This window comes from Seriola aureovittata, chromosome 20 (assembly GCF_021018895.1).
Source record: "Seriola aureovittata isolate HTS-2021-v1 ecotype China chromosome 20, ASM2101889v1, whole genome shotgun sequence".
Classification (NCBI taxonomy): Eukaryota; Metazoa; Chordata; class Actinopteri; order Carangiformes; family Carangidae; genus Seriola; species Seriola aureovittata.
The window spans coordinates 13,639,845-13,922,615 of NC_079383.1; the positions used below are offsets into that span (position 1 = coordinate 13,639,845).

The following is a 282,771-nucleotide window of genomic DNA, read 5'->3' on the forward strand; positions in this document are numbered from 1 at the left end:
AGCAAACGCAGACATAAGATACTCACCATGATATGGTCCACGCCATATGGTGGTACACCGCGCTCTGCTAATATGTATCCGTGCTCTGCTGTTTTTTTTTTTTTCACTTCACTCTAGCTTTGTTACTTCACTGCAGATCTTTACATCATGGAGGCAGTCGCTTGTATTCCCGGTTCCTTTCGGCGTAGCGGTGGACAAGCAAAGACTCCGTTTGGCGAGAAGCTGATACTACCAATGAGAGCGATGCTGTAGCCTCTGCAAAGCATGGCTGCGCTTTCTCGCTTTTTTTTCAAAAGAGGGCAGGTCGTTCTGTGCATTACAATGAGTAAAATCTCTCTCTCTCTCTCTTTTTCCTCTCTCTCTCTCTCCTCACATGCACACGCGCACACACAAGCATTTATACATACAAATGCGCGCTCACTCACACTGACACGCAAATATATCCTATGCGCGCTCTGGAAAATCCGAAGTATTTTTATCATTTTTATTCTTTTTTTCTTTTTTTTATTGTTATTTTCATGCATGTTGTTAAACTGCCGTCCAGTGAGCAGTGAAACACCACAGCAAGTGCAGGTCTGCTGTAGTTTATATGTGCAGCAATAACTATTCTATAATGTAGCGGAGCTCTACATTAGGATAATATGTGCAGTAGATTCGTCGCCTTACCGGGCCACAATTAATCATGTTTAATGCCGTTTGTCTTGAAAGGTCCATTAGTGCGTTGCAGTATCAAGCACCAGGACGCTGGATTACAACTCAGTTTCTATAGATTGTGTTAGTCCTATTGTATGAAAAGCCTGCCCAGATAAACTGAGCGGTCCTGTGCACTATTAGTGAGGAAAACATGTGTTTCTGTTTGGTTTGCGGTGTGTTAACAGGCCTGACGATGCAGATACTTCAAACCTCTCACTGTTTGGCGGTAAAAAAAATAGGTTAAACATTTTCTTCTCGCATTTGTATTTCTGTCCGCACACTTCTCTTGACATTTAGGCTCCTTCTGCTTCACCGGTTTTAACATGCAAGAGGACTGAGGCTGTGCAGTTTAGGGAGTCTTGCTTGGGCGTTCAACATTGAGGCAGTAATTGATTGAAGCAAGTGGCAGTCCTGCACTGCTCGTTTGTATCCCCTTCACTTCCTGCAGTGACTGACTCCCAGGCAAAGATCCAATCTAAACCAGGGCCCCATGGATGATGTCATTTGAGTAACCTCACTCACCCTGTAGTCAAGGCGGAACACGCGGGCCTGCTAATGCCTACTTACCTCCAACCTATTAATATATATCTGATTCCAGCATTAGAAATAGCCTGTAGGTGTTATTCACGGTCTACTTTTTTCCGAGTCCTCTCCTTCTGTCATCTCATCCTCTGCGCATCCCATTGTCTCTTTCACAGTTTCACTCTGTTACTGTTTTATTGTTTCACTCTGTTACAGTTTTGGCCTTTGACGGCTGCAAGAACCCAGTCAGTGCAATGATGCAACGTCGGCGTGTGATGCAACGTGGGTGAACATACCACTAACAGCGTTAACGTTTTGTCAACATTGTTATTCTTCATTTAAAGGGGTTAGAGAGAAAGTCTGCCGGGGTTTGCATCAGGCTACATATAGAGGGAAGTTTGAAAGCTGCTTTTTCTCTGGCAGAGAGGGGGGTAAAGCTATTGTTCCCGCTGAAACAATGGGAGCTGCGGGGCGACATGCAGCGGTGCGCACATGAATGGCAGGGCTCTGGGATGTGTGTGGGTCAGTGGCCCGGGGTCTCCGTCCCAAAGCCTCTTTCCCAGCGCCTCACAATGAACCTGCACAAGGTCGGGGCTCCTAGGGGTCACAGGCCACCCCCTTTTGTCCCGCACTTCAAAACACATAAACATTTATTAATCAAGGGGCAGCCACTGTTGGAAAAAAACAGGGGTTAGAGAGGGGGGCGACAAAGGGGGGGGGGGGGGGGGGGAGTGGGGGAGAAAGAAAGAAAGAAAGAAAGAACTAGTGGCTGCAGATGCAAATTCCATCATTTGGTCGAGGTGGAAGTTTGTAAAAGTTGCAGCCTAATAGTGGGAGTTGGGGCTCTGTGCAGCAGCCAGCCGGCGGGTGGAAACACACAGGACTGTTTGGACTTATTATTAAACTGCACCTCTCCATCTGTTTGACTCTTCTGCTGGAAATGCGTTCAACATCTCTGGAATGGGATTTCTTTCGCACACTGACACGTTGTTCTCCACACCTGAGGACTCAAAAGGACAAAAAAAAAGAAAAAAAGAAGGGGGGGTTATAACCGCCTGCACAGCAACTGAACCCAACTGACGAAACTGCATAAAATCATGTAGTCAGTGGCAGCGCATTATCAAACATCAAAACACTCGCAGGCTGCAGGATCGAAACGCCCTTCAGATGCGCAGCTCTCTGCACATGGAGTCTATGCGAACAAGTGCAAAACTAGAACTGAGGCGACATCGAGACGCTGTTTTAGTTTCTACGAGCGTTTTCAACCGGAGCTACTCAGTGGTTTGGTGACAAGGAAATCCTAAAGCAGGCCTCCCTCAGCAGCTTGGCCACATGAAACACACCTACTGCAGAATTTACTTCCAAAAAAAAAAAAAAGAATCAACTTAATTTGACTCAAGTCAGCATCCGACGAAATAGCCTGCGTTCATTTCTCTTGAAAGCTACTTGTGGGCTTTAAAGCTCCATAATAAGCATCGGTGTTTGTCTTTTTTTATTTTTTCATGGAAACATTGAAACGAATTGGGAACCAAAATCGAAACGAAAATGCATCTTCCTGTAGGGAAATGTGTCCAGGCTGCTGCAGGCTGTGTGCTCTGCGGTAGTAAACGTTGCAGTTGTATCGGTTTTAGCACGGAGATGCTTTAATAACCGCAGCCTTTCTATCTGCCCCCCTTTATTTTTTTGCATCATGTGTCAGGCCTTCCCCCCAACCTCACACAACATAAACGATGTTGCTCTTTGTACTATAATGTTCTCCATAAAATGTACATCAAAGCTGGTTTAATTGGTTGGTCTATTTATTCTTTTTTTTTTTTTTTCTTTTTTTAGCTTATCAGTAGTTGGTAAAAATTGTAATACATTTGTATGAAGTCTTCCTATAATTAGTGTGATTTTGATTTTTTTAAAACTATTTTTGTTTAGTTATAATTTGATTATAATGAAAAATAGCAAGTTGTTTTAAACTGAAGTTTGTTAATAATGAGTATTTTTGCATTTCACATGTGCATAAATGTGCTCCTGATAACTGTGAAGCAGCAACTTCAAAATAATATGACCAGCATTGTTTTTTTTAACAAATTCTAATACATTGTTTCCAGTTGATTTTGAATTTTCCTAAACTTATCGTCCGTTGGGTGGAAAGCCTTCCATACAATCCTAAATGTTCGTGTTGAGAAGTGGGAAAAGCTAATTTGTTTTGGTTTCCTGGCTAAAATCAAAAGGTGCTCTGTCTAATGTTACATCAGCAACACAGACAGGTAAACATACCTGCAGTACCACATAAGAAAGAGAGGGCATGCTGTGTTTTTCCACAGTTTGAGTGGAAATATATGGAACATTTAGCAGTGGAATATTTAGAGAATTTATCCTTTAATTTCTTGCTGTTGTTTTATGTCCAAGTAGAAATCACATCATGAGTATAATAATGCAACCTTCTGCATGCATTAACTCCTGCCTTCTGAACATTTGTAAAGATATTTATTCTTATTAATAATTATTTGCATTCAAAAATACAGTGTATTCTATTCCAAGTGTCATTTTGTTACTGACTGAAAATTGCTTTAAGACGCGGAAATCAATTTTTAAACACATCAGTTTGTAAAACCTTGTAGATAAAACATTGCTTTTATAACAAAGTACGTGTGTGGTTGTCATGAGAACCTTTATACTACAATATCAACAACTGTAATCAATACGCTGTTGTTTATGAAAGTCGTTATGTGTCGTCTTTTATTAAACCTCATGTTTTTGCATTTTACTCTTCTCTATAAATACACAAAACCTTTTTTCTGGCATCTCTACAGCTGTAATTGTGCAAGGTTTTAGGCATTCAGTGGCAAAACGACATCTTGTGTAATCTGTATTTCTAAAAAAAAAAAAAAATGATTATGTGGGTTATAATGTTATATGTGCCACCAGCCCTGACCTGCAATGAATAGACTCCCGAATTAGAGGATAACCCAGTAGATGTAGATCCTGCTTTGTTTCAGGATGTGACCTCATTGCAATTTTTTTTTTTTTTTTTTTTTTTTTTTTGTCAAACAATTCCTGATGGTAACGTGTGCCTGCTTAGGCCGAGCAGGGACAGTACGCTCCCCAAGCTAACATCAAACACCAAACAGCAGTTGTTATTTCATGGTTGCGTGCAAGCAGAAACAGGTCATCTGCACTGGGTTACAGGCCTGCTGGCTGTGTTTGCAGTGTCCTCCAGTGTGCATCTTCCCTCATGCTACAGACATTTTGTTTTCCGCTCAGCATAAAATCCATTTTTTTCCCCCCATCGCTTTGCCTTAATTGCTGTTGAATTTACACATTCAACAACATCTGCAATTTCAGAGATTATATGAGAGGGGAGGTGCACTTCCTCTGTAATGGTGTGGAAAAGAGGTATCTCTTGAGATGAAATTTTGTGTAGGCAGTTTGTAATTTGACTTAGTTAAGGTACATTTAGACATTACAGCATCACAACGTTAGATTAAGACATTACAAAAGTTTTCTTGTACAGTGCTTTCAAGGATAACACAAAGCTCCATTTTTTTCCAACTATCATACAATACCGACTGCATATCATACAGCAGAGCCCTTAACCTAAATCCAGTCCATCAAAAAGGACGCGTGTCGTCTAGAATTGTGATATCTTGGATGAATTTTGCCTATCGCCACATAAACATTTCTATCAGGATACCGAATCCTTTCCTGTGGCCACTGAGATTGATACTGTGTACCCTGCACTCTTGTAGTGTTTTGTGTGAGTGAAGCGAGGATGAGTGTGTGGGACCTTCCCCCTCTGACATTAGCAGGGGGTCAAATGTGCATGTAGGGCACCTGGCTCTCCACCTCCCCTCTCTCTGTGATGTTAAATGTCAACCAGCAGCATCCAGAGAAAGCAAGGTGAGCCTCCATTCTAATGCTTATGCCAGGAGATCATCACGTCTGACTCCCAAGCCATGTTTCTCTCGTGTAGGGCAATTAATGCCGTAAGAGAGGGGAAATTCACAGAATCATTAACCTAAGGTTTTTTATTTCAGAGGGAGTAGATGGTCTAAGTGTTGGTGTGCTGAAAGGAAAACCCCTGGTTATAATATAAATTTAAGATGAGCAACTTAATCTTGATTTTGTTCAGAAAGACGTGTGTTAACAGCCCTGCGTGTCTTTAAATGTTGCGAAAACTCTCATCCTCCTTGTGTGAACATTACGTAGTAATTACATTAAACAAATTAATTCATTTATTCTGGACACAGGTGCTCACGCCTTTAGAAATCATTTTGCTCTAATAACTTGTATCCCAGCGCCGCCGCCTCACATTGCTCAGTCACAGTTATTTCTTTAAATAGATACAGCAGGATTGATATGATCAAATCGCTGATTTTACAAGGTAGTGTGGATTCATGTATAGTTCAAAAACTGCATTTGCACACTTATCCAATTGTCTCTCCGATTTGAGATACAGTTAAGCGTTGCATCACGCCCAAGGTGCACAAGAGGTTAGATGCAAATCTGCACCATCAGTTGGAGAAGCATCCTCGCCCAGAAATGGCAGCAGTCAGAACCCTCTGTTGCACTTCCACCGTTTCCTCATAAAAAGCCTATTCAGGCCCAATCAGCAAGTCTGTTCCAGGCTTGTAAGTGGATTTCTCCCATACCTCGAAAGTTTGTGAAATGGGGGTCAATGGGTCTGTTATTGTTTTTCTCTGCCTCTTTATCCCCACATATCTCTGTGATGTCAACGGTGAAGTGAAGTAGAGCGCTGGGCCCTGGAAAAAAAACCCAGAGAGGAAATAACTGCTATTATGATCTCTGTACGTGTCTACTCTCAACAGGGCTGCAATTGTTCCAGTGGGGATGGACGCATACCCATATGAAGAGTGGGAAGGGGTAAATATCACTTATCCCCAAACTGGTCGAAATGGAGAGAGCTGCTGCAAATAGAGTTTAATCTAAAATTTATCACTAATCATAACCCTTACCGACTTACAGATGGTGTACAGCTCACTATGCAATAAGGTGCCTCATAAAATGATTTAATATGTAAACAATATTGTTAAATGCTCTACTTTCATTTGCTGTTTCTACATTTCACAGCAGGACACTGTGGTGGTGTTATTATTAACATTTACCAAGGCAGAGTGTATACAGCCCTTCACAGGTTTTTTTTCACCTTGGTTCTTTCAATGAAAAATGGAAACAAATGTCTGTTCTCTAATGCAACTCAACATAGATACAGTTTTTAACAGATATGTTTATGTCACAGACAGCATGGCATTGTTTTCAATTGTGTTACAGCCTGGTGCCATTTATTAAATGAAAGTGGGGATCTGTTATGAGGTGGAATTTTATGCCTCTGCCTGCAATGTGATCATTGCACCAAAGCACAGCCATAAATTTCTTTTGATATAATTGTATTAATGCAGCGAGTAATGGATGAGCATATGTTTCACTCTGATTACTATCCCTCTCTGACTGTGTGTCCTAGTTGCCTTCCCATCGCCTGACTATCGGAATGAGAATATGTGCCTTGAGTTAATGCTGATTGCAGCAGCTGCCAACACTGAATCTCCATGGCAACAATAATGGTTGCCAGGCAACCATGCTCTTTTAGGGACACTGAAAGAAGCCCAAAGGCTTGCTAAAAATATATATGGGTATAGTACTTCTTCAACGCCTTAGCCATATGCATGTTATGCACGGAGCGACAAACAGTTAAATGCTTTAAGTCCCTGTCTGTTATTTTCTCCCATTCAGCTGCAGTGTGTGGTTACCCTAATGCTACCCTACTTTGGCATGAGCGCTCAGCTTTAAATGGCAACCACAAATACTGGTATCTTTCATGACATTAATAGACAGAGCCATGACAGAGGAATGAATGCTTCTATAAGGTTATGCAGTGTATTTGGGGCCGTGGAGAGCCTGGTTGAAGAAGATAGTGATGGATTTTTACACTTGAAAAATGGGGCAACTGTCAGCCATCTTGGCTCCTGCATCGAGCTTCCCCTCGCAGCTCGCACAGACCCAGGTGGCATGCGCACACGCTGTGGAACAAAGCATTCCATCAGCGCAAGTGACATCACTGCAGTCAGCTCAGCTGTTTCTGCCTGCGCTATAAATAGTGTAGCAGAAAGAGCGGATTGCCTATGCAGAAAATATTTAACTCCTGACCCCAAGCCTTGAGAGATTTTTTTTTTTCTTCCATGGAAGTGGTGAACTGGATCTTTGCCAGTGCATCAATCATGAAATACGGGTGTTTGTTCACGCTCGCCTTATGGTTGTACGTCTGAGTCCTTGCACAGTATTTTGTAAAAGTTTGATGTATTATCTTGTGCTCTGTGTGTGAATTTATGATCAGTGACTAAGCTTTGAAACACAGAGATAGGAAGCATGTGAAGGATACAATATATAAAAGTGATCATTTGTATTAAATATTTCAGTAGTTTTTCAGATATAACGTCAACCATGAGATTTGACATATACATTGTGTGATCACTTGTGTGCCACTGTTGCTTTTATAGTTTTTGTTATTTATTTTGAACAAGACTTAATCGCTCTGTCACATTTTATAAGGTTTTATCGGTGCATTAAAGATTTTTCCACATTGAGTTTTGCCCTAAAATATACAATTTGTTTAATGACTTTATTTATGGTGACAATCGTGTTTTCTCGTAGAAACAGATATTGCAGCCTCTAGTTGTGAAGCATGGAATTGCACAGAGCAGTGACATTTGAATACCTTGCAATGGCTTTTATTAAATAGGTCAGACCTGCACCTTGACTGATAAAGCAGCATGTATCACAGACAGGGATCCTCCTGGTGAGGCTATCTAAAGCAACTGCACTTCATTCATTGTGTCAAACTAATTGGGTACTTGTGACCAGGACAGCAATTGTGCTTTTAATGTGATTTGTGAATGTATTATATGTTTAGCCTTGTTAATTGTGAGTTGTTTGAGCAGTGTTGTGCACTCACAAAGTGAAGAGTGTTGCCTGGTAGCAAATGCAAAGATAAAGCAAAGAGGAAAGCAGAGGAAGAGCTCAGACACACACATCCCTGAGAGCAGGAGAACCAATCGCAGTCATCGATAATGCAGCATGTCCGCTGGCTTCCTGCAGTGGCTTCTGCACACACCCTGCTCTCTTCAAATCACACACGCTGACACACAGCGGGCTGCGGCTGGTGAAGTCTTCCTTCACCGTTGCACTTTTCTAGCGCTACAGCAGCCTTCGAGTCCAGCCAGCCAGGCTGAGGGGTCGCGGGGTGGCTGGCTGAACGCCAGGACGTGTGCAGGGGGCTATGCCATGGCGTTGGCCCTCGCAGGCTGGCAGCATTGAGGAGCGTAAAGGCATTCAGTAGCGTGAATGTCCCTTTGTCTCAGAGCAGTGTGCCAGGCTAGCTCTAATGAGGCAGCTCTTTGTGGCAGGCCTCTCAACATCAAGTGGGCTGGTGGACTCATTAACCTGACTACTGCAAATAAAGCAGGCAGGCACAAGAGACGCCTATGATAGCACACTTAAGGCCCCTGCTGAATCCCCCCACCGCCGCCATCATCCCTCCACCTCCTCCCTCTCCTCTTTTCCCTCCAGTCTCCCAGGCTTCCCGGGGCTCCTCTGATAGGAGGAAATCAGCCTCTGGCCTATTTCAGGTGTCCCAAATAAGGGATGGGGGTGATTTCCACTTTCCTTATTCTGTTTCCTTCATACCTTGAGCTTTAATCAGTTTTTGGGTCTGTACTGTAACCTGGATTTTTGCTGAAAAATGAATGAACTGGGTGTGCTTGCTCCTGTGGAACAGATGTACTCGGTTGGTGCAAGTAGCTGCTTACAAAGTGTTTCAGAAAATATGTTGCCAGCTCATATATTTATTTACTACTATATTTCTCTTTGTATATATATATATATATCAATGAACGGGTTGAAGCTTTCTTCGTCGCGGCACATACTACTATTGCTTCATAAATACTCTCTGCGAGCTTTGAATAGATTTATTTGTTATAGCTGTTGTGCAGATTTTGGCCTTGTGTTGGATGTTGTGCCTAAAAAGATGAAATTAAGTGTTTTGAGTACTAAAACAGGTCAGTGTGCAGATTATACCCACATTGTCCTCCCAGCAGTCTATTATTGTTTGTTGCACTGGATCAACATTTAATTGCAGTTCATTTAATTGCAGTTCATTTGAGAGCCACAGCCAGACTAACTGCTGTATATATGTGTTTTGGTTTATTCCAAAAATGGAAAATAAAAACTGAAAAAGAATTATGGGAAATGTGTCAATCTGCTTGTCTTTTAATTAAGGGAGATGTAGTATTTTAACATTTCCAATTTGTTGTTCCTCTTGGTCTTTTGATTTATAGGTTGAAGGTGAAATATCACTTCCAAAAGTGTTTAGGCTGACAAGGTTCTATTACTTTTTGTATTCGCTGAACTGCTGTCAGTCTGTCAGTTTCAGTTTCATTGTTAATGAGTCAAGTCTTTTTATACCATCTTGAATCTTTTAAACTTATCAACTTGGGCGATGCGTTGATCAGCTTGACTTATTTAGGTCAGTGAAGCCTTTATGAGTTGTTCTCCCAACTAATGAAGCAGTTGTAATGTTGAAACGAGGGATCGTAAGCGAGTTTGCTGAAATAGATTTGCTAACTTGTTTTGATGAATATTTTTATAGTAGTGCGGAAGTCGTATAGCTTGCCAATGAATTATGTATCCAAGTGAAATTGGGTCATGAGCAGCTGTTCTCTGCACACTGACAAGGACAGGTCAGATCCTCATCTCACGTTATGATAGTGTGTTGTTTTATATTTCTCCCTATTATTTATCTCTCATGTCCCTGCTGGTTATTAACGCTCAGCGTTATTGCTTATGGGTGTGAACCTCCCAGATATTGATTCGATGTTAATGTCATGTACTGTTTGATATATGGCCTTTGAAATTGCTCAAGCATTTGATCAGGTTGCTTGTATGTAGATTAGATTCATTAGATATTCCCCCTGCTATTTTTCATGATGTTTCCCCACATTCATTTTATGGCCTCTCATTGTCCTCTGTGCACAGTAGATGATTTTAATCTGGTGTTGCTCTGTACTCTCGACAAGCTCTGTGCAAATTCAGGCAGCAGCGCAGAAGGTAGGAAATGGCTAACGCCACAATACGCACTAATCGTGCGAGAGCCTCATTTTCTGAAAAGGAATATTCATACCAACATCAAAGGGGTTAGCACTCCTGACACTGACAAATTGCGGATGAGGTTTCATTAATTAAGTAGGCCACTAATGTTTATTTAAATGAAATTTACGGTTGCATTATTGATTTGCCACCACAAAATTATCTGACACGATGCACATGGATTGTGAGCAGCGGCTCTCTGCAGGCGCAGACAGACAGCGGGAGTCTGAATGGGGGGGGGGGGGGGGGGGGTCGAGGTATGTTTGAAGCCTTCAGATAGATTGGTGTGGAAATACAAGGAAGGGGGTCAGGAATCTTTATAGCTCACATATGCTGAAAATGAAGGCAGAGCCTATGGAGAAAAGGTTGTTCTTGTTTGCATTTAAACTGCAGACAATTTGGCTGTGAGATGTAAGAAGGGAAAGAAATCTCTGATACCACTATTTCTGCTTTTACAGGACGCATGGGAAATGAAAGTAGCAATAATTGAGAGAAAGTACACATCCAATTCACTTGACTTCATTCAGGGTAGATAACAGCAGAGACTCATATCTCCTGCCAACATGTACCACACATCAGCATGGCTTTGCCTTCAATTTCCTTACCTTTCTAACTAGTGACTCAATTTCAGGTTTCCTGTCATTGTTACTGTCATTACCGTTTCATAGAAGTATGTTTAAAAAGGGCACCATATATTGTAAGGAAATGCTTCACACTTGTGTTGGATTTATTACTGGAATTTAGAAAATCTTGAACCTAAAACTATTTCATACACTTCCCTCCTATTGTTCCCAAGGGCAGAATCAAGGAGACATGTCTAACCAGCGCATGCGCATGTGTGTGTGTGTGAGTGTGTGTGTGTGCGCGCACATTTACACACGTGTACACGATTGTGAGCTGCACATACACGCTTGCCGCTGTTTGTCAACACAGCACATGTAGACGAATTGCTATTGACAAGTATACACAATACACCAAGGGCTACTGAGAAGACTCAATAAAATTGAAGGATAGGCTTGTTGAGATCCAAGGCCTTTCTAATTTCCTGTAATAGACTCCTCTATGCTTTGAAATGTGATTTAGGCTGGAGTAGTGGGTTTTGGTAGTCTGTTAGCCACTCTATCCATCGCTCCTCCCTGTAATGGAGAGCATCAGAATCGCAGGCAGGTTTTTTACCAGGCGGAGACGCACACCGCAGCGTTCGTGCAACAACCACAGCCTCCTGTCTGTGCCACAGTAAAACATTTGACTGAACAAAAATCAATCGTAATTAGATCGGATGAAATGAATCCAGGTGTCAGAGTTCAAGTTGATACTAATAAACCAAGCCGCCTGCTCCCTGGATTTGTCCCATGATTTATCAGTGGGTCTAAATAAAACAATGCTACTGATCTTCTTGTGTGTAAACAATTGTTGTTGTTTTTTTTTATGTGTCATTGCTCTTACATTGCATAAACCGGGTTATTTTACAGACTGTAAATTGGTGCAATAGCTGTGCAGCCAGTGTTTAGACACTTTACACATTTATACAAACGTGTGCTCTTTAGCTGTTCACACTCTGTTTATTCAGTGACTTAACATAGACAAGAATGCACACACACACATTCCATACGGTGTGCCTTTATTGTAGAAACAGATCTTAGGTTTGTGAGTGTGTGTGTGTTTGTGTGTGTGTGTGTGTGTGTGTGTGTGTGTGTGTGTGTGTGTGTGTGTGTGTGTGTGTTGTGTGTGTGTGTGTGTGTGTGTGTGTGTGTGTGAGGGAGAGAGAGAGAGAGAGAGAGTAGAGCAGATGAAACTGTTTCTGTTCTCCTCTTCCTCTCAGGCAGCGCTCTGATGGCAGGTCTAACGGGATGACTGTCTGCCATCTGTCCAGGTATCCTGCTCCGCACGCCTTCGCCCCGCAGCTCTGTCGAAGTATCTGAATTTGCGCGCGTGTGTGTGTGTGCGCACGCTCTGTATCTGTGCTCTGTTCTCAGAAACATAAGACAGTAACACTCTCTCACAAGCCTAGCTTCATTTCCAAACAATTCCATGCACTCTTTCTGTGATTATTATTTTGTATCTACACACGCAAACACACACACACACACACACACACACACACACACACACACACACACACACACACACATACACACTTGTTGTTGATATATTTAGTGTGTCACGCAGGTACCCACTAACATGTGCAACCCCTCTCAGTACTGAGGGACATCTATATGTATGTGTGTGTTTGCAGAGAGACCAGGAGGTGTAGCGGTGGAGCTGAAGGTAGAGATAGGAGAGTATTGTATGTGTCTGTATGTGTGTGTGTCCGTATATGTGTGAGTGTGTGTGGCAGGTGGTAAATGACATTGCGAGCCAACAGTCTGAGGTCAACTTCACTGGGCATAAGCCCAAGCTATATTATCAACTGGGTAGCTGGCAGCTTGCTCTGCTATACTGACGCTACTCCCCACACCCACTGTTATCCACACCTAGACACACACACACACACACACACACACACAGAGACATACACAGAGAGCTTGCTAAAATATTGATTTTTAAACAGCATGAAATTCTAAAGAAATGTAATGGTTTTATTGCTGGTAGCAGCAGCACTGCATTCCAACTATAGCAGCAATTTAAACACCAAAAATTGCCTTGAAAATGGCAATATGTTCTCTCCATTTGATTTGTATGGATATTTAGAAATAAAAGGAGGCCAGGAGATGCAGCATTCATTTTAATTGTGGCATTTTAAATTACCTGCAGCATTTTTATTCCGCAAAAGCAACAACCTTCTATAGGTTATCTCTGTATGTCTCCGTTGGAGTTTCAGCTCAATAAGATGCGTTGTTTATTAGCGTTTTTGAAGCAATAACTCATCAATAATTAGCTTCATATAATACAGTGCGAGACTGAACTGAGGACATTTTTCAGTGTTCAAAATAGATCAAGTGCCTTTGCATGGCAGCGCATCGCGTCGCCCTATCTACATCATCTTCTCAAAGTGAAAGAAAAATCTTCTGACATGCTCTCATTTTTTTTTTTTTTCTTTTGTGGCAAGTCATGCTTCATCAGAGCGCCGTGCTGTTTGACCCACTTTACTTCAACATTTCATCCTCCGTTGTCTCAAAGAAAACCAAATACCACGGTGCATTTACAGTAGTCAGGAAAGGAGTGAGTGTTTTTTCTCTATAACTTGCTCCAAACACTCATACAATAAATACCACAGTTGAAGATTTCCTAATGATTTTTTTTTTTAACCGTGTAATTAAATAAATAAGTGAAATAGTTGAAGTTCCTCCCTCAGCTCTTTGCCTGTGGACATCAGCGTATATATGTGCTTGCGTGTGATAAAATATTTCCATCACCTGTGGCAGCATTGCGATGATAAAGGAAGATAAATTTCCAGCAGATGTCAGTTACCGTTGGTTATCTATCTCCATATCAGAAGTGTGTGTGTGTGTGTAGAGGGAAGGAGGTCACAAAATGTGACAGCAGCATTTTTGTGATTTTTACCCCTGCTGAGATCCGTGTACGCACCACTGGCACGTTGGTCACAGGAAAGATCCCAAATTCGCGTCTGAGGTTAGGAGGCAGGGGTGGATGGAGAGATGCTGAGGAGAGGGGGGAAGGGATGGGATGGAGAGAGAAAGAAAGGAGAGAGAGGGAGTGGGGGGGGGCACAGCAGCTGGCTCCTTTTTTCCTGTCATTATCCCTGGTCGCTGTTTCAGTCAGCCCCATTTGATGAAAGTCAAATAGTACACTAGCCCTGATTATGTGACAACTGGAATTCACCTACTTAGTTAATCCTGCATCGGGGTTTAGATTTCAATTAATTTCTCTATGGTTGCTCCATCCTCCTAGGGGGTGGTGAGAGCAGCGTGGGGGAGGGGAGCCTGCTGTGTGGGTGAGGAGTATACAGTATGATGGAGAGGATGGGGGGAGGGGAAGCCATACATAGAGAAGAGAGATGGTGAAAATGCCTGCACAGCACATTCAGATATACCACGCAGGACCGGGAGGTAGTACCTGTCCGGTTTTCTTACTTTAACTGTGCAGCCAGGGAGCCATCAGCTGAGTATTTTTTATCGCTTTCACTTCCTTTGCGAGGGATTCATGGCGCGCGTGTGACTGCAGTGTATGCGTGCACGTCTTTGTGCACTGCGCTCACCAAGCTGTCGAATATCATATCTACATGCAGACTAGTGTATGCTCCGCTTTTTGTTCACGTGTCTCTGTAGCGCACGCAACACACATTTCAGAGCATGTATTTATGGCTGCGTTGCACACACACACACACACACACAAAAAAAAGCTGCATATTAATCAGGTCTCAGAGGGCCTTCAGAGAATCAAACCCCCCAGGTTGTGATTTTCCGCCATTAGTCTTACGAGGCTGAGGGGACTGGGACTGTTTAGGCCAGCTGAGCCTGCTGTGCTCAGGGAACAATGCTACTGTATTTCCCCTCTCCTTTCCTCTCCTCCTCTTGTCATCTCCTCCCTTCTCTCTATCTGACATTCCTTGACATTCTGATGAAGGTTTGAGTTAGAGCCTCTTGGCCGTGTCGCCATAGTAAATCTTTCGCCATATGGCGTCCGGTCATACTAGGGCGTCTGTGGTGGGGGAGGGAAGGCAGCGTGCCTGGTGTGATGCTGCTGCACATCCATTTGAAAATTAAGCAGGTAAATTCCAGTGATCAGTATGGACTGAATATTGTGTCTCTAATTTCACATTTTTGTATTAATATAAAAGAAAATAAAAGTTCTACTTCTACTGTATAAAATTGATCTAATAAGAAAACATCTTTAAATGTCTAATTCAAATCATTCACAAGCATTTTTTTTACTTATTCCATTAATGTAGTTGGAATAAATATGTTCCTCTTTGGTAAAGGATATAATAACCGGTCTTATTAATTATATCTGTACAATTTATTAAATCATAAAAAGCCTGCGTGATAATAAGCAAATCGTCCTCAGTATCATGACATTTTGCAATGAGCATGTGGGATGTTGTTAGTTTGCCCTTTTAGTTACTGACATAACTCACATTGCTCCTTAGGAAAAGGCTCTATGTGAATAATTTAAATCAAGTCAAAACACTTGGCTTAAAGTGAAAGATCTTTTTTTTGTCCTTTTTTTATTAGAGAATTAAAAAAAAACATTTTTGTGAGTGATTACACACAACAAAAGGCAAAGAGCGGAGTTTTATTTCAGACTATTCAATTAAAGAGTGATGTTTACATCATTTGTGAAAAAGAAAGCCTTTTAAATCATCTTCCAATATCCAGTGTTAACATTCTGCTAATGCATACAACAGCAGCTTTTAGTCATGAATTATAATTTTAACTGCAATTAAGTCTTTCACACTTTAGCAGCATTTTGATTTGTGTATCCTCAACTGCTGTGCCACACAAACACATCTTTTATCATTTAAATCCTTCCATATGAAAATTAATTTCATCTTTAGTGTAAAAAAAAAAAAGAACTTACTTGTGTGCTACTGCTTTTATGCCATCATGTAGCCTCATACAAAAAAAGCATCCAAGCAGTTATCAAGGACACTCTGCTAATGTGGGAGCTAATGGCAAAGCTAATGAGAAAGCTAATGCGAGTAGGTGGTGGTGGTAGCTAAAGATAATGCCATGTAGAGCTCCTGCAGGGAGTCCTTGCTCTCCATCAGGTCTCATTAATAGAGATGGTGCTGTGGTGTGAAACAAGGCTGACCCCTAATACACCGCCAGCCCGCTGTAATCTGCTTTCACCAGCACAGCTCGACAGTGCAGCCGGGTAATGTAGCTGACTCTCCTTACCTTACCTCCACCCCGGCCTGTACCTCCTCGTCCTTAACCTGTCCGACCCCTATGCGGATCTGCTCTGCTGTGTCTCCTCCCTGTCAAGGTGAAACCCTCAGAGTGGAGGATGCTGGGACACTAATGGAGCTTGGCATGCCAGCTCACTAACAGCATCTCCAGACTAGTAGGGATATCAGTGTGAAGCATAGAAAACACTGTAATGACACAGAAAGCTGAGGTAGTGAGCGGATGAACAATACATGACAAAATATGGTGATTAAAGACGGGACGTTCCTTTCAGTCAAAATTGTGCATTAAAAGAGCAGTTCAACAGTTTGCTAACTATGCTTATTTGCTTGCCTAGATTTGGATGAGAAAATAGAGTTGTGAGGAGCTATTCGAATTGAATAGAATAGAATACCTTTATTGTCGTAGAATACAGTGACATCCAGCCTCTGACTGGCTTCCTCTCCATAGAAACGGAACCTATGGCTCCCAGGTATTCTAGTATTTAGACCCGACTGCATGCCAAAATGACGGACAAAGCTTTATGTCTCAGGAACAAAGTTGAAATAACACAAATCAATGGGCTTGTTACATTATTGTTTAAAGACAAAACTGAAATGAGGATAACAATAGGGAAAAACACTTCCATTACCAGTGGCTCCTCCCATTTTGTAACTCAATTGGTACCACTCTCGTGGTTTTCTAAGTATGAAGCTATAATATAGCCACAACACTGTTAGCTTAGCTTAGCATAAATGGGGAACAGCTTGCCTGAACACATGTCCAACTGTCCACCAGCACTCACGCTCACTAATTTCCTTATTATTTCTTGTTTGTGTATTTCAAACAAAAATCTGAGTTAAAGTTTTACAAAGAACATTTTTCCCATAGGCTGCCAATGTAAAAGACAGGACTTTAAAACTGTTGACAGGACACTTCAGACTGTGCACTTAATGTTACTTATGACTCCTTGTTTTATGAGTTTTTATTCTAGGAAGGTTTTATGTTTTTAAAACCTTCCCCAGAGCCCAGAAAGTGTGTGTTTTCTATCATTCAGATGGGACTGAGTAGCATGTGATAGGGATAGAAATACTGCTGCATTTTCCAGAGTAATTTTCATTGGAAGGAATAGGCACCATCTTGCATGTAATCCTCATAATGCATCTATAAAGCCAGCAGATAACCCCTCTATAAAAGCACAGTTTATTGTTTTGACACTTTGTTTTTTGTGCAGATTAGATAAACAAGATATAACATCTTAATTAATAAGTTTTAGACCTGCTGGTAGGCAGATTGTGTAACCATTGGACAGAGCCAGGCTAGCTGTTTCCCTCTGCTTCCAGTCTTTATGCTAAGCTACGCTAACTGCCTCCTGGCTGCAGCTTCATATTTAACAGTGACACACGAGAGTGGTATCAATCTTCTCCGAACTCTCAACTCTGGCCAAGAAGGCGAATGCGTATCTCCCAAAATGTCGAACTATTCCTTTAATGTTCATGTTAGAATGTAATAGAAAGGAAGAAGCAGAACACAGTATCAGAGTCAGAGAGAGAAGGAGAGTGTGTGATAGAGAGACATGTATAGAGAGTTATCCTGGCTCTGTAATGGCTGCCATTCTCTCTCTCTCGCTCTCTCCCACCCCCCCACCCCCCCTTCTTCCTCATCTCACGGCTGCGGCTCTGTGGATCCTCTGTGCCCGAGCATGCTGTACTGAACTCCTTCTGTAGCAAGCTACCTCCTGCACCACTCCTCCCGCTATTTCAAGGAAAGTGCAACCTTTGCCTTGGGCCTTAATTATGTTCAATTTGCCAAGCTGGGCCTGAAACCATTGGGGGGTGGAAAAGCTCTCTGACCTATTTATCAATGCAGCTTTTTCCTTCCACTAACTGAGACCGAACCAGAAAGATACAGAGAGAGAGAGAGAGAGAGAGAGAGAGAGAGAGAGAGAGAGAGAGAGAGAGAGAGAGACAGACTTCGCTCAGTTTTCACATAAGCGGAGTGCAGCAACAGCATAAGATGTGAGGAAAAAAAGAACAGGTGTGACGATGGTACAATACATATTTATTTGCTGTGTTTGTATTGGTGACTCCTACGGTTTAGCTTATCATACAGTTTGATTTTTTTCCTCCTCAGATTTATTCTATGCTCCATAATTAACCCTCAAAAGCAAACCAAATCTTTTCCTTTGTTGTAGCTACAGACTCAAAACTTGGTTCGGGGGAAAAAAAAAAAAAAAAAGAAACGGTGTCGGTGTTTGTTTCACCTGCAGCCAACAATGCTGTGTTATCTTCCAACCAGACCACTGCTCTTTCAATAGAGACTGAAGAAGCTTCTTCAGACCACATGATTGGAGGTAAACACTGAGGAGGCCATTGACCTTTCATTATAGCTTCTGATAAGGCCAACTATCTCCCCTCTCTACACTGTGCCCTAAATGTCAAGTCACTGTATGTGTTATAATTACTCTGAGTTGGTATTTTCCTCCCCTTTACGTTTCAATGCATGGAGCAAATCCCGCTAGTTGAGGTTGGCTGAGGACATGTCATACTACATTAGACGTGTGCAGTTAATTTAGCTGTCCGTGGGATAATACATTTCCTACTTTTTTTTTTTTTTTATGTAATGTAGCATTTTCCAAAGATGGAAGGCATTCTTAACGCTGAGAATTCACTTCCCCAGAGTCGAGAGCTTGTTAATACATTCTCATTAAGAGGTTTTATGCACGGACAAATAAACAAATGCTAATAAACTCCTAATTATTTTCTCAGAGCAAATTCAGGGATTTTGAATATTCATGTATGGCCAAAAAGTAGCGCAATTATTTTTCCCTTGCCTGGATGTTACTGGGTGTACTAATTTTGAAAAAGTCTCTTTTTGAAACTATTTGACAGTCAGAAATGTATTTCAGGAATAAAGAGGTAACTCTGGATGTGAAGAGTTGGTGTATGTTTAACAAAGAAGATTAAGTTTGACTGATTGTTGAAAGACTATTTTGATTACACGATTACACTCAAGAAAGAAAAGTTATTTAATTGGTTTATTAATTTTTCTTTTTTTTTTCCTCCCTGCAAGCTATTTCAGTCAAGGTTTTTGCCAGCTGTAGTGTCGATTATATTTTGTTATGAAAGGTAATGTCAGAGTCCTGCAGTATTTCTCTATAAAAGAGGAACACCCTCCAAACATCGACTCAATACAATGCACCATATTTCAGCTCTATTGTGATTTTTTTTTTTTTTCTCCCCCCCCTGTGAAAACATTGTGCATCGCTAATGCAATTTGACTTGCCGGTGCAATTGTGTGGAAGAAGGTAGGCCCATTTCGCTGAGTGTCAAGGAAGGCTTTTAAACTGTCACCTCGCTCTCTCCTTCCTTCATACAGAAACCTTTTAGAGGTCCTCTTCGCTGGCTTGGACAATGGAGTGTGAACGTTGTTACCCTATTCTGATTTTTGCTGCTGAGTTATTCGGTAGTCTAATGTCTGATTGGCTGTCAGAGACTTTTGTCCGTTTTCGGGGATGTATGCGTAATGTGTATGCATGTGACATAGTGGGGTTTGACATGGTAAACATAAGGGGTTTGACGCATACAGACATACCATACCGGGAGTCCAAGTCTAGTTTCCTTGTCGACAAACTGCCATGATTCAAGATGGCACCTGTCTCACTGATGTCTTTACCGCTGCTGCTCTGAGGCTTCTGCAGCTTAGTGACAGCCCGAGTCCTCGCTGACATGAAAACCCAGTGAGAACCAGGGGCAGAATCTGAGATTAGGAATGTTGTTGTAAGCATTAAGGAAGCATGCATCTCTCCGTTAAAGACGGGGCTCTATATTAGTCGTTAGATTAAAAACTGTGGGGTGCTAAAGACGTTAGTCACTCATTCCGTGCAGTGATTTGCTGCATGCCTTTAACAAGTGCAGCCATCACTTGCACATGGCAGAAAATGAAGTGAGGAGAAAATGAAATTATGATTTGCAATGACAAAACTGAGACGTGTGCGTGCTACCACAAAAACAGCAACAACTCATGAATAATGCAAGGCTGCCGGGGGCTATAGATTAAGTGTGAATATTCATTAATTTGCCTGCCCTTTGGGAGGTGATGCAAATTCATACAAAGGCATGCTGGCAACTGGGTTATCCACCGCTCATATGAGTAAATAAGGGTAACTATGGATGGCACTGGTTATTTCTTGATAAATACCCGAGCTGCTTGCAAAATGAAGGACGGCAGCAGCTTAGTTAAGAAGTTTCAACAGGGTTTTCCTGAAGTAGTGACCCCCCCAGCTCTTAAGTGCTAAGTCACCAGAGCAGGGAAAGCCCATTAGCATAAAGAAGGTGGGGGAAGGCAAGAGTTTGAGTGCTTAGGCTGATTGGATATAGCAGCACTAGGTTGCTCAGGTCAGGACTAATCAGCTTCAGAATAGAAGCAAGGTCCCTAACGAGTAAAAGAGAGAAAGATGGAGAGATGCGACTGCTGTCCAGAGTAAACAGGCATCATGTCACACACAAATAACACTGTCATACAGCCCCGGGCAGGCACAGTGCAGTTACTGAGTCAGCATGGAGATGGATGATCCACCACTGAGAATAAAAACAAAGCAGCTAATACTCGATCGTTCTCCTCAGTCAGACCAGTTTGCGCTTTTCAGACGGGGGTAGAGCTTTGGGCTCAAACCCCCTGAAAATAAGAAAAGAAAAGAAGATATCAAGGAATCTGCGGGTTTTCGGTCTATACCAGGCAATTTCACTGAAAACACAACTTCAGACAGAGCAGAGGAACTGTTCAATGAAATCACCCATTGTAGTTTTTGCTTGGAACGACAATCTGCTGACTCTCATCCCTCTATGGCACATGGTTGCCCATCGCTGCCTTACTTTGACAGTATTTTGGCTCACTCACGACACACTTAACTTGCCCCAACACTTGGCTGTGGCTTCCTTTCCACACTCACTGTCTCCCTTTCCTCAACCATATAAAAAAAAAAAAAAACAAACAAAACAAACAACTGTGCAGGATAAATTGATTTTGTTTAGGGGATCATCTGCATATTTATCCATGCTATATGAAGGACCCCGCCATGTGTATTGCCCCGGCAGCACGGCGCTGGCAGGAGGAAGAGCAGGGATTGGATGGAGATAAACGACTCATTAACCCCAAATTGATCATGAGCTGCACACTTGTGAGGACATTTTATCATTAATATTTCAACTTAATTATTTGTGCGCGTGTTGACTCCAAGGTCCTAATTTACACGTCACTGTGTGATGTATGAATTATTGTAATGAACAATATTTGAGCAGTTATTTCTTTCCCCTGCCACCATTTTTCTTCTCCCCTCCTCTCTTTGTCTCCCACCTCTCTCTCTCCTGATATTTCTCTGTGTGCTGGAATAATTTGGCTTCATGATAAACTCATGTAGTGGGGGCTTAAATCTCGAAGAATGTCACTTATAAATCAAACTCTGCCGGCTGAGGGAATTCTGTTACGTACAGATGTATCCTTCTGAGCTGCTGGCACAAAGTTTCTGATTTCTGCTTTGTTTCGTTCACTCAAAAGCATTTTTGTTATCGGAGAAAAAAAAAAAACTTTGAGAATTGCTGTCAGAAGAGATTGAATTTCTCATGAGTGGCAGAGGGATCGGTGAAACATTTTCATGAAGTTTCGTGTTCTTCTTGCCTGAGCTGTTTCCTGTTGTCCCCACTTTTATTCTGTATGACATGTAGTAGGTATCAGCATGGTGATTTGCTATCCCGTAGAGGTGGAGTGTCTGCTTTGCTTTGTTTTCCTCCCTCCCTGATGTCCCCATCACTTGTGCTCAGTCAAATAGCGGCGACAGAAAGAAATTTTCATTTCCGCTAACCCAATGCCTTCAGTGTGTCGACAGTTCAGAGCATCCACACACCACAAATCATTCTGTACACTTGTACTATAACATCAAGCGGCTAAGAAACATCTAAAGCCCGACAGCAGGAGAGCTCTGAATCATTCAGAACAACATGCCAACACCTTTAACAAAACATCTCATTTCGGGCACCAACACTGTTGCCACAGCTTTACTTTAATAGACTTCTCTGGGTGAGGTTTGAGGTTCAGAGCAGAGAGCCAGATTGAGAGGTTTGGGGATTGGAGGTGAGTGCAAACCTGTGCATCAGCATGTCTTAATCCGAGAGAGACATAATCTGGGATTAGTGATCCTCTCCTCACTGGATCCAGATTAGAGCATCCGCTCATGCAGCAGGCTCTGCACCAACGGCGAGCACCACCTCCCCAACCCCTGTGGGAGGAGCTTGGAGAGGCTGTGGTGCTCCCTGATTGGAGGACGCTCCAGATAAACTATGTGGTGACAGGGGTTGCCAAGGTGATCACGCTGGCTTTGCAATGATTGGTTGTGTCAGAGCTCAGGATGGCTGGCTGTCCTCACACGCGCATTAGATCACTCACAGGAGAGCTACTTGTATTAACGGATCCACACACACACTCACACACACACACACTGTGGAAAATGCATGTAAACTGAAAAGATTGAGAGCTTTTCACTCCTCATACCAACAAATTTAACAACATACTCATTAGAACAGTGAGACATTGATTTATGGATCTGAAAGTGAGCAGTGCAAGCAGTATTTCATTTGTGTGCGTGTGTGTGTGTGTGTGTGTGTGTATGTGTGTGTGCGTGTTGTTAGGTGGATCTTGTGCTGTCAGATATCAGTAATATACACATACACAGCAGCAGCCCACATAGGTCAATCTCATCACCCTGCTCACTGGCACATGGTGGAACCATAATCCTAAGGGTCAGAGGTCAGCTTCATGCTGCTTGCCTGGCTGAAAGGGCAGATGGGACACACACACAAACGCACACTCGCACACACACACACACACACACACACACACACACACACACACACACACAGGTCAGCCTCATGCTGCTGGGTTGGTTTGAAGGGCAGATGGGTACATTGTGTCATTATGGCGGCCGGGCTACAGCTCGTGGGGGCAGCCATATTGTCATTGAGAGGACACTCACTGGGTCAGGTGTACAGAGGCAGACTCTGAATGTAGTGTGTTGTGTAGTGGCCTTCATTTGGAGTGTGTGTTCATCTCTGCTGGTTGTATCCATGACCTTTCTCTGGATGTCTCACAGATAAAATCATCTGCCAGACATGTGAATGCCATTTAAATTACTTGAAATTTTCTGTCTTTTACTGATTTTGTAGGTCATTGTGAATATTCCTTTTTTTTTTTTTTTTTTTTTCCTTGAAAAGCCATTAATGCAAAAAGTGATTTAGACTATGTGCAGGAAGCCTGTAAGGCAGAAACTCAGCTGACTTGTTCTTTCTGCCCACTTCCATGTTCTCATTTGGAGCTAATCCACTTGAGGGTTCTTATGAGACGGAGAAATCTGTGAGCAGGAAAAGACTGTGAAAATGGCAAAGGGATATTATATTGATTTAGTAAAGTAACATAAGTAAAGTCGGAAAACCTTTTTGTTTTTTAGTGCAGCTATTTGGGTCACAGTGCACAATCAATTACACACACACACACACAAAGCACATGTCAGCAGTCTCTGCAATCTCTAACTTTTTGTTGTTCCTTCTGGGTGGATGAGCATTTTTCTTCTTACTTTCTCTCAAACAAACATCAATATCTTTTCGAAAACATCATTTACATGCTTCGTTTTGCTGGCATGTCTCGACCTCTTTATTGCGGCAGAGACACACAGTTTGGGAGGTTTATGTTTTGTAAGCTGCTTCCATTGCATTTCCACTGCAAATGTGGTATTAAAATACTGCAATTTTAAGGAATTTAATACATGTATAATCTGCTTTTGCTGGATTAGGCTCTCACATTAGAACAAATCAGGAAGACACAAAGGGCAGGGACTGAGGGTCTAAATATACTCCCTTTATCCGTCACTGCATCAGCCCCATTTTTGGGAGATGCGCTTCTGGTGATGAGCGGTGGTACTTTGTTTTTACTAGAGAGGCATTAGAGTGTCTCTAAAATAGGCAGCGCTGTCAGTTCACTCTGTTTCTATAAAATCTTCTCGTGCCCTGATATAGTAAAAGGCCTTCTCGAGATAATAGATATTTAAAATAGATGTATCAAGTCTTGTACAGCGGAAGATGAAATTGAAGTCAGTGTAACACACAGGGCATCGTGAACACGCCTTTCATCTTGTCTTGTGTATCTTTGATTATATATCCCAAAAGTACATTGTGTATTTGTCGGTGTAGTGCAAATTTTGATCTGCAGGGAAGCTGCATGTGGAAGCCAATAGTCTAAAGCTCGTGTGTGCACAGTGTGTGTGTCCGTGTGAGTGAGAGCACAAACTAGAAATGGGTGTTATATGCTATGAGAGAGGTGGGCAGAGGGTGACAGCCCTCTGTTAGGTCTGTCAGACCTGGGACTCTGCGGGCTGTCAGTCCCAGGATAGCAGAGAGAAAATGGAATACACTTTATCCCTGGTCTCCTGCAGGTCAACTGTGACAGGGTTGCCCCTCAATTACTGAGTATCAGCACCTCTTCTCTCCTCCCCTCTCCCCTTTTCTCTCCTCTCTTCCTCCCGCTCGCTGCAGTATGTCTGTGTGCGCTCTGCAAGAAGCATGCAGAGAAGAAAAATAGAGAGAAGAGTGGGGGCAGGGTGGCAAGTACCTACAATAGGCTGCCTGGAGATTCCATAGAGCACAACGAATTTCCAGAGGCGTTTATACCTCGGTTTATTGTTTGAATATATCTCTTCACCTACATCACGGATTTGTTTGCTATCAAGCCGCTTAACGAGACTGTATGTTTTATTGATTGCACCATGAATACTGAGCATCCCTACAGATATTGCAGCTATATTCACCGACAACTATCATCCCTTTTAAATGAATCGCATATATCTAATGATCCTAAACTTCATGTTTTATGTATCCACCTCAACTAATAAGGTCAACTAGCAGTGAAATGGCTGTCAGGAACCTATGCATTTTAATGCTGCTGCAGAACAATGGACACGCGCCAAACACAATAGGGTAGATGTGGAATCAGTCAATGAGGAGGTAGTGTGACCAGCTGGAACCCTCTACCCCCTGACCCCGAGGTCACCAACCGCTACCCTTCTCTTTCATCCGCCTCTCCTGGTCGACTCATGAAAATGCATGGAATAGGAAAGTTGCTTTGTCATACAGATAACCCTGACACGTGGAGGTCTGATAGGGCACCATTATCAAATCACTTCCCTTTATTTGCAGGGGGGTGATCGCTCAGACGCCCCTTGACGTGTCATCTTCTGCGTGTTTGTGATGGAAAGCGAGGTCTGACCTTAAGCAGATGGACTGGGCTGTGTCTGGAAGTTTAGCAGTATAACTGGACACCCTTGCTTAACCTTGACCTCGTATACACCCATACTGCGCAGCCTTAAGGTCACTTGGGTTTTTTAATTTCTCTAAAGTAAGTATTAGAAACAAGGGGGTGACTCCCATTAAGCCGCCCAGTCTTTCAGCAGCTACACTCCTTTATTCCAGGCTTCTGAAAAGCTGCAGGCCAAACAGAAAGGGACTCTAACTGGCTTCTGTGTCCCAGTCCCTTTCAGAGTGGTGACTCACGCTTTGTGTTTGGAGACTAAAGAGCTCTGTCCTGCTCTTCTGTCCTCTTTAGTGGCATGGCGAACAGACCTCGCTGCCTCCAGCTCGCAGCTTGAACACCGCTGAGGCTCACAGACAGTAAGAAACCAAACAGTGGAACAATCCAACCTGCCGAGCAACTGATCTGCCACCCTTATCCCTCTGCACTTTAATGGCTATGTGACCCATTAGCAGGAGATGGGTCTGTCACAGAGACTGGGCCTTGAAGCTTTTGAGCACCATGGCACACTGTTAGCCTGGAAATGCAGTGAGTTTGTGCACAGTTGAGCCAAAGGCTTACACCTCCATTTAAGGCTCCACTTAGAGGCAGCTCCTGACAGGTAAACGGGGCTTTTATTTTGTTTATTTGTGTTTCTTGATCATTGATCAGGTTTGACGTGAAAAGCTTTTGAATGTAAGTTAAACCATCAGTTTCAACAGTCAAGTTAGTGTAGACTTTGTTGGCTTTGTGTTTGATTGTACTGGAATCAGTGGATTCAATAGAAATATTGAATTTTCCCAGCGCTGGGTTCAAGGTCTGTCTTTTCAATCTGCTATCATGTCTATTGAGCTCAGCCTCTGTGTTAGCCGGAGTATTGTCAGACAATTGAGAGAGCATTGGTTTGCTCACGCTCCCAGGAAGGAGGCAGAGACGAAGGAGAGCTAGAGATAACCAACCCAAACATCCATGGATATCTCTGTGCCCGACTTCCCTGGTCTTATATTTCCAGGGTTAAAAATCAATAGGACTACTGCTGATGAAATTTGCCGCATGGGTGCGCGTCGGAGTCTGCAAAATAGACCTGGACCGAGGCATTTCTCCTCACCCACCCTTATTCACTTTTGTTCCATTCTGTTTTTAAATGCAAAGGGGATTTCATTTCATTCTCCTTTTGCCATTTTACTTCTTTTTTTCTTTTTTTTTTTTTTGCTATAAATCCAGCTTTTGGAAGGCCCAGGGGCTGAGTAAATGTGATCGATTTCTAGAGAGTGTGTCATCTAGGCCGCCCTTTTAGGAGTGGTTTTGTAACAGAGGCACAAAGGCGCGTGGAGCAATCATTCAGCCGGCTCTTCCATTGTTCACTTAATTCATGCTGAAGGATCCAGGTCAGGCCAGCAAGCACCCTTCACAGGTTAGAAGTCAGGACTCCTCTCACATAAACCACGGGCAAGAACAAAACCACTTAAGTCCAGAGGCGTGATGTATTATTATCCACTAGAAATACATTTCCACAGCTGTTTCTCTTCTATTTGTAATATGACTGTGAAACTAATGAGAACAGAATGTGTCTGAAATTATATTTGCTCAACGGGGTTTGCAGAACAGGGAGCTGATATGAGACGGGATGAGAACATCAAGTTTGGTTATTAGTTGGACTGTGTTCACTGGAGGAGCAGGTTGGAGATGATTTTGAATCTACACTGGGCTATTTTGTCTAACACGGTTGTCTTTTGTGGGATGAGGATAATACCAACTTGAGTCGTTCTGAATGAACCATAGCAGCGCGCCATTACTGTACGTTAGATATGGATATAGCTAGTTTATTTAGCTTTTATCTCTCTCACAAAGTATCCTCCAGTCCGGCTAAGTCTGTAACAATGAGCTCCTCCCGTCTTAGCATTTCCCAAAGAAGCTATCTTCTCCCCGTCACTGAGGGAAGAATGCACACGGCAGCCGTGCAGCCGGGCTCTCCTGTGAAGGAGAATTAATCTGCTACAAACAACCTTTTATTTTCTCTACACAACTACTTGTCAGCCTCCACTAAAAGCAATTTGTTTTTGGCCCGCTTCTTCAGGCTCATGTAGCAGGACTGAGAGAGCAGTGTGGCATGTTGTTTCAAAAAGGAGAAGAGGGGGGAAAAACAGTGCTTTAATCTGATTAGACCTGGCTAAAATCCCAAACCGGGGCTGAAGTGCAGTGCTTGTGGTTTCTGAACGGCTTACGCTAAGTCTGTACCATGGAAATAATCTACTCTTAAAACCCAGGGAACAAATCAACTATGGTAAGGACATAAGTCGCTGTCATTACGGAGTCATTAGGAGAAACATTTCCATACAGCGTGCAGGCCAGTAGTGCTGGCAGAAGGGGGCAGTGTGTGTGTGTGTTTGTGTGTGTGTGTGTGTGTGTGTGTGTGTGTGTGTGTGTGTGTGTGTGTGTGTGTGTGTGTGTGTGTGTGTGTGTGTGTGTGTGTGAGAGTGCCTCTGTGATCATGTCTTTATATTTAAGCTTGTCTGTTCATGTTTTAAACATAGAGTAGAAGCAGGAATTTTTGTGTCTTCACATTTGTGTGAATTTCTACATTTAACATAGAACAGATTTGTGTGTTCGCTCCCACTTTCTGTGTGTGTGTGTGTGTGCATCTATCTTCAGTCCGTGTCTTTATGCGTGTGTGTATGCGTGTTTCTCCGTGCTGCTGTGGGATTGCAGGACGACTTCTCGGGTGCTGAATAATGAATCAAAGCATGGGAGAGGAGCAAAGTCACACTGCAGCAGCTTGTCTCTCTGCTCTGCTTTTACTTGAGCTGAGCTAGATGACTGGAGCCTGAAAGAAGCTCTCTCTAATAGGGCTAAGACCCTACTATCACCTCCACAACCACGCAGCAGTAAACCGCAAAATTCTCTTTGATATGTGGTTAAATGCAAGTCAGACCACTGAGTAAAACTCCAGAGCAACAATGAATATTTATAATAAAAATATTAGCATTTATTGTAGAAGTAGTATTTGTCGATTGGAACATTGAGTAAGAAAAGAGGAAGGTCATTTAGGCAGATCAATAGAAAACCCTCATAAACATGCACTCCAACAGATGGGTTTTGCCATCAATAAAATGTAGAAAAGAAAACCGGTTGGTGATCAATATTCAATCAATATTGGGAAAACAACTAAAAGGAGGAATAAGGCATAGGAAACAGAAAAGAGGAAATATAAGCTTTCACTGCCACCTTGTAGCCTTGGAGCAATAACACAATGCTAAATCTTCCTAATGACACTATTAAACTGTTTTACCACAGTATACCATGTTGTCAGCCACAGTGTTTCATTGTCTCATTAATAGCCTCCCAACACAGTGCAGATTTCAATATCAGTTTGCTCTCATTATCTCTCTTCTCTGATACCGTTTCATTTTGCGCGGGCTAAATTAAATGTAAAAACCATAATGCAATTTTGCTAGAGGAGAACATGGCGGCTAATTGCATTAGGCTGAACTGTCGGTGGCGTCTGCAGCGACTAGGCCCCCATCACTCTCCCGCAATTAGCGCTGGCTACTCCCCTCAGCAGCAGGTGTTGTTCTGCCCGTGCCAGCACTCCAGCTGATTACCTAAGCCGAGCGCTGCGAGCTGTTCCCCATCCATCTAGGTTACCACACCGCCACAACTCTGTGCAGATACTGAGAGCCGCAATTGCATTACTGTGGAGTCCACAGTTACAGATGGCGGGCTATATACACCACACTGTCACGCTGGAAGCAGGGAAGGCTGCCGAGCGGCGGAAAGGACTGGTATGATGCTGTCATGTTGCAGACAGAGGAGACCGGTTAGCTGCAACCTTGGGCTTGAAGGTTGCGGTGTATTGATATGAGAAGCCATGCAGGAAGATGGGGAAGAGTGAGTGTCACAGGTTCAGCGTGGTAGTAACGGCAATGAACTCTCACACACACACACACACACACACTCAGCATGAGTTTGGCAGCATTCCAACAGACTCTGAGAGCAGTTGGGCTAACCAAATTATAAATTTACAAGGACTAAATTACATAGCCAGTGTACACACATACTGTCACATCAGAGACACAGCCACAGGCATACACACTCCCTCCTTCTCTGCCTGCTTCTCCTCTCTCTCTCTCTCACATATACAGACACACACACACACACACACACTCACAAGGGACAGGGAGACAGCCAACATCAAACAACTGAACTTGAACTTTGGACAGGTGTAGAAGGTTCAGTGCATGATATGAATAAAAAATCCCAGTAAGCTCAAAGTCCACAGCTTTTTGATGCCATTTATTCATTGGTGTTCCTTCCTTCCTTTTTTCCCCATGTCCAGATTTCCATGTATCTAAAAAATGCAACACAACGAAAAAACAAACAAACCTGAGACTGAGGTCTAGCAATCTGAGAGACGTCGAAGAGCCTTGAGCAGGATACAAGGGGAGGAGGCTGCAGTAGATGTGGCTGAACTTGATTGCAACTTGTTACGGGAGTTTTCTCTTCGAGTCTTTGTCCATTTCTTCCATATCTGGAAACCTGGCTTCATGCTTGAAGCAATTAGTTCACAGCAGTTCCACCGTAAATCCCTGCAGCATCGGTATTGATTTATAGTTTCCCCCACAGATAACACCACTGCAACAGCTAGACAGGTGTATCATCCACGATCAGGTCGTACCGTGCTTTGATTACCGCATCTTCCTGTACGGAAACTGTGTTTACATTCTTTCATTTCATTCATCTTGCAAGAAGAGCAACAGCGGGAAGGTCCATTCTGTCTAATTACTGAATATTACATTAATGTGCGCAGTGACTACATGTGCGTTATTTTCTTCACTGTGAGAGAGAGCGGCGATTGCAGCAAACTGCGGGTTTGCAGTGCTGACGGTTTTTCTTGATGTGTGTTACTGAAAAGATGATCACCGTGTGGCACCTCCACAGCCACTGTAGCCCAGATTTGTAGTTACATTTTTGAGGAGGTGTGCATCAGCCACAGTCCAGTGGCTATGTGCATAAGCTTCATAGCTTTTCTCTAACCCCTTCGAAACACAAGTATAAATTCACCTCAAGGCCTCTGAGGTGTCAGACAGTTGTATTGTTGGCTACAGTCGCCAATATGCTTCCACAGAAATGCTTGAGGATGGTCGAACCTCCTCCTCCAGCCATCTTTCTGACACCAGGGCTGCTTCCGACAATTTCTGTAGCTTTCGAAAAAACCGACCATCATGCCCGTGTCACGCCACGATTGGCCGGCTGTGCAGAGAATCCATAGATGAATTAAGTGGCTACTGTGTTCAAAGATGGCTCCCCCATTCATTCCTGTGAAAGTTGCTCACTGAACGCGCACGCCGAAAAAAAGTCTCTGCAGGTTTTCTTCACGCTTCCACGTTGTTGGGCCCATAGAGCAGGTGCACTGGAGTCTGGCTGAGCTTCCTCACTTCCTGTTCGCTCCCTGCACACATGGTTGGGGGTAAAATAATTTAATCATACAGCTTTTCTAGTCTTTCAAAAGGTTATTTGACTGAATGGATGAAATTCTGGTCATACAAAGAGTCATTTTGTGGGGGTTGTGATGCACACAAACTTGTACTGTCGGTTTAACTAGTTCTTTTTGAGCACAGCCAGACACATAGAGAGTTAAAATGTTTCATGCATGCATGTATATATATGCATATATAAATGGGAACACTTACTGTTACAAAAAAAAACATTCTTATTCTGTGGATTTTGTTTAATGATGATTGAATCTTTCGCTGTCTGGTCTAATTATTCTGTAGATGTCTCCATAAAACTCCTTTCAATTTCCCAGGATTCCTGGTTTTAAATTCAAAACAAACCCTCAATGAAAACCAAATGGAATGCACAATTGTATTTTGGGCTGTGTGTTACATCTGACCCTCATCACTTGCCATCCAGAAAGATGTTAGTGTTTTATTGACTGGCACGGTGGTCCTGCTGTGCCATTGCTCTCAGCCTCCAGAATTAAAGAGACACTGCACTCTAGACATGACTCACTCAATGAATTCCCCCACTCACATGGCCTCACTGCAGCTCCAGTCCTCCAGAGACGTTACGTAAGTTGGAGGCAACTTCATTTACTCAATCTATTAGAGGAGGGAATAAAATGAACAGCATTTTTAATCGCTGTCAACTTTCTTTGCCCCTCCATCATAAAACAGTTCTTTGTACTTGCTGGGGTTTTTTGAGGATGAAATGTTCCCCTCGATCTCTTGACTGAGTCCCTCCAAGCACACAGTTGTCTCACTGCAATAATAGGGAACCACCGTTAGTGACAGGTCGCACAGTTCAAGAATGGCTCTGCCAGGCCCGCCGCCAATTACCCCGGGAACAAGAACAGGAGAGTAAACATACAAACACTTCCACATTCACGTGTTTCATTCTTTCTCTCTTTCTTTCTTTCTTTTTTTTCTTTCTTTTCCCTCCGTGTTGTGGTCTTAGCAGTAAGCACAAAGAGCCAATTGACTCCCCCCAAAAGTCCCATTAAGTCTGCAGCCTATTTGTAAACACCACCAATCACTTTAAGTTGGATGCCCAATAGCCACAAACAATGTGAGGCCCTGAACTTGTCAATTCTGAATGGGATACTCTGCAAGTCAAACGTTATAGTAGCATAGGCATGGGTGAATTATCATTTGCTAGACAAACAGTAATTTCAGCGGGCTACAGAAGTGTTATTTTTTCTGTCACTGTTGCTAATGCAAGCAAAATGGCGCATCACCTTAAAAGCGCTCGAAGCGTTTATAAATGTATGCTGGAGATATAAATCTTCTTATTACTATACTACTAAGCTAGTAATAATTGAATTCAAAAAGCTAAATATGCTATTAAAAAAACACCAGCACCAATATGAGCAGTTAAAAAGCTATAGTGGTCTCAGTCTGGACTTGCCCTGGTCATGTTTTTGTGTGTGTTTTGATAATAATGTTGTGGACGGTGTAGCAGCTCATGCTTCACATCCATGGAGACAATGCGCACTTGTCTCTCCCATGGTTAATTGCTGTTCATGTTACTTCAAGTGAGGCACCCCCTCCCCTATATCTGCCCTCAACCAATTTACATCTTATTATGTCTATCTGTGCTGAGACCTAGTATCTCAAATAGAGAGAAAATTACTCGCCATTTCTGGGGGAAATAGTGACTCGTTCTAGTCACCCCAACGTTGATGCGTTCTGTCACTGCGTCGGAGCCGTCGCTGAAGATATTATAGAAATTCTGGCCATGCAGTGTGGGCATTGTTCCATATTCTCACTCCATTATTAAAACCCTAATGTCATTATTAACATAACTGTACAAATGGATGGCTGGTTTGCCAAATGCAGGCTGAATTTAGCTCCTGCATTCACAAACCCACGCACAGTACGTGTGCAAAAGTATGTTTGTGTAAATGTTTAACTTAAAATCACTTATCTATTTGATTTGTGCTTGTATGAGTAACTGATAATGAGATTGCACATTAAGATGAAGTTATTTTTTCTTTGTCTTTCATAGTATAATAAATATGTAAATTCAAACATACTCATGTATAATGTCAAACAATTATCTCTGTGCCACGTTTCCTACATTATTTTTTTATTATTTACACATCTTAAGTCCTTTTTCACAAACAGAATGACCCGAATTATTATTTGACCACTAGAAAGAGACATTTTAACATGGTCATCCTTGTATTGCATGTGTTGGATGAATATACACGCACAAATGAACATTCTTCTCTCTGATAATTATTCATTAAACATGGATCTTGTAAAACATTTTAAAGATTTCATGCCCCAAACAAAGCCAACACCCTAAATGATGAATTCCCATCTGTTAGATATCTGTTTGATTTGTTAGCTGCTCGGTGGAGGCTTGGTGTTTAGCTCATGATTTTGTGATGAAGTGCTGTATGACTAAACTTGACTGAGAGAGGAAAAGCCCTCTGATAGGACAATTATTTTTGTTATAAGCAGCATGCATGTGGGAGGACAGCCTCGTTCCCTGGGTTTCCACTTACCAGCAGTGAGTGACAAAGCCTATCTATTAAGGCAGCTAGAATTTTACCAGTGTTCACAATCGATCCGCTGCCCTTCGCAGCCTATGAAATAATGCATTTTAATAGGGGGAGGGGGGTGGGGGGGCTGTGATGAATGACCAAAAAAAAAGGTCTAAGTGCCATCCCAAAGCTGTAGGATGTTTCCATTTTATTCTCAGATTAAGTAGCATAATAGAGCATTCTGTTATAATTCAATTCCCTTCAAACTCCTGCTTATGTGCGACTGTCAGTGACCTCGCAGTCAGTGTTTTAATACAGACATTATTCGAGATGAATGTCATAAAAAACAAGCAAGGGTGCTGAGGATGCTGTAATTGTGTCTGACAACATGATCAGTTCATAAACATAAAAGCATAATAACATGAGAAGAACATAAATGGGGAGTGCAGATAGTAACATGTAGCAGGCAAAAGCGTAGAAGAAAAATGTAGACATTTTGAAGGTTTTAATGGCGTCAGGTGTCAGTAATGGCGATTGTTAATCATAATTATTGATTAATGTAAATATATCTACTCCACACTCAAACATTTATGTGCTTGAATGTAGAATTTGTCTTTTTCATTCATCTACTCGTATCCCACAAGCTTCCTGTTGTAGGTTTCTGTACAAATATCATCTGTGAAAAAATGTTGCAGCTTTATTGACTTTATAGGCAGCCATTAGACCGCATGTATTCACTCTGTCTCTTTCTCATCCACATGTTCACACACACAGTGGTGGTGAGATGGGATTCTCTGATTCAGCAAATCAAAGGCCTCTCTCCTCCTGTCCATATTATCGATGCTGCTGGAGGGCCGTAGAGGATGCCGGGGCACAAGGCAGGGTGGGGGTGGGAAGAGCTGGCGGATCTGTGGGGGGCAGGGCAGGCAGGGCTGGAGCTGCAGATTATTCTGGAAATTGCCAGCTGCGGTGTCTGCAATCAGGATCAAACCGGTTCCGGGTGGGGGAGGAGGAAGTCACTGTCGATTTTTGTCAAGCCAGTCTGTGCCTGTGTGTCTCCCGGCTGAGTGGGATGACATTCGCGAGGGCGACGGTGGAAATGTCCCACCACCTCATCCTCTCCTTAATAATTCATCCGCCTGCCTGGGCTCTCTGCAGGTCTGTGGCTGTGGCCGTGCTGCCCGCCTTTTAATGGAGCCAGTGATTACCAACACTGACATCTTAACATTTAAATAATACACAGACACCAGGCCGGAGGAAAATCAATAGCACATAGAGAGAGCGTAATGAAGAGCGCAGCACATCCAGCAGCCATCTTGCCTACTACAGGATATACAGAGCATGTAGATGCAAAAACACATTCAGCACTCCTTGCTCTGCACACTACCTCCCCCACCCTATTCCCAATACTATGGGGTCTTCTTTTTTTTTTTCTCCCTCTTCCTCATCCTCTCCTCCTCCCTGTTTCGCCTATCCTCCCTCTTTTCTCTCCTCCTTGTTTCTTCCTCTCCCTCTATCTCTGCCTCTCCTGCTCTCTGAGGATTGCAGGGCTCCTGAGGCGAGCAGCAGAGCCCTGGGACAGACCCTGATTAACACTGCCTGTTAATGACAAAGGCCCCAACGCTGCAGCTCACGCTCTAATCCTAATCTGTATGCATCCGCCGCAGCACATATTTCCTCCCTTGCTCAGTCCTCTGACACCAGGCAAACGGAAACACAGAGGCAGCCATTTTGGAACAGCTGCATGGAGCTTCGTGTAATGGAGGAGCTCTGCTCAGGACACCAACAGGGACAAAACCGCTGCATTAAATCCACTTGTACTCTGTCTGTGACCATGTTTCGCTCTCCTGGCCCCTCCAGGTGTAGAGTGCTAAATTTGATGCTACACAAGGAAGACAAAAGGGAGCACAACACTGCAAGTTGCACGATGCAACCCTGCAGCTTTTAGCTTAAAACCAAAATTTCAGTTGTTTTAGCTCGATGCTCGAATTAAGCATAAACTGCCATTTCATGTGCACTGATTTTAAATAACCCACAGGGTAAGCTTGAGAGCACAGGAGATGCAGCCCGTTCACCTGAAAGCGAGACTGATGGGCTAACAATACACGGGGAAGGTGTGCAGTTTATTTTAGCAGCGAGGGGGGTGGAGGGGGTGGGGGGGGGGTGGATCTGCATGTCTCCAGTGATGCGGGGGTGATTTCTTTCGGCAGGCCTGCAAGTGCCCCGAGGCAAGAGGGATAAGGGCCATAGAGGAGAGGGGAAGAGAAAGAATCTGCCCTGGAGAGCCTTTGCAACATGAGTGCACTGAAGCCATTAAAAATATAACAAGAGATGAGTGTAACAGTGTATATTTAGCTACGGAGAAAGAGCCTGCTATGCTGTGTTGTGTGCTACACTGGTTGTTGGTATCGTTTGGTCACTGCAGGAGCTCAAGTCAAAGCGGAAAAATGGTGAAAGATGAAAAACAGCGAAGAAGCAAACTAAGGTGTTTATCAGTTGCTGCTGGTGTGTAAAAGAAGCACACCACATCTGTGCAGCAACCACTTTCAGTGAGATAAGAAACAATGGAGTTTTAAAATGAACAGGGGGATTGGTTCAGTGCTTAGAATTATGGATGCTGGGAAAGGATCTTGGGTGTGGGAAAGAAGAGAGGGGATTATGAATTTCAGCAAATCAGAGAAAAGCATGTGGAGAAATCTCAGCGTCGCTTTATGCTTTTTTTTCTCTCTCCATCCCTCCCTCCTTTTTCACTCTTTAATTTTCTCCCCCACTCTCTTTTGTCTTTATCTTGAGCTCCTTTGCTGTCTTTGATATAGTGGGTTTTACATTAGTTTTTCTATTGACATCTGCCTACATTTCAGCTGTCCACTGTGCCCATCCTTTTATTCTCTAAACTGCTTGTACATCTAAACTGCATGAGCAGCTCTTTCTGTCTGAGACATTATCATTGTGGTGCTGCAGTATTTATTCAACCCTCTTAATTCTCATTTAAAAAAAAATCATGAATCTGTTCTCGACAACGAAGAACATCACATTGTGTGACCGCTCTTGTATAATCAGCTTTAAGTGAGTGACTTTTCAATCAGAACAAATATGTAAACCTCAATTTGATTTTTGTCCTTCAAACACTGAGGTAAGACGTTCTGTCAAACGAGGCAGATTTCTGATAAGAAAAAGAAATGAATAATTAGATTTTTTTTGGGAATACACACTTATATTGCAAGAGTTAGATGTGAAGATACAGTGCTCGTATATGTCCTTTAGCTTAGCTGACCATAGTCGACGATTGGCTTAGCTAACAATTAGCTTAGTTGACGATTAGCTTAGCTAAGCATTTGGATTGGAAACACTGGGAAACAGATAGTCTTGCTCTGTCCAGTTTCTTCTTTTTTTTTCAAATCCGCCTACAGCACCTCTAGTTATCGCTAATTTTCACATTACATCTTACTTGTTACTAATATATACAAAAACCAAAGTGTGTGCCAAATGCCTGGCTAAGAAGAAGTCATAATAATGGTCTAATAGTATAACAATCTCTTGTAAAACAGCTACTTCTTGTTTTAACAGTTTTCAGGTTTTGTATAGGTTAAACAAATAAGGTAAGTTGCTATATGCTAGCTAACTGGTTGCTAAGCTAACAGATAGATGCGGGAGCTGTATCAGTCTTTTCATCTAACTCTCAGTATGAAAGTAATTACATTTCTTTCAAAAATGTGGAATGAGTAAATTGAGCATGGTATTTACTTCTTAATTGTTTGAGTGCATGATTTTTTTTTCCAGCACAATTGGTGTTTAATTGGAGAAGAAAGCAGAATACAGAAGTCCACCGTACTCACAGGCATTTTCATTCTATCCACTGATGAATAGGAGATGGGGTCTGTAATAACAGGGTGCTTTGCAGAGTGTGATTACAGCGCACCGAGGGTCAGCGAGAGCAAGGTTCAAGCTTCTTGATATTTCTCGGAGAAATAAATATGACCAAGAGGTGTGCCTGGGCTCCTCCGGATCACATAGCTGCAGTCACCTCTGTGTAGCCACCTTTGGCTCCAGAGAGTCAAGGAAGTGATTTAGTGATCTGATAAAGCTCTGGGGTGCTAAAAAGGAAGTAGCAATCATAGAGAAATTAAAGGGTAGGGCTTCTTTAATCCATGCCGTTGGCAACCTCGGTACGACAAAGTGTTTGGAGAATGGGTTTGGAGCTAAAAAGCATGGTGCTGCCTCAGCCGAGAGGAGCTGGGGCCTTTCTCTCGAGAAAAGATTTTCCTCTGAACCAGCTAGTTCGATAGCATGTGTGGAGCACGACATGTCCTATGCTAAAAGGAAGACTTCTTATTCCAAGAGCTACATTATTCTCTCAACTTAAAAGAAGCTAATGGCTTTTCTTGCAAATTCTCCCTTCTCATCATTGAAATGACTCGCCTGTTAGCGCTGTACCACCACAGATAATACTGGGGAGTTTGGTGCACACTGGAATGTCCATTTTATAACAAAGCATAAGTGGATCTCATATCCTACTCTTAACAGCAATAGTGGAAACATCAAATATTGAACTTGATAATTTAATGTCTAAATTGCATGAACTTTTAGATGGAGACAGAAGACAAGCCCTCATCCTGCCTCTTCACATGTGTAATTTAAATCAGTGGTCGCCATTCTCTAACTCTCAATCTGCAATCAAGGCTGAGGGTTGTGAGATATTTCCAGCTCAAACCTGTCCATTTGAATATGAATAATACACAAGGTAGAGTGCATTATGATAATAGCCTTCAATTACACAAGATATCTGCATATCTATCTCCTTTACTTCTTGAATGCTGTGAAGGGGAATGTTAGACTTCTGAGGACACTCTGTGCATGAGTGCAGCGTCGATGTTGGATCGTCATTTCTCCCATGGCCTCTCATAGTCGCTTGCCTGGTATCAGCATTCACAGCCCGCTTCAGTCGATATCAATTAATTATCATGGGTACTCAGAAATGATAAATGCTTTTTATCAATCACTTCACAAATCAATGGCCTCACTGTTGCCGTGCTAACATTTCCCTCATCATCCAGCTCAGTCAATTGAGAAGTCGCAGTGGACAATTTACATTGAAGATGTATGATGAAGGGGAATCAATATCATTAGCAGCGACAGTGAAGGGGAGTGTAGTATCTGGGACAAAGAGTTTGAAAAAAAAAAAAAGAGCCCATAACCTCAACAACTCACAAATTGTATCACAGTAGATCAAAAACATTGTGACTTGCATTGATTATAGGACACCAAGCCCTCACATGTCTTCTGTGCAGCTGTATGTCACAGCTACTGTAATTCTTTGACTTTGCTCAGGTGGAACATTTGACAGGATGTTAAGTCAGAGGTTAATCTTTACACACTGGCCATGTTTTCCTGTCATGCAACGGTTGTAACTCATGTCTCATACGGAGTCCCCACAGACCTCTGTGACCAAGACCAACCTCTGACTTTTTTTTTTTTGAAGGCATGGCTTTTAGACGAGCCGTATAAATCTTGACCGTATAAGGCCTGACCCCCTTCAATGTGCCATAACATGCATCTAAAGGGCCAGTGAGATAAGTAATAGGGGAGAAAAGAAGAAAGTCACAGTTCTTTGCTACACAAATTTGTATTTAATTTTTCGGCTTTTCTCTAATCTTCACTCATCTTAGTCTTTATTGTGAAATATAAAATGCTTACCTGTCTGGGATTCAAATAATTTTTTGAATCAAACTGTCTTTAAGGTTTTAAGGATAAATCTCTCTTTGGTAGAACTGTAAACAACTCATAAACATCTGAAACATAACAAGGCCCCCGGCTACACTGCTGTTTTTTGTAAGGGGGTTACAAGACAAAATAGTTGGGGAAACACTGGTTGAATCATTTAACAATGTAATGTGACAGGTTACTCTAAATTACTTATTTATATTTAGTACTTTCCAACACTGCCCAATACTCATTAGCTGTTTGATGTGCTTCAACTTGTGTTCTTTTCTCAACTGTACACACTGCCAATAAAACGGACTGCACAATGCTACGATTTAGAAAAGATGACTCTAGCGTTTCATGCAGGCAATAATTTAAAAATAGAAAGAAAAAAAAAAAGACACTGAACTGACATACATCAAATATCATGGTGTAGTCATGCAAGTGGAATCACCCCTTTTACTGTATTTTACCCTCCTGCTTTAGGATCATCTGGGAGATAGCTCTATCCTCTAATAAATGTCATTACGCCTGAAGGGGCCGAAAGTTTTCCTTTTCATTTTTAATGTCAAAAACACAGTTGGTTCTGCATTTTCTCGACAGAAGTCTCTGTGCATATTTTCTTAATTTGGACGGAATAGATTGTTCACAACGGTCTAATTACCATAATTACACATGTTTCAATGGAAACCCATGAGTCTAGGTTTGATTCATTATGCTTTACCTCCCAGACAGTTTTAATTGTTGTGATGCGCGGTAAGAAATGGCTGTTGGCATTTTCAAAACTACCCCACAATTGGCTTTTAGTGGCTGCCTTGGAGTTTCACTTAGTGTCGGCCACAGCCTTGTTCACGCCCACACACCTGTCAAGGAGGCAGTTAGTTATTATTCCAGTGGCAGGGGGAATGTAAACTTTACTTGATTTAATATGACTTTGTGATGTAATTTTAATTTCAAAGCTGCCTCTTTCAGTCAATATGTCACTCATCTAAAAACAGGTAAATATATAGTAGGCCTATATTTACCTTTGTTCAAATTGAAATAATAAGTGAGCATTTTACGTGCTCCATTATGAATTCTACATACTGTTTATAATTTGATAGAAGCTTTGAGGTACATAGAAAGGTATCGCATTTATAGTAATGATGTCAGTGCAACCTTGACAATAAAGTCACCACGCCTTAACATCTTCCAAAATAATTAAAGTATAATAGAATAAATTATGTTTCCAATTACAGTGGTTTTTATTGAAATAGCAAAAAGTCATTTAAATGGTCAAATTGAAAATATATCTCACACTCTACATAGTAATTGCTTGTGTTCTTCAACTTTCTGCAAAAGTAATAACACCATGTGACTCCCAGGCGTTTCATTCACAGGACTTTGTGTCCGCTGACTCTTCTGCCTCTTGGTCCGCAGAGGCCGCGACTTGGTTCCACACATCTAAGACAACAGATCTCAATCAGTCATGGTAGCTGGAGTTCGGGCCTGGACACATCCCTCGCGATTACAGAGCTATTGATCGTTTAATTACACAATATGGGTCAAATTTCCCATGATAGATGACACTGTACAAAAAGAAAGATTGGAAACGATAAAAGAGTGAGGCAAAAGAAAAATATAGACGACAGGAGAAAGTTGGAGGCCATGTACAGTACAATAATGTGTGGTTCGTGTGTACACACTTCCCATACAGGCTGCTGATTTATTTGCATATCGCATTAATTGCAAAGGAATATTAAATATACTATAATTAAATCAGGAAAAAACACTTTTAACCAGATGTCAGGATATTGTGATTAGAACTTGGCAAGTTGTCAAGCTCAAGGGGATTATAGCACATTTTTGATTATACCCAAACCATCACTGATGCAATGTAACTGAGTAACTTTGAGTATTTCCATTTTCTCTCATTTCAATCTTCTACATTTCAGGAGGGAAATCATGTACTTTTTTTCCTCCACTACATTTATATGAAAGCAGTAACACTTTACTTTGCAGATAAAAGTTTTACATACAAACTGTATGATTATCTAAACTATGATGCATTACTGTAGTTGAACAAGCAAGCAGTACATAAATTAGTTATAATTAGTTCCACCTCCACTGGCTACAGCATTAAAATGCAGAAGAGACATTAAAACATTATATAAAAATATAACACTGAAATGGGCAATTCTGCATGATGGATACACACACATCATGTAGCAAATGTTATGACTTTTAAAGTCGTAGTTGCCTCATGCGAACATTGATGTCACCCAGTAACTGAATGTAACTGAGTGTAATATTGCTCTGCAACGAAAGCCTGTTATATAAGCTCCTGTGTGTTTTCTTGTGTGCGTGAATCACTGTGGGCTGTAACAGGCCGTGCACCACATCCCTCATCTGTTGGACCTGCTGGTGAGAAGCTTTCAGGCAAACACAGATTTTGCGGGTTCCTTGTCACAGCGTGCTTACCTGTGAAGCAAAGGTGACTGAGTATGAAGAGAATAGTGAAATCTTAGCCCCGTTATTTATGAGCTCTGTCTCTCCCCGTCTCTCTGTCTCCCTCAGCTGTGCTATTTTCTGCTCTCCCTCTGCAGCACGGCCCTCGCTCAGGCAGGCTCGGGCTCCCAGCTCTAATTCTGCAGCACTCGCCTCGACGTCCTTCATTTGACCTTGCCGCAACATCATGCCCTCTGTCGCCATGCTGCTAGCCTCATTGTGCCCCCTGTGGCTCAACAACGCGTCATTACAGACACACACACTAAAACACACACACTCACACACACACACACACACACACACACACACACACACACACACACACACATATACACATTTTGCCATCCCACTAATCAATAGTGCGTCGGGCTCCGGGTCAACACAGGGAATTAACTGAGTGTGCCCAATCACGTGGAGGGGGGGCCCCTGGGAAAAATCATTGGCTTTGCAGCGTTATGACTGGTCACACACGTAGGGAGGTGTGTATGTATGCATATGTGTGCTTACATCTACTTGTGTGTGTTTTTAGTAATGAGTAGGGTCCAAAAGGCTAAAAGCGATATTTCGATGATGACCTATTGGTCTCTGCACAGGGTTGTGTTTGTGCATGTGGGATGTTTGATCATATGTTCGGTTTGCTGAGTGTGTTAGCACTATGTAGGCTCCTGAACCTCCTCTATAGAGGTTACACTTGTATCATCTCGTCCTCCGCCTCCACCTCGCTCTGCCCTTCTGTTGAGCAGGGGCACTTAACACCCATGTGTGTGTTTCTACCTACCTTAACTGCAGAAACAAAAACGGCCTTTTTCTTACCGTGACTCAAAACATTGAGAAGCTGCTTGCAACAGAGTACTGTGGTTATTTCAGTCTTTTTAAGAATTAACTCCTGCTCTTACCCGTATACTGTCACCGTGTGGCTCTGTACTGGTAATCAGAATAGGTAAAATTATTCTGTAGGTTATCAGTGCATTCAATTTTGCAGTGCTTGTTTGATTGCCGACAGTAACTCCACATGCCCATGGATGCAGCTTCTTATACAGAGTATAAAAATTCCTGATATTAATATAGGAGTACATGAGTCTACATTTTAACAGTACTTATTCTAGACCTGGATCTGTATAAAAGGCTGACCAGTGAGATAGAAAAGAGTGCGTGGCATTCTGCTCTATCTCTACCGCTCCATTCCACTCATCTGTCCCCAGGGCCAGACTCAGAGCGGCGGGATCAAAAGTAAAATCAGAGCGGAGAGCTGTATCCAATCGTGTCAGTTGGAGAGGTCTCTCCCTCTACTGTAGTCTGGCAACGTCCAGGGCTGAGGGCACTGATCTCTATCAACGAGGATAAATTCAGTCAAGCTTCTAAAATGTGTGGCGGTGGACCTCAAGTGATTTAAATCATTAAAATGAGGCCAGCTGCATCATGCAGTCGGAGCACGCATTGGGGGCATCCAGCAGCCTGGTACAGAGAGAAGAGTGCCATCATCTGGCCCTTGCTGATACATCCATCCCACTGCAGAGAGCCTGTGTGTGGAGAGATGCAACAGCAGATCTGTGAAGTGTTAAGTGTATAGGTATTTGAGTGTGAACGGGGAATAAAAGTCCAGTATAACCCCATATGGGCCCGTCTTAAAGGTGGAATCTGTACCGTTAAGTCAAAGCACTCAGACGTCCACATGTATAATGGATGTATATAGTGCCCTACAACAAAGAACATACCTGTGCGGTTGAAGTGTTTGCTTTTTTTTTTTTTTTCGTGTCTGTGCATTCGAGGTAATCTGTGTAATAACACCGTGCAGATTGAGTGTGGAACTTGTGTGTTCAGGAGAAAAGGCGTACTACCCTGGCAGCATCTTAAGGAGGAACCAGCAGCTTTTACCAGAGACAGACAACAATCACACATCATCCGTTCCATTTTGCAAATAATAGCCCAGCGCCTCCTGCAATCATTATATGGGCCTGGGAGGGGGGGGGGGGGGGGGGGGGGGGGGGGGGGGGGGGGGGGGTTACAGGCATATGTTTGTATTCATTCTGCTCATTGTAAAAAGGTTGTGAGGTGATGATTTACCTTTCAGCATGTAATTGAAAGAGAAAATCACTACAAGCCACTCATGCTTGCAGTCTCCAAGTAAAAAAAAAAAAAAAGTGCTTTTGGGGAGTGAATTGAACCGACTTGCACGAATCAGCTTTCTCTGGCTTTTGTGCTCGCGGTTGACACATTGCTACATCGTACAACTCCAGGATTCAAACTTCAACAGCTTTGTGAAATGTAAAATTTTCCTGACTTTATCTTTTTTTTTTTTTTTCACATACTCACATCTTTTCTTTGTCTAACTCTCGCAGAGACAGATAAAAGATCAACGGAAACAAAGCACAGCATGTTCCAATGCAGATAATGGTTTAAAAAAAAAAAAAAAAAAAACAACAACTGCTAATCACATCCTTGGGCTTCATGAAATCTGTACGAAACTTGCTTGTCCTGCTAACAACGAGAGCAAAACAAACAGGTGGAATTATCTGTGACACATACCAGACAGCAAAAACACACAGGAGGACCTCAGTCAAACAGCAATCAACGTCTGTCCCCAGCATAAACACACCTATTATACACGCCAAGCGGTGTCAGTGTAAACAATGCAGAACAATACACTCTGCATTTCTAGCTGCAGTGGCTCCTCTGATTGGCTGCATCGATCGTCGGAGGCATTTGATGTTATAGGAGGAGAGGCGAGGCATATTGATTGGAGGATAATCAGAGTCAAGCTGGCTTGGTCCTCTTCAATAATTCAAAGGAAGGATTTGGGGTGAGATTCCCTTAGATCGGAGGTGTGATGTACATTTCATAGCCTGAGAGTTGAGGAGCTGCGCGGGGAGGGGAGTGTGTGTGTGTTGATGTGTGTGTGTGTGTGTGTGTGTGTGTGTGTGTGTGTGTGTGTTGGTGTGTGTGTGTGTGCATGTGAGTGAGTGAGTGGGGTGGGGTGGGGGATGGAGGCCACGTGGGCTCAAAAATGAGACACCTTTTAAACCAATCGCACCATGAGTGAAAGTGAACTAATAATGCTGTTCTTCATCAGTTAAAACTATGAGAACGATGAATAATTTCCACGTTTTGTCATTTACGTGCACATGCTTATATCCGTGTCCTTGTGTTCATGTATTTAATGGACATATTTCCCTCTTTGGAGGCTTTTTGCAACATTCCTAAGGCAGAATGTATAACAAACTGTGTTTACCTCACCCAGAGGACCTTACACTGCAATCCAACCATTGATTTTCTTCTAACACCTTCAGCTCTGTATGTGTGACTAAGCCAGTTTTACCGGCCGTGATATTGCTGTGAATAACACAACAAGCATAAACATTTTTACCTTCTTTCTTTCTGTCTTTACTGTATATATTAAATTCTGGACCAGAGTGCTGTCTTTTGAAACTGAATTAGATTATTGTTGAACTTGTCAGAACATCAGCTCACATTAGATCAGAGCGCATGTCGAGTCAAATAAACTTTGTCTGAGTACTTGGATGTGGAGTTGGGTGGTTTAGTTACTGTGGTGTTTTGATTATATCATGCAGTAGCTCAGACCTGTCTACCTTTATACTTTGTTTTCTGTCAGAACAGGATGAATCTGTGTTCCTGTACCTGCCACATACTAGAAAATCACTTTCTAAACTAGTGCACATTTCAAGGAATTTTTTTGACTTGAAGATATTAAAAAAAACCCTAAATAATTATTCATTATTCTTAGACTAATTCATTGGTGATTCAATCTCAAATTGTTTTGTACTTGATTTAAAAAAAAAAAAAAAAAAAAATATATATATATATATATATATATATATATATATATGAAATGTTATCACACATTATCACTATCACAAAAATATTTCAATATACTGGAAGAACTTCATATTACACTAGGGAAATCAATATTGTAATAACAATAACATCAAGTACAAGAATATTTTCCCATCAGACATTGTGTAAATTAATTTGTATATAGCAGGAGAGGACTGTGGGAGTTGTGTGAAAAATCCCAGCCAACAGGCTCTATCCATCTCTGGTATATGGAAAGTAAGTTTGAGGGAGGTTGATAGCACCCATGTATAAAGTTGTGAAACACCCTCTGCTGAGAGTCTTGAAAAGATCTGGCCGGTGAACATTGTTATGGTGAAAATATCACAGTTCCAGACTGCGGCTTGGAAAAACCGGCTTTTGAAAACCAAGCTCAGAGTGCTTTCTGTGGTGAAGGCCTGCGGAGGCTTATGTGTCTCCATATTTTATACCACCATGACCTGCACTGTGGATCTATGTGGCGCTAGTCATACGTGGCTGGAATCAGACCGCAGCTCTGGTTCCGCAGCCTGGCAAAAGGTCACATGGTGGGCTTCCTCCATAACGTATGGTTTTCTCTCTGCGCTTATCTCCTAATCACTGCAATTACTATGGCCACACTTGTTTGTTTGTTTGCGGGAAAGATGCATTAGTGTGTTTGTATCCCGCTGACCGGTGCAGACGTGTCAGGCAGGCGTCTGGGGAGGGACACTGCGGTTAGAGGGGATGCTGACTGCAGATGTGCGCTCTAGATAGAGGAGCCGCCACTATCATCATCTTAAACAACATCATCATCTTGATCATGTCTCTCTTTCTTTCTTTCTTTCTCTCTCTCTCTCTCTCTCTCTCCCTCTCTCTCTGTTTCTGTCTCCCTCGCTCACTCAAAGTGAAGCGCACAAACTGGAAGAATTGCTGCATCAGGTCATCTGTCAGTGTCTCCATACTGCACCACACCCTATACACCAAAGATGCTCCTTTAAGTGTATTGAGCTGAGGTTATGTGATCTATGTGATCACCTAACCTTTACTTTACCATCCTCTTCTTTTCTGTAAATGCTACCGCCCTGTCTTTGAATGTTGTCACTACATTTTTCTTGTCTCACCTCTGACAAACTTCTTTTTTTCTTTTTTTTTTTTTCTCTTCATTTCTATTTTTTTCTCTATCTACAATGCAGCGCTTTTCTTGTCTTTCTTGTTCTTGCTCTTGTCTCGCTCAGGCTCGACCATTCACTATTTGAGAAGAGGACGTGAGCGTGTAGACAAGCGTCCTCTCCCGTGCTCTCTGTCACCTCCTACCTGGAACCACATCTCCATACACACTCTAATTATCCCATTTGATGAGAACCGGGGCTCCTCAACTGCTGCTGCTGCTGCTGCTCTGGCTCCTGAGTCGTCTCCAGCCCTAGCAGGTATATGCAGGGCTTCTCTCCCACTCATCATTACTGCAGGAGATACCTGGCTAATTATAGCCCCGTGCTGCTGTAATAGAGACAGACCTGGATATCAGGGTGACTGGGAGGAGCAGATATTGCTGGAAAAGGAGGATGTGGAAGAGAGAGGATTAACAAAGGCATCTTCCTGCTTATCAGACTGTGGAGGAGAAATCAGATCTACACCAGAATAGAATCTGGTGAAGATGTCTTTTTTTAAATGTCATTTTTAATGTACACACACTGAATTTTTTTTTATCTGATTTCAGTTTTTTTCTTGTTTTGAGATTTTTTTGACTGGAATATTTCAGTTTGCTAAGCTGTTTTTTTCTTCTTTTTTTTTCCATTTTGCCCGAAATATTTTTCAATATTCAGTACAATGTAAAAAATCTGCTCAGTCTCTACATTCTCATAACAGAGTGTGAGATATAATGTGTGAAGCAAAATGTCTAAAGTAACACCCAGAGCTCATTATCTTTTGGATAGACCTGGTGGTGCCAATATTAGTTTTAGCATTTCTCTATTCCAGCCGACACAGTGCAAAGCTGCTCTGTTTAATACAGCTTGACCTTGATCGGAAAACTGTAGGTGAGCTTGACGGCATGGTTCAACACACACACACACACACACATACACACAGATACACACTATGTACTGTGTGTGCTTATGCGATTGTGTGCGTGTGTACATCCTCTCCCGACCCAGCATGTCCTCTTTCCATCATCTCCAGTTTTTTTTTTTTTTTTTCTCTCCCATCATCGTAATGGTTCTGTGTGCTGCCTCTCTGGGTTTATGCAGCATCATTCACAAACATCACCCGGTCCTCCTCCTCCTCCTCGTCCTTCCCCTCGCTCACTCTCCTGTCCTCTCATTCTTTTGAAGTCCTTGATTCACGTATATTCTGCTGAAGAGCTTCTATATGTCAGCCTACCAGCCAGAGAGACAAAGGCAGGCCAGAGTTAATTACCTATCATTTAGAGCAGATGGCTGCAGATAATATGTAAATGGTTGTGTGTGTGCGTGTGTGTGTGTGTGTGTGTGTGTGTGTGTGTGTGTGTATGTGTGTGTGCGTGCGTGCATGTGAAAATGTGTGCGTATCTGTGTGTTTTGCTTGTATATGTGTGTTTATGTGTGTTTATGTGGTTTGTGAATATGGCTGCATGTGTAGGGTTGTATTTACAATAGATCCCTCTGTCAGTTCTTATTGTTGTGTATCCAACAACACACATTCACACACAAATACAGGGAGCAATAAAGAGGGTTGGTAATTTAAATTCTTATATGGATTATTTTATTCCACCCAGATAAAGTGTTAATGACTGAGACCATAATTATGGGTTGCAATATTTCGGCAATTACTTGCAGCCTCCTTTAGGCTGCCTGTGTATTCATTCAAATGTATATTTAACAATCTATTTCTTCATCTTATAATTAAAATACTGTGTTGTGCATTTGCTTTTAATTATCTGACATCCATATTTTGTACCAAGACCATTTTATATATAATAGATAAAACATAAAGAACATACTTTTAGCAAGTATGTGCTCTATTTTTTTATTTTTTTTTTTTTTTTTGCTCTGAGCCAACAGAGCAGAGAGTTGAATCTAGGGCATAGTAAGTCAATTGAGACATTAGCTCTTTGGTGTGTTTTTGTTTGACGGCTTCTCAAGAGCATCGTCTCGAAGTCGAAGTCTAGATTTTTGAGAAGTGAGCTCACTTGATGCCAAACATGAGCCGGTGTGTCCTGTTTCTTAGCATGAAGCACGGGGCATCGGTAAATCAATGATGAATGTGCAATGAATCAGATATATGTTACAGCGCGCTTCATGACACAGGAAGAAATGTAACCACAGAGGGAGGGCAGGAGGGGGTGGGGGATGCTGGGGGGGGGGATGGGAGCAGTCAGATCAATAGCAGTGCTCGAAAGACCTGTCCGTTTTTGACTTCACATTGTAAATTAAGCTTTCTCTGTGCCAACGTTTTCTCAGCAGTGAGTGTGTGAGTTACAGTGCACATGCATGCTATAATGCATCATTTTTTCTTTTTTTGCATTGTACTGTAGCTGCTGTAACGTGTGAGAAATAATCTGTGTGTTTATTCTACACCAACACACCCAGCAGGAGTCTGTGAATGTAGTCAGCATGGGTGACTGTAAGTTTGCAATACCACAGATGGAGACCCACTAATTTACTCATTATGGAGATTTAATATGAGAGGATGTTGCTGCAATGATCACATGTAACTAATACACGGCACTGCCATTCAGTGTGTTTCAGTTTGTCATTCAATTTGGGCTTGATTCATATTCAGATCTTTGCTACACTTCACTTATATTATCCCGTCCCAAATGCCAAAAAATTAAATAAATCCTTTTCTTTTTTTATTTGCACAGATTTATTTTTTTTATGCTCAGGCATGACACGATCAGTGCAGCAGCAGCAGCAGCAGCAACTGGAGCCAATTCATATAATGGTTCGTCCCCTATTGGCTCCCTGGTGAGAAAAGCTCTTTCACAGCTCTGAGAAGTTAATGCTGCTTCAGGCCTTTTATGGCATGATGGCAAATAGAGTAGTTTGGCTTCATACATGTGAAGAGTCATTTACTTATTCAGCAAGTCTTTAGATACTGAGTCATGTCTCTTCATGTCATCATATTAAATCAAACTATATTTTTTAAATAAGATTTTGTAAATATAGTACACGGGGGAAACGTGCATGTATCTTTAAAGCAACTCTGTCAAACCGAGTAAAAATAATTCTTAAATTGGTTTGTTGTAATACAGGAATTATCTCGTCATGTTTGTGTCTCGTGTTGAAATATTAGATTTTAATAATCCAATATAATTATCTTTATTTCTAATAATAATAACCTTTATTTAGACTAATTCAGAGGCACTGAATGGACATTGTTTCTGCTCAGGAATCAAATCAGTGTGTGGATGCTAGAAAATGGAACCGACCATCCTTGAGCTTTATGTTATAACAACAAGGCCCTCTACTGGCAAAAAGGATCACAGCACCAGCACCCATTTGAAAATCGGACATGGTAAACACTACCAGGGTCCTGGGTCCTGGGTCCTTATGGATTTTTTATTTTTTATTTTTTTTGTTAGGGGTTCCTTATTTAATTCTGTTTTTGCCTTTGGGCAAGTGCGGACTGCAAGGGGAAGAAAACACTGGTGATATTTTCATTGAACACTCTGGAGACATCCACCACTGTTGCATGAATGCAGAGGAAACACTGGAATACACCCAAGACGCTCCTGCAATTAGCTGTATCATGTGCCTTTCAGCCTAAATATATCTGCTCTCAAATAAAATGTCCTATTGTGTTTAAAATTATAGCGACCCCATTAAGGCAATAATAGTGCCACAAAATGAGATAAAAGAGGATTCTGATTAACCTTTGCCTCTAACTTTGTGTGTTAGCCACCAAGCTATTAGTTACGTGCTCCTGTATGCTTGTCTGCTGTGCGTTAACTCGGTTTCACACACGTTTTCTCTGTCTCTCACACAAACGCACAGTATCTCTCTCATCCCCTGCAGAGAAAAGTGTGTGCACCTTTGATCTGGTCTTGCTCCTGGTCTATATCTCTGCTGAAGCAGAAAACCATTACATACACTTTGTGTCCAGATACACTTGTCATGCAATGGCGAGCTCAGATCCCAGGGAATCAAAGGTGTGGGTGATGCCTCCAGAACCTGCATTAATATGCATGAGAGCAGGAGCTGCCCTATGATGTAATTGCGGTAGCGGCGAAGGTCAGTGCCTTTGCCTAGCCTGTGCACAATATCAAAGCCCAGATGTACACACACCACTCAGGTTTCTTTATGGTAATCTCCATGCATTTTGAAGACGGAGGATCACTCTGCTGGTGGAGGTGTCTAAATAGATGAAAATCTGCTTTGTGTTGTGTAATTGTGTTATCGCCAGACTTTTTTATGATCTCAGGGGTCTGACCCTCACATTACTACTCTCATGATCTCGCATCACAGTGAGCCTTTCATCCAGGGAGTAAAGGTGTTTACAACCCCCACCGCCACCCCCGCCACCCCATTTTCATATTCCAGCTCTGGCCCTGATCTGGCCCCAAGGATGCTGCTGTGTATCAAAGTAAAGCATCCAAATGTTTAATGAGAATCATGAAAAAATAAAATGTGTTTCTAGAGTATAGATCCCTTGCTACATTAAGAAATGTATAATATGCCTTGCGAGTGAAATCGATCATATTTGCCTTTGTAGTGAGTGATTCATCCTGCGGTGACTTGATGTAGTTCCAGTTATTCTCTCTGTATTGCTTCCTGGTTGTTTTGTGTCCTGTGAAACCCTCACTGGTGCAGCTGATTGATAGAACCAGGACAGAGAACAACTCTTATCACACAGCTGTGACTGCTATCAGACCCAGTTCTGTCACAACATATGACTTTGCTTTAAAAAAAATAAAAAATAATAATCTGTATTATAATATTTAACATGGAATCAAACTTGTCCTTGAGGTATTTAGAGAGTTTTCTGTCAGTCTTAGTGAGAAAGAGATGTTGAATTTTCAGTCAGTCACGTAATCTCAACAGGCCGAATCTTGACTTGATGACCATCATGTAAAACTATTGAAGACACTCAACTCATACAGCTGCAGCTCTGGACTCAAAGTAAGTTGGATGTAAACTTTTGTACAACTATTCCTTGCATATCATTTTGTGCCAAACCAAATTTTTGGATGATAGTGAATCTGCAGCCGTGCTAACAGCTCTGTGAACGTATGGTGTTTACCATGTTCAGCATCATCTTAGCCGAGCGTTACAGCCTGGAAATACTTGATGATTAACATCAAACACAAACTACAGCTGAGGCTGATGGGGATATCATTAGTTTGCATGTATTTGATCATGAACGTATAAAAGTATAGGGAAAATTGACATTTTGACCTGCAGTTGGCACTGGTAGAAAATTTACAAGATTACCAAAGTCACTAGGGTACAACATCGGGGGCGTTAATATCTGAACAAAATGTCATGACAATTCATCCAGTAGTTGTCGAGATATTTCAGTCTGGACCAAAGTGGTAGACTGACAGAGATACTGCCATTCATAGAGCCATGCCACTAGTGCACCTAAAAACCCTCAAAGTGCCAGACAGCTTTAAGATAAGGAGTTTCTCTGATGGAATAGACTGGCAGCTATGTGGGAATCCCCCAGAATTAGCTACATAGTGGGACACTTCCTGTACAGTAGAAACTAAGAAGATTTCCGTGAGCCCCTGTCAATGCTAATAACCACAGCGGTCTCACAGACAGCTCCCCCAGGGCTGTTTGACCATGCAAGCAATGGGAGGGGGTGAGGTTTGGGGGGGGGGGGGGGGGGGGGTGTTGGTTGAGCTGATGCCTCTCAGACTGTCTCGACTCATTTAGCTCTTCAGGGAACAGCCACACCATCTCTCTCATGGAGAAACAAGGTTCATCACAACCCTGCTGTGTTTGGATATGACTGGAGATGGTGAGAGCACAGAAGTGAGGAATGGGTAAGATGCGCGAGCGGACAGCGTGGCCAAAAGACAAAAATACAGACAGACACGCAAGCAGATATTCAGAGGTTTGCCAGGAGGAGGGGGGGGCTGCTCAGGCCTTCTGGGCATGCCCCACTGCTGACATCAGCAGAGACGGTCGCAACCCCCACAGAGAATCTTGAACCACTAAGGGTGGGCGAGAGGAAGAGGAGAAGGGAGGGGCAAGAAGAAGATGGAGGGGGAGGGGATAAGGATCGGGGGACAACACTTGTAATCGGATCATTGGCTACAGTGGGTTGAGTCGATGTGATCAATAGAAACTGCACATGCAGCAGAGAGCCTTTAATGGCCCTTAATCTCCATCAGGCCTGAACAGGAAGGTGGAAGAGGAAGTCACAGGAGCAAAGGCAGCCTGCATCGCATTACCCACTCAACCTGTACTCGCACAATGCCGTGCACTTAGATTCTCCCTCGCACACATATACACACATATACATATACGTGACCCCCAGGACTCCAGGCCTCAGCAGCCAGCATGTCATATTTCATTCTTTGGCACCTTTTCATTTCATTTCAAATGCATTACATTTCAGACCTTTCCATTCGGCTGGACCCCCTGTGATGCTAAACCTTGGCTTCGACACACCGTCCCAACACAGTTCACATTCCAACCTCTGAATTCAATAAGCAGGCCTGGCCGCAGCGAGGGTGTCTCCACAGTCATCATCACCACAGTGTAAAAGAGGTTGTAGTCCAGTTATGAAGTATAGATGTGGTACCAAAGCTCTGGATGCAGTGTGTTCATATATTTTACTCATCTGCTCCACAGATTAAAGATTCATATTTATGAGACCTGGTGCTGCGTGTAGCCAAGTGTCCTAAAAGGGCAGTGCAGCATAATAAACACAGATAGAAATTAGTGAATAAAAATACAGCAGCCGTCCTCTCAGTCTCCTTGTACCTCACTCTGGTGTTCTTTCATTACTTTCTCTTTCTCTCTCTCCCTCCCTTTTGTATTTTTTTCCCCTTCTCACTGCTCTCACTTATACATAAATTAAAGAGTGGATTGACAATAACCTGAAACCTCAGGGCAGAAGCAGGACTGCGTATGACCTACTGTAAAATGAATAACGACAGCTCAGATAGGCTGTTAGATAAGAGACCTTTGGAATTTGCACAAAGTATGGCTCCTTTTGTTTACTGTCTCTAATGCCTTTACTGGTATTTTTTTCTCCATTAACCATATTCACTCACTCTCCAGTGGATTGTAAAGCATCATTATGCACAGTTATTTTTGAATGTATGTTTCTTGCATGTACATTTTAAATCTCAGTACCTTAACTGCAGCTGGATGCATTCCTAGGCACTCCTCTTTACACTGAGACCCATTCACAGCTCCACTTATATTAGTGATACACAGGGGAAATGTTTTTCCTGCCCAAAGAGTTGCATCAACGTTGATATGATAGTGCTTCTTCTTGCCAAGAGACATTTGAACAGATTAATTACCCTGGGCCTCGAATTATTTCCTGTTGCTTTGAACAGTGCCTATATACAGTACATAAACATTTCATTTGTCCAACAAATACAGGGTTATCAAAAGTGCTGACTAAAATGCTGCATTATTAGACTGTTGGAATAGCTTCATACATCAAATATATATATATATTTATATTTGTATATATACAGCCCTGGTGGCATCCTTTCTCTTCATCCAGGGCCAGTGGCTATCTTTTTCAGTAGGTCTTGGCTGCTTGCTGGTGGGACTACCCTTACACTCTGAATTCCCAGAGTAGCCTTATTATTGATCTTCAACTGGTCAGACTTTTACATTCCAGCCACTTAATGGAAGCTCAGTGTACCTCAACCTCTTGCACTCATATGCTGCCTCCATAGCATCCTCCCAGAGCTTGATGATGTAAATGAGACCAACCTCAGCACAAGGTCTGTTCTGTGGTTGGTTGCCACGTTCTCAGTTGGGAAGCAGAGCCTCTGGCCTAAGTCTGCCACCATCTTCCAATCACGTGTCCTGCCTAGCCACCCGGTGTCTGGTCTTAATGTGATTGACCCTCACATTCCATGACAGATGCTGTTGCCAGAATCGACGCTTATCCACCAACTTTTCAGCGCTGCCACAAGACAATGTAGTGCTTGGTTGTGCTGCCATGTGCATTGGCCTTGAGTGTGATTGATCTTGCCATCGACCAGGATGTGTTTTAGTGCTGCTGGAGTCAGGCAGAGAGAGCATGTGGGATCTTCTCTGTACCGCTGGCTGAAATTCTTGGCAGGACATCATAGAAAGCCTTGATGGTGATGCTCACTCTGAATGTTTCCATTTCTCATAGCTCTTTTTCCAGGAGATTTTCCTCATCTCCCGTCTCATCCATCGCCCTTTCCTTGCCTGAGTGACGGCCTTTGTGCACCTTGCTGCCCCCTCCTGCTGACGTATCTCCTGCACGTTTAGAATCATCAGGACCCTGCCTAGACTTGACCATCTGGCCAAACTGAGTAACAGGGTAAGAAGGGCATTGGTCAGGGAGGTGAGCAAGAAACCACTCTAACAGAGCTTCAGATGTCCTCTGCAGAAATGGGAGAACCTGCTGGAAGGAGGACCGTCTCAGCAGCGCTCCATCAATCAGGCCTTTATAGAAGCGTGGCTTGACCCAAGCCACTTTAAGTAAAAGGCAGATGACAGTCCGCTTGGAGTTTGCCAAACAGCATTCAAAGGACTCTGAGAGCATGAGGCACAAGATTATCTGGTCTGATGAGACACAAATTGAGCTCTTCGGGCAGAATTCCAAACACTATGTCTGGTAAACACCAGGCGCTGCTCATCTCCTAGTTAATACCCTCCCTACAGTGAAGCATGGTGGTGAAAGCATCAAGTTATGGGCGAGCTCCTCAGCAGCAGGGAATGATGTGAGGGAATGATGAATGCATCCAAATATAGCGAGAGGTCCTTGAATAAAACCTGCTCCAGAGTACACACATCCTTTCAACAATGACTTGAAACATATTGTACATACAAAGCTGTAATTGTTGTCAAAGGGGATTCAACAAAGTACTGAATTCTGTGTGTGAATACCCCTGTTAATGAGAGATTTCAGTTTTAGATTTTTACAAAATTTGCAAGAGTTTTTAAAAACATGTTTTCACTTTGTCATTATGGCTATGGGTTATATAGTATAGTACTGAGTATCTTATGAGTGGCATTGTACCCCTTTACAATTAAATCTACAACACAAAGAAGTGTGCAAAAAGTGAATGTGTGAATACTTTCTGAATGCACCGTCTTTATACAGATGGGGACAAATTAAAGAGAAAGCCTGAATAGTTGAGAAACATAACAAATGCAGGTGCCTCCACACGAGGCACAAAGGGTCACTGAATACTTTGATGGGTCCGAAAACGATGTTAACCATATGCTCTGGCCTTCACAGTCACCAGATCTCAACTTATGAACACCTATGGGAGATATGAGACCGAGGTGATAGACAGCGCTCTCCCCCACCATCAATAGGGAGGGAATATCTTTTAGAAGAAAGGTGTTCATCCCCACAGACTTGTGGAATCAGTGCCATGGTGCATTAAAGCTGTTCTGGTGGTACATGCTGGACCTGTATATAAACAGTGGAGTCCAAAGGTCTGACACTATTTTCCCATTCTAGTAGTCTCTTTTGGATTCCACTGTATATTATGTCAATAATTTAACAGGTGAAAGGCAGTATTTTCCAGTGCGCTGTGTGTGTGTCTGAGTCTGAGTCTGAGTGTGTGCTCTGAATAAGGGTAAATAAGGTTTAAAATAAAAAGAAATCAATCATTCCATTATTCAAGTATAGTGTGAGGCTCAGCAGGTCAGCGAGATAGCTGTCAGGCAATACAGGCAATGTGTCTTAGGCATTAGGCTTATAAGTCTGTGTAAGAGATGGCGCCATCCTGTGGGCATCAGTGGCAATAAGCTGCATAACTGTTCTTCCAACCTTTATTTTTTATTTTTTGCTTTAAATATAGGTACAATCATAACATAAATATAAGAAATATGATATTAAATAAAACTATACAGGTGTACTAAAATAAAATGTAATTTACCTGATAATTATTTGCCCTGTTCGACACCTGTATGAACAGAACTACAAAAAATATTGAGAAAATATTAGATTACAAATCACTTATTTCTCTTGACTGTGTGCAGAACACTAAAGTCTTTTCAGTTTAGAGCTACATCATATCATGTTCAGCAAAATGCTCAGCCTCCACTTTCAGTTCACAGATAATGATATAACCATGGCAACAGAGACACTTTGGAAAAGGGCAGGGAGAAAACTTAGACATTACTATCAGTCAAAACCCCCTTTTTTTTTTCCCAAATGAAAAATAAAACTCTGCAGATTATTTTACCCAACTTGCTGAGTAACACCTTGAAACTCAGCTGACAGTTCCGTTACATTTATTTTTGTGGATGCACTCACATCTGTATTATTCTTTGCGCACATTTCACAGGCAACATCAAACATTGCTAATGAGAAAAGCAGAAATATATATTCAGAAACATTTCAGGTTCCTCTGATCAACCACATGTCAGTTAACATAGTCATCAATAGGACTAACGTTCTGTGAGGACTTACTGAGTGACACACCATGGCCCAGAGTGTGAAAACCTTCAAAACATCGAGGAAGTGCCAACCCTGAGTCTTGCCCTAACCTTGCCTTGAGCCATGTGTTGATGAGTCTTCAGTGTGACTGAAACTTCAAAGGCATTTCAGCTCACTAAGCAGAAGATGCTCATTCTCTCTCATCTTCACTCAACTGAATCCCTCTCCAGAAGACATTTTGATGGTTTGAAGAAAAAAAAAAAAAAAAAAAAAAAAAGAAAAGTTTGCTTGGCACTTTCTTGGAACAGCTTTGACCACTGTGGATAGTGGTAAACTAAACGCTGGTAACGCTAAAGTCAGAAACAAGTTAGTTTGACCCCTTGATGGTGAAAACAACATGACGAGCCATTGACATTTCAATGGCGGAGGGAGCGGGTTTGCCCTGCATATATTTTTCCTGTTTAAGTCTAATGATTTAAAAGATTAGAGCACTTTAAGCTTTTCATGAAACAGCAAAAAGACTTGAGAATAAATGTTATCATACTGAGCTTCTCATCCGTTCAGTGAACAAGGTGAAAATCAGCAGCACATCAGAGGTCCCTAATTAAATCAGTATTTTGCATATTTGAGAATTTTTACATCTCAGCACCATCACACACAACTAGTAATTGTGAGGGCATTGTGAGGCGAATAAATAGCGAGTTCCCTGCTTAGTTTGTCTGTTGTGTTCACAGACAAATGGAGGCAGGAAGAGTGTGGTCTTTTCAAAGGCCGCCTGCGAAAACCTGATGGATGCGCAAATTAACACACAGAGGAGAGAAGTTGCAATCCGAAAGCCTCCAATGTTATAATTACAGCTCTTTCCTCCTCCTTGACAAACATAAAGGGGGATTTTTGTCACTCCCCGCTCACATCCTCTTTCTCCCTCTCTTCTCCACCTCTCACTGCACAGCTTGGTGAGCTGGCATTAATTGCTCCAAAAGCAGTGGAAGCACAACAAGTGCTTCTCATCCTGGTATAATTGTGTCTGTAGGAGTTGGAGGGCTTGAGAAGAAAGGGGGCTTTGTAGTACGTCTTGGGAGCCGAGGATGTTTGAGAGAACGTGATATTGTGGCGCACTCTGGTGGACAGACGGTTAAAGAGAAGTTATTTATTTAAGGATGAAATAAAAGTGTACAGAGATTATGAAAAGTATAATCAAAAGCAAATTTACACTTAAAAAAATGTGTCTTCTGAGATTATAATTTACATAATCATAAGTGCTTAAAATACCTTATTACATTTATCGTATGTCATTGTACTGCACTAAGTGTAATAAGTGATGTCATTCATATATTTTTCTGGAAATGGAGTTTCATTCCTGACCATGCAAACCCACAGTTATAGTCATTCAGTAATACAGTTATGTGTTTTGTCATTATTTGGTATTTTATAGGTCTTACATATTTCAGCAAATCTCTCATACTGTAGAGAAATCACCTGCCCTAAGCATCTGAATGATGAAATGAAACCGCCTCATTAGTTTTAGTATCACGCAGTTCCAGTTGCATTTTCTATCCTGACAACAGTCTCATTCAGGGCAAAAATGAGTACAAGTACCTGTCAACTTTCCACACTAACAGCTCATACTTAAAATAATTTCTCTTTGGTCTCCATCACAGCACATTTAAAAAAAGATGGAGACATAATTAAAAATGGGAAATTCCATATATTGTGTCATCACATGATATTTTAAGATAAAAACTCTTTCAGTTTTGTATGTTCTGAAACGTTTACATATCTTGTAAGTCAGAATATGAGTAATGAATGAAGAAATATAAATCCTTGATGACTAACATGCAGTAAAACTTTAGGTTAAGTTGTTCTCTAGTATTACTGTTTGTTAACTGTCAATGCAGAAGCAATGGCAGGTTCATTTTGGATCATGGCTTGAGCCAACATAGACATCAGGGCTTCATGAAATGGCCTGAAGTTAATGGCTGGATGTTCCCTAATAGAGGATGTTTTCTCTGTGTTCATCCCGGACATGTGAAAGGTTTGAAGCAGCTAGGTGATTCATATCACGTTTACCTGAATGTTTCTTAAACCATTTTTGCATCTTTGCCATCAAGGTGTCCCCCGCTGGCCTGTGCGGTCAAATAAATATGGTGGAGTAAAAAGAACAATATTTGCCTGTGAAATGTAGTGGGCTGGATGTATAAAGTGACATAAATTAAAACACTAAAGTACAAATATCTCAAATAGACTGGGTTATTTCCACCACTGCCTGCATGTCCTTCGCTGTTACAACCTTTTACAGGTAAGAATTTGCATTCCAGCATTGGTTGTTATACCCTGCACCTCTATTGTGATGTTAACTCACCCACTTTTAGACTGGCACGGCTGCCTCCCACATAGCACACACGTTGATGCGGTGTCATCTTCTGCTCTATTTATTGTACACCTTTGATATTTTAACTTTATGGTCAAACCCACCCTCTTGGCACCAACACACTTCACACCCACCTTCAGTAATATACTGAAATGCCAAGCTGCCATCACTGTATATACACTAGTTTATTTAGAGGCACATTAGCAAATAGAAAAGGCAGGATCTGCTTGTGCTCCAGCAGAAGAGCTCATATTTTTCCTATCACTGAGTGTGTGTGATACTGTTATATGAAGAAATACATTGGAAAGGTAAAACTAAGAGTAAAAAACACAAAACAACATTTGCGCTAAACATGGGTAATTTTTATTTAGCTAGTGAGTTACCTAGAGGAGAAAACTGTCACATCCTTGCAGTTGATGTCTTGCCGTTTTGGGGGAATCCCGGTCAAGCCGAGCAGGAACAGGATCGTCGGGGTTCTCCCAAAAGTGCTAAGAGTTGTTGAGGACAGACAGTCTGATTGAGCCTGAGGTACGGTAGAGTACATCAACATCAGAGCAAAGACAGTCACCCACAGGGCCCAGGGAGGCCACCACTAGTTGTACCAGAGCAGCAGGTTTCTCCTCAGACAAATGCACTTCAGAATGACAGAATCACAAGAGAGAGAGAGAGAGAGAGAGAAAGAGAGATAGAGAGAGAAAAAGAAAAAAAACAAAACAAAGATGCAAAGATGTGCACTGGCTGGCGCTTGCCAACGTGCTGCATAATTGTAATCTTTTGGTACACGGAAACAGATGCAGAAAGGAAGGGAACAGGTAGAGGGAGGATACATCCTATGATTGGCATGATTGTGGCTGTTTCCCAATTATTTCATCCCACCTGTCAATCATCCACAGCCTCTGTCTGAGAAGGATCAGACGGCTGAATACAGATTCGAGTACAAGATTAATTTATACATGTTGTTTAATTCTCTTCAGGAGCTAATGGAGCTCACCAATATCCCAAACATTTGAGGCATTAAAAAAATTACAAATAAGCCCGGTGAAATCTTCTGACTACTCTGGTTAGTCAGTTAGTTGCTCACAAACAAAATCAAAGAAGAACACAGAGTTAGAGAGTTAAGGGTATTGGTAGAGGCTGTTTAGAAGGACAGAAAGTGCTTTAAAGACAGAGTTTTCAAAGTGGGTTCTTTTTCTCGTGACACAGGAACACGGGGTTTGATGCACCAGTCAACAGATACAGATGAGTCCATCTATTGTCATGTTCAAGTGTTCAGATACATTGTCATCTCCAGCGGAAAGATTGTAAGAGCCTTTCCTCCTTTCCTCCTGGTTAGGCAAATTTTATTTAAGGTCCTACGTCATTAGTGTTGCAGTTCTAGCAGAGAGCTTGCTTGAAGGTTACTGTTTATTTCTATTGCGCTCCTGGCGAGAGAGAGAAAAACAAAAAACAGAAAGAGATGATCAGTGGATGGTATCAGAACAAGAGCAACAAGAGACACAAACAGCTAAGAGAGCAACATCGGAGCTGCTCCCGTGGTTATACTTCCCTGACAGATGATCAAACCCCATTTATGAAAGCAATCGATACTGATTTTACTTCTTAGACAACATGTATCGAATGAATGCCATTATTGTGTTGATCTCCATTTGTACAACATCAGCCAATGTCATTCATCACTTAGAATCGATTGGATGCTCCTATTTTGAGTACATTCATATGTGTTCTTTGAATTATACATAGAAAATATTCAATTACAACTCAAACTTCGGTAATAAATCGACAGCATCAGTCAACTCGGGGGCGGCGGTGCAGTCACAGCCTGAAAAGATCCTTTCCTGTTTCTGTAAAACTGCTCGACTTAAAGGTTCAGTTGGTTTTAACAATTTCCTTAATCTGTGCTATTTGTGCAAGGAGCCGAGTGGGTGTCTCAAAAGCTACCAAAGAGAATTAATAATACAAATGTGCCGTTGAAAGTAAACTCAGTATAAATGTTTTTCTGTCAGTTCTGGCTATTTGAGGACAGTTAGTCTGCACTTCCCATTCTCTATGGAAAGTACTGGTTTCCATACCTGGTTTCAGAGTCTGGTTTCAGTGATTTCATTTGAAGCTTAGATAGTATAGATGTAGATGACTTAAATAATAATGTATTCCAATGTGGGCACAATTTAACCAAACTTAAAAAAAGACATCACAATCTTCAAGGATAAAAATGATGATTAGATATTTACAGAAAAAAAAAGAAGAAAAAAAAAAGCATTTAACCTTCATCAACCTTCCAGGGCTCATCAGATGAAAAACACTCTAAAACAAGATGAGAACCACATATCATATTTTTGGGTTGGTCTGAAGTTGTCACTCTTGTTGTTGTTATAGTGATTTATACTACACTGGCAGGAAAACTAATCAATCACAGAAGCAAGGATATTTGGGGGCTTTTTTTCGGTTTACTGTTAAAATAAATGAGACAGAGATTATCAAGAGAGTGTCCCCTGTTTGAAAGATGGAGAGAAAATGAGTTTAGTACGCCTCAGGTATATATTAACCAGAACGTTCAGCTATGTTTACACTTGAGGCATGAGACTGCAGCCACGACTCTCGGCTTGTAGTAATAAGTCTCACTTGGCTACGGATAAACACAAAACCAGCACCACGCATACGCAAAAAATCATGAGTAATCACAACACACCTTAAATTTCAAATAATCCAGGGTGTGTTGTGTATTACAAACAAAGAGAAATGTGGTTAGAACAGTCAGTTTCTCATTAAAGACATAATGGAAAAGCCATAAAGGTCAAAATAACCCAGGGATCTTCATGGACTGATGATACGGGCTAAACTTTCAGGCTAAGTGCCATTTTTTTTTTTAGGTGGGACCGTGTGCTCTCTGAGGAGTGTTTGTCCATGTCAGTGGTCTGGGAAACATCCTGCGACACCCAGGGCCACAGTGTGACTCTGTCCCCAGAAGGGCTGTGGCCCAGGGGACAGGAACCTTCCCAAAACTCCCTTACACATCAGTAAGGTTGCAGGTCATATCAGTTATTCGATGAAAACAGAAAAAAAGAAAAGAAATTTCTTCGTAAAATGAGTCAACTGAATTTTCTTTTTATAAAAATCCTAACTTGATATTAAGTCTGATTTTCAAGTAATAAAACTCCTTCCTTGTGCGAAAAAATAAATAAATAAATAAACCCAGTTAACTGCATCTTTACTAGTATGATACAGCTATAACCATTACAGCAAACTGCCATTCGCCCCAACATGCCATGAGATTCCCTCTTACAGTACATCCAGAGGAAGGGAGGAGCTAACCTCTATGTATTAATTGCCAAATTAGTTATGCTAATAAAATCCTGCAACAACATTTAGATCTAAAGTTATCTTAAAAAACATTTTGGGACGGTGTTACAGTGCAGGTAGCTGTGCTGGTTTGACACCTCTCAAAGTTCGGGAAGGACGGCCCAAACAATAGAGAACAATTAACCTTGTCAGGCGAAGGAGGGTGAGGCCTCAGCTGGGCCGATCCTGTCATGTAGGAGGTCAGGGCTACAAAAGCAGCACAGCGCAACGCCTGCACGACGCAGGATGAAACAGGCTTTCTACTGACAGGTTGTTTTCAGAAGCCTGAAAACATTGACTTGAAATATTTATGAGAAAGTAACCCAGCGCATATTAACAAGGTCAGCAGCGAGGAGTCAATACAGCATCAATGGAGCACCAGCAGTGGGGGAGTGGGAGAAAAAAAGGAGGGGGGCAGGTCATGGGGGTTTTCTAAACGTAATTAGATTAGCATACTGGTGAATCTAAGAATGGATGCAGCAGAATGCTAGCAATGATAACATATTATCCACTGCTTGGCTGCTGTTTTTCCACAGCAGTAGCAACCCACAGAGTTTTTACTACTTAGACTAACATTTGTGGTACACCACTGTTATTACCACTGCAACATATTTTAGTTTCCCCTCTGAAGGTGCAGGCTTGCACAGTGTGTGTGCTTTTCAGAACTATGTGCACAGACAAATGTAATTAATCACGCATTTTCATCATGTGTTTTGCTAGGAAATATTTTTAAAATCAACCCTTTACAATATCTGAGGCAAACTGTGCCAACTCTGAGGCACGGTTGCAGCCAGTTTGCAGGCCGAGGGCTTATGTTGTTAAAGACTAATAAAGCATGAGGAGCCTGTGGAGAGCAGAGAGGCTTGGTGTTCAAAGGGAGATCAGTGCCTACATCTGCCTTTGTCTGAGAGAAAGAATGCCAGGAATGTGGGCTATTTCAGGAAACCTCTATGCATCTAACTCCACTCGGGCAGATCATCGCAATCTCGACAGCACAAGATGGCTGATGAGGAATCAGGGATTCCTGAACCTGCTTATGAGTAATGGTGGCATGTCAATCTGCTCACAGTCCTCGGGGAACTTCCATTTACGGCAGACAGTTCATTCAGCAACAGGATGTTACAATCTCTGTCTAAAAGCAGGTGGAACAAGATCAGCTGACTACAGTCTGGCTGTAGCCTTTAGCAGTGACTCAGTGAAAGTTAGCCTCTCTTTGAATTAAAGGGTGACTAAACGGAACTGTCTCTTGCATACAAACAAGCTATTTACAGAGGAAAGGGCTGTTTAAATGTGTGTTTATCTCACCTTCCTCAGAGCCTCCTCCTCTTCCTGACGTTTCTCATAATGTGCAAAGTCATCAAAGATTGAGGTGGTATGCTTGTAAGTGGCGATAATTTTAAGCACTTGTTTGGCCTTCTCCAGAGGCACTTCCTGAGTGTCCCTGGAGTTGGTCACTGGCTTGTTGTCATTGTTCTCCAGCCGGATGTGTCGCAGCTGGTTGTTGGGCACGTCTTTGATGAAAACCCACTTCACCTCAAACTTGCCCTTCCACTTGTCCTGAGACCAGACGCCTGCATAGGCATTGTAGTCCACCGGTGAGCGCATCTCGGCCACGCCACAGAAGTGCCCACTGCCGTTGACACTGAACAACAGGTACAGAGGCCCCTTGTTGCCCAGTGAGCGGTAGGCGCCATCCAGGCGCTTGTTGCCATGTTCTGTACTGCACCAGATAGAGTACTTGATTGAGCGGTGGATGTCATCTTCTGAATAGCTCTTGATAATGAAAACACGTCCGTTTTTCAAGTTCCAGTCAAAGTCTTTGGGGTTGTAGTTGTTGAGGGCACGCAGTTTCTCCAGCACGGGGTGCACTTCTCCAGAGCAAGGGGAGGCACTGAGAGGGACTCCCCCACCCAGACCAAAGCCCTCACCCCGGTTCCTGGGAGCCACCCAGCGGTTGGGAGGTGGGCCGGGCTGCTGGGGTTGTTGCTGATGAAGGGGCTGTGGGGGGCCAGGTTGAGAGGGGAGGTGCAGGTGCGGAGGGCCAGGGGGCAGAGGCTGGGGGTGTTGAGGGGACTGGAGAGACTGGAGCTGGAAGGGCTGGTGTTGGTGCTGGGGCTGGTGCTGAGGCTGAGGGGGCAAAGGGTTCTGCAGTAAGGGCTGGGGTTGAGCTAGGAGAGGTTGCTGCACCAGAGGCTGCGGGGGCATCATAGTCTGAGCTAATGGGGGCTTATTCAGAGAGCCCTTATCGTCCCAAGTACCAATGTTGATATTGTGCTTTATGGGAGGTGGGGGAATGGTGGCGACTCCCCCCATCCCCATGTTGGCTTTGGGTTTGACCTTGGGCTGTGGCTTGGCGGGCTTCTTGGCAATGGCTGCCCAGGAGGCAGGTTTAGGTGCTGACGAGCTGACAGACGGAGGGAGGCTATTGGCTGCCATGCTGCTCATACATGCTGTGCCTCCTAAGGGTGAGCCCACGGTTTTGGTGACAGCTGCCACCATGTCTGTACCCAGTTTTAACCCTGTCATACCCTGCTCAATGCTGTTCAGTACCGGCACCTTACTGAGCTGGGTGTCGCTTCCAAAGCCCGCTTGTCCGTCCGTGATGGCCCGACCCAGTGAGCTGGGGGCGTACCCATAGCTGTTGCTGTATACTGAGCTCTGTGTGGACTGTCCCTGAGAGACACTGGTACCCCAAGTGGAAAAGTCCGCATTACCAGGGAAGAAGTTGAAGCCATGCTGGCCAAGGAACGGAGGAGTGTTTCCCAGGGCACCTGGCTGGCTGAACACACCATCAGGGATGTAGTGCGGCTCACCATTGCTCATCTGTCCATAGGTAGTTAGGTAGGGCATGGGAGGGTCTCCTGCTGTGGACCAAGCAGCCTCTCCCAGAGAGTAAGGGAAACCAATGGATGGAGCATAGTAGCTGGGCATGTAGGGGTCAGACATTGGTGGATAGCTGTTACTCTGTATAGAGCAGAGGGACAACCAGTTAATGTCATTATAGAATCACAGGCAGTACAATTAAGAAACCAGCAACAAATGGAGTTCAACACAAAAACAGCTGAAATCTTGAGGAACAAACAAGAAAATCTCAAGCAAACTAGAATGGCAATAGCAATATGTTGCATGGCTGTCACCTCTGATATGGAACTGATTTGTTGAAAGTATGAGGTTATAGGCGGAGTACTGACCGTAACTACACATTTTTCACTCTGAACAGACTACATTAAGATATACTGTTACCTGATTTGTCTGGCCGCTTAAGTAAGGCTCAAAATCATCATCATTCACACCATCCTTTTGATGCATTGATCCGTTTTGCACTAAGGGTGGGAAAGAGAGGAGATTAAATCATCATAGAGTTAAAATGTATGTGATTCCCAAATAGTTAAAACTCAATACGTCAGCTGATATATATATATATATATATATATATATATATATATAATATATTTTTCTCACAGGTATGAAGTAGTCAGATCTAAAACTTGAGATCTCAGTGTGGTCTAACATCATTTAAAAAAAACAACAAATGCAGAATTAAGGAGTGTCAACAATGCTACCATGCTGTAGCCTATATACGCTGCATTTTCAAAGCACTATCATCAACTAACCTGATACCACGTTAGCTCGTTTGAAATGAAAACAGCCGGCACTGCCACACTGAAATACATTTTAAAAATGCGTAGGCTACTTCTGCACCATTTTTAAAATCACTGTTTAAAACCCTTACCTTTATTTCCTTGTCCTTTAGGTCTCTGAAATAATGGGCAGCACAGGAAAAAGAGATGAGACTGTTGTCAGATCACGACAGGAAACAAGAAGCGCACACACACACACATACACACACACACATACATACACACACACACACATACACACACACACACACACAGAGCCGGCTGTATCCTATATGGATTAATGTAACAGTCGACTATAGTAACCTCGGGCTCAAGCCATCAGCCCGGATGTTAACATTTACAGGTTGCTTCGCTTTAACGACCGGATGTCAAACGCTCTGACATCCAGTAAACGGTGCCGCATTGGCAACCGGCTACAGCTGGAGTTGGTTGGAAATACAGTCGGCCTACATTACAGCTAATAGCTATCACATATCAAAGACTTTTTAGCCTGTTTGATCTGGCGTGCCAAACCAGATCAAACTGTTGTCCGTAAAGTTTCATTTCGCCGCACAGCTAATTTATAGCACCGTTCAGCTGTCAATACACGAACCTGATCGACTGTGGTCGCAGACATCCTCCAGGAACCGAGACTGATCGTTGTTTGTGAGACTGTCCACGGCTTCCCCCTGCCTCTCTCTGCACTTCGGCGCTTTCCTGGCTCGTCTCTCGGGTTGTCCAATCACTCTGTTAACGTTACAAGGCGGTGTTTTCCTCCCGTGGTCAGACCTGACGACGATCTGCTTCTTCTGACGGTTACAAACGGCGACTTTGCGTCTGTGGAGAAGGCGTCAATTGATGTGTACGATCCTGCCACAGATGGTCTTTATCAGTCAATCTGAAACTGACTAGTGTCTTACTGGAATATCCCTTACCATATTCCACAATGGCGGATAGGCTCTTTACTCCCGCTTCCGTTCCGTTCTGCTGCTCCGTGACCTTCCGCCTGTGACGCTCTGAGTCATGTTACAAACTGACACTTCACATGACAGTCACAATCAAACAACAAGTTCCCCTCTACTTTCCGTTGCTATATTCTCTACCCAGGGTAATTTAAGCCTTTTACTGACCTGCTGTTACCCTAACTGATATCAGAATAATAGTCACCTCTTCACTGTGGAGCCCCTTGTGGGGTAGCTACTCCCTGCCAAACCCGGTTTTGGTTGGACGCCTGAATTTGCATGTAGATAAAATACAATAAAATAACACAAAATAAAAATTGACGCAAAAGGAAAAAAGAATACGTGCAAAGGAAGTCGTTGAAAGTCAATAATTACATTTACTCAAGCAAATGTACATGTACCTATTTATCACTTGAGTATTTTCCTGCTACTTATGTTTCACTGCATTTCAGGGGGAAATATTATACTATGGATAAAACATTTCTACTTAAAACATATGGTGAACCCATAGTATATAATGCTTTATTATGGGTTAAATTAAATAATACTTTATAATTTACATAAAATTAGCTCTTAACCAGCCACAATATTAAAATACTTACACATTAATACTAAGATTTAAAAATCTAATAACATCATACAGATCTATAATATAATAGACACAGAATCCATTTTAATAGAGGATGGATGTCAATACTTATTTCAGCTGGACTATACTGAGGAGTAACTAAGTCCAATTAAAGGTTTTTAACTTTATATGGACAAATATGTCTAGGCTTCTTATGCCTATAATAACACTTGACACCAACAAGCTTTTGGCTGCCATTATAGATAAAAGAATAACATGTTAGTGAATTGCAGAAATTTAGTATAATTTATTGGGTTTGGATCTGAGCACGAGTAACAACAAACTAAAGCAAAATATATTTTTAAAAAGTTAATAATGTTATGATATGACTGCAGAGAGCAAGCAACTCAACAACTGCTACATTTACTGCACTACAGTACAGCTTTTAGGTATTTGTACTTTACTTATCCATTTTCTGTTACAAACACTTTTACTCCATTGCATTTGTCTGGGGGCTGTAGTGGCTAATGACATTGCAAATTTAGATTTTGCATACAAAACATGTCGTCATTCCACAAAATATGGTGGATTGTGTGTATTAAACTGCTCAATTGTGCAACTGTTTGTAAAATCAGCGCCACATTGATACTACACTGTAATATTCGTCCTAATATTTAAAGTTCAAATACTTCTTCCGCCACTGCTCCACAGAACTGTAGCCTACTGTAGATGCAATGTAATGAAATGTAAAGGGACTATAACAGTTGTGCTCTGAGAGTGAACGAGAGTCACTGCTGCTACTCTCGCGATACTTCCTCAGTGGTCGCGTAACAGTATGGCAGCCGTCGCGCTGAGGTCCTGCCGCAGAGGACTTTCACAGATTTTAAGTAATGGAGGGCTCGCAGCTTTGTCTTCAAAGCGTTTGGAAGGTTTGTTTAAACTCTGCTGTTGGCGCAAGTCATTTCTCAGCAACTGTGTTTCATACTAGGGTGTTTAAACGCTCAGGGGGGGTGTGGCTCACACAGACTGCGTCGTCTTAAAAATTTAGGGCAATGTAAACGGTGCAGCGTTTGCGCCTGTCTTTGAGCGCCGCCTGCTTTGACTCTCGGTGTATTTGGAAACGCTTTTACGTTAATTAGCTTCACTTAGCTTGTGAAAATATACCAAAGTCATTGATACGTTTTGCCGATATCAATAACATGCCGACAGTTTCCCAAGTACCGGTGTGCTGTGTTCCAAATTGTGTTAAGAGAAGCCATGTCTAGTAAAATGTGGTGTGATATTGTATCCAGCAAAGCTTTTGTGTGATTTAGCTGCCTCGTCTTGTTTTGTCATAGTAGTAATACTTTGCACTGTGTCAACCAGGAGACAGAAGACACAAGTCCACAGTTCAGTATGCTTCCCGACCAGAACTTCCGAAGTTGGCATACAGAAGAGTGAAGGGGAAGAGCCCAGGTGTGGTCTTCCTCCCAGGATATGGCTCCAACATGAATGGGCAGAAAGCTGAAGCACTGGAGGAGTTCTGTAGGTCACTAGGGCACTCATATCTTAGGTAAGCCATCCAAACACAACACTCACAGAGGTATATATAGAGACCATTGCATGCTCATAACCTCACGACATTCTGATAGATCAGATCAGACAGACCTACCTCATATATACTGGTCCTGGATGACCAAGTCTTCAGGGTTTTCATTTTTTAAAGCTGAGGAATGTCTGCAATATCTTCAAAAAATACAACTTTTGAAAATATTAAACTCTATTCATATTGTTTTGTACATAAAACTCAACACAGTTGATCTAAAGTGAGTTACAGGGTTGCAATGAACAAAAATATCATACATGAACTGGAAAAGATGCATGCACCCACCACACACCCACAGTTACACTCCTACAGTTCTGCTCAGTGAACAAGAGATCAAGCACAAGTAGACAATAAGCAAAATGTGTATTTAGTTTAGATAATAAATAGAAGGAAGAAGTTGTATTTCTACTGGGCAGCCACAGAAAAGACCCTGCCACCATAAGATTAAGTTAGATTTAGAGGTTTTCTTACTTTTAATGAACAACAAAAAATGTGACTGAGCAAAAATGGCATGTATCTTACTATAAATAATAACTTAAATTGATATGCTGTCTGATTTTGATGCATTATGGAGCCACATAAAAATAGATACTGTGGCAAGAAAATATGTATATATGTATATATATTTTGTCTTAAAATATGGTCAGATCTTCATCCAAGTTACAATTATGAACAAATACAATCTATTTTAACTAAAAACACACAAATCATCGTATTGTTCAAATCATTCAAAGATTCACAGTGTGGGCTGGAAACAGTATGTGAACATCTCAGCTTATGGCAGTTTTTAAAACTGTATTCCAGTCCATGAAACCATGTTGGAGGTGTGGGTTAGAGCTACTTTAACTAAAAAAAAAGATAAAAGAACCACCTAAACATTTTGAGTTAGTTATTCACAAGAAACATCTGCTGGTGTGAACTCTGCCTCACCAATAAGATCCTCTGAAGACTTACGATCAAGAATTGTTGATTTGCCGATAGCTTACAAAAGCTTGCATGAGGCTTACAAAGTCATCTCAAAAGACTTTAGATAATCATCAGTCCACAGTTAGACAAACTGTCTATAAATGAAGATGATTTAGGTCTGTGGCTACTCTCCCTAGAAGTGGGCGCACAGCTAAGATGATTCCAAAAGCACAATGCAGAACGCTCGGTAACAACACAGAGGAAGCTGCTGCTCTCTAAAAAAAATTTAAAAAAAAAAAACACCACTGCATCCCTCAAGTTTGCCAAGGAGCCACTTGACACTCCACAATGCGACTGGGAAAATGTTTTATGGACTGATGAAACTTATGTTAAATTGTTTGTGAAGAACATGCAGCACTATGTATGATGAAAAATACCAACATGGAAACATTATCTGAAACATGAAGTAGGGTGCAGGGAACATCCTGATTTTGGGTTTTTTCTTCTGCCTCTGGGCTCGACAGCTCGACGTCATCGAGGGGAAAATGAATTCCTAAGTTTATCAAGGTCTCTTACAGGATAATGTCAGGGTGGCTGTCCACCTGCTGAAGCTCAGTAGAAGCTGAGTGATGCAGCAGCAAAATTATCTTAAACATCAAAGTAAATCTACTACAGAATGACTTCAGAAAAAGAAACTTCATCTTGTGGAGTGGCCAGGTCAGAGCCAGATCTTAAACTAGTAGAGATACTGTGGAATAACCTGAAGAGAGCTGCTCACGCCAGCTATCCTAAGAAAATGTCTGAGCTGAAGCAGTTCTATAAGGAAGAATGGTCCAGAATTCCTCCTGAACATTGTGTCGCTTTAATTTTCTGTTAAACGACAGACTGATAAATCAATGGATCATTTCAGTATTTGAAGAATACCTCCAACCATTCCAGACTTCTCATCGTTCTGTAAAGCCTCCATTGCTGCTGTGGTTGGATATCAAAAACATGGCTCCATAGCGCTAAGAACATAAAGGCCCAGTCCCATGTTGATTGCAGTATGTGACTGATGTATTTTACTCATTATTTCTACAAAAAAAAAATCAACTAAACACCAAAACAAACTTGTCTGTGACCTTGTCATGTTGTGTTTTACCCTCTGATACTAATGGCCATCGGCTGTTCTATTTATATTTTCCCAGGTTTGACTACACAGGACATGGGGCCTCAGAGGGGGTGTTCGCAGAAGGAACTATTGGTACCTGGAAAAAAGACGTCCTTTTTGTGTTGGATGAGTTAGCAGAGGGGCCACAGGTAAAGTGACATGCCCATTTGGAAGTGACTGGTGGTTAGTAAGCAATAAAGTTACGACAACATTGCTCAATAGGGATGGGAATTGAGAGTTGGTTTCTATTTGGAACAGGTTTCAAATTATCAGGTTCCTGAGAACCATCTTGCTCTGACACTGTCAGTTATGAATTTCTGTGCACTGCGAACCACAACTTAATGACTGAAATCATGCGCTAGGGAATATGCACTGTCTAGGTGTTTTAAAATGTATAGTTTTTTATCATTTAATTGTATTTTAACAGATTGGACAAAAAGAGAAAAAGGCAAGGTATAAATATGGATTTCAGTCTTGAGTTACAGGGTTATATTTGTTCATTGTACATGCATTAAATCACAGGAATACGTTTTTAAATAAACTGCAGTCAAGTGCAGCATTCTTTCACAGTACAAAAGTGTCTGTGTTGCCGTCCATGAAATCTCCCAGTTAAAATATTTCCATTCTGTATTATGTCCACATCAGAGCCACACAGGCAGCCTTAGCTCTGACAATTTTTTCATGGAAAAGGGAAATTAAAAACACTTGTTTTGCAAAAACAATATAAGAATTCTGATGTTTGATTCACATTGTAGTTCCACACCACTAGTGAATTATTATAGCGATAAATCAATTGACATAAAATTAACATTATAAAACCTGTATTTAAAACCAGTTTGCTCTCAATAAATTGCCAAAAAAGAGAATATATAAGAGAATTGGATCAAACAGCAGAATCAATATTCAGAATTGGAATTAAAGTCCTTTTAACCTAGTATTTAATGTGTGTATTCCTCCATGTCTCCAGACAGTGGCACTGTGTTACCATATTTGTGATGTTATTAGCCCTCCACTATTAGACTGCATGAATCTGGTGGTGTCTTTATGGAATGTTTTTAAGGTTTTTTTCCATTTATTTCTTTATTAATCAATGTGTCATTTGATTTACAGTTTATTTATCGGGGGTTTGCTTATTTATAGATAATGGTGGGTTCCAGTATAGGCGGTTGGCTCATGCTATTGGCAGCCATTGCAAGACCAGAGAAGACTGCTGCACTGGTGGGCATCTCCACTGCTGCTGATCACATTGTCACATCATTCAACACTCTTCCTCTGGAGGTAGGAACATATGATATTATTATATACATCCAGTTCCTTTTGTCATTTAGTTTGAAAGTTTGCTGGCATTTCATTGAGTGACGATTTCTAAGTGCGATTTGTCCATGTTTGAATTTGCAGGCACGCAAGGAGTTTGAGGAAAAGGGGGAGTGGACAGTGCCCACCAAACATTCAGAGGAGGGCGTTTATAAGTTTAGCATGAACTTTCTGCGTGAGGCAGAGAATCACTGTGTGCTCCAGAGTCCCATCCCCATCACTTGTCCCGTGCGGCTGATCCATGGGCTCAAAGATGAGGACGTACCCTGGCACATCTCCATGCAGGTTGCAGAACGCGTCCTCAGTCCTGATGTGGATGTCATCCTTCGGCGGCACGGCCAGCACCGTATGTCTGAGAAGGAAGACATCAAACTCATGGTCTACACTATTGACGATCTCATAGACAAGCTGACCACTATGGTCTGAGTAAGGGATGGGAGAGTGAGCTTGAGAGGTTGCTGGGTTAGGGAGAGATGGACTGTGTTTACTGGCAAGTCAACCCTCAAGAAAATTACCAAACAATGGCATGTTTCTCTGCCAAATATGACCTTTATCCATCTCCGTTATCCTCCCCGTACTTCATCTGTCATTTTCACATGCCGTTACAGTGCAAACTATATTTAAAGGGACCTCTCCTGTTAGCTGTTCCCTTATATCTTCAGGTTGCATTTGTGCGTGTTCCAGGTTATTATGTTGACTGTTATGTTGGTCAGCCATTGTTAGGTCTGCCATTTGCTGCTGTCTCTGCCACTGTTCTTACTGTTTTCCCTCCCTCTTTAATTAGATGCATAGTTTTCCTGTGCCTTTTTTAATCACTTTTCACCCTTTTTGGCCAATAAAACCTCTGCACACTAGAGTGCAGGTCTCAGTCTGTTACCACAACTAATACACTATGATCAACTGACACACAACTGTCTTCATGAATTATGACAAGGTTAACATGCATACAATGTAGTAGTAGCAGTAGTAGTATTTACTACTGTACTGTTAAGTATGAGAGGCTTTTCTTAAATATTTCTTATGAAAGTTGTACTTTTTTAAAATGTCAAACTCAGATAAAAAATGATAAAAAAATTAGCATGTCAACACAGTGAAACATAGTTGTACAAAGTGAGTCAAAATCATCAAGGGTTGTAGGCTACAGCCATGCAAGGTTTATTTTTGCTAGCAGGACATTCTGTTACATGACTCCCCATACCTGTTGGCCTTTAGCCAGAGAGAGACCTGCTGAATGGAGCCACTGGGCTGTTGATTATTAACATGTAATTGGCCACTAGCTGCACTATGCTCAATGGGGCAAAACCAACCACTTAACTCTCTCATGTCTGCTTAACTGCAGCTCTGACCTTTTAACTCATGGTTGAGCTATGTAGTCATTCATTTTGTGCATCAAAACTTAAGATCACACAGATTTATGGGCGCACGCTGCATAATTGTAATGCAAGCAGAAGAGATGGTACAGAAAGGCATTGCATATGGTGATGTTGCTCCGTTTGCTATCGTTTTCACATAAAGCAGATTTGTGCAACTCACAGCCTTGTTTACCAGGAAATCATTTCCAAGTATGCCACATTTTAATTGTTTGTTGACTAGTTGCTTAAAATAAGGCAGCATGCGCTCCATATTGAGCCACAGCACTCAGCAAACAGCATTTCCCCAGATCATTTATCTACCACAAAAAAACTCAAATTCAATAAGCAAAGAGAAATGGCTCTCATTACAAGAGATAGATGCTGTAACAAACAATAACCCGTAGTGTCAGACAAATGATAAGTCAGGAGGGAGAGCAACTGTTTAAAAAAACTATCCCAAAAGACAACATAGGCAAAAATCCTCTCTGCTTAGGTGCCATTCAGCAAGAATTTACCAGTTATAATGAAGTACAGATGGGACTTTTTATATTGTACAGTACAGACTTCACCTCTCAGAAAAGAGTTTAGAAAGCAGCTAAATTAATTTGGCACCATCATGTGCCTTTGCTTACTGAAGGTCAGTCCATGCTGCCTAAAACTGAACATGCACTACAGTGACCACTGTCCGGGAGCGGTGTCAGATCGCATCGTGTGTTGAGAGTCTCTCGGGACCCCTCCTGGAGGAGCTGGCATATAAAACGAGCGACTCGCCCCTCCCGGACAAAGTGAGATTCAGCCTGGCTCGACGCGCCTGTGCTGCGTTTCATGGATGCTTCAGCACTTCAGCATCCTCAGCCCTGCCCAGCTCAGCGGAATTAACGCTGTGTTACCGGACGAATAACCGCTCTCTGCTCTTTAGTAAGTGCTCGTAGTCTTCCTTCAGTGCATGACATGTTGGATATATTAATGTTTATGTAACAGATGCGGTGTCGCAGCCAGTGTGTGAGCTTTGCGCAGTTGCCTTTTGCTTTGCAAAAATGTTCCATGTTTTTAAAAAGCTGCAGAATGCGTAGCAATGTGGTGTCGTAACTAACATTAGATGGCGGGACTTTATTTGAATTTGCTGAATTTAACTTAGGGAAGTGCGTCCTACAAGAGATGCAGCGAAGACAATCAAATGAAAAATTAACACAACATGCGGCAAAGAAGACTGACGTAATTTAATTAAAGTGGATTACAGGCTAAATATAGAGACGTTGTACATTTTGTGAATGCATGTTTTGTAAGAGGGTAAACTTTATTAAAATACATTTGATTATTTAATTTGCGTCACGACTGCCTACTGTCGGTCATACCGAAACCATCATCCCATGTACAGCGAAATCACGGCAAACAGCGTGCCGGAAACAGGCTTGATTGTTACCATAGCAATAAGAGGGCTGGTCCCTGCTCGGGACAGATGCCAGGGGACCACACCCTTCCCCGTTACAGCCTCCAGAGATGCGCCTGGGTGGACTGCTGAGCTGGAAGGGAGACAGGTGCTGTTGGAGAGAGGGAACCCTGGCTTTTTGGCTTTTTCTTCAGACACTGAAGTGGTTTATGGTCATGCTCTAATGCAACAGATTTACAGAGAATATTTGAACTCTAAAAATAACTGTGTTATCCTGTTGCCATTTAATCAGGATTATTCACTAAAATCTCTCTAATATGCTAAAATGGGTCGGTCTATACTATGAACATGAGCCTGATGTTTTTCAGAGTATTTCAGCAGTTTGTTGGAGAATAATACTGTGTACCATGTGTTCTCCTTAGAGCTACTATATACTACATATACTAGAGTGTTGCTGGTGCTGCCATGGCGAACAGAGGGCCCAGCTATGGACTGAGCCGGGAGGTGCAGGAGAAGATCGACCAGAAGTACGACCCAGACCTGGAGCAGAGGTTGGTGGATTGGATAGTTGCACAGTGTGGAGGAAACCTGGAGAGACCACAGGCGGGCAAACAGAACTTCCAGAAGTGGCTGATGGATGGGACAGTGAGTGGCTGCAGTACTTGCACTTAAAATAGTAGTTATGATTGAATTATTTAAGATATAGTGTGATAGGTCTACCAGCTCTGTCAGATTTAAAGAGACCATGAAGTAAAAAAGACTAATATATGCAACCATATTTATGTGCCCAGTAATTTTTGAAGGCTTGAGTAAATAACATTAGTCTTAAGTTACAGTACTGGGACATTTATTTTCCCTTATAATGTGAAATAATGGACCATTATCATTATCATCACTCCCAACTGAAACTGAGTGTAGAGAAGAGGACTGTGTTGTGTCTTACTGAAAAATAATTTTCAGCAAACAGTGAAGTTTAAGTCGGTAACTGTTGCGATCATTGCTTTGCAAACTTAAAATTTTAAAGTGAGTCACTCTGGGGGCTTTTAATGGAAAAATGGAAAACTCCTCTGTCTCTACACTGAAAATACTTTGCACTGTAAGATCTAATTAACAGCCAATTATAAAAAATGCACCCAGCTCAGTGGTGCAGTGTGTTCTTGCTTGACATTCCAGCTGACTCTGATGTTAAAAAATCATTCAGTGAAATCCTTCATAGATGAGGCGGAGGCATCGGTTTCTGCACCAGCAATTAACTCAGCAAAGAAGGATGCTATTCAGCCACAAGACATTACATTATCAATCCCAAATTGACTTAGACTTTTTTCACACAATTACAAATCATCTCAGTTTTCAATAACTGCAAATGCATTTTCATATTGCATCCCCAAGGGCATGACAACAGTTACTCAAAATAACAAGAAAAGATGAGAGAAAGCTGTTACACCAAAAATATCAAGTATGCCATCCATACATGGCAACTAAGAGTGTCTTAGGGTGACCTATCCCTTTAAGAAGCCTCGGCTGTCAGTATGGTCTGGTCAGTGTGTCATTTAAATTTTATCAAGCCAGTTTTCTGACCTCCTTTACCCTAGATCCTCTGTAGACTCATCAACAGCCTTTATCCAAGGGGGAAGGAGCCCGTCAAGAAGATCCCAGAGACTCAAATGGCCTTCAAACAAATGGAGAAGATCTCTCAGTTCCTGCAGGCTTCCGAAGCTTACGGAGTGACAACCACTGACATCTTTCAAACCGTCGATCTCTGGGAAGGTAAAGAGTTCTCACAAAACCAAGATGACACTCCCAGTTTTGCATCTGATGACCACATTTTTTGTCCCATCTGTCACCGGGGGGAGCATATATTAATTTGTGTCAGTTGCAGTGGTAAGCTGTTGTCACTACAGGCGGAAAATAAAATTATCCTGTTACTCTGACCATAGGAAAGGACATGGCAGCAGTGCAAAGGACCCTAATGGCTCTGGGGAGTGTGGCCGTCACTAAGGACGACGGCCATTACAGAGGTGACCACGACTGGTTCCATAGGTAAAGAGAAGGATGACTTTAACATAAGACCATTCTTCACAACTGTATAAACATGAAGCTTTTTTCTTTACCTCACCTTTGAATTGTTTTATGTGTGTGTAGGAAAGCCCAGGGGTATCGACGAGAGTTCACCGAAGAGCAGCTGCGTCAAGGACAGAGTTTGATTGGCCTGCAGATGGGCAGCAACCGCGGGGCTTCCCAAGCCGGCATGACGGGCTACGGTATGCACCGTCAGATCATGTAGACCACCTACTACCTAACCTCCTCTGCTTCCAGACCCTTATTTTCTACTAATACCACAAATGTTGTAGCCCCAAAACCTACCTATCCTTTGTAGCACCTGCCGTGTTAACCTCAACCTCCCTGGAATTGCTGCTTTTCCCCAGACAGAGTGTTCAATCCGCATCCTAAAAAAATGATGTCAAATGCTGTAGATCTCCGTCTAGCTATCTTCCTCTTCCTCTCCCCTTATGCCATGTGCTATTCCCTCCTCAGCTTTATTGACTCTGTTTCCTGATTTTCCATGTCCAAATGATTACTTGATGTGAAACTCGAAGTCATTCAACATCAATTTAGTCGTATAGAGAACTAAAGATTGAAATCTCCTTACAAAACAGGCCATCAGTGTTATACATATTTTGCATATTTTAAATCGGAAATACTGTAAGACACTGTTACAGCATGTTGAGTGCTATTTATTTGTATTTATGTATTCTTTTATTTAAATGTATCATTGGTCATTGTTTTAGGATTTGTTCTGTTACTGTGTAATTATTTTGCCTTAAACCTAATGGCTCAATGACTGACGATGTCTCTGCTATCTTGTCTGAAGACTTGTTGCAGTATCCTCTGTAACCAAATCAACCTCACGTTGTGCCTGGTTATGGGACTACAGAGACTAGGTCCTGATATATTGGCCTCAAATTATAAATGAATTTCATTCCTTCTGAGCCATGCCCTTGTTATTTGTTAGATTACATCTTTGTCCGTGATGTGTCCATTTTGTTGTCCAAGCAAGTACATCAATGTGCAGCAGCCAACATGTATGACAGTGAAGTTTCTGTTTTTGGTGCCAGGTAAAGACATTGCTTGAATGTGCACATTTATGTATTGTCATGTTTATATTTTTAAATATATTTATATCTGAAGGCTTGTGAGAAGAATTATTGAAAAAATAAAGTATGTGAACATGTATTGGTGTCCTTGTAACACACAAGCTGGGTATCTTGATAGCTGGGAGGGGAGCTATAGCTGGTGTGTTTGGTTTTTAGTTTTTTTTTTCCTTATCTTGGTTTTATGTTCCAGCTCCTCCCTTGCGGCCCATCCCTCCTGTCTCTCCCCACTGTACACAATCTAATAAAGCTAATAAAGCAGTATGGCATAATAACGACGTCTCAGCCACCAGATAGGCCTGATTCAAGCTTGTGTGCCAGAAAACCTCTGCCTTGCCGAGTGACCTTGAGTAAGATATTAAATCCCCACCTGCTCCAGACGTGCTGCTTAATAGCTGATCTAACATCTGTATACTTTTGCAGACGGCCTAGAAAAAACGAGACAGTAAAACTACCACAGAATGTTTCTAGGAATGGTTGTGCATCTCTGTTTTTTTTAAGGTGACCAAAATGCCTGGTTTGAACATGGGCAACTCACGGGTCTAGCATCTAAATAACATCTGAGGTGTGAGGCTGAGCAGAAATGCTTGTCTAAGGCATTCTAGTGACATTGGGCTACGCTTTGGAGCACAAAAGGTCACATTTGATGTCAGCGATCCAGTTTATAGGGTCAGTTGTTACTGACCGTTGGCATTTCAAAGAGCACATATGAGAAAAGCATGCATGAATTAGCATTTTAGCTTTTTATTAGCATACCATGACTCAAGAGAGCCCATTAAAGTGCTGCCATTTGAATCTTGGACAAAAACAGCAGGTCATATTATTCTAAGGCATGAATCCCTAATGCCATCTTTTTTATTGCTCTATTGAAAATAAGACGTCCTGCCATGGAAATAGTAACAGCATGTAATCATTAGCTCAAGTTTAATATCCTGTTTTTATTCACTGTATAGGAAGGCAGTACATGTGAAACTATGTGGCCTTCTGCATGTCTGGCCCTCACATACACTTTGAGTGAGCTTATTATTAGCCTCAACCAAACCGGTGACGTGTCTGAGTGGCACGTGATGTCTAACTGACTCAATAAGTAAGCCAAAAACACAGTCAGACCAATGAAAAGGCTTTGACAGGACTGAAGTCATCCCTGTCCAAAGTTCTTGTCCATCTTGTGTTTTCTTTGGTTGGTGTCCTGGTTGTCTTTTGTTCCACTGTGCTCTTTTGTATGCATGTGGTTATGAGGCCAACCATGCACCTGCTTTAACTTTGAGTCTAAAAGTTTTTGCATTGAGGGATATTAGTTTTGTGAGACAGGTGCATCAAAGACAATGTTGCAGCTGACCTTTAGGACTACTCTTTTGCTCCTTCTGTTGGCGATCCGGTGTGTTGCACAGGAACAAACCCAAACTAAAGGCTGTGTTTGTGGATACCCCGGAATACCAGGGGACCCTGGGCACAATGGCTCACCCGGTAGAGATGGGCGAGATGGAATTAGAGGGGAAAAAGGTGATCAAGGTAAGTTTAGACATGAAAATATCTCCTTTAGAACTTCACTATGTGCGCATTTTCCTACATGTTTAAGCCTCAATGTCACAATATATAATAATAATATTATTTATCAATTTTCCATGAAAAGGTGCAGCGGGTCCTATTGGACCAGCAGGCAATAATGGCTACAAGGGAGACAAAGGGGAACTTGGTATGTACATTCAGATTAAAATAAAATAACCTTTTAGAACATTTATTTATTTGCACATGCTTTAAAGTAGTTTATTGACCTTTATCTGGCTTTCTGGAATATGTAGATACTGTATAGTAAACTCTGTATACGCTTCTACACAGTATAGAAGGACAGAAGGGATTAATGTCTGCTTGTCATTTACAGGTGCAGTTGGCCCAGCAGGGCTCAAAGGAAAAAGGGGAGATAATGGAGAAAGGGGGCCTCCTGGGAAAATGGGGCCCCAAGGAGTCCAAGGGCCGATAGGCCTGAAAGGAAATAAGGGAGAACTTGGGCTGCGTGGACCCCAAGGGCCTAAAGGTGATTTGGGGATTCCTGGACCAGAGGGGCAAAAGGGGGAAACTGGCCTTCGAGGTGACAGAGGCATTCAGGGACCTTTGGGACCACCTGGTAGGCCAGGCCCAAAGGGGGAAATTGGCGTTCCAGGACACAAAGGCAACATTGGTTATCGTGGGGACAGGGGCACTCGAGGAGAGAAGGGTGATAGGGGCGAGAAGGGAGATGCACTTGTTATCTCGAAAAGCGCCTTCTGTGTGGGACTGACAGCACTAACTAAACTCCCAGCAGCCAATGCACCCATACGGTTTGACAGGATTATTTACAACCAGCAGAATCACTATGATCCACAAACAGGAAGATTCACATGCTCTGTAGCAGGAGCTTACTATTTCACCTACCACATCACTGTGTTCTCCAGAAACGTGAAGGTGGTTCTAATGAAGAATGGGGCAAAGATCATCCACACCACTGATAACTACCAGAGCAGTGAGGACCAGGCAGCGGGTGGCGCTGTGCTGCACCTGGAGATTGGTGATAAGGTGTGGCTGCAGGTGGCTGGAGGAGAGCTGTACAATGGGCTCTTTGCTGATGAAGATGATGACACTACCTTCTCTGGGTTTTTAATCTTTTCAGCTTGATTACTTTATAATTTCTGGTATCAGAAAAAAAAATTGATTTTGAAAAATTAGGGAGAGATTGCACTGCTGTTTACTCAAGGACTATACTGAAGCACAAATTTCAGGTATCTGTACTTTACTTGAGTATTTCCCTTTTATGCTACTTCTTCTACACTATATTTCAGAGGGAAAAGGTAGATGTTTTACACCACTACATTTACTTTAACTGCACATAAAGTAATAAAGATTTTACATGCAAAACGCGACAGGCATATGAGTACAATTCATCATCATAGATTAAGTAAGTAGTTCAAAACAGCTCTATCTTAACAAACCACAGGAATAAAATGCATTTTGTACATGAAGGCATCAGTGCAATTTTACATGGGCAATTTTGCTGCATTATTTTTGTTTTTTGATACTTTAAGTGCATTTTGCTGATAATACTTCCAGGCTTTTACTTATGTAGAATTTTGAATACAGGACTTTCACTTGTTTTGGAGTTTAACTTAGGTAAAGATGATTTTTCTCCTCACCACTGTTGGTGGACTGTTCTCAGTCACATGTTATTGTATCAAAATGTCAGTATCTGCCTGTAAATGAAATATATATTCAAAGATGACTTGGCTTGGCTTTCTATTTTTACCTCTGCTTTCGTCTCACTTGATTGGTGTCTTACAATAAAGAGCAACTATTTCTAAGTCATCCTTTCTTCCTCTGGTATTTGGGGACAGGCATGCACAAAAAAAATACCCGAGGTATTACTTGTCTTGGCTTGACACACCGAGATGACACGCGGAAGACGTAAAACACCAACTGGAAGGCCGAGTCTTTTTTTGTCTTCGGTGAGCCGCAGGAAGTGGTGAGCAGCATTGTCTTACCTTTTTTATTTTTTTTTCCTCAATGAAGCGCGTTCCGCGGTGGGCGTGGCCTCATGGTCACGGACTAATCTACTGAATCAGGATTGGCTGTCAGCGGAATGGTCACGCTGCGGTCAACCAGTAACCTCGATCGTAACCTCTCGAAGCCCCGCCCCATGCAAACACTGCAACAAGTGCATTAATGATGCTTGGCAGCTCAAGCCTCCAAGAAAGACGTCTTCTAACTGGAGTCAGCAGCGAAATTTTAAGCTTTTTTTCTTGAGAAACCTCGGAAGATACAGCATGATTCAGGATTTCTTTTCTCCACTGCCTTGACCACCAACTGGTTTTGTCGGTCGGCGGAATCGAAATCAAAAACTGCGGGGCTTGCGCAATTTAGAAGTTTATCACTGAGCCCGTGAGCTAGCTCAAGTAGCTAGCCCAGTGTGTTAAAGAAATCAGCCAGCCATTTGTCTCAATATGTTGCGGGGTAACTAGTTAGCAGAAGCAGCGCACTGGTGCTTTTTGTACCCGACATGTTTTTGCTAGGGGACAACGAATGCGAGGCAGCAAGCCGTTGGACCTCAGAGAAACCCAGGCGACTTTACTATGGCTAAACAACAAAAACAGCTGCTTTGTTGATGTGAGAAAAAAGGTCAGGAGGACAACATCAGCGACTATGAGCAGGGTGAGCAAACGTTTTGTTGTTTTCTATTAACTCCGCAGTGGCAGGTGGTTTTAATTCATAGCTAATATAAGTGATAAAACAGCTCATTTACATTATTTATATTATTCGTTGATCACATTACAGTTGTTGTGATGTTCCCGCTTGTGTTCTTGGTTAAAATGGGACCAGAGGGGGTTATTGTAGTGCATTACAGCCCTGGTTGTTATAGTGATGTGGGAGATGCCAGGCTTTGCAGGGAGTTGGTGAAGGAGGGGTTGGGGGCCAGCAACTACAAAGAGCTTAATGGCCAAAGAAAGTTAATTAATGCAGAAATAAATAAGCACTTTGGCCCCCGAGTTCTTTATGAGCTTAGAAAACTACTCAGTATAATCCCTTTTCAGAGCTCCTTGTTTTCAGAAACTATTTCATTGTAAGCAGGTACTGACATAGCTGCAATTCTTCTGCAGTCACTAGTGCAATCTACTCCTAATTAAAGCAATTAAATAGAACCTGTTGGCATCTCTCCCCAGACAGACTTGTGCTAGAGGTAAAATCTGCTGTCTAGATCATTCGGTGTTAAACAGGTCAGAGTCCTCTGCTTTATAATGCCCCAAATCCATTTTTACAACAGGACTAAGCACTATACTACAATATAATTTTACACTAGGGTGCTTTACCTTTCACACACAGGTGTAATTCTTTCTCATGAGACAAAATAAAACACCCAGTGCATTGTTTGTTTAGTTTTTGAATTTAATCTGCTTTAGTTCAATTCCTTGTGGACTTTTGTTCAAATGTTCTTTAAAACATCAACCAGCCATTTTCAGTGCTGTGACTGAATTAAGTAAAAATGCATCATTTGCACCAGGGAAACAGTGTGCTCATTATTATTACTATCATAAAACTTATTTTAGATCTGAAGTATAATCTCTTTGCAAGCTCACAAACCAACGGGAAACTGTTATAGCTTGTCACTGATTCCTATATCATACTGAATTGATCTGAGCTCTTGAGAAGCTTTCTGTTTTCATTGTTTTTGAATGTTGATGGAGCAGCCTATTGGTTATTGTTGTACTCCATTCAGGTTACACCGTTGACAGCGAGGCTCTAGTGTTTTGTCCTCTGTAAGCTTTGTAGACTGTGTGGGGTTAGATTTCTGGTTATCTTTCACTATGACAGTTCAGAGCAGATCAGGTGAGTGAGGTGCTGTGTGTGTGAGAGTGGTGACACTCCCTGGCTCGGTCTGCGCATTTACTTCCCACGCTTTATAGAAAGGGGTGTGGCATCTCCCCTTCTCTTTCCTTCTGCCAAACCAAGAAATGAGGAACTAGGTCATGACCAAATATGAGACTTGAACCAGAAGACTAAACCAGAGCCTATAAGCTTACCTGATCCAGACACTGTGCAAACCGGTGCTGTTATTTGAGATTTTAATTTGACCCCAGGTGGTGCATTCTTTAAGGTGCATTTAGAAACTTTTATCTCTTAATTTTCATCCTGAAATCATAGAGTACACCAAAGCCAAGGTGCCCCCTGCAGTCAGGTCCTGGTGGGCTGTTTACAAGCTTTTGGTGTCACTCTCAGTCAGCGCTGAATAGTCTAGTTGTCTCCCTGATTAGGCTATCATGTGTAGATGAAACCAGTCCTGAACACAGACTGGTAAAGCTCCGCTAATCAGATTATTAGTGGGAAGGAATAGGAACAGGCTATACACACAACATACACACTCCCACTCCCACACACACTGTTCCCTCGCATAGAAGATTTCCTTCGGAGTCTACTTGCTGACACTTTTAATCTTAGCGTGGAAAAAGGCTGTGAGGCTACCTGGCAAGCATCAACGCTAAATAGATTTTAATTTGGATTCAAATATTTAAATCAGAATATTGCGGAGTGTTGCTTAATCTTGCCATACAATGACATTCACGTCCATTCATTCACTGAAAGACAAAATACAGTGAATTTTATCTCTAGTGCTTAACATGTGTTCAGCTTGGTTTCACAGAACCTGAGTTGTGCACACTGTTAACAGAAACGCTCATCAGCCAATCTGTATTTTAAAATACTATGTGGTGCTGTTTTAGGACATCCTGGAGATACGTCCTCCTCACGGCTCCTATCCATCGTGACAAATAGGCAACAAGTAAAGTGACAGCTTACAAAGGAATGGCGGTGTTGCTCCAGGGTGATTGAGTGTGTCTCGGAGTTAAGCCAGAGAATGAGAAATGACAGAAAATCTTACTTTCTCGTGATACTCCCTGTCTGGTGGTCTTTCACTTTAATGCTCAGTTCATTTTGACCTAATGACTTTTATCCTGGCCTCAGGCAGGACATACCTCTGCAGAGGTGAACTATGGGCAGGAGGTCACTTATCACTTTGTATTTAGGTCTTCTTATATAACCACCTGTGTTCTAGCCAAACAGGAAGGGAGTCAATGATTTTAAATGCTTCCTCCCTGTTCAACTCTGTGCGTGCATGCGTGTGAGCGCACATGCACACTAAGCGCACGCGGACATGGGTCGTGCACTATGTGAAAGGATGCGCCAACTATTTGAGTGTGTTTTCGGAGTGCATGCTTTTAGCCCTTGTATACATGTTTATGTATCCTGGTGCGTGTTCATCCTTGTCTCTGGGAGTCTAATCTTGAGGCTGGCTCCAGCTGGCTGCCATGTGTGTGTGTGCGTGGGGGGGGGGGGGGGGGGTGACGACTCCTGCCTGAGCTCTTAATTAACTCTGCACCAGGGCCCCAGTGTGCCGCTCCCATCCACTGCTTAGCAGGGGCAAGTCGGAGAGCAGCAGTGATCCTGGTACGCAGTAAGGCAGAGCATGAAGATACAGGACAGTTTTTCATACTAAACGTGATCTGGATAGGGCGTGATATTAATACATACGTAAGTAATATTTGTCTGGCTGTTACAATATGCATAGCTGTAGACATGGACTTAGATGCTTTTTTACAATATCATATTTTAGTTTATTTTTTGTCATTTCAGAAACCTTAGAGGAAAGAAACTGATGCCAAAGTTTGTAGAAATGTATCGTACATTGCATAGTATGTATTTTGTACAGTATGAAAATACAGTGCCTTAAATAAAAAGCAGTGCAACATACCTTTTTTTATCTATAAGGGGAAAAACTGCTTTTCATAATTAAAGAAACTGCAGTTGTCAGTGTTGAATTTGTTTTGTAAAATTTGTAGGTACGGAGTGCTAACAGAGAGGTCAATGCAACAGTGAAACAAGTGTGTGTATTAAAGCTAAGATTGTTATTCTATACAGTTATTGAAAGCATCTTGCACATACGTTGTTGATGTTTAAAGACTGTGTTGTCTTATAGTGAAATGGTGACCACCTGTGTTAGCCTGGCTCTGATGCACAGCACTGCCAAGTATTAGTACACGCCAAATGGCCTGTGACAGTTGGCGCCAAGTGTGGGTAGAAAGCATAAAGGTGTTTTGAAAGATATCACAGTTGATCGAACGGCTGATGGCATGACACGAGTATTCAAAGCAAAAACAAGCCGCGTAAGCTGTGGAAATTCTTTCCTTATCTCCTGTCTTTCCGCTTGGAAGAGAGATGGAACTATCGATTCTTTCTATTTTCCAGTTGTTACTCAACGCGATTCCTCTGTGAGGAGGAGAAAGTACAAGAAGACAATTCAGCATCGTTTTGAAAGCAGCACATTGTTCGCGAGGGGTGTTTACTGTCTGTCAGCAGTGGTGCTTGGCAGCGGTGGCTCTGTGTTTACATAAGTGCTCAGTGTGATGGAGCGAGCTGGTTGAAGTGACAGCAGATTCCTCAGAGTTTGACTGAGGGAGCCCATCTGCTGCTGAACATGCATGAGGACGGGAGGTATGGGAGCATTCCAGGATCCCTGCAACTCCCTGTGTGTGCATACAGTAATAACTGGAGACAAGGCTGCCTTCAAACCTTTAAAGAATGTCTTCAGTCTGCATTGAAAAATCGATGCTGACAAAATCACAGTCGCAATTTTTAATAGAATACATAAACAATATTGACAATATTTGGGGTGTTGGTCAGACATTTAAAACCATCAGTGATAATGTGAATGTGGAATCACTATTTTTAGCATTATAAGCAGCATATACATGCATTAGCATGGACTACATTATAGTGTGTTATAAGCATTTTATTATATTCTCATATTATCCTATGTTCAAAAAAACAAAAACAAGCATTTTACTGTATTATATTATCCTAATAACCAAAATGTGAGATGACATCTGGTCTCACACCATGATTTTAATATCATAACCATCATCCTGGTTTGTATGACAGAGGCAGAATGATTGGTTCATGTTCAGTGAACTATTCTGAAGACTCTAGAAAACAGACTATTGGCTAAACTACTGGCATTCTCACTTTTCCTGATTCAGAGACATTATGAAGGCAAACCAACACATAGATGCTGAAAATGTTGCTTTGCAGACGATATATTTTAGGTTTAGAAAAGTGGATACATTACAGAAAGGACAACGAACATAAAAATATTTGAAAAATGTCAACATTGGATGATACATTTCATAGTTTTCAATATACTACATAGTCATTATCATCAATAGACTGTGTTCTCCATAATCTTTTCATTCAATAGTTAAAATTTAGTTATCATATTGTTGTTATATAATCTTTGTTAGTCAGTTGCTAGCCATAAAGGGATTATGGTGTATTATTATGTGGCCTTTTGAACATCAGCCAAAACTGTTGGACCCAGTCATAAAAGACTTTTGAAACAGACAATAGACCTTGTTCACAGAAGGCATTTTGACATATCACAGATGTACAAATGATCAGATAAATAATGGCTGAATACCATTTAGTTGCTTCAGTTTCATGGTCCCGGAGCTGTGTATGCTGGCTCACTGTCACTCTGTCATGGTTTAGTGCAACGCTTGAATAATACAGAGCCATCATTATTGTTAGTTATAACACCTGTGTTTTTTTCCACCGTGTTAAGTCAAAATGTCTGCTGTGAAAACCACCTATCGGTAGCAAATCTATACAGGCTACTACTACAGCTAAAGGTCTCTGTGTGTTACCATGAAGGGTTGAAGTGTGGCACTGATTTGATGACCACACCGCCCTCCCCCTCCACATCACCTCATCATCAACGTAATCTGGAGAAAACTGGGCAATTTATTGCATTAATCACAATGGATTAGCAAATTTCATTGCTTAGTCACGCTCACAAGGCCCCCACTTCAAAGGCTCAGCTGCATTAGCCACTGCCCTGAGACACACACACACACACACACACACACACACACACACACACACACACACACACACACAAAGCTGAACTTAGCACAACACCACCCCAACTTGGGCCTCAGCTCTCCTTGGATTTTGAAATATGGCACCAAGGACAAATGCACTCATTTTCTGTTTATCTGTGTCTCGCTCTTTCTTCCCCCCAAGTCGTCCTCTCTTACCGTACTAACACAGAGGACACTGTACTGTAAACGCACAATAGTTAATTCTCATGCTGCCATCCCCTTAAGCATACTGCATGTATTTTCATGCTGATTATTTTTCATGACCTTCTTTGAAAAAGGTGCTGCAGTATTAGTCTCCATCTAAGTTTTCCGATTAACACATTTAATTTTTTCATAGCAAACTTGGAAAGGGACCATTAATTCTTCTCTAATGCAACATGCAGAGGTCACTAAATAAATCTCTTTTTGGTTTTGCAGGCAGAACAAAAGGACAGAGGCTTGTCCACAAGCGAAGACTCTCTCCTGTGCTTCCACAACTCCAAAGCTGAGCCGTTGATCCGAGGCCGACCTCTCAGTGATATATACCCATTTCAGAGTCAGTGTGACAGAAGTGCAGTCCCTTATCTGCTGTCTGGGTGTGGCGCCCAAGTACAGCCAATGACTGCAGGTCCTCTCACTGATGAGAACAAACTGAACGGCATTAACTCCTCCGCTTGGTCCAACCCTGTTATAGGTCAACCTGAAGGAAAGCCTTACTCCTCAAGAATTATGAGGCTTTTTTCTAACTCGAGGAAGGGCCCTGTCCCTGCTCATAGTCCAACCACTGACACCCCCACCTCAGTCCACAGCAAAGATGGCAACAGTGGCCCCCAGTCCTGGTCAGGACTTTCAGGACTAGGTGTTGTGGACTCCTTCAAAAAGCTCCGCTCCTCCGTGCTGCAGGGAATTCAGAGTAAAGGGGCATCAAACCATGATGGAGAGCATGATCTTTCATCAAATCAGGAAATAGCTAACGGCACAGTGGTGGCAAAAGCTGACCCTGGTTTAGATGATGGAATGAATCATTTAAAGTCAGCAGAAGGATACAGTGTGTGTAATGGAAATTTTAGTGGACAGAATTTGGCTTTTAACCAGTGTGGCTCAGATATTGAAGACTATGACGATGAGGAAAATGATGAAGGAGACGGTCTCACGCGCAACTCACGATTCTCAAGGAGTATGAGGAGAGCATATGGAGCAGGACGCATTTCTTTACTTGACATGGGGAATGGGAGAGTTGCAGGAAGCAGCACAACGGGAGCTGCAGACAGTCAGAGACCAGGTCAGACATCTGAGGTCGGTGTCCAAGCGGAGAACATGAACAACACAAATGTGAAGGTGCTGAGCAGAATGAGCAAAAGTGCAGAAAATCTTCATATATTTAAGGCACCATTCAGACGCAGAGCCCCATCTCCAGGTCCCCTTTCACCTCAGGAAGACCCACAGAGTAGTACCACATCAAACAGGACACCAAGCATCCAGAGAACAGCCAGCGCCTCCTCGGTGGACCTTCGAAGCCACGCTGTGAACCGCAGGAAGAGCCCTGTGAAGACCAAGGGCCCGATGCTGAAGCTAGTAGGGAGCATGACTGACCTAACTGTCCGACGCAGGAGAAGTCCCTCCCCCAGCCCTACATCTCCATCTCCCATGTCACCCCTCACTCGTCTCCACGACGACTACTCCCGCCGCGTGCCTTGCCTACAGACCGGTGAACGACAGCGCCGGCCTTCACCCGTCAGAGCCCGGGTCATGTCCGTCGAACACACACCGCTGGTTCATCATCAGCCTGAATACGACGGCGGCCCACAAGAGCACCAGGTCCTTATCAGCCCGGTTTCTGTGGATCCCCCAGAGACAATAGACACTTCACCTGGTATCTCTGCTCATTATGAGTCGCAGGCCGTAGCCACAACAAGTGGTTATAAACGGATAGCAGCTTGCGATTCATCTCCACTCAGCCAAAAAGAGTCTTCACAACGACAAGAACAGACTGAGGTCAAGTCGCTACCAAGCAAGGTAAGGAAGTGAGTTGGCAAACCCTTTGCATAAAGATGACAGGAGGCTGAAAAAAATCCTGTTTTCTTGGCACATACAATATATAATTTTTTAATTAGCAGTCAGTATTGCTCCACCTGTTCCTCCCTGAGCATTGGCTCAGCAGATATTCTGATACACCACCAAACAATATTGATGACATCAAGCTAGGTTTTTATCTTTATGCAACTGGCCTTTTCGATTACAGAGCTTTTCACTGCTTACAGATGCACTAGATGCACTGCAGCTAAAACAACCAATAGCACCTTTTATCAAAGCAAATAAAGGCACACGATTAGAAATCATTAGGATGACAAGAGCTCTTTTTAAGTTTCGGTGAGGAAGGAAGCACTGAAAGACAGAGGAAAGATTTACTCTTTCATCCGCTAGAGCAGTGCAATCATTAATGGATGCCAGTCTTCCAGTTGAATGGCATTGACCCTTGTCTTAGGAAATGAAATGATTTTATGAAGTGATCTTTGAATCTGGCATGATTCTAACCCACTGCGATAAGGTCTCATGTCAACGTGATACTCGTCAGGTCGGTGCTTGTATGCTAAAAAATTGAGCTTGTGGTCCAAAGTCCCCGTTAGTGTCAAATAAATAATGACATAGGCATAATGTTGCTTCACCCTGCTTTTCCTGTAAGCTGTGTTTGATATACTGACTTCTGCTGCAGCAGGGTCAGATGCTGAAGCCAGCTGTTCTGAGCTACCAGGTACACTGAAGGAGCAGACAGAGTTAATGATTACGCTTTGTTTATGATTAGCAGCCCTTGCGCAAAAGAGCTCCATAGTCCCGTTGCTGTGGGAGGGTGGGTGGCTGTGAGTAAGTACATCCCCCCGCCTTGCTTCCCCCCCCCTTCCCCTCTAGCTGCAGCCCAATGGATCAAAGTCCAGCACCATGGACACTGGTCCTGGGACAGCGAGCAGCACCACCAGGCAGTCAGGACTACAAACACAGTGTTATAGTGAATTTTTTTTTGGTCAAAGAGAAGGACTTTGCCTTTGAAGATGAACAACAATAGTCAGATTTGTTTACTTTAGAAATCAGTTGGCTTTTATTGGCCTCCAAAAAGCTGAGGGACTTGGCCTTGAGGACTCAGGCGGATCGGTGTTTGTGTGTGTTTCACAATGGTGCTAGTCCACTGTGTGCCTTTCCAGTGTATATGCTGGGGACCAGACCCGGATCGAGAAAACCCAGAGGTGAGGTTTGATATCCCTGGCTGACTAGCAGACTTATAACAACGATTTCTAAATGAGTAACCATTTGCCAATATTTGACCGTTGAGCACACAATACTTGCCGACACACACGCAGTTTGATAACATTTAATTGTGGAATATTTGTGCAATTTCTGTTGCAGTTCTTTGTTTGAATTTGATAAGCATAAGCGGTTGATTGTGTTCAATATGTGGAGCCAATCACTGTGTGAACTTGAAAACTGTCAAATGCTTATCAGGTTTCTCACGAGAATCCTGTTGAAGTTGAAGTTCTGAAATAGTTTCACACTCATTCTTGTGGTTCTGCCTGGAGATCCAACCAAAGCAGTCGTTCTACTTGGGACTTTTATGACTTGCAGCACTTTTTTTTTTTTTGCTCTGTTTCTGATTAACAGATGTTCTCTCCAGCAGACAATATGTTCTGCATCTCTATGCATTGCAGGTCATTGAACAGGGGAGTTTTGAACTTTTTCCTTTGATCCTTAGGTGACATCAGAACAAGAGCGAGAAGAACTTCTCCAAACAGATGAAGTCTCTCCAACAACCAGCAGCATCACACCTCCTATCTCCCCAACATCCCTCTCGGAATCACCCACATCGCCCACATCATCCACCAAGGCAGCCGCGACTCCCACAGAAACCTCCTCCGTCAAGCCCAGGCGAAGGGCCCGCCATCCGAGACCTCGGCCAATTTCTGACTATGGGCAGCTCATTTCCAGGAAGCACTCCATTCCCGAGGAAGTTGCTGAACTGCATGCCGAGGAAAGGACAGAAAACACATCACTGCATAAAGACGGCAGCGATAATGACACCTATGGGGATGGAGAGAGCCCTGAGAAGTGCAGCGTGAATGGGGACGTTCAGTGCAGGAGGTATCGGCCCATCTCAGTGATAGGAGTGGTGGATGTTTTCCCTCCTGATGCTGAGGAGAAAGATGACCGCCTTCCTTCTGTAAGCTGCTACAGTTATAGTTTAGACCCATTGGAAAAATACTGTATTTGAAAAAATGTGAATAGTTTAGTTAATTGTTGCCATTGGCTGGAGGACTTTACCACAAAAACTTTCCACTAGTCCAGTGTTGAATTCTGCTCAGGCACAATGAAGGAATTCAAATAATTAAATTCCTGGTCATAAGTATGTTGGAACTGTGTTTTCCAATGTATCAAAATACTGTAAATCTTTCACAATGTTAACATAGAAAACAGTTGTGTTTCAATAGTTTTTCACCGCAAAATAATAGCTGGAGATCAGATCGGTCTCAACTTATTTTCTCTGATTTTATACCTCAGATCAGTTTGTGTCAAAACTGTGCTGAACACGTTTTTTTTAACACTTACAGATATAGAAAGTAAGCAGGAAAGTGCAGGGAAATGCAATATATATCCTGATTATACACTCAACTACCTCTGTAAGCAAAACTAAGATTAAACAAAAAAAGTGTGATACTTTTAAAAATAATATTTCCCTGCTTTTTAATGTTTAAACACAATTGTACCAAAACAATACATGCTAAATTGTAAATACCTTAAGAAATTAAAAAAGAAAAAGAAAGGAAAAAAGAATGAGCACTATTAACCAGCACCAAAAGACAAGAAGTCATGGTGTTTCTACAGCTCATTCAACCATTAATCACAACATCAGGAAGCTTTTGTTGCAATTCTTCTTAATTTCCTGTAATATCTCTCTTCTATCTGTAACAAAGGCTTAAAATAATCAACAGAGTACTTAGAAATAAACAAGAAGTGCTAAATAATTACTCAAGGTTTTGATCAAGTTTGATCAAGATCATGTTCAAGAGGTCGCAGGCTGTTTTTCTGGGACATTGAGTCATCAGGCAGGTGGTGAAAGTCAGAGAAACTGAGCTCTTTCTAAATCCCAGCATGTTTCCGTTTGTCCTCTCTGCAGCCCTTGTCCCGGCCGCCCATCCCCTCCCATCAGGTGCCCCCCTACAGAGCAGTGTCTGCCAGGTTTCGCCCCTCAGCCCTCTCCCAGAGCACCCCCATCGGACTGGATCGCGTTGGACGACGAAGGCTCCACAGAGTGCTCAGCGGTGAGATCTGGGGTGGCTGTTATGTGACGAGGGAGCACAAACTTTTAGTCTGTGGGAAAACTGGAGTCTGGGAATGTCAAGACGTGTGTTGGAGGAAAATATTGGTAGAGAGCCAAGTGTGGGTGTGCTTGCATCTGTGGCTTGTTCTGTGGATTATTTAAATCTTGTCTTGAGTTTTCAGCTCCACATGGTTGTTTAACCTCTTTATATATGTTGCAGATGGTGTGTCTGACTGCTCGGCGACACTTGATGACAGCGTCAGCGAGGAGGAGGAGGGCAGCTTCGATGAGCTCGCTGATGTCACGCCCTACCTCCAGCCAGGGGTGGAGATCTCTGTGCTCAACGAGGTGAGGCTGAGGAGGGGTAACTCGCTTGTCACGTTGCGACACACGCAAACATCTTCTCCGAGGCTGCGTATTGAATTTATGATGCAACGTCTATCTTTTTTTTATGCGTGCCTCGTGAACAGCCATGTGAAAATGTTTTTTCTGTGTGTGGTTTTCAAGATGTTTGGCCACAGTTCAGCAAAACAGACAACCACTGCAGTGTCCACAAGTCTAGACATAATCTTACATGTTAGACATGGGCTTAGCCTGCATGTAATTGTATCTCTATCTTATCTGTGTGTGTGTGTGTGTGTGTGTGTGTGTGTGTGTGTGTGTGTGTGTGTGTGTGTGTGTGTGTGTGTGTGTGTGTGTGTGTGTGTGTGTGTGTGTGTGTGTGCTACTCAGTGGATAAGCTCAGGCCACACAGTGTATGCTGAGGCTCTCTGGGACCATGTGACCATGGAGGAGCAGGAGCTGGCCTTCAAGGCTGGAGATGTTATCCGTGTCCTGGATGCCTCACACAAGGACTGGTGGTGGGGCAGGGTGGCTGACAGGGAGGCCTGGTTCCCCTCCTGCTTTGTGAGGGTAAGTGGACCACCTGACCTCTGTGTCTGATGCATGTTTACTCTCCAGCAGCACAGAAAAGACTCGCAAACTGGCTTAGCTCCAAAGAAACCTCACCAGCCCTCTTAAGAGTGTGTGTGTGTGGAAGGGTTCAAACCTCAGATGTTCAGCTGGTTTCTGCGGTTACCAGAGCTGAGTGACAGCTGGGTCTTAATTAGGCAGGCTGCAGTAACCATGATGAGGTTATTTGATTGGCAGACGGGCGTCTGCTGTGTAATTGCTTGTAGCTGAATCAATGATGCCGAACAGCAACTAGTTAAACTTACACATGCTGTTACCATAGTGATGTGCAGTAGAGTCTTTTGTAGTTTAAGTAGTTATTGTTCTCCCTTTTTGTAATTCTGTTCATTTTGACTTTGTTTCATTAAATCACCAAAAACCATCAATGATCAAATATTTAGCATTTGTGTGATAATGTGGAGACTGGAAAAAAAAAAAAAAAATCCAGCTAAATCTGTTTGAAAACTAATCCTGACTTGAAGTTGACTTTTAGCAGACAAACTTATTTCTGTTTGCTTGATTTGACTGTTGCTCAGGAGGTCCCATTGTGTTTGTGGTGGATGTGTTTCAGGTGCGAGTGAACCAGGAAGACTCGAGTGCAGAGAGTGTGGAGAGTGTAGCGGACCAGGAGGATCCGACTCCCAGGGACACGCACAGCGCTCAGCACAAGGAGCAGATGAGAACCAATGTGGTTCAGGAAATCATGAATACCGAACGCATCTACATCAAGCACCTCAAAGACATCTGTGAGGTATGAGCCTCAACATTTAACTCTTGGGCTGCTGCTTCTGTCACAGAAAACGTATATAAAGAAGAAACTCCGCCGTCCAGCACCTCCTGTTTGCCAGTATGTGAGCTGTTTTCACAACTTGTGTCAGTGTAATGTATATATTTTGGTGTGTATTTTCAGGGTTACATCCGCCAGTGCCGTAAACACCCGCAAATGTTTACTGAGCTGCAGCTGAAGACCATCTTCAGCAACATAGAGGACATCTACAAATTCCACAGGCAGTTTCTGAAAGACCTGGAGAAGAAGTACAACAAAGACCAACCGCATCTCAGTGAAATAGGCTCCTGTTTTCTCTTGCAGGTAACAATCACATGCAAAATCTTCCACAAATCACTGTGTAACTCATGTATTTACATGATTCAGCAGCTCTAAATTTTCTTTTTTTTTTTTTTTTTACCCCTAGGGGGAGGGCTTCTCTATCTACTCAGAGTACTGTAACACCCATCCAGCGGCCTGTGCTGAGCTGCAGCGCCTCATGAAGTTGGGCCGATATAAACATTTCTTTGAGGCCTGCCGTCTCCTCCAGCAGATGATCGACATCTCCATTGCTGGTTTCTTGCTCACGCCCGTGCAGAAGATCTGTAAATACCCCCTGCAGCTGGGAGAACTGCTCAAGTACACCCCTAAGGACCACAGGTACTCCTCAGGAAATGAAATCCATCACTTCACTACTTACTTTAAATCACTATTTGCTTTAATGCACCAGAGATAGTAAAATAATTATTTCCAATTACCCCACGCTAACATGTATAAAATAATATACACCATATAGGTCATAAGCCACCTACAGTGTTAACATTGTTAATTGCTGTGGGATCGACGATGCCTGTTGCTATGCATAGATTCAACTCACTGCATTATATTTAGAACCATTTCACCTTAAATAAAGATCTCATGGCGGTTTTATTGCAGCAGGTTTATTATTACTTTTCTATTCTTACGGTGGAAGCAGCGTGTTACTCTAAATGGAAGTGTCTCTTCTATCAATTTTATGTCTTTGCTGGGCCATATGCTCACTTTTCTGTTGCTGATTTATTGCAGTGACTACGGCGGAGTGAGCAAAGCATATGAGGCTATGAAGAACGTGGCCAGTCTGATAAATGAGAGGAAAAGACGGCTAGAGAGTGTTGACGCCATCGCTCACTGGCAGGTTGCCATTCTGCACTGGGAGGTGATGATGACTACTGAATATAAATCCAGTTTTTATTCTGCTTATGAAACACAGTGAGTCTGTATGTTTTGCCAGTCGTATGCTTTATATTGTATAAATTGTTGTTGTAGGGACCTGATGTGCTGGAGCGCAGTTCAGAGCTGATCCACTCTGGCGAGCTGACTCGAATCGTCCGACAAGGCAAAATGCAGCAGCGCAGCTTCTTCCTATTTGACCACCAGTTGGTCTTCTGCAAAAAAGACGTCCTGCGCAGGGACCTGCTCCACTACCGGGGACGGCTGGATATGGACCAGACCGAGGTGGTGGACGTGCCCGATGGGCGGGACCCAGACCTGGGCCTGACCCTGAGGAACGCTCTGCGCTTGCGCCACGCCTCCACTCTGGAGTTAGTGTGTGTGCTGTGCTGCAGGAAGGCCCAGGACAAGCAGAGGTGGTTGGAGGCTTTTGCCAAAGAGAGACACAGAGTCAAGGAAGACCAAGAGATGGGTGAGTCGAGCCGGATTCCTTTCGCTCATGATACAAAACAGCTACTGTGGGTAGATGTCAAGTAAAAGGTGAAGAGGGTAAAAAGATTTTTGAAGAAGGGGGTGGTTGGAAATATTTTGACCTGAAGGTGTGTTTGTGTGTGTTTCTTGGCAGGAATGGAGATCAGTGAAGAGCAAAGAAAACAGGCTATTGTTAATGCCAGAAGAGGCAAACAGGGAAAGATCAAACGTAAGGAAAATATTTCTCTTAATCCTGTTAAAGTCACTCTTTATTTAATTTATTTTCTATTTAATTTACTCCTTGATCATAATTCTGACTTTTTCGTTTTGCCTGTTCACCTTTTAGCCATTGGTTACTCGGGTTCTGTCCCACCTCACCACCAAAACCTTCATCCACTTCACCAGCGTCACATCACCATTCCAACCCGTGTGCCTCAGCAGCAGGTCTTTTCATTGGCCGAGCCCCCAAAAAGAAAGCCTTATCACCTGTTGTACAGCATCACTCGCAACGCCTTTTTCAGGAAATGAGGCTTTGCTCCCTCATCCTTTATTTTTTCCTCTGTGCATGATCCGAGCATGCCCAAACCGTCCGGAGGACTCAAAGAACACTTTATTTTTCTTCCTGTATTTTTCCTGTCTGTGAATGTACTATCAAGTTTTGTTTTTGTGCCTCATGTGTCTTTTCTTTGTGTCTGTTTTTGTTGCTTGTTGAAGTCCAGTGCCTTCATTCGTATGGGGCGTGACTAAAGTGTTAAAATACTGACTCTGTCCATTTTGTTGGTAAGTTAAAGATGCTGCTCACTTAAGCTCATGAAACCCCACCCCCTTTGTCTTATTAATTCCAGCTGAAAGTTTTTTTTGATTTTAATTATGACAACGATGTTTATTCTGCTTTTACATTGACAAACACGGTTTTCTGTTATTTCACAAAGGCTGGACCCTTTTTTCTTTTTTTTTGCTGCGAGTCCGTCACTTCTGAGCACCAAACAGCCAGAGGATAAACGAACTGACACCGTCATCTACCCTGTTAACAGTGTAAATAAAACTCTTGTACAAACATACAAAATGAGAATGTTTTCACTTTAAAATAGTCGTTTGCTTATGCAACTAGCCACTAGCAAGTCATTGTTTTCTGCCTGTTGAATATTAGCTCATGTGAATTTGATAAAAGTCAGCGATAGAAGTTAATGAATGAAACATTAGCCATAGAACTGGAGGAGGTACTTTGCCATCAGCGAGCTGCTTGTTTCCCCACCGCTCGCCTGTGCTGAAGGATCTGGTTTCACACACCTGTCAGCTGTGCGTCCGAACGGTGTGCTTGTGTGACTCTGCGCTTGTTTGTGTATCTGCTGCTGTTTTTTCCTGAGGCAGTTTTCATCCGGAAGGAAAAAGGCCAATGGACCTGAAAAACCGGACATCGGGAATTAGATGATAGAGGCTTGATGGGGATGCCTGTGTCATGGGCACAGAGCGTGAGGAGAACGGGCAGCCGAGAGGAGGTGATGATGCATCTCAACAGGACGCTGCTAGTGTAAGTAAGATATGACCTTGACTTAATGTTGTTTTCCTTCTAGTTAGGTGACTAGAATTGTACAATCTTGACTCTAACTTGCATTTTGGGCAGTTAAAGGCTGTTTGTCTTGATTAAACCCTGAAGAATTCAGTGTAGAAAACAAGTTTCTTCACACATCACATTTCTTAAATCACATCTCTTGTCATGCTGCTTGATTAAATATGTGTAAAATGTTATTATTTTTCTCCTTTGGGAATCTAAACCCTGCTAACTTTTGATGGATTAAGTCCCACCTGCACAGTATGGGATGACACTGAATGAATAATATATGTGCATTGGGTAACTCAATGAGTGTTACATCTGATAGAGTTGGTATTGCTTTCAGGCATGCCCCTTCACAAGCTAAAGTGACCCGTAATGGAGCATCATTACCAGTAGACACATGCTTACATCACTGTTGGCCGATCAACACCAAAATGTGAGAGTTTGATTTAACTTTATGAACAGCGATGGTCTTCCAGTGCATGATGTGGCATGAAAACACTCACCCAAGTCTCTTGGCATTTGGGATGGATTAGCATCCCGCTCGGCCTATCGTGATGTAAACCAGCTGACCTGGATGAGGCGCAGTGATGAGTAAAGAGTGGTAGCAGCAGGGTTATGCCTTCTTGTTGTGTCTCCAGTAGTGTAAATCTATTCATGGTCTCCCAGCTCTGAATTGTGAGTGCTCTAATATGCTTGGTGAGGGATCTGCAATGTCAAGAAACACTTCCCTTTCATATTAGTTAAGCATCATTAACCACGTCCTTATTAGAGTCAGGACATATTGAAGTGACTGCTTGAAAGGTCAAGCCATATTTACCGCTACGACAATGACACTTTGCATTAGAGTGTGAATGTGCTCCCCTCTCCCCTCCCCTCCCCTCCTCTCCCCCTCCCTTCCCCTCCCTGGGTGTAGATCGCAGATGTGTCTGTGGAGGTTGCCACAGTGGACCACACTCTGCAGAAGCTGCGCAGGAAGTACAGGAAGACTAGACGGAAGCCCAAGGGACTGGAGAGGCTGTGGGCTCGTCTGTTGAACGTCCCACACCTTGCTATCATCATCGCGGCGGTGATGTTTGTGGTGGTGGTTATCATATGGTCACTGCTGTGGGTCTTCATATGTAAGCGAACACATTCTTCTACTTTAGTCCTACAAAACTGAATGAACCAGTATCTTTCCAGTTACAGTAATTATACTACTACACTACAATACTTTTTTACCAACTATTATGTGTTGTAGTACTTTTTTGTAACGAGTTCTTCTAATTTGATGAACCTAAGCTTATTATTAAAACTACACTACTTTGAAACTGCATCACATGATGAGAAAGTTTGACTTTACTTCCTTAGTTCGCCGTGAAAGCAACAGTGGAGCGTATTTTGCTGGGATGTTCCGTGTTGCCAACGTGGAGTTTATCCCCGAGTACCGCCAGGCTGAGTCCCACGAGTTTGTATCCATGGCAAACAAAATCCAACATGTGGTATGTGTATCAGCGTAACCCTGTTATTTACATGACGGTTAATGTTTAGCTTTGGGAGTCTTAGTGTTAATTGCTGGTGTCTCGTAGGTGAGCAATGTGTACAAGATGTCCTCAGTGGCCAGACTCTACAAGCAAGCTGTCATTTCAGACCTCAGGTACAGTGGGACCGTTAGTCATCACCGTCACGAAGCAGAAAGAGGCCCAGCCGATATTTAAGATTTAGTTTGTCGCTCGTGACTCCAGTTTTAAGCATCGCCACTTATTTACAACCGAGCAACACGCCCTGCTTTTAAAGGTTTAATGTAAACTTGTTTCTCCTCCCCCATCCATCCAGTAACAACCATAAGGGCGGTGTGCTGGTGCATTTCTGGATGGTGTTTGTAGTCCCCCGTCTAAAGAGCCCAGCAGTGTGTGAGGAGTGTGTAGGTGCCATTTTCAGAGACTCTGTCCACACAAGCCTGAAGAACAGGTCCTCTGTAGGATATCTACTGGGGCTTCCAGTCGATATAGACTCCATCCTCATCAATGGTGCGTCTCCATTTCTCTGCATGCATTCTGATTGTTTTTTTTTTATCAATGTGGAGACTGATTGTCGTGTCCTCCTGCAGCTGTTCAGCGCTCAGATTACACGTCAAATGCAGCAGGTAGGCAACAACACCTGATTTAGATGAATAAAAGTTCTGCTGTATGTCTTGTCTACATTGTATTTCCATGAGCTTTTTTTTTGTCTCCCCTGCCAGGCTCGCAGTGTGTAGATAAGATGTATGCCAACCTTCCCGGGGCGAGGGTCCCTCTAAACGTCTTTTCATCATGGGGTGGTGTGAGTTGCCATGTAAAGCTCACCGCTGCCCCCGGCTCTCTTATCCGTCTGACCGTCACCTCGTTCCTCATCGAGCCCAGCGACTGCGTGAATGATGCCCTGACTGTGTACGATGCTCTGCTGCCCATGAGAGGGCGCATTCTGCACAGGTGAGTGCGTGGCTCCCGCTGCAAGAAGGGCAACAGGCAGGCTGCTTGCCATATTTCACTGCAGGTTCTGTGAAACATAAACTTTACACATACTGAAGTGCGTCTCTGTGCTGCAGGCTGTGTGAGAGAGTGTCCACCTCCTTCTCCATTGTCTCTACCTCCAATGTCATGTTGCTGTCCTTCAGAATGACTAACGGCAACAAGACCTTCACAGGACACTTTGAGGCCATCGCTGAGGACAGTACGATGCATTTACCTGATTATTTTATATGCCAGTGGTTTCCAAACTTTTTTTTTTAACCCATGTCCACGTATAATGAAGCAATATCTAGGTGTGATTGTCACAGATTTAATATGTCTATGAGTTGTGGGGAGTTGGATCAAAGAGATTATTCCCTTCTTAAATGTTTTAGAATTAGAATTTTTTTTAAAGCTCCGGAGGGATAAAATGATTTATAGGAATGAGGTGAAAAGTCAGAAAGAAATCATTTTGTGTTTCATTTATCATCTTCTGACCCCCTTAGACTTATCTCACAGCCCCTTCTTAGTGTCCACCTGATTTGGAACCACTGTCATATGTAACAGTGCTGTGTAACATATAGTATTGGCTGGGGGGGGTGTAAGTATAATCCCTAAGTCTGCTTCTGTCTCTCAGTGTGTATGTCTCAAATTGAGACACAGTTAGACGTGACTGGTCACATCTACAGCCCCTTCCACCCCAGCCTTCTGCCCCCTCAGTGCTCCTGCACCTGGAGGTTTGAGGTAGAGCACACACACACACACACACACACACACACGCGCGCTGATATTCTAAATGGTGACTTAAATATCTTTTATTGATTATGTTTTGTGTTTGTATTTTATTCCAGACCTCTAATAGTGCTTTAGGAGTTGCTCTGCAGTTTCAGAACTATGTGCTGAAACCAAAGGACATGAAGGGCTGTGACCACGGCTGGTGGAAGGTTAATGAAATCATGTATGTGTGTACAGATACATGCATATAGGTTTCAAAATTTACACTGAACTATTTCATGTTATTTCAAACATTTTTACAAATAACAATAGATAATGTCTCCCTAAGATAAAAAAAAAAAATCATCTGAACAAATGGAGTAATTAAGTTGTTTTTACATTGTATTCATTTGTGTATGTACTTATTCATCCCACAACAACATCCTGTGATGGTTGCGTGACGGTTGCTTTCCTCTCCCAGTTTCTGTGGGAGTTACGTGGGACACCGCACGGTGTTTCGGATCGCTGATCACAGCCCAGAGGTGGAGTTTCGCTGCAGCTCACGTAACTCTGCTCAGCCGTTTCAGGCGTCCTATACCAGCTACAATATCAGCCAACGTAAGCACCGCAGGACCAGAGCATGACTCACTATGCTATGCAGCGTAGGAAATGACTGATCACAGGTGTTTCATTGTGTGGATGTGAGTTAATGACTTTGTTTTTCTAGCAGTTGAAAGATACTTTATAGACACAAACTGAGCAGTGTCATTCTCTGTGCAGTCTACTCGTGCGGTTTGAAACAGTATCACCATACAGGCCTCTAGTGGTGCCGGTCCGTCGGTTAATAGACTAGAAATGAAGCAGGAAAAAGTCTTATATTTATGCACTTAATGTTTTTAATTTTGTGTTTTTGCAGCCTGTCCAGAGAACAACTTCCTGTGCTCCACAGGACTGTGTGTGGAGAAGAGCCGACGCTGTGACGGCCTGGATGACTGCCAGGATGAGAGTGACGAGGTCTTCTGCTGTATGTAGTCCCACAAGTGACATTATTGTGGTTGCTTATACATTTTGATTACTTTTGTCTGTGTCCCTGCTTTTTTTTTTTATTATTATTTTTTTTTAATGACACTCTGAGGTGCTGGCAACGCATTACAATGTAGTAAAAGTCTGTCATTAGTTTTACTTGAGCAATCAGTCATGTGTTGCAATACTGCATATCTTGGCAGCGAGGCCTACAATGAACTGTGGTGGCAGCAGTCCTCTGCATCCTCTGTTTGTGTGCAACGGAGAGACAGACTGCACTGATGGAGCAGACGAGATCAACTGCACTCAGGGTGTGGATTTTTACAGTTTGTTCCAAATGGTTGTGTGTGTGTGTGTGTGTGTGTGTGTGTGTGTGTGTGTGTGTGTGTGTGTGTGTGTGTGTGTGTGTGTGTGTGTGTGTGTGTGTGTGTGTGTGTGTGTGTGTGTGTGTGTGTGTGTGTGTGTGTGTGTGTGTGTGTGTGTGTGTGTGTGTGTGTGTGTGTGTGTGTGTGTGTGTGTGTGTGTGTGTGTGTGTGTGTGTGTGTGTGTGTGTGTGTGTGTGTGTGTGTGTGTGTGTGTTCACCCTTTCACTCTTTAACCGCTACTAAGAGCAACACGTTCTCCGTTTTTGTCAGAAACAACCTGTTCTGCAATCAGGTACCAGTGCAGCAGTGGCTCTTGCATCCTGAAGAAGAACGCTAAATGCGATGGTGTTCATGACTGTAATGACCACAGTGATGAGGCAGACTGTGGTGAGTGTTCTGCATCACCTGCTCCGTGTGTATGTCTTGAAGTTACTGTGGAAACAATTACATTACATTACATTTTGAAGAAATTCACCTCCACCGTTCCCCGTTGTAAAACTTGCAACATTTATAAGAGTCTGCTGTAACCGCTGTATATACTGTAGCATGTTGCAAAACCTGTTCCTTTTTTTTAATAGACTAAAGTTCAAACTTTAAGACTCAAATTTCAGCTCGAACATCCCTTAATGTTTTAAAAAATGACTTGACTTAAACTAAACCTTGATCACGCACATTTGGTAATTCCCACCTGAGATATCTGCTCTTAATCATGCATTTGGCACATAGTGATTATGCTGCCACTGCACTGCCAGAGCCCTCATGTGGATCCATGAGAAAGTTGTTGTTATTTTATAATCCACTGGGCAGTGAGCTCCAAACCTGCTGACCTGCAGCACTGAGGTGACCCTGCTGTAATAGCCCTCTCTCTGTTTGCTGTTATTTTATCATGATGTGGAGTCAAGGTGATGGGAACAAACCTGTCTTTGATCACTCACTGATACTGGGCACACACGCACGCATATGTGTGTGTGTGTGTGTGCACATGAATACGCAAACATCAAAGCTCTACTTTTTAATAAGGCGGCAGCGGGACCCGTCTGTCGTGGTGATGACTCGGCGTAGTGTAGGTGTACAAACACACTCATACTGGATACGCACACTGTGAATATATAAAACCCTAATAGCTCTGTAAACTACACTTAATAATAGTAATAACATGTATTGTTTATATCTCTCACTGAGGTACACTTTGTCTTGAGATGCATTATGATGATATATATAATTACTGCACATCCAGCAAAACCAGCAGGGAAATTTTGTACATGCGCACACACACACAAGCTGTATACACTTTTACATTCAAACCAAAAAATATCTAACCAGTATAACCACAAAATCCATCACTATGTGCTCCTAAGCCTGTGGTCGTCCCTCCCTGGTGAAGAAGGTGGTTTCATCCACGGGCCCTGAACGCATCGTGGGTGGAGATAACTCTGTGGAAGGGGAGTGGCCGTGGCAGGTCAGCCTCCACTTCTCTGGTAACCTATACTGTGGTGCCTCTGTCCTCTCCTCTAATTGGCTCATCTCAGCAGCACACTGCTTCAGCAAGCAAAGGTCAGTGACCCTCACTGCTGATCAACAATGTTCGGTGTTTGTTAGATGCTCAATGTAATGACTGTATGTAAGAACCACAGATTTATTATACCAGTCAGCGGTGGTGTCCCAAAGCGTTCCCAAAAGATGAATGACATAATCACTTTTAGGTGTATAGTGCAGATTTATATCTGATAATTTAATAATAGAATAGTGATAAAGTTATAACTTCTAGAATAAGGAAAATATAATTGGTTATTATATTATTACTCATTAAAGTTTGTACCTCACATGTATTTAATATAATAATCTGTAATAATGGTGTCTTTCATCATCTGCTGATTTGTCTTTATCACATTCCAACCCATTGGTAGTTTAATGACAAGTTATTGCTTGAGGGACTGCAGATGAAAATGAGCTTTTGCTATATCTGGTGCAGTGAATATTTTGTGCACAGTCGCTGTTAAAAACCAATAATACAACAACAATAGTTACAAGTCTTCACCGTATTGATTCTGCGAACAAACCAGCTGCTTACTGAACACATTAACCTGTCTTTCATCAAGTTTTGTTAGATCGGTATAATTTACAAAATGTCCCACTTCAGTGTCTTTGACCTTTGACCTCTGACTCTGCAGGCTGTCTGACCCTCGTTACTGGAGCGCTCATCTCGGCATGCTGACGCAGGGCAGTGCCAGACACGTGGCGGAGATCCAGCGGATAGTGGTGCACGAGTACTACAACGCATACACGTTTGACTACGACATCGCCCTGCTGCAGCTCAAGAAGCCCTGGCCTTCTTCCCTCGGCCCTCTGGTCCAGCCTGTGTGCCTGCCGCCCACCTCCCACACCGTCACCGACAGCCACCGCTGCTGGGTCACCGGGTGGGGATACCGCTCCGAAGAGGGTGAGCAGTGAACAGAAGTCGTTGTAGGCTGACATAGACCTCTCTTGACTCCTGTACTTTTTATGAGCTTCCATCAGCTGCAGATTCATGTCCATGTCTCACACCCCCCCACCCCCCCACCCCACCCCCCCACCCCTGCAGACAAGGTGCTGCCCACAGTCCTGCAGAAAGCAGAGGTCTCCATACTGAGTCAGACCGAGTGTAAGAAGAGCTACGGCCCTGTCTCACCACGCATGCTGTGTGCCGGTGTCCCCTCTGGAGAGAGGGACGCCTGTAGGGTGAGCTCCCATCTGACTCAGTCACCTGTATTTTCATTCATACTAGTGTGTGAAACATTAAGAAGCACAAGAATTAATTAAAGAGGTATTCTTTCTTCATTAACTGTACCATTTGTATTTCAGGGGGATTCAGGGGGACCTCTGTCCTGTCAGGCACCAGGTGGGGGTCGCTGGTTCCTGATTGGGATCGTCAGCTGGGGGGCGGGATGTGGCAGACCAAACCTGCCCGGTGTCTACACCAGGGTCAACAAGTTCGCCTCCTGGATCTACAGCCATATCAGCTGACACGATGCAGCTCATCCTCGCCTGGCAGCAGGTGTTCTGAAATATTCTGTCGCTCACACCAAATAAATAAAAACATCTTCAGACAGAGGAAACTGTGTGTGTTTTTTTTCTTCATGTGAACATTATCTGCCTTTTGGTGAGGCTGCAAGGTGCTCTACAAATACCAAAGAAGAGAATGTTAAGAGCCTTTAAACATTTTTATCCTCTCCAGGTATTTCTGCTCCACTCCCTGTTCACAGCATTGACACTGCGCCCATATTAAATTCTGTGACAGTCCAATAATGTCCAAGTTTGATGCCAGATTTGTAATTGCAGGTTCTGTGTTGCTTTGCGCCCCTGTGGAGCATCCAAGGGCGCAGCAACTCAGATTGTAAAAACCTCACACACGTTTCCCCTCAAACACTCTTTTGTCCCTCCGAGCTTAACTCCTTGCGTACACGGCGAGAAAGTTTGCCCACAAATATCTGTGGCACGGATGGTTGTTCCCTTTCATAGTGGTCCCATTGTCCCCGCACTGCATTCTGGGGCTCCGTGTGACACCTGCCGCCCAGTTCAGGTAAACGGGAGGCGGTGAATACCCGCCGCATCCGAGCCGCTCAGGTCGGATTTCTGCGCCTTTTTTTTCTCTTCTTCTTTCTTTCTTTTGGTGCAAAGGAAGCGACAGCGGGGGTTTCCTCTCTCTCCATCGTTTTCTATGCCTGAGGTATTGTTGCATATCGCCTCTCCGGAGCTGAACGGGACAGTGCTATGAGGACTCTCCCCAAAAGCAAAACTTGCGAAGTGTACTCCGTCTCTGGGCATGGACACTCAGGCTGCTCCGCTGCACAGGTAAGCCATCACTTTGCTCTTTTCCTTCTGCGTGTAAAAGACGATGCCAAACCGGACTTTGCTTTCTGCAAGAACGACTTTCTCAAATTATCCTGGCTGCATCAAAAAAAAAAAAAAAAGGTTCTTTAATTAACTTTTAGACCATTTTTTTTCCTTACAACACCAGAGGCATGCTTCATAATCAGTGCCCATCAAACCTGCGCATCCATGGTTCATCTTGATAGCGAAATCCGTCTCTAGGGATTTGGGTGTCTGGTTCTCATGAATGTCCATGCCACTTGATTGAGTGCTGACACCGCAGAGCCAGGCCGTGGGAAAGCAGACCCCTGTAGCCACGCTTTGTCTGCTCCTCCGGGGAATCCTGCCAACCCCTTAAATGTTTTAGGAGATCCTTTCAGCTCAAAGATGTTCACCGTTGCTCTCAGTAAATCAATGTCTGCCCAGTCATAAAATCTATGGCTCATTGATTGAGGCATACAACAGGCTGCATTTTCTTTACTGCTCCTCTGTGTGTCACATAGAAATAAAATCCAAACAATTAGAAGCAACTTGAGCACAGACATAAAAAAAAAAGCCGGTATGATATTTGAGTCATGTTCTTGTCTCTGGAAGGGAGAGGGGGAGTTAAAGGAGCCCACCCAGTCGCTGAGCCCCCCCACGAAGCCTGAGGATCAAGCAGAGAAGAGGGCGGAAGAGGGGAAAGCTCCGGCCTGTGGCTCCTGGAGGAGGTGGATGTTAGGTCTCCTGCCTTTCTTCCCCTTCACTGCCGCCATTGCACTGACCCTCCACTACTTAACATGTGAGTACAGACCTGCTTTGGTGTTTTAGATTTCTCTCCGACCTCTCCCGTCCTTAAAAATGTGTTTATTTTGACTTGCACCCAGAGTCATCTATAGTGCACCTGTCTCAAATCTCTTCCTCCTCCTCCTCCTCCTCCTCCAGCTCCGCCCTCCTCTGTGTTCTTCCTCGGAGGCAGCGTGGAGTTCCCAAACCTGAGCTTCTCCTCAGAGCTGACTGACTCCACCTCCCCACAGTTCCGCCTGCAGGCTCAGGCTTTGAACCATTATGTAAGTGGAACGTTGGATTTGTCAGTCACTGCCTCCCCTCTGAATGACACATTTTGGTGTTTGACCTTCCCCGTCTGGGCCGAAGCTGATCTTGCTGCTCTAACATTGATATGGTTTACTACAGCTAGGCTGCTAGTGCCTTTTACGCTGTGCTTTCAAAACACTGCTGCCATCTTTCTCATTCCTATTCTCCCCTCCCGCGGTTTGTCTTTGCATTCTTATTCATATGCTTTTCACCTTTTCTACTTTGTCCTCTATCTCCCTCCCTGTCCCCTCGCCCTGTCTCTCTCTGGTGGTGTTAAATGTAAAGCTGAAACTGGAGCCGGGCACAGTGTGTGTGTGTGCGCGAGTTCCCGAGATCCCCAGGGACAGGGCCCTTTCAGGGCTGAGGACAAGCCTGGCGTTTGTGAGCCCAGCTAGGCCCAGGCAGCAAGAGTGAGAGGAAGAGCAGGCCTTCAATAAAAACATTGTCTGTGCAGCTTTCACACAATCAGCCACTCTGTGCGCTGTAGACTACAAAGAGCAGGAGAACCTCGGTTTGACGCAGGGGTTGAGAAGGAAAGACAGGGCAGTAGGGCAGGCTGGGATGACAGAAGGATCGGGAGTTGGACAGAGATACGACAAGGGGGATTTGGATTTTGAGAGCAAAATGTCAGATGCACGGCTGCACATTCTTGCTCGGCAGTTGGGAATTGGTGAATTGAAAGGTGGAAATTCCCAAAAGTCTGCAGCGACATCCAGTAATGTCCCTGTAATCAGCTGTGAGGGTGAGTTCGCAGGCTTGTTAAGTGGTCATAGTATCTGTGCGGCGATCTGTTCATTAAAGAACAGGTGAAGTCGAGGCCAGCCCATACCACCCAGGGTCTTAGCTGCACACAGCCGGCAGGTAGAAACACAATGGAGCTCTGTGCTGCTCAAAGTCAACATACACACATGCAGAGTCTGATACACACACACAGACACACAAGAACAATGCGTTTCTTGAACTCAGGCTGCACGTTCAACCAGGTGTGTTCATGTGTCGCTTACATGGGAACAGTGACCTCACTTGCACCGCTGTGATGTCACAGCTACAGCACTGTAGTGTGTACAGTGTGGGGATTAATGTTTCGTTTTCTGTCTTTTTCTTTTTGTTTTTTTGAAAACAGTTCTCAGAACTCTACGAGTCTTCTCCGTGGAGCTCCTACTACCTGCGCTCAGGAATTACTGCCTTCAGGTATCCTGCACCAAAACAAAACCCAATGATAAACTGCAATGTGCAAGAATTTCTGAATATAAAGAATATGCACGACAATAACATTACTCAGCTGTATGTCCCCTGCTGTCAGCTTCAGCAACATTGAAAACCCTTTGTGTGACAGTGAAGGAGCAGAAGGGCTCAATGTCTTCTACTGGAGTAAATTCTCCGCCCCAGACGATGTTGCTATGGCGATCCGGTCGTCCAGCCCGGAGAGGCTGCAGCGCAGGCTTCCCGGCAGCCACAAGATGCAGTGGGACAGCCGCAACGGGCAGCGCTACTACATGGAGCGAGATGACGACATGCTCCACCTACTGGGTAGAGGCTCTCACTGTTGTCTGCATGCACGTTAACCACACACATACAGTATGTACAGTCTCTGCAATATGTAGATATTAGCTATACGGTAACTCTACAAATGCTTCACACACCACACATTTCAAATAGACACACTTGATTTAGAAACTAGTCATTAACATCATCATTGTAAAGGCTTTATAATGATTTCACACGTGTTTTATTAACAAATTTATAGTACTTATATTTCAGTTTTATTTACTATATTTCTCTAGAGTTTTACTAATAGTATTTTGACATCTGACGTGTGTGTGTGTGTGTGTGTGTGTGTCTGTGTGTGTGTGTCTGTGTGTGTCTGTGTGTGTCTGTAGGTCTGGACCCTGACGACTTTGAATCAGAAGAAAAATCAGACAAGATTAAGAATCCAAATAGCATCCAGAGTGGGAAGTGGCAGCTTGGCTTCCAAGGTGAGGGGAGCACACATCTGGTGTTGATGCTAACAAAATCTTTTTGTGTTGAACTCAAGCAGAACCAATACCGCCGACTGATGCCTGTAGTGCTGCTTTTGGAGTGCCCATGTAGTGAAACACTTGTTGTCGCATTTGTTATTTGCTTTTGATTACAGTAGAGTACATTGTAAGGTTGTGTGGTTGGTTGACTTCATGGATGACAAATTAAAGGAAAAGCATGTATAAATCAGTGGGGAAACATATCAAATGTGTGTGCCTCTATACTGGGCATTAGAGGTCACTGAATGGATTTATGTGTACGTAACTGATGTGAATTATAAGCTGTGGCTTTCGTACTCAACTTGACAAACATCTATGGGAGATTCTGGACCAGCATATTAGGATTAACACAGACAGTATGACTTAAGGTAAATATCACCATTACTTTCTCCGTGTAGCAATGTCCTTTGACCTCTACGCCAAATATGGCAACAACCGCACCCTGAGCCTCGTGAGTCCCAAGAAGCCGTACTACCAGTGGCGTCTGCGCGTGCCGTCGGGTCACGTAGTTCGACTAGTTATCCTCACCCTGCATGGTGCCACGCCAGGAAGCTGCACTGCCCACAAGCTCTCAGCCTACGACTTCCTGCTTCCTTTACAGAACAAGATCATTGCCAGGTAAAGACATTTAACTGAGTTCCTCTGGGGAGATCAGAGGTCAACACTGTTTCTTACAGAACTGTGTCAGTGCAAAAATATTTGTATATAATTTGATGTATATATATATTTTTTTATATATGGCTATACTTGATGCATGCGTCTATCTCAGGTGGTGTGGGCTGCCTGTCTCGGGTTCGTCTCCAGTCATGAAGCTGACATCCTCTGGGAATGTCATGTTAGTCACCTTCTCCTTCAGCAGACAGAGGGATGGAGCAATCTTCAAAGCATACTTCCAGGCCATCCCGAAAGCAGGTAGTAGAGTATTCTCACAAACAGACAAACAGACGTCTCATTTCTGCTAATCTTGTCTGATGTGTTCATGTCGCTGCTTTCATGCTGGAATGATCTATTTGCAATGCTCAACGTATGAAGAGCAAAGTTACCTTGGTGTTATTGTGTATTCTGTGCTCTTACCTATGTCACCATCTCCCCCTACAGGTTGTGGAGGGTCAATTTCCTCTTGGAACGGCTCCATTTCCTCACCCTACTACCCTTCCTATTACCCTCCAAATATAGACTGCACCTGGACACTGCGGGTGAGCCACATGTGTGTATGTACGTACATGTGCTTGCGTGTGTGTGTGTGTGTGTGTGTGTGCGCGTGTGTGTGTGTGTGTGTGTGTGTGCGTGCGTGTGCGTGCATGTGCTAGAAGCAGTGAAAAACAAAGAAAAAGTCGACAGTAAAAATGAAAGAGTGAATCATCCGTCTGTTACTTAGCCTGTCTTCACTCCGACATTCGTTAGTCATCCGTGGTTTCTTTATCAGGCGCCGTTGCCAGGATACCTGATCTCCATGACGATTGTGACGATGGACATTCAGGATTCCTTGTCATCAGACGGCTGTGAGAAAGACTGGCTGGATGTTGGAGGGGTCAAGTGAGTCATGAAACTGAACTGTGTTGCAATCAAGGTGCACACAGGCAAGGGTTGGGATTAGCACGGCATCCAAATCAGTCAGATTTAAAAAAAAAAAAAAAAAAAAAATGTTTTGATAATATTCCTTCAATCACTCTGAGTACCAGTGTATTTTATCACATAATTGTTTAAGACATTTTGATATTTTCCAATTCCTTTCTTTTGTGCTTCTCTGTATCTAGACTATGTAACCCGGTATCAGACAGCAGCAAAAAGCGAGTGTACTCCTCTCCTCTCTCCCTCCACTTCCACTCCGATGAATCTCTCACTCACAAGGGCTTCTACTTGCTCTACCGAGCCTTCTCTCCAGAGGGCAGTAAGTAATATCTGATGCTTTCACCTCATCGTAGCGATTTTGTAAGTGCAGTGTAAGGTTTTTTTTGTTTTTGTTTTTTTTCAATTTAACACCTAAACAATCTAAATTAAGCTCCTTGCTTCCTCCCGCGCTTTCCTTGCTCTATCTCCAGCGTGTCCTCGCCAGTTTCGCTGTGGGGATGGGCGCTGTATCCCTCTGAGGAAGGTGTGTGATGGAGTGAAAGACTGCTCAGATGGACGCGATGAGGCTAAATGCTGTAAGTGTTGTTGCCTAAGCGCTGCACACTTGTCCCACCATGTCTTCTATTCTTAAAATTGAGTGATCTTTAGTTTATATATAATTTTTCGGCCTAACAAGATGTTGAAAAGTTGTTTGCCTGTCTCCTTTATTTCTGAAAGTGTCAAACTTTACTATTACTTTGATTTTAAGGACATAAACCTTGTGCTAGACTCAGATTTGCTTGTGTTTTTGTGTTTCAATGTGCATGTTTGCACATATGTGTAAAACATGTAGCATCCTGCAGGCCAGGGGAGATGTTGTGTGGTAATGGCCAGTGTAAGCCTCAAAGCAGCCAGTGTGTCAGTCAGAGCACCTGTGCAGACAGCAGTGAGGAGGGCACCTGTGGTGAGCAGAGACACTAATGCTGATGTAACACATACATGTGCTGTTCCGTGTTTGAAAAGCTCACTTTAAGGGGGTTCGTTCTGTTTCCTCCTGCCAGGAGGTAAATGTTATCACGTGTGTCCCAACAAGGTGTGTTTGCCAAAGTCTTCAGTGTGTGATGGTGTTACTGACTGCAAAGACCGTAGTGATGAACTCAACTGTACCAGAGCGTGTGAGTAGTCATGACATCAGTTACTGGTTTCACTCACTGATAGAAAAGACAATATGCTGTGTTTTTATATTTTGAGTGACCTTTAGTTCTTTTTGGCTGAGTTTGTCTTTCATTCTCTTTAGATCTGAAAGGCTGTTCCTCGTCCTCATATAAATGTGCCAATGGAAAGTGTGTTAGTAAGGTCAACCCTGAGTGTGATGGAACAAAAGACTGTTTTGACGGCTCTGATGAGCTGCGCTGTGGTAAGCACTCACTCACAAACTCAGCCTCAGACTGCCTCAGCTACTTGTGCAAAAGATGGAGTAACCTCATGGGTTCTCATGCCCATTTCTTTTTTTTTTTTTTTGGCTCCCTCTCCGTCTCTTCCTCCCAGGCTGTGGCACCAGGCCCAGAAAACGTACTAAGATAGTGGGAGGCTCTGACGCCGGAGCTGGGTCGTGGCCATGGCAGGTCAGCCTCCAGATGGATCGCTATGGCCACGTCTGTGGAGCCACCCTGGTCTCCAACCGCTGGCTCATCTCTGCAGCTCACTGCTTCCAGGACTCAGATGCCATTAAGTATGAAAGATTCCTGAAAGCCTCATCATGATAGTCATGTATATGTACTCTTCATGCATAGTGTGTCTGCAGATACTCAGACGCTCGTGCATGGCGGGCCTACATGGGAATGCGTGTGATGACTATGGGGAACAATGGAGCAGCCACCAGACCGATCCGGCGAATCCTCCTCCACCCACAGTACGACCAGTTCACCTCTGACTATGACATCGCCCTTCTCGAGCTCAGCGCTCCTGTCTTCTTCAATGACTTGGTGCAGCCTGTGTGTGTCCCCGCCTCCTCACACACCTTCACCACAGGGACCAGCTGCTATGTCACAGGCTGGGGGGTCCTCATGGAGGACGGTAAGAGCTGGTCAAAACTATTACACAAAAAGTATGGTCATAATTGAACTTTCTTGTAAAGCAGGGCCTTGATAAAAATTTGTGAAGTTGGAAAGTAATTTTGAGGCAGCTGCAGTATAGACAATCGACTCAAACTGTTTTCATTTTGTGTGTTTGTGTTGATTATAGGTGAGCTGGCCTCTCGCTTACAAGAGGCCTCAGTGAAGATCATCAACAGGAACACTTGTAACAAACTATATGATGACGCCGTCACTCCCAGGATGCTGTGCGCTGGGAACTTGCAGGGAGGGGTGGACGCCTGCCAGGTGAGTGTGTGCATTAGTACTGTTAACACTCATTCACTCATCATTGTTGTGTGATAACATGTTGTTCGTCATAACATTTCCCAGATCTTCTGTCTAAACCACAAAAGAGAATGTGAGCATTAAGAAGAAAAAAAAGTATCTAAATTTACCCTGGCTTACCTCCTCGTGTGAAGGCACAGCTATGCAGAAAACCAAACACATTTCCAATAAAGGCTGAGGAGAGGTGTTGGCTTTTACTGAAACAGTTGTGAAACTGAGAAAACAGTTACCATGTAGTGGTTACATAGCAGATAAGGATGAGATTTCATACACAACAGTTAAACCAAATGTAGTATATGAATGTGGGAATGAATTAGCGCAGTACGGGTAACCTGGATTCACTGAAGTATAGACTAGTTAGCTGCCGGATTAGCTAGCTAACAACATTGTCCCTCATGCCAGGAAGAAACAAAGTATCACGAGTGAAAGATCTACAATAAGTCCTCAAAGAAAGTAAGTAATTAATCTAGTAAACATACACACTGAGTTAACAAGAGTAAAAGTAAGAGTAACCGACTGTGACAGTTAGCCCAACAGTAGCTAAATTAACTAACAGCAACTTAAAATGTTGTATTAGCAACACATTAGCCTCAGACAGCTAGCATAATGGCTAGCTTGGTTAGCAGTTAGCTAATTATCAAATCACAATCACTAAACAGCTTGGCCTATATTAAAAAAGACACCTACACATAATGCTCCAACAAGGACATATGGGGAGTAGATAAAAAAATGCCAATATTTGCTTTGTTTCAGATCAGACAAAATGGCAGGTGGTGGTGTCAGTAGCAACCGAAGGTTCGATTTGAAATCATTTCCTATTCATTAGCCTATTTACTATCAAAGATTTTATGTGTGTTCAAATTTACAGTGTGTAAATGCATGCACTGTTATAGTGCCCTAAAAATTTAAACAGTGGCTCGTGGCTCTACAGCTGTCAGCGATGACTCAAAATAATGCTGATTAGAAAGTGTCTGAAATCTCAATTCACTGATTGAGTAAACTGTTGAGTGTCCATTATTGTGGGGGTAGTGAATGAGTGAGCAATGGGGTGATTTGTACACAGCCAACTGCTCGTGACTGAATATTTCAACACTCGAGTGGCTCATGATTTCTGTCCCTGGATTTCTTTCCATATGACTTGAACTTTCTGTAACGAAACCTCACTTCAGCTGCTCCAGAAATATTTCGACATCGTGTGCTCTGAATTTGGCAAATAATCCACACACTCAATTTTTAAAAAATGGATCAGACAATATACTGCATGTATTGATCTTTTTTGTTTGACTATTATCTGTATGTGTGTGTGCTTGTGTGTGGCCTCAGGGTGATTCGGGAGGTCCGTTGGTGTGTCTAGAGCGTGGCAGACGGTGGTTCCTGGCGGGGATCGTGAGCTGGGGTGAAGGCTGCGCGAGGCAGAACCGTCCCGGCGTCTACACACAGGTGGTCAAGTTCACTGACTGGATCCATCAGCAGACTAAAGGACAGGTGTGACTGAACACCAGACTGCCACGAGCAAAACGACAGACTTAACACACAGGACGAAGGCTTCAGATGTGGAGTCATCTCCAGACTGCTGTCATGACAACACATTCACTCAGTTTTTGAGAGCATGTTCATGGCAAACACACCAGTGGGGGCATCATCCCTGCTAAACCAACCAGCTTCCGTACAGTCTCTGCTAGCTCAGACCTGGTCTCAAACAGTGGCTATGTTGACGTGCACAAAAACTTCAGCACTTAACCTGAATATTAAATTAACTTGGTTCTGGGTCACTGCACATAAATGTTAGAATTTGCTTGGAATGCATTACTTAGATGACAAGATTTATGATGAAATACTCCAAAATAAGATTTTATGCTGTAAAAACACACTCTGCACACATGTAGACTGAACTGTGGGTCAGTATTTATTTTTATCACAAAAAATATTGGTACATGCTACTTACAAATCTTACGATCCAAATTTTCCTCCTATTTATTAGATGAAACTTGGCACTCATTATCTCATGTCTATAGTTTTCAAAAGAAAGTTTTAAAAATTTTAATTTATCAGAAAAACTTTAAAAACAATTTAAGTGAAAATCTGATTATTACAAACACCATCTGCTGCGCAAACACTTTGGGACGTGACTTAATCAACAGCTCATTTCCTTTTTCTCCATATTTTTGCTCTCTGCTTTCAGTTTATATAAGGCATCTTCTGAGCTGGACTTGCCACAAGAGGCCCTCAGTCATTGTAAACTTGGCCTTCTCGCAGCTAAAAGCACAAATTTTATTTGCGAAGGATCATAAATCCAAGTAGAAATCTGGTTAACTGTTCTGCTTTCAGAAAATCTAAAAAAACAAAAAAACTAATATATTTATCTCTGTTAAATGCATTTTGTGGTCTACAGTTTTGGAAGTAACAGTGTGTTTAAGTCTCTGCACCAAAGACCAGCCTGTAGCAGATGGATAGGTCAGTACCTACGTAAACATCAGGCTTCAAAGCAGATTGGAGGTTGGCCAAAGTACGACCAGGAGCCAGGTTATGCTCTGCATGCTTCTGTTGCCAGTTACCTCCTGCTTCCTAATGTCTCTACCCTTCCTCTTTTTCCTGTCCCGGTTGCACTGTTCACAACCGAGTTGGCGAATATTGGGGCTGCCAAAAAAAAATCAGTCTTTTTATTGGATGTGGAAACAGTTCTCTCCCCACAATATGTAACCGTGTATTTTTGCCCTCGTCTCCATTCTTCCATGTACTGTATATGTGTGTTCACAGACTCACTGTATGTGTTGTTTTTGTACTGTATGTGTATGTATGTGTTTTTGTATATCATGCGTTTTATCTGAATCATAGCCTTATGTTAAATATATTCTGTAGTTGAGTGAATAATCCCTCAATAGGAAGTGGTAATATATTTTTCATTTCAGATTTACTGTGAGGTTTTAATTTATCTTTACGGTGCCTCCTCTCTACTTCATGCTCAATGCTCCTCATAAAACCATAATGCAGCTGATGCTGGTGTACACACTGGCATTTTCCCAGGTCTCACGTCTCATTCAGCTCACATCACCACCCAGTGGCCAATCTGTACTATTGCCTCTTTTACTGTATTTCCTGAGGGGGTGATGCACCTTACACCCAAAGCATTGCTAAATGATATCAGAGTAAATGCCTTTATATTAAAGACACCTGTTTCTCGTCAAAACGCTTGTACTTGTTGAATTTTTTTTCATCATGATTTCTTAACATTGGGCCGGGGAGTCTTTACTGCTTCACTATTGGCGCTTTTAACGTTTAACCGCTGAGAGTGTGAGACACTTGTGCACTGGCTATATATTATATATTAATGACTAATGACCCAAGGACCTGTAAGCGCAGGTTGCCCGTCTATGAAATCAGTATTTTTTAGGCTACATGCTTTCCGAGGAGCAGCTCTTTATTTACATCCTGAGGAAAGATCGACAGTTTAGAATCAGAGACAAGCGTCTGCCAAGTTGTTGATCTGGACACCGCTCACGCGCCTACGTGCTGATCATCGCGTACGCCAATCTACATTGCTACATGATTTCATCACAGAGTTGCCCTGTGCGCATCCTTTATGGCAAACAGTGGTGAGTATCTTGTTCTGAATATAGAATAAGTTGCAGAGTGTTTCGGTAGGAACTGATTCATGTATAAAAAAAAATATGTCTCAAAATTGCTCAAAAAGAGCCACTTTGGAAACCACAGTATTTTCTCATCAACACCTCGCCGGTTGATGGGTTGACCACTAGGGAGAACCAAAAAAAGGGGACTGCTGTTACGCGGCTTGGGTGTGTCAGCGGACGTCACGGATGTCCGCTGTCCGGTCGTGGTACTGTGGGAACTGTATAAATACGCGCCGCTATCCAAAACGATGGGAAAAAGTTGCACTGGAGTTCAAGCGTGGTGTCCTGTTGCGTGATCTCCCGCAGCTATCCTCAGGAAACCAACCATCTCCAGCCAAGCTCGCTGTGCTGTCTGTAGTCCACTCTTTGGGGGAAAAACAGCAGGAATAAAACTTGTTTCATATTTTATATTTGAAAGCCGCTTTCTGCATTGGAGTCGCCAGACATGATGAATTGTATTCTCATCTGCCTGCTATGTGGATTGTATGGTGTTTTGGCAAAAGGTGAGTAACAGGTTTACTTTTATCGCTGCACTACATGCAGAGTAGATTAGAAGTTATGTTCATGTGTTCAATACGTTGTTTATGTATTTAAAGTACTTATTGAGAAATATTCAGCGCAACATTTGTATTTTCTTAATTCAGTTTTAACTTTGTAAACCGAAGAGAAAACTTATTGCACGTTGTAGAAAACGACTTTTATCATTGATATTTTTTACTAATAACCAGAGAGTCCTAGTTATTAAACATCTGGGAGATCTTTGAAAGGAGAGTAATTTCCATCACCGACACAGAGCAGTCAACTTTTTCTTTGGAGGAAGACAAAAGACGCGCAAATTCCTGTGGAGTGTGCGCGCGCTCATTAATCAGTCAATTAAGCGGCTGGTGAGATCGTTGTCCAGCTTGTAAACCTCTGTCCGCTCCAAGTGCAGCGAGGGAGATAAGCGCTGTCCTGCGGGACTCTTGTTTGGATAACGCGGACCTCTGTGGCCGGGCTCCTTGTGCGTTTGGCCCCGGTTGAATGGACACACGCAGGGCGTTGTTTCCTGAGACTGATGAGTTTGTCAAATGGAGGCTCTGATTGAAATGAATGAGGGGTCGCGACCGACTGAAGGAAAATATCCACTGGGCAGGAACCGATGTTAATGTGCGCTTATTGCTGAAACAGTTGGCAGGTTGCTCTTGTGCGCGCCACAGATCTCCGTGCTGTTCTTAGCCAAAAAGGGGGACTTTTTTTCTACTGGAAAATAAATGCAAACATTTACTCTTATCTTTTTTATTATTATTATTATTTTTTTGCATTAAATATCTTTTATTACAAACAATCAACTCAACTCACATGTAGGCCTACTGCAGTACTTTGAAGTCCTGTGCGTATTTAGCACTTTAATGAAAATCAAAGCAATTGTTTCCCGTAGTTGTTTCAACAAATATTTGTTCCGCTTTTTGTTTACAAAAAATAAACAGGACCAATGATGTCATCTTAGATAAACATTTTTCTGAAAAAATGCATCACTAATGAAACCGCCAAACAAATAATTAAAAAGATTTATAAGAAGTAACTAGAGAGGCCACAATAACCCGCTTTACAATGGTTGTATTTACATAGCCTACATAAATTCCCATGTCATTACATTAATGTTCAGTCAGCCCAATGCCATAGTCAAAGTTCATATTATGATATTAACACATTACTAAGAAAAATGTACTGATTTCTTTTCTTCAGAAAAAAATAGAGATATAAGTATAATTGAGAAACACCTATATATTATAAGTGAGAAAAGAATATCTCCCTAAACATTGCATAATATATAAATGATATCAATTCAGTGATATGTGGTGTTTTTAAAATATTAGTTTCATTTGATGTTGATAACATCAGAAGAATAGGGATATGTTCCCTAGACTGATTCTCTAGAAATGATCTCCACAGATGGAGGCAGTGATATGAATTTAAGGACAAAGGGACTGGAGTTGAATATCATGTTTTTATGAATAACAGAATTTTTCTTTGTGCTGCCAAATGATTTTTCCAAACTTCCTGAAAAGTCAGAAGAAGTTATTTTCCAAAGTAATGATGAGTGAGTGTTTGGAAACCTGCCACAAGAGCAGCATTCAATGTAACTTTTACTTTTCTGCGATTATGACTGTGATGTTGGCTGTGATTCTTGGTTGGGTGAAGTAGCAGGAAAACTGTACTGAATTATTTGGAAATTGGGATCTTAGCTACTTCACAGCTTGTTGAAAAGGCCCCAAAAGGCCCAGAGGAGATCCTTCACTTCCCCTCTGTCTTCCCTTAGCCTGCTGTGTGTGTGTGTGTGTGTGTGTGTGTGTGTGTGTGTGTGGGTGTGTTTCTTGCCTACCCACACACTGTCAAATCCAAGGAAATAGTATAGGAAGTGCTAGCAGAGTGAGTAATGCTAGATCTGCTCAATGGGGCATCCACTGGGAACAATGATGCTGACAATGAATGGGAATAATGGACTTTAGTGATAAACTCACTAACTGCCTTACAAGTGATTTAACTACTCACAGAGCAGTGGGATAGTTGTGTTTTGAGGAGTGTTTTGAGATCTGTGTTGTACAATCTATAAGGAGCAGTCAGAGTGAAGGACGGACTTCCCTGAATGATGTTTCCGCTGTTGTTGGGAGGAAGGAAGGGTGGACAGACAGCCGTCTTTATCTCTCATTAATAAACCCCAGCGATGGAGTGGAGAAATGCCTTTTGATTTGATAAACAAGAGGGACACTGCTTACGCATTTCCACGCATGTCGTCAAGTGGCTTGAGCGAGGAGATGCAAGGAGGGTCACAGATACTGTGGCCTGGATGGAGGACGTGCTGGGGAGCTGGGACTCACCAGGACAACTTCTTAAGAATTTGTTTTTGTCCAGTTTGTAATGGACAGTGCTTACAGGAACTGTCCAAAGTATTTATTGGTTGTAAGTGTTTTGTCCTCCAGGATTTCCTCTAAAAGTGCTCTCATATTGAGCTGGCTTGATTCAAGGGAATTTGGATTGGGGTAAATATAAATGCAAAGGTACAATATACTCCACGCCTGTTTACTCAATCAACCCCCCATTTCAGCAGATATATATTCTGGATTACAACCTGACCTTGACCTCTGACCTCACAGGAGAGGGGCAAATAATAGTTCCATATGTGTATTTAAAAAGCCCTTTCTTATAGTTACTATTAAACAACCCGATTTCACACATTCTTAATGCACTTACTCAGTAATTATATGTTGCTTGTGCTCTGTGTTTGCTTCCTTTCTTCTATGTCTGCAGATAAAGAACACAAGGGCAAGTACAGCGTCCCCATCCTGGATGTGAAAACTCAGCAGTTGGTCGTGAACACCAACCAGACACTACTGCTCAGCTGCAGGTGAGTTTCAGGTAGATAGATGTGGGTGCCAGAAAAGCCAACTTTGCGGGAAGGGGTGGAGGTGAGGTGGGACGAGCAAGTGGCACCTGTAAATGAAAGCACCCCCCCCCCCCAACGTCATCAAGACACTGCTCATTAGAATCAAATTAAAGTTGTGGTTTTTCAATTAAATTCTGCACAGTCGGAGAAGAACCTCATCCTGAATCATATCACAGTGTCAATATTTTCTTCACTTTGTTCAATTTTTTACCATTTTTCCTCCAGCTCTGCTTCTTGTAGTCTCAAAATATGTCAGTTTTTTTATTTTTTTATTTAAAACATTCTTCAACAATTACTAGCAATTGCTCGTTTGCTGGTGGAGCTTTTAACTTCCTGTTAATGGTATCTCAACCAGATATCTGCTGCAGAGAATCATAGTCATAGATGCAGAATTAGATTTTTTTTATCTTTTGCTTGTAAGAGTTTTATTCACATTTTCTTGTACCTAACACCGAAAAACAAAACAAAATGGAAAGAATCCAAAACACAAGGAATTTGAATTTTAAAAAAGACATTTAGAGCACCGTCATTAGGCCACTCGGTGAAATTTAAATCTCTGGGACATATTTTAAAGAGGCTTCATTCTTCCACCCTTCCACCTACATATGGTTAAACAATCATTAGATAAAGGGGTGGAGTTCGTATGATGTAAGCTGACTGTGAACATAAAAGTTTGCCAAGTGTATTTTGGTTTCAATCCCTTCTACCTGTTGACCAGGGGTCGCTGGGAGCTGATATGGGCGTTCCCATCAGGTTTGGCCAGAGATCAGGTGCGAGTGGAGGAATCTCGCTGCGGGAAGAGAGGCCAGCAGCACTGCAGCCGTTTGACGGTCAGCCGCAGCCAGGCCCAGCACACGGGCCCGTTCCGCTGCAGATATCGGCACCGACCTCGAAAACAGAACTCTGTTTATGTTTATGTCACAGGTAACACACTACTGCGCTTTTTCCTTTGATTTTTCTTCTTTTTCTTATCTGTCTCTCTTTCTCTGTAGCTGTCCTTTACTCTGTCTCGTACTCACTCCTTCACCCCGTGGTGCTTATTGTTTATATCCCCAGGTTAAACAGGATGTGGTGGGTGCTAAATACAGACCAATGCCAGAGAGCCAATTATATCTAAACACTGTTTGTCCCAACAACACATCCTTCTAGATGACTCTGGCACAGTTTCACCCCCCTCCTCCCCTGCCTCTCTTTTCTCAGCCCAGGCCTACCTCCCTGTTGTCTATATATAAATCCTTTTTTACTTTCGTTTACGTGCTACCTCGAGGCCAGGAATAGCCCAGCTGCTGAAAGGCTCAGGCCCGGGCAGAGTTTCCCAGGGCATCAGCCTTATCTGCTCTGGTCAGCCTTGCTTGAAGCATCCTGTGCTTGGGGGAGGAGGGGAAGGGCTCGAAGGGGTTGTGCTGGGAGGGGATGTCGCTGTGTCTCTACAAGGTGGCGGCAGGGAGGTGTGTGGAAGTGTGTTTATGTGTGTGTGTGAGGAGCTGAGAAGGATAAGATGAAGGCCAGAGGCTCAGTGGTATCCAGGGGCAGAGGAGGCACGATGTCTACCCAGCCGCCTCCTCCCTGTCCTGGAAGGTGACGCTGTTTCGGGCTGGGCTGTACCGGGTGTGGAGCTGGGCAGATGGCCAGGGTCACAGGGCATGCTACTGTTTGGCCAACAGGACCCTCGGGGGCCATCAATCGCTCAGGTCGCCATGTCCATTAAGCGTCAGACTTGGCCTGCAGCTCTGCTCAGACGTTGCCTCCCTCCTTTAGTCCTCTATTAGGAATCAAAGCAAGAGAAGGAAGCCCTCAGTCCTCTAGTCCTTGGGGTACTTTTGTTCGAATGTTCAGAGATTTGCTTTCCTTGAATAACACCCTATAGTAACAAACAATACAGTGAGCAACACCCACACCTTTGAATGGCACAGAACTGTTACAGTAGTCGAGCTGGGAGGAGAAAGCTCAGAGAGGCCGTTTGATTGCTTCTAAACAATCTGTGTGTTTATTGTTGACTGCAGGCAGTCATTTGCTGAATGGGTATTCAATGAATGGGTGTGGAGGACCAGTGTATGTTTAGGAGTGTGTGTCTGTTTGTTTTTGTTTGTTGTTGAGATTGATACTTGGAAGTGTGTGTGTTTGTTTGTGTGTTTGTGCATAGAGGCAGCTGATTGTTTTCTTTCCTTTCTGTGTGTGCATGAAATTAAAGGGTCAGTTCACAGAAAATTATTAAAACAACATATTTTCTCACTCGGTCAAGGGGGTAATTTTTTTTATCCTCCTTTGGCTTTTATTGTTCCAGGTTGACTTTCTTAATAAAATCTCACCACCGACCAGATGAGAGAAGATCTGAGTTGAAAAAAAATGTTGATACAGTCATCTGAGTCGTCTTCAGTTATTTTCATATGCTCAAAGCAATAAACTGGAGGAGCTTCAGTTAGTGGTGGCGTGGCGAGCGCTTTGATCCTGCCCTGGGTTTCGCCTCACTGTCCACATACAGACTGCCGTCACTGGTGAAGGTGCAAACACTTCCAAAAAAAAAAAAAAAAGAACTGCCTATTTAGTTCTTTGGTATAAAACTCTGCATTTGTACAGTTTTTACGCACATAAAAATAGATAAAATGCAGATAAAACATATCTGTTACACCCTTGCACACAGTCCTATCTCACCATGCAGACAGTAATAAGTCCCTGTTGAGAGATTTGTCTGTTAGATTTCTGCGTCCATGCCAATGCGGGGGAAGTGAGTGAGAGCTTGTTGCTCAAAGCATTAAAGATACACCACCATCTCATCTTTCCTGAAACTGTGTGACATCTTTCAATGGAATTACTCCTTAGTGAAGAAATATTTCTTCCTAGGAATAGTGTTTACAGTAATTGTTGGCATGGATTATCCAGAGTAACATGGGCACTTCCTGGAAACAGATGTTATTCATTTTCTTAAATGTCAGATTTCTGTGCACACAACACCACAGACATAGTTCCATTTACCCCCACGCACAGATCAAGGAATATATCAAATTAATAATATATAAATGGATCTGTAGAAATCTTATTCACAATGATTTTCATAACTGATTAATAATTTCGGTCCTTTTCCAATCTTTTGTTCTGCATTTTTTTTTTTTGGGGGGGGGGGGGGGGTTTGCTGCTTATCTCTCTTTTATATCAACACATATATAATATTTTTGGTTTCTTTAACTGTTGGCAGTTTAAAACAACACATTTGAAGACATCAGCTTGAATGCTGAGAAGCTGTGGTGGGAATTTTTCAGAAAGCAGAAATTAATATCGATTAGCCAAGAAAATGCAGATGTTATGATAATGGATATAATAGTTAAATGCAGCCCTAAAGTATAATATACTACAACTATCTCTAATCTAAAACCACTATTAGTGCATGGCTAAGTGCCGCTGGAGGTAATTGAGAAAACGTGTTTTTCGGTAATTTAGATGAACTGACCCTTTAAAACTACAAGCATGGTGGTATGATATTTGTGTGTAAAAAGAAGTAGTCTTTTTGTATGTTTTCATGTTACATGCTTATTATCTGTACCATATGTGTCCCTGACCGCAGTGTTTGGGTTTCAGACAGCCAGCAGCCATTTGTGGAACATCCGGGTATGAGCCCAGATGTGTTGTACCTGAGGGAGAAGGAGCCACTGGTCATCCCCTGCCGAGTCACACACCCCAACGTCACCACCACACTGGTCAAGGTCAGTGCAAATATGAATGAAATGACAATTTAAGTGTCTTTTAAATTCATGTTGGAGCTCAGAGATCTGCATCATCTTTACATGTAGTGCGTGTATCTACACACTCACGCCTCACTTTGCCCAGTCACACCACACTTACATTCTCCTCACATCATCACTTGCCCCAGTTTTTTCCATCAGGGCTCACATATACACGCTATGCACTGTCCCTCTGCAGATCATTTGCCACATTGTTCTTATCTTGGCAGCCATTACACTGTGGCGTGTGTGTCCGTTTGTTTATGTCCGTCTGCGGATATGTGTGAAAGTGTGTGCGGATATGTTTGTGAGTGTTGGTGCTTGAGTGCTGAGTGAGGGGGAGAGTGGGCAGAGTTACTAAGTGCAAAGAGGAGCATTTAGAGTGCTTGCTGACTGCATGTCTGTGTGTTTGAGTTCATGCATTCGTGTCCGTGATAGTAAATCAATATATAGTAGGTCAGTCTATAAGTCCATAACTTAGAAGAGATTGTGTCTGTCTGTTCACATATTCAAGAAAAACTACCAATCAAAGATGCTTCTTTCTTTACGGGGTTTTTCCAATCAAGCGGCGCCTATGGCAACACTGCCGTCACCTCTGGAGACAGGACATAGCGTTTGGAGTGCCCCATTGGCCCCGAGCCAAGAGCACTTCCCACATCTCAACCTTTACTTCTTGTAGTAAGAATCCTGGCTGCCAGCTTCCCCCGAATGATGCTTTAAACAGCTGGTGTGCCTGGTGGAGGAAGCAAGGGTAGCTACTGTTGGCCCCTGACAGATCAAAGTACAGTCCATTCTCTTCAATCATAATGTGATGGCTTGTGCGTCACTGTAGGAAGCTTATTGTGGTGTAACTACAATAGAGTAGCTGTTAAACATGCAGAAGGCTCTGAACTCGACAATCCAATTGGGGAATAATAAGTAGGTATTGCTTAAAATCATGTTTTTTATTCCTTTTCTCTCTCAGATATTTCCTGACTTTTAGCCCCTATTGTAATTCGGTTTAAAAATGCCAGGTCCTACACTTCCAATCATGCAACTCAAAAGCAACTATGTTAGACCCTGTCTGCCCTAATAACTGATGACTTTCAAATTCCTTACCCCTAGTTTGTATCACATTGGGCCTTAAAGCCAATATAAAAGTCAGGTGATGATCAAAGTCATTATTGTCTGAATAAAATTTCACGGCAATCCATCCAATAGTTTTTGAGACATTTCAGTCTGGACCAAAGTGGTAGATCAATGCTGCTAACATGGCTAATAAACAAGAGGAAAACTGCAACAAGAAGAAATGTCTAGGAATTTGAAATGTTCTGGATCTGGAATCCAGGAAGTGCAAAAACATTATAGGACAAATAAGACCCTGAATATCATATCCTACTGGTTCTCCAGACTCTAAATATGATCTTAAAAAACACACATAGTTGGACATCAACACACAGACACACACACACAGACACACACACACACACACACACACACACACACACACACACACACACACACACACACACACACACAGGTTTTTGTCTTGCTTCCATCTCCTCCCAAATGCCTGGAACCACTAAGGTAATTATTCTAAAATTAGTTTTCCTCCTCTTCCTTCATCTCCTTCTTCCTCCTCTAACCTGCGCTGGCCCGTCTGAACCAGGAATCCACTCACTGTCACAGCCTCTGGAGTGTTTTTTTCCTGGAAGGATTTAGCACTTTGCTTGGATCTTTAACATGACCCTTCTCAGCGGGAACAATACCCAGGAGGCTCTGCTGTCTCTCGCTCTGGCCGTGAAAGTGACCAGCAAGTCCGGAGGTCCGGGATGATGGGGTCGACCTGGGGTTCCAGTCAAAATGTCTATATCCTGCGGCAACAGGATGCGAGGAGATCGACTGGAGTCACGTTTCTCATATCCTGACTCCCCGTAACTCGTTCACTCCTCCCCTTGTTTCCACCTCCACCACCGCCTCCACCTTTGCCTCGCCTCAATGTAGGGTTATGAGATGGGCGTAAGAGGGGCAGAGAGGGCACTAAGGGCACTCCGATGGGGCTTCAGTAAGTTTGGGAGGAGGGAAGAGTGGGAAGCATTGGGGAGGAGGGGGGTCTACCTGCTCCCTTGAGAGTGGGTGGGAGGCTTCCACTGTGTCACAGTAACATTTCCTTGTGGCTGCCTCCAAGAAAACAACAAGGTTACACAGTTACACAAGTGTCCGTGTCAAGGTAGCCAAGAAATTAGATTATAAAACCAACACTGTGCGAATATAGTCAGCTTCATTTTGAATTTCCTTCAGGAAGTTTTTCATGTGACCAAAAAATTTTACTGGTCCCAAAAAGGACTTACCACACTCTTCCTTTAACCTGAAGTGGCTCTGTTCATTATACACACAAGTCCAAACCAGGATTAAACCCAAGAGGAGTTTGAGTTGAGCAGCAGTAGAAAAATCTGCAGTTGCACAAGAAACCAGTCACACAAACCCCACGCTAATTTCTTCAAGCCAATCTATTTTTGCACCTATTGCATCGCTCCACTGCACATTTTGTGTAATACTCAGTTTAAAATGAACTTCTGCAACTGAATAACATTGCCTGGTTTTCTTCTGTATTAAAACAAAGAAGAGAACAAGCGAGAATCAGTAAAGACTCAATCAAAACTGTGGACCTGAGACTTGGATTTGCGTCAGAGCAATGAGGTTTTGAGATTTGTTTTGGTTTGTACAATAAAATGTGACCATTTTAATGGAAAAACATTCCATCTTAAGTTTTGACAATAAGAAACGAATAAGACAGCAATGGACAGACCTTGCATGCCCTTTTTTCAAGGACTCGTGTAGGTCTATGTAAAAGCACAATTTTGAAAGGACAATGATGAAATGCCATATCAATGCAACGGTTAACATTCAGACACCTGAAAGACTTGCATGTGACATTTGTTTAACGATAACTTGACTTAAATTGTGATTCCATAAAGTTCGAGGACACAAAAGAAGCAGATTTCAAAAAGAATGATGGAAAATCAAAGCAGTAGAAGAGGTGGTATGCCAGAAACACTGGGTCCTACAATTACCATAATGCAATTAAATAGTGTACTTAATTAGACCCTCCCTGAATCTTAAATGCCCACTTCTTTCAAACGGCACACATCTAGTTTGTAATTTTTTTAAAAAAACATCCTTAGCCCAAGCTAAGATGACATCATCAGGGTTATTTTCTCATATTTCAGAAAGTTCCTCTAGAGTCACAGAGATGATATATTTTTCTGTGGAACTGCATTGACTATTTTTCTGTGGAAATGATGCACATGCAATCAGTACCTATTTCTTTCCATCACATCACCATATTCCTTCCCTATTCCCATTTATTTTAATAGTTTATATATATATATATATATATATATATAGTGTATAAAAATGAGTAATCTGTGGCTCTGATGTTGCCTAATTTTTCGTCCGGTATGTGTCATTTCAGATGTGCTCAGTGTAATTGAAATGTGTCAGAGCTGCTTTTCTCACAGCGATGGTGAAATATTTGATGGGTGTTGTTCTCCTCCCTCTTCCTACAGTTCCCCAACCACAGCCTGAGTCCAGACCAGAGGAACATTATCTGGAACAGCAAGCAGGGCTTCACTATCCGAACTCCCACCTTCTATTACATAGGCCTCTTCTTCTGCCAGACGATCACCGATGGCGTGACATACATGTCACAGAAATACTTTGTACACAGACCAGGTAAGCACGCGCTCTGCAGCAGTACACACTTCACATGTAAACATGTAGGTGTGTATCAGTGATATCAGTGGAAAAACCCCAGTTCTCTCTGACTTCTGTATATTTCTTTTTTTCTCCCTCTCTCTTCACCCCAGTGAGTAACATCATGGAGGTGTATCTGAACAGCAGTGGTCCTGTGCAGGCTCTGAAGGGAAAGAGACTGGTCTTGAACTGCACTGCCACTGGGGAGTTGAACACCAGAGTCAACATCACCTGGGACTACCCTGGAAAGGTCAGACCTGCACTAGAGTGGAGACCGCAGAAGCACAGTTTTAAAATGACAGATGACCTATGACAGAAACTGGGCAGGAGTGTGTTAATGTGTTACCCCCCAGAGAACAGTATATCTCTATGGTAACCTAGCAGGCTGGTAAAGGTGCCTGCCTAGGACTGCCAGCGTGCCTTTAAGCAACAACCATCCTCCATGTAATAGTCAGTAGAAACATTAGCATAAGAGATTATGATAAGGATTGTTGGATGTGACGTTCCCTTTAATATCAATCTGCAGTGATCGCAGTACTTTACCGCTTTCTAATAAGGTATATGTCATTAGGAGTGAATGTCTTGTAACTAATGACTTTATCATTAGTTACATAAAACTCTATGCGTGCACTTGCTGGACTGGAGGACTTATCACAAATACTCCTCAATTTGTGGACGGTTTGGCTGTACATCAGAAACTACAGAGCATCTTGTTAAATTTTAACAACAATGCTGCAGAGCAACAATTTATAACTTCTGACTTGACATTAATATTAAAGGTCTGTGGGTTTCTTACTGTCTGTTAGTCAAGTCCGGGGAGATGAATTGTAATAAGTTGTTAATAAATGGATTTAGTAGTTTTTCTCCTCTTCTCTTCTTTTTTAAATGAATTTATTTGGCCTTATTTGCATTTTTCCCACATAGTTTGACAGTAGAGACAGACAGGGAAATGTCAGCAAAGGTCCCCGGCTGGGATCGAACCAAAACCGAAAGATTTCATGGTATGTGCCTTCCAAGGCACCTGGGGCGCGGCCGTTTAAAACGGTGCCGGATGAGGATATGCACCAGCCAGACGTATTATTCATAACCTGGCAATCCACTTATTAATGTCCTATTACAATTTTAACCCTTTACAAAGTATGCCTTATAAAAACTAAGAAACATTCCAAAAAGTACAAGTAACATCATATGTATTAAGAATAATATCATATATCATTATATGTAATAAGAAATATCCACACAGATACAGTATATGAACATACCAGCCTTAAGATACGTGTTGCTACTGAGTGAATGCCTTGTTACTCCAGTTATTTTGATTTTAATGTCAAAGATTCAGTCAAAGGATGCAGCACTTTGAGTTCACAGCTTTTCAAAAATAAATTTGAAGGACACACAGGTGAGCTTTCAGTGTTAATAGTCTGGCTTTTCTCCCACTTAATCTTCAGATTAACAACTCCGGCTTCACTTCCAAGAGGCTCCTGAAGCACAGAACGCACATGTTGTTCTACAGTATTCTGACCATCCCGAAGCTCCAGCGATCAGACCGAGGGCTCTACACATGCCGAGTCACCAGCGGTGAAAAAACCAAGCAACAGAAAGTCACTGTCACTGTCTATGGTGAGTGTCCTCCAATAAAACTCCCTGATATTCGTCCACGGAACAGTACAGATTACTCATTTATATATTTATATCTTAAGTGAGTTTCATTCTGAGGTTTTCTTGTGACACAGACTCTGAATCACTGTCAAGGGTGTCAAAATAATGATCAAACTTTGCCATTTGATTACACAACCTAACATGAATGTGGCCATGCAATTCTTCAATTCTAGACCGCCCATTTATCCATCTGAAGCCCAGACATGGATCTGTGATGGAGGCTCAAGCAGGACAGAAATCTTACAGAATCTCTCCCAAACTAAGAGCATTCCCTGCCCCTGAAGTCATCTGGTAAGAGATCGCACTGAACCCTGTGCCCTCAGATCAGAAGCCCGTGCCTCTGTGTTCGCACCTCATCACGTTTAGAGTTTCCTCTGTAGTGTTTCACTCCCTTTTTTTTTTTTTTTTTGCCTCCCTTTGTTATTGGCTAAATAAGGCATGTTTATAAATCTGTTTTAATCTCTGGCAAACTTTCAGAACCATTTGATAGGAAAAGCCTGATGATGTTTGTTTAAGCACTGATACATTGTTTATCATATTTAGCCATCACAGTTATTCGTTCTGTAATATTATGATTCCAAATTGTTTTCTCTCTCATTAAACTTTGGTCACACGGGGGTCAGCCTTAAAACTGGGATTCCTAACTTTCCCAAACTCGTTTTTTTTCTGACAGGTTTAAGGACGGCATGGTGGCAGCAGAGCAATGCTCCCGATACCACATGGATGGGAATTCCCTGGTGATCCGGGATGTTGCAGAGGAGGATGCTGGGAAGTACACTGTCCTGGTACGAATCCAGGAACACGGACTCTACCAGAATCTCACACTCACACTTGCCGTCAACGGTGAGAAACAAGAAGATAATCCCCCAGCAGCCATCTTCAGCTCTAACTGCCCCACCCCCCCTTCAGGGATTAAACTTTGCTCATGTATCTGTGTGTTTGTGTGGGCTTTTCTGTTTCACAGTGAGTCCTCAGATAGGGGAGAAAGCGGTGTCGTTGCAGGACCCAGGCTCTGTGCCGCGGGGGAGCAGGCAAGCCCTGCACTGCACATCCCATGGAGTCCCTCCTCCACACATCCAGTGGCTCTGGCATCCCTGCCCATCCAAAGGCCTGTAAGTAGCCCAGACGACACAGAAGATACAGCCTAGTGTGCACATTAAGATTTTGCCTCAAAGATTATCAGTAAACCATCCATAGATCATGATATCTTGCACCTTGGATATTACCGAGGGTATTACCATATTGGATATATTACCATACCAGCTGGAATTATAGTAAACTTCACTATTGAATAGTATAAAAACCTTTAAACCTTTCTTTACAAAATAGCACATAATGTGTCAAAGCTCACACCAGGTCAAATATAGTTCATGTAAACATGAGTATACATCCATACTGAGTTCTCTGTATTATTTGTGGTTGATTTGACACACTTAGATTTTTAATCAAATTAAACTGCAGAAGGCAAAACCAGCAAAAAATATAAAACATGTTGATTTGGGAAAAAAAAACATTTTTGAGGCCATTCGTGGTATTTATTTGAACTGCAAAGGCTAAAAATAATATCACTATATGTTACAAACCCGTGCAAAAAAATGTTTGTTTTATGTTATCTGGCGGTGTGTGTCTGTGTGTGTGTGTGTGATTTTTGAAAAACGAGACATGTTTTGTCTATTTCAGCATGTGTTCAGACAGCGTTTCCTTCTTGTAACCAGAACAGATGCCTTTGGGGGCCTTTCATGTGCGGGAATGTGTGAAAATGTGTGTGTGTTTATTTGTGTGTATATGCGCCCACAATTTGTGTGTGTTTCATCATGTCTGTGTTTGTATGTTTGCTTGCTTGTACGACTCTTTCCCCATATGTTTGTTCTCTCACTGTCCATGTGTCCCTTTCCATATGTTTGTTTAAGTGCATACAAATGTGCAGTCTTTGCTTTGTGTGTATGTGTCAGTGCGTGTGTGTGTGTGTGTGTGTGTGTGTGTGTGCCTGGTACATTCACAGACACAGTACACAGTGTATCTCAGACTTGAAAGGACAGAGAAAAAAACACACTTCAATAGAGGCCAGTTCCGTGCTCTCAGTCACGATTTGTTGGTTTCCAAATCAAACGCTATGATTTAATGAATTTCCTGTCCAGGACGCAGGGTGAGAGGCCTGTTTATTATTGTGATTGCACACTGCATCCTGTGATGCTTTTTCTTATATCTGACACACACACTATATATAAAGTTCTCATGAGAAATGGCCCAACCCAGTGATGCACACACACGCGCGCGCATGAGTACTCAAGCAGGCACTTGGCAGAAACATTGATTGAGTTGTTCTTGGAGGTCAGACACTTATTGTGTTGCTCATGACCAAGTCAGAAAGGTTAAGTATTACCTGAGAGCAACCACAGCAGCCGCCCATACTCTATTCCCCCTCCGAGACACACTGACATCATCGGTGTACTTGACCCTTAACCCCGGCACTCTCACATGGCGCCATGCCGAGGTGCCTTCGCTGTGGTTTCATCCGTCCGTCTCTGCCAAATGCCAAGTGTAATCTACATAATGTACATGAGCAATGTTGTTGACCAGCTGGCACTTTCACACTGAAACTGGACAGGGTGATACACACTATTCATCCTGCAGAAATGTTACCTGTTACCTAGATTATCTGCTGCATATTCAGACAATATATTTAGATATTGAGGTAAAACAAATATCTTTGGGAAATTTGTTGTATTTCATCATGTCACATGCAATCTACACATGGAGGAACATTTTTCTCAGTACCACCTAATGTGTGATCAATTAGTTGAATGATTGCAAATTGAAATGTATTCCAGTCTGTAAGTAATTACACAAACACGCAACAAAAAAAGGCAGCTACTCCAAACAAAAAGAAAAAGATTTCTGCAGACTGAGAAGGTGCACAAGGAAGCTGCAGCTTAAAGCACACTAATGTTGCAACACATTACATTGGGCTCTGTACTGACTGACGTTATTACTTTACTTTAAGTCCCTCTATTTAGCATTCATAAGCAGGATATACTTGGTTTATAACATTTGTTTACTAATGTATTGATGAACAACTCTAACTATCTATAATTATCCTAAATAGTCCTTTTGGCACCCACAAGTGTAGGCTGCTGTACAGATACAGAGCAGATAATTAATGACGATATAGTAAAGCACAGTTGTAATAGAATGAAATATGTCTCGCAGGAGAAGCTTTAATTGTTGAAAATAAAGTAAATACTTAAAGCTGTCCTTACAGCTTCGTACAACTACATTATAGTGTGGTATAAACTATTAAATGTTTATAAATGCTGAATAAGGGGTCTTGAAGTAACGTCTTACCCTGGTGGACATATGGTCCTTTGTAAAGCTCTGTTCTGGTTCTGGTTCTAGTTCTGGTTCTGCTTCAGTGTCTTGAGTGTGTTTCTTTAGACCAGTTTTTGGCTGGATCCTCACTAGGCCCTTGTTCTTTGCAGCCCGGCTGCACCGCGAGCCTGACGCCGCGCTGGAGGAGGCCCAGGGACAGTGGACCAGGCTGGGCCAGGCTGATGGGGGGCCTCACGCCTGGGTCCTGGGTCCACTCCTCGGTCTGGCCCTGGGAACCACAGCGCTCTTATCTGGCCCGGGCAGGAGGCGCACTGGGCTTCCTGTGCGAAAATCAGAGCGCTTTTCCTCTCGTTGTTTGGCTTCCTCTCCGATGTGAGACGCTTCCCAGCAGCGTGATTGTCCCTTCGTCTTCAAACGTGGCACAGTCCGCTTCCTCAAGAGCTTGATCTATTCTTGAGAGCCCCCCCACCCCTTCCCCCATCTCTGCTGCCCCTGACACATACCTTTCCTACCCCTTCCCTCACCAGCTCTGCCCTCCACCCCAACCCAGCATCCTCCACCTTTACAGAAGAACAACTCCCCATCGCCTCCTACCCTGGAGCCCACCCCCTCCACACACTCATCAGTGCTTCTGCAAAGTAGCCAGAACCCTCAGTGACATAACCAGTGATCCTAAGTGATGATCCTGTGCTTGCTATACTGGTGTGGAAAGTGAGGAAAGTGACTTGGAACACTGCTGAGCAGTGAAGACCAGGACTCACAGGAAACAAGGAGAAAAATAAGCCACATCACTAAGGATACAAGGACACCTGCTTTACTGATCATTTATTTATTTATTTCCTTCATTTCCCTTCATTTCAGCCCTCCCCTCGCACCTAGCCATCCTGTAGTTGTTTATGCTTTTTTACATTTCACAGACATTTTGAGCCAGAAGAAGTGCAATTCCATCCATCCACCAGCCACATTTCTGGAGCTGCTTTGCTTGTTTTTTGTGTCCTAGAGTGGTACTATAATGGGTGCATGAACCGTGCCTGTCTCAAGCCCTGATCTGATTCTGACATCCACAAAAGCTGTGAGTTTCTGTTCCGATTTTTAGCCACCGGTAGAAGGTCAAATGTGCTCACCATGGACGGGCGAAACAAGAGAGAGGACAAGCTTTGTGTTGTTCACTATGGGATGCCTACAGTTCTCTATTAAAAGACTGAAGGTCAGCAGACGCCTACCATGTAGGAAGTCTCCACAGACCAGAGACTATGACTGCCCTCTGTCATATTATGTCATCCCATGTCAAAATGTCTTCTGTTTGTGTGTCAAATGATGTCAGTATAACAGCCTTTTGTCTTTGTATTGAAAATTAATTAAAAAATCTAGATGTGTGTTTGATACTACAAGCCATTTTAAGAGAATGAGTGCTTAGTAAAGTCCATTTCTGTGTGTGTGTGTGTGTGTGTGTGTGTGTGCGTGCGTGTGTGTGTGTAAAGCTGGCATAAGCATGTGCATGCTTGTGCAAGAATATCTGTGTGAGCGTGTGTGTGTGTGTGTGTGTGTGTGTGTGTGTGTGTGTGTGTGTGCGTGTGTGTTCATGTCCCATTCTACGGGTGTCTCCCAATGTGATCCATTCCTTGTATACAGATGTTCTATGAGTAATATATGAATCTAATATTTAATAATTTTATACAACTAACTTACATATGACGAATGACAATATTTGCCAACTTTGTATGAATCTGTTAAGATGTACTGAAGTGTTGTATCAGTTGTTTGTGTTTTTGCATTAAACTTTGCTTATATTTGTGTATTGCTTTATACAGCTCTGGTTATTTTGGGGTAGAGACAGGAACGGACAGGGACAGTATACAAGTGTATTTTAGGCGGAGAAAGAGGACAGGAAGAAAAGGCAGGAGATGACCCCCACTGATACACAACTTGGAGCAGTTCATTCATATTTCCAGGCAGCTGCTCACCCTGTTGACAGGCACACACTGTGTGAATGTGGCTGTGGTGTGACTGTGTGTGTGTGTGCACGTGTTCATTTTCTGTGTCTAACCACGTTTATGTCCCTACATCCATGTAACTAATCATATGTGTGTCATTTTGATTGAGAAAGCTTTTCCCGGGAAGAATGGGAGTGCTAGGTGGCGCAACCTGTCTGATGGTTGTCATGTGTACGTGTGTGACGTGTGTGTGTGTGTGTGACGTGTGTGTGTGTGTGTGTGTGTGTGTGTGTGTGTGTGTGTACGCGTGGGCATCCGTGCGTGTATGTGTGTGTGTGTGTGTCAGGCTCAAACTGTCATGCACAGGGTGGGTTCCATATTATCTAGATGCCAAGAGGAAGGGCAATCAAGGAGCAGAGAGGAATCAACCTCAGGGAGGAGATCAGGACAGACAGAGACAGCGAGCAGAGAGAGGCAGTGACACATCCATAAACAGGCAGAGGATCAATGAACACTGTGGAAATGATCGTTTACAATGACGAAAATGGGTGATGTCTAAATAATGAAACTGAATTCTTTGGATCATGAGATCTGCCTCCATTATTCTCCTCCATAGATAGATAGAATAAAAGTAATGCCTTATTTAAAGTAAAGTAATATCAATTAATAATAAAAATGATAATAATATTCCAATAATATGACATACATGTAGATTATATAATAACGTAGGACTTTTACATGCAACAGTATTTTTTCAGAGTGGTATGACATGAGTTAGCCCAGAATTTCTTTCTACTTAAACAATTTAAGTAACTATTACTCAAAAATATATTTAATCATTTTAGCCTGGGCCACTGCAGTCAAAAACAATGCTTAAGTGTGAGGATTCACGATACTTTACGGTATTTGATTTTTCTCTCAGACAAAGTGAGATACCTGAAAACAAAACTTACTGTAATGGGCATTTTCCATTAGGCTACTTAACTGACTTAATTACTTGTTGAATAATTAATAAAATAATCAATAGTTTAATGACTAATTAAAACTAATCATTGGTTGCATCAATCTGATTACACAGTTTTTTTCTAAATCTTGAGAATATCAGCATTGATTGACCAATTGTTTAAAACACAGTATATATATGTTTTTATATATATATACATACTGTATGTAGATGTAGATGATCTTGCTACTTCTTCATTACATTACATTTACAGGAAAAGGCTGATTCAAACCCAAATTAGATCAAATATACTTGAATATTTCAGCAGTACTTAATAACTGTTTTGAGAGATAGTAAGTAGATAAAATATCTAGTGCATCTTCATCTCCTCTAATGCACCTTTTTACTGATCAAGCATTGATTGTGTTTTGAGGTCCCTTCCCAGCTCCTGTGCAATTTCAGTTTTTCATCTTAAGGAGATGTGAGTAAATAAGTCACAGAGCATATTGCATAAGCTCCAGTTCCCACAGCTCCACTGGTGTGTAATCTATTGATTTAGACTTGTGAGAGTCATTGACAGGGACAGGAACTCGAGTCCTGGAGATGTGGGATGATTTGTTAAGAATGGAAGGAAGCTGATCCACAGGATGACAATACCACCTCTGCATCCTCCATAAATGAACAATCCAGCATTACATAGCACTGCAAAGATCCACTATTGTCAGCCTGTTAGACTGGGAAAGAGGATGTGATGCTATTGATAAAAATGGATTGGTGATGATGATGGTTATATGAATGACGATGGAGATAAGATCAAGCAGCAACGATCAAGGCGTTTCCCTGGTGTTCTTGTCTTCCTCTTGCGGAGCACAGCTGTGAAAAACACACACACACACACACACACACACACACACACACACACACACACACCTGGAAGCTGTGTAAAATGACTTGTGTCAACACAGCTGAATCCCTGTCCCTCTCCGCATCCTCCTCCCTCAAGGTGTGTGTGTCCAACATCGTCCTCCCTATGGCGCCCTGTGACAGAGAGTCTCCCCGCCACGTCCACACACAACCACATCCTGAGTGTTACTCACAGACAGGAAGTTCTTCAGGGGAAAAAAAAGGTAGGTAAAGCACTGGGATACACACTGTGACTGACAGAGGAGCCATGATTGGTTAGTAACAGATTTTTTCAGTCACCACAACAGCACTCAAGGTACAACTGTGGAAAAAGATTTTAGTTGCAATTATCAGCAGAGTCTTTAACAAAAACTGAATAAAGTTCACCGAATTTCAATATCCACTCCACTCCAATTCCACTCTCTCTCTCTCTCTCTCTCTCTCTCTGACACACACACACAGACACACACACACACACACACACACACACACACACACACACACACACACACACACACACACACACACACCTAAATTAATACTGTTAACAGTTTGCATGTCGAGCTGCCTACTGTGTTGGAAGTGGGCAGGAGGTCTGGCTCAGAGACTCCTATTGTCCACTCAGTGGGCCAATGGAAAATATGATTCCTGCCATCAGTGGCAGAGGTAATGAGCCTGATGAATGTTCGTGCATGCGTGTGTGTGTGTGTGTGTGTGTTGCATAGTGTGCTAAGAGCTGGTTTGTTCATGCGGATGTTTGTGCTCTCCATAGACAGTGGGGGTCCTGACTGTGGCAGAGGCCTTTGTGTCTGGAGTGTATCGCTGCATTGCCTCCAACTCTGCAGGCAAAGACCAGCTAGATATCCACTTCTACATCACAGGTGATCCAACACAAAATCAATCATATCCTCAGATATATAACTTTTTTTTTTTTTCTTTGTCCCTCTCTTGTCGACATCTGGGAATTTTTTTTTTCAAATCGTAAAAAAAATGAAAGTAAAAGAAAAAATGATTTTAAGTTTCATAGCCAACCTTTCACTCCTCAATATCCTCTTTCTTAAAATAACTAGTTTCATTCTTATTTCTGTCATCTGTCATTGCTTCTCTCACAACAGCTGACCCACTTGATGCTTTGTCATAGGTCAAGGCATAATAATGTCAAGAAACATTATAGTATAGTAAGGCATAAAAATATCTGGAAATGTCACACTATAAAAAACATCATAGTATAGCAAAGCATAAAAAACTCCACTACGAAATTTTTCAACCTGGGATTAAATGTAGTATAGTATGGCATAGAAATGTCAAAAAACGTCATAGTATAGTTTGGCACATGGCAAGAAGTTTCTGAGTTCAATCCCGGGCTGAGAAATTTCGTTGTGGAGTTTATATGTTCTCCCAGTGCCCATGTCGTCTCTCATCTCCAAAGACATGCACAATAGGTCAACTGGCAACCCTAACTGATGTTTTTTGACCTTTTTATGACATAATATATATTTTTTTATTATAATTCTTTATTAAAATTATAGAATAAGTCACCCTTTCACTCCTCAGTATCCTCTTTCTTAAAATAACTAGTTTCAGTCTTCTCTCTGTCATTGTTTTTTCAACAGCTGACCCACTTGATGCTTTGTCATAGGTCAAAGCATAATAATGTAAAAAAATATTGTAGTATAGTAAAGCATAAAAATGTCGTACTGTAGTTTGACATAAAACGTCATAATATAGTATAGCATAAAAATGTCAAAAAACATCATACAATGAAAACATCAGTTAGGGTTGCCAATTAGCTTATTGGGCATGTCTTCGCACAAGAGAACCTACGTGCGCACTGGGAGAACATACAAACTCTACAAAGAAATTTCTCACCCTGGGATTGAACTCACAACCTTCTTATTGCAAAGCAACAGCTCTAACCATTGTTTATCCCCATATAGCATGTCATATTAAAGCATCGCGACATCAAAGTATAGTAAGGCCTAAAAATATTTCAAAAAACGTCATAGTATAGTATGGCATAAAATTTCAGAAAACGTCATAGTATAGTAAGGCATAAACATTTCAAAAACATCATAGTATAATATTGCATTAAAAGGTTTAAAAACATCATAGTATAGCATGGCATGAAAATGACCAAAAATGTCATGGTATAGTATGGCATGAAATTTAAAAAAACGTCATAGTATAAAATTAAAAAAAAACCTCATGTATCGTATGGCATAAAATGTCAAAACACGTCACAGTATAGTATTGCATAATAATGTCAAAAAACGTCAGAGTATAGTATGGCATAAAATCTAAAAACGTCATAGTATAGTATGGCAAAAAAATATCAAAAAACATCATAGAATGAAAACATCAGTTAGGGTTGACAATTGACTTATCATGCATGTCTTCGCACAACAAAACCTACACGCACACAGGGAGAACATACAAACTCTACAAAAATATATCTCAGCCTGGGATTGAACTCACAACTTTCTTATTGCAAAGGAGCAGTTCTAACCAGTGTACTATTGACTCTCCCCATATATCTCATCATATTAAAGCAAGAAGACGTCATAGTATAGTGAGGCCTAAAAATGTCAAAAAAACGTCATAGTATAGTATGGAATAAAAAGGTTTAAAAACGTCAAGTATAGTATGACAAAAAGGTTTGAAAACGTCATAGTATAGTAAGGCATAAAAATTTCAAAAAACGTCATATTATAGTATGGCATAAAATGTCAAAACACCTCAAAGTATAGTATGGCATTAAATGTCAAAAAAACATCATGGCATAGTATGGCATAAATTTTCAAAAAACGTTATAGTATAGTAAGGCCTAAAAATGTAAAAAAAACATCATAGTATAGTATGGCATAAAAAGTCAAAAAACGTTATAGTATAGTATGGAATAAAAATGCCAAAAAGCGTCATAGTATAGTAAGGCATAAATTTTCAAAAAACGTCATAGTATAGTAAGGCATAAAATGTCAAAAAAACGTCATAGTATAATATGACATAAAAAGGCTTAAAAACGTCATAGTATAGTATGACATAAAAAGGTTTAAAAACGTCATAGTATAGAAAGGCATAAAAATTTCAAAAAACGTCATATTATAGTATGGCATAAAATGTCAAAACACCTCAAAGTATAGTATGGCATTAAATGTCAAAAAACATCGTGGTATAGTATGGCATAAACTTTCAAAAAACGTTATAGTATAATATGGCATAAAATTTCAAAAAACGTCATAGTATAATAAGGCCTAAAAATGTAAAAAAAAAACATCATAGTATAGTATGGCATAAAATTTTCAAAAAACGTCATAGTATAGTATGGCATAAAAAGGCTTAAAAACGTCAAAGTATATTATGACATAAAAAGGTTTAAAAACGTCATAGTATAGTAAGGCATAAAAATTTCAAAAAACATCATAGTATAGTAAGGCCTAAAAATGTCAAAAAACATCATAGTATAGTAAGGCCTAAAAATGTCAAAAAACGTCATAGTATAGTAAGGCCTAAAAATGTAAAAAAAAACATCATAGTATAGTATGGCATAAAAATGTCAAAAAACATCATAGTATAGTAAGGCATAAAAAGTCAAAAAACGTCATAGTATAGTATGGCATAAAAATGTCAAAAAACGTCATAGTATAGTAAGGCATAAATTTTCAAAAAACGTCATAGTATAGTAAGGCATAAAATGTCATAAAAACGTCATAGTATAGTATAGCATAAATTTTCAAAAAACGTCATAGTATAGTATGGCATAAAAAGGTTTAAAAACGTCATAGTATAGTATGGCATAAAATGTCAAAACACGTCACAGTATAGTATTGCATAATAATGTCAAAAAACGTCATAGTATAGTATGGCATAAAATGTCAAAAAACGTCATAGTATAGTATGGCATAAAATGTCAAAAAACGTCATAGTATAGTATGGCATAAAATGTCAAAAAACGTCATAGTATAAAATTAAAAAAAAAAACATCATGGCATAGTATGGCATAAATTTTCTAAACAAAAAACGAAAAAAATGTCATAGAATGAAAACATCAGTTAGGGTTGCCAATTAGCTTATTATGCATGTCTTCGCACAAGAGAACCTATGTGCGCACTGGAAGAACATACAAACTCTACAAAGAAATTACTCAGCCTGGGATTGAACTCACAACCTTAATATTGCAAAGTAACAGTTCTAAACCGTGTGCTATTGTTTCTCCCTGTATAGCACATCATATTAAAGCATGAAGACATCAAAGTATAGTAAGGCCTAAAAATGTAAAAAAAAACATCATAGTATAGTATGGCATAAATTTTCAAAAAACGTCATAGTATAGTATGGCATAAATTTTCAAAAAACGTCATAGTATAGTATGGCTTAAAATGTCAAAAAACATCATAGTATAGTAAGGCCTAAAAATCTAAAAAAAAACCATCATAGTATAGTATGGCATAAAAAGTCAAAAAACGTCATAGTATAGTATGGCATAAAATGTCAAAAAACGTCATAGTATAGTATGGCATAAAATATCAAAAAACGTCATAGTATAGTATGGCCTAAAAATCAAAAAAAAAAAACGTCATGGTATAGTATGGCATAAAATGTCAAAAAAACGTCATAGTATAGAATGGCATAAAATGTCAAAAAACGTCATAGTATAGTAAGGCCTAATAATGTAAAAAAAAAACATCATAGTATAGTATGGCATAAATTTTCAAAAAACGTCATAGTATAGTAAGGCCTAATAATGTAAAAAAAAACATCATAGTATAGTATGGCATAAATTTTCAAAAAACGTCATAGTATAGTATGGCATAAAATGTCAAAAAACATCATAGTATAGTATGGCATAAAATGTCAAAAAACATCATAGTATAGTAAGGCCTAAAAATCTAAAAAAAAACCATCATAGTATAGTATGGCATAAAAAGTCAAAAAACGTCATAGTATAGTATGGCATAAAATGTCAAAAAACGTCATAGTATAGTATGGCATAAAAAGGTAATAAAACATCATAGTATAGTATAACATAAAATTTAAAAAAACGTCATAGTATAGTATGCCATAAATTTTCAAAAAACGTCATAGTATAATATTGTATTAAAAGGTTTAAAAACATCATAGTATAACATGGCATGAAAATGCCCAAAAATGTCATAGTATAGTATGGCATAAGAATTTCAAAAAACACCAGTTAGCGTTGCCAATTGACCTATTCTGCATGTCTTTGGAGATAAGAAGCGATATGGGCACTGGGAGAACACACAAACTTCACAAAGAAATTTCTCAGTTTGGGATTGAACTCATGACCTTCCTATTGCAAAGCAACAGTGCTAACCACTGTACTATTGTTTTTCCTGAAACATGTCCAAAAAATGCCCAAAAATGTCATAGTTTAGCTTGGCGTAACATTTAAAAAAGTCATAGTATAGTATGGCATAAAAATTTCAAAAAATGTCATAGAATGAAAACATCAGCTAGGGTTGCCAATTAGCTTATTATGCATGTCTTCGCACAAGAGAACCTATGTGCGCACTGGGAGAACATACAAACTCTACAAAGAAATTACTCAGCCTGGGATTGAACTCACAACCTTCTTATTACAAAGCAACAGTTCTAAACAGTGTGCTATTGTTTCTCCCTGTATAGCACATCATATTAAAGCATCAAGACATCGAAGTATAGTAAGGCCTAAAAATGTAAAAAAAAATGTCACAGTATAGTATGGCACAAAAACGTCATAGTATAGTATGGCATAAATTTTCAAAAAACGTCATAGTATAGTATGGCCTATAAATTAAAAAAAAAAAACGTCATAGTATAATATGGCATAAAATGTCAAAAAACATCATAGTATAGTAAGGCCTAAAAATCTAAAAAAAAACGTCATAGTATAGTATGGCATAAATTTTCAAAAAACGTCACAGTATAGTATGGCATAAATTTTCAAAAAACGTCATAGTATAGTATGGCATAAAAAGGTTTAAAAACGTCATAGTATAGTATGGCATAAAATGTCAAAACACGTCACAGTATAGTATTGCATAATAATGTCAAAAAACGTCATAGTATAGTATGGCATAAAATGTCAAAAAAACGTCATAGTATAGTATGGCATAAAATGTCATAGTATAGTATGGCATAAAATGTCAAAAAACGTCATAGTATAGAAAGGCATAAATTTTCTAAACAAAAAACGAAAAAAATGTCATAGAATGAAAACATCAGTTAGGGTTGCCAATTAGCTTATTATGCATGTCTTCGCACAAGAGAACCTATGTGCGCACTGGAAGAACATACAAACTCTACAAAGAAATTACTCAGCCTGGGATTGAACTCACAACCTTAATATTGCAAAGTAACAGTTCTAAACCGTGTGCTATTGTTTCTCCCTGTATAGCACATCATATTAAAGCATGAAGACATCAAAGTATAGTAAGGCCTAAAAATGTAAAAAAAAAAAATGTCACAGTATAGTATGGCATAAATTTTCAAAAAACGTTATAGTATGGCATAAAATGTCAAAAAACGTCATACTATAATAAGGCCTAAAAATGTAAAAAAAAAACATCATAGTATAGTATGGCATAAATTTTCAAAAAACGTCATAGTATAGTATGGCATAAAATGTCAAAAAGCATCATAGTATAGTAAGGCCTAAAAATCTAAAAAAAACCCATCATAGTATAGTATGGCATAAAAAGTCAAAAGACGTCATAGTATAGTATGGCATAAAAAGTCAAAAAACGTCATAGTATAGTATGGCATAAAATATCAAAAAACGTCATAGTATAGTATGGCCTAAAAATCAAAAAAAAAAAACGTCATGGTATAGTATGGCATAAAATGTCAAAAAAACGTCATAGTATAGAATGGCATAAAATGTCAAAAAACGTCATAGTATAGTAAGGCCTAATAATGTAAAAAAAAAACATCATAGTATAGTATGGCATAAATTTTCAAAAAACGTCATAGTATAGTATGGCATAAATTTTCAAAAAACGTCATAGTATAGTATGGCATAAAATGTCAAAAAACATCATAGTATAGTATGGCATAAAATGTCAAAAAACATCATAGTATAGTAAGGCCTAAAAATCAAAAAAAAAACCATCATAGTATAGTATGGCATAAAAAGTCAAAAAACGTCATAGTATAGTATGGCATAAAATGTCAAAAAACGTCATAGTATAGTATGGCATAAAAAGGTAATAAAACATCATAGTATAGTATAACATAAAATTTAAAAACGTCATAGTATAGTATGCCATAAATTTTCAAAAAACGTCATAGTATAATATTGTATTAAAAGGTTTAAAAACATCATAGTATAACATGGCATGAAAATGCCCAAAAATGTCATAGTATAGTATGGCATAAAAATTTCAAAAAACACCAGTTAGCGTTGCCAATTGACCTATTCTGCATGTCTTTGGAGATAAGAAGCGATATGGGCACTGGGAGAACACACAAACTTCACAAACAAATTTCTCAGTTTGGGATTGAACTCATGACCTTCCTATTGCAAAGCAACAGTGCTAACCACTGTACTATTGTTTCTCCTGAAACATGTCCAAAAAATGCCCAAAAATGTCATAGTTTAGCTTGGCGTAACATTTAAAAAAGTCATAGTATAGTATGGCATAAAAATTTCAAAAAATGTCATAGAATGAAAACATCAGCTAGGGTTGCCAATTAGCTTATTATGCATGTCTTCGCACAAGAGAACCTATGTGCGCACTGGGAGAACATACAAACTCTACAAAGAAATTACTCAGCCTGGGATTGAACTCACAACCTTCTTATTACAAAGCAACAGTTCTAAACAGTGTGCTATTGTTTCTCCCTGTATAGCACATCATATTAAAGCATCAAGACATCGAAGTATAGTAAGGCCTAAAAATGTAAAAAAAAATGTCACAGTATAGTATGGCACAAAAACGTCATAGTATAGTATGGCATAAATTTTCAAAAAACGTCATAGTATAGTATGGCCTAAAAATCTAAAAAAAAAACGTCATAGTATAATATGGCATAAAATGTCAAAAAACATCATAGTATAGTAAGGCCTAAAAATCTAAAAAAAAACGTCATAGTATAGTATGGCATAAATTTTCAAAAAACGTCACAGTATAGTATGGCATAAAAATGTCAAAAAACATCATAGTATAGTATGGCATAAAAATGTCAAAAAACGTCATAGTATAGTATGGCATAAAATGTCAAAAAACGTCATAGTATAGTATGGCATAAAATGTCAAAAAACGTCATAGTATAGTATGGCATAAAATGTCAAAAAACGTCATGGTATAGTAAGGCCTAAATTTAAAAAAAACGCCATACTATACTATGGCATAAAATGTCAGAAAATGTCATAGTATAGTATGGCATAAAATGTCAAAAAACATCATAGTATAGTAAGGCCTAAAAATAAAAAAAAAACCCATCATAGTATATAGTATGGCATAAAAAGTCAAAAAACGTCATAGTATAGAATGGCATAAAATGTCAAAAAACGTCATAGTATAGTAAGGCCTAATAATGTAAAAAAAAAAACATCATAGTATAGTATGGCATAAATTTTCAAAAAACGTCATAGTATAGTATGGCATAAATTTTCAAAAAACGTCATAGTATAGTATGGCATAAAATGTCAAAAAACATCATAGTATAGTATGGCATAAAATGTCAAAAAACATCATAGTATAGTAAGGCCTAAAAATCAAAAAAAAAACCATCATAGTATAGTATGGCATAAAAAGTCAAAAAACGTCATAGTATAGTATGGCATAAAATGTCAAAAAACGTCATAGTATAGTATGGCATAAAAAGGTAATAAAACATCATAGTATAGTATAACATAAAATTTTAAAAAACGTCATAGTATAGTATGCCATAAATTTTCAAAAAACGTCATAGTATAATATTGTATTAAAAGGTTTAAAAACATCATAGTATAACATGGCATGAAAATGCCCAAAAATGTCATAGTATAGTATGGCATAAAAATTTCAAAAAACACCAGTTAGCGTTGCCAATTGACCTATTCTGCATGTCTTTGGAGATAAGAAGCGATATGGGCACTGGGAGAACACACAAACTTCACAAACAAATTTCTCAGTTTGGGATTGAACTCATGACCTTCCTATTGCAAAGCAACAGTGCTAACCACTGTACTATTGTTTCTCCTGAAACATGTCCAAAAAATGCCCAAAAATGTCATAGTTTAGCTTGGCGTAACATTTAAAAAAGTCATAGTATAGTATGGCATAAAAATTTCAAAAAATGTCATAGAATGAAAACATCAGCTAGGGTTGCCAATTAGCTTATTATGCATGTCTTCGCACAAGAGAACCTATGTGCGCACTGGGAGAACATACAAACTCTACAAAGAAATTACTCAGCCTGGGATTGAACTCACAACCTTCTTATTACAAAGCAACAGTTCTAAACAGTGTGCTATTGTTTCTCCCTGTATAGCACATCATATTAAAGCATCAAGACATCGAAGTATAGTAAGGCCTAAAAATGTAAAAAAAAATGTCACAGTATAGTATGGCACAAAAACGTCATAGTATAGTATGGCATAAATTTTCAAAAAACGTCATAGTATAGTATGGCCTAAAAATCTAAAAAAAAAAAACGTCATAGTACAATATGGCATAAAATGTCAAAAAACATCATAGTATAGTAAGGCCTAAAAATCTAAAAAAAAACATCATAGTATAGTATGGCATAAATTTTCAAAAAACGTCACAGTATAGTATGGCATAAAAGTGTCAAAAAACATCATAGTATAGTATGGCATAAAAATGTCAAAAAACGTCATAGTATAGTATGGCATAAAATGTCAAAAAAACGTCATAGTATAGTATGGCATAAAATGTCATAAAATGTCATAGTATAGTATGGCATAAAATGTCAAAAAACGTCATGGTATAGTAAGGCCTAAATTTAAAAAAAACGCCATACTATACTATGGCATAAAATGTCAGAAAATGTCATAGTATAGTATGGCATAAAATGTCAAAAAACATCATAGTATAGTAAGGCCTAAAAATAAAAAAAAAAACCCATCATAGTATATAGTATGGCATAAAAAGTCAAAAAACGTCATAGTATAGTATGGCATAAAATGTCAAAAAACGTCATAGTATACTATGGCATAAAATGTCAAAAAACGTCATAGTATAATATGGCATAAAAAGTCAAAAAACGTCATAGTATAGTCTGGCATAAAATGTCAAAAAACATCATAATATAGTATAACATAAAATTTCAAAAAACATCATAGTATAGTATGGCATAATTTTTCAAAAAACGTCATAGTATAATATTGTATTAAAAGGTTTAAAAACATCATAGTATAACATGGCATGAAAATGCCCAAAAATGTCATAGTATAGTATGGCCTAAATTTTCAAAAAACGTCATAGTATAGTGTGGCATAAAAATTTCAAAAAACACCAGTTAGCGTTGCCAATTGACCTATTCTGCATGTCTTTGGAGATAAGAAGCGATATGGGCACTGGGAGAACACACAAACTTCACAAAGAAATTTCTATGTATAGTAGTATAGTATGGCACTAAAACGTCATAGTATAGTATGGCATAAAAATCTAAAAAAACGTCATAGTATAGTATGGCATAAATTTTCAAAAACGTCATAGTATAGTATGGCATAAAAATGTCAAAAAACATTATAGTATAGTTTGGCATAAAAATGTCAAAAAACGTCATAGTATAGTATGGCATAAAATGTCAAAAAACGCCATACTATACTATGGCATAAAATGTCAGAAAACGTCATAATATAGTATGGCATAAAATGTCAAAAAACGTCATAGTATAGTATGGCATAAAATGTCAGAAAATGTCATAGTATAGTATGGCATAAAATGTCAAAAAAACGTCATAGTATAGTAAGGCATAAATTTTCAAAAAACGCCATACTATACTATGGCATAAAATGTCAGAAAACGTCATAGTATAGTATGGCATAAAATGTCAAAAAACGTCATAGTATAGTATGGCATAAAATGTCAGAAAATGTCATAGTATAGTATGGCATAAAATGTCAAAAAAACGTCATAGTATAGTAAGGCATAAATTTTCAAAAAACGCCATACTATACTATGGCATAAAATGTCAGAAAACGTCATAGTATAGTATGGCATAAAATGTCAAAAAACGTCATAGTATAGTATGGCATAAAATGTCAGAAAATGTCATAGTATAGTATGGCCTAAAATGTCAAAAAACATCATAGTATAGTAAGGCCTAAAAATCTAAAAAAAACCCATCATAGTATAGTATGGCATAAAATGTCAAAAAACGCCATACTATACTATGGCATAAAATGTCAGAAAACGTCATAGTATAGTATGGCATAAAATGTCAAAAAACGTCATAGTATAGTATGGCATAAAATGTCAGAAAATGTCATAGTATAGTATGGCATAAAATGTCAAAAAACGTCATAGTATAGTATGGCCTAAAAATCTAAAAAAAACCCATCATAGTATAGTATGGCATAGAAAGTAAAAAAAACGTCATAGTATAGTATGGCATAAAATGTCAAAAAAAGTCATAGTATAATATTGCATAAAACAGTTTAAAAACATCATAGTATAGTATGGCATAAAATTTCACTGTATAGTAAGGCATAATAATGTCATAGTATAGTAAAGCATAAAATTTCCAAAAATGTCATAGTATAGTATGGCATGAAAATGCCAAAAAACGTTATAGCATAGTAAAGCATCAAAACGTCAGTTAAGGTTGCCAATTAACCTATTGTGCCTGTCTTTGGTGACGAGAACCAACGTGGGCACTGAGAGATCATATGAACTCCATTAAGAAATTTCTCAGCTTGGGATTAAACTCACAACCTTCTCGTTGCGAAGCAACAGTTCTAACCAGTGTACTATTGTTTCTCCACATATATGTCATCATATATTAAAAAAAAAAAAAAAATTGTCATATAGTAAGGCATAATAATGTCATTGTATAGTAAGGCATGAAAATGTCAGTTAGGGTTGTCAATTAACCTATTTTGCATGTCCTCAGGCTTCGGAACCAACATGGGTTCAGGGAGAACATTCACACTCCACAAAGCACCAGTTCTAACCAGTGTACTACTTTGTCTCCCCATATTTATCATCATACATTAAACAATGAAGACTTCAAAGTACGATAAGGCATAAAATGTCATAGTATAGTAAGGCAAAAAATGTCATAGTATTCGTGGTGACCTCTGTCATGGGATTTTTTTTTTTTTTACTCCTGCTAGCAACCTTACTGAGCCTATACCAACAGATGCAGCCACTTCACAAACTTTATTTAGTGAATATAAACTAGGTCTTGATTTTGTAAATAGTAAGCCTATAGGCTAATAGTAATAAGCAACAGCCACACTCATTGTTGATAAAGAATAAGGAATTTAATAAATCTCAACAGGGCTGCCGGCTTCTGTGCAGTCCAGCCACACTGGTCCCAAAGAACTTGTTCGTCATCTCCAGGTAGAACAATTGGAAAATGCAAACACCGACATACAGTATAAAAAAAATCAATCCAATAAATCTAAGAGAGAACAGCAACAACCGCTCTTGGCAGTAGAGTGCACACCGTCTCCAGATGCAGCTGATTGCCATTGGTATGGGGGTGTGTGCCAGGTGCTTCAGGTGGTGCCGCGTCGATTTTGTCGAATTTAGAAATGTGTTAAAATAGATATCTATATTGTTGTATTTCACCACTATATCCCAGAGAAAACTTTCAATTTGGATAGGAGATGTGCAGCAGCACTAAATAAATCAATGCATAATATAACGACATGAAAAAACATTAATTGGCAATTGGATAGTTACCAATGCTTCTCTATACTGTATGATGTCTTTTTTACTTCACTACGCCTACATTTATCTGATAATCTGTTTTAGCTTTCAAATAAATAGATAAATAAATGAAGATTAAAACTACCATACAGCTTCCAAGCAAAGTTCAGTAGCACTTACCTATTTTTTCCACTGCTTGAGATCCCAAACAATGTAATTATATATGATGTTCGTGGAGCCTGTAGGTGGTAGAATGCTGGCCCCTTGTATATACTAGGGCCAGCATTCTACTACATACATATATATATATATATATAAATATATATATATATATATATATATAATATATATATATATATATATATATATATATATAGTGGGCCTTTTCAAGCACTCTTGGGGGCCCCCTGGTGGCCACAGGGGGGCCCAAAGCAGCCGCTTAGTTCACTTATTCCTTGGGCCGGCCTTGGATGAAGTCTTACTACTGTGCTGAGATTATTTCACTGTTAGTATGACAGGAGGCGCTGTGTCAGAGAACAAAGAGACACACCAGCAAGGTCAGTGCAGTGTGTGTTAAGCTCCAGACTAACAGACCTCAGCGCTCGAACTTGAGTCTAGACTGGACCTGTAGTGACGGTACAGCAGCTGGTTCCGTCAGTGTATTGCAATATACTGCATCCTTATATTGCATTGTTAGTTATATATTGAAGAAATACTGAAACTTTTTACTGCCTTAAGTGTTTTTTGATCACAAATTTGATCATTTTTTGAGGAAAGATGTGAAATAGAGTTCAGAGTTCAGGTGTAAGAACTAAACTGGATGTTTTAAATCCAGTATTATGGAAATTTCTGAACATCTGGAAATCTGTTATATGGCACATCAGAAGGACAAAAACAGTGAAAGTCTCTTGATTCAAGTATTTCAACCTGTATCTTAATGTAGGTTAAATACTTGCCAGAACAAAGTTATGAACATGCATTGTGTACATACTGTATCTTGCAGGTGTGTACCTTTGATGTTGGGTTAGATTTGTAACTAAGCCTACAGGTTAAGGTTGTTTATGTTGTGCACGAATGTGTATGTATCTGCGCACAAGGCTGTGCTGAGCTGTTAGTGTGTGAGCAATAGCGAAACAGGAAACTGGGGCTCTTATCGTTCCACTTCCCCATGCAGCGCACTTCCTTGGACTGGCAGGTCCGCTTTATTTCGGGAGGCCTTGGGGTGTTCGGGAAAGATAAACACTATCTGCCATCAGGAAACTCTCGAGCCGTTTCCACGGGAAGTTTCGAATGGCTAAAGTAAATAAAAAGGCTTTTCACTGTATTCCACTACCTGCTTTTACCCACAATAGCCATTCAACATTGTCATCAAAGGTTACAAAAAATGGAGGTTCGGTGGAATCAGGTCTTAAAGTGTATGTTTCAGGCTGCAGGCAGGATCCTGACTCACATGTCGGGAAACTGAGAAGGCTTATTCATCAAACTGGAGATCAGTGAAGGTTTATATATTGTTCATGGTCCCGCTCCCTACCTCTTTTTCCTAACAATCCATTTCTTCATTTCTTCTGGTTCCTCTCAGACGTCCCAGGAGGCTTCAGTGTAAACCAGCGGGAGGAACCAAGAGAGGGCGGGGACCTCCATCTCACCTGTGTAGCCAATAAGTACCTGTACACCACGGTGTCATGGCAACGAGTGAATGACACAGAGGATGTCCAATCCAGCAGCCCTGCCCTAAGCAGTCAGCAGCTCACATCAGGGGAGTTCTCTAACTCTCTGGTCCTGTTGCTCAGCAACCTGACAGCCAGAGACTCTGGAGCCTACAGATGCTCCGCCCGCCACCTCGTGACTGGACAGGAGACACATCTGGACACACAGGTGGATGTCACAAGTGAGTAATCTCAACTTTTTCATCTCCTCTTCATTCTCATCTTCAATCTCTATGATCAGTGTTGAACATTGTTGGTTGAACTTAAAAAAAAAAAAAAGAATAATTACACCTGTGTATCTATCATTTCATTGATTTCAAGCAATTTTGGATCATGTTTTTACCTTGTTGTCTGCACAGTGTGTTTTACTTTGACAACCATCCCTCTTATGTACATTATGGTTTGAGTGTCAATTTGCAGTCCCAAAATGTGCCTTTTTTTCTCAAGGTCACAAATTCAGATAAAATTTAAAGTGTTCAGGGATTTCCAGTCTCCAGTCTTTTTTTTCTCAGATCATTTGACTTACAGGAATTAGAGGACAGAGATCTGAAAGATTTCTGGTATCCCAGATGTTCAAGTTTGAATTCCTCATCTTGAATTCGATAATTTAATCTGAGAACCCTGAATAAAGTCGTTTTTAATTTTCTATCTAACTTACTGAAACCTACAAGAAAAAAATTAATTAATTTTTTTATTTAATTAAAACCAAGTCTAGAGGAGAATTCAAGCCACATGAATTCAGATAAATGGTATAAATATTTCACTGCAATAAATTCAGTGCTATTTAAATTTCACAATTAGGTATTCAATTGCTCATTAATTCACATCTTTATGGCCTTCCTTTACCTCCATACAAATCCTGGTTTTCAAGAACTGAAACAGAAACAGAGGCTGAATGATTCAGGGGACCCAGTGCTGAACAGAAGCTCTCTAAAATGCCACAGATTAGCGATACTTATTGTCTGGGGGCTCCAACTGAATTGTTGTCAGGGGCCTTGAATGTGTAGCTGTGCACATGCACATTAAGTATTTTATATTAATATTGTTCATTACTAACTTAAAGAGAGTTAAACACACCATATTCTCTGCCTCTTGATGTTTTCTGTGCACATATGTTGCACATACATACAAACAAACAAACACCCACACTCTCTCACAGAGGTCTTGCTTCTTGGGAATTGGGTCCCCTCAGCTTCCTGGGGCCCCACCCTGCCTTTGCTCTTGCGCTCCAGCTCAGCACCTCTTTCACGTGGGAATGAGCTCTTGTCTGGAGGAAGAGCACACAATGGCACTTCCCACAATGCCACATTTACAGGCCCCTACACAAGGCCGGAGGAACAATCAGCCAATCAGACACTGTCAGGCCCCAGCCCCCGCGGACAATCATCAATTGTTGTCCAGGAGGAAGATAGGGGAAACAACAATCAGTCGCCTTGGTTAAGTGACTTTTCTTCATGTCTTTTACTGCTGTTCTCTATACAATCAGGGCTCAACACGACAACTTCCTCCCTCGGGACCCCCACAAAGGAATTACTAGAGAGACAGGGTGACCAGAGAGAAACAAGTGAGGGAACTAGAGAAAAAGAGGGGGAATGGGGGAAAATTAAAACATGGAGAGCTCCACGGAATCAGGAGTCATCTGATCTAATTATAGTGTATGAGATTTGTAGTGTAATTATAGTCCATGAGAGGGAAACATAAAAGCTACAACTCATTGTGTGCACTCATGGGCCCATAATGTCCACATGATGAAATACAACATTGTTTTGTCTTTTTAGAAATGGGATTGCATTGTGGAGTTTTTCTGGGCCCAAATGTCAGCTGACTCACAGGTTGAACCCAAGGCCACAGAAATGTGTAACTACCAGCGCAGAATTGCTGTGCGAAAGTGGCACCGGTCCAGCAAACTGTGGAGAAAGCAGCACTGATTTCACTTCATCAGAGATCTCTGTTTGTCTATAAATAGCTACAACTGTACTGAGACAATTGTGAACACTGATCTTAGTTTATCTAGTTTAAATCTTTTACTCAAGTAAAAATAGTTGAAATACCACCATGTAAAATGTACTCAGTCATAAGTAAAGTCTTCTATTCAAAGTTTTACTTGTTAAAGTTAAAGTAAATATAGACTATTAGCAGCAAAATGTCATTAAAGGCTATAATATAAAGTATTATAATAACAATGTAACAGTTTTGTAATGTGAAAGGTGTTTCTTGTAGTGATGGATGCCCATTGATTTATCACCTGATTCTGCAGTTATCCATGCAGAGCATTTTTCCACATTGTTTTGGTTTCCCAGCAGCAAGTTAAACGCTTTAGTTTCGCTCTTATCACTGTTTTTGGACCGCAGCCGGCAGCTGTTTCAGTGAACATAGTTGAACATTTATCTTCTAAAGAGATCAGTTTCCCTCAGGTCTTTGTGGATGTGGAAGCAAAAACCAAAAGTAAAAAGGAAAGTAAATATAGGACTTAAATTGGCAGTTGAACAGAAAAAGGATTCCAGATGAATGTTAATGTTGCTCCATATCTGCTGGATGTGTAAATAAGAGGCTGTTTGCAAACAAGCTCTCCGTATCAATTTAAGAGCTGCTCATATGTCAGTGTTGTGTTCACCGCCTTTAAATGACCAGAAAAATCAGTTAGTGTAAGTTTTAAGTATCAAAAATAAAAGGACTTATTGTGCAGAATGTTCTCTCCCACCGCTTTATATTATTATATTACTATAATACTGTATATGATTCATGTTGAAATTGATCAAAGTGGATCGATGGATCATTCTAACTACTTTATATACTGTTGTATATCTAAAATAATAAATGTATTGTAGTAATAACTATAACTGTGTCAAAAATTGTAGTATGAGTAAAAAGTGCAATTTTTCTATGCAGTGCTTTGGCACTGTACTAATACACACTCATACTTCAGCATTCTACTATTCATAGCGTGTTTGTGTGTCTCCTTTCAGTTCTGGAGCCTCCGCTGCTGCATAATAATTTGACAGATTGTACTGTCAACGTTAGCAGTTCAGTGACCCTTAGCTGTCCATCTCAAGGCATCCCGACCCCTGTCATCACATGGTACAAAGACGAACATACTCTGTCACAGGGATCAGGTAAAAAATGAATTAGAAAAAAAGACCACAAACATGTAACTTGCAGCTGTAATCTGGTGTGTAAAAGTTTATTTGCCACCGTCTGCAAGGTATCGTCATATCACCAGAAGATGGGACCCTCCATATTGACCGAATCACAGTGGAGGACCAGGGTCTGTATACGTGCCAGGCCACCAATGAGAGGGGATCTGCAGAGAGCTCTGCCTACATATGGGTCAACAGTAAGTAGCTGTAAACCAATTGTGTTTTTCAAGCACCTCGGCCTTTGATTGGCTGTGGTGATCTCAGACCTGAAGATGGGGCACCTCCATATATGGGTATGTCTGAATGTTCATTGTTCTCAGTTCTATAAGTAGCTGTATAGTTGTTTTCATGGATGTAGTATTTATACGTTGAGGTGTAACGTTTCAGCTCTATTAATGGAAGATGATTAATAAACTAAGTATGTGCTATCATAATCCCAATGTGGCAAACACATTGCTTTTGTTCAATTTTACTCATTCACCACATTCATACACACACACACACACACACACACACACACTCATGTGTCTGGTGGAGACAGGGGGGACAGGCTGGTTCTACCCCCCCAGACTGAGCACTGCTCCGTGGCAGAGGTGGTGGACGTGCTCCCCAGTCTGGTTCTGGAGGGAGGAGGGGCTGTTTGTGTGTGTGTGTGTGTGTGTGTGTGTGTGTGTGTGTGTGTGTGTGTGTGTGTGTGTGTGTGTGTGGTGTGTGTGTGTGTATGTGTGCGTGTGTGTGTGTGTGTGTGTGTGTGTGTGTGTGTGTGTGTGTGTGTGTGTGTGTGTGTGTGTGTGTGTGTTGTTGTATTCTGATGAGTCAGGAAGGAAACTGTCTCCCGTTTTTATTTCCTGCGGAAGGGTCCGGCCTGCATCTCAGAAAAGCTCCGCGTTGCACTGAGCTGGGCATTTCTACATCTCCCCTTTAAAAAAAGAAAAAAAAAAATTTAATGTGATTTAATTAGGAGGATAGATGATACTGTTTGTGGAATATGGTGCAACAGTGAAAACGCAGTGCCCCCACTTGGAAGCATGGAGAAAACTTGAGTAAAGTAAAATTATATACTGTAGTTATAATTAAGTATTTTTCTGTGATTTCTTTCTCTCAGTTTAATTCCAGTTGAATTCCAAACCGCATTTCAATCTCAGAGCTGTGTTTAGGAAAGACACAATCAAATCAATTGATCAAAACCAAATAGATTAATACAAATATCAAATAAAAAACAGCAAATATAATAAAAGAAATCTGTGATGTGGTGTGAACGGAACAACATTCTTACACCCGTGCAGCTTATTCCGGGGCAATTTGTGTTCAATAACTAAATGTAATCTAATGAAATATTAAAGCTAATGAAGCTTTAACGTGTGTGTTTCTTTGTGTGTGCTTGTTTGTGTGCAGGTGCCTCAGAATCCTCGTTTTTGGAAATTCCCACTCTCACCTGTACCTGCGTGGTGGCCACTCTCTTCTGGCTTTTGCTCACACTCTTCATACGGAAACTGAAACAGGTGAGAGGAAAATATTGTTATTCATTTTTGCCCATATAAAAGTTTTAATGCTGAACAGATTAGAATGGATTAGATTAGACTTTATTGTCTTGTCACCTGTATACTCTGTTTAACATAACCTGGAACATGTATTAATAATCATATAATAAGTATGTCTGATAAATATGAATAATTTAGGCAGAGAAGCTAAAACATTCACATGAACCATTTTTCGAAACACACGGTTGCTTAGTGATTGAGCCTATGAATTTAATTGCATACAATGTGAATGTCCCAGAGCAACTTCTACTTTAAATATTTAATATTTTTTTATTTTGTTTATCTGTTTAAGCCCAACACCTTAAACACCAAGCCAGAGTACCTGTCAATCATTCTGGACACAGGAGAGGGGCCAATAGAGGAGCAGTGTGAGAGATTACAATATGACCCCAACCAATGGGAGTTCCCTCGGGAGCGACTCAAATTAGGTACATTTCTTTTCTTTCAAATTTAAATGCAGAAATTGATAACATTAGCATGACAGTCTTTGACTGTGATATGAAACTGGGAGGATTTTGGGTAATCTAACGATGGGAGAGAGAGGGGGGGTGTATAAGATCACTTAACTGATACGAGGACTTTCTCATAGGTCTTATCAGACTATTATTGGGAGTGACTCTCATTCCATTAATCAGACTTTGTGTCTGTGTTGTCTGTGGGGAGCTAATCAACTCCAGTGGGGGAGGGGGGGAGGGGTGGGGGGGGTGTAGACTGTGTTTACTGGAACTAATCAGCTCTCACTATCATCAGGGTGGGATTCAGTTAGATGGACTCCTGATGGGGTCTTCTCTTCATCTCTTCATCTCTGCATCTCACATCCAGGATGGATGATAATAGTAATTAATAATGTTGCTCAATTAGACACAAACACACACCTCCCTTTTCCCTATCAGCATCGCCTCCCTTCTCTTCCTCGCAGGGAAACCTCTGGGACGTGGAGCCTTCGGGAAGGTGATGCAGGCGTGTGCGTTTGGTATAGATGGCGCCACCAGCTGCAGGACTGTGGCTGTCAAGATGCTCAAAGGTACAAGATCAGGCCCCTGGTGTTCTGTTAGAAAATTTAATTACAGTTCTGAGAAAGAACATTTGTGCCACTTGTTTTTCTTTTCTGCCTATTGTCCACTAGAGGGAGCTACAGCCAGCGAGCACAAAGCTCTGATGACTGAATTGAAGATCCTCAACTACATTGGACACCATCTGAATGTAGTCAACCTACTGGGAGCCTGCACTAAGCCGGGAGGTATGTGGATTTTCATTGCATGTGTGCTCTAAATCTGCCTAATATATGCCAAAGTTAACTTATGTGTATATTGAGAGATGCAGTCAGCATGTCAGTGTTTGTGTGTGTTTATGTTCTCACACTTGACATAATTCTAATATATGTTGTTGCTCTCTGTGTGTGCAGGGCCGCTGATGGTCATCGTTGAGTACTGTCGCTATGGAAACCTCTCTGCCTTTCTGAAGAGCAAGAGAGAGGTGTTTGTGCACAACCGGGTGAGCTCAGCAGCTTTGGCAGCAGTTAAAGATGGTGTCGTGATAGCTGTATTTAACATTGACTGAGACCTTCATGAAGTAAAAACATAGCTCATATGAGTTTGTGGCCAAATTTCAGCATTGTCTTGCATTTAAGAGAAAAATAAAATTATCTCTTTGAGCTGCACACAACTACAAAATTATACTTTCAAAAACTCACTTCTGCAATCTCTTTGAGGTTCGAAGATGTTATCGGTTCTTGAGCAGGATGTGTACTTCCTTATTTTCTTCACAGGTTTAGACATTACTAAAAACTGTGGCTTCAAAGAAATGAGCTGTACAAATTTCTCTTTTATACCATTCAACAAACTGAACAAAACTAGCATGTAACACTGTAACAAATCTCTAAGGACACATTGAATCCATCCTGACGTTTGACTGTCCTAATTTTGACTCTCTTTAATAAAATATTTGATAACAATGAATTGATTTTTCCCAATCCAAGATGGCCGGAGGAAAGGATGGAGGGATGAGTGTCTGCAGTGTTTCTGATGGCCAGAGCAACGTTAGAACAGAGTTTGATCACAGGGAGAAGACAGAGAAGGGCTGTGGTGAGACAGGAGCTTTATTTGTGCAAATCGCAACAGCTTTTTTTTTCTCTTTCTCTCTTACATCGCTGTGTCTGCTCTCTCTCTCCCCCTAGATCCCAAATCTGCATCCAGCTCTCCTCTATTCCTGGAGGATCTCATCTCCTTCAGCTTCCAGGTGGCGCGTGGCATGGAGTATCTGGCCTCTCGCAAGGTCTGTGTGTGCAGAGAGTGTGTGTGTGTGTGTGTGTGTGTGTGTGTGCGTGCATGCATCTACACATGTGCGTGTTTCATATATTTCATTGATGGTGCTGTCTTTGTGCCTACGTCAGTGTATTCACAGAGATCTGGCAGCCAGGAACATTCTGCTGTCCGACAATAAAGTGGTGAAGATCTGTGACTTCGGCCTGGCCAGAGACATCTACAAAGACCCCGACTATGTCCGCAAGGGAGATGTGAGTTCACGTGAGCCGTCAAAATAAAACAGAAAATAAAAAATGTTAAACTTCTGTTTTAGCAGCAATGTTTAAGCGATGCATTTAACCAGTAGCATTGATTGTAATACTATTATCAAACAAAAAAAACTTGACTTGACATATCTGTTTTAAGATATTTTGTGTAAAAATTTTTGAAGTATTCTTACAATGAAAAATTTTATAGTGTAATAAATTATTCAGAATATCAATTAAAAAAACAACTACAAATACCTCAATATAAAAAAAAATTGCAGTCACTTCCTTTCTTACCTACTCCAGGCAAAAAGGTTTTCTGTAAATTACAAAAATAGTATTTATTAATGTGGCTGAAATAGGACAACTATGCATAATTTCAAAATAAGATAAGCAGTTAACCGTCTGTGTTTTCCTCAAAAGGATCTGTAGCTTTTCAACCAGCCAAACTTTTCAATGTTTACTCACAAGAAGGATGTAACTGTGCTCCTGTGCTCTGATTGGCTGACAGGCCCGCCTCCCTCTGAAGTGGATGTCTCCCGAGTCCATCTTCGACAAGGTGTTCACCACCCAGAGTGACGTGTGGTCCTACGGCATTCTGCTGTGGGAGATCTTCTCTCTGGGTAAGAGGACAAAAAATTTGAAACACCTCACATTGTAATGAAATCCAATATAAAACCACTTAAAAATTTTTTGTTAAGCTTATAGTTTACTTTTTCTTCATCTCTTTGGTTATTCTTCGGGCTTTAGTTCAGATATTGACGTGTGTTTGTCCAACAGGAGCTTCCCCGTACCCTGGTCTTCACATAGATGAGGAGTTCTGCCACAGACTGAAAGGGGGAACAAGGATGCGAGCACCAGAGTACAGCACACCTGAGATGTGGGTTGAAATGTTTTAAAACACTGTAACCCACTGAAATAAGCCAGAGAGAAAGGGGTGTGCTGATGATGGAGCCCAACGTTCAACTTCTTCAACTTTGTTAAAAAACCAACAACATTGAAAACTATAGATCATAGAAAAAGATACTGTCATTTTGGCATGGGAGGAGGACCCAAGCTTAAAGCTGTGTGTCATCCAGTATAGCCCTACAAGCAGTGATCAACAGCGGTTAACTGTGATTCTGTTAATGTTTCGATACCTGTGTTTTTTATGCGTTCAGTTACAGCACCATGCTGGCATGTTGGGAAGCAAGTCCCTCAGATCGACCCACCTTCACTAACCTGGTGGAGACACTGGGAGACCTGCTGCAAGCAAGGGTTCAGCAGGTCGGGCCTCAGGCTTATGATTTTTGTTGTTGTTGTTGTTGTTGTCCATAAAAGACAAAACAAAATAAGTTCCTACAAATCCCCCACTGTTCCATCTATCTTTTCAACAGGATGGGAAGGATTATATTCCCCTGGGATCTTTCATGACTGGAGACAAAAACCGGAGTGAGACCTTGAAAGAAAACCCACTTGCAGTCACAAACCTGAGGTAAGGACATGAGAAAATGAAAACATTATGTGATTTAGTGCACATCATTTAGATCTGAGGCAGCATACATTGACTTAAGATGATAAGTATGTGTGTAATGTGAGTTTTCAAGTATGGTGGAGAAGGGGGATAAAATATTCAACAAAAAAAGAAAGGAGAAAAATGAGCAAGACAGGTGCAGATGTGAAAGTGATGGGGGGGGGTGTGAGGTAAGTGAAACTAAATACAGAAACAACAGGAAACAGGTTGAGAAAGTAGAGAAATTTCTAACTTATGCTTTGAATCTTTATCCAATCAGTTACATGAGAGGTATGGCCACACTTCAGACTTTTGAGGAACTGCCCTGTGAGGATCCAGATAACCCTGATGTAAGAGAACACCTTCACTTCTGCTTGCACGCACACCTACACACACACACACACACACACAAAAAATGCACACTCACTTCATCAGGAAAAAAAGACACGGAAAAAAAAAAAAAAACACAAAAAAAAAAAGAAGTCACAAACTACTGCAATGTTTGCTTCCTCTCTGCTTCAGGATGAGCAGAGTGACAGTGGGATGGTCCTTCCATCTGAGGAACTGAAGCATATGACATGGAATAACAGCACTAAAACCAGGAAACTCAGCAGGTGGTGACCTTTCATATATTTCCGATCTTTTAGCCCTTGACTTTCCTCCTTCCACTGACTCATTTCTGTGCACGGTGATCTTGCACATATTCAAATGTTTTCATCTGAATTGAAGATTGCAGATTACTGCCTGCTTGTGAAATGTGTCAAACTTAGAAGGAACAAGTTAATCAAGCCCCATGTGAAGGAGTATATTCATCATACAGACACTTTGTTAAAAGATAAGGGGATGATTTAAATGCATGACAGCGACATATAAATCAGTAAAAGCTTGAATGCAGGTTGTTCGCTTAATGCATAATAAACAAGATAATGACTCTTAATCTTTGTATCTTTATATCTAGGTTCTTCACTTTCAAGTGTCAGGACAACCAGGTGCCCTACCTGTGCAACGATATGAAAGGTCTCCGTGACTACGAGCCTTCTATCCTGCCGTGTGACTGGGAGTCTGACGAAGGCGGCTCCCCTCCTCCGGACTACAACTCTGCCTTCCTCTACCCATCCCTCTAGCACCTGCTCTTGTTTAACTCTTTGACAGCTTTATACAGGGTAAATATAGTTTCCAGCTCATCACTTTTATTCACTTAGAATGTATTTTTTTCTTGTTTTTTTTTTTTTTTTACACTTGCCGTTTTAATCAGTTACCTCATTATAATATCTGTGGGTAAAATCTGTTTCCCTTTTCCTCCTTCGGCCAAACTGAGAAATGTTCCTTTAGGTTGAAGACAAAACATTCATTTGCTTTTTCTCAGTTTCAAAAATCACATGCTGTTATACAACAAAGCTTCCTCACAACGATCAAGTATTATCTTAATGCATCTCCACACAACCCTATCCAAGAGCAGCTAAGTAGCCTATTACCCAGCAGGAATTATCCTCCGCAATTATGAAGAATGTATTTACCGAGCTACATCTATTAGAACCTATTTTATTGGTACCTCATGCTCTGAGCTTTGTGAAGAGAAACACTGCTGTATGAAATAACTGTTCCTCTTGCACAGATACTATATGCTGGACAAAAGTTATTACCCACTGAATTATATATGTTAGACAGAATGTATCAATCTGTATTTATTTTAATGCTGTAGTCATGTCGTGGATGAGTCACTTGTTAACCTGGTGTTTAAATTTGATGTCTGTATCTGACTACACTGCCGCACTACCGGTTTACTGGGCTCACCTAAAAATAAAAGTCAGTAATACAACAGCCCTGCGATTAAATTTATGCACCGCAAATATATCAAAAATTTGAAATACCTCTCAATATTATGTAAAATCATTTGAAAGCAAATCACACTAAACCCTCTGCAATGACGAGGAGACCATGAAGTTGAATCAGCAAGTTTCTAAAACAGTTTCAACAAAAAATACACATTATAATCTTCATGAGTATGGGATTTACTGAAGGGCTGTTGTATTTAACCGTATTACTTTGAGCTGGTTAATCCTAAATAAACTGGCAACTGAGTGCATATTTAATTCTAGATTGACTATATTTTGATATTCAAGTCATTCAGCATTGACAAAAACAAGAATACACATTTCCTTATGCTGTTTTTACAGTGTATTTGCATTTACAAATAATACTGACTGCATAAAAAAACAGTCTTATGAAGCGTAGAGCTTTCCCCTCTCCATCTATTTCCCCCCTTAAACATTAGAGCTGAAACGATTAGTCGCTTGACAGAAAATTAATTGGCAACTTTTTTGACGATCAATAATCAACCTCGTTCCAGCTTCTCAATTGTGATTGTGAAATGTGTGAAACGATTTGCTGCTTTTATTTGTCGTAGATGACAGTTTAGACAAAATGATTCATCAAGAAAATAATCTGCAGATGAATCAATAATGTAAATAACTGAAGCATCACTAAGGAACCTGAGATGAGCAGATACATCCGCTTTTTAAATATCGGCATCTTGACGCAGACCCATTACACTCGGTATTGACATGCAATCTATATCTGGACAATGACAATCCGAGGCCTTTGCACAAACATGTTTCCCTTTTTTCCCCCATTTAAAATAAAGATAAAGATTGCATGTTAATACTAAATAATTAATATTAAATTGGGTCAAAGTAACTAGTAGACTGAAATAGGCAGCAAGACTCATGATACTGCCATCTCACTATGTAATAAGTCAACAAGAACTATAATGCAGACATTTCCTATAATGAAAACAAACCTCAAGATGATTAATCACTGTAGAATGTAATTGTTTATGTAAAATCCAACCCATATGTTGACATCAGTATTGTCCTGATTGTATAAACATGCTATAAAATATTTCAAATGTAAATGAAGTTGTAACATTCTTAATTACAAAAACATGGCTCCCACATCTGTTTTGATATTCTTTATTAAAATACTGCTGTACACACAAATATTGCAAAATTTGAGACAATGAACACAAGAGGGGCATAAAACATACTAAGATGGTGATTGTAGGTGTGTTGACGTGGGGGAGGAGAAGAACGTTATCACTAATAGTAACTGGAGCGTGTGTGTCTGTTTCGATGAGGAAGATAGTGATATGAGCACTGACATTGTGCAGGCCAAGTTGGGGGCATATGTGTGTGTGTGTGTGTGTGTGTGTGTGTGTGCGTGTGTGTGTGTGTGTGTGTGCGTGTGCGTGTGTGTGTGTGTGTGCGCGTCTGAAGGTGTTTGTCTGTATCTTGGGGGTTTTCTAAAGCACCACATTCACCAAATATGTTTTTGTCTGTTCATTTACCTAAAACAGAGGAAGTAGTACATGATCTAACACAGCCAGCTCCCTGCAGTTTTATTGCCCCCAAGAACAGACCATTGACATCCATGACAACTTTGAAAAGTTGAGTTAAACCAACTGCAGCCAAGACACTGTTTGATTAGGCTGTTCACCTTGATTTGTCTCTTATCTGACAGTGTGGTTCACACACGTGACCCTGTTGTTCTACAGTCTTATGTTTGGACACATTCAACTACAGCGACTGAGAACAAGACAAAGGCAGAGGTATCCACAACAGAGCTCGGCTTGTGTTTTTCTAGGTCAAGTGGGTTTGCACCAAATTCATGTAGTCAACAATTTTGATTCAAATCATCAATGGAATTATGAACTGTGCTTAAGGGCAAGATGAAAATCCCTCGCAGCATGATCTCCACAACGCTGTTAACTTCCTAAAACCTCCATCTGAAGACGTCCCGCCCACTCCACTGTAGCTCATCTATCTGACTGGACAGGGGGCGGCCAATGACAGCCAAACACATTCAATCATTGGGCCCCTCCAGCTGTTTGTCATCCTGAGAGAAATCCAAGCCATCCGAGTGAGTGCAACAGCCAGCGCCACTGCCTTGTCTCCAGCACGTTTTTATTTCATGATCTTAAAAAAGTCAACTAAAACAAAAACTGTTGGTGCCCTGTTCCTATTCTCCTTCGCCCTCTATCCTTTTTCCCTTTCCCTAAACCCCTGCTGGAATTGGTCCACAGAATAATAAAGAGTTGAATTGAGGCAAAAATGAATTGCCCTCCCACTTCCCATCATGCATTCCTGCACAACAGCTGAGCAAAGAGAAAAACCAGCTAGAAAAGTCACAAAAAGCATCACTTTTTCTCAAATGTAGAGGGGCCCAGACCCCCTGAGGGGAAGTGAAGTTTGGGACAAAAAGAGTAAGAAGAGGGGAGAGTGAGAGAGGGACAAAGAAAGGGGACATTGGGGCGAGAGGACGGGTGGGGGACAAAATAAGGACATTCCACAAAGAGGCAGCTGTGGCTCCACCTCAACAGAAGCCCCACCCATGGGCTACACCCAAGTGCTGGACAGCCAATCGAAATGACCGGTCCTTGAGCAGTTCATGTCACGATAGCGTCCATTAACCAAAGGTGGTTGCTGCATATGTAACAAACACTTGGTTGACAGCATCAGGAGAAGACACCCCTTCCCTCAGTGCCAACAGAAACCACATTTCACCCCCCGAAACCCAAATCCCAGTCCATACTAGCCCACCCACCCTTTCCCCCACACATATGAGCCTGATATTCCACAATCTGCTGAACTAAAATGTCAGAAATCCATCATTTATTTCCAGTTTTAAGAAACCCTTCCCTCCCACCCAAGTGGTTTGTCCTTTCTGAGGGGGAACCAACAATCAAGGCAAAGGCGGGCTGGCCCATTTCATTAAACGAGTGCCATCCCTCCCCAATGAAAGCCTCAAGTGGTGTGTCCCGTCTCGTAGTGCGTCAGAATGAAGGGGTGTGGTCTCCAGCCAGATGAGAGATGCAGTCAATAAAAAGCTGGATTTCTTTTTTTTTTTTTGTTGGTTGTTTGTTTTAATTGTGAGTCTGCTCTGGTATTTATGTCCGTGTGTGGCTTTAACTCTCTCTGTACACCCTGTAGGCCACTCACACATATTCATAAAAATAACAAAAATTAACAAAAAAATTAAAATCTTAGTGCATCCTCCTCAGAAAAATAAACCCCAACTGTAGAAATAAACAATAAAAGCAGGAAAAAAGTTTATAACCTCATGGTTTGTTTCTCGTTTTGTTCCCCAAATCTAAAAAAATGTCATACTCGTTTATCACAGCTTCCATGTTTGTCCTTTTTTCTTTTTTTTCCGTTTGTTTTTCAATTTTCAGCTGCGGGGTTTAGGAAAACTAAAAAAAATACACTTTAGAAAAAGCCATCCTGGTGGACAGGGTCAGTGTATGTGACTGAGGTTCACGAAGCCCTGCCCCGCTGCCTTCGCCATGCTGATGTCATCTCCGTAAGCCTGGTCCTCCACTGTAGTGCAATAGTGTGCTCCAGGTCCGGGCAGTCCCACCCCGGGCCCAAAGAGGGCGCTACAGAGAGCCGGAGGCTGCAGCCTGCAGCTCCTGGAAGGTGCTGTCGAAGCAGCGCTTCAGGTCAGAGTAAGTCACAACCAGGACACTTTTCTCATCTCGAGACACCAGGCTGATCTTCTCAGGAACGCCCGCGTCCAGCTGAGGAAGACACAGGAAATGTGACAAATGAAGGGAAAAACCTGAAAAATGTGTGGCTAAACAGGGAGACTACGCCCACATCCATAGGGCACAGGGAGTCACTGACTAGTTTGATGAGTATGAAAATGATGTGAATCACATGCTATGGCCTTCACAAAAAACACCAAATGAGGCAATGTCCTTTGGAAGAATGAACTCTACTAAAGAGATGAACACCAAAGACGAAAGTCGATGCCAAAACCCATTCAAGCTGCTCTGGCAGCACATGGAGGCCTAACGTCTTACTGAGACACTTCTTTGTTTTTTCTTTTAATTTGTGAAGACACTCAAACACAGATGTATGTGTGTGTGTGTCTGTGTGTGTGTGTGTGTTTCTGCCAGTTTCAGACCAAACCGTTAATCAAGAACATTAAAGCAGATTAATCAATGAAAATAATTGTTGTTTGCAGCGCTAATTTGAAGCAAATAGATGGAGAATCTCTGAATTACTGTCAACCAAGATGAACTGGTATATCTGAGATAAGCAGATGATACATCAGTGTGTGTGAAGTCATGTGAACATAAATAAAAACAGATCAGTCAAAGACCAGTTTAATCAGCTTCCGACTTAAACAGTGAAAAGCGGAACAGAACTGAAATAAGGGGGGAAAAAAAGAAAAAAAAAAGCAACTTGTGAAAAATATACAAGAAGTTAGGTTGGAGGCTGATAAGATTTGGTGTTAGCTCGAGAAAGCAAAGCAGAACATGCTCTTACAAACATCACTTCTGCTGTTCCTGGGCTGCTAGCGAAATGCTAAAGGTCAGAGATGGAAGTAGGCCAACAATCACACCTACTTTTACTCGCAATTGGTTCGCAAATGCATGCACGTTGTCAGCTAGTGTGCAAGAAACATTAAAAGATGTTCTGAAAATAGGCCACTCTACCTTCTTTTATTCACATTAAAAAGTTCACTAAAGGACAACCCAAATTTCTGCATATTCAAATGTCATTAATGTAATTTAAAAAGAAAAAAGAAAAAGAGTAAGAAACAGAAAAGTTCACTCACTTTGTTGAGGCAGGAGACAATGTGGCTGAGGTCGATCCAGGGCGTCCCAGCTTCTGTCACCTGATGAAACAGGTGGTCCCGGAAAAGCTTCAACAGGTAGCGGTCACCCGTCTCTGACCACGTTGGGTCCTTCTGAAACCTGATTCACACAAGACAAGGTCATTGAGTAATAACAGAAACACAAGTCACACATTAATGGGTCTTTCCACACGCTCGACTTACTCTGGCCGCTCGTTGATGGTGCCTAGTTTGGCCAAGAGGCGGAAGAGGCGGCCATTTTGTACCTCCTGCAAATAAGCAAATAATGGTTTTATTCATCAGACCCAAAATATTTTAATTTGAGGAGGAAAAAGGCATAGACAGCATCCCTGAAGTACTAGCGGTTTTTTGAGCAGTTACACAGGATGGATACTGGTGGAAATAAACCACTGACACAGAATTACAGATGTTGCAGCAAACTGAAAATGGAAAGGACTTGAAGAAACTGCCACCAAATAGGAAATTATTCTGCTGCTGGAGGGTTGTGTTATGCAATATTCAATATGCAATATACACACACACAAACACACACACTCATTCGCACCAAGCTTTTAACACAGCTTTAGGACTGTTCTGATTTTTAACCAATGCAGTTGTACAGAGAGCGATGCTATGGGGTAGCTTGATACTGCAGGTTGCTGGATAAATAAAAATGAATAAATACACGTGAAAGCAAATTGATTTATAAATAAATGGAAAGGAATGAATTTACTGAATGAAGAATGAACAAGCAATGAGGGTACGTCAGAATTCCTCCTTAAAAACAATGAACCCGCGGCAGGGAACACTATCAGAAACTGAATCCTGTGTCAATTGACTTTCTGTCCATACGTGGTGCTGGACCCCGCTTTCTCGCAGGTTCCAGGAGACACTTCCTCATTACTGAAAGTCAACCGTAGGAGGCTGCATTTCGTTTTCCTCTAAATGTGTTTATTTTTGTGTGTACTCACATCTCTGATTATTAATTAATGTTAAAAAAATGTATGACTGGAAATAGAAGACAACAGTAGCCAGCTCCGACAGTACTGAACCAACTGCAGACCAGTCTCTCTCTCTCTCTCTTAAATGTTTAGAGAACAAGCTGCTGCACTACTGAACATGTGCGCCTATAGATACCACAAAAACTTGATGTTTCTGACTTCACATAAGATTGTCATCAAGTTGTAGCTCACCTTTCGTCTCTGCAGATATAATTTACTCTTGCCTCTCCTTTCTCTTCCTCCTCTCTGCCTGTCTCACCCTGTCAAACGCTTTCTGCACTGTTGGACAAAGTGAAAATTATTGAAGACCAAACGACTGAATGTCTTGTCTTCCTCCAATGTTTGTTTAGGAACATACCCTCCAATGCTTTCCTCCGCAGTGGTTTCAAGCTTACACTTTCCTCCCTCAAAATTACTGCAAAAATTAAGCCTTTACGGAAACTGCTATAACCTTTTTCTTCGGTCTTCTGTCTGATATTTTGCTATTTAAAAAAAAAATTCAATTATGATAAAACTATCCTCAAAAACCTGTTTGCTGTGCTATGGGAACATGGCTATATCACTAGACAAAGCCCATTAGGATAAGAACAATTCTAATGTCATTTCAATCATGTTTTTTGTCTTAGTTTTAATAGACTTTATTTGCAGTGTTTGGAAAAAAAGATAAATAAATCGAAAATAAATAAATTGAATTTTAGTTTTTTGGCCATATCACCCAGCTGCATTTCAGACTATAATGAATATATATCACAACTAATACATCTGTTTGAAACAGTCGTCATGAGTAAGAATCTTAAAAATAAAAAAACGATTCCAACCACAGTCAACAGCTTGACACAACAGGGGTGTTGAAATGATGCCGCTAAAATGCCCCACAACATTTCACATGAAAACTAACCCATGCCACAGTTCACATGAGCTCAGTTAGGATTATGAAAAAATTAAACGCATGTTCCTCTTGGTCTTTATAAACGATGTGTTTCAAATGTTTTAAACTGCTCTGATCTTTTATCAACAAAAAGGCAGACTAAGCAAGAAAACAGCACTGCCAATATTCCCTGTGTGCAGCTACACATTCAACTGACACATAATACAGAGATGGCCTGATATACAGGAAACACTTACACTGTCCCACCCAGCACAAGTATCAGCAGATCATTGGCAGGTTTGACCAAAAAATGCCCTACTTTTTTTCAACCTACTTTTGTACTACAGAGTAGTGAAAAGAAGTAAGTAATAAAAAGCAGGTAATAACCTAGTTTTTATTACTACAGAATACAGTAGCATTCACATGTTACCTGAACCGATCTTACTGACATCTTCCCATTTAAACTGTGCATTTCTTTGACAAAGTTCTCTGTGATATATGCTAGGCACCTATTAAAGCAGAAACTGACATCACTATTTGCATTTAGAAGTGACAACAAATACAACCTACTTTCGTTCTGGTGGATGTGTACAGAGTCAAGGAGTAAAGAAGGGGAAGTCGGGGCATGAACAAGAAAAAAGATGAGGCGAAGGTCGGTTGTTTCACACATTCATGCTTGTGCATGAGGAAACTACATTCAAAGCGAGACTGCAAAGCCTACAATATACCATACAGCATCCTGTGTGTACACAACTTCCCTCTTAGCTAACTAAACCAATGCCCTATTTCTGACCACCACCTAACAATATCAGCTTGTGAAAAACATGACTGCATCATACACTTGCCCCTCATGGAGTATTTTATATACATACTCCACTTTCTGTTCAGTGCTATGTGAGACACAAAATTTCTTTGTGTTTTTATGACTATTCTTGAATGTAAACGTAGCACCCTGCTATATACCTTGGCCAGGTCCTCTTCAATGACATCATTCCTCATCTGTGATGCATCTAGTTGTGTGTAGAATCGGGCTCCAATCATCGGCATAATGTCATTGACACTGCGCAGGCGAGACTGTTCAGTCAGCAGATACCTGCACATAAACAAAAAAGTCAGAGTTTACCAACAGGTGAGTTAGAATAACCAATGCTGTCATGCTGTGTCATAGATGCACTCTTCCACTGGGAAATGTGACAACATTTATTTTGAGGCGAACACTCAAGTCTGAAAGCACTTTTTTTTGGGTATTCAAACTGTACTCTACGTATGTGCAAAAGCAGTTCTTTTTTTAATTGGCACTATCGGGGGAATTTGAATAGACCCAAAACTATAAAATTATATTATAAGTTTGACCTAAAATCCTTCGGAACCATTTGCAACATTATGTGTGTAAAGCCTCAACGTGGCAGGTATATGTCTTGTTAAAAGGTCAATTAATCTGTGTACACCAAGTTCAATTGTCTTCAAGTTTGCACTTCTATGCAATGACATGAATGTAAGTCTTTGCAGACATAGTCTCAGCTCCTCCCAAACAGAATAAGACCATACATATATACTGTAGGGTTGTCACGATACCAAATTTCTGTTTCGATACCTATACCAATATGTATTTCGATACTTTTCGATACTTTTTGTAAAAAATATTTCATTATATTATGTATTGCCTTAATGGGTTATTTAAATATTTAAAGAATGTCATTTAATTTTTAAAAATATATTTTTTAATGTATTTATTAACCATGGACATGTTTTAGCTCTCTGTATGCAGGCTACTGTAGGTTTACTACTGGGCTGGGAGGGGCTTTGTACTTCTTTCATTGACATTACAGTGCAGTGAACAGGTGAACAACATTATCACCTGTCGTTCTTGACTGAAGTCTCGGAACAAGTCCGCATGGTTGTCCTTTAAATGTTTCGACAGGTTTGAAGTGTTGCCTGCTTTTGCGAGACACACTTTGTAGCACCGCTTGCACTGCGGTGCTTCTGGGTTCAGTGGCTCGCCTTTATCGTTCGGGTTGAACCTGAAATATTTCCACACCGAACTTCGGGTCCCCATTTTGACCACAAGTACGGAATTTTCTGCAGCTGCCATCTCTATCTACGGTATTTTCTTCAACCCGCTCCGTCTGTCTAAGACGCGACTTGTCGTTTCTCTCTTCTCCTCAGTCTAAACATGCGAGTCATACGTCACACTCGCTGGCCTCGCTGTGCTTAAAGAGACAGGCTCCAATTTACCAATTCATTTGCATTCAATAAAATGAAATAAAAGTACCGTTTGTTTTTAAATGCTGGTATAGTACCGTTTTCAAAACTCTAGTATCGCGGTACTATACTGGTACCGGTATACCGTGCAACCCTAATATACTGACTTCAATCCGTAACAAATGCAGTAGCAAGTTACATCCACTGTCTAAGTTGCCGTCTTGCTCATATACATAGAGCTGCAGACAGCATTTTCCATGTTTTTATCAAGTGTAGATAGAAAATCACACTTGCTGATGCAACTACCACCACAAACTACATATCTGGAGAGGGTGGATGACAACATAGGTCAATCTGCATTAGAGGAAATAGACTTGAGTCGGAGTAGACTCATAACATGCTGGAAAGATATATCTCTCCCGATCTGAAAGACTTCAGCTAGAAAACGTTGCTTGGGGGAGGGACATCTGGACTAACTTGCTTAGCGTGCTGCCACCGTGACCCAGCCCCAGATAAACAGCAAATAATGGATGGATGCATGAATGTAAAGTATATCTGACTGCGGTAGACTCTGAAACGGTATGAAAATATAGTCCTAACTTGAGGGTTTATGCTCTTGATTAATGGTAAAATTGGTTGTAAAACAGGGGCTTTTTACTGAATCTTACAACATATGTTTGTCAAATCTTGGTTTGAAATCCTTAATTCCTCACAGAAGACATCTCGGAGTGGTAACTGGGTTGCATGGGACAAATTGTGGCTAAGTTACAGCATTCTGGGTGGTGTCCAACTTTAATTAGGACAAGTGTCAATTCTACACAAAATTTGTTGTCTGAAATGGACAACATGTGCTGCTTCATGCATGTTTCTTACAGAATGAGGTTCTTGAGGTCTGAAGAGTAGTTGATAGACACCAGCTCCATGGCTTTCTGCAGGTTCTCCCTTTGAATGCCAGCCAGGGAGTTGCATGCCAACGCCAGCACCACCTTGCCCAGTGACACTAGGTCTGCTTGCTACATGAGAAAACACATGTTAATCTAACCTCCCATTTTAAAAAAGAACTTTAACCAGACATTCTAAAGTTAATAAGTGTATGAGATTATTGTATTACAGTATTGTGAGATCTGTTTTCATGTGTGATTGACTGTAAGCAGGAAACATCATAGAAAGTACCTGGTACTGTGGCATTAGGGCAAGATGATTGGTCTGACTGTTGTCAAATGTTAAGACATCAAACACCCCAACACAGTTCACCCGTAACCTACAGAGATAAGAGAACATTGTCATCATTAGTTGACACGCGCGCGTGCACAATCACACGGTTGTGGAGAAAAAAAGGAGGCCTCCATGGAAAATGTTCTTCTGCTTTTAATGTATCTACAGTTAACAAACAGTCTTATCTACACTTTGTCAGAAATTGAAACACATACTATCACTTCCATTTATGGTTACGGTGACAAGACTAATCAACAACAATAATCGACCCATGCTGGGTGACGATTGTCCGCTGAGGTATTTGTGTGTGTGTGTGTGTGTGTGTGTGTGTGTGTGTGTGTGTGTGTGTGTGTGTTTATACCTGGTCTTGCCAGTAATGAGAATCTTGCTGGGGTCCATGACACGACAGGCTAGGCCAGCAGTGTGGATGGTGCGCAGGGCGGAGCTGAGCTGGACAATGTAGGCCCAGATCAGAGACTCAGGGAGCAGACCTGCGTGCTGCCGTGGCGGGGGAGGCTCATGTTGTCCTGCACACAGAGACACGCTTTATCACACAAAGCGCAGCCTGAAGGGGTTAGACATTACTTGTGAACTAAACCTCAAACTGTCAGCAACTTCCTTGGTAATGTTATCTTTGGAATAAACCGTCTCTCTGGTGTTGTCAGACAGAAACGCCAGTTTCCATCAATTTAACATAATTTTCTTTATCAATTAACCTGCTGATAATTTCCCTTGATTAATCTAATTATCACATGTTGAACGTACAGTCAGGAAATGGTGAAAAAAACAAAAAAACAAATTCCCAAAACTCAATTGTTAAAATAACTGGTTGTTTCAGGTCTATCATGACAGTAAATGGGAGGAAATGCAACGCACATTTCAAGTAACCACATTTACCATCTCTGCAAAACTTTGTATACACATATAAATATCACTCGTACAGGGCTGCAACCATAAACATGAGGTTGAGTAATGATGCACAGGTGACAGTGTGTTAGGGTGTGTACTGCACAGCAAAAGCCACAATGTCAAAGTGTTTTGTCTAAAGGCAATTTGATGTGTTTCTATACAATTCTTACATAGTGGTTTGTTAACAGTGTTTGTGACAGAACGGACAAATCCAAGGGTCTGAATGGTTTTGCTTCCTCTGTATGCATTCCTATAGGTAGGTCATACAGCACCTGCCCTAGGATCAGTTTCAGCCACAGTTTCCTCCAATTCTCCATGTCTCTCTCACACAGACACACGCATGCCAACTGTCGGAACTAGGGCACTTTACAGACTCCAAACATTTAAATCCTCTTTGAAGCCTTGGGACATCCATGAGCGTGTTTTAATTTTAAAATAATCTGAATTATTTTATGTACACAAGTTAGGCTATCAAACATCGGATGCAAGCACAACAACCCTGACAAGACACACCTAAATAGACCCAGGCCACTGACTTCCTTAACAAAACACGTAAACAAACTCAGAATGTGTGAAGCAAAGGGGTGCAGAGGGGTATCTGAAGTGATGCTGGGTCTATTTCAGTGTGAGGGAGGAAGGGAGGGAACAGCAACTCACCCCACTTCCTCTTAGTAAAGTACGAATCTGCAGCCGGGTCATTGAAGTGTCTGCTGAACATGGTTTCTGCACCCGCATGGAAGTCATAAGAGAACACCAAAGCTAGGAAAGAAGAAGTGGACAATGGTTAGAGGTCAGAAAACTCAACTATGAGAAAACAGTCTAACAGCTAGACGTACTTCAATTAACCCCATCATTACCTTTTCTATATTGTATTCCCTAAATATTTTTTCTTCACCATCATGGGACCATCAAATGAGAAAATTAAATACAATATCTTAGTTTCTATTAGCCAAAAGGATACTTAATTGCTCCTAATTGTCGACAGAAACATAGAATAAAATTCAAGACATGTACACATACAGTCCTTTCAGAAAGTATTCAGATCCCTGCACTTTTTTCAGTTTTTATGTTAAAATCATTTAAATTAATTTTCCCTTATCAATCTACACTCAATGTCCCATAATGACAAACCAAAAAACTGAATTTTAGAAGTTTTTTGCAAATGTATTACTCTCTAGAGATGTTCAATTGTGTTCAAGTCAGGGCTCTGGCTGTGCCACTCTTGTTTTTCTCACAGTCTGAAAGTCCTTTGGGTGCTTTTCTGCAAGCTCCAAGCAGACTTCCCCTTGTCTTTCACTGAAGAGAGGCTTCCGTCTGGCCACTCCATTAAGGCCAGATCAGTGGATTGTTGCAGTGATGGTTGTCCATCTGGAAGTTTCTCTTATCTGCAAACAGGACCTCTGAAGCTCAGTCAGAGTGAGGTTCTTGGTCACCTCTTGTACCAAGGTCCTTCTCCCCTAATAGCTCAGGGGTGCCGGGTGGCCAGCTCAAGAAGAGAACTGGTTCTTCCACGCTTCTTCCATTTAAGAATTATGGAGGCTACTGTGCTCATGGGGACCTTCAGTGCAACAGGCATAATCGACACAATCCTGTCTATGAGCTCTGCAGGCAATTCCTTCAACCTAATGGTTTGGATATTTCTCTGATATGCAATGTCAGCTGTGAGACCTTATATAGACAGTTGTGTGCCTTTCCAAATAATGTCCAATCAATTGACTTTAACTGAGGTGGACTCCAATCGAGGTGTAGCAACATCTCAAAGACGCCTGAGCTACATATCAAGCGTCATAGATGTCACAGATTTTCCTTTTTAATAAACATGACATTTTCTCTTTGTAATTATGGGGGTCTTAAGTTTAGATTGATGAGGGAAAAAATGTATTTTAAAACCTGTAGCATAAGGCTGCAGCATAAAGTGTGAAAAATGGGAGTGAAGAGATCTGAATACTTTCTGAGTGCACTGTAAATGGTTGTAAACACTTACAGTGGTCTCCAAAGGCCTTGGTGGTGAAGACCTCCCTCAGTGTTACAGAGTTGGAGTGCTGGATCTTCTTCCACATGTCCACCAGCATCATGCACTTGGTGTTAACAAGGCGGAAACCTACGCAACACATTTTAAAGATACAGAATAGGTATACAGGAAATTAGCAATCTAACGCTATCTTAACACAACCCATGCATTTCATATTTTCTGACTGCTCTGCTCATCCAAAATACCATGTAAGCAAAATTCACTAGAGTTTTGGGCTGCTATGGAAATGCACAATTATCTATACGTATTTAATAAAGTTACAAGAGTCAAAGCTTGATTACATCATTTGTCACATTGGCTATTTCAGTCTTTGAAAGGCTGCTTCTCACCATGTATCCTCCTCAGGCAGTAAGGCAGGTCATCCTTGCTGTTGACAGCCTTGTAGCAGGAAGTGATGTAGCTGAAGTTGCTGGTCTTCTGCATGCGGTTTGGTGGGGGGAGGGGCTCGAGGGGGAACAGACTGTGGTAGCTGTCCACCTCAGATGGTACATCTGCGAAAGATAGAAGCAAAAAAACATAGCATGATACATACACAACCAAAAAAAGGGTTCAAACAACTGTAAGCAGGCTTTAAGTCACAGCCCATATGAACATGACTAAATGAGCACTAGATAATGAATTTAATGATTTGTTTTCACCCTTGCAATATGTTATAACAGTTCACATAACCTAAAGAAAGGCCCACAGAAACCATAAACAACATTTTTCAACACTTTTCACTTTTCATTTGTTCAAGCATGCAATATTTTTTTGTTTTTACTTGTGAACACCAACAATCTAACATCAAAATGGCCTCTTGTTCATTGCAAAGCTTTTCTTTTGGACTGTAAAAACATTTTAATTGAAAAACTGCCCTGTTCTACTGCATACACAGGTAAATTACCAAATCAATTACAACATTTTGCTGTGACAACAGAGTAGGCTTTTTACCTGGGTTCTCTGAGTGGTCAATCTGGGCCATGGTTATCAAATGTCTGTTTATCAACTCCTGAGGGGAGAAACAAGAGGGCTTCACATCAGACACGACTTCCAGAGAAGAGGGCGAGGGGGATGTTTGGTGAAAAGGGAGGAGGGCGAGTGGGTGATACCTGTCGAAGCTCATCAGCCATGAAGAAGGACGGGGCATTTGCTTTCGGCTGCATGTAAGCCACATGGGGTGCAGTAGGGGGATAGATATGGTAAGTAGGAAACACCTGTGATGAAACCAGAAAGACACAGCTTCCTATTTATTGAGAAATGAAAACAAATGTGATCATACAGGTATTTTTTCCACACTGGAAGCATATAGCTACACAAATCAATGTGACGAATTGAATGAAGTGTTAGATGGGAAACTGCTGTTAGAAGCCAAATAATAACCCATAGGTCACAATAATGACTGTGTTTTTAAGATTGTGGTATGTCTACACAAAATGCTGCATGCAAACTGAAGCGTAGTATAGAGATCAGATCAGATAAACCTATTAATGCAGACAGATTTAAATGCAGACGTTTTCTTATTTACAATCTATTTCTGAAAAGGTCATTGTGTGAGGGTGTCATCTTTGTATGTCTGTTTGCGACATTTAAAGTCTTATAAGTTATTCCCAGCATTAGCTTACAATTATTTCTTGACTAAAATACAGAACAGGATGCCGAGTGCAGCACATACCATTCCAGCCATTGGCGCTGGAGTGTTGTCTGTGTAGAAGTACGTAGTACCCCCCACAGTCTCTTTCTGAATAATGTGAGTGCCCTGGTCAGATGCGGTGGTGGGCACCATGTAGTTGGCAGGGTTCGGGGTATGACTGCGCCGACGAGGGGCAGGTGAGGTGTGCGGTGTGATTTTTGGAGAGTGGAGAGGAGATGACCCCGCAGACAAGGACATGCCTAAAATCGAAGACAAGAGGAAATATTACTTAAAGAAAAGACGTGACTGCAATCATATAAAGATTTGAAGGTAAAACAAAGCAAAGCAAACGAGATCTGCTATTTTGGCTGGACCAAAACAGTAGATCCAGCCCTATAATCGTGACCATATTTCCACCATTGGTGAGCCAAATGCCACACAACTGAGGTGGAGTTTGCTCATTGGCCGTTGCGCTTTCAAAATGATTTGGCGCACAGTTTCTATTTAGGGGGTGTTTACAGCCTGCAGTGTTGCCAAGTAGCACATTTGTCACTAGATTTAGAGACTTTTTTCCCCCAAACAATACGCGGTATAAACCTTGTATAACCGGACCATGTATGGATGCCAATTGTGGGCTTAGGGCTACACATCTTGTTACGGGCAGTCTCCTTACCGCCCTGGTTTCCTGGCTGCTCAGAAGCTGCAGGAAAGCAGAGGAGTGCTTACAACTCATTGGGCCTCGCCTCCATAACGGCAAATAAACTACTTTCATTACATGTATCATTAATACTAAAGGAGGCAGAGGAATAATTAAACATGAGACACACCGAGCAACAGAGAGCAGGAGAGTGGGAAGGAGAGAGAGAAGTCATCAGTAAGTGCTAAACTAAAGAAACTAGCAAATCTGAATTGCATGTAAGGAATAGAAAAACCCATCAACCGAAAGGAGACAATATGTTTATCGCAACACAGCAATAAAGGCCCTGTTAAGCTATAAAGGCTTTCTGTCTTAAATGGTTACAGGAAGTTTTGAGTTTGTATTAACACGTAATGCAGTGACTTTGAAATTGCAAACGGGAGCAACTTAAAAAAAAAGGCAGGTATAGTCAATTCTATCAAACAGAGGGAATCTGAAATAAAGGTCTGTCTCTAATAAAGGCCAGTTACCTTCTGCAGTTGAGGTAAATAAAGGCCCCGGTCACTTTTTGAGGAAATACAGGAATTGAAAACTGTTGTAGATCCCAGACAGCGGCTGCGCATTGTGTGAGACAAAATAAGAAGGATATTCTGTCGCTTGTAACTTTCTCTCAGAGTAATAATTTTACAAGTAAATATAGCCAAAATTCACAACACAGACTTTATCTTATGTGTGTGATGATGTTGTCAGACTATGTGGCGGTCATAAAATCAGGATTTTAGCAGTTCAGAGCAGCAGGTTAGTAATGGCTTGAAAGTGACTGCTGGTTACCATGTAGTCTTAATTGGCTGCGGTCACTATTTCATACTTGTTACGTTGTCTGACAACATAGACAGAAAAACATGTACACGATGTACAAAAACATGTAAATGAGAACAGATTGAATGGAAAACCGGCTGTAATCAAATACTGTGTATGTGAGCACAGAAGGAGAGAAACAAACAGAACAAACAGAGCTGAAACTGGCTGACACTAGGCAGTATGCAAATATGATGTGATGATATCAATTTCTTACAGCAGCTCAACAACAGTTTTCAACTACATCTTCAATTTCGCACATTGACAATACACCATCAAAACATATAGTAGATTTTGACCTAGTCCTGTTGTTTTTTTTTTTCCCAACAGTAGCAAATGTGGTGCTATACACAAGAGGGAATTCCCAAATTTACTGAACTAAATAATTTTCAGAGCTAAAGATGGAAAACAAAACTGAGTCAGTAAAAAGCAGAGCAAAGCAAATGTAACAGGGTGATTTCTCAGTTGGTAGCTCTCCAAAAACAAAGATCCCACCTGGGGCCAGTGCAGCAGCTGTGGAAGTGCTGAGACCAGGATGTGGGAAGAGGGGTGAGGGGAAGGCTTGGACAGTGGACTGAGCCATGGTGGCCATACGTGGAGCTCCCTTAGGGATGAACTCACTTGCTGCCGGGTTAGGAGTCTGGTGGCACAAGAAAAAACATACAAGAATTACATAAAATCTATCACTCCTGTTAAGAGACAATGAAGACAAAGATGGACATTAAATGTATAATGTCTAGGTTTCATGTACCTGGTAATAGAAAAAGTACAGCACAGAACTTTAAAAGCACCAAGTGCTTGTGTGCTCACCTTTCTCCTTTGGGAAATGCTAAGAGCACCAAAATCACTGAACAGTGAGGATGTTGGGGAGTTCACTGGATCTGTGGAAGGCCATAGAGTGTAAGGACTCGGACAGTATTCAGTGCAAGAGTGCTGACTACTGCTTCACAAAGCACTATAAGAATCTTACCATGAGTGCTGTGGCTGAAGTTCTTGGCACCATCGTTGAGGAGACTGGGAGAGCTGCTGCTGGTAGTCATACGCTAAAGAAAACAGCATCAAGAACAGATGTGTTACAGAAGACACTCGAATGTGCATTTATGTTCATGAGTAAATTATCACCTAACGCTGCTGTTATTTTCAAAGCAGCCTTTGCTACACTGTATGTTTACACTGATCATATACAGTGGGGCCCAAAAGTCTGAGATCATTTTCTTATTCAAGCATTCAAGTAGTCTCAGACTTTTGGACACCACTACTCTCTTGTACCTGCATCATTGAGTATTTAGACTCTGCTGGGCTTCCAAACCCATTGACCCCAATAAAGCTGCTGCTGAAGTAAGAGTTGGTAAGATTGGCATCACTCAGGGTTGCGCCCTCCATCCCTGGGACTGTGGATGACAAAAATGAAAGTTTAACAAATAACATTTTCTCCCTAGACCGATGAAAATGAGAAATAATTCTGTTCTTTATTTAAGATTAGAAGTTAAAGTATTCATGATAATATCAGCACTACTGAGTGTTTGCTTAACCAATCACAAAGCTAATGAGAAAGCATGTAAACAGTTCTACAACTGCAGAGTGAGCTACTAAAGCCTGACACAAGGCGATATCAAGTATGAATATCTTTGAGAAACAAACTTTTTGGCGACAATTACTGGTTTCCAAAGTTCCTCCTCGAAGGTACCTTTTAACACTAGAGTTGCATGTAATGTTAGTTACTTGTTGTTTGTTTACGTTGGGCAAACACAAACACAAAGTTGAAAAAACAATGCCCCGTGAACAGCTAGCGTAGCTACGCTAATGTTAGCAAACATTAAACTTGCATCTAAACAGCAACACTGGAGTTCTCATAAACAAGATTTAACTGGAGGAAAACTAACAGCACCAATACTTAAACCGACAACGGCCCCCTGAAGGCAAAGCAGAACGCATTAAAGTTAGTCAAAGCGGCCAAATTAACTCTAGTTTAGCTAACGCTAGCTGGCTAATAGCTCCACTAGCTAACGTTACTGGGTCGCGGATTTCTGTCCACTCACAGCTGTCACACAAAAACACCAGGCCTCCTCCGTGTGAGCTGCAACAGCATGGCTAATGTTACATGTTGATATCAAGTATCTCTAACACCATCTTAAGATAAAGGTTTTCACAAGACAGCTAAAGAGAACGGTACGAGCTAATTGCATACAGAGGATGTAGCATCATGTTTGGCAGGGAAATGTAACCCACGTTGTTTTGGGGGGAAGAGGCCTCGGTGAATCCTCGGGCTAAATTTTAACAAAGTCCCACAAGGCCCAAAAGTAAAGTCACCGTCAGTCTCCCCATGTGAGGCCTTGTCTTGTTGTAATTGTTACTCACTGGTTAACAGCTGCCCCTCCAGAGACGTGCCTGCGGGCCCCAATGTTTCGCTCTTCTTGGACACACCGGTCCCCCCGCCACCCGGGCAGGCCGCCGCGGTGCCACCGAGGGAATACCCCGCTGGCGTCCCGCCACCCCCGGCCATGGACAACGGGACGGGGCTACCGCCGCCGCCGTGTAGCGGCAGGCTTGCCATGGACGGATCCTCATGCAGGAACTGACACTCATCTCCATAAAAGCACGTTTTGTCTTTCGCGTAGTATCGGCAAAACTTCACCTTGACATTGGGAATCCCGGCACCCCCGAGCGGAGCAGCTGAAGCTGGGAGTCCACTGTTCATGGCACCGCTGCTGCCGCCGCCGCTGCTGCCGGAAGACACTCAAACATAGAGAGACGCAGATAGCTAGCGAGCTAGCCAGCTAGCCTGCAAACAGTTTCCACTTAAAGGAACGGATTAATATCACTTCAGCTGGTGAGGAACGCATAAGACGCTACAGTACTCACATTATAAGGCTAGGATGCACTTTGGTTTAAGAAAATATCATTGCATGCGCGAAATCCTGGTCGTCGTTGTTGTCGCTATCCATGCAGCCGCCGTCTTCGCAAAGTAGCCTGTTGTTGTTTTTTGCTCGCAGTGTGGCTGCTCTGCTAGGGACCAGCTAGCATAGCTTTGCATTGTGGGTACAGCGTTTGGCTGAGTTTACCTGCTGTAAATGCAAGCTGCAAATTCAACTTGCAGCACTTGGAGACTGAGGATGCAAACAGATAATGAAGCTGAAGGAGTAGATGTCTTTTGAGCCAAGTTTGCAGGATCAGTTCTCTTCAGTCCATGTTTTCAGCTGTCAGCTGAGTTAAAATTATTCAGTTAATTTCCAATTAACCTATGTTAAGTTGTAGCAACTGAATGACATAATTGCAATGCTACATTTAATACGTTAATATATATATATATATTTGAGAAGAGAACATGAGAATAATAAGGAATGGGCAAAAAACACTTTTTTAAAAGTTAATTTAAAGATTTTATGATATATGACATCGTACAGCACAAGTCAATGTACATTATTGTATTTGTATGATATTTCATCTGCCATGTTATAGCCTAATATTCCCTTGTGATATTATAAATAGTTCCCAGCAGCCCTCTTACAATTATTTTTTGGTCTTTTGACAAGCTTTACACCGTATATTTTCCAGTGAAAATTTCAGCAAATTTCAAATATGAATTCATATTCAGAGTTGCATTTATTTTTACCTTTTGACCAGAAGAATGACTTTTGACTCTGATTTTGCATCATAGCAGTCTGACTGCTGAGCAGAACTACACTGGCTTTCTCAGCAAACATAGTAGTGGTTTTATTATCATATTGTCATTGTAAAAATTGCTCATACAATGCAATGTATATTTTGTATATTTATAGGGGAGGTGTATTCCCTTTTTTTTTTTTTTTAATTCAAATGCAGCCTATAAAATGACTTTACATTTTATAAGACATTTAAAGGCAATCAGTTTCTAAGTAGAGTCCAGTAAGAGTTTTTGGTGACATCACATTTTAAACAAGGCATATTTCATAACAATGTGTAAAATAATATGGTTTCATTTTGCAAAGTGTGAGAATTAATTGCACTTAACTCTGAGCAAGTCTTTGGCCGTTCAATCTTTTTGACCACTCGCAGCATTTGCAGGATTTGCAGGAATGGACGCGCAACAAAACCCAACCGGGGAGCTGTGAAAACTACTGCCAGGCGTGACTGACAACGTCATCACTTCCTCTGTTTAAAGCAACTTGAACTCCACTTGCACATCAAAGCTTCGCAGTCTGACCGGTAACGAGTATGTGACAGTGACAAAAAGAGCATCGATGCGGAGGCAGACAAATATGAGTGCAGGTGAGTTCTGAGATCAAGAAGCCCCGTTGGAGTAAACAGCTATCAAAATCTTACACCACAATAGTGTATGTGTTTGTCAGTGTAATAAAGAAGATTAGGCTTAATCAGGTTTTCAAAAATATTTATATATTATATTATTATAATATATATTATATATTGTATATATAAAATATAGCTTAATGTTCAGTAGGCTTCTAAAAATATAGCACTATGTCTTTGGTGGAAAGGCATTAATTAAGCACTTACTTTATCATCATAACGGTGTTGTTCATATTCCTAAAACGTTTTTTTCCATTACACTTATTTTCTTATTTGCGTTTTCATGAAGGCTCTATTTCTTTGAATTGTTTTTATTTTTAAATTACTAAGAGAGCACATACAAACATTTGAAATGAAGAACATTTTCTGTCTTTCAGCCTTTCTCCTGCTGTGTGCTGTCGGGGTCCTCTCCCTTGAAGTCATGTCAGCACACAGTCAGCGGTGTGAACCCAATGATGAGGTAAAGTCGACGATCGTTTATATGTTTTAACTCAACAGCTCAAATGAATTCATGTATGTAAATCTGTCTGAGTTACTGTATGTTTCTGAAACATCATTATAATTTTTTTTTTCTTTTTTTTTTTTGGAAAGCTCCAGTAGATGCACATGAAATGAGAACTAAAATGTGCATGCAATGATATGCTTAAAACACTGGTCTATAGTCCAGAGGAGACATTGGGCATATAGTACATTTGGAGTGATTTTACTAAATGTGATACTTTAATGTAGGTTTTTACAGCTAACACATTGGCCTATTGTTGGCTCAAGTGTCACCAGTTGCTACTGTTTTCTCATGAAACAAAGTTACGTGAAATATCTTTAAGAGTCAATAATTCACTTTGCAATAAAGAAACAGACTTTGGAAAATCTTTGCAACAAGTGCAGAGCAGCAAGAGGTTGTAAAACCCTCAGCAAGAGAAATGTCACTAAGACTAGTGTTGTTTCATTTCTGTTCATCAGAACAGAAATGAATACTGGATGGTTTCATGCTGCTGCACTGAGCTCTACTTAAAGTAAGTGATTAAATGGTGCGTTTTGTCTTCCAGGTGGCATGTTTTGCGCCAGCTGATTATCTGAATGCAAGTGGTCCTGTCAACCTAGAAGTGTGTGTTGGTAAGAAACTCATCATCTCCCCAGACGGCTTCGATGGATACCCTGTCTGTCACTGGATCAGAGGAAAAGACCCAGTAATGATACTGTATGTGAACATTGTTGTGTGTATTAATGTGTGTTTCCCCTTTCTGTGTAATTATGATTAATCAGATGCCTTTTCATACACTTTATCAGTAAGAGGAATGACTCGATAGTCCTGCCACCGCTCTCTGAGACAGATTCTGGGGAGTACACGCTGAGCTGTGAAACCAGCAATGGGACCAAGTCCTCAATGACTGTGTCTTTACATGTGGTAATGAGTGAGTAAAAGCACTTCTGTATCTAATCACCTCTCTACAATTCTCAGTCCAACACTTAACATGCAGCAAACACACACTAGACGGTTTGATGCTGATAAATTAGTGGTAGTAAAACAATGTTAACAATTTAATTAATACTTTTTTCTAGAACATCCCACAAAACCACAGCTGACACTGGAGGGTGTAGATAAGACCATGTATTCCCCCGATTTCACATGCATCTCAGAGAGCTGCCCAAAGTCTACAATTAAATGGTCTGGGTAAGATGATATCCATTACATGAATAATTCAGAGCGTGTTTTAACTGATAACAGTACTGACATTAACTTTACAAAAAATCCTTCTCATTGTAGCACAATTTTCTGAATAATAATACTTCTCCTCCTTTTGAAAAGAGGAGAGACAGGGAGCACAGTATCAAGTACCCAATATGTTGATAAAGGAGTGATATGCTGTGCCACGAATGCTGCAGGAGAAGAGTGCTCCCAACTGTATGACTACGGTAATTAAATATTTAAACAAATTGAGCAGATGCATCCTACAAAATATTTTTCCATGGTAAATGATTGCAAAATCAAGCTAATTTGCTCAGCTTCGGACTTCAACCACCTGAAAAAGTCAGAGGAGAAGCAGTTTACAGCCCAGCAAGCATCTGTAATTACTCATGCTGTAGCAAACAATTAGTCAGACTCAAGTCTGTTGTGTGATTCAATGCCCTACTGTGTGTTTTAGATCTAGAAGAGGGTCTACCGAATGATGAGGTTTCTAATGCGACTTTGAGCCCTGGACAGTCTTTACTGCTTCGTGCACGAATGAGTCGTTCTGGTTTTCCAAAGCTTGTGTGGGAGAAAGCTGGGAAAAAACTGGACAGCACAACATTAACCTGTTCTTCCAAAGTCAAGAAAAAGGTACAATTAATTTTCTACTGCGACAAAATAGATTCTTAAAAAATATATATATTTTCATGTGAACAAATGTGAATTATTTCCCTTTATGATTGTTTTTAAACTAACCCACCATATTTCAATACTCTCGGCCTGAGATATAAACACAAATAACTGTATGGACCTTCTCCATTTAAATCATAACTATATGTTTTTCTTCCAGATGTGCATTAAAAAGGACTCACATGATGGAAGTCTGATGATCTACCTGTTCATCGAGTCAGTTAGTGTGGAGGACAGTGGTACATACACCTGCAAGAGTCCAGGAAAAAAAACTAAGTCTGTTTCCATTCATGTCCAGGGTTAGAGCTCATTTCATTTTTTTTTTTCTTTTCTCTATGTTTTTTTAATTACAACTGAAAAATTCCAAATGATTCTTGTTGTTTATAAAATTTAGGCGCATTTTGTACTGATTTTATTCTCGTGTTGCTTCAGCTGAAGGTTTCCTCTCTGTCCAGTTGGATAAGAACAAGATTATATCAGCTAAGGATGCATCTAGCTCCTGTTTGCAAGCCAGTGTCAGCTACCACCCTGTACTCCAGCACTGTTCCTGGCAGGCTCCTGATAAAACTAAAACTAAATGCACCAAGGACAAATTGGTAACAAAACACAGGTAATTCCAGGGAGTGATGTTTCTGGAGCTCAGCTCAATGAACTTATATATGAGGATGATATGATGACTATAACACTGTTTTCTCAGGACTGTGAAGCTATGTGATCCACTCGAATCAGGAGATTACGAGTTACACTTGGAAGCTGGAGGACAAAAAGAAACAAAGACTATATCAGTTTGTGTTGTTGGTAAGAGAGATTTGTGTGTGTTTGTGTGTGTGTGTGGTATTTGTTTAATAATATAACCTCTGCACAGTTCTATCACTGTTATTTTGCATAGTTTAAATCGAGCAAAGCTTACAAATCCACGGATTTTGTTTCAGACGAACCGCAATTCATTTTGAAGGTTAACAGCAGTGATGATACCCTCACCGTTGAGACTGTGACTCTTGTGCCAGCAAATTATACCTGGATGATATGTTCTTCACCAGATGACAGGTATGGTAACTGTCAGACGTGCTCAGGTCAGAGGGCACTGTAACCCTGGTGTGCACAGATTCAGATTTTTTCAAGTCCCCACTCTTTGTTTCATTGCAGTTGTGGTACAGATTCTTTTTGGAAAGAGATCCCAGACACCTTTAAAACAGACTCTGATGTCCTCTGCAACAAAACGATCAAGAACTCACTCAGCAGAGATCCAGCGCATGACCACCATTTAAAATTTTGCCTCACAAATTCAGTTGGCTTCTGGTGTTCCAAATCAATATACTTCGGACCCTTATACCAGTCCTCCATGAGCAGTGAGATCTTTTTCACATTACAAAATTATTAAATGAATGCCTTGTATTTTTATGACATTGATGTCATTAGAAACTGTTCTTTAAACATCACTGTTTTTAGGCACTCAAAGGACTGACGACAAAAGCTTAATGATGCTGAAAGTAGGCAGTTTGCTCCTGCTTCTGGCTTTGGCAGCGGTCATTATAGCGCTCATGTACTTTGTCAAAAAAAAGGTATGTTTTACACATCAGCATCCACACACACACACACACACACACACACACACACAAACAAACACATGCAAGCACAGAAATGTGAAGACATCACTGCATCCCATTTTGCTTCCAATAGAAACCCCAGTATCAGCCCCAGCTTCAGATCATCCAGATGGTTGGACCCAATGACAATGATTACATCTACATCAACTTCAAGGACTTTGAATACGATCTGAGATGGGAGTTTCCCAGGGAGAACCTGGAACTGGGTATGAATTACACAAGGCATGAGACACGGCACACAGCACTTCAGTGGTGGAAGAACTCCTCAGATCCTTTACTCAAGTAAAAATACAACACTATAGAGATATAAGTAAAAGCCCTGTACTTAAAATCCTATTTAAGTAAAAGTACAAAAGTGTTATCAACTAAATTTTCTAGTGTTGGAAAAAAATATTGCCCTGTGATTGATATATGAAATTGTTAGTACTGATGCATCAGTGTGTAAGCAGCATTTTATTGTTATAGCTGGTCAAGGTGGAGCTAGTTTGAATTACTTTATTTACAGCTAGTTTAATACTCAGGTCAGATGCCCCTTTGTAAATGTGAGGGGTTATTGATGGCACAATAATGTGAATTAGTTTTCATGATTCCAATCTTTGCTTTCATGTGATATTTTTGATGTGAGTTTTAACTCTTTTGGCCTTGGATAGTTTTTTAAATGAAACCATCCGAGAAGATTAGAATGGAAATGACTCCTTGGTAGAACCAGTATCAGCTCATTTACATCTGAAGAGTGACAAGGGGTCCCAACTAGGCAGTGTTTTTTTTATTTTTATAAAGGGCCAGAAGACAAAAAAGTTGGGAACAACTGGTTTAATCTTAAAAATGTATCTACACAATGTATTTAGTTGCTTTTCACCACTTCCAGACTGTTTTATGATAATATTCCAAGTTTCATTAAGATGTACCAATAGAGCTACACTCTCTTGCAAGGTCAGTGTGAAAAAAAAATGAAATGATTTTGTTGTTTTTATTATATTATTGTGTCATCTGCAGGAAAAGAACTTGGCTCTGGGGCTTTTGGCATGGTGCTCCAAGGTACGGCCTACGGCATCAACAAGCCTGGAGTCTCTCAGCAGGTGGCTGTAAAGATGCTCAAAGGTCAGTGTTTCATATATTTATTCCACGAGTGAAATGCAAAAAATGTTATAGAGTTGACTTCAGTGGCTGATGTGGTGACTGACCCTGCAGAGAAACACCAGACAGTGGAGAAGGAGGCACTGATGTCAGAGCTCAAGATGCTGACTCACATCGGTCACCACGCCAACATTGTTAACCTGCTTGGGGCATGCACAAACTCAGGTACATTTACAGTACATCTATGTATTACACACATATACTGCACACTTTTTCTCGGATCTATTTCATCTTAAGAAGGAATTTAGCATACAGTACCTGTCGTGATTGCTGATGCTAATCTTTATTTGTTTTCCCCGTGTAGGACCCATATACCTGATTTTCCAGTACTGCTGTTATGGAGACCTGCTGAACTACCTAAAGACCAACAGTGAGCGCTACCACAAGTCTGTGACCGATGCTTTCAAAAAGGACCGTTTCAGCAGCCTTTACCACAACCTGCAGCCTAAGAAAAACTCTTGGTGAGGACATAAAGGCAAATGAACAAGAGGAACAATAGTGAGGGAAGTTAAGGAAAGAGGTCAGCACAGGACAGGGCAAACATAAAGACTAGTTTCTATAAACATAGGTAGAGATATATTTAATTATTCTTTTAGAACCCTGGTTTAACATTACAATATCACTCACATCATTTTTTTGTTTTCACAGTGAGCTGCAACTAACAGTGGACAATTATGTGCCAATGCATGCCGCTACCACCAGGGGGCAGGAGGACATCAGCCTCCTCACCCTCAACTCCAGTGACATGCACATGTATGAAGGTTAGAAAATACCATCTAAAGACCGGAGAACATGCGTGTTGTCAAGAGATAAACTAAAATATCAACATGAGCTCATCAAAGTGCAAAAAAAGGGGATCTGCTTGACCAGAGAGTAACAGTTCCCTCTCTTCTGTGTTGATCCTAACTCGTCTCTTTTCATCCGCAAACCCAGAGATCTATGAAAACCAAGACGATCCTGATGAAGACCAAGAAGCCCTGACATTTGATGACCTGCTGAGCTTTGCCCTCCAAGTGGCCAAGGGCATGGAGTTCCTCTCCTCCAAGAATGTAAGAGACAAAGGACAAACTGTAGTTCCAGCTTCTCAGTTTTGAGGATTTACATTTTTTCTTTACTACTTGATATTAGATTTATAATCTGGTCATTTTGGACTGTTAATCACACAAAACAAACTACTTAAACATCAACTTAGGCTTTGAGAAAATTTGATTTGCATTCTCATGTAGATTTTTTACATATTAGACACCAAACAATCAATCTAGAAAATAATCTGCAGATGCGTGGATAATAAAATAATTTGTTTCAGCCCTAAAAAAAGAATAAAAAGGAATTTGTTTTCAAAGAGACATATACTTCATTTTACCAACATGCATACACAGTGTTATATTGTAGATATGAAAAACATTTTTAAAAACTTTCCTAGCTTATCTCTCCAACTGCTGGACATTATAAAACATGAATGTAAAACTGTTGTCACATACTGATAGTGCCTCCAGAACAAACTTCAAAAAACATGTCAATTCAATAAATTAACATAAAACAGAGAGCACAAAATGGCCGTTATGGATTTGGTCTTTGTGGATTATGCATGTGATAGTAAATACACTGGTCCTGTCTATCTGCAGTGTATCCACAGAGACCTTGCAGCTCGAAACGTGTTAGTGACAAAGGGCAGACTAGTGAAAATTGGCGACTTTGGGCTGGCCCGAGACATCGACAACGACTGCAACTACGTTGTGAGAGGAAATGTATGTAAGATAACACCGGCGCCTGTTTCACATCACTGGTTTGTTTCTAAATCCTGTCTGTCTTGCATCACTTCTCACACATTCTGGGGGTGACATGGCTTCGCTTGTACTTCAGGTGCGTTTACCAGTGAAGTGGATGGCACCAGAGAGCATCTTCCAGGGGATGTACACCATGAAGAGTGACGTCTGGGCTTATGGCATTCTGCTCTGGGAGATCTTCTCACTCGGTAGCTCTCACAGACAAGTACTCTCCATGAGCAGTACGTTTAAAGTCTGCTCCTCCACAACACTTAACATTAAATCACCTATTTATTTATGGGTTTCAGGTGTCACTCCGTATCCTGGGATGAAGGTGGACCACACGTTCTATTCGATGATTGAGAGAGGATTTAAGATGGAGTGTCCGTACTATGCCAACGAGTCCGTGTAGGTGTCTTCAGTCTGCATGCAACAGTATTTGATGATGTAAAAAAAAAACTGTCCATTGTCTTGATAAGAGTTGATATTTTAATAATTTAAAACAATTATGGGGAGCAGTAAAAATATGCACACTGATGCGGGTTTTTACTGCCTACTTCTACTTTACTTTAGTATTTCCATGTTATACTTCCAGTTGACTACATTTCATTGTTTGGTAAAATTACATTTCAGTTTTCTTAATTGTAATGCAACAATTCAGCTTTCTTCACGATAAAGTCAGTTCTTCAGACAGGTTCATATGATTTACAAACTGGTTAAACTAACTGCACACATAGTATTTTTTTTTACTTTTTACTATAGACCCAACTGTAGCCAGAATTGTCTTTATAAAACTGTGACATTTTCACTGTCAGAGATTGAACTGCCCAACAGCATATGACCAGATTACACCAGTAAAATGCAATTTACACATTAATACATCAGCAACCATTATCCAATAATATAATCTATATGTAATACAGCAAAATTGGACATTTGACAATACTTACATTATTATGTTGATAATTTTACCAAGGTAAAAAATCTGAGTACTTCCACCACTATCCTCCAGACCAAGCAAATACAGTAATCCAGCTGCCCTTGACTTGGATATGATGGATAACTGAATTATCTTCATAGACTTGAAGTCTTTCAAGTTACCACAGCCACTGTATGTATAAAATCTCCTTTTAACTTGTCTTTGTTCTCCAGGTATGAGATGATGTGTAAGTGTTGGGCCCTGGATGCCGGCAACCGCCCTTCATTCTCCAAACTGGTGTCCTTTATGTGTGACCATCTGACAGACAGAGAGGAGAAGGTAGGCCTGTAGAGCAAAGCTCAACATATTTAGTGTAGAATCTACTCAAATGATTATTTAGGAATAATCGACTTGAAGCACAGAGTGTAAACGTTGTATCTTATCTATAAGTTGCACTATCATCTAATTTCCTTCCTTTTCATAAACAACCTCCTTCCTCTTTCAGCTGTACCACAACATGCTCGACCAGACCTCCAACGACTACCATAACGCACCAGCCGATCTCGACATTTCTGCCTTGGCACAACAGGATGAGAACAAGACGCAGTCGGCCAACGACTACTGTCGAACCCGTGCAACTGAAGAGAGCAAAGCAGAAACGTCTGACTTGGACACTGAGGCAGCTGAGGAGAAACTTGTCAAACCATCTGATAGGGAGTGATCACTTATCACTTGATCCATTTTGATGTTCAAACCATTTTATCTGTATTTGTAAACAGTTTATACAATAATCTCAACATATATATTGTAGAGTGCACTTCTTTTATATTTTAATGAAATATTGTAAACATATTTTAAAACCATAGGTGGGTTTAAATAAGAAAACTGTTGCATGTATTTCAAATAACTTCACATAATGTTCTAAGTAAGTATTTTTATTATACATATAGGCTAGGATCGAAGAAAATCACTATAATAATATGTTCTGAATGTAAATACATTATTCTTTTATATTTTTATCATTTTTTATTGTGCAGCTAAAAATTAAAAACAGGTTTTGTAAAGGAATCTGAAATATTCTCAGGGTTTATAATAAAGACATGTAAATCAGGGGTTGTAACTTTCATCTAAATTAGGACAATATACTGGAGCAATTTATTAACTTTTGGCTTTAAGTTGTATTATACGTGTATTCCACTGTTACTGTACGGCAACAACCCTCTGCTTTAAAACATTGTTAGACATTGTAATGGCAAGGATTTCCTTGTATCAGCAGCTATTTATACACATTTATATATTTTGACAAAGCTTTCTATATATATATTTTAATTGTATCAACATGTTTAAGTAATAAAATATACTTTACATATTTCAAACTGGTCAAAACTGGAAAACTGGTGATTGCAATGTAGATCTGTCGTTTGCTGATGATTTGATGATTTGACTTTTTGACTTGAAATGAGGCCATCTGTATGTGTGACCCCTCATTATGTGTGAACTCTCAACTCAACCAAACAGTGATTTTTCCCTTCTCAGATTGTTTTATTTGAGTAATGTTTACAGATGTTCAGAGAAATAACTAACCGGCATTTCACAATAAAAGACAAAGTACAGAAATGGTATGCACTCAACCATCTTGTGACCCCCTGGTGACCTCCAGGTCTAACCACTTTTATAGGCTATATACATACCTGACAAAGTGGATAATTGCCAGTTGCTGTCTTTAAGCGCTAGATGACGCCAGAGATCAGAGTTTGCACTTCGAAGAAATCGACCTGCATCTAAAATTTGCATCAACGTTTTTTACTTTCTTGTAAACTCTTAAATGGACTCCTCTTCCCATACATCAGCTGATTGGCTGTTGAATCTGACTAGTGAATTATTAACCACAGCCGGGCTTCGAGGGGCTTATTCCGTGTGTCCACCAGCACAATAACCCTAGTATTGTCCGAAGGTCATTAAACACTAGCTGTGCAACCACTAAACAGTGTCCCCACAGAGCCATGGACATCAACGCAGTAAATGCTCTTCCCTATGAGGATTTTGTGAATATTTTTGGCAATGTGGTGGAGAAATGTCCCATTATAACAGCATCTGTGTGGTCGAGGCGTCCCTTTGTGAGCTTGCCTGCTTTGGAGGCTGCTATTAGTGAGTTCATCGATTCTCTGCCAGAATCAGGTGAGACACAGACCTACATTTTATTAACTTTTTGTTATATTTTCTGTTTCAACTCTGCTGAAACTTTGGCTGGCTGTTTTAGGGGCTGTTAGTCCCTATAAATGGTATTTACTCTGTGCGTAACGGCACTGATAGACTTTATATGAACTAAATTGAATGCAGTAATCAGTGATCATGTGTTAAGGTAAAGAGGGGATCCTCAGGTGTCACCCGGACCTCGCTGGCAGGGACCTCCAAAGGGGCACCTTGACCCTAGAGTCTCGCGAGGAGCAGGCACGAGCCGGGCTGGACTCGCTGAATTCCGCGGAAGCCTCGCGTATGACCCGGCTCAACGAGGAGTACAAAGAGCGGTTTGGGTTCCCGTTTGTCATCTGCGCGCGGATGAACGACAAGGCGAACATCTTACGGCAGCTGTCCGAACGCTGTCAGAACGAGCGCGCGGTGGAGAGGGCGCGCGGCATCGAGGAGGTGAAGAAAATATGCCGCCTGCGCCTCCAGGGTCTCGTGCTCACTGACGCGCCAAACAAGTTGTGACCTTCAATTACTGGAGTTTATGCTGGTTTTCACCTCTGTGCCAGTTTAACCTCCTGGACGTAAAGACTGTCACTGCTATCAGACCTGAGATATTTGTCTTATTCCAAATTTATTATGTGTACTATTCATTCATCTTAATGACTTTTTCAAACAATAAAATAAGTGAAACATTGATTGCAATTTCTCAATTTAAATGATGTGGGTTTATATACACATGTGCACATTGATAATATTCCAATACATATTCCTGACAGGCCTTCTCACAATTCTGAGGTGAGAAGGGCCATGCAGCAGTTTGTGCAACTGAATCCATGTTGCTGCCTCTAAAGTGGGTGGGGTGGTGGGGGGTCTCTCCTCCGTGATTTGGTCTCTGCATGCCATCTGGTGCCCAAAAGTCCCTTAAGTCCAAAAATGACACACTGATATCCAAAGATCACGGTGGTCCTTAAATAATGCTATCTCTCAGCCTAACTTTAGGAGAGGCTGTTTCACTCTGTCCACTGTTAGCAGCCTATAATGAGCCGAACGGGCTTTCTAAAAAATATAAATCCTCTGAAATGGTGCTTCTTTGAAATATAGGCCTTGTAGCATATTTCTATTGGTTTCCATAGTTTCTGGGAAAAACAAGTTTCCTGCAATATCTAGATCGTAATCTAAAGGATAAGTACCTTCTGTGGGCCTATGCAGGCTCTCTGGACCCAGGCGCGGAGAGAGAGTGACCGTGCAGCGGGGAAACAGGCGGTGTAGTGGTGTGAGGTCCGTTTGTGGAGGAGACCCCTCCCGCTGCCTCCCCCTGGTCTGCGGAGGTGATGGAGGAGTCCTGGTCCGGGTCGCCCCCCCTCGCCCTCCGCCGGTCCTCCTCCTTTTTCCACTTCATGCGCCGGTTCTGGAACCAGATCTTGATGTGGCGCTCGGTGAGGCTCAGCGTCAGCGCCAGCTCCACGCGGCGCGGCCTGGATATGTAGCGGTTGAACAGGAACTCCTTCTCGAGCTCCAGCAGCTGGGCGCGCGTGTAGGCAGTCCTCGTGCGCTTGTTCTCCTCAGTCTCCGCCATCACGTACGGCCCTGGAGACGGACAGAGATTTAGAAGCCTACCAGTGGCTTTGCAAATCAGATGTTTTAAAGTTAGTTTTGGTTTACATTAATTATGATAATTATAATGGGTTGTTTTGTTTGTTTTATTACTGGAAATTTACTGGACGGCTTATAGAAGTGCATGCAGCAACCACACAGGATATTTGTCTTATGATAGCTGGTAAAATAAACATTTATTCACTTGTAATGTTAGGAGGAATTTCCTTTAGGAATCACTCAAGATTTACCCAAAACATACTTCCTTAGTTCGCGTTGAGATTCGGAAGCAACAGGTGATAGGCTATGGGGACGATCTAAAGCTGTTATAGGTCCTTGGGGAAATTTGTTATTTTTAAATCACAAAATTAATTTCTAATGTAGATCTTGGAGGTAAAGATTATAGGGTAAAATTTAATGGAAATTAAGATTTCGATTTTGGTTAAGGTCAGCCATAGGTTGCTGTTTAATTTTTCAACAGTAGGATTTTGTGCATACGGTGACCCACATAAATTCATTGCAGTGAACAGATATTAGATAAAGCGACAACGTGATAAAAGTAGTTTGAATTGAGAAATGAATGTGGTTTGAGAAGAAAGTAGGCTCTTGATGCAAAGTTGTTGTTTTTTCTATGGATGAATTGCTGGAGAATTTTTTTTAGAAGACAAATGTGGAGAGAGTGAGACAAGTGATTTTATATATAAATCCACCGAGCTACAGCCTACACCTTATTTTTGCCGGGACTTCCTGTCTCCCTCTTACGGGAATCCTGGGAGTCCTCGACTGGATGAGGACACGGTTTGGTGAATTAACTCAGTTGGGGAATGACCTCCTGTATTTTACCGATGGACTCAAAGTCATAGTCTAAGTCTTAAACACGTGTTAAAATAACAACCGTGATGGGAAAAATCTATTTATTCCAAATTCAAATAACATTTTACATTACACCTAAAATCAGTAATCACCCAAATATTTCATTTAATTTATCGGCCATATTCAGTCAGATCAGGAAAGAACAATATTGGCTCAGTGTTAAACTGATTTGACAGTGAAAACAAATCTTTCTCCAAGCTTCTTTTTGTGTTGATTCAAAGTGAAAGTAAAATTGAGAGTATTCCCATACAGGCTACATTTTTGTTATTTTTTAAATCATGCATGTAACTTTTAATTGTAATGTTTTTTTATGACAGCAAAAATCGTGTTTAGCCATTCAAGGTTTAAATGCATACTTGTCATGGCACTAAGAACAGTGATGATCTTTTACTGCTTTGGATATATAGTAGACCTGTTTTAGAAACAGGCCTACTATATCCTGCAGTTTCCCACTGCATCTTTGGTATGAAAGCCTATTTTAATATCATCTCAACTTTTTCAAAACTGCTTGCAGCTTGTTTCTAAAATTATTTGAATTATCTAGAAATAAAAATAGACATTTTATTCATACAACCTGCTATAATTATCACTGAATTGTATCACAAAAGCTGTGCGTAAAAGTTCACCAAACGTAGGGTGCAATGTCACAGGAGAGATCTCTGCGGCCTACAGTGAATAGTATTGAGTATAGATCAATGCTTAAAATGACTCATAGCCTATATTAAATCACTGAAGCAGAAGTGTTGATCTGATAGGAGAAACCTCTGAGAACTTTATAGGCACATTTTAACAGAGGAAACTTTGGCACGAACATTTCTCTTACGCAAACCCCTCGTCACAAAAATACTTTCCACTGGTTATAATTAAAGCCATAAAAACCTAAATGTTGTGATGAAGAAAAGGATTCAATGACTTTAATTTAAACTGCAAACTACAACTCACTGTTAATATAAACCCCCACAGGTCTTTTCTTCTTTTAGTCTATTACCAGGTCTACATCAATCAATAGCGAGTGTGGTAGATTTGGTTGTTTTAACAGCTTATTATACTCTATAGTATCCAGCCATTGATGGCTTAAGATATGGTTATTTGTGAAAATGTTTTGAAAAGACAAAACCTACATTTTTGTAAAGATAAGGTCTGATAAAAGCAAGCGCTGACCTTCCGGGCCTTTTACAAATTGACTGACAAGGTAAACTGAAACACCCAGGATCATATTGTTGGGAGCATGATGTCATTACAGGCCTCAGAAAGACTCAGGTGAAACACACTTGTTAATGCTATGACTACAGAGTAATGCTGTAAACAAAACTATCCGTGGATTTTAAATTGAAGCCTTGTTTGATAAGCAGTTACAATGTTATCAAAGAAAAGGAAATCTCGTTTGCACTTTCAGATTGTCTCTTCATTGGGATTTGAAAGAAATGCCATTTACTGATATGCAGCGGCTCGAGGGTTTACCTGCCCACTGTCCTTTCCAGGTGTGTGAGTGGGATTTTGTGGTTTTCATCCAGGGGAAAGGGAGGTGATATCTGCTCTGCTCCCCCGTGTCTCCATAACCTGCGGCTGGCTGGAGAGCCTGCTGCTGGAGCCCCTGCGAGTGGTGCAGCTGAGGGACACCTGGATCCTCTCGCAAGCTGGGTAGACTGTAAGAGGGGGCAATGTCAGGAAGGCTGGCCTGCTCCAGGGCTCCCATGGACGGCGGTGTGTAGACGGAGTGAACCTGCCTGTTCATGTACAGGCAGGGCGGCGGGCTGTGGCTGTAGTCCTCACCCTGTGATCTCTGATAGGCACAGGAGTCTTTAAAAACCTGCGAGGGGTAGTAATGATCTTCCCGATTCATGGCTGCCGAGGACCCGAGGCACACACATGTACCGAACCTGCGCCCTGCCTCGGCGTGGACCTTCTGCTCTACCTGCCTCTGGCGCAACTGCGAGGCCCTCACTGCTCCACACAGGTGTGTCACTCTGTCACCATGTGACTCCGCAGCGCACAAGCCATTGGTTTCACTGTTTGCTAAGAACAGCAGACCTATAGCCCCTCAGTTTCCAGGATATTCTGCGGCTTGTGAGATTGTTTTCAGTAAATTGAACAGAACGGCTGCCAGCGCGTAAATCAATGTCCCTCTGTAAATACCGCAACGTTTAGGTACCTGGCATTCACCTGTGTTTGCGCACAGGAGCAACAGAATCTGTGGGACCCTGCCTCCACACACACAAAAAAAAAAAAATTGAATAGAGGTCCTTCTTAGTCTAGATCGCACGACAGAAACGCATTTGTAGTGCAGGATATGTACGATTGTCCTCAAACAATGTAGCCATCGACAATTTATATGGATAGATCTCTTGTCTGCACACTGCGGCTGATAAATCGATACGGATGGGCGCAAACATTGGTTGACCTGCGAGATAAGAGACCTGGATGGAGAGACAGTTGTCTTGGAAACTCGGGTGAAAAGCTCAAACACCACAGCTCATCTCCACCCCCACACCCCCCGGTTTGTCTACACCTTTCTGACTTTTAAAATGTACCCATTACACGTCTGTAAATGCATCATTTAACACCATTTAGCCTGTGTGGTCCCACACTCCCTGCACCGTGGGCCCTTGACGATGGCAAACACGCGGCTCGCTTGAGCCGCTGCACTCTCGCCATGTTTGCTGGCCATTAGCCTTTAGCTGGTGTGTGTTCGCCCCATTAAACAGCAGCTCTCGCGGTAAAACCCAATTAGGTTGGAGAGAGCAACAAAACTCAATTAACCGGCGCGCGCACGGAGCGTGTCCCCAAAGGCCCGCGAGCTCACCTGCGCCTTTATGCAAGATTTTGAGCCTCTGCTATAATACGGGTGTAATTTTCCAATTCTCCAGGTAACTGTACAGGACGACGGGGCTTTTACCTTGATAGTGTGTATCTATAGACTATTTGCACTGAGTTCTTCAAAAGCAATTACGGCACTTTCCATGGTATCTTAATGGGGCACTCAGCGATGCAATAAAGTTCAAGTAAACCAATTCTATACAAATCATCCCCTGCACTATGGCTTAATGGTGTTTATATTTGTTCATTGTTTCAAAGAGGAAGGAAACAGTTAACCGAAGCTATTCCCCCACTACAGTGGAGAGGGACAGCGTGATTTATGAAGCATGAGGGGCGTTAAACGCATTTTAGACGACTTTACAGACACAGAACTTTTGCGTAATGGCTTAAGCGAGGAATAATGCAGCTTTAACTTTGCTATAATAGACATATGGGTAATCGTGACCACAGAGACTGACAGTTGCCACGCTTATAAAAACGCTCTGGATGCGGAGCAATAAAAAAGAGTGTTACATTAAATACATGGACCAAGGCCAGATCTGGATAGACCTTGAGCAAATGTTCATCTGTTTTCCAGAGGTACTAAAGCAGGTAGAAATACTATATTATATGTGTTTAGTCACAGGATTATTAAACAACTTATTGGAGGACTTGGGCACCAGTAGGAGTGTCAGGAATTTTTTTTTTTTCTCCTTTGACAAACAAAACCGTTTGTGATAGCCGGTATATACATGTCAAAAAGTTGAACAAGCGATAAAATGTGCTTACCCAGTGGCGACAGCAGCATGGCTTATGTAAACATTGTGACCAGTGAATAATGGTAATGACATTATAATTGAAATCAAACCTCCTCGACTGCAAGCGAAACAGAATTACGCCAAAACCACGAGTCATGTGAGAGAGGAGGACATGGAAAATAAAATGTTCTGAGCTGTAATGGCTCTTGGAGAGTTTATTCCGATTCATGTGAAAATCTGTGGGAAAAAAAAACATTAAAATGATTTTATCTTACACTGAAAAAACCCCAAGAAAACCAAACCGTAACTCCACCGCTGTGTAACTACGGGACATAATATTAATTATTATTATTGTTATTTTTATTTTTATTTTTATTATTAAATGTGCATTTAATGACATTTTACAACTTTTCTGCCAAAACACAGATTATTATGTGTGAATACAAATGTACATAATATACATTACACCGCATGCCAGAGAAAGTTCCAGGTGGGGAGGTGCTGCCTGGTGTAATTGATGTCAAACATCGTGAAGGGCTGGCACATCCTCATCTCATCTCCAGGGCACAAAATGTGCAAGAAGGTTTTGTAAACACTCAACCATGTTGGTCTCCACCTGTTAATTACACATCAGTCACTTAGTGTTACAACACAACTGACATTTAGTTATCAAGCTTATTTTGTATTAGTATAGAAATGCCCCATAAATATATCATTTATGAGTTTGTTTTTACAGTCACTGTTAGTTTTTTTTGCTTTCAAACATCCAGGCCTTAAACAGGCAGGACACAAACCCACCCTCACTGAATTAGAAAAACTAAAGCTAAACTTACAGGCTGCATGTCAATAAATGACCTGTGGGACTCCTCAGTGGTGGGTCTGAAGGCTTTTCCTCCTCTCTTGTAGATGGATGGGGGATGTAGAGTTGGCAGGACCTTCAGAGCTCTCTCACCTTAGCAACCTAAACAAACTGAGCATAATACACAGTGCTGCATTAACCTTTAAATAGTATGATATATATGACAATCGATATTTCTAAAGCAGTTTTTCTTTCTTTTCTGTCTTGGTGTTGATTGGTACCTTTAAGTGTGTTGATTGTGTAGCAGCTTCCAATAGACTAAATTCTCTTCATAATCTAAAAAGTAACATATTTGATGTTGAGTGAGGAAACAAGCCAGAGAGACATTTAAGCTTTTTTTTTTCATCATGGTAAAGTAACTGACAATTAATAACCATGTGCTATAAATCATGCGGACTGAATTTGTTTGCCGACTTTTTACACAGGCTGTTGGAAGGACACTGCAAAAGAGATGGAGGTAGACAGAGTAAGGAGAGAAAAGTGGAGGCAGAAAGGCCGAGGGAAGCAGAGGAGACATAACGGTGGTGATACTGGAGTAATTGTGAATCCAACATGACATTAAGTCGCAAATGATCCAGGTAGGTCAACTACAGCCCAACTAATATAACATATTACTACAAGAAATGGCTTACCTGGTGTCATGTCATCCAGCACTAAGTGCAGTTTCCCTCTCGCTGTGCATCAGTAAGGATTCTGTCACCGCCCAGTTTTCAAAATGTTTTCCCGCTGCCTCAGGATGAAGCTGCTGGAAGTCTGGAACTAGAACAACAGTGTTTCAAGAAATGATGTGTGGAGGTGTGTTTCATTCAATTAAAAGCTGGAACATTATTGTTTGATTAAAAACAAAAGAACAGAAAATAATTTAAAAAAACTTATTCAAAAGGGTTTTGTCTTCACAATAATCCTGTTATTGTATTTCATCCATGGATATGTTGTTTCCCTGTTACCATTACTCTGGTGGGGTTTTCTCCTCTTTCTCTTGCATTGTGCTTTTCATTTCCAGTCAGCTAATTCATATAGAATATTATAACAACAGGATACGATTTTTTTTTTTGCTTGAAAATTTTACTGTCCCAGCTCATGAGGCTAAGTACAATATTTTAGTGAATAACGAGGCAGTAAAATAACAGGATTGTTTAAAAGCAGAACTGAGATTGTTGTTTAGTGACTACTTTAACTACAGCTCCCTCAGCCTGAAACAGCATTTAATTTGTCATTTGAGCTTACGTCACTACTATTGATCAGCTGCCATTCACAAATAACACAGAACAGCTGATGTGATCGGCTATCAACACTTACAAAGTTAACCGACACGCACCGTCTCAGCCGGGGTTTCCTCTCTGACAGAAGAGTAGACGACACAACAGAAAACAATTTGAATTAAAACTGTCAACACAGACGGCTGCCTCCTGACAGACGCCATCTTCAGGCTGCTACCGAGTCTGCGCACAGCCGGAAGCCGCTGGTTGTTGTAGTTCTTCCAGCTCTGCCGAAGTTTGTGCTTCCAGCACATGGGCTCCTGTGTTATATCGGTTAAGCTGAGCATTTTGTTCCTTCATATTCACCATGGACTCCAGAAGTTAAGAGAGGGGACAAAGGTTAGTGACGGGTTTCATCATGTCGCATTCACTTTAGAATCATTATGTTATTGTTTTCTTTTTGCCGTACCGCCTTTTTCTTAGTGGAAAAAATGCTGGAAAGTACCATAAATGTTTTATTTCAAATCAATATTGAATTTGTGATGGGCACAAATAGCAGCGAATGGTGCTTGAACTTTTCCCTTGACGTTAGGTTGTTGAAGGCGAAAACTCAGTAGCTAAAGTCATTGAAACATTTTATTCTAGTAGGAAAATTATGTTTCATGGTCAATCTTATTAGCTTAAGTAATTTAAGAGTTATAATTATAATTGTAAATGTATGTTTTACTTGACATGTCCAAATCACCAGCTAATGCTGCTGGCATTTTTTTTTATTTGATCGAAACATTTGTTTTTTTTGTGTGGTCAAAGTTTCATATCAGTATTAAAAATGTGATGCCCAGAATTAGCTAATGTTACTTTCACTTTCACTACTTTTTTAACTTTACTATTAACATTTTTAGTATAAGCAACACTGGCAGGTAAAGTAACTGGCATTGATATGTCCACAACAGCGGTGCCAGTCCCTGACTGACTGATCATATTTCCACCATTGGTCAGCCACCTGACTGAGTTGGTGTTTCCCCATTGACCGTTTCTCTTTCAAAATCATTTGGCGCAAACAGGTTCACCTCTGGTCACAGGCAGTCACCCGTCCACTCTGGTTTCCCGGCTGCTCGGGAGCTACAGGGAAGCGGAGTATCACTTCCAGTTCCCTGAGCTTTGCCCCTATTAAGGCAAATAAACTACTTTCATCACAGTAGCAGGAGCAGCTCAGAGCTGCAGCTTGGAAATGGTTATCATGTACTCTTAATTTGCCACATTTCGGTGACTATTTCAAACTTGTTCCATTGTTTGACAACATGAACAGGTTGTAAATGAGAACATCTGTATTGGGAATTGAGCTGTAATAAAATACTGTGTATATGAGCACCGAGAGAAGGAGAGAGGCAAACAGATAAACCTGAAACCAGCTGATACTCGGCTGAATGCAAATATGACGCAATGATGCCAGTTGTTTACAGCCGCTTCCCAACAGTTTTCATCTACGTCATCAATTTCACACATTGACCATATGCTGTCTAGCCATATACTAGGTTTTGACCTATTCTTGTGGAGTGTAGTAACTGGATGTGTGAGCAGTTTAAGGGAATCAACTAAACCTATAATATGGTTGTAACATCCAAAAAAATTACAGTTAATTAACTAACATGTAAGTCAACCGTCCACTGCTGTGTGGAAAAAAGTTTAGTCTTTTTTATTAGCAGAAAAAAAGTGAAATCAGTGTCTTTTCTGGCTCCTTCTAACATGCCAGGTGAACAGTACTCCAGCAGCTGTGTGAGGTGTGCTGGCTGGTCAGAAAACAGAGGAGTGTCCACCACTGCGCCCTAGAAAGGGAGTGGCCTCAGGTAAAGCAGTGTTCCTCCCCTAAACAGAAGTGCTTTATTCATGAAGTCATTGTCTTTTCTGTCCATCTTCCCCATGTCTCCTGTCTCTGTCTCTGTGTCTGTAATTCCTCTCTTTGTCTCTGTCCTCTTTCTTGTCTTTATTATTCCGGCTGTGCCTGTGATGACTTTTATGGTCTGTGTGACCTCCATTGCCCCTGTAGTCTCTGGGAGGTGATCTGCTGCGGTCACGGCTTCTGTCCGGGGTCTCATTGCTCAGGCGCCCTCTTGTGGCAGAGTGTCCGTCTCTGGGTTCACTGGGGTGCCGCTGCAGGCCGGTGGAGCGCAGGGTGTTGAGGAGGAAGCGCTTGTTGGTGCTCCGCAGGGGACACCTCAACCTGACAAAGAAGTGAGCAAAGGTTTTAACTCTGATGTTTGACAGTGTGACACACCAGGTTGTTGGATCTATCTCTATGACAAACCAAGGGATGTGATCACTAGCATCAGCACACCTGTGTTTTCATTAATACGCCATTAAGGACACTTAGGTCAGTGCCCCTGCATTTTGTTATAAGAATCTGGGGATCATAGCAACCTAAAGTCAGTTACACTATGGGTATTTCATAGATTGATTCCATCACTTAAACATAATTTGACTACTTATATTCCAACAAATAAATGAACAATTCAGTATGTCAGTATGATTCAGTCTTCTCCGATGGTAGAACAAGCTACTAAATTCTATCAGAGCAGGGGCGTCCCTCTCTATTTTCAGGAATCTCTTTAAGACCCGTCTCCTCTGAGAACAACTCCTCTCCTAACTCCTCTAACACCCAAACATGCCTAACTACCACTTACTATGCATTTTCAGTGCACTTCATTACTGATATACTGAATAGATGTGGTGCTTAGTACTTACACCCAGGTCTCCTACTGTACTTAAGTTTTAGTTTTGTCCCTCACTTGTAAGTCGCTTTGGATAAAAGCATCTGCAGAATAGATACATTTAAATGTAATGTCATATCTCCAAAAAATCTTTATTTTATTTAAGGCAATTTTAAACATAAAAAAAACTGAGTCTTGGGTGCTTATGTTGGGGGGCTGAGATTCATTACCTCAGCATTTATAAAATCCTGGCTGTGGCCCTGCTCCTACTGTATCTGAACTGGGAGAGGTGGTTTCCAGTACTGTACATCATACCGCTGGAATAAACTGCAGCATTAAATGAACTAGGAGATGCTCTATTCTTTGAGGGACTTTAAAACTTTACTTGTTGATATTCTTAATAATTTTTGTGATCACTTTTATTAGTGTCTGTGTCCTGAGGTCTCTCTTTTAAAGGAGATCTCTGAATAAATAAAGCTTGATAGCAAGAATTTTAATTTACTTTGATCATTTAAAATTAAGCAGTCATCAAAACAAAATAGGTAAAAAAGTCAACAATGCATTTAGCTAGGATTACTGACAAAATAAAATATCTCATAACTAGCTAACCAATATCATTTATCAGTATAATTATGAGGACATTTTGTAGGATGGCCAATAATTACACACAATGAAAATTTGAAGAAACATTAGTAACTGTAATTAGTAACATTTCACTTATCAAGAACAATATAGTAGGATCAGAAAATGTATAGTTTAGTATAAAGTATTAGAAACCCATTAATGGAATTTCAACAGAGCTCAAACATAGTGATGTGATACAGTACTGACACACTGAGAACAGTTCATTATCACACCATGGTGGCAGAAAGTCATGTACACTTTTTCATAAAACGTCAAGATTGTATTCCATTTTCACTGGTTTTAATCCCAGAGGATTATAATGGAGATAAGATATCCCTTCTGCTGTTTTTTTCATCAGGGGATGTAAATAGTTCATTTAAAATAAGTATTTCAATTCCTCTAAGTGTCAACATCATGGAGAGGCCATTGTCACTTTCATTTTTGTGTTGTTTATCTCACAGTTCCTCATTAATATTGTTCAGTCTATTGTGAGCATGTACCATTTTTTCACTGAATAATTGTAAATGCATTCAGGAGGAGCTGCTCTTGTTGTCACAGAAGCTGATGGGAATCTACACAAAAAAAAAACAGCTGAGAATATAGCATGGATCAGGGCGAACTGTGCACAGACTACATCTAAACACACCACAAGTAGGCTGTACACTCAACAAACAAAAATTGCCCCAGTGCAAGTACAGCTAAGATGATAAGTAGCAGTAAAATGTCAACAAATGACAAATGTGTGCAGGCTGATACAGATGGCATGTCAAACAGAGTGCTCACCATCCTGCAGGGCCCATGGTCTCTGCTCTCACCCGAGCCCTGTCAGTCTCCCTGAGGAGCTCCTCTACCGCGCGCCTAGATAGACAAACACAGACAAACATCAGGGGGTGGGGAGAAACTGAGGAAAAAGATGGCACAAAACCTTAAGGGGGAGCCAGGGGGAGAATAATTTAATTAAGTGAAAGAAAACATAGTGATGCAGAGAGCAGACGAGAAAGTGAATCATTAGTGAGCGGCAGTGTCCTGGTTTGACCCGAGCTGCTGAATCAGCAGAGTCGCCGCACTGAATTAGCCGACCTTTAACCACAGAGCACCGGCAGCTAATGGTGGCTATTACAGTGGCAGGGTTTCCTTACAATCACTACACACTCACACTTGTCTTACAACGCAACAGAACAGAACAGCTGTCGACCAAAAATATCCTTCCCTACTGATGGATGGGTGTTACGGGTTTGGAGGAAACACTAGCTACAAGTGTGTGCAAACAGCAGCTGGATACGTTAACTGAGGATAAACAGCAAAAATGTTACGTACTTTTCCAGCTCGTTGTCCTCTGCCATCGCGTCGTAAACAATTACACGTTGCAACCTATAGCCTATTAATGCAACACAGTTAATTCATCTAAAATCGATGATTGCACGTTAATTAACGTAACCTCCTTTTTGTTTACCTCTCTGTGAGGTCCTCCCGCCGAGGACCCTGGCTTTTTGGCTGCCCTTGGCGATGCCTGATTGTTTTTACGAAAGCCACTTAACTGGACACAAGTTAGCAAAATCGATTAAATGGGCTTTAAAATAAAAAGAATAAAAAAAGTAGTATTTTTTATTTACATAGTCTAAATGAGGAAGTATTCATTTAAGTCAAAGTAGCACACACAAGTCCTGTATCTTAAGTAAGATCAGGTCCAACACATGGGCTCAAGTATCAAAAGAGAGAGCCAATTATGCACTATGTATTCATCTATGCGTATATACAATATTATTTAGGCAGTTTAATCTTTATTATTGCGTTATATTTTACAGTGTAAAGGAAGCTACTTTGAGAGCATAGCTTTGCAAGCTGCCAATTACTTTACGCTGGAAAAAATTGAACTACACCAAAGTTTACCACAGGGAGAAATCCAGTTTGGTTGACAAAGCCCACTTAGAAATTGCAGTTTAAAGTATGTTGCAAAAAATGGTCAAATTCACAATATACATGTGATATGAACATAACGAAAGTGCCTACTTGTTGAGAGGTCATAACATAAACCAAAAGACCAAAATACCCCACTATCTGTGGGAAAGTGCCAAGATTGTCAGCTTTGGTTTTGTGTACAATAATTGCTTAATTATGACCAAGGTGATTCTGCCTCAGGCTGAGATTCAGGAGGTTTATCCATGGCTTTTGCACATGCACTACACAAAGGTCAAGTGTGTGGTGCGGACTGCCATACTGTCATAATCATATCTACATACTAAAATCTCATGATAATTTTTTAACCATTTATCCTTGTACAATTGTTTGTGGCGGTACAATATAACTATTAATCTTGAGATAGCATAACTATTAAAAAACTAAAGAAAAAACTAAAGTACAACATTAAATTTGTGTGAAAAAAAAATGCAACATAGCAAGATATGTATCTAAAGCAGTAAGTAATAATATTTTTGGAGCAGGCCGTTTGGCAGCCACTCCTAATTTTGCTCTGGATTGACAGCGGCAGACCCCGCCCCTCCCCGTTGACGGACAGCAGTGGGCGGTGCCAGCGCTGCCAAAGGCACGGGGGCGTTTTCGTGCGGGTTTGCGGAACGGTCCGTTGCGGTGAATGCGTGATTGAGGTCCCGCAGCTAATAATCGTCCCCCTTTTTGGGGCCGGAGTGCGCGGCGCGGAGGAGCAGTAAGAATAGGTAATACTACATCTGCATATATTCAGTGTCTGTATGAACGGTGTCAGTGTGTGGCTGGCTTTGCATTGATATTGCCATTGTCGCTTCATCTGTCCTAGCCTTTCCGCTTATGGAGGGGTGGGATGGAGTCAGACAGATGGGAGCAATGATTAAAAAATGCTCTTGTCTAATCAAATGTGTTCAACGCTTACGGGTTGCTTATAGATCATGACACTGCAGTTGGTGCGTTGCCAAGGTAAATTAGGACTATGACAACTGAAAAAATGATTGCAAATCTCAATTAAATCAGTGTCTGTTTTTGTTGTTATCATTGCATGTCTGTCTGACTGTTGTGAAAAAAAGCACCCTATTGCAACAGACCTTGCAGAACAGCAGCCGGCCTGGTCCTCCAAGTGGCTAACAGCCTTTCTGGATTTTTTTTAAGATAAGAGACGACGAGGTGGGGTTTTATGAAAATGTAGGCTAAGCCGACAGGACCTGAGATTTTAAATCTGTGGCCTATAACATCATCTCATCTTATTTGAACATGTCATTCCTGCATGTGAGGTAGTCCATGGCTTGTCCTGTGTTGTAAGATTAGATTGTCATTTGTGACAAAATGAAAAATGAGCAGAGACAGGTGCAGGGCCAAGACTGTTATTTATTAATATAGAAAGCAGTGCAATGACAATAACAGCATGGCCTTGGACTCTCACACAGACACACGCGCACACACACACACACACACAGTGAGATTAAAAGAAAGATATTTCACAAGCATTTGCTAGTCTTCATATGACTTGTGTAAAGGAATCTGTTGCTACAGGGTCCAGCTATGATTAAAATAGATTTAAGTGCTTTTCACGGACGGGGCTCTAAACTGCTGCCACAGTGAAAACCTGAAGACTTTACTTATTGATAAAGGCTATTTGCAGGATCTGGTACCTCAAAAGCTTTTGTGCATGATGTATGTGTGTGTGTTTGGTTTTGCTTGTGTAGACTTATGCTTGCATGTCTACAAGTCTGTGTGTGATGTGGTGATGTCACAGCTTTGTTATAGGAACAGAGAAGCCTTGTGTCCTCATGATTAATTCATGTCCAGCTGCGGGATAGAGACAGAAGCAGCCAGTCACACACAGACAGGAGCACGTACTTAAAGGAGGCTGAAATAAGTAACTACCGGTTCGGTAGCCAAGGAGACAGGAGAGACAGGTTGTCACGGAAATGGGTAGAAACAGAGACGAGACGAAAAAAGCTGCAAAAAAGGAACCAAGGGGGCTCTCATCATTGTCTGTGCTGTCTGACAGGCGTTCAGGCTGTACCAGGGAGGAGCAGAGCATCCTGCTGAGAGAAGTGCATCTGTTGTGTGGCTCCTCTGCATCCTTCTCCGGCTACACTCTGAATGTCAAGCCCCACTGAACAGAACAGGCTCCAGGTCGTCATGGAGACAGGAGCAGACCCTCGCTGGAACAGAGGCAGGTAGTCACTGTGGCTTGGCTGGCCTGCTGTGTGCTGAGGCACGCCCTCTGCTGTCCGCTGATAGCATCAGGCCCACAGGGGCTTGGCTAATAGAGGGGCTGAAGGTCTGAATGGCTTTGGATGTGAAACACTGTGGAAGTGATCAGTGCATACAGAGTGCATTAGCTCTGGGGACTAACTCTGCTCGGTGGAGTGCTATATTTCAAGACTTTGCTTTAGGCATGTTCTCTTTCTGTTGCAGAGGAGACTGAGTGCATCTACTGCGCGTGGCCTGAACCAAAAATATCAAGTACGCCGAGGGGAATGTTTAAAGAATTCTCACTAATTTTCTTGCCTTTTTTGGTTTCTTTTCTTTCCTGGACTTCACTGCTTTTCTGCTCCCTCCCATCCTCTCTCCTGTCTTATTTTCTTTTCCTTTTTTTATGCCTCTTATATCCCATTAATCTCTTTCACCCCTCTTCCTATCTCTTTCTCTTCTTCCTTGCTCTGTCTCTGCTCATTTCTTCCACTTTCTGGCACTGTTTTCTCTCTCTGTTGCTTTCCCAATCCCACTTCCTCTGATCTGTGTCCTCTCTCTGCCTCAATCCCAGATAATTCCCTCTCTGTGGAATTGGAAGATTGCAGCAGGCGAGAGCAAAAGAGAGATTATACTGCCAGATTAGTGGACAGGAGCAGCAATACATAATCTCGGCACACTCACTGACACACGCGCGCACACACACACACAGTGCCACACTCGATCTCATGCAGACACGTGGGCCCACGTGCACAAAGCATTTGCCACATGAATAAATGCACGAGCACATAATCAGACACTTGTTGTTTTTCTGAAACAGCTGTTTAACCCTCTTGCTTTGCCCTCTGACCTGCAGGGTGATGTGCCATCAGCCACTGGGGGGCATCTGTCCTCTCTACAGCCTGTACATCCTCTGAAGCTTATGGGATAGGAGTGTGTGTGCCCCTTCCCAACACTGCAGCCCCACTGGAGTCATTTGTGCCAAAGCTGAGTTGTGTTGAAGGAGCGGAGATGGGCAGCCCAGGCTGCGAGGTGGGTCTAGCTGTGCCGGTGGAGCCAGCGCTGGAGGCTCTGTGCCCCGAGTGTGGCCAGATCCACCGCACCTGGGAGAACCACCTTTACAACTACCGCCTGGAAGTGGACGATGACCTGGTGTGCCACATCTGCCTGCAGCCGCTGGTGCAGCCGCTTGATACACCATGTGGACACACCTTCTGCGCCCGCTGCCTGCGTAGCTTCCTCCAGGAGAGGGACTTCTGCCCTCTGGACAGGACGCGGCTACAGCTACAGGCGTGCCGCAGATCCAGCATACTGGTTCACAAGCTGCTGGACAAGCTGTCCGTGTCCTGTCCTTTGACCCCAGTCTGCTCCCTCAGCATGCCACGATGTGACCTGGAGGCACACCTCAAGCACCGGTAATAAAGCTTACATACAGACATGATAGATGGATACTTGCTTGAGAGCACGACCTGTGGGCAAACATACACACACACATACAGATCAAACACTATGCATGCATGACTGGCAGGTTTTCATAAGCTTTATATAGGTAATGCAGCTTTACCGTACTTGTGTTGGCGTCACTCAGATGAGTATTTTTTAAAGCAAAAATGCCATAAATGAGCAGTTTCTAGGTTTAGAGGAGTGAATATTTGCTGGTTTACTTTGTTCTCTATGGTTGTAAATTTAATAGTTTTGGGTTTTGATCGGTTGGTTGGACAAAACAAGCAGTTTGAAGACATCACTTTGCACTCTGGGAAATTGTTACAGGCATTCTCTCAATTTTCTGCCATTTTATTGGCTAAATAATCCACATATTAACCTAAAAAGTAATTGACAGATTAATCGATAATGAAAATAACTGTTCGCTGCAACTGTAGTTGCCTTTGTATAACTTTAAAACCCATGCCAACCATCCATCATGACCTGTGGCCTTCTTCTGGCAGGAACATTTGGAGATGTCATTAATCTTAGTCCAGATCAGTTAAACTTTCCCGTCATCCTTAACCTTAAAGGTTTTCCTCCGTCCACACGCTTTGGCTTTTGGCCCATTTGGACCAGGTGCTGTGAGACCCTGAGGGGATTATTGGGCTGTAGGTCATGTGACGGGGGATTAGTGGTTCCCTACCACAGTCATGGGTTTGCTGACCAGGAGCTCCATGTTCTCACTCTGCAAACATGTTGAGCAACTTCAACACCAGAGACCTTTTCAACCATTTCTTCTGTGAGACAGCCAAGGGCAACCCTGGCCTGTGGTGAGTCGAATGCAGTGGGATGTGAGGTCATAGCGTGACTTGGGATGAAAAAATGGCATTTTCCTTTCACATTTTTCCTCTGTCTTTCCTTTTGTCTGCCTTTCAGTTTACTGTCTCTCTTGCTCTCGCTTTCTTTGTTTCCCCGTGCTGTACAGTAACAGAAGAGTGTGTGTGTGTGTGTGTGTGTGTGTGTGTGTGTGTGTGTGTGTGTGTGTGTGTGTGTGTGTGTGTGTGTGTGTGTGTGTGTGTTTGTCTATGCATCAGCATTGCCATAAGGAAAACCAAAAAAAGAGTTGTTGCCAGTTGTTCCAAGAGTGGAGGAAGTGTAAATTCGGGACAATATGCTTGGAGAATTTACACGACATCTAGATATCTAACTTTTTCTTGCCTGAGATATTTCGACCAAATCATGCTTTATATGTGTAAAAACATAGCTAATGTTGAGGGGAACAAGATAATAATCAGTTTTATTGATTTAGGGGCAGACATCTATGTGACTGAATTTCTTAAGATGGCGTGTGTTGCTAAGGAACCACTCATTGGTGTTTTGACATTAACTTATTGACTGGTTATCCAGTGACTGCCGAACACCTCAGTTAAGTCGAGGAGATTTTCCTTAACAAGCTCACACTAACAAGCTATTGCTAACCAGCTGGCAAAAGCTTTTCTGAGTCAGCTGTTTTTACGAGAGACCCTTCGCTATAGACGACCGATATTGTGTCTTTAAAGTGTCTTTAAACTTTTTCTAAATGACAGTCACTGTAGTCACAAGTGACAATTGCAGGATAGTGGTGAATGGTAAAATGGAGTGTAACAGTAAGTAGAGAGGAGTCGTAAAAGTCAGCAATCTGACTTAGTTACACAGCAACCTTTTTCAAACATTAGCTAACATTAGCTAACATTAGCCACCATAAGCTATTGGTCATACCAGACCAAGTGAGGCTGTAGCAGCAAAACCAAAGTGTTTTAATACTTATAAATTCAACTTTTCATTTGTGAGAGAAACAATCTGTTCATCTTTCAAAACTTCCAGGGTTGCGCTTTAAGTGTATCCAAGTCTGAAAATAGTCCAAAAACAAGAAAATACAGAGATTACTTTAACTGCCCCCCCCCCATTTTTCAAAGCTACAGCCCATTTAAACTTTATTGCTAACACTCTTCATGTCAATCACATCAGCAGATGGGTGCATCTCAGTGAAGTTTGCACACATCATCGTGTGGGAAGACGAGGAAAGATGGTTTAAGAAAGCTCAAACGAGGTCACTGCGAGGACTAACGTGACATTCTTTAGTAAAGATTAAGCCTCAGTCCCACGTGGGCTCACATTCTCCTGCCCTGCAGACTTATGTCTAACATAGTAACAGGAGCCTACAGTCTGCTGCCGCCCTGCGACTGTAAGTCAGCGTTGTTTATGGTGATGATTAGGGACGCGACACTTGACGTTAGATTAAAAGATGAGAGCGCCAAGCCACAGTGGTCAAGGTGGGCTGGTTGATCTTGTTACTGACGGTGTGTATGTGTGAAAGCTGAGGTACTTTCACTGTTCCTGAACCAAAGTAGAGCTTAACTCGTTCAAGTGTTAAGTGAGTTCTTCTTGTTTCTTGATGGAAAAGGCCAAAGATAGATGTGAAAGAGAATGAATTAAGAAATGCTCGCAGTGATAACACTAAACACTGTGAGTCGTTTTGAATATTGCAAGAACAAAGAGTCATGGGACAGCAATTCGTTTTCTATGGTCCTTTTTCTCTTGGGAGATAGGAATGGAAGAGCAGAAGCGTTTAAATAATTCAACCAAGCTTAAAGCTGCCACTTACAGTAAATACTTCAGAGTCAATTAAGGGTGAGACCACATTGACCCCTTTAGTCTGCCTGTCTGTGCTTGTTTTTAATTGTTCTTTAGTTAAGAGTATCTATTTGTGGGTCGGGACAGATGCACCCGCCTCAATCAGATTTATGTATCGATGGAAAGAACACCGTGGAGCGGTTGAACTCTTTGCAAACGACTTATGTCATTATCTAATCATTTAAGTGATTTATCAAGCAACAATGTTCAATTTTGCCCCCTCATCTTCTCAAATGTGATTTCTTGCCGGCTCTCTCTATTTTGTATATTGGTTAAGATTGAATATGTTGCGGTTTTTGTACCAGTTGGTTGGTTGAAACAAGCAAACTGTGGACCTTGGGAGGTTGCGTCGGACATTTTTCACTATTTTATTTTATTTTTTTTATGTTTTGAGTTGAGAAGAAACATATTAATTTATTAGCTCAGAGAAAAAATAACCCCTGTGGCCAAAATAATACACACAATATACATATGGTCACATGTGTACATAAATTCATGCCCCTAAATATATTCCCTCATAATCTTATATAATCTTTTGTGCATTAGTGCATTAGAACCATAATTAACTTGGGTCCTCTCCTTCAAAAAATACTTTTCCTTTACCCTTTGAATCCCTCCCAGCTACTCGTGACCTGGCACCCTGGCCTCCTTTAAGGAGGGGACAAACAAAAAGAGAAATTCCCTAATGGGATCATTTGCGTCACATTAAATTAACTGATGCTGAACCTGATTTTCTTTACACGTCAGATGGACTAACAAACTGACGCCTGTTGCTTGGTGAAAGGTGTCCCGGGACGCGGTGTCAGCAGACCAGCGTGGACGGTCCGAGATGCGAGAGCGGGGATGAGCGAGCGATGGTGACCAGCCCTCCCAGGTCGCCCCCACAGACAGACCTGAGGGACCACACGCCCTCTCCACCCGCTGGACCTAATAACGCCAGCAGCAATGGGCCCGTGTGGACAGACGACGCTGGCCTCGACAACCCTGCCTTTGAGGAGAGCACAGAGGAAGACAGTGAGCCGATCCACTGCATTATCAAAAAAGATTAAGATTGAGAATTGAGTCAATATATTGATGAGACACAGCATTAATGGGAAACGTCTCTTAATCTCTCTGTGCCTTCAGGTGTGGTAGGGTTAGAGTGCGTGGTCCCCAGGGTGAAGCGGCCCCTTAGTAACCCCTGCATCCACCTCCTACGCTCTGTCAGCTCCACCTCCTCTGGTTGGGACTGCCCCGAGTCCCCGCCTCTCTCTGCAGAAGAGGGTATGACACCACTTCCTCTATTTTTGCTGAACATCTTCTCAAAGGGGTTGAACGCTAGAAATCTGAGCTATGAAATATTTCGGTTTATCTTCCTTGTGAGTGTAAGAGCTATAACATTAGACAACAGGATAATGATGTTCAGGGAACATTATGATTAAGATGTGGAAATTAAAGTCTGAAATGCAGCAGTGTAATATGATTTGTGTGCCCATTAGGCTGTGTGAAGTTGCCCTCCCTTCCTGAAGGAGAGATAACTGCCATAGAGGTCCACCGGGCCAACCCGTATGTCGAGCTGGGCATCAGCATCGTCGGGGGAAACGAGACGCCTCTCATCAACATCGTGATTCAGGAGGTGTACAGAGACGGGGTCATTGCAAGAGACGGGAGGCTGCTGGCTGGGGATCAGATACTACAGGTGAGAGGCTTTAGAGGTCATTTTAAATTTAATCTTTTTTTGCCTCGTTAAATAAGTGCATGATTTCACCAAAGAGCACGCCCCATTTTCATACAAAATATTTTTAAATCCAGTTTAAAGCTTATTGTTATACCTATTTAAAGAAGCTCTAGTCAATATTTTTATATTAAGAATGGATCAAACAACCGTGTGTGATGTGCAGTGACGTATCCGCAGAGAATTATCACCCAAAATTGTGTCTTTTAGCTCATTGTTTCGGTTTACTGTTTGCAGCACTCTCTTTGAGCAGGAGGCATCTGTTTTAAATGAGAAAGATCTGATAATTGCAGTGTATGCTACATGCCCAACATGAACAACAGACAGACACAGTTAGCTACTACCAGATGGAGAAAGTGCAGCATTTAGCGGGAGCTGGTGGGGATTAAAACAGAGCTAAAAGACGAGTGAGCTAAAGTTTCTCTGTCTGCCAGATGTGTAAATAGGCAACTCTTTGCAAACACATTCGCCATAGCTACATTATACAGTGAGTTTTGTTTATGGTGGCACCAAAAAAAATCCAGGTTTAATTTCCTTAAATATCCTTTAATGTCTCTCTCCAAAGGTGAACAATGTGGACATCAGTAACGTGCCCCACAGTTTCGCTCGTTCTACGCTGGCACGCCCCTGCACCACCCTGCAGCTGACCGTGCTCAGGGAGCGTCGCTGTGCCTCCCGGGCACCTCCCTCCTCTTCCTCCTCCACTCCAGCTGTTCCCCACGCACCCTGCTCCACTCCTGAGGGGACGCCGTCCAGCCCCGCCACGCTGAGAATCACCCTACACAAGCGGGACTCGACTGAGCAGCTCGGCATTAAGCTGGTACGGCGAACGGATGAGTCAGGAGTGTTTGTGTTGGACCTGTTGGAGGGAGGCCTGGCAGCAAAGGATGGCAGACTGCGGAGTAATGACCGTGTTTTGGCAGTTAACGACCAGGACCTACGCCACGGTACCCCGGAACAGGCTGCACAGATTATACAGGTTCATTTCTCCTTGATTTCTTTTGAAATTTGAGTGAGCATATGAGCAAAAATAAATCACTTGAGATTTTGATATTAAACCACTGACTCTGACGACTCTGACTCTCTAGGCCAGTGGAGAGCGAGTCCACCTGCTCATTGGCCGACCCAGCAAACCAACTCCACCCCCACCGCCAAAATCAAGCTCCACCAGAGACCTCTACTGCCTTGATCACTTCCTGCCTAACCACAGCTCTACTCCGAGTCCTGTGCCCATACACCTGTCCCGCACCAGCACCCACAGAGTGAGGAGAAGACTTATATGTGTGTGTGTGTGCGTTAGCGTTAGCGTGTTTGTAGAGATGGGTTGGATTGTGAGTGTAGGTGCATTTCAATGTTTTCTGTGTGTGTTTACATCTTCATTGAGCAAGCACTTATATTTTAAGATTCACATCTGCATTATAGGAACGAAGGTAATGATCACAATCAATCATCATTCTCAGTTTTTATGTATAAAAAAATCTGTGTAGATATTTTTATTTTAATGAACAGGTAACACATACAGATCCATACCATATAGCTTAATACTATTTGTATTAGTTAGTGTTATTTTGATATTTTCCCCCTTATTTTCTATTAGTGGAGGTATTTTCTGTTTTAACTGCAGGAAAACTTAAGTGTGATGCACAAAGAGTGAGTAAACTTATGGGCGTTTACCTTTGTTTAGGCTCAGCGTGTGTTCGTGTGTGTGTGTGTCTTACCTCTGTGCGATCATATTCACAGGACCTTTCGCAGTGTGTGACCTGTAAGGAGAAACACATCACAGTGAAGAAGGAACCCCTTGAGTCTCTGGGCATGACTGTTGCAGGAGGGAGGGGCAGTAAGAGCGGGGAGCTGCCAATCTTTGTGACCAGCGTCCAACCGCACGGCTGCTTGTCGAGAGATGGACGAATCAAACGTGGTGAGCATTTCAGCGAGGTCAAATATGCATTAATATACTGTATGCATCAAAAACAATTTGCATGTTTTGCTTAAGCGAAGCCACATTATGTTATGTGCAGTTCATCAGCAGCAGGTGTGTCCTCTTGCTCCTTCAGGTGATGTTCTACTGAGCATCAACGGGCAGGACTTGACATACCTGAGCCACAGCGAGGCCGTGGGCACCTTGAAGGCCAGCGCTGCCTCGCCCTCAGTCCAGCTGCGAGTGCTGGAGGTCAGCATGGTGGAGGAGCATGACCACGATGAGCTGCTGCCTCACACTCACGACAGTGACTTTGATGCCAACTGGTCGCCCTCGTGGGTCATGTGGCTGGGCCTGCCCAGGTAACATACAGAGGGAGAGGAGATCACATACATACTGCTTAGATGCAGAGCTATGACCAGATGTGTAAATGCCTCGGCTGACCTTACTGAACGTATTTGTTTTTATGCAAGGTTGCTGCTTTTTCTTCTCAGGACTGGACGATATGAATTAAAACATGTATCGTGATAAATTGTCACATTGTATTATTTCTGATTGTCATAACTGATTATAGGTCAATATTATGGGCTTTTGGACATTTGTTGGTTTAAAATCTGGATAGATGTCATTGGTTGTTGCATCTATTCTCACTTCATTTGTATGGGATCGTGACCACTGACTGAAAATTGCAACATTAGTAAATAGAGGTCAGACGGAGGTTTGTAATGAGAGTAATTCACATTGCCCAGCCCTACTTTTTCTCCTCCACTCACCTTGCTTGCTCTTCTCTTGCTCCTCTTGAGCAAAGTAGAGAAATAATGCACTGTTAAATTCCACTGCAATTATTTAAAAATTGCAAGAGGCACATTTATTTAAAGGTATTAAAAATATTGAGTTCAGTGGATAAAAACACTTTTTCATCTGTTTGAGAACAGAAGAAATGATACCACTGGATATTTTCTACCACCTCACAATAGACACTTTTGAGATTAAGACATATTATTTTTTCTCTCATCTTTCCTCAGTGGAGGATAAAGTCATTACTTGTATTCATCTTTCTGTCTGGCCCTCCCTCCCTCACTCTGCTCTCGTGTTTTCCTGCAGTTACCTGCACAGTAGTCATGAGATTGTGCTGCGGAGGAGTCATCCCGGCAGTTGGGGCTTCAGCATTGTTGGGGGATACGAGGAGAGCCACGGCAACCAGGCGTTCTTCATCAAGACCATAGTCCTTGGCACACCTGCGTACTATGATGGCCGCCTTAAGTGAGTGATCATTTGTTCGTCACATGACAGTCTGTGGTTTATGCCAGCAGTGATATAGTAGTGAATTACCAGGCGGATAAACTGTGATCTCTAGTTGGGGATTGATAAGAGTGGCGTGACGATATGCCACTCCTGCAAACTGGAACACAAGGAAAAAAAAGACACATTTTCACTTACATTGTGTTTTTCTGTGTAAACTATTTATTTTAGAACTATATGACAATTCAATGTAGTGGATTTTCAATAGACCTTTAACAAGAAACAACTGCATGATGATTATTACAATTCAAGATAAAACACCTGTTTTCTTGAGCATTTTGAAACTTCAGTAAAAATGAAGTTCTTGCAGTTGTGTAGCAGTCATGTAAATCCATGGGCAATTGTCTGTGTAATATTTTTATACGTCATAGATATGGCCCTTTTGCTGTGTCATCAGCATCTTATCTATTGTCGTAATGTAACCAACTACCAATAAATCAAAATTCAATCCGTTTGACTCCATCTTTTTACAGATATATGAATACAAGCCAGAAAGATTGACATCTGTTGTAGATTAAAGGCAAACCCTACTCTACAGTTCAAAAGTAGAGGTGGGACAAATCCCATAAAAAAAACAAACAAACAGTAAGTTAATCCCACTAACAAGTGCTGCCAAAGCCTGATATAGCTTATTCCTCTGTGCCATAGAACTCCACTTTTGTCCTAATACAGTACTATTAAAAACAAATCCATGAGACACACTGATTATTTTATTTAAGTAATGTCTTGTTTTGTCCAATGAACAGTTCAAAACTTAAAAATATTCAGTTTACTATTATAGAAGAATCAGGAAGCAGTAAATATGAACATTTGAGATGCTGGAACAAGTGCATTTTGGTTATTTTGCATTAAAGAAATTGTATTATGAACTGTGCTCATTTGAGATGACTGGAATATTGTAGAGCTGTTTGACTGGCACATAACTGCAGCTGTCAGGTCCTATTTATATTCCACACTGACTTGTCTCTTGGTGTCATCCTAGGTGTGGGGATATGATTGTGGCAGTCAACGGCTTGTCCACAGCAGGAATGAGCCACTCTGCTCTGGTGCCCATGCTGAAGGAGCAGCGCAGCCGGGTGGCGCTTACTGTGGTCTCCTGGCCTGGCAGCCTGGTATAGCTAGGCCAGATAGCAAGCTGCGCACCACGCTGAGTCCACCCAGAATGTTCTATATTGAGAACGACCTTGGCCAAAGTGAACTGGTACACGCTACTGTACATCGCTCCATACCGGGCTTAATCCAGGACCAAAAGCATTCAGAACTGTAGTAGACCCAGCAGGACTACGCTTGTCCTGACCAGGTGGGAACTGATCCAGATCGTGCCACGTCCTTCGACAGACTGCACTCACAAACACACTGCTGTGTTCATATGGTCATGTTGTCTTCACTCCCGCAGGGAGAATGGTACTGCAACTGTTAACAGGCGATCTGTGCTGTATTCATCTCACCAGGCAGTTGTAGAATCCAGGGCTGTATTCAGGTGGATGCATCGTTGTGGGTAGAGATAGAATATTTTTTAAAAAGTAGCCTGTGATCCTCTGTCATCTAGGATAATGACCTATAATCACTTTAAATCAAGATGTTCTGCAACACCAGCGCTGTATCCAGCTGAATAAGCCTCAGGCCTTATTAGAAACCTGCCGCACCCTGGGAGGCTCAACTACCCTTAGGCCTCATCACCATGACAACCAGCTGTCCCATCAGCTGGAGTTTTATACATGTGTGTGAATGTGTGTTCTGTTTGTTTAATAAACATTTCCTTCAAAGGATTAATTGCTCCACAGCATTCTTTTGTGCGCTAGTGCAAAGTGACTGTTAAAGGGCAGTTTGGTGTGGTTTATATGAGCAAGAGGCAGTTTATTAGTAACTGTACACTAAGACTTACACATATAAAGAGCGTTAGTATAGTGCTGTATTAATGAGGCTTTATTTCACATTGGCATAAAGAAAAATAAACAAAAATGGGATTTTCACTATAAATGAAAACATCCAAGCAGATATTTAAATAATGCAGCCTCGAGATTTGGTATCATCTATAAAGTTGTATTGCGCAGCTTTGCAGCAAGCTTGTTGGCATCTGCTTGACTGGCTGCAGCTGCCAGTCTGACCTGCTGTGCCGTACTCCCAGGCAGATTCTTTTTAGGATGCAGTTTCTGGAAGGGGGAAAAAAATAAATAAATACATAACACATAATACAAGGACAAGATGGAAGGGAGAAAAGCTATCCATCTATAAAAGCACAAAAAAAAAAAAAAAAAAAAAAAAAAAAAAAAAAAAAAAAGGTTGACAAGGACAGGTTACCTTCAGCTTTTTCTTTGCTGGATCATGCACCACTCCGTGTCGCCACAGGCTTTCCTATTCAACAATGAGAGCAGTTAGAGACTACACTACATAAGTAATTTAATAAAAAAATAAATAATCCAAAACATCTCACTTCTAGTGGTATCTAACTGTGTATTTGTTTGAGTTCCTAATATACTTTTTCTTTTTTAAATTAAAAAAAAAAAAAATATCTGCCACTGAAACTCGCCTTCAACAATGTAAAATGAAAGTTACAGGAGCTTGGAGTTACTTGGATTTTTGCTGGTCAGAAATATACTTGAATATGTCAATTACTGAAAGTAATCTGGACCCCATTCTGTACAGATTCCTCTATAGAAAATAGTGCCAGAGAAAAACATCCATACAACTAGGTCTAGATTATCTGTTGTACCTGGGATGTGCTGCTACGCTGCTCTGCTATGTAGTTTTCCCATTGCTCTGAGCACAGCAAATAAAATTTCAATCATCTCTTCTTGCATTGGGGATGCAGCACAGTGTCAATATGCATATGTAAAAACTCTAAAAAGTAAAACCCAAACTGTAAATGTCCGGATACAACTAATTTGATTTGAGTGAATTTACCATTTTAAAAAAGAAGAAAAAAGGTTCATTAAATTGACATGCAGGTTTACCTTCATGGCAAAGCTCTTCCCACAGCCAGCATAGGCACAGCTAAAAGGCTTCTTGCCCTCATGGTCTCCCAGTACATGACTCTCCAAGTTAAAGCGATGAGTGAATTTTTTGCCACAACCTTTTTTGGGGCACAACAGCATCCTCTTCTCCCCAGAGTGGACATGCAGCTTATGCTGGTGCAAGAACCAGGTGTTGTTAAACTGCTTTTTGCACTCTCCACACAGCACCTTGACTGAGAGTCATTAAAATGTTATATCATTTGTGACACCAGCAGCTCATGAGCGACAAGGTGAGCAATGCAACAAAACAGATGTTAACACCTCCCAGTATTACATTCATACCTTTATGTTCTTTTCTGTGCTTCAGATATTCTGTCCATGTCTTTCCCTTGAAAGGACATGCTTCAGCCTCACAAGGGTAACCTGCAGCAGAGAGACAGAGAAAGGGATTATGAGTTAAACACAATCATTTAATGAGAGGGTTAAACAGCATTCTGGTTACCAACCAACCTTTGTGCACTTTCTCGTGATGTTTCAGTTTTCCATGAGAGGGAAATTCTTTTGTACAGCCACTGAAAGAACAACTATCCCAAAAGATACAGAGAAAGTTTAAATTGTGGCCAGCCAAAGACAGATAAAAGTTTATTCTTGCACAAGAGTTGTAGCGACTCACTGAAAAGGCAGAAGCTGTTGGTGCTCACACTTGTGTGCTTGAAGTTGGTTCCTCTTGTTGAAATCCTTTCCACAGCCCTGGTGGTTACACTAAAGGGCAACAAGAGCAAAAAGCAACGCAGGAAAATCCCCAACATACTCATAACGAAAAAGAGGAAAACAAGAGGATTTTTCCCAAGATTATTGTACTTGATATCGCTTCTCCTGGTGCTGGTGAACTCGAGCCATGTGGTTCCTCATGCTGGCATTTGTGATAAACGCCTCAGAGCAGCCATCAGCCAAACACCTAGAGACCACAGTGGGTGAACACTTCAGAATGATTTAAAAGAAAAAAAGAAAAAAAAAAAAGTATCTTGGAAAAACCCCAAGATTACATTTTACTTTTCTCCAAGTCATTTCAAATAGGGAAATAGCAACTCACTTGTGTGGTTTTTCCCCGCTGTGACTGAGCTCATGCCTGGTGAGTTGATAGCGAGTGCAAAAGCTCTTGTCACAGTTCTCACAGGAGAATGGTTTCTGATGTCAGGGAAACATTTGACATAAACTCAACATTTCCAGGTCGTAGTCATAGTCAAGCAAACATAACATCAACTGTTATAATATGCTACTTGGTCCTGATCTTTTTCATGCCGAACATATTTGCATGTATTCCACTGTATACACTTACCAATCCTGTGTGTTTGCAAAGATGAGCCTCTAGCTTCCATGACTTGCTGAATTTAGCTCTACAATCAAAAAATGAGCAAACATAGCTTTTTTGACTTTGCAACCTCTCCCCCATCTTTAATAGGAGATGTTAAATATGGTGTTGTGGTCACAGACAAAACTAGTATTAAAGGGGCAGGACACTTACTGACCTACAACCAAGCTTGCCACCTGTGCCTAATTTACCTTATTGGAAGGTACCAATTAGAGGAAGAAAGGGGGGTGTCCTACCTCACTGAAACCAAAAGATACAAAACATTTTCACTACAACAAACTGAAAAGTACTTTTTTTTTTACCATTTCAACCCCCTAGAAAATCAGCTGCTTAATTGACAACAATTCAGCAGTCACATACACTCAGCTGTGTGAGATTGTAGTACAGGTGATTGAACAGATGCTGGAAAAGGATTTAAGCCCCTGAGTTTAATAGTGATCCCATTGATACTCAGACATTCTAAACGTCCGTGACTCTTTTCCTCATGTTGATTGATTCAGGCTTTAAAAATGTCATACAGGCTCCTTGCAGTATGTGTCCCTATCTGTTGATCTGCTGTGTGTGTGTGTGTGTGTGTGTGTGTGTGTGATTAATGGAGACAGACAGTCGCCTCTCTCCTTGCTTACGCACCACACACACACACACACACACATACACAGAATTTACTGCTCTAATCTTAATCTTATCAACCCTCCAATATTGCTTTCTGATAAGTGTGATTTATTATTGTCAGAAATGAGTCTTCAGTGAGGTCCTTTGTAACCCACAAACCTGAAACTAAATCAACGTCTCACAGCCTTTAACACAAGACTATGTAGTTTTTAAAGGAGAAATGGCACACTCTTACTCTTACAAGTGGAAAGTTGAATTCATAAGAAATAAAATAGATAATTTTACTGTTCAGTACAAAAAAGTAGTTTACCACTTCAGCCTTATTTAGTCAGGATATGACCAGTAGCTTAGTAAACTCTAGTTAAATGTTGCTATAATGCACATTAGGGTAACGTCACTGAGTTTAGGATTCTCCACTTGTGCTACTGTTACATTGGTTTAGCCTGTTAGCTAAATGTAGCATTAGTGACACCTGTAGCCACAACAAGTGTTTAGCAAAGGTTACATTTTACACTTTAAAGCTAGACTACCTTTATCTGAACAGAAGCCACTTTGGCCACAACTAACAATTATGGGATAATAGCAAATGCTCAAAGGTAGTGTAGCAGTAACACAAGTAGAGAAGAGCCATGAGCAAACTGACTCAGCAACTGACTCATTCGCAAAGCAATATCCCTCTAAAGTGAGCTAACATTAGCCGCAACAAGCTACTGGTCATTCCAAACCAAGTGAGTCTGGAGCTGCAAAACTCCGGCTAATAAGGTAATTTTTGGTTGTCAACTCAATTTAAATTGTAAGAGGAAAATGCAAATCTATTTTTGCTTTCAGGGGCAGAAAGTAGTGTATAGTTTTGCTTTATGTCAGTGTAAAAGCTAAAAGAATCATTTATTGAAGCAGAAATTCAAATATTAAATCTTATGACAAACTGCTTAAAGTGAGACTATGTAAAATTTTTAAGGTAAATGCTAAAACGCTGTGTAATAGTAGCACAACTAGTGATAAAGTCAACAAAACAAACAAATTGAATTAGCAGTGTCTGGCATATAGCTCTAGGATCTCTGTATATAGTAGAATATAACTGGTCACTACTAGTCACCATAAGCTTTATATAGTATAGTATAAGTTTCATCTTATACTATAGTAAGTCTATAGCAGCAACACCCCTGGGAGTATTAAACTGAGCAAGGGTGCGTTTGTTTACGAATTCAACTTTTCCTTTGAAAGATAACATAGATTACATAGTCACTCTTTAAATAAGAAGGAAAGAAATTTCAAGGCTTAAAAAAAACCAAACTCGGAGTCACTAACAATCCAGCAACACTATCTGCTTGGCTAAACATGAGAGATGACCCTCTGTGCCCATGCAATGCTCTCATGTGAAACCTTTGACTGACTTTTGTGAATAAGGCCTATTGAGAGCCTGTTGGGCGTTAACTCAGTGCCCTCCCATGCGTCAGGTGAGCACAACTGGGTGAGTTGACACCGTTATCAGCCTCCTCCTCTTCTCATCCGGTCCCCCTCACCTCCCCCGCTCCCTGCTGTCAGGGCCGGGATCAATACAGCTGGCCCAATATCCACATATATGACCATGCCTCCCCCGTCTCTGATAACCACGCAGACTCTATCACGCACAGAGATACAGCATGCACTCTGTTTGGCCTGAGGTGGGATTTCCGTGTGCCTTTTGTCAAACCCTCGGGCCTATCCCAAACACACACAGATCATGTGAACACACACTGTCACACCCTTGCACACTTGCACCACAGTCACAAATATTATTGTCATGACCACTGAAGGCCTTTTTTTCTCCAAGAACTAGGAGAGTATGTGGGATGGTGAAAGCCTTGAAGGGAGATAGGGAGAATAAAGGATTCGTTTTTCACGTTCCCCCTTTTTTTTTTTGAAAGACTTCACCCCATTACAATGGAAATGGAAGGAATTTAATATGTGCTCACAGTACAATGACGGAAATAACCAATTACATTTACTGAAACACAGTATTTTAGCAGAATTTTTAAATCTTTGTCGTTTCCATTTTATGCTACTTTGCACTTCTGCTCCACATTAATTCTTAGGCAATTTTTTTTCTAAATTATATTTATGTTTTTTTTTTTTAAATTAGTGATCAAAGGTGTTGTACAAAGTGTAAATTTACAAGTTTCTTTTCAAATTAAAATTTAGCATACAAAACCTATCATGAATTATAAAATACAATGAATGTTACAGATTACACCACCAAAAAAAACACAACTCCATCTCAGACTGACACAACACTGAAATACAGCTAACACACTAATGCATCAATAGCAATACATTTAATAATATAATACAAAAGATACATTATATTATCACATTGAAAGGGTTCGTTACACTTGGCATGCATTTTTACTTTTGAATAATAATTTTGTGCTTTTATCCAAACACTGTTTTGAATGCAATATTTTTATATGGTAATATTTCCACTTTTATCTATTTAAATTAATTATTTTTATTTATTTTTTATTTTTTTGCTTTTGTTTTTATCAGAGACATATAATTCAACAAAAAGGACGTACCTAATTCATCATTGAGCTTATCGGGGAATTATATCTATAGCATGTTGAACCATCCAAACAAGATCAGTGAATCCGTACATGAGAAACACATAGTTTAATTCATAGTTTAACACAATTAAACAGATATATGAACACAATCATACAGAAATAATAATAATTATTACGACAAGGTCTTCATATTGAGATCAATATCAAAATATTGAACAATTATATTTAAAATTTAAAGAACTCTTTCCAGAAATTTGTGTCCCTTGTCCTCTAGATAATCCACTGGAGACACTGCAGTTTTCATACGGATTTTTTCTTCTTGGTCCAGAGAATGTTGACGCTGTGGTCTGTAGATAATCAAGACACTATTTCTACAAAGACACATTGCTGCTAAAACATTTCAGTGCACTGAGCACCAGAAAACAAAATCCCGTTCATCTCTATTGTTCCGGGTAGGGGTCAGAAATCTCAGAGACAGATGTCAAACCCTGGTCACAAGAACCCAAAAGTATCTATGTGACTAGATAACTCTAGAGATAAGTGTGAGAAAATGTGTTTTTGTTATTTGGATGAACCCGCCCTTTAAATTGTGCAATAAGTGCGATCCAGGTGCAGTATGACGGTTGACAACTGTGAAATTTTCCATATCATGCAACATTTCCACACATAACTCTTCTTGCATCACTGGTACAAACCTGTGTCCATATCCAATTATCTACTGTTTGTGTGTGTGTGTGTGTGTGTGTGGTTAATATGTAACACCCTGAGTCGATACAGCTGCTCCAAGCTGCTGGCTGAGCTGACAGACTCAATCTGTGGGTGTCAAACATGTGTGATTAAGGAGTTCATAGTGCTGCACAGCTTTTATCCACAAGCCTCATCTTTCTGCCCTCCTCCCTTTCACTTGCTCTCTTTCTCTCTCTCTTTCTCTCCTTCTCTGTTTACTTTTTGTTCCTTCAATCAGTAACTTCCATGAGTCAGTGCCACACATGACACTCTGGTGTATCTGTGAGAAGACACACAAAGGACCTACTGTAAATTGTAAGGCAGGATGAAAATAACTTGCAGGATATGTTCTTAAAAAACTGATTAGATGAGATCAGATTTAATAGGATCTTTTCATTTCATGGTTATGTTGTTCCGCATAGAACAAAGCAGCAGAAATACAAATCCAATGTGTTCAGTTAATATGTTTAATGAGTTGTATCAGTGCTAAAAGCTGTGGGAATATACAAAAAAGTATAGATACAATTTCCCTTATCTAAAATACACCAAGCAAAATCCAGACCTCACCGATCAATACCAAAGGCTTTGGCTGCCAACCTGCTCATTGATTGATTGCATTTTATTTTTCCATCTGTTTTTTCTGGTTTTATCTCTTCAGGTTGTTGGATACTTATTACTCTGCTCTGATAAGACCGTGTCTGAATTCCCTGACCTCAGGCCGACGAGGTTATGAGGGTGAGGACATACAACCTCTGCAGGATGAGCTCTATGAGGTGCCACCATCGACCATTCAAGGTTTATCAAAACTAATTCTTTCCCCAATGTTTCTCTTTCAAGAGAATTCAAGTGATGCATCCACAGAAATAAAACAATATCCTCAAACTGATTCACTGTTGGCCTCCTGTCTCTCCTGATCTCTCACACACAGACACTTCATCCTGTCAGCTGCTCGCCCCTATCTCTGTAAACTGCTCCTAATTCGTGTAAATATTGGGTAAAGTACTGAGGTGGGTTGAGATAACCTATTTGTCACATAACCAGCCAGCCATTCAGCCTCCACTGATTAAACAGCACACATCAAGTGCTACACACACACACACACACACACACACACACACACCCACACACCAACAGACAAAATAAAAAATAATATATTTATTTTCATTTTAATGAATATATCTGAGTATATGCATTCAGAAAGTGTTTTGGCCCATTCATTTTTTTACATTTACAGTTACTTTATCAATTGTTTCAATTAGTATTCAAAACCTTGTTGTTTCATGTCCTCTTACTCTGCACTGGAAAGTCTTCTGCGGCCCTCACTTTAAAAGTATTATGCAATTAAAATTATTACTGTATTACCATTGTTATAAGGTGAGGAATGTAAATAATTATAACTACTAAACCACTGATTTTAATGCGGTAGTCTTTATATTCAAATCTTTTCAGTAAAGGCATAATAAAATATCTTAAAAATAACTTCATCTCAGTGAGTGAAGGTGCTTGGATTATGAAACAGATCACTATTGTGAGAGAACGCCCTTGTCTAGAGGCGAGTACAGGAAATCAAGATCATGACCATGAAAAATGATTGAGGTGGTTAAATTAGGGAGTTTAATAAGTGAACTGCTGAATTGTGGACTGTCTTAACGCTAAACACCCAAAAATATAACTAAAATGTTCACTATATACGTAACACTATCTGTGATTACAATAGTGCCAGTCGGTAAGTATCACAAAGTGTGACAATTCAATACATGTCAACCCTATTTTTTTCTTAAATGAGCAGCTGTGTTTTATGGAGCTACAGAAGAAAAAACCTGATGCATTTTCTGAACTCGGCACATATCCTGGTGCACACTGCCACCTACTGCACCAACACAGAAAAGCCGCCTGTGGCATCTACTACAAGAACGGGTCTAAGATTTTATTTTACAACTCATTTCACTATCATGCCCAGCTGAGCCTGAGGTGCACAAAACCAGTGATTCATGGTGCTACTGATGGTCTCCAGTCCTCTGTTATTAAACCTTAAGTTTACCACTCGATTACCACTTTAAAGTAGTTTCAAGGTTGGTTAGATTGGCTTTTTTCTGACACAAGGTGAAATACTCAAACTCAAGATTCCATGTTTTTATGGCTGCGACATTCAAGATTCAAGGTGTCGAGACAGTCGTTGGCTGCAGAGCGTGAGTTTGTAACTATCCAACTGGCAGGACAGTGGGCCTGAAAAACTTAAACAAGTTGGCTGTCTTTACTAGTTTGACTGGGGGATTTTAAATGCCTTTCACCTCAAGTGTTTCCAGCTGCTTTGGACAAATCTATTTTAGAGTTTACATATCACCAGTCTCTGTAACATGGGTCTGTACCTATACTGAGGTGTTCGTACTCACAAGAAAAGTTATGTAATTTAATTGTTTTTTTTTAATATTTATTGTAAGTGATAACATTTGGTTTGTGATGGTTGACTTGTCACGGTAGAAACACAGGTGTTGTTAATAACGGCTCTGTTCAGTTCAAGTGTCCCAATATGCTGTGATAGTGAGCACAACACCAGGATCCTAAAATTGAAGCTGGATTGAATTCAGCCAGCCATTAGTTTCATACTTTTTTTTCCTATGGTACATAAATTGTCTTCTGAGAAAAGGGCTCATTAATAAGATGTAAACTGACCTATGTTAACAGGTACAACAGGAGAGAGCATCGTCTAAGCCTTCTTCTCAGGTCATATCGGGGATACTAATGAAAACACTTGTGTGGGTATATCATGTGCGTAGGGTCTTTCCTCGCTGCTAGTCAGTGAGGCTAATGACGCACTAACCCAGGTGGCCAAGCAGGACAGATGCAGTGTACAGATGTGGAATGCTTGTGACGTGTGCCAGTCACTCTCAGATCGCCGGTGAAATGAAGTGCTTTTGATTTCATTTAAAAGCAATCAAAAGAGGAGAATCATCACTGAGTGACAGCACATCATGACACTTAAGCATACATTCACACATGCGTGAAAAGACGACCACATGACAAGCAGCGTGTGTACAAATATTTTTATTCTGGTTAGCAGTTTAGGCCATGAACTCGTAGGGGATGGGCTCCAGCAGCTGTGGCTCGTTTTTCTTGGTGCTGACGAAGTGAGCGTCACGGGGAGGAGCAGGCTGCCGACACAAGAAAGAGGGAAATTTAGATGATCAAATGAGTCGACACCCCAAAGAAAACTGAAGAAATACATTAAAAATGAAAGCAAGCAGACCACTTCTGTTTCTTCTTTTGTTAACTTAAACCTTCAACACTATTCAGACCAATTTCATTCATAGCATACACTAAATTATACTACTTGGAGTTGTTTTCCCATTTAAAAATCAACCCATCAAATATAATGATTCAAATTTTGGATAGTTTTAATTTCATGTACACTAAAATGGTGGCTGGGTAAGACCACATGGTTTAAAAAAAGAAAATCACTGCAACTGAATTCCACTCAACTTTTACTTAAAAATAAGTAATTCTCAGATCATACCTGGCGCTTCAGTTCCACCCAGCTGCCCTTCTGCTTGGCCTCCAGCTTCTTGCTCTCGTTCTCTTTGACACGCTGCAGGAAACTGTCTCTGCTCTTTGAGTGCTTCACATGCTCAATGCGCACGTTGATTCTCTTGGCCAGGATCTTGCCCCTGTGAGAGCCCAAAGTAATCACATGTTCATATCCAACGCATAAATCACAACAGTTATCAAACTAAACATTTAATGTAATGCTGTTGCAATATCTGCACTCCTCTGCTGTTTCCTCAATAGAACCCCAGGTCAAACAGAAGTTAGACTGGAGAACTTAAGGATCAAATACTTTTCCCAACGTGAATGACCACTGAGGACATAAAGATTCCTGGTGGCAAAGTGAAGATGGGGTCACATTCCTTCTTCTAGATGAAGTGTATGAGCAAAGGCACACAACAAAAACAGAAGCCTAAAGGATTCTGTAGGTGCACTCAGACATTTAATGCGACATTGATCAGAGATTCTTTATAAAATCAGTTGTAAACTAACCAAGACTCAAAGAAACATAATAGGCTGGTTTCTCTCAGTCTTGGGTTCTCATATGCAACACGTGTCAATCAATGTCACGCCACATGTATGTGGCTTTTATGAGTTCACCTACTGAGAAACTAGTCGATGGAACAACAAGTGGATGCTGTTTAGTTGGAATTTGGAGTTTTCAGTTGTTTGGTGTGTGCCAGCTCAAAATTACATAAACATACATATTTAGATAAATCACAATATAAATGTCACTCCCTACTTACTTGACCTGCTTGTTAACAATGATGCCAACAGCATGTTGGGTTACGTTGTAGACACGTCCTGTCTTGCCATGGTAGCATTTGTGAGGCATACCTTTCTGAACGGTACCTGTGCCCTGGAAGGAAATCACATTTAACAATGAATTATAGGGAAACAACTACGCTCATCTTTTTACTATTAGTCGCAACAGCATGGAAGCAATAAGAGTTTAATTTCCTCTGCTGTGCCAAGTCTGACAAAGCTGAGCAGCTCCTCTTATAACTACAAAACCAATGGATAACCATTTCCCAACGCATAGTTGCCATGCACTTGGCCTTACTGATGAAATTGAAAGTTTCACTGTGAGCTCAGGTAAAGCAATCTCATTAAATATATCACTTTCAGAAAATTACTGAGCATCTTTCCCAAATCCTTTAAGTCTGCTGGAACCTTTGATGTATGTACACCCAGACTTTTATCATTGCAATGTCACACATTAACAGTACTTTTCACTACAACCTCAGACAGAATGGATGGACAATAACTTCTAGTTTAACTTACTGATCAACCAAACAAGGATATCAGTCAACACATATGCTGGATCTTACCTTGATGTCAACGATGTCGCCCTTCTTGTAGATGCGCATGTATGTTGACAGGGGGATTGGGCCTGTGAAGTAAATGCTGCCAATTAATTCATGTTACTTTGTCCAGTCTATGACAGTGGTGGCTGTATAAACAAATTTCCTCTGCATCATCAACAAAAGTGGGATGCACTTGGAGTGTGGCCTAATACTGAAAAGGAGCTCTTTAAATTTGTACTCACCATGCTTGCGGAACGGCCTGCTGAACATATACCTGGTCCCCCTCCTCTTGCCTCTGGTGTTCGTCATGATGCCTGATTACTGAGAGCAAAAAAGACACTCATGTTAGTCATGATAGAGCCTGAAGATCTTTGTTCCAAAGTAAACATATCACATCTGTTTAAACAATGGAAAAATAATGTCAAAAAAGGAGTCTACTTTATTTTCATCTTACTGTGCTACAGGATTGGAAATGGCTAACTGCAGTATGGTTTTCCCTTTTCACAACAAGACAACATTCAGTATGAAGGGGGAAGGCAGGATATAACTGCTTTAACAACCCATAAACGCCAATATCCAATCCAGACCTTGCTGCTACACATGCTAAAAATGAGCTCATTGTGTCTAAAACAGCTTATCCAAGTGTATGACAAAAAAAGTTTTAAGTATATCTCTCTCACACTTATAAAAGTAAGGGTAAACATGGGTGCTTGGATGAATTTGATTTAACGCACCGACTGTGTCAGGAGATATGCTCAACTGTGGGATTATAACAATGACATATGTAAAACACTACGTTGGACAGCACTGCGTCTGCATTTTCTGTCTGGGGATGAAATAGACCGAATATCCACGACAAATGCCGGGTTAAGTTGCTTTTCAGCAGGGTAACAGGGTGTCAGAGGAAAACTGTTTCTACTGATCGTTTCTCTGCCTGTAAAGCCCACATGGGAGAGCCACGCTACTGCTCCTGCCCATATTACACGGTCAATATCACTCTGTGGGACGCGTTTTCGGACTATATGAACCAAATTACATGCAAGGGTAAAGCTGCGGTGCATATATAAACGTAATTGCGTGGGAATGAAAGGATAATAGAGTAGAAAATATAATTTAACACGGAGAGGATCTTACCCCCGGTCTCAACAAGATGGCGGGTACGGCGGAAAGAGAGATCTTAGGTCCCCAAACTCCGCCTTGTAACATGCAATTGAGGCAGTCCACGACATTGCCTGAACTAAATGACTGTGCGACTAAAGAAACGGGGTGGGCAGCAGATCCAGGATCAGTACATTTATGAATTACGATGAAACCCTAAATGTCTGAACTATACGTCAACTGCTCCTAGAGCAGATGTGGTCAATAACGTCTATGTGGCGTGTTTACTGCTCATCGCAGTATACTAAATAAGAAAGCGAACAACATTTGATAGGAGCGGTTCGTTTATTAGGAAATACAAATTCTTGAAACTTTTTCTGCAAAGGACATAGTTCCTTTTCGACACCTGGAACACTTTGTACAATGGTGCAAATACATAACATATCTATTGTGGTGGTGATGATACGCATGCGCGAAACTTGAGCAAGCTGGCTAACCTTTGATTTCTTTAACGACACGAATACCTCATTTAAGGTTTTGACATGACTTAATTTGGCTTTGAGAAATAAGGAATTTGCAGAAGGTTAGAGGTGTCTGGATTGTGTCACTCATCAGCCAACACCGAAGCAATCAGTTTTACTGACCGTGATTAAGCGAACACGGACGTAACATGCAGAGACTGCTCTCGTTTTCTTGAGCTATTGGACCTTCCGTCGCGAGCTCAGCAGAATTGCCTGCTTGCCTGCCTTCACGAGGGGAGCCAGCCCAGTCTTGTCAGCGCGCGACGGTGTGGTGGAAGATGGCGCTAGCCGAATGGAAATCCTAATGACAGTCTCCAAATTTGCCTCTTTTTGTACCATGGTGAGTGCACAGCAGTCTCATACTGACATTAGGCAGACTATGGGGGGATACGAATACCGTGGCTGCACTGTTATTCGCTTTTAAAACTGTGCAATTATAAATAAAAGCAGTTTATACGGGTTTCTGTGCTAGCCAAGCAGTTTTCCGACCATTGCAAAGCAACCAGCCACCCACTGCCTTCTTCGCTCTGCTCTTCTTGCTAACGGCAGTAGATGGACACTCTTGTGTTGATTGTTTTTAACTCACAGTTTACGGACATATTTGGTTATTATTTGTCGTAGTACAAGTACAATGACAGTGCACCTGCTGCTGCTGGGATTCTCAGCTAACTAGCTAACGTGAAGGCAAGTAAAGCTAAACCAACGTTACAGCCAACAACTGGAACACAGCTGGATAATGGATGACTTCCGACTGAGAGACGATTAATCTGCAGTATGTGTAGGGGAATCGTCAAAAAAAGGTTAAATTGGTGTGTTGGCCATTGACAAACTACCAGATATTATTAACGCAGGTAATGACGACATGGTTTAACATTAGCTACGCAGTTGTGGATCCGTTCCAAGTCCATGTCCACTCTGCACAGTTTGTTGCTGTCTGCACATTGTATCGTAGTATATAATCCCTTACAAAATCATGCTAGAGGGATATGTATTTCCATAAAGAGCCAGCCAGCTCTGGTTACAAAATAAACCTCTGCACTTTAGTATTTTCTATTTTGACACATGCAGTTTTGTCATCCCAGCCGAGTTTTGCATTTAAAAGCTTTTTGGGATGAGAGTCAGCACTGGCCAGGGACTTAACTGTCGGTTAAAGATGATGCATGCTTTTAGCTCTAATGGCATGAAGGGGCAGAGTGGAGGTAGTATGGGAAACATGCATGGTCTTGAAGGCGTTAAGCACCCATTAGTTTTTTTTTTTCTTGTTTTATCCCAGCAACAAATGACCTTGAAAATGCTGCTGCTAGCATCTAATTTGGTTAGTTACTTACTGAGTAAGAGGTAGTATTTATGTAATTTTGTCATTGTTATGTTCCAAACAAATAGCTGAATTTGCAGTATATCTTGTTTCAAGAAAATAACAGATTTTTTTTTTTTTTTTTGGCTCTGTTCATATACAGGGCGCCAATGCCTCTGCTCTGGAGAAAGAGATTGGATCTGAGCAGTTTCCGGTCAATGAGCACTACTTCGGCCTGGTCAATGTAAGTGAATGATACACAATGCAGGTCCATTGTTTTTTATAAATTTCCACCCAACTCATATGCACACTGATTCTACTGTACACCATATTTGATTTTAGTTTGGAAACACCTGCTACTGCAACTCGGTGCTGCAGGCTCTGTACTTCTGCCGGCCATTTCGAGAAAAGATTTTGGCGTACCGCAGTCAGCCTCGGCGGAAGGAGAACCTGCTCACCTGCCTGGCTGACCTTTTCCACAGCATTGCCAACCAGAAGAGGAAAGTGGGCGTCATACCACCCAAGAAGTTCATCACACGGCTACGCAAGGAGAATGGTGAGATGAAACTGATTAACTCAGGAAGATTGGTGTGTTCAAAAGAGGCCATAACAGAGTGTCAAGTCATCATTCTAACAAAAATAAATTCCTTATTCTCTTGTTTCTCCTTGTTGGCTGATTATTCCCACAGTTTACGGAGAACATTATATCCAGAGGATCCTGAAGTACCTGCTGAGCACGTAAAACAGCTGAATTACAACTCTAAGTCTCTCTTTTTGTATATTTTCTCCCTCAGAGCTGTTTGACAACTACATGCAGCAGGATGCCCACGAGTTCCTGAATTACCTGCTCAACACCATTGCTGATCTGCTACAGGAGGAAAGGAAGCAGGACAAGACCAATGGCCGCCTTGCCAACGGTACGTTGGACTCCCAGAACAACAACAGCAATGCCACGCCCGCTCCCACCTGGGTCCATGAGATCTTCCAAGGCACTCTGACCAATGAGACACGCTGCCTCACCTGTGAAACGGTAAAATGCTTCTATTTAATCTTAAGGGGAAATTTGAGTGGATTGCACCAAACATCCTCTACCATGTGTCACCATAGTCCTGTTTAAACACACTTTCATTCAAGTCAAACAGTCCCACTGCTGATGTCAGGGTTCGTAAACTTACAAAGATTAAGTGTGTTGGCACATGTTAGAGAACAGGTTAGCACTGTGTGTGCTATAGTTTCCTTTCAGTGCGTGCAAACAATGTCTTAAGCAAATACAACAGAACGACATACAGTATGATTTTTACTTCCGTATGGCCACAGCTCATAGTTTGGTAGTAAGACATTTCATTAGTATTCCAGACTGATCAAGCAGATGTATTTATCCAGGATTTAGATTTAGATGCTTTTAGCCTATTTTGATGTCCTCTTTTCTTTTTCAGATAAGCAGCAAAGATGAGGACTTTCTGGATCTTTCTGTGGATGTAGAACAGAATACCTCCATCACACACTGCCTCAGGTAAAACAACCACATGTAGAAGCAGATCTATATCAAGCATTGAGGAAGTAGAATTGGTACTCTAGTTGATTGACAGAAAGTTAATCTGCAACTATTTTGATAATTAACAAAAATAAATGTCGATAAAAAATGTAAAACATTTGATGGTTCCAGATGCCCAAGGGAGGGGGAGCGGCTCTCGTTTGATTTATTTCTTTTAGTAAATTGAATTTCTTTGGGGTTTGAACTATTGGTCAGACAAAATGAAGTCAAACGTTTGTGGTGGACAGTTTTGTTTTTGTTTTGTTTTCAAGACTAACCATTGCTCAATTAATATAGAAAACAATCTACAAATTAATTGATAATGAAGATAATGGTTAGTTTTTATACTACTAGTTGCAGGCCTAGTTGCATTTTTTTTTTATGTTACAACTCCCTATTTAATGTAATGCAAAAATTGACAAATTATAATCTAGGATCATGGCACTGGTGAATATCACTGGGGCTTTTACATATTTTTGAGCCTCTAACTTACAAAATAGTAACATTATAGAGGTTGTGATGAAGCATGTAGTTTTAATTTTTTTTCATTTATGCATTTTATTTAAAACAAGTCTCATGAAGTTCGTTTGCCAGCTGTTGGTTTGAGGCTGCTTCCTTCATTGGTAAATGACTGATAAAAGATCTGTTTGAGTCAGAAGTTTGAAAAAAACGTTCTCACAATTAGTAAAGAACACAAGGTGAAAATTACACTCTGCACTGTGTCCTTCACCAACCTGCATGAAGGGAATTCAGTATTTGAAATGACAACATTTATTTGTAGATTTGGGTTTCAGACCGACCAGTTTTCTCTTACTTCCCCTTCTCAGAGGTTTCAGTAACACAGAGACACTGTGCAGTGAGTATAAATACTACTGTGAAGAATGTAGAAGCAAGCAGGAGGCACACAAGAGGTAAGTGCCAAGGTTCATTCTTTATGTATGAATTTCAGTTTATTCAGTGCATTGCTGTCTGTTGGTTGGGTATTTAGACCCTGTGTCTGACAGTGTAATATTTGTGATTTAGGATGCGTGTAAAGAAGCTGCCAATGATCCTGGCTCTGCACCTGAAGCGCTTTAAGTACATGGAGCAGCTGCAGCGCTACACCAAGCTGTCGTATCGCGTTGTCTTCCCCCTGGAGCTCCGCCTCTTCAACACCTCTGGGGACGCCACCAATCCTGAGAGGCTCTACGACCTGGTCGCTGTGGTGGTGCATTGTGGGAGGTGTGTAGGTGAACACACAGCCAGAATACAACACCTTATAACCGTCTCCACAGCAACCAGAGACGCAGAGAAGTCATTGTGCTAATAATAAAATGCATTTGTGTCTATTGGCCCAAGAATAAAGGCACATTAGAGTCTAGGTCGCATCTCACATGAGAAAACACAGACCATCATCCATCATTGTTCAGCTGTGTTTTCTCAGCGGCAGTTTTGACCCAGAGTGAGTGGGAGTTAGTCTGTCTGTGTTTATGCAGGGTGTTTCCTTATCTCTTGCATAGTGCATGCTGGAACAGACTCCGGCCCTCCATGACTCTGGTAGGAATAATAGAGTGAGGAAAATGAATTAAAAGGTCAGACTTCTCTGGACTTGAGTGAGTTAGGAGTCTTACAGATGTAAATTATCTGTCTGAGTGTCTGAGTCCTCTCTTCTGCTGTTAAGCTGAACTCCCATTTCAGCTTTGCCAGGGTTATTTTCAGAGCAGGGAGCTGTATCATGGAATTGATTGCAATGGTATGAGGCTATATACTGTAGTGTGAGAGGGTTCCATTATTGTTATATCATGATGTGCTTAAATGATACAGTATGTTTTCTATATCTGCTTCAAGTGATACAGTAGACTCACACCACAACACTGATTGTATCCTAATACAAAATCACAATACTCACTCAGAAATTAATACTTCAGTCAGCCTTTAAAAAGTTATTCATTAGTATTAAAATCAAACTACCCCAATAGTGGTATATTTAATAAATCGGACTATTGGGAAGAAGTGACCCCCCCACATTTAGTTCACTTGCTGATGTAATATATTTTCATGGGTGTCCTGGTTGCAAAGTGGTTTATGTTGCTGAGGATGTAATCACGAAAAGGCTGCACAGTAAAAGCCATCTATTAAAACAAGCTGATCATGACTTTTCATGAAAAGCACAGAATACAAAATCTTAAGTTGCAGTAATGAGGACAAACATCGGGTTAGTCAGGTTTAAACAGAAATTTTACATTTTTAACTTTTGTATATGTGGATCAGTTTCACATAAGTCAAACAGTTAGGGGAAGAGCTGCAGGTGCCTATGAAAGTGGGGGAGAACCATATAGTGATGTTAAGCAGTGCCTGTTCTCACGCTGTGGCTGTCGCACCTTGATAGTTGTTGGGTAATACCTTGAAGTTGGAATAACAAAAATCCTCTTAGAAATCCAGTGAACCACACTTAGCCAGTGTTTTAGAAAATATGCCAATTTGACCTACACACTAGAGTTATGTTTCCTTTTTTCATATAGGTTTGGTCATTAATTACTTTTCTTCATCAAGTGCATACTAACCACAGCTGAAAACACACATTTATCAACATTTTAATATTAGATTTCTGTCAGTATTGGCAATCTCTATTGTTACCTTTTAATGTCATATTCAGTGAGTCCAATACCCGACTAGCTTCAGTGTAGTGCTGGTCTGACGTGATCAGTCATTCCATTTTCAACATGTGACATGTTTAGTTTGCAGCTACACAGATTTATATTCTATTGAAGTTCCACACACGTGTTTCCACTTGTTCTGCTGATAAGACCTCTGCTCAGGTTGAAGAAGGGTGGAGCTATGCAGGTATTACACAAAGTCACCGAACTTCACAAACAAATAAAAAGATGATAAAGGTGCAACTTCTCCCTGTACTGAAACTAACAGGCGGAGCTTTGCACTTAGTTATAGAAATGCCAAGTCAAATATGGGTGTCTCACATCAACCAAATACAGTTGTTCAGTGTAATTAAACCCAAATTAAATGGGTATGGTGTTATGCTGTCAGTGTCCAGTATTTTAATCTTAACATGACAAACTCTGTAGTGATACAACCATCCCAAGGAATCTAATCAGGTAAAATAGTGAGAGTGGGCCATGGATGTATAGGGCCTTCAATGTCTGGATAATGAGATTGTCTTGGCTAAGATTTACTTTTGTACAGCTGATAGTGTTTTATTTCTTTTCAGTGGTCCAAACAGGGGTCACTACATTGCCATCGTGAAAAGTCATGACTTCTGGTTGCTGTTTGATGATGATATTGTAGAGGTGAGTGAGTCTGTTTGTAATACTTTAGTTGCATGTCTTTTTGCAGAATATTGGCTTTTCTAACGCTGCTGTATGTCACCTGTCTGTTCCTGTAGAAAATTGATGCACAGGCCATAGAAGAATTCTACGGTCTCACTTCTGAAATCTCCAAGAACTCTGAGTCAGGCTACATCCTCTTTTACCAGTCCAGAGACTAAATGTGGATTTTGAGTGTTTCACCACAGAAACCAGGAGCAATGCTCTGTTCCCTTGTTGTGGGGAAGAGTGGACCATAAACACACCACAGCAGCCTGCATGGTGTCCTACCTGCTCGCACAGCTGTAATTCATACCTGTGCTTTCACGCACTCGGCGCTGCAGCTCAGCCATGGAAGTTCCGCCTATGTACCAGCTGTCCCTCCCGGCCTCTGTGTCTTTCCCACCCCATCATCCCCTTCACTCTGGCTGGACGCTGCTGCTGCTGCAGGGACAATGAGACGATAATGAATGAAAACAGTGTCAAGATTGTTTTTAAAAAAAGACATTGAATGAGAGCTGTACAGATGTTGGCTGGTCGTATGAGTGGCGTATTCGTTTTTGCCTTGGGTGTGGGGTTGAATGGGTATTTAACAATTCATGATGTAATATTGGCCTGGTGTTTTCACCCCTCACTCTTATTCTGCGCTGGGATTTACTGAGAGTGGATCATGTTTTAGATCATGGATGGAAAGGAGGGCGCGTGGGGGGTGAGTGTCCCACTTATGGGGCCCACTGGGTTGTGTATTTCTACAGTGTACAGAATGGTATTTGTATAAATATTACAAGAAGATAATATTATCATTGGAAAATGTTAGACCTTGAGAAGATGTATTAACACTATGGTGCACTTTTGATACCGTTTTGTAGGTGTTGGCAAGTTTAATGTGAGGGTTTGCTTGAAAAGGCCTGTTGTGAAGCGATCATTTTCTGTTTTAAAGAAAACGAAATAAAGCCGGTAAGATTGAGGCAGGGTGTGCTCTCGTTACTGTCCCACAGGTACGCACTGATGACTCATACGAGCTCAACATCGCCCCGTAGCGGTGTCATCTGGAAGCTCTGCCTTCCCACTGCAACAGGAGCTATTTATAATCCATTCAGACTCCAAAGGCAGGTGCTTTGGAATAACGCCCACGCGCACACACACAGCCGACTTAACGCTTGGTCAGCTAAGTGTGTGGTCAGATATATGCACATCAACAACTCACCCACTGGCTCCTCATCAGCCGAGGTGTCTTGGAGGCTGCGCCGCAAGGATGGAGAGACGAGGCAGAGAAGATGGAGGACAGGACAGGAGAGGGGAGGGAGGGAGAGGAGGAGGTTGGTGACACACATCAGGGTTGCTGTTAATAGCACAGACAAGACCAGAATAGCAGGGCGTCGCAGGAGGTAAGCGAGTCCCTGTCTCCAGCATCTTCATATCTGAAACTCGAGTCGGGCAGCACAAAACCGCACTGAAACTAACAAAACACTGCAGTTTAACGCAAGTGCAGGTGAGCCAAGAGCAACTTAACTGGTTGAAGAGCAAATGTTACAATAGACATCCACGGCTCAGGTAAATGGTGCATGTATAACTGAAACAATAAACGACTAAAGGAACGTGGGAATACAGAAACCTGAACACCACACACTCTTGCACCTCTCTCTGTCCTCGGGACAACAGAGACCAGACATTTGGCTGTCGAGAGGAGTTCAACCAGTCTTTGGGAGTCTGGCCCATTTGGGACTCCTCCTTCATCATCGACCCCCTCCTCCCCTCCCCTCCCCTCAAGCACATACACACCCCCTCCTCCTTTTCCTCTCTTCTGCCGCTGCTCCGCTCGCTGCTCCCTGCACAGCCGCAGTCCACGGCGATGCGCCGTTAACGGCAGAGCCGCTCCGCGCTCTTTTCTTCTTCCATCATCCCCGTTTTCAGGCAGAGAGGACCAGCATCCCCCTCCCCGGGTGCGTCTCTGTCCCCCGGCGCTGCACCGTCCTTATCAATAACATGGAAATACAAGACTGCCGTTCTTCCATCTAGACGGAAAGTCTCACCTCACAGAGTCAAGGTAGGCTGGGTGGCGGCAGAATGAGATTGTTGTGCATCCTTTACATGCATGGAAAAAAAATGCAGCCTGATTTTTTTTTCCTTCCCTCCTCCAGCATCCTTTCGCTGACGTGGAGCAGCCACTGTGTTTTTCTGATGTAAGGTGCACAGGGTAAAGCAGCACCATATGGCCACCAGTGTGAGGTGCATGTATGGCATTAGAGAGAGGCTTTATTCCCATAACGGGTGCGGTATCTTCTGCTGTGGAGAGCGGCACCTGGTCTGACAGCTGCGTGAATTATTGCCGGTGCCGGTGAAGGGTTATTGATACCCGCTGTCAGGAAATGTGGCCTGCAATGTGCTGCACAGCGTGCTTTGGTTTTCTATTCTCTTGCATTTCCCTTGGCCATGCATTAATTAATAGCTCTTACGTGTGGTCTAACCTATGTACAGGCCTCTGTTATAATAGACTACTCAGTGCGTTTAAAATACATTACTTTAACTGTCTGGAACAACTAAATCTTAGACTACATTTTATTGCTGCGCAGAGTTTTTTTTTTTTTTTTAAATAGTTATAACCAAAATGAAATGGACTATTTTTTTGTGTAGCTCAGTGTTTTCATTCCTAGTAACAGCAGAGTTAAGGTTAGTGTGTGTTCCTGCATAATGTGCGTTCACAAGGCCTACATACACACTGAGGATATAACCTTGGCTGTGCCCATTTTTGTGTTGTGGAATGAGTAACACAGGTGTCTCAAAAGCAACACGCATTCAGTGGTGCACAGAGGTGGGGTGGTAGCGGTAGTGGACAACAGCCCCCAATGTTTTTGTCTCACTTTAATTAAATTGCAAAGCTAAAAAGAACAAAACACACACACACAAATGCTCTTAGATTTATTTATATGCATATTTGTGTGAGTGTGTGCCTACCACCAGTCTTGTTTTAAACTGACTTTGTGTATCAAACTATATCATTACAGTGTGTTTGTGTGTGTGTGTGTGTGTGTTTGTGCCAATTTCAGACGGGTGGCACAATGAGTGAAGAACCACCGGTCACCCCCAGCTGGCTTACCCCTGACCCCACAGCATGGGCCAGCGGAAGCGGGGGGCCGATGGACAACAGCACCAGCCTGGGGATGTTTCCACCAGAGGACTCCCTGCCACCCAGCCAGCTGCCCCTGCTGGTCAACCCCTGGGACATTGTGCTGTGCTCATCTGGGACTCTGATCGCCTGTGAGAATGCTCTGGTGGTGCTGGTGATCTGGCAGAACCCTGCGCTGAGAGCCCCCATGTTCCTTCTGATCGGAAGCCTGGCGCTGGCCGACCTGCTGGCCGGCCTGGGCCTGGTGCTTCACTTCACCTGTGCCTACTTGCTTCGTTCCGACTCGGCCCAGCTGCTGACTGTGGGCCTGGTGGTAGCCTCCTTTTCCGCCTCCGTCTTCAGCCTGCTGGCCATCACTATCGACCGCTACCTGTCGCTCTACTATGCCCTCACCTACAACTCAGAGCGGACAGCGGCCTTCACCTACACCATGCTCGTGCTGCTGTGGGGCCTCTCCCTGTGTCTGGGCCTGCTGCCGGTCACAGGGGTCAACTGCCTGGCAGAAGAGGCTACGTGCAGTGTGGTGCGGCCGCTGACGAAGAACAACATCGCCGTGCTGTCCGTCTCCTTCCTGCTGCTCTTTGGCCTCATGCTGCAACTCTACGTCCAGATCTGCAAGATTGTGATGCGCCACGCTCATCAGATCGCCCTCCAGCACCACTTCCTGGCTGCCACACCCCACTACGTCACAACACGAAAGGGCGTGTCAACGCTGGCCATCATCCTGGGTACCTTTGCGGCCTGCTGGATGCCATTCACTGTCTACTCCCTCATTGCTGACTACACCTACCCTCCACTCTACACCTACGCCACGCTGGTGCCTGCCACCTACAACTCTGTTATCAACCCAGTCATCTATGCCTTCAGGAACCAGGAGATCCAGAAGGCGCTGTGGCTGGTGTGCTGTGGCTGTGTGCCTGCCACGGTGGCCCAGCGTGCAAGGACCCCTAGTGACGTCTGACCAAGCAGACCCAGGTGGGAAGAGAGAGGCGCCCTGGGTCAGCTCTGCTCCTCACTGGGTCTGTCCAGTGTCACAGAGAGCAGCAGCAGGGGAAGTGGCAGAGGGCTGTGGCTTCAGCTCTGGCTGGAAATGTCACTGGCAGAGGCAGTTTGGTTAGTTATCCACAACCCACCTGGATGGATGGCATTTTTTTCTTTGTTGCAATCACCATAGGGCAAAGTATCTCACTGTCTTCCCTAGTAAAGGCAGCCACTGCGCGGGCGGCATCCCGCCCCCTCCTGTTCAACCCGTGCCACGCCCTTCCTCTGTTCTGCAGAGAGCGCTAGGTGCATCACATGTTACAGGCAGCAGCTGTATATAGAATGTGCATAATAGTTACCAGCACCAGACCTTTGGTTGACACGTGCTTGTTTTTGTTCAAATAGAGGGGGAGGATTATTGGTTTGCGCCTCTGTGCGTGCGTAAAAGCGCACGGCAGATTAACAAAGCAGTGTGTGCGGTGAAGAGAGGAGAGGAAGGGAGAGCGCGTCCGCGGTTGAATACGCAGGCATTTCCACAGTGAAGCCCGTCTGGAGCAGCATCCCGGCGCTCTGCTGCTGCACTCTGAACGTGCGTCGAAAGCTAAACAGCCGCGGAGAGCTAAAAATAGACCCGGTGCTCTCTGATCCGCGCCCTGCGTCCTCCACAGACGCCGAGAAAGAAATCAAGCCGCTTCTTCTCCTCCTCGCCTCTCCCATTTTCTGTCTTCTTTTCCCTCTGGATTGTGCGCGAATGTGTTTTATTTGCGCTTGCGTCTGGGAGGCTCAAGACAAAGCCCTAGGAGACCCCCACCATTAACCCCTTCTCCTCCACCTTTTATTGGTATGGAGGCACCAAACCTAGGCCTATAAGCCTATCGGATTATGTAACCACATTATATCCCTCCTCTTTCACCTTTTGAGTCGAAATTGCTTTTTGAATGTCAGGAGGTTGCTTTAGAATTTCACTGCTGTTTATTTGAATAAAGGCCACGAATTAGAGTGATAGGGAGCCTAAGGTCATTTTAAAATGAATATGAAATATAATACCCCTAAATGAATCCCATAGCAGATTAAATCAACATGCCTATGATGAAATCAAAGCAAACCTATAGACAAAAGCTTACATGGTGTGTATACTAAAGTATACAAGGGATGTCTCTGCAAAATCCTGAATGTAATTCCATCTATTTGATATTCTTTGGCTCCCAAAGAGCCTCACACCGACCACATTATATCTGATCTGCATGCTAGACTTCAGTGTAATTTGCATGCAACGAGCACAGATCCACTGTTTTCCCGCTGAGTTCAGTGAGGTAGGTCACATAGGCCACTGGAGGCAATGTGTCATGGTACCCTGATGTCATCATGACCCTAAAAATTTTGTTTATGTACAATGTGCCGCAGTGTACTTCACCAGCAGATACGAGCTTAGATGTCTGCTTTGATCATGCTTTGAGGTCAATTTACTGTAATTTAATAGGAGCCCAAGTCACAACCCCCCACCAGCTGCTCTGAGTTAGTTATCTGTTATCTCTTGGTCTCAAAAGCAGTCTTCTGATTCCTCATTCATACACATCATGTCAGCAATAACTAGCCAACGAATGGTAGTTATTTTTTAGATGTGAAGCAATACTCAGACAGCAATAACATCCACGCCTCCACCCCCCCCTCCCAATGACTTCTTCCTGTAGTGTTGAAGCACCATAACGGCCCCGCTCGGGTGGGGATGTGTTGTAGTGAACAGGCTCAAGTGATGCTTCAGTGATACATCTTCGAATGGGTGGTGGGGTAATCACTCCTGGGCTGGAAAAAGTGGACGGGATCAAACGACTCATTTGTCTCGGTGACACCGCTGCCTCATTCTTCCACAATGCTTTTTCCAACCCAAAATCAGGCTTTGATAATTTCTCACACTGGGATGAAGTTTTTTTTTTGTTGTTGTTGTTGTTGTTGTTGTTGTCGTCGTTGTTGTTGCCTCTGCCTTTTGTGAGCATATGAACTGTCCTGAGTGTCGTAACCTCAAGTGTCAGTGTGTGATCTGGGACTGTGTTTTCGTGCATACGGTATGAGTTGCATGGCCTCTGGGTGTGTGCATGTGTGTGTCCGTGTGTGTGTGTGTGTGTGTGTGTGTGTGTGTGTGTTTGTGTTCCAGCAGCTCAGCAGACCGTAATCTGTCTCCTTGTGTCTTGTTTTTGTCGAGGGGGTGGGGGCGGTCTGAGAAATACAAATTCCTGTTGACCCCCTGACCTTAAGAGGATAATGCTGCCAGTCTTCCTGTCAATTCTGAGAGAAGTGGCCTCGTTACGTGTTTGTAGAGCTTTTTGAAGGGAGATAGGACTAGGATGTGGACGCTCCAGCACTTCAAGCCAAAGTGAAAGGGACTCTGAATGAACTGGGGTCCTAGTCCTGCTGTGTGTTTTCTGTCTCCTTTATATCACTAATACTCTACTCTACTTTAAATCAATCTAGTCTGGTTGAGGCAGGTGTCCGTTAAGTGACCTCTGAATGATTCTATGAGCTAAAAATGGCCACTTCCAATTGCAAAGATAATGCTTCTTCATTCCTTCCTTGCTGCCTCCCCTCTCAGTAAGCCCAATAGAGGTATAGCCCCCGGTCTTCGTCTTTCTGACCTCAGATCAGGAAAGCATTAGAATAAAAGGGGGGATGAGAAAAAGGAAAGCTGAAGAATAGCATTTCTGAGCATTGGAACGTAGGCTGTGTATGTGAACTTGTGCACAGTGTCAGACTGAACCCTGTAGATATTTGATGAGCACCAACAGGTCAGGCTGGCACACCACAAACCATCACAAACTCTTATTCCTTTACCTTTGGAGAAAAGTCTATTTTGTTATATTCATTGAAAAGTTCTATTTTTTTCCACTTTAGTCTGGCCTGAATTCTTTCAGATTCTGATGTTGTATGATAATAATGGCGCTGTAAAGCCTTTTTCTGAATGTAGTAATAATCAAATTGTTTATCTGATACTCCCTCCTCTTGACTCATTTGTTTGTGTAAATAAGGCATGCATAAGAGGAGGGACTTTATACCACCGTGCATGGTGCTACCAAAGCCAGTCAAACTAGGGGATGAGTTGGGTCGCACCATTTTTTTGACTGACACTTCTCCACATCAGCTTTTAATGTAGAATTTGTCCTGTCAGGATTCACTTTCCTCACTTCAATATGCACCAGTTTGCAAAGGCTGGTAAATGGACGATTGAGCAGATGGGGCTACACAGATGGAGGATGTTTGAGAAAAAAAAAAATGGTATGAGACTTTCTCTGATTGGTGAATGTTTTCCTCCTCTCGACAATATTGTTGAGATTTTCACGGTTGAGCAGGTGTGAACAAGGGCTTTGTATCCAAGAATAGCTAAAGACTGTGATGTTGGATGTAATACTTCTCTGTATACACACACCTGCTTATCTACTGAATGGTTTCACAGTGTAACGGTACACAGAGATGTACAAAGCAACTGGGGTTTTTGGGAAAACGTGTGGCCGATAACGGGCTGTTCAAGTGAGGAGGTGTGTTTCTGATCGTTACTAATCTAGAGCTAAATATCAAAACACTCAAGGGCCTGTGAATGTGAGTGTGTTTTGGGATGGGGTTTGGAGATAGGGGGGACACCGCAGTAACAGCATCTTGTGTAGACGTATGCGTAGTTTTCAATGTGAAATGCACTTTATTTTTTGGATGAAAATGGCACAACAAATTAAGTATCTGCAAAATGAAACGTATTAACGATAATCAACATGCACTAACTTAACTGAGATATTGTAAAAACATTTGTGTGAACGTGGTGTCTATTTTTCCAAGGTGTTAGTTGTACTTTTTATTGCTTTGGTTAGTTAACTCAATTGAGAGATCTTGTTAATTTTGTATTAAAAACAAACATGTGCTGTGCATAAAACTCCTGCCTTGACTAATTTGTTCATCCTCGCCCTGGCTCAGTGCCCCCCTTTTCGCACTCTTCTGTTTCCCTGGCAACTCCCTTCTTAGCTGTACTGTTACCATGGAAACTGAAGTCTTAGAGCCAGGTATGTGTTGACTCTATGCCGACAGTGGAACAGAGACATGACAGCCCAGCCCTGATCCTTCATTCATTTCATTCATCATTTTATTTTTCTCTGGGTCAAAGGTTACAGAGCTCACACTAGCATATACATGACCCCCCCACCCCCCACCCCTTCCCACTCGTCCCCTCCATCACAGCAGTGAGCGATTGCAGACGCAAATGGCTCAATCAATTATCATATTTATGATCAATAAGACTTTTTACAAATCAAACTCCCGTCCAGCTTCACCACGGCATCACAAATGCTCTTCCCCGTCACTCGTTCAGTGGCTTGAATCTATCCACGGCAGCTACCGCCGAGCTCGTCCGTTACTTCTTCACTTCCAGTTATTGTCACCTACATGTTAAAAACTTGCCTCATGATCTATGGCATACGCAAGTGTTTGAGTAAAAACATTAAAAAAAGACAAATACATTGGTTAGCTCAAGAGGAAAGCTTCTAATCATTCTATAACTCTCAAGCTCTGACTATACATGAAATAAGCACCTTCACACGGTGTCTATAGTGTTATAACAGGTAGAGAAACATCCACTGGGGTGTATTCACTATGCTTTGAAATATAATCATCAAACTGAATGTTAATGTTTCAGTGGTCAGCATTACAGTATATTACTAGACTCTTTACAGTGTTTATGCATCTTGAATACACCCCCAGATTTCCAGTTTTGGACCATTCAGCTTATATCAACCTACAGCATGTGATTGTGTGTAAGTGTAGTAGTATGTGTGTGTGTGTGTGTGTGTGTGTGTGTGTGTGTGTGTGTGTGTGTGTGTTTTCAGCAACAACGTGTGTGATAACCCGTGAGTGTGATGAAGTGGGCATTCCTTCAAGTGAGTGTGAGATCGACTGATTGTGTGTCTTCTTATTGTGTGTGTGTATCTTCAGCGGTTATCCCATTTTTTCACGTGTGTTAATCCGACCAGTCGTTCTCTTCCAACTCGGAGTCGTCCTCGGAGTCGGAGTACTCCACAGCGATGCGCCGTGACAGGATGGTGGCCACGTCGTTTCCGACTGGCTCCCTCTTAGCCTGCTGCTCCTGCTGCTCCTGCACCTTCTTCAGCTGGATGCCTGCAGGAAAATATGGAGAGCAGATCCATGTTTTTGACTTGTGCACTCATTAGGTAGGATGTAGAAATCAAAGGAGAAAATAGCTTCACTCTAATATTATTTCCTTCATTTGAGTTTCACTTCTTGATAAACAAAAAAAAAGGCGTCTCACTTTTTATTACAAGTGCTGTGTTGTACAGATGTACGCCCTCAGTCCTCTTTGACTGCATATATTTTATGCATATAAAACATTTTGCAATGCAGTGGAAAATTGTTATTGACTGAGCAGTTATTTTCACCTTAGTATTTACTTTCAAATAAGTGTCTTAGATAAGGGGCTTTTAACTGGACTAGTTTAAAATCTGTCTGATCCGTTTCTATGTGTGAGAGATTATGCACTGCCTAATCCCCCAGAAATAACCCAAAAGTTATTTCTTGGTGTTTGGTAGTATACTCTAAGATACACAGGCAAATGTAAGCTTACAAAATATAAATCAAGATACTAAACGTTTACTCCAACTAGTGTCTTCAAGCCATTTCCTGTTAGATCTGGAATATCCCATTAAAATGTAAATCAAAAACATTTATTTATAGCTATTTCTCTTTCTATGTTTTCTAATTTAAGTGTATTTATAATGGATAATGGATGTAGTGGAAATTAAGTTAAGATTTAACTAAAATGAAATCTCAACATATTCAAACTCTCTACAGTACTGTGCTACTTAGAAGTTTGTAATTAATTGAGATAACCTTGTTGAGATCTGTTTTCACTTTGACATTGAGGAATATTTTTCTGTTATACAGTGTCAAATAAGCCACACTAAATCCTCTTTGATTCAATGCTGTAAAACGACAACATAAAAAGTTCCATGGGGGCGCTGTGTGTGTTAGCGTTATTGCGTTTTTATAATTTTTCTAAACAAATCCTCTGTTGAAAGGTAAAACAAATGTATATGTAAATGCATATCTTGATAAGCACACACACATACACACTACAGCTCTTACCCATACGTATGGCAGCCAGCAGATCACTGCGGGCATCATTGACCACTGTGGTCTCAACGGCTACAGAGGAAGACATCTTGTGGGTTGTGAAGTGGGAGGCACCAGCTGGAATGGGAGGAGGTGGAGGACCAGGAGGAGGTGGAGCTGTCTGGCCTCCAGATACAGGTGGTGCAGGCGGAGCATAGCCGCCACCCATTGGACCAGGAGGCATCGGTCCGCCGGGAGGTGAGGCAAAGGCAGTCTGGGCAGAGGGAATGAGAGGGGCAGGAGGAGGGGGAGGAGGAGCGGTGTTGGCATAGCCATCCATACTGAAAGAAAGACAGAATGACAGAGAATAAGTAGATAGGTACAGGTACAGTCATCAGGGTTTGAGAGGACAGTCTACAGATACTAACCCACTAGGTGGCAGCATTATCTCAAAGTTCAAGTATTACAGATCATTTAATACCAATATGTTAACACTATTAGATGAACTAGTGTTGTATGTGTGTGTGTGTTTGGCTCTTATGTTTACCTGTAGTCCACTGGTGGGAGGGACATAGAGCCACCATTCATAGCCTCAGTGGGTGGAGGAGGCAGCGGGACTTGGTGATGGTGAGAACGGCCCAGTGTCCCGCCTTGATAGGCCATCATAGTCCTGCCCCTGTTATCATGTTCACCTCCTCCACGACCAGCATGTCCTGCAGCCATCTGGGCAGCCAGGACGCTGGGCGGAGGGCCAGAGTAGGTGTGGGCGTGGCCAGCGTGGTTCATGGTGTTGGGGTAGTGGTGCTGATCAGGGCCGTGACCCCTGAAGAGAGACAGCAGGGAAGAGGTGGAGGAGAAGATTGGAAGGTGAAAGAAGAAGAAGAAGAAGTTTTTTTCCACACCTGAGGAAGGAGAAATGAAGTAACATACCAGAGTGTGTGTGTGTGTGTGTTCACCTACCTGTTCTCTGGCGACATTGAGCCCTCAGAAGAAGCCCCTCTGTCGCGGTGTATGGTGTGTCGATGGTCTGGTCTCAGCTCCTTATCCAGAGCCATCATGTTCCATTCCTGCCGACGGTTCCTTGCCTTGCGGACCTTCTTCACCTCCCTCTGTAACGTCCCATCAACACAACGCCGCTGCTCCTACAAGAAAGAGAAAGAGGTGTTTTTAAGCTATTTTGTTCAAATACGGTCAAACTAGAAACAGCAATATAAAAGATAGATGGTGGTCTCTCACTATGTGTGTTCCTCTACAGACCAGCTGTGTTCCTGACAATGACTGCATGTTTTGTAGCCTGTGACATTATTCGATCATTATATTTATAATAACTCAAACTAATTCTAAAAATCTGGGATGGAGCAGCACCAGTAACTGGCGAGTACAATCTAAAAATTCAACCACAACAAAACTGAAATCTTGCTATATGACTGTATGAATGAAGGCTGACATTTGAGATCCTGATGACAGAACTGTACCTTCTGTTTCCTCTTCTCTTTCCTCTTGTCCTCTGTGTCCTGCAGCATCTTTTCCTTCCACAGGTCAAAAAAGTAGGAGGGATCGGTGTAAAACTTAAGTGCTTCCTTGTGGTCATCCCTACGGAGACAGACACCAAGAGGGTTAAACAGATTTACAAATGTCTTTATACAGAAACCTGCATGAAACTGTGTGAAGTTGAGTCAAATAATTGTCTGGTAGGCAGCATTTTTTGGCTCTGCGTATCTAGACTAAGTTGGGGATTAAACATGTAATGCTATGAATATTGAAATAGTGGAAGAGGCTGATGGAAGAACACGGGTGAAATTATGAGTGGAAATCCTGTGTTATTATCACAGACAGCATAACTGACGATGACAAGATTAAAGTGGAGAGGGAGAAAGACGGAAAGACCGGAGAAAGAGAGAGTAAAGTGTGTTATGTTGTCAGGGTTAGGGGTTGGAGTCCCACTGGAGTCAGCCATGCTAAATACGTAATGCACCTAAAGTACTGGGCAGCACACTGCATGACAGGAGCTACCAACTAGCAGAAGAGAATCTGCTGTTTCACTGTGAATGTAGGTCAGAAACTAGTAAAAATCAAGAACTTTTAAACTGAATTTCTGCATGTTTCACCATGTTAAATTTAAGACTTTAAGACCTTTTACTGCCACATAGAGTTTAATCTAATAAATGTTTCACAGTCACAGCAGCTAAAGTATCAAAGCATGATGAAAAACCAGTAGAGACAATATAGCTCAGAATTGTTCATTATCATATCGCATTTTTTCTGTATTAGCAGTAAATAACAAAATTGCTCAATGATAAAATGTATTAAACTGATGTGACCTGGATCCAGATAAGCATCAGAAAATGGGTGGATTGATCAATTAAAAATGGTTCATTTAAGCTTGTTAGATTTTTTCTTAAAATTCTCAGGGTTAGACAAGATTTAATTTTGAACAGAACTATGACATACTTTTACAACCCGCAGCACAGACTGATCAGCATTCACAGGTGTGGGGGAAAATGTAAAAGAAGCTCTTGTCTAAAAAGTGATTCCTCATACATTTAAAAAAAAAAATGTCACAATGATTATGCAGTAAGAGCATGCTTCAAATCTGAGTGTCTATGCGCCAACAACACCGACCTGTATGATGAGAGGATGCTGAGTGGTGGAGGCTTGTCACTCAGGTTGTACATTTCTCTGACAGGATTGGGCACGCTGCTCTTGGACACCACCTGCTGGTCCTGAATGGTAGAGCTCTTGAAGGCTTTCCTCATGTTGATGTCTTGCAGGGAAACTGAGAGCACAAAAACAGGAAGAGAAAACAAATGAATGAGTTGTCTATAGGAAAAAGGAACGAATGAATGAAAGAAAGAAAGAAAAAAAACAAACAACGGAAAAAAAAAACGTAACGTTGGTAGGTATCAAAAATAACCTCCCCACATAGCAGAGTGCAGGATGTGCAACTGGGCAACTTCATACAAAAGCAGAGAACACATAAGACTGACAGCACTTCAGCGATGAGTAATGACTTGCTGTGCCTTTGCCCTCAGACCTCTAATCTCTGACCCACCTTCCTCCACGGTGGAGTCCAGCTGTGTGACCTTAACAGCCAGCCGGTCAATGCGGTCCTGGAGAGAGTTGGCACGCAGGTAGAAGGTGTTAGCCTCGTTAAACAACTCGCCAAATATGTCCTCCGCATGTTTACCTGGAAAGACAAAAGAACGACACAGGAAAAAACACAGAAAGAGACAGGAAATTTGAGAGAAAGAAGCAGACTTGTAATCATTATCTGGGGCCAAGTAAATCCCCACAGAGACTGAAGACAATCAATCAATATACTGGTAATGTGACACAATGTGAAACTAGAGTCTTAAGAGTCTGTGCAGGAAATGGTGTCTCTCCATTTAGCAACATTCCTCATGAGCGATTTGTTATGAACTGACTACATTCTATCCAAATCCTATTATGTGCATGTTTGTGTGTAGCCCTAAACTATCTGCAAAAGTTTTGCCAGGGAAAGTAAATAGTATACTCTCCTCCACCTCAACGGCTGCTGCTGATGTGACATTAAACTCTAGTGTAGCTGTTTGGTGAGAAGAAGCTGAACATCGCTAAATCCTACACCCCTCGATCTTAACTATATCCATATTCATTAACCCATGGCTTTCCTCCATCTGTTTACACATACGGCCTGAAAGACCTGAGAGGTGACACACCAGTCATTGTGAACTTAACGTCAATAGACACGCTATCGCTGCCTGCCGAGATTCAAAGATTCAGAAGTTGCCCAGCAGCGGGGTGTTGTCTCAAGTTAAGTCAAGTCTCAAATCAATGCAAAACCAAAAGTGCTTGTTTAGATTTCAAATCAAGCAAAATGATTCCCACCTGGGTCCTGTACGCACGCTAAAGCTCATGCTGGTGCCGACAATGTTCAGGCAACAACAAAAAAAAAAAAAAACTCTACTCGTTGCCGGTACACTCCTGGTAAAAGATTCACACATGAATGGTGCCATCGTCTTCAGGATGGCCCACAGCCCCTTTTGTAACAAACATTTTGTTGTTTTGTTCTCACCCTCATGCACACTTGCATTCTTAACCCTAAAAAGTAGCGATAAATCTGTTGTGGAACATTGTTTGGTAAAATTAAGACTGGGCTGAAGGAGGAAGTAACCCACAGTAAAAGTTGTAAGTGTTAAATGGCTGTTAGCCAATGGCTATTGGAGCTATAAGTTCCAGGCTCCGGGAGTTTTAGCCCACACCACGTAAGAGCAGAAGGCCTTTTACTACCAGATCTAGATGCTGGGATGAAAAGAATAAAAAAATTCTTCCCCTGGAAGAACACAGGTTAAAAATCAGCCAGAGTAATTTCAGCATGTGTCTAGTAACATTGTTTAAGTATAGAACACTGTGTGTAGAAAGTGGTATGGCTAACACACACAAACACACACTAAGGACTATTTCTGTCCCTCCTGCTGACAGGATGGGCTGCAAGAAAAATATTTAGAGGAAGGAAGAATCAGAGATCCGGCATGCTGAGCCCCATCAACTCTGACCTCCTCTTGAGGATTCCTATGGCTCACTTACAAACATACATCTGCACGAAGACATGCACAATGCATGTTGTCTGTAGATATACCCCAACAGGCCTGTGCGAGTATTTATTTTTAACCCACACAGCTGCTTTTGAAAGGCCCACTCCCAACGCAGGAACTTGACACAATAAGAGACTGACAGCGACTGAATATAACTGGGCCAAACAGAAGAGGGTTAACAGCATCAAGGACTGGTTTGAATTTATGCTGTTAGAGCACAGAATGAACTCTCGACACAGTTAGTGTGAGACACAGAAAATGGGTGCAACTGAGGATACGTGGTTGAAGGATAACCGTCACATGACAACACATCGCAAATTGTTGATGGGTTATGAAACAAGAGCACTGGCATGGAAGATGGATGTCTAATACGTTTACGGTGAACATAACATGCGATATAAAACAGTATAACAGTATAATAAAAACACATGCAGTCATACATACAAAAACACACTGACATGAACAAACACACACTAACACACATGGAGTATATCTGCACTGTCAGATGCACACAGCTGTCCTGATAAGTTCGTTTCTGCAGAGGTATCTAAAAGGATTACATTTCATCCCTCCATGTTCCAGTGCGAGGCCGCTGTAACCCCAGGCCCTGTAACCATGACAACGCCCAAATCAATCAGAGCTTCAGGATTAATGATGAAAGCATGTGATCTTGTCCTGTTACAAAGAGGCTACACACAATGTAGACAATCGTCATACTTAGTAGGGTTATAGCCTGAGGAGGTTGGTGTTTCTGTTTTTAATATGACACAAAAACCTCTATTTGTGTTTTTTGTCCTATATGTGAGGCTGTTAGCAGCTTCTTCATGCAAAGGCCACATCATGTGTTTTATGTGTGTGTGTGTGTGTGTGTGTGTGTATGTGCATGTCTTGAGTGTGTGTGAGTCTCACTTAGGCTGCTGAGCTGACGGATGATGGCAGAGAGCGTGTTGTTCATCACACACTCCAGCTCGCTGCCGATGCCCTCGGGCAGCTCCCCTCGGCAGAGGTGGCGGGGCTCGATGTTCCTCTTCACCAGCGGCATGGCGAGGCTTCACACCGACACAAACTGCAGTGAGAAAATAGGGAAATAGGGATAAGCATACATTGTTTTAGACATGGGAGGAACCAGGTGTTGACAAGCATTTGCTCTGCTGAAGTGTCCAAGGAGCAAGACACAGAACCAGAGGCAAGGCAACAACTAATACTTTTTTTATTATCAATTAATATGCTGATCATTTTGTTTGATCTGTAAAATGTTAAAAAACTACAAAAATACCATAAAAATTTCCAAGATCACAGTTTGACATATATTGCTTAATTTGTCTGCCCAACAGTCTCAAAATCATATACATTCAATTTTCTATCAAATATTAATTTGCTGCTGGAACCACTGATTTTTCACCATTTTTGCTTAGAAAATTATTTAGCTGATTGATGAAATAGTCACTTATCATATTTCTGGTAATGATTAGTTGACTGCTAGTTTCAGCTCTAGGTATAATGCCATCTTATCTGTGACTTTAAATCATACATCCAGCTATATGATCAAATGTTCTTAAATTATGATCATTCTGGCTGACTGAAATAAAGGATGAAGTTGTTTACCTCATCACAGTCATTCATAGTCACCAGTCCCTGATTTATATTAAACATTTTATAAAAGCACAGAACTATACTTGAATTATAGTTACATACCCAATTCCAAGGCACTGATTGAAAATTAATGCAATACTTGATTTTGGCAGTATTGGTCAGCTCCATTTCAGACTGAAGTGAAAGACAATGAACATGAAGTCACAGTTATAATAAAATACATTAACCCTGTATTAATATTACTTCCCTATTTCAGGGGATGTCCTCTTTATAAGTTCACTTTTAAGAACATAATTATTGAGGGCATAGTTTGTAGTAGTGTTGCTATAGTGGATTGGATTGTATTTTATTGTAAGGTGTTCCTATTATTCCGTCCACCGTCTGTATATTAAAAACAAATAAAGCTTGAGTGAGCCTGTAGACAGAGAGCTGACAGTGAGGACCAACAGTGTCCTAAAGCCAGAAGACTTGTGGTGACCAGCAGAGAGATTAAAGCATTAGAGATAGGAAAATACAGCGTGCCAGCTAATCCCAGGCCGGTTTGTCACAAGCCCAGCTGGAATCCTGACACAAACAGAGATTCATGGATATGGCCAGCACCAAAAACATGGGAATTTTGATAAAAACAAGAACAAAGACCTGAAATATCTCAACTGATAAATACCTGCTTCATCACTTTCTCCAGAGGATACACAGAGTTTACAGACTTGCCCACACCCACAAACTTCCCTGTCTGAACATCACTGTCTAAAATTAAACCCTGATTGGCTTTCATCAGACACTCTGGACCTCAAAGCAGGAGAGATCTCAGGGTTCATTGAAGCAGCCATCTTATCGGCTCTTCTTCCTGCTTCCTGTTTTTGCGGGCTCAGTCTGGCTCCTGTTTCCTGGTCCTCCCTGTGTAACATCTCTTCTTCCTGTCCAAACACTTGGCCAGAACAATACAGCTATGCCTCAAGAAGCAACTAGGAGGACAAACGGAAAGACAGATGGAAACATGCACACACCCTTTTCCAATAAAAACTATCATATGCAATTTTCAGACTCGCCAATCAAATGATTTTATGCTTAAATACAGTTCCAGAGCTTCTACTGTGTAGCCATGCCAAAAAAAAAAAAAAAACACTTCAGAGAAAAGCAGGATGGAAAGACACAGGAGCTCTGGCAGTCTGACAGAAAGCTAATAATAGTTGTCAGGTACTAGAAATAAAACTCATATTGCTTGGGCTTTGCAGATATTTATTAATGAGCACAAGACATTTAGAAAATAGGTTTTAAAATCCTTGTTAACCCATCACAACTACAAAATATAGGCCTTGCAACTGTCTTGAATATTCATCATTTATTCTTAATCTCATAAAAGCCTTAATAAGAAGGTGAGGTTACATCTCCAATACAATAAATAACCAAGGAAGAAAGTATCAGTGATGTGCTATCAGTGTCTCTGCAGGAAACTACTGTAATTACAGATCATGTCATTACAGCTGTCCACGACAGAAATGAGACACTTCTGTTCACTGGGGCCAATTCCCACCAGCAGAGTCCTCATCTGGCCCTATTTTCTGAGCTAGCGACCCCCTGCAAACCTCAACAGCCTCACACCAATGAGAGAAAACAAAAGGGTAAAATTACACCATCTTGTGCTGCCACAAAGGACCCTGAATACAGCCACTAGGATCTGGTTTGGTGCAAAAGAGCTGCTTATGTTTAACGGTCTGCATAAACATTTTGGAAACATGTGCTTCTCGTTGCATAGGAAGGAGGAGATGCAAATGAGAAGATTGCATGTTTTTGCTTTTACTGTCTGGCTGGCATGACAATCACATCAATGAGGCGAAATAATGAGCGGCTGGGGGCGAGCGGGAGGAGGGACGGGGGCCTTGTCTGCTTGTGAGAAATGAGGGGAGAGTAGAGGCGAAGGAGGGTGCATGAGAGAGACACCAAGTGGGATAGAGAGTGTGTGACAGAAAAGAGACAGTGAATGAGATACAGTGTGAGGGAAAGTGAGAATGGGTTGTGTGTGACATTAAGAGGTGGACAAATTGTGTGTGTGTTCATGTGTTTATGTGTTTGTGTGTGTAAGGGGGAAAGAGTGTATTGGGTGGGGGGAAGGGTAGAAATAGGGACCTCGGGGAAGCCACTGAAAGGTTCCCGGGACAATAGAGCTCCGTTCACACGGCAACAGCACTAGCTCTCCCATGCATCCTCCCCCTCCTCCTCCTCCTCCTCCTCCTCGACCTTCTTTAAGGCCCCCTGTACTCTTGCAATGAAAGCGTAGCAAGTGAGCGCTCCTCCCTCATCCACCACTCAGTCAGGGAGAAAGGCCGGGCCAAGAAAGGGAAAGTAAAGATCGAACATCTCACCCACAGCACCAGAGAAGAACACATTATGCTTATAAACATAGACGCTCACTCTCATGCCCTCATTCTTCTTTTTTTGTCATGTGCTTGGATAAATTATTACAACCCAACATGCACATGCAGGCATTCAAGTAAATAAACATGCACAAACACACACAAACACACCAGGTAGCCTCTCAAATGTCCCATTAGCAGCATTTTAACAGTCCCATCTGCAGCAAAAATGTCTTTGATCCTCAGAGGGGTGACTGTCAGGCTGCGTTCAGAGTAAAACTCACTTCCGCTGTGACTCCAGCAAGATGCCCACATCGCTTCACAGAAAAACAGAGATAGAAGAGGCCTTTACTACAGATGTGAGAACTCCATTAAGATCCGAAAGGGGAGTCATTATCAATTTATGAGCCGAGTACAGCTTCTTGTGTTGCAGGCTGTTTTGCTTGTTCTGATGTTATGAATAATGCAGCTTGGATTACGTCAGGTCACGCTGCCCTAAATATGATGTAAAAAAATTTCAGTTGTGACATTGCGCCTGTCCAGAAACGTCTCCTTGTTCCATTATTACTCAGGGGCATCCATGGTGAGTGCCTGTGATGCACTCTGGGTAAAAGTGGCTACTGAATAGTGAATCCTAAAAGATACAGGGAAGCCAGGGAGCTTGGCTATAAGTTTTACCTTCTTTTCTATATCCAAAAAGACAGACAATCTATTAAGGCAGTGTGATGATAAAATATAACAGTTTGCTGACTTTCACCAAATAACATAATATGTGATATAATCTTATAATCCTATCATTATACACCTTAGTTGTTCAAATGAATGATTCAGAGTAAACTGTGATTAGAAACTAAGAGTTTGGTTAGTTACTCTGAACATCAATTTAATTACTTAATATGTGATTTTTGATTAATTTGCCATATTGTGACATACAATATATTGATATCTAAAAATATTCAGTGTCTTTACCCAACCCTAATGTGTCTAATAAATCTGCAGGATTATTCTTATTCAAATACCTGACTTTTTAATGCAGACGTGACCTAAACGTGTCATAATCCCCATAATGTCATGATGGCAATACAATAGGATTAAAAGATGATTCATCAAGTAGTTCATCAATTAATGGATTCCACATTAATAGTTAATCAATCAAGCAATAAAAACAGCATTTTACTGTCACAAATGTATTGCTTTTTCTTTTTCTGGTTGTTTTTCAGATTAGGTAAGCAATTGTAATTGTAAGCGTTCAAAACTTTGAGTTCATTGTATTTTATAGTTATGGTTAATCGGTAACCAATTAGTCTAAAATGTGGTAGATTTATTCATTCATAGAGAATAGCTGCAGCCCTAGATAGAGGTAATATCTTTGCTTTGAATATAGGGTAAGCTGTCATTATACTATCACTATCTATTACTAATTTAACTGACGTCAATATTAAACACTTTATTTGGATTTCTGGTTGAGTGTTTTAATGTTATCACATGAATGTCACCATTAAGTTCATACCATGTACTACTTTGACGTTTCATGCCTTAAAATTCCCCATTTATCCACACACACACTCCCTTTCTCTCTTCCCCACAGATGATAGACGCACATTTAGAGAAACACACACACATACACATACACACAGGCGTGAACTAATGGCAACCGCGATCAATCACTGTTCCGCACCGTCGCTTCCCGTTACTGATGGATTGACCCACATCTGTTCATCTACCTCGGTTTTCCGTGGATTTCCGCCAGTTTTAATCTTAAATTTAACCAACCGATATCTGACTAGGTGTCCAACAGCTGATTAACACGCCGGTATACAACCAACATCAATAATGTGATTTAAAAAAGCTTTAAAGTCACCCAGCAGAAGGGAAAAATATTGACTGTGCGTTTATTATCCTCAACTGGGGGTCCGCTCCAACTGACCACTTGGTTAGCTAGCTTATGTCCAGTGGTAGTGGTCGACTTCTTAGTTTGGACAAATGGGACTACAGTAAACATAAATAACCACACGAAATTCATTATAATGATAAAGGGTGTTGATAGTTATTGTAAAAAGTATCATAAGGCCCTCACCAGCACTTGAAATATTAGAAGAAATCAGCTCGTCCGCATGTCCCGTTAGGTACTCCTATTAGCTCTGCCATCCTGTGTCCCCCAGCCCGTCTGGCCACTCCGGGGAAAAATCCTTTGAGGACGGGGAAACGCCCACCGGCCACATTCCCCAATCACATCTCAAAGCAGGGGATTTAACACATGATGGGCGTTCACATTAACCAATACCGTTTCTCGAAATAAATGAGTGACAGGGAGACTCCCGTGCTTGAAAGCGCTGCTACAAATGGAGGGGGCGGGGCTACGATTGGGCGTTGCTGAAGAGCTTAGAGGGTTTTTTTTTTATTTAGCTGGGTCCCATACCTTGTAATAATAAGGGGTTTAAATTAATTTTGAGGCCTGTGGGGAATTTGTAGACTCGAAGACCTATTTAAATAACGATTACTAGCAGAAAGTTGCGAGCTAGATAGGTTCTTAGAGGGTTTGTAACATGTTTAAGGCAGTGATGCTGAGCATGAGCTGGGATAGTATTGTATAACAGACTGAAATAGCTGGGCCAGCATCCTGCAGGAAGAGGTTCAATGATCTGCTATACATAGATCGGTGCTTTACTTTCCCAGTTGTGTTTGTAGACAAAAGCAGTAAAAGGGAGATAACTGTCATCAAAGCAGAGGGAAAGGGAGGAGAAAATAATCTCTGGACTCCAGACAAGGTTTAGTCCATTAGAAATGGAAAGGGAGTTTCATAATTGAAAATGCAGTTCTATTCCTGGACAAGAGGGAAGACAAGGCCTGCATGTGTTATACAGTTGTCAGTTATACATATATAATTGATTGACACATGAATACCAAAGCACACATGTATGTATTAACATGAAAAAGTGGGGGAAGTTTAGTCAAAGAAATACAGTGTAAGCATACTTTGCAGCAAATGTATGACTTTTTGTTCCCAGTCAGAGATGAATTGATAGAATGCTTGTAATTGAAACTGACAGTTACTTGTTCGTAATCAATAATCAGTTCATGCTTTTCTGTTAATGATTCTAATGTAAATAGGAAATATAAACAGGAAATTTTATAACCACTTCTTGTTAGACAATTTGATTTGTCTGAACTCTTGACAATTATCAGCTCTAGCTGAGTTACCACAAAGAAAAATGGGCAAAAAAAAAAAAAAAAAAAAAGAGGCACAAAATGTGAACACTTACTTAAATTAGCATCATACATCTGCTCCTTATAGATATGCACACCCAAAATATCAACAATGTCAATGTTTCCACTTTTATTGTCAGGATACTTGCTTCATGTAAAATATTTCAATACAATACAGTACAATGCATGTTCCATCTGCCATCCTCCATGCGATTGGTTGGTTTTGTCATCATGTTGTAAGGCTTGCCCACAGCATACAGCAGCTGATCGCTCAACCAGCACCAGCTGCTTTGCCACTCTTGCCATGAAAACAAAACCATGAAAACTGATTAAATTATAAACTACTAAAATCTTTTGTCATCTTTTTTTGTCCTTTCTGAACAAAAACCCTCAACGCCACAGCTGTGGGGGCTCCACATCCTCCCAGCATGCTTCACAGCAGCTCAGTTCAGTCCTCAGCTGAGGCCCTCACAGGGCCACACACACAAAATAAACAGATAGACAGACAGACAGGAGGACAGACAGACAGGAGGACAGACGGACAGGGAATCTGTCAACGCTGGCAGTCACATAGCAGCTTTCAGTCTCATCCGAGTTTCAACAGGAAAAGGGTAACTGGCTGGGGTAGGGCGTAGGTGGAGGTGTGTGTGGAGACAGGTGAAGAAGAAGAAGGGAGGAGATGACAACAGATTAACATGTGTCCCCCTAAACCAGACCATCTTCTCTTGGCTGGTTTGATTACATCTGACTAACAGAGACAGGTAGGATCCAACCATAGCATCCTTTCTCCTCATCCTCCCGCCTTGTGTTTCACCCGTCAGGTTTTGCTCTATAGCGGTATTTCTAATACTGGGGTTATGGTGTGTTATCTTGACGAAGTGAAGATTGTTGTCATTCTGGCCTATGTCTGCTGCAGAGAAGAAGTGTCCTCTGTGGGGCGGGGTCGGGTGGGGTTTGTTGCCTTGGACACCCCCACATCCCTCAGTACATTCGTTCAGGTGGGCACGGTGAGGGCTGTGTATGTATCATATATGTTTGTATGTATGTGTGGGAGGGATGTTTCAGTAGCGGTGGGTCTGGTGGGAGTACTGGGGTGGTTGTTGGGAGGTAGTGGAATATCCCATGCTGCTTTGGGGCAGTGATGTGCTTGGTCCAGGGTTCTGGTAGGCAGCATGTGGATTGGAGCGCTGTGGGGACAAAGAGAACAAGAAGATATTCATTAAATCCTATTGATGTCTTAGGTGCTACAAAAAACTCCATTTTTAATGTTAGTGACCTCTTCTTTGAGGTTGTGATAGCCATGACAAGTTGACACAGAGAGAAAGACAGGAGCTATATTTTCACCCATCAGTCGAGAAAATTTTATTCAAATATATATATAATGTTGCAAAAAAATTAATCATGGAGTGAATTTGATCCAGTTACTGGCTTGAATGCATACAGAAGGGCAAACATCATGCAGTGTACCATTACAGTGGATGTCAGCTGCCTGATCACAAGGAATAGCTCTCGCCTTAAACACATTATCTACAGAAAAACAATACATCAAGGCAATTCTACCGCGGTATACATTAGTCACATGTCAGCTTTTTTTTTTTAACATAAGTTGCAGTTTACATATCTCCTGCTTTCTGACTGTGATATGTGAATAAATGCACAGAAATCACGGAAATATGAGAGTGACCCACCTGGTAGTCTGAGGTCATAATGAGGCCACCTGAGGTAGTGGTGGGCGGGACAACTCGCACTTTCTTCAGAGGCGGGCCCTGGGCGTGGCTGTTGTCAGGGTTGCCAGTGTGCCCTGCCCCATTCGTGTGGTTGTTTCCCTGTTGCTGCTGCTGGTTTTTCTACAAGCCAAAGCATTTTTAATGATTTAATTATTTCACATTGTCAGTTCAGCAACCACACTTTTATCAGCCCTACTGTGTATTTACTACCTCTTTGTGATGTTTCCCATTAGCCTTCTTCATATAATCATAAAATAAGCTCCCTGTATGACTTTATTTAGAAATTACATGTGGCACATGGATTTCTTACTTTGTCTGCCTTGTCCTCTGGCTCCTCCTCTGTCAGGAACTCTCTCTTGGGATAGGGAATCTGGCAGCCTGCAAACACACTGGAGAAAAAAGGCAAAGAGGCTTGTCAAGTTCAAACATTTATTCCCATGACTCAGACCTAATTGGCTAAGGGACCTATTCAATGCGGTAGATGTCCCAAGGTCATGAGACTCAAGCTAAGGAGCAGCACAAGATAGACAAACTGGATACAGAGTGTATGTATGGGTTTCTGTGTGCTGTAACTCACTCAGATGTGGGAAGGGGCTCCTCCAAAAAGTAAGGGTCCTGCATGGCCTGTTCAGATGTGATTCTACGGATGGGGTCCATTGTCAACAGCTTCTGCAGCTTTAATGAATTGCACACAATGTTATTATTACCATTAATAGAACTGAATTTATCACAACGTACACTTCATTTGTTATGGAGAACCAAACTATAGCTGCATAGTTGTTATGGATTTGCCATCATAATAGTATAATATCCATTTGTTATGCAAAGTACATGTAACAGCTATTATATAATTATATAACTATCTATTACCAAGGTATTTTAACTCACCAAGTGGAATGCTTTGCTGTCTGGTTTGACTTTATGTTTTTCCATGTACTTTATAAGGCTGCAGTTTGTATATCTGTGATAGAGAAGGAGCAAATAACATCAATATGATGACTTCAGTTCAATTTCCCACATAAGAACGTAGTTATAAGAACTATGTAAGAACATGGAGCACTTTGCTTTGCTCTGACTTTTGTTTCAAATTTGAAGAAAACTGGGACAGTGGTGCTCTGCAGACTCACGTGTTCCTTCTAAAGTCTTTCATCAGCGTGGAGTGTTCTGGCATCTTTTTGATGTCCTCCCAGTCTTTATCTGTCAAATGAGGGAAAGTCAGGATTACACCATGTCACACCCTCCCTCCCTTCAAGAACAGATTATTTAGGTTGTACAGTCTGGATTACAATCTTTTTGAGCACAAATGCTCACGAATTCCCCACAACAACCCCTTGTTACAACGAGAGCACATTGAGCTTTTGTTTTAATTTGGGATTGTAAAATTTGCCCCAATGCAAAATTAGATTTTGCACCCGGCCAATAAGGCTTGATTTCCTGCAGAATCAGAACAAAATTCATCAAATAGACTGTTGAATCAAACAAGTAGAGCAGCAAAGATGTAGAAGGAAAAAAAGGATCAGAAGCAGCTTAAGTGAAGTGGAAAATATAGACCCAAATGTAGCCCTACAAGTAAAAGTTTCTGTGTTTGTGACTTGGCTTAATCTATTGCGCCAGCGGATGGATTTTCAGATCCCACAGATCATATTACTGCCTAAAGAGAAGGAACAAGAAAAGACCAAGGAAATAATCTGCCTCTCTTAGGAACAAAAATTGCTTATTCTTCCCACAGCACTTTCCACTAAAAAGGGAACACTGTAGCACCATTAATGTACATACATTGTTAGGAAAATCAGAAGTAGTAATTTCCCTTATTAAATTAGGTAATACATTCTTGTTTGAGTGAGGTTAAGTAAATCATTAATAAATCAGTATATTATATTAAAGTAGTAAATATTTAAACTGGAGCGAATTATTTTTTTTTCTGAATATTTTGCTCCAATGTCTGGCAGCAGTGGAGCCTCACCAGCAGGGAAGCCCATGACGTTAAAGATGCGGTCCAGTTGGTCGTGGTGGTAAGGGTTACTGGTCTTGATGTCCTCCTGGCGACAGTGGAAAATGGGCTCAGACGTCAGCAGCTCTGCAAAGATGCAGCCAATCGCCCAGATGTCTGAAAGAAGAGCACACATCAACTTAAGCTGTCAGCGAAGGCATTAGAACTGGCCGCACATGTTAACACATGGGCAGCTCCACAGACAGACTGTGCTGCGCAGTTCTCACCGATGGCTTTGGTGTAGTGCCGAGCCCCCAGCAGTAGTTCAGGTGCTCTGTACCAGAAGGTGACCACAACAGGGTCGAGATCGGCTAAAGGCTTCAGCGGTGAATTGAAGAGACGGGCAAACCCCATGTCCGCTGAAGAATAGACATGTTAGTCAGTAAAAATAACAAACTTCAACAATAAATAACATTTAAAAAAGACAACATTATACATACCAATCTTTACTCTACCCCTCTCCGGCCCTTCCCCCATCACTAGTATGTTAGCTGGTTTCTAGAGGAGACAAGGAGACATGCACAAGTTTGAAAAACCATCTACAATCCAATTTTTTTTTTCTTAAATCACAGCAAATCTGTTGAGGTTAAATCAGCTTTGTTTGGTTTAGTTGTTGAGCTACAGTCCAGGATGTGGTGTGTAATCAAAACTCTATGTTGCTGCCCTCTAGAGGACACCACATACCAACTGCATCCCACAGGAGAGGTGGTCTACCATTTCCATCTCACCACTGTCAGTCAGTAATGCAAATGGAAAATATTTTGGTTTTGCCATAATGTAGCGGTTAGAAATACATACATTACTGAGACTATTTTTACAGCATTGACAGTATCTTAAACTGTTATTTTAAAGAAACCAATTGCAATACTAGAAACAAAGCCTGTAAAGTTCCTTTAAATGTAAATAACAAAAAAAATTGTAAACTTATTTATTGTAAAAAATCACTCACTAAAGCAACTACAACATAGAATATTGTGTAACAAGTGCACAAATAATTAGCTGCCTGCTAATCTTGACTTAAACCAAATATTTGCAAAAACATTTAAAACATGTGGTTATGAACCATGACTAGACACACACAGAATGACACAACTCCCATGGCCTCCAACTGATTCTCTGCCCAATAAAAATCCAGTCTTTAATCAACTGTTGCCTTGTTTTCCTCTCTACCTAAATAGTTTCCCTCTCCCCCTCCTCTCCTCCCCCTCCTTTTCCCTCTGCCCTCCCCAATCCTCTTACAAGGTCTCTGTGGAGGACCCAATTGGCGTGGAGGTAATGGATGCCATCCAGGATCTGGTAGAGCAGAGACTTGACCATTCCTCTAGGCAGCTGAAGTGGCTTCTTGTTGGCCTTAGACGCTCTGTGGAACTTTATAATGTGCTATGGAAAGACAAGATAATAATAACTGTGGCGTATGCGCACATGAGAAGTGAAATGCATCATTTTGTGTCCTTTTCTACATCTGTATGGTCAAAAATGTAAGTTTATGCTACAGGCAAGATGAGTAAGGCTGATTTTTGTGGCATGTGTTCCCACATCCTTACGAGGGGAATGTGAGTGCTGCAGTTCTGTGGCAGAAAATGGCATTTTAATTCAGTTCTAATACCCTGCCAGTTGTAACTGCCAACTGTGAAGCATCAGGGGTTTGACTACCAAATTATGAAGACTTTTGGGTGTATGTGTGTGCTCCAATAAGACTTAGAAGCACATAATTAACAACATTTTAAGTGTACTTCCTTATAACTGGTTGATGGTAAATGTGAGGGTACTGTATATGCATCAGCAGGATGAGTTTCTGTTGTGGCTGCTGTTTTTTGCACATAGATGAGCATTTCCCTTTTTTTTTAAACACAGAGGGCATAAATATTATGACCTAATTCTAAACTAAGAGTGTAAACTAAGAGTACTTTGTGTGCATAGGAATCTGGGTAGGAATGTATGTATGTGTGGTCTAAAAATGAATAGTAAAGAAAAATGCATACATGCAAAACATGCAATCCCACTCATATTGGCATATTCAGATGCCAAGGGAGCAGTATGTATATAAGTCATGTCAAGCAGCTTCAGTGAGTGAGTGAGTGAGTGAGTGAGTGAGTGAGTGAGTGAGTGAGTGAGTGAGTGAGTGAGTGAGTGAGTGAGTGAGTGAGTGAGTGAGTGAGTGAGTGAGTGAGTGAGTGAGTGAGTGAGTGAGTGAGTGAGTGAGTGAGTGAGTGTGTGTGTGTGTGTGTGTGTGTGTGTGTGTGTGCATTTTACCCAGAGATCATGTTCGGCGTAGTCAAAGAGCAGCCATACTTTACGGTCTGCATGTGACAGGAAAACCTTCTGCAGCGAGATGACATTGGGATGCTTCAGCTCCCGCAGCAGCTGCAATATATAAACCCATTCAGAGAACTGACCACACACTCTCATGGCAGAAATCATGAATGATAACAGCTGATTACTAGTTTCTGCATGTATGTACTCTGCAAAAAGAAGAATGTACCACAGTGAAGACTATACACAATAGACAAAGTGGCAATGAGATGTTTATGTTCATGATATTTTGTCTACGTCTATATGTATTACATTCATGTCTAATATCTAATGATGTAGTGTTCTTCGATTCTTTCTAGCTTTTGTATTTTATGTCTGTTGCTGACAAAACAAAAGCTACTTTGTGAAGGAAGGTGATTCAGACATTACATAAACCACCTAGGAATGGAATGAAGGTGTTTAACAGATACCAAACAAAAAGGACAGAGTAAGCCAAGCAGTTCTTACTGCAATCTCTCTGCAGGCTGACATGGAGATGCCAGTGCCTTCAATCTGCTTGAGGGCGTAGTCCTTATCATCCTTCCTACAAAACACAGAGAGAGGCAGAGCAACATCAACACCAGACCAGACTGCAGGCCTCCAGAGAGCAGTCTGCACAGAAACATAAAGGGGGGCACTTGGCAGCTGGCACAGGGACTCTGAGAAGAGGCCGAGTTGCATTACCTCCAGATTTGTGTAATCAAGCTCACCTCTGAGGCTCAAAACAATAGAAGGGGAGAGGAAACAGGCCCTGTCTGGCAGCTGGTGAGGGACAAACAGAGCATTGGGACTGGCTCTCACTTGAATGAATCGGTTACAACCCCTCCCTCCCCCTGGCCTAAATCATCTCATAAACCCATGCTTTGTGCCTCCCCAGGCCTCGTCCAACTGCTGCAGCACAAATGAGCTCACAGAGTCTCATAAACAGCAGCCTCCTAAAGTGAACACAAACATCTTTAAACACTTTGGGGCTCTTTTCTGTGGTTCCGGCTGCCAGTACGTCCGGGCTGTGATAATGGGCCTAATACGGGCCTGGTAGCTGAAGCTGCCTTCAGCTCTCCCCAGCTCGGGTCCAGACACAGTTACGGCTGTTACACGGATTGCATAAGAAACAGCAGGAAAGGGAGAAATAAATAAAAGGTTTAGAAATGAAGGTGGGTGGCACTCTGGTGGTCTAAGGGTTTGAGGCACTGACAGCGTCCACCGTTTGCAGCCAAATGGGGAGCTTCACTGTATCTCATTCTCCATCTCAACTGTTGACACTCTCATAAAGACAAACAATACCCAAAGAATACTTTAAAAAAAGGAAATGAAGGTTACATAACAATTAGCATGAAAGCAACATAACCAACAATGAAGGCATGTTGTATTTTTACATATACAACTAAACACTATCTTAGTTTAAAAATCACAATAACTTTGCTTTGTTAGCTTTTACACAATGACAAAAACATCCAGCACTAAATATTCTCTCATATACCAGGCTCCTCTACAATTTATTACTTTTTAAACATTCATGTAAAAGTAGCACCACTCGCCTAAAAAAAAGGGACCACTAGGACCATCAACAAGTGCTGGCACATGCACCTGCTGTATCCTACATTCACCACATCACCTACAATTGTTCTAAGTTTTGCTAAATAAAATAATGCACCCCGTGAAGCAACAACACAGAACACAATAGATGACTCGGAAATGTTCTAACACAGCTTTAACAACATATGCACCCCATTTACAAGAAAGGGGAGCCACAATCCCAATGATAAATGACATGTCAGTGCTTTTATACACGACACAAAGTCTCATCAGCATCCTGACAGTGCAGGCAATTTCAACACACTCTCCCTCACATTGTTATTTCTCTACATAAATCTCTAACAACATGCCTCCTCTGCCAGTGGCCTTGAAGAGGAAAAAAATAAGAAGTAATTAAAATTTATTTGGGAGAGGGAGGGGGCTGGCGCAGGGTTCACTGGCTAGAGGCCTTGTTGGTCATCAACTCACCCATCTTTTCTCTTCGCTTTGTATACATGACCGTAGGTGCCTCGTCCCACTTTGCATCCTTCGTACTCAAACAGGTCCTCGACACGCTCTCTTTCGCCGGTCAGCTTGACTTTAAAATCATAGTCCATTTTCACCACTGTTTGGGCTAAATGTATCCGCTCCTTCCTTTTTTAAAGCGTCGCTTGGGAGGCAACTAGGCTACTCCAACGAGCTCGGTTTGGTTAATTCAGCTAGTTGCCTTCCCCAGCGTGGCCCTTTCTTCCTTCAGCCCAGCTTCCACATCGAGTTTTCGGGTCAAATATAATGTACCGGAGGTGATGTGCGGTGCTCGGAGATACTCCAGGTAGGAAAAGAGCCCGAAATATATTCCTTTCTCTTGTTGCTGCGTTTCTCTCAGCCGGTATCTGCTCCAAAGAGACGCACTTCACTCGGTAACGACGGCGTATTGTCGAACGGCACTGTCGCAAAACGTCGTAAAGACAGCCCTGCAGCAGAGAAAGAGCTTCAGAAAATGGGTAGACAGACTACACCACGTGGAAATTCACACTCGCACATTAGAGCTGTTGATTAAGTTTATTTGGTCATTACAAACATTTATCTGTTTTGTGATATTGTAGGATACTTCAGTGCTATAATGCCGGCCCACATAGAATTATCTTGCCTATGTATTTTGTCTATCACCCCAGTATAACAGATAATATCAATTCATTCGCTTTGAATTAAAGCGAGATGCTTATATTTTGCTCCGTATAAGAGAATAAGCACATTATTCCTAAATGCGTGATACTAATAAGAAATACTCTAGAAAGTACAAATGTATTTCCACTTTTAAAGCACAGAGGCAATTCAAAGTGATTTATGGGGCAAATAAAAACACTGGAACAACAATTACCATCCAATAATTATATGGATGGAAATATAAATTGATTTTAATAAAGTAAAGGGAAATAGGCTAAGATAATTGAATAGAAAGTAAGAATGTTTATAAAGTTTGAGGAGTAAACGTTTAAGGAGTAATACTCACTACATATTATTTTGTCTTAATTTCTTTTTGGTAGTGGCTACACTTTATTATTATATATGGTGGCTATAAACTGTATAATGCAGCCTCACACTGCTCAGCCATCAGATGTGTCTCATATATTGTAATACTTCCCGATATAATGTGTGGCAACTTCTTATAATCTTTTCTTTTCTTTTCAATACTTCATGTTGGAGATCACTTGCAAGGCTGTTTGAGGATTTTGTTTCAGACATGAGCTCATCAGTCTGGATGGTAAAGAGCTCAATTTTATTATTTATGTAAAAGAAAGCTAAGTGCCATGCATTTAAAATGTTTAAGTGTAAAATGAAATCAGTGCTTTTTAATTGTTTACTTACTCAGAAAGGTATTTTAACAATGTCTAAATTGATTAAGAATTTATATAAAGATACATTTGTTGTAGGTGGTCTTCCCCATACTGTATCAGCATCATGTTAAAACTGCAGAACGTAAAAATTTAAATATTTCCCATTGAAATGTTTAAAGTACAATTACACTACATTACAATGGAATGAATAATTACATATTTTTATTGATGTGCATTTCTGAACAACAAACCTTGAGCTATGTTTTGCCGATGTTGTGTTACCTAGGAACTAATGTGGCCAGGGAGGTTGTTTTTTCACGGACGGTGTAATGTAGCACCACTGGTCCCATCTTGGTTTGAGAGAGAAGGGAGAGGAGAGCTAACCGTCCATATTACAGCTGCTTTGTCAGGTACTAAACTGCGTTTAATGTAATTGTCATCTCTTATAAAACTATGCTAGAGGTATGTGTTCAATTCCATGTACAGTATCTGCTTGATAAAACTGTATGTCATATTAATATCTAAGGAGTTATTCTGTCTTGCAGCTCGCTGGCGAGTGAGCTAACCCAGCTAACACTGGTATCGACGGGCTGCTGTTCGCTAACGTTAGCGCTCACTTAGCAACTAAAGCGTTGCGCATTCCAAATGACACTTCGCATCCTTGAAAGGTCCACAACACTGTCTGTTGTGTTAGGGTGGAGACGCCTTTAATCATTGACAGGCATTAATATCTCGATTATCTAATTCTGCAATAATGCTGGCAAGATTCTTTGTCTTTCCTTCTTTGCCCTGGGTTTACATGGAGGAGACCTCAGTTTAGTATACCGTGTCCCGCCTCTGTAGGGCAGGGATTGGATGCTTGGCGTGTCCGTCATTAACACTAGGCCGGTGATTGGTGGCTAACCAGGATGACTACGCCAGTTTTGTTGCATTATTCCCCTGCCTTTTACATGGCCTTCCGTAGCTACTGTTATAACTTGGCTAGTATTAGCTCACATGAAGACTACGTTGTTAGTGGGATGTCTCTTGGTTCCTTGCAGTGAATGAATCGAGCATTTGTCCACATGCTAAATAAGGCGAATGTACGGCACCAGTCTACGTGCTAAACGTTAGCAACTTTAGCAAGATTACTGTAGCCATACTCAGTCTCTTGCTGGTGGAGTCTTTCGATAGAAAATGGATGGCGTTGTCTTAACTGTCGTCCTTGGTTAGAGATTAGTCACTGTAAGGCTAAGAACGACTCTAACTTGCATTGCATTTTTGCTCTAATATCAAATACAACCCAGTAAGTACATGATACTACATAACTGTGCAATACGTTTGTTATCCATCTTTCCAAAAGACCATCAAATAGCCATTAGCAGTTTGTTATTGTACAACATATTCTATTGACAAATGACCCTGTCCTCTTGATCTGCAGAAGCTCAGTGTGTGGCTTCAGTTCTTATTTTTTGAATGCTAAATGTAAAGCTGTAGTGGTAGCTTCAGATGACATTCCACCCCTGACTGACACTGTCACTCATGTCTGCCAGCACTTTTCACGGTGATGGACCCTCCTGGTGGGGGAGACGAACGGCGGAGGCAGGCAGAGCGTCTTCGACGGGAGGAGGCATACTATCACTTCATCAATGAATTGAGTGAAGAGGAGTACAGACTAATGAGAGACAGCAACCTGCTGGGCACACCTGGTGAGGAGGATTACATCTTGCTATGATAATGCACTGATTGGGATTGCCAGTGCAGCCTTGCTTCGCATGTATTCTAGGCTATAAATTAGTGTATGAAGTTGTAGAGATACTCCTTTTTGACCCACCGCTGTTGATGGCACATAACATCCTCTATGTCCATACATTTCACAGGGGAGGTGACTGCTGAGGAGCTGCAGCAGCGTCTTGATGGAGCAAAGGAGCGAGTTTCATCTCAGCCCCGTACTGAGCAGCGCTTGCAGACTGCTGATTCTGGAGAACAGCAGAGCAGTAGCGGTGAGGGAGAAGAGAGAGGGGCTGGAGGGAGACGAGGGGCAGGTAGGGAGGAGGGGGAGGGACTTCTATCTATTGGACATACCCAATCTGGCTTTCACTTGTCATGATGCTGTATGGCTTGGGTTAAATCACTACTGATTAATGAAGAAGCCAAAAAACATTCCACAATAGCACAGCATAATGTTTTATGATTAGACTTTCAGAACAGTAAAACAGATGACAAACAAACGCCAGCTTTGGCAAGGTTTAAACAAGGTTGCAACACATTTTTTTCAACTCTGAATTCTGGTAATAAATACAGTGGAAGTGCTGGCTTAGAATAAGGTGTGAAACAGCTTGGCTAAAACATTCAATGTTGTAACTAGAGGAGGAAATTGCAGTTTTCCTGTACAGGAAAATAGATTTTGGGATGAACACATGTTAGTTCACAGTCTTAACCTTTTTTTTGTTTTACAGGAGGCACAGAGCCTGGACCAGAAACTTCTAATGGTGACTCATTACTGGAGTGGCTGAACACTTTCAGACGTACTGGTAATGCTACCCGCAGTGGGCAGAGTGGCAACCAGACATGGCGTGCCGTCAGTCGGACCAACCCTAACAGTGGAGAATTCCGCTTTAGTCTAGAGATCAACATCAACCATGATCAGCCAGAGCCGGGGGAGCATAATGACACTGCGGACACTGCAGAGCTGCCAGTTACTGCCCCTAGTACAACTTCACCCTCTATACGCACTGCTTCCTCCTTCTCCAACCCTCGCCCGTCAGCCATGTCAAGGCCAGCTCCGTACCCCTCCCCGCGCCCAGTCCTCAGTAGGAGGATGCAGACACGGCGTACACGCAGCAGCACTACCACTCTTTCTATGAGCCCCCCTGCACTTCCTGCACCAGTGTCCCCCCCAGCTGCTGCTCAGAGGAGAGGTGCCACTTTGCACTCTTTAGCACCGCCTCCCACTGTTCCCAACCCTCCTATTGATCAAACTACACCTTCGCAACATCAAGCCCTCAGTGCAGAAATAGAGCAGGGGCATGATGATATGTCTGCTCCTATAGACTGTCCCCGTGTATCACCCCAATCTGGGGCTCAGGCCCCAGCAGTGGGACACGAATCACGTGGCAGCAGGACTCGATCGCGTGGTCGTGCACGCAGGGCTGCAGCAGGGGGAGGGATTTCATCCCGGTTGTCTAGGCGAAGCCGTTCCCCTTTGCATAGAATATCTGCTGTTAGTACCACTCCATCATCCAGCAGTGGTGTCAGTGGCTCTAGCATCCACACTGTTGAGCCAGGCAGTGGCACAAGCTCTGTTTCCATGGAGACAGGGGAGGCTGTGGCAGAACCTGCAGCTCTTACAGAGCCAGCTGTAGAGACTGGAGAACGTGAGAGTGAATCACATGTAATAGGAGCAGGAAGTTCATCGGTGCGACGGCACCCAACTATCATGTTGGACCTGCAGGTGAGAAGGATTCGACCTGGTGAAAACCGTGATCGGGACAGCATCGCCAGCAGAACACGATCGCGTGCACGGGTTGCTGAGAATACTGTCACATTTGAAAGTGATAGTGGTGGATTTAGACGCACCATCTCCCGCTCTGAGCGAGCTGGGATCCGCACCTATGTGAGCACTATCCGGATTCCATTGAGGCGCATCAGTGAGACAGGCCTGGGGGAACCCAACTCCACTGCGCTGCGTTCCATATTGCGACAGATTATGACTGGATTTGGGGAGCTGAGCTCCCTAATGGAGACAGAGGCTGATTCTGAAACTGTTGCACCTAGCCATACAGATGCTATTGGCACAAATAGTAACACTAGCCCAGCCAGTCGTCTGCATACAAATGAGAGTGCAGTTGGCCAGGTTGGCATAGGTGGGGTAGATCAGGAGAGGGTAGGGCTGGTGGGAAGTGAGGATGACCAGGGTGGGCAGGCCAGACTCGGAGGAGGGGTAGTGAGCACCACAGAGGGACGGGCCACCAGCAGAGACACCAACAACCTGGTAGAAAATGGAACTCTACCCATTCTGCGGCTGGCACATTTCTTTTTGCTCAACGATGAAGAGGATGACGAACACCCTAGGGGCCTGACCAAAGAGCAGATTGACAATCTATCCACACGCACGTATGGTCAGGCCAGCCTGGAGGGGGAGATGGGTCGTGCATGCAGTGTCTGCATCAATGAGTACGCCCAGGGCAACAAGCTGCGGCGTCTGCCCTGCTCTCATGAATTCCACATCCACTGCATTGACCGCTGGCTCTCTGAAAACAACACCTGCCCCATCTGCAGGCAGCCCATACTAGCAGTGCATCATGACTGACCTGTTAACTCACAAACACAACTGTCATGTTCCTGGCTGGCTGAACTGAGCAGACCCAAAGTGGGCTTTGCATGTACATAGCGCTTTCATGGTTTAATTTCTTTGAAAATATCCATTGTGTTGAAGTTGAAGAAGGTTGAACCAAAAGTGCGAAAAAAAAGAGACTATAAATGCAGAGAATTAACAAAACTTTATTTTTTTAGACTCCTTGTTTTCAGCAACTTATTGTTTTTTCTTCTTCCTGTGACCTGTTTTGCTGGTCTCTGTCACAAAGCTTCAGAGGCCCATGTCGATGGATGGCATTAATGCTTAAGGAGCTCCTGTAGCCGCTGCTGACTAGTCTCACTTTAACTCTTTAATGTCTGATACATGTGACGGCTCTTTGTCACAACTGGACTACACAAATCACTTCTAGACTTGATTTATTCAGTATAAGCTGTAAATAACTCACCAGTGCTTGTATTTAAAGGTTTTAAAGCCAGACGCTCCTCACATGCCATCTGTTTAGAATGAAAACAGGAAACCTTGTTTTTTTTTTTTTTTTTTAAACATTAACCATTTTAAAGCTTCAACATTCATTTTAAAGTGTCCCTTTACAGTTGGTTAAGAAATGTATGATTTATTGGGATGTGTATGAGCAATGTATTTAATTTTGAAATAAGTTTTATTCTGTACATCTGGTAATATTTGTTTAAGTGCTCTCCATACATCCGTCCCATATAATTCCAGTACAGAATTCATCCATAAAAGCAACCTGCTAAAATAGGCCACTTTAAAATCATTAACAAGACCCATATGAGCAGCACAGTTCAATTGAATGGTAAAAGGCATGTGATAATCAGGAATTCAAAGTTGTAATTTAGTATGAGTTGTGCAATACAGAGAGAAAAGACAGTATTGTTTGTTTTGCTGTTCATTGTTGTTTACATTGTAATGCCTGATTATCATCCCACTTAACAAAGTCATGTAAACCCTGAAATCAATGTTTCTTAGTTCCTGTTGCTTATTTGGATCCATACCTGACAAACACCCTGGGACCTGTGTCATGAAATTTGCACTGAGTAGTTAGCCTAATACATCTGCTGAGCAAAAACCTGGAATGTTGATTTAAATGATTAAAAAATAGAATTTCTAGAGATTTTTCAGTTTTCCAGCTAACTCAGAAATCTTTCTTCATGAGATAGGGACTGGAAAATTGTTGATGTTTGGAGCATCTGCTGCAGCTCTGGCTCCAAAACTACTGTACATTTACTGCTAATGAGAGTCTGTTAACAACACATCTCTTCCTAATTGGGACTATCATAGTGCAATGGTTGCAGTCTATGTCAGTTCCACTACAACATCTGAATAAGGCAGTGTTAATATGATATTCCTGTATGCTGTTAATGGTTTATTTTTCCGTTACATTCAGATATCGGCATTCTAGTGTAGCACAGGTGGATTATTTAGCAGAACCACCTAGTCAGTGTGTTCCCACCAGGGTCACTTTGTACATCAACAATAACAGTACACAGGAGCTACTACATCTCTGCAGTTAACATGTCACTAACAAAACTGCAAGAATGATGCAGTATAGTATGTGAGAATGTGAGAGTGGGTTAAGTGTGTGTGTGTGTGTGTGCGTGTTTGTGTGTGGGTTGGTTAATTGTGTGCGTGGGTGTGGATGCTGAAGGAAAGGTCCAGTGTCCCAATAAACCTGGTTCTCAGAAGGCTTCTGTTCAGTGAATGTCCACCATGGAGGCTTGGAGAGGATCGTGGCTGCTCAGTGCAGAAGTGAATATTTATTCTGTTCCTATTTAATAAGATGGAAATCAACTTTTGAAATATGAATATGTATTATGTTACAATGTGTGAGAGTAAATAAAACAGTTATGATGAATATGTTACTATGTAATAAATGAAGACATGGGTTTTCTTCTCTGCTCCTTAACAATGGAATAAAATGCAGCTTTGTTATGCCCGGAGATCTAGTGTATACAGGTTTTTGTGTGGGCGCGCCAAAGACGTGTGAAGAGAAAGTTGTGTGAAGTTTTGAGGGACAGATGTCAACGGCTTACAAGATCTCTGTACGTGGCCATAATCGGACGAAAATATGTGTGAAAAAAAATCAGTTGAGCGAATACAGAGAGGAGAAGTGGAGTGTCCTGCAGAGTTGATTTTTTATAAGTTTATGTTAAGTTTTGGTAGCTTTATTTTGTTGTGACACTGGGTGCCATTGGGGTGAGTGTTTAACACTGAATGTAAATGTTAATCTCAGTAGTCATACATATCTCTGTTTTCTACAAAAGAAAATTTTACTTTATAAGCATAAAAACACACCTTTGCTAATTTTATACTCAGGTTTAGGTGACTGCTATGTCACATGCTCTGGTATGACCAGTAGTTCGTAGTTGCTAAAATGTTAGCTAGTATTAGCAAACACCGGGGATGGCGATGGAGATGACAGGTGAGTTTGGTTAACTCGTGGTACTGTTAGAAATTTTAATATTTACTGTTAGACCATAATTTTTACTTGTGTCGCTGGTCATCAAAGTTCTATAAATTACTTTTGCGCATTAGCAAATGTCACATAAATATTTGGCTACCGTTAGCATGGGCTAAATATCCGTTCCCTCTAAGGCAAATTATTTAATAAAAACTGCAATGCATTTTTTTTTTTTTAAATATATATATTGTTGTCTGGAAAAAAATACAAATATTTGCACAATAGCTGCTCAACAGTGAACAACTGATTATAGAACATTTCTAATAAGGTCTTATTTATGTTGTTTATATTTTACGTACAAATATCGGGGTGTGCGCACGCAGCTCATCATCCGATGCGCGCTCCCGTGACTCAACTGAGCGGCGCATCAGACTTGTAAAGCCAGAAAGGATAGCACAAAGCAGCCCTTCAAAATAAAGGTTTACAAGTCATTTCTTAAACCCGTGATTTGCACTCTTTTACTTATTTAATGTAACGCTACAATTAACAGTTATTTTTATCGTTAGTTAATATTCTGCTTATTTTCTCATTTGATCGATTCGTTATTTAATCTGTAAAATCCCCTTATCCATTTCCTAAAGCACAAGTTGACATCATCATGTTATGTACCATGAATAGTCCATACCTAAAAAATATTCAATTTACTCCATTAAAGCAAAATCAACAAATTATTTGGCTGGAATTAGGAATTGTGTTGGTATGATCAAATAATAGCCAATTATATCTCTGTTATTCCACTAATTGATTGATCAATTAATTGTTTCGGCTCTAGTTTAATGCAACTAACAAAACAGAAGTGTCTCATAAGGTACACATCAGAAGTGAATATATTATTAAACTATTTATAGAGTTGTATAATGAACGTGATATCCTACAAATAGAGATACAGTATGTGTTGATCATAAGGACATCATTCAAAAATGTAGATCTATTTCTGTCGGATAAAACTAATTAGCCCATTTGTGAAAATAATATAGTGATACAAATGAAGTTCAGATATTTGTGTAAGTCTTCAGATCTATGGTGATGTGGCCTGTTTCCTATAGCCTTTTCTTCTTTTTTGGACTGCTGATTTTTGAATGTTAAATGTTAAAAAACTGTGGCACCTAGGAAAGGTTCTATTAATTACGGTGTAGGATGTTATCATAACTGACAGACATTAAGATATACCTAATACTATTTACAGTTAAGATAATTAAACTGGGAAACGGATCTTGACGGGTAAAATTGTATATGAATTAATTACATTGGAAATTGATCAGATTCCCCTTGTCTTTATTCTAGCGTACCTTATTATGAAAGCAGTGACCGGAAGTAGCTTATTTTTTACTGCGTGTCACTTGACGCTGGCTGAAGCCGTCCTCTACAACATCACCTCCGCGGTCCAGCCGAGAAATCATGATCCGTGAGCAGCAGCAGCAGCAGGAACGGCCGCAGCCCGGGCCCGGAGCAGCATTTCACTGCTCTGCCGGTGAGCCATGAGCATGCCACCGCTCCGGCCTCGTCGCCCCAGCCTCACCGACACTCGTTCACCACCAGCAAGATGTATTTCAACCGGAGAGCCAAGAAGATACACAGCGAGGGAGGTAAGCTTGGAAAAAAAAAACAAACACCATTTTAAATCTTTTCTCAACCAGGGTTCCGCCCGCCGCTTAATTCGTGACCTAATGTAAAGTCGTGTTTATGTCATTGTTGAAATAGGCCTTACTGGGGATATAGCGGCCTATATAGCTATAATCATGCGTATTTTAGTATGTGCTTGGAATAATAACTCGAATCGGTGTTGTCCGGGACTGCGGCATGCATGTGGGGTGACTTGGTGTACCGGTATTTATCTTCAAGTCTCACTCATTTTTTTTTTGGCACTGTTTGGGGATGCAAGGGCAAGCAGACTGCAGGTGCCTGCTTCAGGTAGCACACTCTGCCCTTTGAATAACCAGGTATTTTTTTTAAATATATCGATTATCTTGATATATAGGGATCCGTGCTGTGCCTTAACACCACGATAGAAAAGATAACAACATATTTATTCTTGATAAGATGAATGTGAATGCGTTGTATGACCTTATCACTATGTATGGAATGTACTCAATTCACCATGGCATCATTATGGTATTATATAATTTTGTTGCAACAGCCTCTTGTAGCCCATCTTTACCTCCTGAGTGGCATCATATGGGATATTTTGTTATGGATTGACTTGCCTAAATACGAATATTTATTAGCCTAATGTCTCTTTATGTTAGTTGATATCTATATTAGTAAGTAATTTTCGTTATTTTGCTGTTCAAACGTCCAACCCAAGCTCCTATAGATCAGTCCTAGAACAGCCTATTACCTCGCCGACTTAAAAACCACGTGACCGTCTAAAGAGCGCTCCATACTTTGAGCCGCCCGGAACTGAGTCTCACCTCACCTGAAGGCCCTCCACATCCAGAGCCTGGGGAAGGTATGATTCAGGTTGTTGTGTACATGGCCTGTGTTTGTTGCTATATCAACCATGCTGACAAACTGTATGGTGTTGACTGCAGTTCCACTTTATTGGCAGCAAATACCTCATCTTGTCCTCAGCGTTGGAAAGAGGATGGACGTTTGACCAACTGACTGCATTGGATGATTTCACAAATGGCAAACAGACATCAGATTAGATTGTCCTGGAAGAGATGTGGCTGGCTCATTCAGTGGCTTTTAATAGTGACTGGCACATACTGTCGGACTGCATTGCTGTTGTGTGTGTGTGTGTGTGTGTGTGTGTGTGTGTGTGTGTGTGTGTGTGTGTGTGTGTGTGTGCGCGTGTGTGCGCGCGTGTGCGCGCGCGTGTGTGTGTGGCTGCATGCCTCTTGCAGCTTCCAGAAATAGAAAGCAGGGCAAACTGTGAGCAGAGATGAGCGCCCACTAGGTCATGTTGTCTTCAGGCCAGAGGTTCCCACATATTTATTTGTTGAGGATAAACAACTGGATCTTTTGACACTGAGGCGGCACATTTTTGTCACAAGAAAGATCAAAGGTTAAAAGCTTTTAGCCCCAATGTCAAAAGGTAGAAGGATACCTCTTTTGATAGTATAGTGCAAAGAGTATATCATTTTCACTTCATATTTGTTTAGATAGAATATAAGAGGGCCTTACAATGAATCACACTGCTGTTGTCAGTTGTTTGTTTTACATGTCTGTTATGTGATATTGACCTAGTCATGTGGCAAAACTTCAATTATGAGATTCACTAGTTTTCTTCTTATTGATATTAAAGCAGTTAATGTGAGACTTTCAGTAACATTAATGGATCTCTTTTTGGTTTCATGGAGTCTACAAGTTGTATCACAGTGTTTTCCCACTACCATATTTAAAGCACAGAATGGAGCATCAGTCGGTATGTACATGTGCTCCCTCCTGGAATCTCAACATTGCCTTTACTGTAATCTCTTGGAGCCTGACCTCTTGGTTCTTTGCTCCAATTAGCGAGCTGCAACATCCCTGGTGATGACGTCTGCAGCTACCAATCTGTCACATTTACTCACACTCTCTCAAACACATTCACCCACAGAGGAATCATTTTATTTGTTTGCATTTATGACCATAAATAGTGAGTGCTACAAACTCTGACCATGTGTCTAAGAGCATCTCTTACACATAAGTACAAACACACACATAGATACTTTGCAAATTGGTTGTTTCAGAATTATGTAACAATAGAAAGAAAAACAAACTGTCTCACAGTTTTTGCAAATTGTCTTGGATAGCCTACATGATCTGTATTTAAATGTAAGGAGACATCTTGTCACAGTGTTGGTGGGTTGAGTTTATGTGAGTCATGCAGCTCAGCCAACTGTCAACTATATGTCTGTTTTGCAAGATAGTGACTGGTCGTCATGGCTGCCAAGCTACTGAAGATCCCATTTGGGAGATAGAGGCCTAATAAATTACAGCAATACAGATGTATTTACATGAGTTGGACACAGGGGGGCGTTCCTGGGCAAGCTACAAACATTTTGGTCAAGTCCATTTCAATGTGTAACCATCAGATCTTTCATATGCAGGCCTATATCTTATCTTGCAGTGACGGGCACATACAAACACATTTACAGTGCACTCACTGACATATAGATGTGTTGTGTGCGGTACGTGTATATTGACTTGCTGTCCTGTGTGTGTTGTTTTCTCCTGCCGCGGCCTCTCTGGCACCTACAGAACAGTTAGTGTTGACCCCCATTAGGCAGGAGGCTTCTGAACTGCAGGACCCAGGCCAGGGCGCCGGCGCTACCATGCGCACCCGCCTCACAGACAGGTTTGACAAAAGTGAGTTTGCTCGAATTAGACTGGATGACGCCCAATTTGTGTCCCGAGTTCCAAGGTGCATGTGACCATGCCATGCGCAACGGCTAGGAGCAGCTGTCTCCCAACCCCCGGCCCTCAAGAGCTACAATGTCTAGTTACTGAATGTCTCTGGTTCTGGTCTGAAAAGGTTAAGACACACTGTTACTACTGTGGACCCTGAAGAATCTGTAGCTCCTTGGGGCCTGGAGTGATGAATGCTTAACAGGAATTAACCCTCTCACTGCATGTGCTTGTAGATAGTGGGGTGACCACTCATGTCAGACCATGCTGATGCAGGCAGATCGATATGCACTGGAGTCTTTATGCAAAACATTCAATATGAACACGTATGCATGCTGTAGAACACAACACATGGCATGGCTGAATAGACATGTACATGAACACTGCTGCATGCATGTATGACACATACACACTGTGAGCTGGGTTTAGAGAGGGGGGCAGGGGAGCAGCTGCATGTTGGGGCCTTGCATGTTTTTTTGCCATTAAAAGATGTATGTTCACCTGTGTGTATGTGTGTGTGAGAGAGTGTCCATACTGCACTGTCAATGTGTTTGTGTATGTATATGTGCATATGCATACATTAGTGTAATGTGTGTTTGTGTGCGTGTTGCAATATCACCTGTAGGATTACCAGGTTATGGATTAGAAGCAGGTAAAGTTGCAGAGCAGACACAGAGGGGATTATCAGGCTCTCTCACTTGGCTCGTAAGAGGCTTTTCTCGCCTTACTTCCTACTCTGTTATGGTGGTAAATGGACCCACTGCGGATAGTTGGGACCGGGTCAACCAGGACCTGCAAATAGGGCCTGCAGATCACCTCAGAGACCAGGACAACCATGGGACGTAGGGGTAACCCAGGCGGACGACGCTCTGTTGGTAATGCTCTCCTGACCACACAGCCGGATTGGGGGCTGGACAGAGGCGTATCGGGGGAAGATGTTTCATGTTCGTTAATTGAAGTTCTTGAAATAAGTGAGATGGTTGCGGTTTAGTGTTTACCTCAAGAACACTTTGATAGGGTCTGTGGCTGTTAGAGGATAAAAACCTGAGACCTTGCTATTAAGTGGCAATGACACCAAAAACTTGAAATATGCATATTCTGATTTGCCATGTATATTCAGCTGCCCAAGTGCAATTGCATCGAAAATGTTTTGACAGATCATGTAAATACACAAAACAGCCAGTTTATCTGTCCTCAATGTGGCTTGTGGGAATGGGAGTGCTTCATCAGCTGGGGTAATTGCAGCTATTCTACTATAACTGATGTTATGATTAGTAGCTATTTCCTTTCTGGCTCATTTCATCTCTTGGCTGCGCGTTCGGAGGATAGTGCATTTCTGTTCGATTGGATTAATGACTGGTTTAAATGTGTGAGCATCACAAAAGCTACGCGTGTGCCATTTAAAACACAATTCTGGCAGTCACGTTATTGACTCAGCCGCTGGGGGAGACGCTGTGATAATGGTTGATATTTGAGTTGTTTCTTGAGCGGAGGCATGGGGCACAGCACCGAAGGCAGGCTGTGTGGTGAAATATGCTCTGCCATGCTGGAAAATGTAGATGAATTATACAGCCTGTCTCAATTCATTATTTAGTAGCCCAGCCTGCTTTTTAACCGTGAAAATTTGGCACCAGGCCAGGGCACCTTGGGTTCAGCCCAAAACACAAAGTTCATGCTCCACTCTAAGATAATATAAAGCCTGTGGTGATTATCATCTTCTTCAAATTACATGTTTGATGGATTTAATTGTTTGCATTTTCAGTCTAGATTGCCCTTGTTATGCTTACAGCTTGTTTTATCTACCCACTGTGCAAAATGCATTTGGTTTAATAGGCTTCTTATAACTCCGTAGGTATTCACCGTAGAAAGATACTAGAAGAGCCATTAGGCTTCTCTATAATGGATGAAAGTTGCATGGTAATGTTTATTAAAAAAAGTGTGATGTTAAGCCTCAGCAACCAAATGGGTGGCTGGTAGTATCAGGGTATGAGATCAGGGTGTGTGTTAAGAGAGGATCAGTCTAGTCTTACCTCCTTTGGCAGCAGGTTATCAGACCCATGGTACCTGTTCGGCTTGCCTGGGTGCTTCAGGTGTAATTGACCTGGCTGTGCTCTGCTGGGGTTTGCTGCTGACTCATCAGTGGCACATCAGTAATGAGTTACGGAGGTGACTGTGCCTCTACTCCATCAGAGATGAGTAACAGAGGCATTGATCTCCTCAGAGATGAATCAGAGTCGAAGTGTGCTGCTGAGAAAGCCGTTATTGATCTGCTTGGACTCTACGAGGGTTAAAAAGTGGAAGGGGGGGGGTCACAGAAATGAACAGCAAAGAAAAAGATAACACATGATGAAAAAAGAAATG

General features: G+C 41.6%; 21 protein-coding genes and 1 long non-coding RNA gene across 38 annotated transcripts in view; 13 read left to right on the forward strand and 9 right to left on the reverse strand.

Moving 5' to 3' along the window:
• Positions 1–240, reverse strand: part of LOC130161572 (uncharacterized) — a 3,269-nt gene extending 3,029 nt beyond the window's left edge. Inside the window, exon 1 of the long non-coding RNA XR_008826182.1 lies at positions 27–240. This is a non-coding gene — a long non-coding RNA (uncharacterized LOC130161572). The remainder of the gene's footprint in view (positions 1–26) is intronic.
• A 59,486-nt stretch (positions 241–59,726) lies between these two features.
• On the reverse strand, positions 59,727–67,874 carry ythdf3 (YTH N6-methyladenosine RNA binding protein F3). Of its 2 annotated transcripts, XM_056364091.1 has the most exons (6): positions 67,278–67,874; positions 66,956–67,179; positions 66,456–66,480; positions 65,966–66,045; positions 64,028–65,686; positions 59,727–60,807 (listed from the first exon to the last, which is right to left on the reverse strand). In XM_056364091.1, exons 2-6 carry the CDS (start codon positions 66,977–66,979, stop codon positions 60,784–60,786), a joined length of 1,812 nt encoding a protein of 603 aa, XP_056220066.1. In that variant the 5' UTR covers positions 66,980–67,179; positions 67,278–67,874; the 3' UTR covers positions 59,727–60,783. The 2 variants fall into 2 exon arrangements, with proteins under 2 accessions (XP_056220066.1, XP_056220065.1); XM_056364090.1 differs by having other exon boundaries at positions 66,956–67,874.
• A 775-nt stretch (positions 67,875–68,649) lies between these two features.
• On the forward strand, positions 68,650–73,683 carry abhd10b (abhydrolase domain containing 10, depalmitoylase b). Its single transcript, XM_056364092.1, has 5 exons — positions 68,650–68,801; positions 69,238–69,424; positions 71,551–71,662; positions 72,654–72,791; positions 72,912–73,683. The coding sequence occupies exons 1-5, from the start codon at positions 68,708–68,710 to the stop codon at positions 73,251–73,253; spliced, it is 873 nt and encodes a 290-aa protein (XP_056220067.1). The 5' UTR covers positions 68,650–68,707; the 3' UTR covers positions 73,254–73,683.
• Positions 73,684–73,821: 138 nt separating this feature from the next.
• On the forward strand, positions 73,822–78,803 carry tagln3b (transgelin 3b). The gene is made up of 5 exons (XM_056364093.1): positions 73,822–75,097; positions 75,992–76,214; positions 77,162–77,336; positions 77,507–77,609; positions 77,712–78,803. Exons 2-5 carry the CDS (start codon positions 76,035–76,037, stop codon positions 77,851–77,853), a joined length of 600 nt encoding a protein of 199 aa, XP_056220068.1. The 5' UTR covers positions 73,822–75,097; positions 75,992–76,034; the 3' UTR covers positions 77,854–78,803.
• A 1,243-nt stretch (positions 78,804–80,046) lies between these two features.
• On the forward strand, positions 80,047–82,032 carry c1qtnf9 (C1q and TNF related 9). The gene is made up of 3 exons (XM_056364189.1): positions 80,047–80,233; positions 80,355–80,417; positions 80,604–82,032. The coding sequence occupies exons 1-3, from the start codon at positions 80,047–80,049 to the stop codon at positions 81,371–81,373; spliced, it is 1,020 nt and encodes a 339-aa protein (XP_056220164.1). The 3' UTR covers positions 81,374–82,032.
• A 376-nt stretch (positions 82,033–82,408) lies between these two features.
• tmprss7 (transmembrane serine protease 7) lies at positions 82,409–106,077 on the forward strand. 6 transcript variants are annotated; one of them, XM_056364186.1, is made up of 19 exons: positions 97,015–97,086; positions 98,229–98,388; positions 99,329–99,533; positions 99,763–99,893; positions 99,981–100,048; positions 100,228–100,421; positions 100,502–100,537; positions 100,634–100,862; positions 100,979–101,103; positions 101,518–101,624; positions 101,732–101,838; positions 102,076–102,212; positions 102,511–102,618; positions 102,821–102,928; positions 103,253–103,369; positions 104,341–104,536; positions 105,154–105,422; positions 105,564–105,700; positions 105,824–106,077. In XM_056364186.1, exons 2-19 carry the CDS (start codon positions 98,317–98,319, stop codon positions 105,983–105,985), a joined length of 2,508 nt encoding a protein of 835 aa, XP_056220161.1. In that variant the 5' UTR covers positions 97,015–97,086; positions 98,229–98,316; the 3' UTR covers positions 105,986–106,077. The 6 variants fall into 6 exon arrangements, 5 of the variants coding, with proteins under 5 accessions (XP_056220158.1, XP_056220159.1, XP_056220162.1 ...); XM_056364185.1 differs by lacking the exon at positions 97,015–97,086 and adding an exon at positions 97,394–97,892; XR_008826102.1 differs by lacking the exons at positions 99,763–99,893; positions 99,981–100,048; positions 100,228–100,421; ... (11 more) ...; positions 105,564–105,700; positions 105,824–106,077 and adding exons at positions 82,409–82,900; positions 88,594–90,171; positions 91,898–92,362; ... (6 more) ...; positions 96,243–96,372; positions 96,483–96,858 and having other exon boundaries at positions 97,012–97,086; positions 99,329–99,469.
• A 137-nt stretch (positions 106,078–106,214) lies between these two features.
• On the forward strand, positions 106,215–117,081 carry LOC130161152 (suppressor of tumorigenicity 14 protein homolog). The gene is made up of 19 exons (XM_056364188.1): positions 106,215–106,813; positions 107,426–107,612; positions 107,756–107,880; positions 109,029–109,096; positions 109,242–109,435; positions 109,786–109,881; positions 110,322–110,541; positions 110,693–110,835; positions 111,022–111,119; positions 111,350–111,459; positions 111,681–111,814; positions 111,966–112,070; positions 112,328–112,438; positions 112,536–112,649; positions 112,772–112,891; positions 113,023–113,206; positions 113,279–113,550; positions 113,719–113,855; positions 115,218–117,081. The coding sequence occupies exons 1-19, from the start codon at positions 106,733–106,735 to the stop codon at positions 115,383–115,385; spliced, it is 2,667 nt and encodes an 888-aa protein (XP_056220163.1). The 5' UTR covers positions 106,215–106,732; the 3' UTR covers positions 115,386–117,081.
• A 701-nt stretch (positions 117,082–117,782) lies between these two features.
• Positions 117,783–163,333, forward strand: flt1 (fms related receptor tyrosine kinase 1). Of its 2 annotated transcripts, none has more exons than XM_056364869.1 (30): positions 117,783–118,026; positions 120,812–120,908; positions 121,666–121,871; positions 124,521–124,645; positions 128,212–128,377; positions 128,512–128,648; positions 129,847–130,018; positions 130,231–130,348; positions 130,731–130,900; positions 131,022–131,169; positions 137,268–137,391; positions 137,940–138,048; positions 151,574–151,882; positions 154,667–154,813; positions 154,903–155,034; positions 156,233–156,339; positions 156,671–156,806; positions 157,298–157,402; positions 157,505–157,618; positions 157,784–157,872; positions 158,357–158,462; positions 158,555–158,652; positions 158,771–158,893; positions 159,399–159,510; positions 159,668–159,767; positions 160,048–160,153; positions 160,264–160,361; positions 160,660–160,729; positions 160,902–160,993; positions 161,338–163,333. In XM_056364869.1, the coding sequence occupies exons 1-30, from the start codon at positions 117,969–117,971 to the stop codon at positions 161,501–161,503; spliced, it is 3,840 nt and encodes a 1,279-aa protein (XP_056220844.1). In that variant the 5' UTR covers positions 117,783–117,968; the 3' UTR covers positions 161,504–163,333. The 2 variants fall into 2 exon arrangements, with proteins under 2 accessions (XP_056220844.1, XP_056220845.1); XM_056364870.1 differs by having other exon boundaries at positions 117,983–118,026; positions 124,525–124,645.
• Positions 163,334–163,335: 2 nt separating this feature from the next.
• pan3 (poly(A) specific ribonuclease subunit PAN3) lies at positions 163,336–181,411 on the reverse strand. Of its 2 annotated transcripts, XM_056364871.1 has the most exons (18): positions 180,708–181,403; positions 179,619–179,740; positions 179,320–179,392; positions 179,160–179,230; positions 178,845–178,989; positions 176,897–177,114; positions 176,334–176,438; positions 176,176–176,233; positions 175,575–175,736; positions 175,198–175,314; positions 173,871–173,972; positions 172,666–172,831; positions 172,263–172,350; positions 171,963–172,102; positions 169,851–169,980; positions 167,223–167,287; positions 167,001–167,139; positions 163,336–165,954 (listed from the first exon to the last, which is right to left on the reverse strand). In XM_056364871.1, the coding sequence occupies exons 1-18, from the start codon at positions 181,045–181,047 to the stop codon at positions 165,814–165,816; spliced, it is 2,382 nt and encodes a 793-aa protein (XP_056220846.1). In that variant the 5' UTR covers positions 181,048–181,403; the 3' UTR covers positions 163,336–165,813. The 2 variants fall into 2 exon arrangements, 1 of the variants encoding a protein (XP_056220846.1); XR_008826167.1 differs by lacking the exons at positions 163,336–165,954; positions 167,001–167,139 and adding an exon at positions 168,212–168,298 and having other exon boundaries at positions 180,708–181,411.
• Positions 181,412–182,504: 1,093 nt separating this feature from the next.
• Positions 182,505–191,800, forward strand: flt3 (fms related receptor tyrosine kinase 3). Its single transcript, XM_056364466.1, has 24 exons — positions 182,505–182,597; positions 183,014–183,096; positions 183,683–183,834; positions 183,924–184,048; positions 184,197–184,308; positions 184,444–184,550; positions 184,781–184,956; positions 185,156–185,294; positions 185,428–185,605; positions 185,693–185,793; positions 185,928–186,042; positions 186,142–186,344; positions 186,445–186,557; positions 186,676–186,808; positions 187,599–187,703; positions 187,794–187,904; positions 188,044–188,200; positions 188,388–188,500; positions 188,673–188,788; positions 189,365–189,487; positions 189,603–189,714; positions 189,814–189,913; positions 190,658–190,763; positions 190,930–191,800. Exons 1-24 carry the CDS (start codon positions 182,570–182,572, stop codon positions 191,143–191,145), a joined length of 3,024 nt encoding a protein of 1,007 aa, XP_056220441.1. The 5' UTR covers positions 182,505–182,569; the 3' UTR covers positions 191,146–191,800.
• A 562-nt stretch (positions 191,801–192,362) lies between these two features.
• Positions 192,363–193,310, forward strand: urad (ureidoimidazoline (2-oxo-4-hydroxy-4-carboxy-5-) decarboxylase). Its single transcript, XM_056364469.1, has 2 exons — positions 192,363–192,602; positions 192,787–193,310. Exons 1-2 carry the CDS (start codon positions 192,428–192,430, stop codon positions 193,134–193,136), a joined length of 525 nt encoding a protein of 174 aa, XP_056220444.1. The 5' UTR covers positions 192,363–192,427; the 3' UTR covers positions 193,137–193,310.
• Positions 193,311–193,368: 58 nt separating this feature from the next.
• Positions 193,369–202,230, reverse strand: pdx1 (pancreatic and duodenal homeobox 1). 2 transcript variants are annotated; one of them, XM_056364468.1, is made up of 7 exons: positions 200,793–202,230; positions 200,126–200,252; positions 199,715–199,769; positions 199,468–199,604; positions 199,101–199,250; positions 196,542–198,871; positions 193,369–194,201 (listed from the first exon to the last, which is right to left on the reverse strand). In XM_056364468.1, exons 6-7 carry the CDS (start codon positions 196,921–196,923, stop codon positions 193,816–193,818), a joined length of 768 nt encoding a protein of 255 aa, XP_056220443.1. In that variant the 5' UTR covers positions 196,924–198,871; positions 199,101–199,250; positions 199,468–199,604; positions 199,715–199,769; positions 200,126–200,252; positions 200,793–202,230; the 3' UTR covers positions 193,369–193,815. The 2 variants fall into 2 exon arrangements, with proteins under 2 accessions (XP_056220443.1, XP_056220442.1); XM_056364467.1 differs by lacking the exon at positions 199,715–199,769.
• A 135-nt stretch (positions 202,231–202,365) lies between these two features.
• si:ch211-140b10.6 (protein POLR1D-like) lies at positions 202,366–205,499 on the reverse strand. The gene is made up of 3 exons (XM_056364470.1): positions 205,342–205,499; positions 204,808–204,882; positions 202,366–202,913 (listed from the first exon to the last, which is right to left on the reverse strand). The coding sequence occupies exons 1-3, from the start codon at positions 205,365–205,367 to the stop codon at positions 202,586–202,588; spliced, it is 429 nt and encodes a 142-aa protein (XP_056220445.1). The 5' UTR covers positions 205,368–205,499; the 3' UTR covers positions 202,366–202,585.
• A 1,057-nt stretch (positions 205,500–206,556) lies between these two features.
• On the forward strand, positions 206,557–218,971 carry lnx2a (ligand of numb-protein X 2a). 2 transcript variants are annotated; one of them, XM_056364932.1, is made up of 12 exons: positions 206,557–206,696; positions 207,983–208,154; positions 209,027–209,585; positions 213,053–213,282; positions 213,394–213,531; positions 213,747–213,946; positions 214,548–214,961; positions 215,071–215,244; positions 215,723–215,900; positions 216,037–216,262; positions 217,005–217,163; positions 218,185–218,971. In XM_056364932.1, the coding sequence occupies exons 3-12, from the start codon at positions 209,182–209,184 to the stop codon at positions 218,318–218,320; spliced, it is 2,259 nt and encodes a 752-aa protein (XP_056220907.1). In that variant the 5' UTR covers positions 206,557–206,696; positions 207,983–208,154; positions 209,027–209,181; the 3' UTR covers positions 218,321–218,971. The 2 variants fall into 2 exon arrangements, with proteins under 2 accessions (XP_056220907.1, XP_056220908.1); XM_056364933.1 differs by lacking the exon at positions 207,983–208,154.
• A 139-nt stretch (positions 218,972–219,110) lies between these two features.
• gtf3ab (general transcription factor IIIA, b) lies at positions 219,111–221,661 on the reverse strand. The gene is made up of 9 exons (XM_056364934.1): positions 221,496–221,661; positions 221,250–221,344; positions 221,018–221,114; positions 220,830–220,918; positions 220,667–220,740; positions 220,499–220,579; positions 220,157–220,389; positions 219,504–219,557; positions 219,111–219,355 (listed from the first exon to the last, which is right to left on the reverse strand). The coding sequence occupies exons 1-9, from the start codon at positions 221,607–221,609 to the stop codon at positions 219,236–219,238; spliced, it is 957 nt and encodes a 318-aa protein (XP_056220909.1). The 5' UTR covers positions 221,610–221,661; the 3' UTR covers positions 219,111–219,235.
• A 6,777-nt stretch (positions 221,662–228,438) lies between these two features.
• rpl21 (ribosomal protein L21) lies at positions 228,439–231,472 on the reverse strand. The gene is made up of 6 exons (XM_056365016.1): positions 231,394–231,472; positions 230,502–230,580; positions 230,284–230,345; positions 229,699–229,811; positions 228,924–229,074; positions 228,439–228,561 (listed from the first exon to the last, which is right to left on the reverse strand). The coding sequence occupies exons 2-6, from the start codon at positions 230,566–230,568 to the stop codon at positions 228,472–228,474; spliced, it is 483 nt and encodes a 160-aa protein (XP_056220991.1). The 5' UTR covers positions 230,569–230,580; positions 231,394–231,472; the 3' UTR covers positions 228,439–228,471.
• A 233-nt stretch (positions 231,473–231,705) lies between these two features.
• usp12a (ubiquitin specific peptidase 12a) lies at positions 231,706–238,972 on the forward strand. The gene is made up of 9 exons (XM_056365012.1): positions 231,706–232,218; positions 233,336–233,416; positions 233,515–233,728; positions 233,967–234,202; positions 234,609–234,685; positions 235,534–235,617; positions 235,730–235,927; positions 237,912–237,990; positions 238,086–238,972. Exons 1-9 carry the CDS (start codon positions 232,171–232,173, stop codon positions 238,185–238,187), a joined length of 1,119 nt encoding a protein of 372 aa, XP_056220987.1. The 5' UTR covers positions 231,706–232,170; the 3' UTR covers positions 238,188–238,972.
• A 309-nt stretch (positions 238,973–239,281) lies between these two features.
• On the forward strand, positions 239,282–246,026 carry gpr12 (G protein-coupled receptor 12). 3 transcript variants are annotated; one of them, XM_056365015.1, is made up of 3 exons: positions 239,282–240,052; positions 240,147–240,202; positions 241,053–246,026. In XM_056365015.1, exon 3 carries the CDS (start codon positions 241,065–241,067, stop codon positions 242,091–242,093), a length of 1,029 nt encoding a protein of 342 aa, XP_056220990.1. In that variant the 5' UTR covers positions 239,282–240,052; positions 240,147–240,202; positions 241,053–241,064; the 3' UTR covers positions 242,094–246,026. The 3 variants fall into 3 exon arrangements, with proteins under 3 accessions (XP_056220990.1, XP_056220989.1, XP_056220988.1); XM_056365014.1 differs by having other exon boundaries at positions 240,147–240,188; XM_056365013.1 differs by lacking the exon at positions 240,147–240,202 and having other exon boundaries at positions 239,286–240,052.
• An 889-nt stretch (positions 246,027–246,915) lies between these two features.
• wasf3b (WASP family member 3b) lies at positions 246,916–258,965 on the reverse strand. Its single transcript, XM_056365010.1, has 9 exons — positions 258,811–258,965; positions 253,696–253,852; positions 251,265–251,399; positions 250,835–250,988; positions 249,688–249,805; positions 249,173–249,354; positions 248,760–249,035; positions 248,246–248,553; positions 246,916–247,261 (listed from the first exon to the last, which is right to left on the reverse strand). The coding sequence occupies exons 2-9, from the start codon at positions 253,826–253,828 to the stop codon at positions 247,104–247,106; spliced, it is 1,464 nt and encodes a 487-aa protein (XP_056220985.1). The 5' UTR covers positions 253,829–253,852; positions 258,811–258,965; the 3' UTR covers positions 246,916–247,103.
• Positions 258,966–260,055: 1,090 nt separating this feature from the next.
• cdk8 (cyclin dependent kinase 8) lies at positions 260,056–268,390 on the reverse strand. The gene is made up of 13 exons (XM_056365011.1): positions 267,954–268,390; positions 266,418–266,493; positions 265,911–266,021; positions 264,897–265,037; positions 264,098–264,155; positions 263,885–264,016; positions 263,631–263,774; positions 262,795–262,864; positions 262,556–262,628; positions 262,245–262,342; positions 261,978–262,056; positions 261,629–261,787; positions 260,056–261,127 (listed from the first exon to the last, which is right to left on the reverse strand). Exons 1-13 carry the CDS (start codon positions 268,079–268,081, stop codon positions 261,002–261,004), a joined length of 1,395 nt encoding a protein of 464 aa, XP_056220986.1. The 5' UTR covers positions 268,082–268,390; the 3' UTR covers positions 260,056–261,001.
• Positions 268,391–269,633: 1,243 nt separating this feature from the next.
• rnf6 (ring finger protein (C3H2C3 type) 6) lies at positions 269,634–275,557 on the forward strand. 2 transcript variants are annotated; one of them, XM_056364999.1, is made up of 4 exons: positions 269,634–269,712; positions 270,835–270,990; positions 271,162–271,326; positions 271,741–275,557. In XM_056364999.1, exons 2-4 carry the CDS (start codon positions 270,849–270,851, stop codon positions 273,591–273,593), a joined length of 2,160 nt encoding a protein of 719 aa, XP_056220974.1. In that variant the 5' UTR covers positions 269,634–269,712; positions 270,835–270,848; the 3' UTR covers positions 273,594–275,557. The 2 variants fall into 2 exon arrangements, with proteins under 2 accessions (XP_056220974.1, XP_056220975.1); XM_056365000.1 differs by having other exon boundaries at positions 271,162–271,284.
• A 1,811-nt stretch (positions 275,558–277,368) lies between these two features.
• Positions 277,369–282,771, forward strand: part of atp8a2 (ATPase phospholipid transporting 8A2) — a 49,651-nt gene continuing 44,248 nt past the window's right edge. The window contains exons 1-2 of one of the 4 annotated variants that reach the window (XM_056364992.1): positions 277,369–277,664; positions 280,264–280,371. In XM_056364992.1, the coding sequence (XP_056220967.1) occupies positions 277,622–277,664; positions 280,264–280,371 (151 nt within the window). In that variant the 5' untranslated portion in view covers positions 277,369–277,621. The remainder of the gene's footprint in view (positions 277,665–280,263; positions 280,372–282,771) is intronic. The other 3 variants (XM_056364993.1, XM_056364994.1, XM_056364995.1) reach the window with 3 other exon arrangements.

Excerpts from the sequence above, each read along its gene's own strand:
- flt1 (XM_056364869.1), top strand. The coding sequence starts at position 117,969 with ATGATGAATTGTATTCTCATCTGCCTGCTATGTGGATTGTATGGTGTT. Across the intron at positions 121,872-124,520 it reads TGTTTATGTTTATGTCACAG|ACAGCCAGCAGCCATTTGTG; the intron begins GTAACACACTAC and ends TTTGGGTTTCAG. Across the intron at positions 130,349-130,730 it reads CCTGCCCCTGAAGTCATCTG|GTTTAAGGACGGCATGGTGG; the intron begins GTAAGAGATCGC and ends TTTTTCTGACAG.
- rnf6 (XM_056364999.1), top strand. The coding sequence starts at position 270,849 with ATGGACCCTCCTGGTGGGGGAGACGAACGGCGGAGGCAGGCAGAGCGT. Across the intron at positions 270,991-271,161 it reads CAACCTGCTGGGCACACCTG|GGGAGGTGACTGCTGAGGAG; the intron begins GTGAGGAGGATT and ends TACATTTCACAG. Across the intron at positions 271,327-271,740 it reads TGGAGGGAGACGAGGGGCAG|GAGGCACAGAGCCTGGACCA; the intron begins GTAGGGAGGAGG and ends TTTGTTTTACAG.
- c1qtnf9 (XM_056364189.1), top strand. The coding sequence starts at position 80,047 with ATGTTGCAGCTGACCTTTAGGACTACTCTTTTGCTCCTTCTGTTGGCG. Across the intron at positions 80,234-80,354 it reads AGGGGAAAAAGGTGATCAAG|GTGCAGCGGGTCCTATTGGA; the intron begins GTAAGTTTAGAC and ends TTCCATGAAAAG. Across the intron at positions 80,418-80,603 it reads GGGAGACAAAGGGGAACTTG|GTGCAGTTGGCCCAGCAGGG; the intron begins GTATGTACATTC and ends TGTCATTTACAG.
- pdx1 (XM_056364467.1), bottom strand. The coding sequence starts at position 196,923 with ATGAATCGGGAAGATCATTACTACCCCTCGCAGGTTTTTAAAGACTCC. Across the intron at positions 194,202-196,541 it reads CTGGAAAGGACAGTGGGCAG|GGCCGTACGTGATGGCGGAG; the intron begins GTAAACCCTCGA and ends GTCCGTCTCCAG.
- rpl21 (XM_056365016.1), bottom strand. The coding sequence starts at position 230,568 with ATGACGAACACCAGAGGCAAGAGGAGGGGGACCAGGTATATGTTCAGC. Across the intron at positions 230,346-230,501 it reads CAGGCCGTTCCGCAAGCATG|GCCCAATCCCCCTGTCAACA; the intron begins GTGAGTACAAAT and ends TTTACTTCACAG. Across the intron at positions 228,562-228,923 it reads GGGTGGAACTGAAGCGCCAG|CCTGCTCCTCCCCGTGACGC; the intron begins GTATGATCTGAG and ends TTGTGTCGGCAG.
- urad (XM_056364469.1), top strand. The coding sequence starts at position 192,428 with ATGGACATCAACGCAGTAAATGCTCTTCCCTATGAGGATTTTGTGAAT. Across the intron at positions 192,603-192,786 it reads CGATTCTCTGCCAGAATCAG|GTAAAGAGGGGATCCTCAGG; the intron begins GTGAGACACAGA and ends TCATGTGTTAAG.
- LOC130161152 (XM_056364188.1), top strand. The coding sequence starts at position 106,733 with ATGAGGACTCTCCCCAAAAGCAAAACTTGCGAAGTGTACTCCGTCTCT. Across the intron at positions 112,650-112,771 it reads ACTCAACTGTACCAGAGCGT|ATCTGAAAGGCTGTTCCTCG; the intron begins GTGAGTAGTCAT and ends CATTCTCTTTAG. Across the intron at positions 112,892-113,022 it reads CTCTGATGAGCTGCGCTGTG|GCTGTGGCACCAGGCCCAGA; the intron begins GTAAGCACTCAC and ends TCTTCCTCCCAG.
- flt3 (XM_056364466.1), top strand. The coding sequence starts at position 182,570 with ATGCGGAGGCAGACAAATATGAGTGCAG. Across the intron at positions 189,488-189,602 it reads ACTACGTTGTGAGAGGAAAT|GTGCGTTTACCAGTGAAGTG; the intron begins GTATGTAAGATA and ends CTTGTACTTCAG. Across the intron at positions 189,914-190,657 it reads TACTATGCCAACGAGTCCGT|GTATGAGATGATGTGTAAGT; the intron begins GTAGGTGTCTTC and ends TTTGTTCTCCAG.
- gpr12 (XM_056365015.1), top strand. The coding sequence starts at position 241,065 with ATGAGTGAAGAACCACCGGTCACCCCCAGCTGGCTTACCCCTGACCCC.
- ythdf3 (XM_056364091.1), bottom strand. The coding sequence starts at position 66,979 with ATGTCTGCGACCACAGTCGATCAG. Across the intron at positions 66,046-66,455 it reads TAAAGGACAAGGAAATAAAG|TGCAAAACGGATCAATGCAT; the intron begins GTAAGGGTTTTA and ends TCCCACCCTTAG. Across the intron at positions 60,808-64,027 it reads AGGAGGAGGCTCTGAGGAAG|GAGCGCAATAGAAATAAACA; the intron begins GTGAGATAAACA and ends CTCTCTCGCCAG.
- gtf3ab (XM_056364934.1), bottom strand. The coding sequence starts at position 221,609 with ATGGGGGAGAGGTTGCAAAGTCAAAAAAGCTATGTTTGCTCATTTTTT. Across the intron at positions 220,741-220,829 it reads CAACAGCTTCTGCCTTTTCA|TTGTTCTTTCAGTGGCTGTA; the intron begins GTGAGTCGCTAC and ends CTTTTGGGATAG. Across the intron at positions 220,390-220,498 it reads GCACAGAAAAGAACATAAAG|TCAAGGTGCTGTGTGGAGAG; the intron begins GTATGAATGTAA and ends AATGACTCTCAG.
- wasf3b (XM_056365010.1), bottom strand. The coding sequence starts at position 253,828 with ATGCCGCTGGTGAAGAGGAACATCGAGCCCCGCCACCTCTGCCGAGGG. Across the intron at positions 249,806-250,834 it reads AGCATCCTCTCATCATACAG|GGATGACCACAAGGAAGCAC; the intron begins GTCGGTGTTGTT and ends CTGTCTCCGTAG. Across the intron at positions 247,262-248,245 it reads GCTGGCTGCCATACGTATGG|GCATCCAGCTGAAGAAGGTG; the intron begins GTAAGAGCTGTA and ends ATTTTCCTGCAG.
- cdk8 (XM_056365011.1), bottom strand. The coding sequence starts at position 268,081 with ATGGACTATGATTTTAAAGTCAAGCTGACCGGCGAAAGAGAGCGTGTC. Across the intron at positions 266,022-266,417 it reads CAGCCTGCAGAGAGATTGCA|CTGCTGCGGGAGCTGAAGCA; the intron begins GTAAGAACTGCT and ends TATATATTGCAG. Across the intron at positions 261,788-261,977 it reads CAGAGGACAAGGCAGACAAA|AAAAACCAGCAGCAGCAACA; the intron begins GTAAGAAATCCA and ends TTTGGCTTGTAG.
- si:ch211-140b10.6 (XM_056364470.1), bottom strand. The coding sequence starts at position 205,367 with ATGGCAGAGGACAACGAGCTGGAAAA. Across the intron at positions 204,883-205,341 it reads GAGGACAACGAGCTGGAAAA|GCGCGCGGTAGAGGAGCTCC; the intron begins GTACGTAACATT and ends TTGTCTATCTAG. Across the intron at positions 202,914-204,807 it reads ACCATGGGCCCTGCAGGATG|GTTGAGGTGTCCCCTGCGGA; the intron begins GTGAGCACTCTG and ends CTTCTTTGTCAG.
- pan3 (XM_056364871.1), bottom strand. The coding sequence starts at position 181,047 with ATGAACAGTGGACTCCCAGCTTCAGCTGCTCCGCTCGGGGGTGCCGGG. Across the intron at positions 175,315-175,574 it reads CTGCCTGAGGAGGATACATG|GTTTCCGCCTTGTTAACACC; the intron begins GTGAGAAGCAGC and ends TGTGTTGCGTAG. Across the intron at positions 165,955-167,000 it reads TTGTCTCCTGCCTCAACAAA|CTGGACGCGGGCGTTCCTGA; the intron begins GTGAGTGAACTT and ends TGTCTTCCTCAG.
- lnx2a (XM_056364932.1), top strand. The coding sequence starts at position 209,182 with ATGGGCAGCCCAGGCTGCGAGGTGGGTCTAGCTGTGCCGGTGGAGCCA. Across the intron at positions 213,947-214,547 it reads CTGGGGATCAGATACTACAG|GTGAACAATGTGGACATCAG; the intron begins GTGAGAGGCTTT and ends CTCTCTCCAAAG. Across the intron at positions 216,263-217,004 it reads ATGTGGCTGGGCCTGCCCAG|TTACCTGCACAGTAGTCATG; the intron begins GTAACATACAGA and ends GTTTTCCTGCAG.
- tmprss7 (XM_056364183.1), top strand. The coding sequence starts at position 82,772 with ATGCGAGGCAGCAAGCCGTTGGACCTCAGAGAAACCCAGGCGACTTTA. Across the intron at positions 94,373-94,982 it reads TCCCCTCCTGCTTTGTGAGG|GTGCGAGTGAACCAGGAAGA; the intron begins GTAAGTGGACCA and ends GATGTGTTTCAG. Across the intron at positions 97,087-97,203 it reads CAAACAGGGAAAGATCAAAC|CCATTGGTTACTCGGGTTCT; the intron begins GTAAGGAAAATA and ends TTCACCTTTTAG.
- usp12a (XM_056365012.1), top strand. The coding sequence starts at position 232,171 with ATGGAAATCCTAATGACAGTCTCCAAATTTGCCTCTTTTTGTACCATG. Across the intron at positions 234,203-234,608 it reads GCTGCCTCACCTGTGAAACG|ATAAGCAGCAAAGATGAGGA; the intron begins GTAAAATGCTTC and ends TTTCTTTTTCAG. Across the intron at positions 235,928-237,911 it reads GTGGTGGTGCATTGTGGGAG|TGGTCCAAACAGGGGTCACT; the intron begins GTGTGTAGGTGA and ends ATTTCTTTTCAG.
- abhd10b (XM_056364092.1), top strand. The coding sequence starts at position 68,708 with ATGGCAGCCGTCGCGCTGAGGTCCTGCCGCAGAGGACTTTCACAGATT. Across the intron at positions 71,663-72,653 it reads AGTTAGCAGAGGGGCCACAG|ATAATGGTGGGTTCCAGTAT; the intron begins GTAAAGTGACAT and ends GCTTATTTATAG. Across the intron at positions 72,792-72,911 it reads TCAACACTCTTCCTCTGGAG|GCACGCAAGGAGTTTGAGGA; the intron begins GTAGGAACATAT and ends TTGAATTTGCAG.
- tagln3b (XM_056364093.1), top strand. The coding sequence starts at position 76,035 with ATGGCGAACAGAGGGCCCAGCTATGGACTGAGCCGGGAGGTGCAGGAG. Across the intron at positions 76,215-77,161 it reads AGTGGCTGATGGATGGGACA|ATCCTCTGTAGACTCATCAA; the intron begins GTGAGTGGCTGC and ends CCTTTACCCTAG. Across the intron at positions 77,337-77,506 it reads AACCGTCGATCTCTGGGAAG|GAAAGGACATGGCAGCAGTG; the intron begins GTAAAGAGTTCT and ends CTCTGACCATAG.